Source organism: Catharus ustulatus, chromosome 1 (assembly GCF_009819885.2).
Source record: "Catharus ustulatus isolate bCatUst1 chromosome 1, bCatUst1.pri.v2, whole genome shotgun sequence".
NCBI lineage: Eukaryota > Metazoa > Chordata > Aves > Passeriformes > Turdidae > Catharus > Catharus ustulatus.
Window position 1 is genome coordinate 138551874 of NC_046221.1, and position 231825 is coordinate 138783698.

At 40.8% G+C, this 231825-nt stretch overlaps 6 protein-coding genes and 1 non-coding gene across 13 annotated transcripts; 4 read left to right on the forward strand and 3 right to left on the reverse strand.

The window, feature by feature from the left end:
- Positions 1-12010: 12010 nt before the first annotated feature.
- LAPTM4B (lysosomal protein transmembrane 4 beta) lies at positions 12011-75261 on the forward strand. Its single transcript, XM_033065462.2, has 7 exons — positions 12011-12189; positions 29452-29563; positions 36506-36579; positions 37160-37282; positions 45541-45639; positions 52246-52341; positions 73222-75261. The coding sequence occupies exons 1-7, from the start codon at positions 12094-12096 to the stop codon at positions 73294-73296; spliced, it is 675 nt and encodes a 224-aa protein (XP_032921353.1). The 5' UTR covers positions 12011-12093; the 3' UTR covers positions 73297-75261.
- A 12311-nt stretch (positions 75262-87572) lies between these two features.
- On the forward strand, positions 87573-153314 carry MATN2 (matrilin 2). Of its 6 annotated transcripts, none has more exons than XM_042779200.1 (27): positions 87573-87619; positions 97304-97465; positions 111654-112223; positions 116221-116343; positions 119627-119749; positions 122520-122642; positions 126651-126773; positions 130601-130723; positions 132919-133041; positions 133915-134037; positions 134189-134311; positions 134706-134828; positions 134916-135038; positions 135258-135380; positions 137925-138047; positions 138142-138264; positions 138358-138480; positions 138651-138773; positions 138978-139100; positions 139242-139364; positions 139525-139647; positions 141591-142004; positions 145365-145517; positions 149488-149559; positions 150078-150182; positions 150425-150520; positions 152960-153314. In XM_042779200.1, the coding sequence occupies exons 2-27, from the start codon at positions 97339-97341 to the stop codon at positions 153010-153012; spliced, it is 3804 nt and encodes a 1267-aa protein (XP_042635134.1). In that variant the 5' UTR covers positions 87573-87619; positions 97304-97338; the 3' UTR covers positions 153013-153314. The 6 variants fall into 6 exon arrangements, with proteins under 6 accessions (XP_042635134.1, XP_032915188.1, XP_032915179.1 ...); XM_033059297.1 differs by lacking the exon at positions 87573-87619 and adding an exon at positions 88323-88358; XM_033059288.1 differs by lacking the exon at positions 87573-87619 and adding an exon at positions 96928-97013.
- Positions 153315-154689: 1375 nt separating this feature from the next.
- On the reverse strand, positions 154690-158535 carry RPL30 (ribosomal protein L30). The gene is made up of 5 exons (XM_033059333.2): positions 158414-158535; positions 158275-158325; positions 157249-157394; positions 156022-156152; positions 154690-154797 (listed from the first exon to the last, which is right to left on the reverse strand). Exons 2-5 carry the CDS (start codon positions 158293-158295, stop codon positions 154748-154750), a joined length of 348 nt encoding a protein of 115 aa, XP_032915224.1. The 5' UTR covers positions 158296-158325; positions 158414-158535; the 3' UTR covers positions 154690-154747.
- LOC117009186 lies at positions 155020-155154 on the reverse strand. The gene has a single exon (XR_004420438.1). It is a non-coding gene; the product is annotated as a small nucleolar RNA SNORA72 (small nucleolar RNA).
- Positions 158536-165948: 7413 nt separating the features above from the next.
- Positions 165949-177874, forward strand: ERICH5 (glutamate rich 5). 2 transcript variants are annotated; one of them, XM_033070300.1, is made up of 4 exons: positions 165949-166006; positions 169767-170180; positions 172123-172236; positions 175500-177874. In XM_033070300.1, the coding sequence occupies exons 1-4, from the start codon at positions 165952-165954 to the stop codon at positions 175520-175522; spliced, it is 606 nt and encodes a 201-aa protein (XP_032926191.1). In that variant the 5' UTR covers positions 165949-165951; the 3' UTR covers positions 175523-177874. The 2 variants fall into 2 exon arrangements, with proteins under 2 accessions (XP_032926191.1, XP_032926105.1); XM_033070214.2 differs by lacking the exons at positions 172123-172236; positions 175500-177874 and having other exon boundaries at positions 169767-172090.
- Positions 177875-180185: 2311 nt separating this feature from the next.
- Positions 180186-189461, reverse strand: RIDA (reactive intermediate imine deaminase A homolog). Its single transcript, XM_033079103.1, has 6 exons — positions 189320-189461; positions 185200-185305; positions 184607-184661; positions 183688-183756; positions 182055-182110; positions 180186-181634 (listed from the first exon to the last, which is right to left on the reverse strand). The coding sequence occupies exons 1-6, from the start codon at positions 189379-189381 to the stop codon at positions 181572-181574; spliced, it is 411 nt and encodes a 136-aa protein (XP_032934994.1). The 5' UTR covers positions 189382-189461; the 3' UTR covers positions 180186-181571.
- A 149-nt stretch (positions 189462-189610) lies between these two features.
- POP1 (POP1 homolog, ribonuclease P/MRP subunit) lies at positions 189611-211443 on the forward strand. The gene is made up of 15 exons (XM_033071662.1): positions 189611-189784; positions 192375-192548; positions 193381-193556; positions 195853-196101; positions 196639-196726; positions 197017-197192; positions 197795-198045; positions 198175-198268; positions 199070-199181; positions 200110-200229; positions 205220-205335; positions 206602-206793; positions 207662-207816; positions 208565-208906; positions 209705-211443. The coding sequence occupies exons 1-15, from the start codon at positions 189664-189666 to the stop codon at positions 210363-210365; spliced, it is 3027 nt and encodes a 1008-aa protein (XP_032927553.1). The 5' UTR covers positions 189611-189663; the 3' UTR covers positions 210366-211443.
- Positions 211444-231825: the final 20382 nt, after the last annotated feature.

The following is a 231825-nucleotide window of genomic DNA, read 5'->3' on the forward strand; positions in this document are numbered from 1 at the left end:
TAACGGCGAGGTTCTGAGTCTACTCAAAAGCAAAGCATACCAGAGATGGAAATATGGATAAATACCCACTCTGAAAACATGTGGGCAGTGCCAGGGTCTGCAAAGATGCAGTTAGAAAAGAAAAAGCTCAAATCCAATTGAATTTGGCCAAGATGTCAAAAAATACAAGAAAATGTTCTTTCTGTATAGAAACAACAAGCAGAAATAGAAGGCAAATACTGCCCCATTGAAAAACAGGACAGGAGAATTAGTCACTGGTAACACTGAAAAGATAGAGGCTCTCACCAGTTCCTTCACCTCTGTCTACACCCCTGCTGCTGGGGCCCTGGCCTTGGGACCAAAAATCCAGGCTGCTGCAAACACAGATCCAGCAGTTTTCAAGGAAGGAAGAGCGGGGTGGTGAGCTATTGCAGGAGCTGACATTACAAGGCTGCTCTCCATAGTCTTTAGAGGAAGTTGTGTACTTCAGGGAACGAGCTGTGTTCTGGATGAGTGCTCCTTGTGGTGGTGGTGGGAACTGGCTGAGAGGCAGCACTCAGAGGGTGCTGGTAAATGTCTCCTTTTCAAGTGGGTGGTGTGGCACAAGTGGGGTCCCCCAGGGATTGATGTTTGGCCCAGTGCTGTTTAATATCCTCATAAAGTGATCAGGAAGACAGAATCAAGTGCACCACGAAGTGCTTTCCCAGTGATACCAAACTGAGTGGGAAAGTGAACACTTTGGAGGAGAGGACAACCCTGCAGGAAGGGTTGGCTGGAGAGTGGCTAACAAGAATCTGATGAAGTCCAGCAAGGGCAACCGTAAGGTCTTGCACCTGGGAAAACATAACACAGGTGTGCAGCACGGGCTGGGATCTACCCAGCTGGGGAGCACCTCTGTGGAAAGGGATCTGGGAATCAGGTGGGCAATCAGATCAGTGTGAGCAAACAATGCTGTGCTGGCTAAGAAAGCCAGCAGGATGCTGGGCTGCATCCACAAGGGCATCACCAGAGATCCAGAAATCACTATCCCACTCTGCTCAGTGCTCATCAGGCCACACTGGAGCACTGTGCTCAGCTTGGTCCCTGCTGTGCAGAGAAGATGTGGACAGGCTGGAGAAGGTCCAGAGAAGAGCTACAGACTGGGAAGCCTGTGACACAGAAAAAGGCTGAGAGAACTGGATTTGTTCAGCCTTGGGAAAAAAAGGCTTAGGGGGGACCTTATCAACATGTTCCACTATTTAAAGAGAAGATGAAGACTCCCTTTTTACAAGAAGTATGTGAAAAAGAAGAGAAATAATGGGTACAAGTTATTCTTGAGGAGGTTCCAACTGGACACATGGGGCAATTTTTTTCACAAAAAGAACAGTCAGCCACTGGAATGATCTCCCTAGGGAAGTTGTCAATTTTCCCAGCACTGGAAACTTTTGAGATCCAGCTGAATAGACTGCTGGGCCATCTTGTCTCAACTGCTTTTGCCAAGAAAGGTTGGATCAGATGATCCTTATACAGTACTTTGGAAAAAAAAACAACGGCACTACCAAATGCCATAAAGCTGGCCAGGTACATTATTGTTTGAGTGCAGTAAAATTATTAACAGAAAACACACCACAATAAAATTCTACATGATTGCTTGCTACCATAAGAGATTTCCATAAGGGATTTGGGTTTTTTCCTCTGGTATACATAAGATGCATCTCAAAAACTGTATTTCTATCAATCACATTTTGCAGTTATCAATGTGATTTTTCTCCAGAAGTTTGAGACTTTGACAGGTCCATGTGTTCTTCAAAGACTCTACTGCTTTAGTTTACTGCAGTGTTAAACAGTGTCCTTTTCATAACCACCATCATGTGGTTTCTGAATTATCGAAGAATGTAATCCAGCAGTGATAGTGGGAGGGGCAATAAAACCTATAAATTCAATGATAAAAAACGCTGTAGTCTTGGCCCAGCTGAGTTTTGTTAGGAGTGGTTTAGGACAGGGCAGCCGTCTCAGGTGCTGTTCCAAGTCATCTGTTACAAGTAACCCTGCTGTGCCAGCGTCATCTTTCATTTGACTTTTGAAGTATGTTGTTCCATGTTTGTGCCTTAGTTACACCACCGTTTAGCTTGGCTACAAAGCTAGTCTTTCAATTGCTTTGAAACCTTTTCAGGTTAAACTCCTCCTCCATGAACTGCATGGTCTGAGTAGCCATTTCACGAAAAACCAGATCTGAGACTGCATGGTGACCCTTGCAGAGCAGTGGCCAACGCCCCGCAGCAGCCACGCCAGCTCACCCTAATCCCTGCCTGCCCTGCCCCTCTGCCTCACCTCCAGCAGGGGCAAAGGAAGCTGTCAAATCAGCTCTGGCGATGCTTGAGAGTTATTCTTACCTCAACTGGCTCTCTGGTTTTCCTGCTGGAAGTCAAGTCTGTGTAGAGTAGGGTTAATATTGGTGTTGCATAAAGTATGAGACTCGCACAATTGAGGGTCCACCTTCATAGATACTGTCTGTCACCATCATGCCTGGCTGCTTATTTTTAAAATATTTTAAAATCTTAATCAGTGGGTATTTTCAATATTTTCTCCATTTTTGTTGGAATTCTTTTCTGCATTTTCTAAGGATGGAGGTTCAAACAGCAGTCTGCTCTGAACAAATGTACTTATTTAAATAATTAAAAAAAAAAAAAAAAGAGGAAAACCTGTCTTTTTAATAAACAAAAATAATGAATAATGCTACTTGGACTTGACCTGCATATTGAACACTTTTGAACAGTAGTATTAGTAGTAAAAAGTATTTAAGTGCTTTTCTGGAGTGGGCTCAGCACTTGATAGAATTGAGCTGGCAAATCAATACTGTGCTGTTTTATATTCATATACTACAGACATGCAGCTCAAAGTCATCCAACTCATGCAGCCTGCTATTAACTGTGGAATTTCTTTATGATGTTTTAGGAGCATGTCTTTTTCTTTGAGCCCTTAGCAGGAATGCAGAACAGAAAAATTAGTGACTTTTTGTAATGATTAAAAAACTAACTTGTACTGCCTTGAATATAAAAAATATTTTATAGAGATGCATAATTGAAGGGTTCCAAAGCCTGAGAGAGGTGACTGAGGCAGGTTTTTACATACTCAAAGATTGCCATGTGTTTTGGATTTCTGCAATCACATCAGAATGCTAGGCTATGATTAAACTTACTCAGAAATTGTATGTGTCACATTAGAAAATAACTTTTTGTCTGCTCACTTTGAGGCAGAACATCAGTTGTGCAGCACAAGATCATTATGCGAAAGCAGGATTGCAAGTACTTCACTTTACATTAAGAATTCCATCTCTTAAAATCTTGAATTTCCACTAGTATGCCGCTGGAATTAGTGCTGCCAGACAGTAATGTGCTGGAATACATTTTCTTATGTGAACATAGTGTAATGTTAACATCTCTTGAGAGCATCACAAGTTATCTTTCATACAGTGTTTCACTTCTGCTTTGTGTTGCTGCTGTATGGAGGACATACCGACATACCTCCATACAGCTTGTTTGAGGCTTTAAACTCTTTAGATTTAATAATTCCAAATATTTCTTGAGCAGTCCACCTCAAAGAAGGTATTTTTAATGAAGTTTAACTGAAGAAAGAATTCCTAATTGCGATTTTTTTCTTTTTTTTTCTTCTAGCAAATCAGCAGCTGAGCCCTGCTCCAAATGAAGTAAGCTATCAGCGGGGTGTTCTGTCAGGGCTTTAAGGATGTCTCCATCAGCATCAGCCTGGTAAAACTCACAGTGAGGAGTGCTGTCTTACAAATACTGTCCTATGTGGCAATTAAGTGGTTTAAAGGCTTATGTACATTAAACGTCAAAAGGGAAGGGGGGAATGTGCAGATTTTCAAACTGTGTTTGGTTTTGAGAATGTCATGTTGGTGATCAGTGATTTTTACATTAAAAATGAAAAGAAAGTTCTCTCCAAAGTGGCAGATGTGTGTCGTTCTGGTCTGCAGAGATGGGGGTTCTGAATGCTAAGACTAAATCTCTGGTATTCCAAAGTTTGTGCATAGATGTTTGACACTAAATGAGTTGCAGTGGAGATAGTGAGTTACAATTGTGTCTTACTGCAATTACACTTTGTCTGTGCCTTTACTAGTCCATTACTGAATACCAGTTGGGACAGCTCTGCAATGTTGGCTCAGTCAGGATTTCCCAAAGTTGCCTAAGGCTATAATCAAACATGCTCAGATGTGCATGCCTATAAAATGCTTTACAGTCACAGTATAGGAATATACATTGATAACCTATATTGGGATACAGCAAAAAGCTGTGTGATTTTGAGACATGTTTTTTAAACAATGTTTGGAGGTCAGCAGGCAAGTAATGCTATTTCAGTAGAATTATATCAGCATTTATTATTTGATTTGCTATATAAAAGATGAAAAAAATAGAGATATGATTTAAACTATTACTGTTACTTCTGGCATTAGGTGGTTTTGGAGACTGTGATGAAAAGAAGCCAAGAGTATCTTTGGTTTTTATTATTAGGAGAATTATAGCAGCCTTGATATTATTCTTCTTTAGAAGGAACAATGTAAAATATACAGTATTAACTTCAGTCTCATCACACACACACATACACATGGTGCTGGTGGCTCTATCTTATGTAGCTTCAAATCCAGATTTCCTAGCTGCATTTCCTAATACACATAGAAGATTTATAAATTGGAACAAACTTAATCCAATTAAACTTTTTGCACCATCAGCACTGTACAGAAGTGTTTTCTTTGCTCTTGAAGTAGTAATATCATCAGTGCTGTATCTCTGTACTTCATGAAGGACATACCATGGGTCTGTAATTACCTATAGTGTGTATAAAAGGTTACATTGCATGTACAGCATTTGCAGTTTGGCTCTGCAGAAAAAGACACATATTGGCTAACTGGGTTTGAATTGCTGTTGTGTGCTCAGCAAATCAATCATCAAGGGGATTCAGGACAGACAGCTGAAGGGGACAGACCCAGATAATATTTTCACAGGATAAAACCACCAGCTCCTATGGCATGCTCTGCAGGCTTGGCTGGACAGCAATTGATCTTCATTGGTGACTCCCTAACAAGCACTGGATGGGTAAACAAGCAGAGGATGTGGCTGTGAGAAAGTTAAGCAGGTTTTTTAGCATAGAAAACAATACATGTGAGACTGGAATGTTTGTGACAAACCTCTGCCTGCAGTGAACACTGCTGAGAAGAGCAGGATGGCATTCCCTGGAGTTTGCTCTAGAGTCCAGCAGACTTGGAAAGAATAACTTCATAGATATTCAAAGTAATGATGTTGATGCTTTTCAGTTGCTTTAAAGTTGGTGGTAGCTCAAAGCTCCAGGGTTTGGCATCTTTAGCTTAATATGCTAAGGAATAAAGTGCACCTGGGAGAAAGTCTAAGCAGGTCCCCAGGTAAAGTGGTGAGTTACTGCTTGAAACCTGACTGGCATCTAAAGATCCGAAACTGGGAAGTGTTTCCTGTGTCAGTTACAGGCAATAATAAATTACAGTTATGGAAGATGTTTTAATTCTTCTTGATTGTACTTAAAATCAGTGTTGGTTCTCAACACAATGGAAGGACATGATTTATCACTAGACTGAGATTGTTGAGAGAAGACAAAATGATCATGAGTTCTACTAGATGTAACCAAAATAAAATCCAAATAGGTATGAAAACAAAATACGTTTGATGATCAAATTGGGGAGGGGGGGTGGTGGAAAATATCTACACTTCTATATTAAAAGAAAAAAAAGTGGAGTTTTAAAAGGAGGGGGAAACCCATAATCGCATAATGAAGAAGGGAATTAAATCTGGCAACATTCCCAGTGTTGAGCCATACTCAAATGAACCTATAAATTAAACATTTACTAATCTAACTAATGGAACTAAAAGGAAGCAAATGCTATTTTATGGATATTAGCTTTTCTTAGAAGGTTTGCCTCTCCTATCAATCAAAGACCAGTGACCTCTCTGACTGCAAACTTAACACAGTATCAAAAACTGTCACTGAGATTTCCTCTGCTCAAGCAATCTGGCAAGTAGTGAGACTGCTGGCAACACAACAACCAATTTATCCAACAGCCCTGTCTCAGCCTTGTATGCTGTACTTTATGTTCTATAATTGGCTACAGATTATGGATAAAATGTCCCAGTCAGTTTAATACTGTGTCCAGCATAAGCATTCAGGCCAAAAGACCAAAAACCTTCAAGCATGACCTTCCACTGGGTCGCTGTAGTAAAAGGTCAAGGGGATGTTTTAATATGAGTAGTGAAAAGGAAAGGGGGTACAATCCCAATACTGTGTCCACTGATTAAATGAATACTCTTGTGTCTGATGCCTGCAGTTTTAGAAGCTTGTACAAAGCTGTTTAGATCCCCACACTAATGAGGGAAGCAATAAACATACTCAAAGGACTGAAAGCAGTGTCTGATGAGCAGAAAGTTAATTCATAAAAAGAACTTGGAGAAGAATTTGTGTAGAGTAGAATTTGTGTGTGAGGTGGTAAAGGACTTTTTACACTGGTGGAGGAAGAGGTGATGAGTTTTATCTGGATACAGGACACCTGCACCTACCAATTTTGTTGATAACAGTTGCAATTAGTGGTGATGTCTCCACTTCTCAGTATCTTCAGGAATGCTGAGCCAGCAGGGGCAAAGCCAGGAGAAGGAAAGCTGTTACAGAAATGTACAGACTTCCCAAGGCAAAAGGAGAGAGATCTTTATTGTTAGGATGCTGGCAGAGCCAGGTTATAATTCCAGTGTAAACATCTTCTGCAAGGTAAAACGTGAGCCTCTGGCAGCCCTGTGCAAAAGCGATTAAGAAAGAACAGCATGGGCAAGGGAGAGAACAGGAAAGGGCACAAAAGAACCACATACTTTCGCAGTCAGGCACTCCATGTGGAGCAGATCTCCTCTGAGGAGACTGCAGCCCGTGGAAAGCAAACTGTATCTGAGGAAAAGCTTCAAGAACGTGTTGCCAAATTGCAAACCTGATGCCAAGCAAATAATTAGATAATTGCCTGGCTTATTTTTGAGGTTTCTTGCAAATGTGGCACAGATTATTTTATCTCACCCAAAATGTTAAAATTAATCTGTGAGGCTCGCATGAATGAGAAGGCCAGAAGAAAAAATAGCTGAATCTCAGGGTACTCTAGAACTCACTGGCCTTCTTGTGAGTCCTATATCTTCAGAGCAAAATTGAGAGGCTTTCAAGTAAGAAAAGGGGGAAAAGAAGGATGCAGTAAAACAAGCTTTTCCTTGGAGAACATTTGAGCACCTGGTAGGGCAACATATCAAAATATTATAATTATATGCTTCTTAAAACCACCACCTTCAAGCAGAATTATGAAGCTGTGGCCCAAGGAACCTAGAGTTACCTAGAGCTACACTTTACCATCAGGAAGGAAAATGTGTAAGTATATAAATTTCCTAAGATATTAGAATCACTATCTTGTGTAAGACAAATCATGACAAAATATCCCAGTAGTGAGCTAAAAAGTTCCAGGCATTTCTCTCAACAAATTTTAAAGATTTAAACAGAACTTTTAAAAGAAAGAATAAATAAAAAAGCAAACACCAACCAACTAACCATTTGTTGTCCTTTGTTTGATGCTTAAACACAAGAATTTAGCTCTGCAAGCAGTTCCACATCAAGTTGTGTCATTGCAATGGCTTTCTTACAGGCTCTGTGTTCTGAGTTGTAACACGCTGGAGAAAAATACTCTTCTCACTCTGATCCTTTTTATGCAAACCAGCAGAATGAACCACCTCTTGAACCAAATTTGAATTGTAGCAGCAGTCCTGTTTGATTGCATGTTGGCCAGTCTTTGTAGCATAAGGGTAGTGTCAGACTATTATTGGAGGCTTACTTCTTTTATAAAGTACAGATATTTTTTCAACTTCACTGCATTAAATATTTCTACAGCTCTGAATACTTGATTCATTTGCAGCCATCCAGAAACACAGGTTATGAAGCAAGCTGAACAAAAGGACTCTTAAAATGGCTCTTTACTACAATAAGAGTCACTTTCCCAAAGCTGTCACTTCCCTGTGCCTGAGGACAATATGCAGACCTTGGTTTCTGGACAATGTTTAACCCTTCTCTTATCTTGTCTTAACTTGCCAAATGCAAAACAATTAGCAACGCCTTTGTTCACTCTGGAGCACGTGGCTAATCCTGCAAGCAGAAGATGTGATTCTCTTAAGCTGCCCTTTTGTTTATGTGCTGTGGGCAATGTTGGGCAACAGTGTAATTGAATTATTCAAAGCCAGTTGAATTATTCTGCATCACCTCTGTGATTTGTGAGTACAGACAGAAGGTGGGAATCACAGGCAGTTTCTAAGCCAACTGTCCTCTCCCAGCAATCATGTTGGGAAGGGTTGGGAAGTACCAGTGACCAATTTTAGTGAGCACTAGAAAGCACAAGAAAATGCTGAATGAACCAGAGTATCCTCTGATAGGAGGGAGTAGTTGTCCCTGCAGTGAGAAGATCACGAGTGAGACATGAGGAATACAGAGCAGAAGCAGGGCACAGAGTATATTGGGTTTTGCTAGACAAAACAGCTTGCAGCACAGTTGGCAATGCAGCAAAGTCGGGCTGTGTCCTTTCCCAGCTGGCTAGCAGAGCTCTCAGGGTGTGCTGTGGGGAATGAGCGGCTGTACGAACGGAGTTTAGTGATCTACAGCTCTGCTGTGGGAAGGGACAGGCAGGAGCCATGAGCCTGCATTTCTCTTTTTGGATACATCCCACAGCCTTCATACTGACCAGCAGCTGATACAGGGTGTGTCAGGCTTTGACTTTGTGCAATGTTAAATTTCAGCATTGAACGTTCCCTTGGAAAAATTTCTTACCATATGGATCCCACTGCAAAGATTATCTACTTTTTCAACACAGCTGAAACAAGTACTTGTAAGTAAGCTGTTAATTCTCTTGAGTTTGTCTCACTCGTGGAGAAAGACATGATACTGGTCCTGTTCAAGTTTGATGAATAAAGATGACGATCTTGAGTATCTGTTGTACCGCTGGGGAACCTTGACAAAACTTAGGTGTCATCCAGTTCAGAAGTTGCCCCTGTTGCATCTTAAATTATCTTCCACCATCAGGGTGAAAGATTAGATATTCTGGATTCACAGCCACCTCTGTAAAAAGTGCTTGTCATTTCTTGTTTTAAAAGGCAAAGTCAGAGACATGGATGATGTACGCACAGAGGCTATGTTGAGAAGGGTCTGTATCTGTGCCAATACTCAGGCTCTGAAGCCTCCCCACTACCAAAATCTTGCCAAGCAAACCAAATACAGCTAGTTATAAATCAGGAGCGTGACAAGAAGCCTGGTGTTTCCTGCTCTTTCCCATCAGGCTTTTTGAATGGAAATTAATAATTATACAGGAAACTGCTCTGAAGTGATTAGTGTTTGCTGCTTATTCTTTCTTCCTTTTTCTTTTGAGAATATGGGGGTTAAAACCACTGATGGGAAACCATAAGTGAAAGCACACATGCAGTAAATTCCTCCTTACAGAGACAAGAGCTGTGCTGGAGGATGTTATAAACAGCCAGCGCCTGCCTTTCGCAGCTCCAGGACCTGAATTCTTCCTGCCTGGCTGCTTAAATCCAGCTTGTTGTGCCCATCCCAGGCTGAGGGATGCAGCTGCTGCTCTCTCGTTTGCAGGAGCCCAGCAGGCACAGCTACACAGATGGCCACAGACAAGGTGCTGCCTTCATCTATGCCTCCTAGACGTAGCACTCACAGAAGACCCAGGTACAGACCAGCTGGTCCAGCTTGATGCTTGCAAGTAAATAACACCCATCCATCACTGATCCCCTCAGCAGCTGGCACTTGCTCCTTACAGCCCTCATACACAGTGTGGAGAGTGGAAACTACACACAGACACTTAAGAAAGGTTTTATGGGAAGTGAGGGTGAGCAGGTAGTGTTCAGCCAGACTCTGCACACGACTGACCTCTTTTATACCACTTTTTGTTTGATCCTCCCTCTGCTCCTTCCTGATTCCCCTACTCTAATTATTCCCTCCTCTTTGCTCCTTCACAATTCCCTTTCTCTAATAACTCCTTCCAAAGTTTTGTAGAGTCCCCCTCAAATATCCCAAACCCTCCTGTTCTTCTTGTTTGCCCTTTCTAATCAGTTACAAACTCCACGCGATCCTGTCCGAACCTCTTCAATGGCCCATCAGTCAGTAACCTGACATTTCTGGCTTTTGTCATTGTCTCTCATCCCTTTTCCACCAGGTTTGCATCTGTGTGTCCTTGTTTATGGAATCACCCTGAATTTATTGCCACCTCTGCTTCGAAAAGGTCAGGTCCCTGGTCACCAGCCTTCATGAAGCAGATGCTCTTACCTTCCTCAAGGCTTAATCTCAAACTTTCCTACCCTCTGGTACTAAAGGACAAAGTCTCTCAAGGTTGCCAGTGAGTTAGTCCAGACCCCATGGTTTGTGATTTTCCTTTGACCTCTTGAATATTTGTCAATACTGATGTTTCATTTTACAAGAACTTTAGTTTCATTTTTGAATATGAATCTTGAAAATATGTGGCTTATGCATATAATCTAGTAAAAATTATAAATGCAGTGCTAAGTGGCTTTTCTTTTCATACACAAAAATCCCTGCCAACCCCTTGCCAGTTTTAAAAGGACAAACTAAGAACAGAGGTTATGTAAAGTTCCTACTAAAAGTATTTGTAATTTAATTTACTATAGTGGCTTTGTAAGTAGGGAAAAAGCATAGTTAGAAATGTTCATCTGTGCCAAGTTAGCTTTTATCTTGAAGTTCCATTTCTGTGCAGATGTATGTGTGTATGAAATAATGAAGAGCCCCAAAGCAACCATATAGGGGAGCATTGGAGTACTTTTCAATGTTATATTTTGATGATAAATTGTGGAATTTGGTAGCATGCCAAGATAGATGGCAGTAAATAAATTATACTTAGGGTCAGAGTAGACATACAGACCTGACAGTATTTTCTTCATTATTTCATCTGGAGGTAAATGCAAGCCTCAGATAATAAAACATGAAAATTCAGCTGCTTGGTAGGAAGTTCAGCTCAAATCTGCATCAGTGCTTGAATATGTAGGACTGGGTCCTTCCTCCTAATGATGCGACCCCACCATCATCAGGGCATTAACTACAGGTAGCGGCAATGACCGTAGTGTTACCTTGTGTATCAGATACACGAGGAAATCCCAGCCACCCCTATAGCAGCAATTTTGGGAGTGGATTAGGAGGGCGCTGTGAAAGAAAACAAATGTTCATGGCTGCAGAATTTGGGGTAAATTCAAACTATTCCATGACCTCCTCCAACATTATATCTCCTTTTACAGAAATGGAGTTTATTTCTGCTGTTTTGCCACTCAAGAATTGCGAGACGAAGTACAAGCTTTGCCAAGGAGGAGCCGACCCGGTTCGCCCTCACCGAGCCCGTGGCAGGCGCAGCCGAGAGCATCCCCCGGAAAGCAGCGCTGGGGCCAGGCTGCCAGCTCGCTGACCGCCCTGGGCTCCGCATCCCGAAACCCTCCCGGCCTTCGGCGCGGCTGCTCTGGGCTGCTGCCGCTGGTACAGGTGTCCGCAGGGCCCGCAGAGCTTCCTCCGCCTGGGCTGGGCCGGGCCGCGCTCCGGTCCCGCCCGCCGGGAGGAGCGGCCCCAGCCCCAGCCCGGCCCCAGCCCGGCCCCGGCCCCAGCCCCAGCCCCAGCCCGTCTCCAGCCCTGCCCCAGCCCAGCCCCGCCTCTGCCCCAGCCCGGCCCCAGCCCGTCTCCAGCCCGGCCCCAGCCCGGCCCCAGCCCGGCCCCAGCCCGGCCCCGCCTCTGCCCCAGCCCGGCCCCAGCCCCAGCCCGGCCCCAGCCCGTCTCCAGCCCGGCCCCAGCCCGGCCCCGCCTCTGCCCCAGCCCGTCCCCAGCCCCAGCCCGGCCCCAGCCCGGCCCCAGCCCAGCCCCAGCCCGGCCCCAGCCCGGCCCCGCCTCTGCCCCAGCCCGTCTCCAGCCCAGCCCCGCCTCTGCCCCAGCCCAGCCCGGCCCCGCCTCCGCCCCGGCCCAGCCCCGCCCCGCCCCGCGGAACGGCGCGGACAGAGGCGCGGAGCGGCCGAGCCCTGAGGAGCCGCCGAGATGCTGAGCTCTCCCTGGGCGCGCTTCTACTCCAACAGCTGCTGCCTCTGCTGCCATGTCCGCACCGGCACCATCATCCTCGGCATCTGGTACCTGGTAAGTGCGTCCCTCGCTCCGGGCGCTCGGCGCCGTCAGCCGGCGCAGTCTGGGGCGCTGCTCCGGGAATGGGGGTGCCGATCGCAGCGGCTCAGGCTGCCCGGGCGGTTCCGGAGGGTTCGCGCTGATAGAGCAGCGCAGTGCGCACGCAGCCCCGCCGCTCATCCCGGCGGGCACCGGCACCGGCTCCGCCAAACTGGGGCACGAGGCGTGCTCGGGGGCCCGGGCAGCGAGGGACAGGGCACGGCTGCACTCGACAGGGTCTCAACCCAAAAGCGGCGTGGGGGTTGAAAATGTGATGAGTGAAGACCCCTGGAGTGAGGTTTTCCCCCAAACTACGGGGTGGTCTCAGGTCTGTGGCTGCAGCGCAGGGGCCCCGCCGGTGCATCAGCTCCAGCAAGGCTGCCCGGCCCCTGGACACACCGCACAGAAAATCATGTTTTATCATATCTGGTCGCTGCTCCATGAGGCAGTCGGGTGTTCTTGTTACTGCTGTCCCCTGTGTGGCAGCTAATCGTTTGGCAGTAGCGCTTTGCTTTGCCTGAAACCTTCCAGGCACCTTTCCGCAGGTGCTAGAAAGACATCTTTCCTCTGCCAGGATTACAGGACATGAATGAGGAATTTACCCTGGAGGCACCAGGGTAGCCATCAGTAACCAAAGGCTCTTTGCCACCCAGTTATTTGCCCCGGGGAAAGACTTGGTGAGGAGGAGCGACGTTAACCTCTCAGTTCCTCTCTGACAATTGTTTCTCCATCCTTTGCAATGTGGAAAAAGCAGTTTTCCCAGAACTGGTCCAGCCATAGTTGCAAGGTTTTCAGAATAAAAAGAGCTGGTTGTTTGCTGTGGGTAACGTAGATGCATCTTCTCAGCCTGCTCAGTGTCTTGGTGTGAGGAATCAGTCTCCGTCTGATGGCAAGGCTGTGCAGAGCTGTTTGCCAAGCATCATTTTTCAAATGATTGCAGACGGAAGCAGATTAGACCCGGGCTTATTTGCTAACCTACTGAAATTCCCTGCAGAAGCAAGTGAAAAATGCAGGGCTGGCCTCCCTGTAGGACAGCTCATCAAATAAATCCGACCAGTGCAATAAAAAACCTAGGTTAACATATATGTCCCAGAAATCATATAAAATATTCTATGTCCAGTAACATATGTATTTCAGCTCTGAGAAAACTGCGGTAGTTGAGGCATTTCTTGCTCCTGGTTAAATAAAACATGGTTAATGGCAATATCCACAGCCTGTAGTATCTACAATACTGACAGTATTGTAAAAGATGCCTCTCTGCAATTAAGTTGTGCTAAGTTGTAATATGACCTGAAAGCTTTCGAACATTTCTTCTAGGGTGCTTATTATTTCTTTCTGCCTTCAGCTGAATGAAGCCTTTTCAGGTTGGCTCCACAGAGACAGGGATACAGATATTTTAGCTGTTCAGTGGACCTGAAGTTATTTGAGGAAGAGGAAAGTGCATCACCTGGGCTTGGATACAAAGAAAAAGCCTGCTAGCTTTTGAGACTGTTACCTAATCTGTTATAAACATTTAAATACCAGCGGGCACATAGTATTTTACTGCAAAATCTGGTTTTAAATTTCCATTCCTATGAGCAGGTATTTCCTGATGTATACCTCTCGCTTCTTTTGCTTTCATAACTTTTTCAGGGTGGATTTCTAAATTACTTCAAATTGATACAGTGCGCATTTTTTTTCTGTGCTTTCTTTGCTATGGCAAATATTTGAATTTTAAATTTAATCGTTAAGAATAGATATTTAGATGCATGTAGGTGATAAATGCTAAACATTTTTGATTGCTTATTATATTAGGAAACAATAAGTAAGGAAGGAGTAGCTCCTTGAATGAATGGTCCTGGTTGAAAGGTCTGGTTGACAAAGTCATATACAAATGGATTTCTTTGGCTCAGAAGAACAATTATGGTTTGGTTACCATGTGCTGTTCAGGGGTAACATAAAAATAGTTGTTGTCCTGGTGGCATTTTTTTTTTTTCTCTGCATGCATTTTGGGTGATTGTCTTACTCCAAAACACAAATGACCTATGAACATTACTTCAAAGTTCGAAAATCCTCTCTGATTTTTTGCAACACCGACATATTTTCATATATTCTTTGCCATTATTCTTTACAGGAAATTACTTGAGAAAAAAAAAAAATCAACCTAGGCAATGAATGGCTTTCTTGTTGCTTTTTCATTTCTCAATGCCTGTGAAGTGTAAGTTTTATTAATTCTATGACCATGAACACAATGATTCAGTAGTACAGGCAGGCATCTGAAGGATGAGGAAAAAAGAGCAGTAGCTTAAAAGTTTTGACAGACTTTTAACATTTTCACATGCTGAACCACTTTTGAGTTAGCATAATTTCAGGAGGCAGAATTTAATGTCTGAGTAAATGCGGAAAAAACAGGGGCTGAGATGGAATTCATCTTCCCATAGCAGTGCCATGCTGTGCCCTGGGAGCTGGAAAGGTGCTGATAACACACCAGTGTTTTGGCTGCTGCTGAGCAGTGCTGGCACAGCAGCAGTGCTGTGTCTCAACATTCCAACCCCTGGGAAGGGGGTGTTCTTTAGTTTTAATGTTTTAACTGGGTGTTTGGAGTCCTATAAGTGGTGGGGAGAGTGGGAAACTGAGTGCATGTGGAGACATCAGTGCTGCTCTTGAGGGAGTTTTCCCACAACAGAGGCAGGAGCAGTGTGCATTTCCAACACAAGCACAGCAGCCACAGACACAATGGTCTCATAACGTATCAATAGCTGAGAAATAAATATTTAACTTTACTCTATTTTAGAGCATAATGGATCTCAGAATGCTGATGTTTCTATAGCTCTTGTGTTTCAGTAGTTTTTCCCTGGTAGAGCCACTGGTACTACATCTAGAGTAATATAACACACCACTGCATGATATTGCAATACAGCATAATAATGCAATATACATACTGTCACTGAGCACTGAGGTACTTCAGTGTAAAAAGTAACTTGTAGAAGTTGGAATAGCCAGGGGCAATTTCCTGAAAAGAATATCTAATGGGGTGGCAGAATAGCCCACAGGAACTAGCGAGCTCCTCTGGGGAGAAAAGCTTAACGAGGGGCACTGCAATGTTAAATAGAAACATTATGCTGAGGATTAAAATGTCAGTAATATCACTGGCTGGGGGTTAATGTTTATTTCAAACCTGAGGACCATTTTGGTTTGGTTGGTTATTAATTTTTGGGGTTTTATCTGAGATGGACTGTACATTTCTGAGGTCACTGACTGTACAATCAGACGTCACAATAGTACCCCAGAAACTTTTTGGGCACGAAAGTCTTAGAAGTGTTGTATTTTAAAAAAAACCAAACAAACCAAGTGAAATTAGAAAGCCATTTCCAACAACTTAATTTTGTCAGTGTGCTGTTCAGGGCAGCGACAATGCTGAAATGAGCCAACTTCAGTTCTGATCTCCAGCGGGTGCTGGAGTCTGGGGTAAAACTGGCATTTCTGTTTCCAAGTGACCCAGTCAGTGCTAGTGAGTCAGATTAACAACACCCCTGTCAGTGACAGTATTTATAAGCACAGCATGTCTTCTTCCTGAGAAAATGGACTCCACTTTCCTTGTCTAATACACAAAGGAGATACAACATCAGATATGCTGACAGTGTCATGGAAGGATTTTCCACTCTCCTGGCAGTGGCAGCGGGGTCAGTGCACACCCTGAGGATCCGCTGACACCATCTGGGATAACAGGAATTTTGATTATTTCTGATTGACTTTGGTGAGGAGAAGATGAAATTGTAAGGTATCAGTTAAAAAAAATAAACAATAAAAGTGGAGCCTTCATTTTTGAGCTCTGTGTACCCAGTGCCTCCTGCTACCTGCAGCAGTGCCCTGGGCTCAGGCTGCTCCTCCCCGTGGTCCCACGGTCCCCCCAGGAGCCATTGCCATGCCTGGGGAGCTGCTGCCCTCCCTCTGCACTCCCTGAGGTCCTGACAGCGAGGGGCTAAAAATAAAAACTAATGGAAGGCTGAGAACCTTTTATAACCACAAGTTATCGAGTTGTGTGGCTCTTGCTGAAGGATGTGCAGTAAGAACATAAATAGAGCAAGCTGAAGTTTTTAGCCAGGGTAAGTTAAATGTTTGAGCTGCTATTTGTGGAAAGCTCACATGAATTGCTAGTTGTGACATTTCAGTTCTGGATTTTTCTGAATATACTGTTGAAAGCATGTCTAATATCTATCTCTGTCCCAGTCATTTTTTAATAAAAGGATTGAATCCTAATGATGAAAAAAATGTACTGGTAGTAGACTTAAATTGTAAAGCAAAAGAAAAGCACAACATGCTGTGGTCTCACTGATTTAAGCTTGAACACCCTGACAAGACTGGTAGAGTGCACTTGATCTGATGTCAAAAGAAGAATGAAAATATATATTTTGTGAGTAGGCCACATTTATGTCCTGCTATTTTTCAAGCTTCATACAAAACAGCAGCATGTATGGCAATGTGCTTAAACACCAGTTAGAAGATTTCAGTAATCTTGGCTTACTTGGCAGGGGGTAGAGATCAGCAGTGACTGCTCATGTAAACAAAATATCCCTGCACTAGATCCTTCCAAGCTGCTCCTTCTGCACTCCTGCAGCCTTTACACATCTGAGAGTACTCACATCAGCAAAGAGCTGTAACTGAGAGTTGCTTGAACAGGGTGTAAAGGCCCTTTTAGGGAAAATAAAAAAATTCTAAGACGTTCTTGATTATTTGCAAACCGGTGAGAATCAGGAAATTTTGAAAACTGAAAAAAGAACTGAAGTTGTGAAAAGAGTAAAATTGCACAATTAAAAAGCCTGATATGTTATCTCAGTGTCAGACTGTGGGAATTTTTATGAATACAGATATGAGGCCTTGTGTTTTACTTAGAAAATTAGCTTGCTTTGTTTTCATATGGAATGAAGTGGGCTAAAACCAAAGGATTTTCAGCTTTATGCCTGCATGAAGGGTCATGGTGGCCAGCTCACTGAAGGCTCAGTTCCTTCATATCATCTAGGGATGTCACTTCCCGTGTTGGGCCAGTGGGATGTAGCTGGGGGTTGTGTCAGGTTATCCTGCAACACCTCCTTTACCACCTCCAGTGACAGTCCAGTACTGGTGGTCCTGGGGAAAGAATTCTTGCAGAATGGGGCCTGCTGTGGATTCACCAGATTTTTGCCTATCCATGGCCAAGACTTGGGCTGTATATTCAGGGGAAAGAGCTGGGTGGTGCCAATGGCATTCCTAATTCCCATCCCTTGGTAGGAAATTTAGTGTCAGCAGTATGTGAAAATTCTCCACTAGCAAGTGAAGGTGTCATAATGTGAAATTACTTGAGATTCCAAATTCTTCTAACAGAAACGGCTGAATTGATTATTTATGTCCCAAGTGCCATGTCTGTAAAATTATCATTAGTTTTTCTATTGTCTGTACTTCATAAGATGAAAGACAAGATAGTGGAAAAAAAGCAGTAATGCTCCCACGTAACTCATTAGACTCTTCCTATGCACATGCTTGCTATTGAGGAAAGGGGAGAGAAAACTTGGAATTCACTATGAATAAAGGAAAATATGAATCTTACTTTTAAAGGCTTCCCTGATGATTGATGTACATGTCGAATAACCAAGTGAGACTGGAGTCAGATGAGGTTCATGGTATATGCTCTTGGACTGCATCACATCCATTGCATTATCTTCAAGGCCAGGGGGGAAAAAATTACTGATTCTGCACACAAATACCTGCTTAGACCCTGTATGGTATTTTCTTAACAAGCTGAAAGCACATGTATGCATTTTAGATATGTCATAGCAAAGAATAAAGACCAATAATGATCATTAGCATGAACAAAATGGTCTTATCTGAAGGACCTTCTCAATAACTACATTCTGATTCTCTAGAGATACATTGTTAAATAATATAAGAGATATTAGCTTCAAGAAAGGCATCAGGAGAACTCCTTAAAGAACTCTTCCCTGCTCTGCACAAGCCCAAGTTGGTATCTGCAGTGCTGGACCTTATCCCATCTTTTTTGTTCGATTCATACTTCAGGCCCTCTTCAGTTGAATTACAAAATAAGGAATGTATGGGAGGAATTTAAATGGCACAATCAATAAGAAAGCTTGCAAAGAGCCTTATCACTCAGCTGTATGTGACAGAATCCATCCCTGAACAGGCCAAAAAGGTTATCTGAACAAAGGATGGGTTCATTGGTGCACCATATCTCAAGTCCGCTGTGCGTTCTGTTCTAGGTAAAAATAGCTGGATTTGTGTGTTTCCTGTGCTGCAGAGAGAAGTAGAAGCAGAATTTTATTAGTCTGTCCCAGATTCTGTCATGCATTAGTATGACATTAAAACATTTATTTAAAATGTTTTTTTCTTGCAAAAACTTTCTAAGTCATTGAAGAGATAAAATTTCTTGAAAATGTCTTTTGGGCAGCCCTTGCACTTATTGAACTGTTTATTAGTCTGTGACATAACACAAGGATTTATGAAAATGTCTTTGAGCTCTAATCCCCTAACATAGGCAGTTTTTCTTATATCCCCAAGTACCATGGTAGGATATTTCATAAAGTATGTAATCATTGCAACAACAGCTGATAATCTGCATCAGTTGTCTTGATAATGACACAGTTGTCTCCTGTAATCAATACAATTACCAGCTCAGAAACTGCAAACCTGTGTAAAATACCCTTTTTTTCTTATTAAGGCCTTCAATCAGATAAAAAATTCCCTCCAGTGAGAAAACAGATGTTTGTAAGAGGAGCAAAGTTTATATAAATGCTTGTTGAAGGACGGAATACCATTAAGAGTTCCGTATACTATAATTACATTTGGGTTTTTATACAAAAAATCATGAATATATTTATAGAATGGAGAGAAGGTATTACATTAATCAAGTAAAATATGTTTGGAAGTTCTGTTGAAGGTTAATATGTATCTCCTAGTGAGCCAGAGGAGAACACATTAAGCTTCCTAAACTGATCGTTGATTAGACTGACGTCAGTGAAAATGCAATTAGTCTTATATATTCTTGGACATATGAAACGGATGTTGCAAAATAGCCAGGAATTAATTTCCTTGATTGCTTTCTTTTTCTCTTGTTTTATTGTGAGGCTTGTGCTTTGACTGTAAAACTCTGGAAGTTTAAAGTGGCTGAGGCTTGAAAATGTGCAGGGCAATTTCTGCGTTGTTCTCCAGCAGGGCTAGAGGTTTAAATTCCCAAATCTCCAAACAGCAGAACAAGAAGCAAAAAGCCGTGCTTGTGTCTGAAGGTGTGAGAGAGTGCTCCTGGTCGACGTGAGGTGAATTGCTAGGGAGGCATCACTGAAGAATTAATATGGACTTGAGCCTGTTCCTGGACCTCCTGTGGGTCAGCTCTTTTTCAGGTGTCTGCAGTCAGCTCTAACTATTGTCATCCTGGTACTCAGCCTTGAAAGCGGTTTTGAGAGTGCTGTGGCTGTTTTTCATTTTATTGCTGGCATATGCTGAGCAAGGTCTTGTTCTATCCGGAGATATATTAAGCTGCTTAAAGCAGACAGGACAAATGCTTTTGGCAGAAATACAAGTTTGTGGGAGATTTTCACCTTGGAGAGATGCATTTCCCAACAGTGAAACAGCTGTGGCCAGACAGACAGGATACATGTGATGGTGTTCTTTACTCTTTCAGTAATTATCGGTACTGTACCATCCTTCCACTTCTTCCTTGCATAACTAAACCCATGCGTTGTGTTGCAGAGTGCTTCAAGGATGGAGTCACTGGTATGGCTTCTGTGGATATTGCCTGTGGTGGCTACATAAGAATAATAGATCAATGATTTGGTGCATTTTGGTGTTGGTTTTTGTTAGGTTGGTTTTTTAATGAAGTGGTGGTATGTGGCTTGCTCTCAAAACCAGAGCACAGTCCTGTCAGCAGTGCAGTGGCACTTGTCCAAAGAGGCAGGAGGGGGCTCTGAGCATGGACAGTGCTGTGGGCTGCTGTGGGTGTAGGACACACAATGTGCTGGCCAGGGCCAGTGGGTACCTGCACAGTCCAGCCCAGGTAAGCAGCTACAGCCTGGCCCATCGTCTCTCACTAGTTCACACCAAATCTAGATCTTTGGGAGCTGCCACAACTCACTTGAGCAGGTCTGCTCTCAAGCTTTCACAGTCACCTGCAAGCATCAAACATGCATTTTTGTAAGTCAAGGATAAATGCAGAAACCAAACAAATCCCAGTTGAACAACCCTTTTTCTAAGAAGGTTTGATTGTGTACCAGTTCTTTGCTAGTTCTCCACCGCATCCTGAACCAAGATGACCTTTAGAAGAAATTGTGAGATAATCTGGCAATGACATAATTGTATATGTGATTATATTTCCCCATAAATATTTTCCTAGAGGTCTTGCTGGGCAGAGGACCTCAGCAATCATTTCCAGGACTTCCCCTAGATACAAGTTAAACTTTCTTTAAATACAAAGGAAAAGTAATGAAGACTCCACTGATAGATTTGTATACAAATAGCTTTTTTTCTTAAACCAGGAAAGGAGTAAGATTAAATAATGTTATGATCCAGTTATTGTAATTATGAAAGAGATGCCTCTGCCCAAATTAAGGTGCAAGCAAGACCATATGCCAAAGTCAGTGGTATGGATTTTATTTAACAGCAAATGGGAGGTAGAAAGAGATAGAAAGAAAGAGAAAAAGGAGAGGGGAGAAGAAGAGAGTGACAGAGAGATAGATCGAGTTGAAAATATCACCACTCCATGGATCCTGATGGTGTCCTATTGATCCTGTTCTTGTGATCTTCTTGGTGGTTAATATACACTCAGGCCAGGTGGGAATGCCCAGGGACTCCCCTGCAGGGAACAAGTCTGGCCCAGTCTCTTGCAACAGACCCTGGAGCAGTGCTCTGGTGCAAGGGCTGAGGAATCAGTCTGGGGAGCACTTTGGGGGGGCTTTGATGGGTTTTGACACCCCCATGGGTTATGACACCCCCTCAGCTCAGCTGCCTCTCATGTGAGTGTCCCGTGGATGTGGCCTGTGGGGATGGGGGTTTCACCGCTGAGCCTGGTGGTGTAAGGGAGGATGGGTTCAAAACTCTCCTCCTCTCTCCTTGGTTGGGGTGGGGTCTGTGCAAACCTGGCCTCAGCAGATGAGTCTGTGAGCTATGGCCTCCCTCACCTCAAACCCAGCCAGAGCTGGTTTTCAGGACAGCTGCTGGGTTTGGCTTTCTGGGGGATACTTTATTCTCCCTCAGCCTTTTTTCCTTCTCTTTAGACCTGAGGTGATTGAGCAATAATGTCACCCTTATCTTATCTCAAGTTTCCTTAGGCATTTTAACTCATAGTCTCAAGTTCCCTTCAGGAGGCCTCTTCAGGGAGGGGAGGTCTTTGGTGGTTGCAACTTCTTTATACAATTTTGCCATGATGGGCAAAAGGTCCTTCATAACAATATTTAAGCCACAAACAATAACATTTCAGTCTCTCACAAGTATATTACAAATTAAACTCTAGGGAGGCAGAAACCTCTTGTGCATATTGCACAATCTCTCAATCTATTTTTTTTAAAATAAATTTCACCATTACCATATTTCAGTAATAACAGATCTCTTGTGGTTTGGGTTTTAAGCCTGTTAAAAGGCCAGCAGTAGTTGAGTCATTTGTATAGAAGAGTGCTGGTAAATTATTCTGGACTTCCTATATCAATTTAATCAGCATAGTCTTTAAAGTTCAGTGTTTAGTGTCATAGCAATCAAAGCTGAAATTGTGTATAAAGTCTGATTGAAATATTTTATGCAGCTTTCTATTATATGCTCTCTGTAATTTGGACTTTGTAATATGCTAGTCTGAGCCTGCCTGGATGATTCTTTGTGACAAGAATTGCAGACTCTACCCTATCTTCTCCAAATTAAAGAATATAAAAACCTAATTTCTACTTCTGACTTGACTAATGCTCTCCCTATTCTAGTGCAGTATTTCAGATAGCAGCCAGAACCATGCTTTGAGAAACCACACAGGGAGGAAGAACATCTTGTTCAGGGACAACGTTTTCTTTTATTTTCCTATTATGTTAAGGTTGGTCAGTCACCTGAAGCAGGAAGGCTTGCATTTTGTTTTTAAGATCTTTTGTGAAATGACTAAACACTTGCACTTCCTTAATAAATAGCTCATCCTTTTCTGAATTCCTTCAGCCTTTTGGCATCAGTAATAATGCCTGATAACGGGTTTCACTGGTCAAAGGAGTGAACTTTTAACCCAAGTTCAAGTGTCCCTCTTTCTGTTTCCCTTCAGACTGTTTTGTTCCATTGGATGAAAAGATAATTGAGTGTGTCTGGGTTTCTGACTCGAACCACTCATTAAATTGTGCATCACTAACTCATCTGCAGCTTGTCCCTGAGCACTGGAAAGTTGAAACATTTTCATTAACATGAGGCAGAAGGCTTACACAGCAGAAAAGAGAGAGGTGTCTACTCTGACAGCCAGGATTCTCCTGCTCCTCCATTCCTGGAGTTTAAGCCAGTGGCTGTGGTGGGCTCAGATGTCACTCCTGTGCCCTGAGAGGGAAAGAGATTTAATCACTGCTGTGACTTGTCAAGAAACTTGGGTACACAGAAGGAACATCTTGTTTCTTGTTTCTTCATGTGCTATTTACTTGCTCTTCACAGCACTTGGCTTAAACCTTTATTGATAAAATTGCCTCCTTGTTTCTTCTTCAGTCAGAGTTCAGAAAAAGCCCCCAATGAACATTAAAAAACACAAAACTGCCTAAAAGAGGAAGACAGAGAACAGATGGAAAAATCTTCCTATATGGGGCAATAAACCTGAATTCATTATCTACACTAACGGGGAAGTTTGGGAAAGGCACCCCAGCTAGAGCAAATCTACCCTGAGCTAGTTAAATCCTGAACCCAATTTTTTTTTTCCTTTGTAGAATTTTTTTTGTTCTTTTGATGAACAAAAGTGTTCTTGTTTTTATTATTATCTTCTATTCCTAAAGAAAAAAATGAAGAAAATATGCGAAGCATGTGCTTAGTGAGAAGCAAAAGGTAGATAGGGAGAATTAGACAATGAGATACTTAAATAGACATTTTCCATACATTCTGACTTTTTCTGATAGTGATGTTTTGGTTCTGTCATTTCTGTAGAGAACAGGTACTTAGACTTGTAAAATTGCCTTGAATTTTTTGGAGACAAACAGAGGAGAGGGTACAACAGTTCCACTTGAAATTTTCTTAAGTTTTACTAAAAATGTTTAGGACTTCTTACAACTAAAATTAATGTCCTTGGCAATTTGCCTTTTAGTATCTCTGTAGAGGACAACAAACTAAACCATGCCAGTTTTGTGGGATATTAAAAATATGCTAGAACTCCATGTGCCAGTTCCTACATATTACTGGGCTTCAAGTTTCATGAAACCAGCTCTGGAACTGTAAAAAGGGGCACAGGCAGGGAGTTAGTTCTCCACCAATGCTGAGATTTAAGGAGGGTGCTTAAGTGGATCTTTCTTGAGCTCAGTGAGGCTGAAAACAGTCACAGAATTAAAACTGTCTTTCACCACCCATAAGACTGCTACATGATAGATTCAGTTATAAATTGAACCCTCAATAGAAATAAAGCTGGGGGCGGCTCTTCTTTTTTTTAATGTAAATATAGGTATCTCTCTTCACTGCATTAGAAAGCCGTGGGAGAACTGTAGTAGAATATTTGTAGAGGGGACCCTATAGACTTTAATAGAAACATCGCTGTATTTTTAATGCAGTGTATTGATTTGAAGTGAGCATAATATTTCCTCTTCTAAACTCCTTTACCAAAGCTATTTTGACTCTCGACTGAAAGCCATTGTAACTCTCGGCAATTCTTTCAGTGTTTGCAGACATTAATGTAAGTTGCTGGCAAAAGCATTTCTTTGTCTGCTTGAGTTAGGGATCATCAGTAGATCCGTGTTAATGGCATCTTTTAGGAGCTACTGGAACTAATTTTATTTTAGATGGGCTGGGATAGACACCATGCAGCTGTACTTCTGCAAAAGGTCTGAAATTACAGACCTGATCACCTGTTGCTGCAGTGCTTTCTGACACCTCTCCCCTGCATTTTATTCCCATGAGTCACCACAGTTCACTGCTGACCTCTGTAACAAATGACATGGAAAAAAAGTGATTTATTGGCTGTAGAAGTCTGAAATTTTAGTGCATTATGTAGTTTCTAATTGCTGGATGCTGCCTGTGGAAGACATTAAGTTGTGTCCTTGCGTCCTAAACACTGGACATTCTTCCCAGCAGAACTGTCTCACAGCTTAAGCTGCTGGTTCGTTATCACAGTGCAGGTGACAACAGCATCAGTGAGCCAGTCCCAGTCTCACCTGCTGCCTGTCTTGCTCATGCCTGCATGCACCTTCCTTACACAGCTGTTTTGCTGTTTAAAGTGTCTTCTGATATCTGAAATTATGTTTTGTAAGCCCACAGCAGGAACTCCAGTTACTGCTCTAATATATGAATATCTCTTCCGTAATATTTCCTCTTTTCCCTTGGCTTCATACATTCTGTGGTCTCTATAAAGCAGTTATTTTCCTCCCCTTCATTGATTAAAAAGTGAATGTAATTCCATCTGGCTAACAGAGAAGTAAGATTTTGGGATTTTAAAAAAGTAACTATTTTATTTCCATGTCAGAATAAGGGTGTCCTCTTATTGGGCATTTTTAGGACTTTCTGTGGGATCTTTGTCCTATGTGTTGTTAGGGCATTCTGAACACCATCCTGCAGGGACTGAGCCCAGAAGCACAACTGGAGCTGATCATGAGGTTCACCAACAGCCCCAACAGGGCAGGTGATAAACCAGAGGGGGCAACCAAAAGCAAAGAGGGCTGGGACGCAACTGGAGACAAGCCTTTACAGGGTCCACCCAGGAAGCATGGCTGGAGACTGGCATGGTGTTGCACCACTGGGACAGAGACTGCTGACCCCAGGCTGACCTGGATGGGGGGGCCATGGGCAAGGGTGTGGAGAGGCCCAGGCTGGGGCTGTGCAGGTCAAATAAAGCCTTTTAGTGTCCCTGGAGCTCCTCTCCTGAGCCCCTGGGGTTGCGCTGGGGCTACAATCAGCTGTAGAACCCAGTGGTCACAGTTCTGACTTGACAGTGCAAAGTCTTGCATTTTATTCTTTTTTAACACGGCCATGGGCAGAGTGGGAGCTTCAGATAAAGTTTATTAAAGCAGCCCTCCTGTTGAGTCACATGGTGTAGAAAAGATCCTCTTGCTTTTTAAACTCCTCGTGGAGGAGTCTGGGTATGGCTGGATCCAGTCTTAACCCCAGAATTTGTCAACAGTTTATGTCTAAAGGATTATATGGGTATAATTGAACATTTATGTAACTTTGTCCTACAAGATAAAGGACAGCAAACCAGATATATTTAAATACATATATGTAATTTTTTTATTACTATAATGATTAGACAAAGCTATCTTAATCAGAATTATTTACTACACAGTATAGGAGCTATAACTATTATCACACACCATGAAGCAATATTGAAACAATTGTATTAAAGCTTAAAAAATTATTAATTGATATTTAATTATTATTAACAGATCGATGTTACTTACCCATATCAATAACCATGGGCCAGTTTCTTTCACTCAGCCTTAAAAGGTAACCTTGAAGGGCATCCGCACTCAAAGGAGAAGTCTCCACACGTGCACTCAAAGAAGGGGTATGGTAGAAGACCCTGCTGTTCAAGTATGGGACTGGGTGATTGACTGTCAACCATTATGTCTCCAGGCCAGCTGTGTCAGCTCAGCAGCTTTAGATAAATTATCAGCAGTGTCACTTGTTTGTTCCTTTCTCCATGTATTTTACCAGGTCTACCACATTTTCATCTCACTATCAGAATGTTTAACTTTGGGATTGAGTCAGATTTGGCTCCAGCATTGTTCAACACCAAAGGCAGCATGAATCTCCCTTCTTCATTTACCACTGACAGCTTCATTTAGCACTGACAGTCCAAGTTATTTTACCCCTTTGAGAGAGAGCATCCTGCTACAACCCACTGCTCCATGACCATGGACATGTTTCTGTTTCTCCATCCATAAAAGGAGGACAGTGTCTCTCACTGGGAAGATACAGGGTTTAGCAGCTTCCAGAAACTTTGTGTAATTAAAATGCTCTCTAAGCATTGCTAATTGGTTGTTACACTATTTGTTGCTGAAGAAATGCAGAGCAACTTGAAGGAAATTTTGGCCCTATCAAAAGAGCACAGGAATCTCTTTTGCTTTTCCTAGAATGGAGATTTTAACTCTCATACCAACTGCATATACCAACAGGGAATAATTTTTTATGCTCTTGTCCTTGATTGTGTGTCCTTGGAAAACATTACATCAGTAAGTTTTTAGACACACTGAATTTATGCATTAAAGCATTTTTCAAAATTCAACAGTCACAGCACTTTCAGAACAAAAGGAAAACCCTAACGAGCACAATACGCCCAACTGTGCACACATTTCTAAGAGAAAGAGGGAGTAAACAAACACATGGTGTGTTTCACTTGCACTGCTGACAGCACAGCTGGAAAGTGCTCAGATGATTACGAGAATCTCAAGAGAACAAACTGATAGAACAGAAAAGTAATGCACTAAAGAGCATTAGAGAGATTCCTACTGACTGCAGCAGCCTTCAGATCAGGCAAACACAATATATGTCTTACACAGAATTTAAAGCAATGCTGACAATCACATAATGTGAATCAGGACATATCCATAAGGAGAAAGTAGAGTGCCTAGGTCAGTATTTTATGAATTTCCTGGCTATAACTGTACCCTAAAAAATATGTCTTTACAATAGCAACACTTGATACATTTATGGTTTCTGATTGCTTGGATATTTTGAGTACTCTTCTTAGGTAACATATATATTACTGGCTTATGTCTTCTAGCTTTCCACAAAGGAGTATAAAACAAGAACTAGGTCACAATGTAACTTTGAATTTTGATAGTCATCTGATGTCTTCAAAACTAAGAGAAAGCCAAGCTCATGCTACAGCATTCCCAACAAAAAACTATTTAACTATTCTGTGTAAAAATGCAGTAATGATGATCTCTAACCCCCCTCCAGACAATCTCTGCTTCTTTTCTTATTGTTCACCACACTAAGTTAAATTTCAGATCTGTTTACCCAGTGGATCTGGAGGAAAGTCTGTTGCCTTGTTCTTTCCCCCCCACCTTTCTGCTCATAAGAAACGGAGAGCACCTCCTCCTACCTTTTCCTTGTTAAGCAACCCCAGTTTTTTCCCTATCTGTCCTGCATGCCAGATGTCTGACTACCCTCTGTTCTGATGCAGGGTCGTTCCTCCCCAGGGCTTTTCCTTGTACATTTTAGAAGGACTTTGAATCCTTTCTGCAGAGGGAGGGCAAGTGGGAGGATAGTTTAATACCCAGGTTTCTGCAGCACTGCCCACCACCATGTAGCCACAAAGATGAGCTTTGGGATTCCACTGAGTCATGTTCAGTTAATTCACTGTCATACCCAGACTCCTTCTGAGCAGTTGTCACTTACTCAGGTTTTTTTGCCTTGTGTTCTTCTGAAGTTCTTCACAAATATGTTTCTATATGCTTTTTGGTCATGAATTGTGCTCTGTTGTCTGAATTCTGCTCTAGTTGGTCAAAATAATTTAAATCTTATTTCCCAAAGTGCTTACAAACTTGGCATTGTCTGCAAATTAGAGAAAGGTGGAAGTTACAAGTGACTTGAAATAAGTCTCTCAACAATACTGGAAAACGCTAATCAATATGTCTTCTGTGCTGGCTGTGAATCCTTAAATCCATGACAGCTGTTCTTTCAGTTATCCAACTGGCAGTGCATTCACCTTTCTGCACATTCAACCAAACCAGGTTTTCCTTGCTCATTTATGAGAATCTCATAATGTCCAAAGGTGTGCTAAGATGCAGAGATGTTTTCTACTGCTTCTGCCCTGTCCATAAGGCCTCTTAGTCTGTCAGAGAAGGAAAATAAAATAAATTACAGTTTGTCCTTGACAAGCCCATGGTGATTGTTACTTGTGACCATACAAATTTGAAGTGTTAATGGGGAGACTGCTTGATTATCTATTCTTTTGTTCTTAAATCTCACAGTCTATCTAGAAATTGACCTTCCTGCTTTGAAAATGCATAAACTGTACTTGCTCTTTTCTCATCTTGTGAACTCAATCTATTTTCAGCAGTTTTCAAAGATTGCTCTGGTATCAGCTAGACTTGATGGAATTTACTTATCAAAAATGATTTATCTTACCTGAGAAATTCTCTAGGCTGCTATGTCTTGAAATAACCTGTGTTTTCACACCTTCTTGTTGCTGTTAGTAACCTGTGATCCGATTAGGATGACTTTGAAGTGAGAACCAAAGCAATAAAATCCATCTTTCCAAGCGTACTGCTTTCAGCTTTCTTTTTTTCCATTTTCTTCCTCACCAGTTATCTTCCTAGTACTGTGGAATAAGCTTTTAGCCTGGCTGCATTATTTCATGCTAAACAATCTTCTTTTCTGCAATTAGCTCTCTCCACTTCAAAGTGATATGAGCATTTTGTTCAGATTTGTTTTAAAATACAGCTCTTGGCTACCTCTCCAATCCGTTCATAGCTGATACTTGGCAATCCGCTTCTACTGAATCGCTTGATATTCTTGGCATTTCATTCACTTACTGCATTTCATAGCCAAGGCCTTGGTGGATGTGAATGTCCATATGACACAGGAATGTGGGCATCAGACATGGGGCTCACATTGCCACCTCTTCCCACCCCCTAGGCCTCCTAATTTAGCAGCTCACCTGAACCAGCACCTCACTCGTGGCCTCTTAAAACACAGCCCTGTCCAGTAACTGCGCTCCTCTTTGATCATCTAGCAACTGTACAGGATCTGTCCCCAGTTCTAGTTTTGCCATGCTGGTAGTCCTTGATTACAGCACCCATTTCTAATAATCTCAAAATGACTGGTGGATATGCTAGCATGTTTTATAGTCTGAAAGAGCAGTGGTAACTTTTCTGATATGGAAATAGAGTCAGAATGAAAAGAGGTAATCTATGTTTTGTTTAATTTTCATGCTGCCACTTAGGGAAGAAGTAAATCCTGTTTACACCAACTTAGAGAAATTAATTGCAGTGTTAGTTAAATAATACAGTTGTGCAGTTGGAAAACAGTCTCTATCATAGTTGGTGTGAAACATGGTGGGTATATGCTGCCCAGAGGTTTTTCATGCATTACTTTCACAGACTGATCCTTTTCCCTTTTTCTTCTCTGTAGATTATAAATTCGGTGGTCTTGCTGATCCTACTGAGTGCCCTGACTGATCCTGACCAGTACCACCTGACTAGTGCTGAGTTAGGGGGTGAATTTGAATTTATGGATGATGCCAGTAAGTACAAATTCTCTAATTACTAGCACTCATTGCTCCAGCATTTATGTAACTGTCCTGTTATTTTAATAATTACTGTCATTTCAATTATAGCTTCACCTTTGTATCTTACAGATGCCTTTTTATTGTAAAAGATGTCATGGCACAGTTCAAACTTGTTTCCTAGTAGTAGCCTTATCTGACACCTATTAGTAATCAATCCATCTGCTCTGCTGTGTCCTGGCTTGGCAGGGGCAGAGCCAGCCCTTGTCAGGGAGATTTATCCCTGAGCATGGTGCTGAAAGCTCCAGCGGAATTTTACAGGACAGAGGGAGATATGGAATCTCTACATCTCGCAGCACCACATCCCAAGTGCCTGCACATGCACAAGAACCCACACTGCTGTTCAGGCTGAGTGTCTTCATTCACGTTGGATGTTATTTTTGTACCCCTCTGTGTATGTGGCATAACTTACACAAACCTGCTGAAACAGATGCAAATACAAATATCAACTGTATAGTCACAGGCATATTAGCAATAACACAGAACAATTCTTTCTCTTAATGAAAGGCGTAATAAAAAATCTTCAATATAGTTTCAGAGAAGAGTAAGCTAGGCCATTTATGTCTCCTACAAAACCTTCTGTCCTTTGCAAATATTTCCTTGTTCCATAACTTTTTCAAATTATTTGGTGGTTTGTTGATTTAACTGTTTAATTAATATCTAGTAAAATTCTCCCTCAATGTGATTTTGATAAAATGTCTATTAATTTTTATTTCTACTCACAAGATTGTTACATTCAACATTTCTCATAGTAGTCTGAAACAACGTTTTTGCTAATCACACTGGTGTCTTTCTGCTCAGAATCCCCCCATTCACAGCTAAAGGTTTTAAATCCTTCCCTCATTCCTGCTGAAGTCAATAAAAGTGTCAGTTGGGGAAGCAATTGCCCCACACATGAGAAATTGCCCATTGCTGTGTCAGAGATGCTGGGTATCATTTAAGGGATGCTTATTTCCACAAGGTCTTTAATGCAAATATGCCTTGAGGGTCTACATTGAATTAATTATAAAGGGTGATTGCTACTCTATTGTGTCTTCATTGAAAAGCTACCTGCAACTTCCAACTAAAAATCTTTTTATATAACTGGATTTAAGAAAGTAAGGACCATATTAGATACAGATGGGCTCCTAGCTCATTCTGACATATTAAAACTGACTGCCTTGTCCTAATTCTTAGAGATTAACCTTGGTAATGACTGTCTGTCACTGTGGTTTTATATAGCCAACATCAGAGGCCTGCCAGTGCCCAAGGCTTTAAAATTGTAATTCTGTTTTGTAATGCAGTAGTTGTCACATAAAGTACATTGGGGATTTCCATCTACACTTGAAAATTGTATTTTCTGTATATTTTTATCAAGGCTTCTGAAGTGAACCCTGCAAGACTGTAAAAGGATGTCTTATGGGCCAAGCAACCTCATTTCCATTTGGTAAAGGGAACATTTCACAGGCAGTTAAATTACAAATGAACACTTGAATTGATGTCTCCTTTTATTCTTTGACTCCCTCTGGTTTGGTGCCTTACTGAGTAAAGGCAGTTGAATCAAGCTACTGATTTTTATGGTTACTGGAAATAGCTGGCTGGAGATAATTTCTTGCTTCTTTTCTTTAAGCATGGCTGTATTTGTTCAAATGCAATGAAATGTTTTATTATGAGATAAATCATGAGAAAAACTTCCACATACTCCTCTCTTTTCCTACTTTTATTTGTCATTCTTGAAGAAATGTTTTGCAGGATAGCTACATGCACTGAAATTGTGTGTATGAAATACAAGAAGATACGTAATTTTGTAGGCTAAAGAAGGTCCCAAAGTTGTTACTCAAATGTACTTCTGTTGACAAATAATAATAATAATAACACAAACAATAACAGCCATTTTTCTCATTACTATTGATGCTCCTAATCAACAGCAAACAACAAAAAAATGCAGACAAAGAGTTGACATGTAAAATTTGTCACTCCCTTTCTCTTCTGTAAGAGGATCCCTCATAAAAGATCTGAAAACATCATCTGGAAAAAAGCTGTGTCACAGTAGCCAAATGAAGTTAATGACAGGTTTCCCTTGACTTCCAAGAAACCAGAATTCCCCCAGTATTTGTATTTAGATTTATTTCTAGCTCTGCCTGGTTTATGAAGAATTTTAAATTTTCTGTTCCAGCAGTGGGAAAAAATCCTGCCATCTGCACAGCCACAGCCAGTCTAGCGCAAACTGCTTGGTAATACCAATGCAGCATCAGTTGTAATTCTACGATTAAGTGTGGTTCCAAGAGCATTGCCAGAGGCTCCAAAATACCTGTTTGATTAGTCAGAGAAGGGATTTACCTGAACACTTAGAAAAAAGCTCTAGGCTATTTATTTTCCCATCTATTCTAGAAGAGGAAGCAAGGGGTAAGAAAGTCTGCCAAGACTGAGCCATGTGGCGGAGGGAGGTACTGGAAGACACCAGTGTGTGGTTTGTGTACATCTTGGAGCTGGGTAAAATGCTGAGTTTCCTCCTGTGCTGGATATTCAGCTGAGCCCTTTTAGTCTCATCTTTCTTTTTATTATTTCCTGAGGGAGTTTAGAATGTGGACTAGGGAAAATTAGAAATGTGTGAGCTGCTCAATGTAATACTGCTGCTGTTAAAAACTTAATAATCTCAGAGCAGAAGATGTAAAAGCCCTATAATTCATTTTGACTTCCCAGAGGGTTTTTTTTGCCTGAGCCTTCTGTTCAGCTTCTTCAGACACACAGACCATCATCCTGACATGTCAACAGCCCAAACAAGCAGTGGGTGATGCTTGGTTTTGTTTATTGCTGTCCTACTGTCAGAGATGTGTGTGACACTTCACAGGCTATATCACAACAGTGATTGAAATCCTCTGCATACCCTACAGAAACTGAGGGGAACTTTGACACCAATGTCAGCAACTCTACTTCAAAATCTGCCTGTGTCCCTGCCCTGGGATGGGCAGATAGGACAAGCAAAATCTCAGGACAGAGGAGAATAATGTGATGATCTCTCTGCTGAATATGATGTGAACTCAGGACTTAAAAATACTAATTCAAATGGAAAAAATTTATAAAGAAATCTACAGACAGGAGGTTTGGACTTCTGCTGGGAAATGGAAATGGTAGACTAGGTGCATTCCTGTCCCAGTCCATCAACACCACCTATGTAGTATGAGTCCCAACTATCAGGAGGTAGAGAAAACTAGATCCCTTCCCAGCATAGGATATTCAGGGTGGCATATTCCCCTCTAATTTTATACTCCGGAGTAAATGTGCTGGGCTCAAAGGTGCAGAATGCATGTTCCTTCCTATTGCCCTTCTCTCTTTGCCAGGGAGAAAATGCTGCTGTTGTGTAGGTTGTGACCCTGGAGGCTGCACGGTGGCTGGCAGCAGTGGCATCAAGCTTGCACAAGCAGCCTGGAGGAGACAGCAAAGCAGTAATCCTTAGCTGGCAGTCAGGAGGCTCTTGGATAAATAAGGCTGGGAGAGTGGAGGAAACTGCCTGAGGATTGCAGGCTGCTGATCAGCAGCTTTCTGGCCCCTGCTGTCAAAGCTATGGGCCAGCAATTAACTCCAGGGTTGGGGCAGATGATGAGGATTTGAGGTCTTCATCACTCCACATAAGTCCTGGCTCAGGGACTGGCATTGCTCGCCCTGCTCCTCCCTGTCCCTGCAGCACCCACCATCAGCCTCCTCTGCAAGAAGAGAGGGGAAGGCAAGAAAATACTTCTGAGGTGGATTCTAGGGAGCTGAAGCTGCAGCTTGCTGTGCACGCAAGTACCCCATGACAAGAGCTCTGTCCTGCCCCAGCTGCATCTTCTCTCCAAAGAGGCAGCAAAGTAGGATGTCACAGCAATGTATAAGAATTAAAAAACTCAACTGGTTTCTTTAAACCCAAGGAGAAAACGCAAAAAGCCATGTAGGACAATACACTGGATAACCCCTTCAGCAGTCCAAGTACAGCCCTTCTAGCCATGAATGCCATAGAAAGCACAGCATGGGTGCAAAAAAAAATCACACACTCCTGTCAGTTTCTCACTTAATGTGTTGCATATCTAGTTTCATTCTGATTAATTGAAACTGACACAGCTCAAAAAACCCAATGAAGCCTTAAATGAGAAAGAGCTAGCTTGAGCCAACTAGGACTTGGCACGGTGAAGCGCAGTTAGGGAGACATGGGAGACAGGGAGCATGAGTGTGTCAGACCAGATCTTCAATGTCAAGTTCATCACAGCTTGCTGAGCTCTGGCTCTGAACCAGGACTGCCACAGTCACCAGCAAAGTTGAACCTGTGAGTCCTGCATCTGCTGCAAATATCAATGAGAGCAGCTTCCCCCTGGATGCAGGAAGAAAGTGATTGGGATCAAGAACAAATGCATAAGCAGTGGCTCCAAATGATGGTCAGAATCAAAATATTGATTCAAGAGCCCCTTTTACGAGAGGTTCAATTGAGGTTAGTGGCTACAGCAGCCATTTTCACTTCTTTTCTTTCATTACCTTAATTGTACCTGGTCTATTCAAAATAATTTTGATTTCACAGGATATATGTAGACAGCCAGAGTAAATGGCCACACAACCAGAAGTGTCTTAGGAGGCTGCAGTACCTTTTATTAGCAGAGGTATATTTTGTGGATACTTCTTCCTCCTGTGAGCAGAATTCAGATCACTTCTAACAGGCACAGCACAGCCTTTACAGCTCCTAGAAACTGGTTGAGATAATACAACTCAAACACTACACTGGTTGTCTGGATTCCCTATGCATTCTAAGAGGAGAAGGAGGTGCTTTTGAAGAGCAATTTGGGATGCACTGAGATATCATTCCCTCCTGAATGATGAGCAGGGAGCCCAGCTGCCTCCCACTGGCATTGCGCAGCATCCAGGAGCTGAGTTGCAGGAAGCCACTGTGAAAGAAACAGGGAGTGCCAGGGTGAGCTAAACTCTGGGTGCAGGCCCCTCTCCTGGGTGAGATCTGCTTGTTTTGACAGTAAGACAAAGATTCAAGCATTTGTACTCTGGGAAAAGACATCTGTGCTTCAGGGCCTCATCTGACTACAGTGGTTTGAATGTGCTCCTCCAAGTGCCAGGAAAGGGCACTTTATCCTTCAAATTTAATCCATTAAATTAGGAAGTAGCCTGCCATAGGACTTCTTCTGTGGCATTTGACTCCCTATGCAATTCCACAGACAAACTTTGGGGGCAAGAGAGAGAGAACAAGAATCCTGAAACCTAGGACACAGCCATTGTTCTGGAAAAGGAGAGACTTGGGTTCTGAAGTCCGTAATCCTGCTTTTGGTCGGTACGGTGCCTGAGGAGGCAGAGAATATAAGCAGCTCTGGAGATGTCCTCACCTGCCAGCAGCAGTCTCCTCTTACTCATTTTTCCTTCAGCTTCTCAAGCCTCAGGTTCCTCTGCATCAAGGGGCGGCAGAAATCTGGATTAGTGCCGTCTAGGGCAAAGTTTGTGTTCCCTCAGGTGCAGGAGGATAAAGGACTTGGTCTTTTGTACATGGATGATCATTCTGGTAGGTTGAAAATAATGACAGACAGGCCTTAGTGTCTGTCCTTCCTCCTCAGCCATGACCTGGGTGAGCCTGCACTGCTTCCTGGTGGTGACAAGTGAGACCTGTCCACAGCTGCCAGATCCTTTCAGAGACTTGGGTGAAGGCTCCAGGGCATGTACCCAGTGTTGATGCATCCAGGGAGTTGAGTTGAGGACTGTTTCATGCTGTGGGATGCTCCTCATCATGTGCTTGAGTTAGATGTCGTGGCAGCTCTGTGATAAAATGATGTCATCTTTACACTTTGAATGCTTCCAAAGTTAGGGTGAGGAACATCCTGAGCACTGTTATGTGTTTGTGCATCTCAGAGGTTCTCCATGTGCCTCATTAAGGCACGTAGTTTAAACACACGCGGTGACAGCAATTTGAGCAGCAGGTACCTCACAGATGCCAACAGAGGTGGGATCTCTAAAGCCATGTCCTATACACATCACTTCCTCTATCCTCTTTGTGCTCTGGCTTAACCTCAGAAAAATAGGCACAATGTTCCACTGCACTCCCAAACTCAGTGTAAGGTCAAGTTCAGAAATTCGTTTCTGATCTCCTGCTAGTGGTCTGTAAGGATATCTAGGGAGATATCTAGGGATATCTATGGAAAGACCAAACGTAATTTTTCCCCCAGGATCTCCTTCCAACTGTTCATAGCTTAGGAACTTCCTAAATCTAATGAAAAGTTAATTGAAAGCTGATCAGCAGTAGAAGAAAATGATAGGAGTCCTGTAATCCCTCCAATCAAAACCTTACAGAATATTTTCCTTCCTTTACTGCTTTAACTTTCCTGACCATTGTACACTTTCATTAATATATATATCTCTTTGAAATGAAATGAAAAATCTTTAGATGTTATTTCTGCTGTAAGATGCCTTTATCTGCCGGTTGTGCACCTTTTCCAGTATAGACATATATGAGCAATGGTATGCAGCAACTGTTGGTGAATAAACAATCTGTAGTGCAGAAAAGCAGACACATTCTGACTATAGATACCAGCACCACCAGTAAAATAGTCTTGTGAAAACTGCTCCTGATTTTTGAAAATCCTTAGAAAAATTAGACCATTCATCTCCATAGTCTTATAGAGGCTGTATTGGTTTGCACAGTGTTAGTATTAGTGTAAATGTCAGCACAGTGTAACGCTGTAGGCTTGCACAGACAGAAGCACTGCCTGTGCTTCTTGTATTTAGGGGGTTCCCCACAAAAGCCAGAGATTTCCTCCAGCAATGGCTGAGCCATGCACCTGATCCCATCTCCACCCATCTCCAACCCTGCCCTTTGAGATGCTCCTCACAAGGGAGGTGGCAAAATAACTGAAGCAAGCTCTGAATTTGTCTGCAATCATTGATGTGTCTCTTTTCCAGATATGTGCATTGCCACCGCAATTTCTCTCCTTATGATTCTGATCTGTGCAATGGCTACATATGGCGCATATAAGGTAATTCGTTATATTTGGTGAAGACATGAATGAGGTAATCTACACAATTCCATAGAAACAAAATTAGAAAAACTGTTTTCTAACAATTGCTTCTTTACTTGTTTAGCTGAAAATTGGGGGTAAGAGGTTGAAGAGGCAGCAGAACTGATTACATAGATCAGTGGTACCCCAGGCCCCCTGCTGCGGGCAGCAGTTGTGTTGATTGCAGTTTCAAATATGAGTAACCTCTGGGCAAATGGTGAATTCAGGGAACTGAATATTGTACCTATCAAAGTTAAGGGAATTTTTTCCCATTCACCTCCCAAGCCTGTGGTATGTCCCAACATTAATCCTATTAATTAGAAAGGAGAAGTATTGTGTGGTTTCTAAATCTCCTAATGTAATGAGTTGTGGGAGTTGCACTGCACATATTACTGCAGTATAGTAGCCAAACTGCCTTGGCCAAACCTTTTGGCTGAATGTCATATTTCTTTCAGCTGATTTAATACTCCATAATGCCAAATATTCCTTAGATTCCTGTAGAAAGACATATATTCCTCTATTTTAAGTTAAAGCTGATGAGTTTCTCTTTCCTTTTTAGCAACATGCAGCTTGGATCATCCCTTTCTTCTGTTACCAGATCTTTGATTTTGCTCTCAACACATTGGTTGCCATCAGTGTCCTCATCTATCCCAGCACAATTCAGGACTACCTCCGTCAACTGGTAAATAACTTGATGTTCACAGGCCTTTGGGGGAAAAACAACTCTTTGAGGTGCAGTATTTGCTCTGTATTTCTAGCCAGTGGTATCCTTCTCATACAGTCCTTGAGAAGTTCTTTCAGTCCTTGCCAGTCTGAATTCAATATCCTTGCAAGCCAGCATTACTAAGTTACTACAATAGTTACTACAATATTTGTGAAAAGCTTGGAAGTTTTGCAATGATGTGAAAGGTCTCAGCAATGCTGATTTAGAGTGACACTCATATTGCAAGACATAGATGATAAATAATTGCTTTTGCAATCAGAGTTATTGTGTTCATAACCAGTGGCTTATTTTTGGTACTATTTCAAAGGGTATGGTGTTGCTCCATTTAATTTATTCAGTAGCTATAACACATTTAATTAGGCAAGAGTTTGTTTGAGTGTAGATTTGGTTTTGCTAGAAAATATTTTGGGTTCCGTCATAGGGACATTTAGACATTAGACATCCCTTCTCATTTTGGCCAAACATCTATGGCCACTATTGCATAAGTATACAAGATATGATCGCAAACCCCTGGAGCAAAGACAAGAGCCCACCAGCCTCTGTCTTATCACAGGACCACGTCCCATGTCCAGCAGGGCTCATGTGGAGTCACAGAGCTCTGGAGAAGCCAGTGCTGCAAATGTCTCTGAAAATCTGCCTTGAGAACCTGAATACAGATTAGCTTGGCTGTGAACTTTGTTGTGTGGGTGGAAAGCTGGCCAGTATAAATAACAGGTAATGAAAAACAGCAGGCAGATAAGTAGCCGCAGAAATCTGCAGGGAGAGGCAATGTGTCATGCCAGTGAGAGCTGGGATATATCAGGAGCCTGTTATATTTCATCTTACTTAACACCCACCTGCATTCACAGCTGATGGTGCCCTAGAAGAGAAGCAGAGGAATAAATCAAAAGGTTCTCAGAGATACGAGTGGAAAAGAACAAATTGCAGCCATGGTTTGGGACTGCTAAAGCTGGCACTGCCACTGCTGGAGCCCTCCTGCCTGTCCTTTGCCTACAGATCCTTGCTGCTGCATCAGTGCCTGCACAAGCATCTCTGTGGCTGCAGAACTCCCCCCACCTCCCAGAGCATGAGTTATAACCAGATTTTATTCAGTTTTGGTCACTATGCAAGAACATGATGGGACAAAAACAGGCTGGGAAATGTGCACTTAAAAGCCTCTGCTCTTCTGCTGAAAATCTGGTGCTGCATATGGAGCTGACTCACTAGAAGAGCAAAGACCAGCTGTTCCTCTTGTGTTTAGGTGTGCTAAAACATTCCTTTATTTCCTTGCAGATAAAAAAATAACAGGTCCTTCTGTAGCAGAAATAGAAGGAGCAGGCCTTGGAAGGAATTGGGTATGATGCAGCAGAACACTCTGTGATCTGTACTGCTGCTCTGGAGTATTGAATCTTTGGTTGCAAGCATCTTTGTCTTGCTGTTGTAAATCATATTCTGGACTTGTAATTAAATGCTACAGGACTTCAGGAGTGTTAAACTGTCAGTGCTCAAAAGGGCAATGGTGATTTCCAGGATAATTATAGACTGATTAGCCTGACATTGCTACCAAGCAGAATAATAAAAGAAGGTCTGGGGCTGGGAGGACTGTCCATTGATAATGGATTAAACCAGAGAGAAATTATTAATCACTGTCAGCACAGTTTCATGAAAAATCAGTCCTGCAGGCAAACTAATTTTCCTTTACTGACAAGATTACTGACTTCATCAATAAAGATGAGCAGGAGCATAATGAACTTTCATGAGATGTTTGACTTCACAGCATGATGCTCAGAGCAACAATAAAGCACTAGATCAATACAGGATGTATCACATGGATTAGGAGAGGTTAGCTGGCAGACTGCTAAGGGCTGTGGCCGACCATCTGCCAGTGGGTTTCTATTTTGAGTAGAGGAAGGTCTTCAGGAATCAGCAGCAGATTTCATGACTTCCATTAATAATGTTGGACCCCAAGAGGCACTTCACAAAAGCTGATGTCAGCCATAGGAAAGCTTCTCCAGGCTCATTGTCTAGAGGGATTGAGTCCTTTGCTGGGAGGTTGTGAGCAGGAGTATAATCTGCCTGTTCTGTGTCATCCTCTGGAAGACCCTACCCTGCACTGCTCAGAGTGAGCACATCTCTGCATTTCCCGGTGGCAGAACTTGTTTCCCAGCAAATTCACTTCGAATAAAACCCATGGCTCACACTGAGCTAGACTGCTTGAGAGCTTGAATTCAGCCGCTAATGTGTACTACAGAGATAAATGCAAGGAATTTAAAAGCCTGAGCAATACAGATGAGCATACATTTTGACAGCTATCCCTGGGATGCAGTGACCCTGTAAGCAGCCTAGGGATTTAAGTGCCTGAACTAAAGTCCCTAGGTTGTTTTGCTGTTTGCAAAAATTGCTCTTGGGATTTGTGAACAGAAAAAAGAGCAATTAATTGTAAGGGAGAGGAGACTTCCCTTTTCTGTTGGTAGTGTGATTTTCTCCATCCGTTTATGGAGTCTGGTTGTAAAAAAAAATGCTTAAAAGTCAGAGAACATGCAGAAAAGTTCCTAAAAATAACAATATAAAAGCTGGATATATTGCAGTATGATGAGAGACAATCAGCTTTTCCTGCTTTGTTTACTGAGAAAAAATACCAAGAGGTAGTGCCATTAGTGGTTTCATATGCAAAATAATGAGGTATTAAAAAGCTATTTAAATTAGACGTAAGGTATAATGCTAATGAGCAGCTGGAAGTTAGTCCAGTTAAGTGCATTTAGGAACAAGGATTAGTTTGTATTTTATCATTTGTGTTGGAGATTAGTGATGGGGAAACCCACACAACTCAAGAGTTGTGATGAATTTTGAAGAGTTAATGTCACCTGTTCAAAAAAGTTTTGAAGCTGTTCTGCATCTGCTTTGAAGCTGATCATGCCTCCTGTGTCTTAGCTGTGGTCCCAAGCACGAATGGCTCAACTGGAACCCCTTGTCCCTTTACCTGGAAGGGTTACATCTGTTGGCATGAGGTTGTTACATTTGGTTTAGAGTAAATATGCTGTCTAAGTGGGCAGAAGCAAAGGGGAGATGTGAAGGGCACATCCACCATTATCAGATAGTCACACATGGGGCAAGATGAAAATCAGTGCAAGCAGTTAGACCATAAATGCAGTGCCATTCAGGTGTGATCCCTCCTGATGGTTTGCATATAAGCCCTAGGGCTGTCTTGCCCTCACCCCCTTTGCAGTGGTCTGCCAGGGTAGGCAGGAAACAGGGATTGTGTTTCTTCCTGGCATTCTTACAGTTTGTGTTCCTCTAAAACTGCTTTGCATTTGGGAAATTATATTTTAAGGGGCACAGCTACATAAGGTAAATGAAAAATCCCAACTGTTATTCAAATCCATTATTAAATATCTGGAAGAAACTGTGCCTTTGGTAAAGAATACATTTAGTAGTCTCAGAAGAACTTTTTGTTTGCTCTAAGGTGAGGAAAACCCTGTTTCTCTAACCATTTCTACTCCTCGATTATCTGGTATCATTATGTAGTTACTTTGGTGTGCATCTGCCAGATTTCAGTCTGTCGGTGATGAGTTATAGCTACTGTGAAACTCTCCATGTACTTTTAGCAAGATGATGAGCACATATCAATAAGCTGGTCAGGGCCATACCTGAACATGTTGCAACTGTGTTCAGAGGGTGTTTGGTAACATCACTCTATACCAGCTTCATCTTTCCTAGGAGCTGTGTCTTTGGGAACTTCTTGTTGTCTTTTATACCCAGCTGAGCTTAGGTGTGCTACTTAATTGCCATAGATTGCAAGAGCATCTTAGTGTGAAGGGTCATGTAAAACAAGTAAATGTTACAAGTTTTGCATTTAGTAAGTTTATGGTGATCATGTGATCAAAGTTTCTAAGAGTTACGCTGGATATCGTGGTCATTATCATTGTCATTTAAAAAGCAAAAACTTTTGCATACAGCAAATCCAACATGTGTAAAATAAAAATCATTTTAGTTCTTGGTCTAAGCAGAGGTCTAAAGCAGTTTGACCCAAAGTTCATTTCTTTTCTTTAACCCCACTAAATCATTGATATATAGGCATTTTAAAGCCTTCAAATTGAACACTTCATCTGTCATCTGGTAAGAGCATATGAAAGGGATTGAAGCAGAGGTGCAGAACAGGCTGGTCTGCAACTGAGTTATGCAAACTTTTTTCTAATCAAGGACTTTGACAGTTCATCTAAACAAAATTTCAAAGTATATTAAGTAGCTTTACTGTGGGACTGCCTGCAATGCTGCTGCTTAACAATTCAGGTGATATCAGCCATGCTTTTAAATCCATGGAGAAATACCTAGAAAACATAAAAGAGATTAATTAACCTAAAGAATTTTTTCCTATAAACTAAAGCTTAAAAGCATCCTTTCTGACATTTTTAATGCCATTTTATAATTTCAAAGAAGTACTACTAACTTCATAGCAGAGCTTTACAAATTTTACGGATACATAGCTGCTTTTTTTCCATTTTGTAAGATTTTGATACTTGGAGGATTGTAACTTGGAATGACAGTCCTGACTGTATTTTAAAGTGGGTTTTTGTGGTCCAAGGTGAAGGAAGACATGAAAGGTTATGCAAGCAGGCTGAGGGAATGAGAAATGTCTTTAGCCTTTGTCATTTTATTCTTCTTGTGTGTTTGTACAATATCTATGCAGTACAAATGTACTTTCCTTGGAAGTTTCAGAGTCCTTTTAAGTGTCTAATAGGGCTTTGATATGAGTAAGCAGTAATCTTTTTTAATTAGAAGTGTATTAGGTATATTATTATGCACTCAGCCCTCTCCATATCTGTGACAAGGTTATAAATGACACTTTAATTATGACTTCTACATGCCAGTGCAACACCATTACAACTACCTTTTGTTTGCATGGAAAATTTTGTCATGTTCTGCTGCAAAATCACTCCTGTATTTCCAGTGTTAGGCTTGATTTTTCCCACAGAGATGTATTTCAGTCTCATCTTCATCAAACCTAGCACAACATTTGACACTGATCTTTTTCCAGAATTTGCAGCACTGAGCCTGGTGCCTGGAACCTTCCCAGCAGTAGGATTTCACCTACTGGTCTTCCCACAGGAGAGCAAACCCCCAAGACAAAAGCAGAATTTCTTGTCCCGCCTCGTGTGTCCACATCAGTATTTAAGTTCATCATCACAGTCAGTGAAGACCAGTGCTTTGATTCATCTGAATCACTCTTGGTACCTGTTTCCTGTGGGAATTAATGAGATTCTGGAAACAGTTGCAGCCGTAGGATGAGACCCAAGGGCTGTCTAATGGCACCAGTTCCATGGTGGTCCCTGTATTGAGTGAAACTGGAACCAGTTTAGATGCTTCCTACCATCTTTCCTGCTTCTTTGCCAAAGGAGCAGGTTTGATAAATTGGTTTTCCTACAGCACTGAAGGGATTTGTAGTTGTGACTTAAGACTGTTCATAGGCTGGGCCCAGCCCAGTTTGCAAAAAGAGACAAAGGGGTTTCTTCCATGCTGACCCAATTCTCCTGGGCTGTCCATCAGAGAGCTGAGAGCTTTGTCTACCACAAAGGAAACCTGGAAACTCGAGAAGGGACTGACTTCAGTTCTCACACCCTGCACCAAGATCTCCCAGCACCTGTGTGGGGGGGTGACCATGGCATGGGTGCAGCACCACCCACTGCCTCGCTGGGGCTGCTTGCACCTCTCATCTCTTCAGGACAGAGACTCAGGAAGCTGAGCCTGAAGGGGAAAAACCATAGTATTTGTTCCTCGTGTGCTCTCCTGGCTTTGCTGAAATATTTGCTGAAACAATGGTGCTGATATAAGGGAAGGCCAGGCACTGCTGAGCAGCACATCCTGCGCCAGACTTGACCAGAGTTCATGGCTCCAGGAGATGTTCCTGCTTTTCAAGGAAGTGGAAACTTTCTTGGTCATTTGCCTACTCTCCTCTTGCACTCATGCAAATCCCTTTTGAGCTGATGTCTAGAAACAGCCCATTAGATTAGGGCCAAAAACACAGCATGCAGTCTTCCAGTCTTTGACCAGTGACTGGTTCCCAAAAACCAGGTTCTTCTTTGGAGAACCAAAGTCTTAACAGGATTTTTTTATTACATTCAAGAACTGTTTTGATGATTTTTTAAATGGTAGATCAGTACTGAAAAAAACATTTGAGTACATATTTACTGTAACTGACTGACTGGACTTTCTAACTTCCTAACTTATGGTGTCCTTCCTGCAAGCAGGAGGGTAGGTGGGGCATTAATATTTAAATTTATGCATACAAAGTTTTTGTTTAATTTTTCAATGCATCATTTCTTGGCATATACTCTTGCTTTCTTGGTCTCTGGGTGACTGCATCCATTATGTTTAGAATAACATGTGGGAAAACAAAAGCAGTAACTAATTGACTTATAGCAAGCTAGTTCCTTACAAAAGCTGTACCTTGACAAAGAAGATAACACAATAAAAACTTAAGCTGTGGAATTCAGTACAGGAACAGAAACATTGCTGTCAAGAAGTGGAAAATGTACTTATGTAACATTTATCTGCAAATGGTTACAGCTGCTGTTGATGTTAACCACTCTGAACAGTTCATGGAAGCGCTAAATAAAGAGCTATTCTCAGTAGCAGCTGTCCAAAAAAAAAAAGATAATTTCCTGATACACTGGGCTGAGTGCTGGAATAAGGGTTATTAAGGGGTTACTCTGGATTTACACCATCGTTGCCAAGAATACAGTTATAGCTTGGTCTAGTTAATTGTCCTGACAAGGATGCAGAGCTGGCCTGGTTAAGTAATTAGACCTGTAAGGGAAAAGGGAGTTGTGTGGAAGGAACTATTGCATTCAGATATAATGAGCTACTGTTGCAGTGGAGCTATCTTTTGTGGAGAAGAGCTCTGTCTATGAACAATGGCTTATTCTAACTAAAACAGGAACTTGTGTCTTGAAATATTTCAGAACTATTTAGAACATTCATTTTAAGGGGCGTGGAGTTTTTAAGCAATAAAAAATACAGTAAAACATTTTTAGGGTCTGTAAATCACTAGAGCCTGTGGTAAGCCGGAAGATTTATTTTGTCACCTCTATTTCATTTATATGGTAACAGAAGGGCCTGGGGCATATTTCCACATTTCAACTTGAAATCATGAGGTAGGACCTGTAGGACCCATGACTCCATGTGTCACAGACAGCAGCACTAACAAGTGCTCCTAGAGAAGTAATCCAAATTTAATGGAGTAAAATAGGCTCAATGGAGTAAATAGACTCAATGTACAGTAATTTCACGATTACAAGCCGCACTGATTATAAACCGCACTTCCAGGGTGTCAGCAACGTTTCGTTTTACCTCCATAAATAAGCCGCATCGGATTGTAAGCCGCACTTTCGTTCGCAGCGAGGATCCGTGTGCAACTTTCACAAAGTTGCCAAATAGTAACAGAATCACGGGATCACGGGGTTTACTGGCTCCGCCCTGCTTGGGGCGGCTGCCAGGGAGCGGCCCTGGCCCCACTTGCAACTGCTGCCGGGAGGAGGGAGAGGGGCATCCCTGGCTGCTGCTGCCGGGAAGAAGGAGAGGGGTGTGCCTGGCCGGAGCCGCAGCCACGCCCCCCAGGGCCAGGCAGCGCTGCTGCTGAGCCACCACCGCCCCACCGCCACCTGGGGCCAGGCAGGCTCCGGCTCGGCTGGGGGCTGCTGCTGGCTCGGACTTCCTGGTCGGGAAATTTCCAAAATTTGTTCATATATTGGCCGCTCCTGAATGTAAGCTGCACTTCCAGTTTGGGAGCAAAATTTTAGTCAAAATGGTGCGGCTTATAATCATGAAATTACTTTTTGAAATGTCAGGAAATATTAGGTGAAGGGATTATGCTGTCCAGTTTTTCCTGCTTTGACATTCTAGAAAGAGCTGCCACTGTTCTTTGGCAACCAGTGCCACTGTAATGATTACTCAGTAAGTGATTTGCTTGCCATTTCCCATGGTGGAAGATTTCCTGCTGCAAAGCTCTCTGAGTTCTGCTAGTTTGTCAGATACAAACCCAATGTGCACCGAGGAAGAGAGAGCCCATACTACATCCAAATCAAAAAGCAAAAGCCATACTTGCTGAAATTGGTAGTTGGTGGGGGGAGCTCCTGATTTACTAGATCATAGAAAGCTTTGTAATGTGTTAATTAGTTGAATGGCTCTTAAATTACTTGTGAGATTGACTCCCAGTGTTTTGCTTATTTTTGCTTATGCAGCCCAACAATTTTCCCTACAAGGAAGAGATTATGTCTGTGAACCCTACGTGTCTGGTTGTGATTATCCTGCTTTTCATAAGTATCATTTTGGCTTTTAAGGTAAGTGCACTATTGTGTATAAAGTCCACTTCTCGTCATGAGTGGAACGTCCCTTGCTTGGAGGTCTGTCTTTAGAAGAGTTCTGGGTAACTACGTCCCCAGCAGCCTGATAGCTATACAAAACAGGGTTAAAGACATCATGAAAAAATTGTGAAAAACCTCACAGACGAACATATAGTCCACAATGGGGAAGTGTGATGCTTGTAGGAGGAACTCATGACTTATGAATCCTTTGAAGCAGTGGATCATCTAATGGACAAGAGAGAGCCTGTTGATACAGATATCTTGTTTTTTCTGAATGTGTTTGGCAGTGTCTTGTGAAAAACTTTAAAAACCAGCCTTAAATGTGTAGGGAGAAGAGAAAAAGTAATCTCTCTGACTGTAGCCAGGGAATACAGAATAAGGATAAATTATCAGTCTTTCCAACACTGTGACCCATGCAGTTCGTTGCATTCATATGAGATCTGGGAAGGGGAAGGACATCCAACAACATTTTTTTGCAATGTCTTTCAAAATAGGGAAAATAATTAGCCAAGAAATCTTTGCAGGAGAATCTCATGGAATAGACTAACTGAACAAGGAAATGGTAGAGAAACTCAGTGGTGAAAAATTCCAAGTTGTGTGCACTGAGGAAGCACACTGTTGTTTCACAAACACTGCCGTGGACTCTGAAGTAAGCATGGCCACCTATAAAAGGGGTCTTGTAGCTCTTACAGATTGATCTGTGAAAATAGTAGCTTAGCTCATTTCTGGTCAACTGAGTAAATCAAATGCTCAGAATATTAAGAAAGGAGTAGAAAAACCAAAAATATAAATTGTATAATTTCTTAGCCAGTTTTGATGCCTACCACCTCTGGAACTACAGCTTCCCTTCTGGTGCCATGTCTCAAAAAGAATTTTGTAGAGCAGGTAAATAAATCCAAGCAATCTCTCCTGGGTGGAGCATCATAAAGAACTGTCAGAGCAGGCAACAGAAGGACACAGGGAATGGGAATTTGTTTGCTATTATGCAAACCTAGTGGGTGAGAGGGCTGGAGGTGGCAGGTACCAGGCAAAGGGGAGATGTAGCATCACCCAGAGCAGCCAGAAAGAGCTTAAGTGAAACCATCACATCCAGGTTGACTGTCGTGTGTTGCAGCCTCCTACTGCTGTGGGTCAGAAGTTCAAAAGGAGCTCAGAGTAAGATCAGACAAATTAGTGTTGGGAAAACAACCACGTGTGGCTCCAACTAGTACCCTGAGCATTGGACCTCTTGCAAAATATGCTTTTTGTGTTTGCCCTTTTCTTGCACCCTTCTGCAAGATTCTCACAGCAGAGCACTGCTGTTTTTTATTTCTTGTATGGGACTTTATTTCAGATTAGTCTTGCTCCCTGCAAAGCAATTTTGCATTAGATTAGAGAAGTCCCAGAAAGTCACAGTGTCAACAAAGATTTTGCTTCCTGAGAATACATTTGACAACATACACAGGGAATGTTACTGTGGCAAAAGAGGTAGATTAGGTTATTGAAGCTACTTCAAAACTAGGGAAAAAACCCAACAGGGTACATGAAAATGTTGTTGGAAGCTGTGCTCACTTCTGTGATTTTGCAATGGAGTTTAGCCTTCTGGTCTTACATGTTCACAACCATACAGCTGATTTTATTTGCACTTGTAAGAAATATGCGTAAATTTAATAAATCCATAGATTTTTCAGGTTCCACCAGGAATGTGTTCTAAAAATTTTCTCCAGTGCAACCAACAGCATGTTTTTACCCCACATGGGTCTGGTGTTTCATTGACTAAGTATGTCAAGAAAGCTTCAAGCTTATTAAAGTAAAAAAAGGCAACTAAAATTGGAATGGCAAAAATGCTTACTACAGAGACAAGAAACCTAAGAAATTAATAGTGCCAAAGACTTATTTTGTTTTTAAGTGGTAAAACATGTTTTTTCCTAGAGTAAATGTGGCTCATATATTGCTCATTCTAGCAAACATATTATTATATAAATGTGTCACAAAAAATGTGACTCATACAGAAACACAGGCTAAATTCCAGTTAGTATTTTCATTTGAATTTCTTATGTTTCCAGAAGAGCTGCAATGCAGATTTACAGAATCTTCTCCATCAAATTAAAGCTGAACACATGCAGATGCCTCACATTTTATCTCTGATAGACTTAACAGATGGTACCACATTTATATATTGAAACTGGAAAGGTACTATGTATAAAAAATATGCTTCCTCCTTCTGGAGTTCAAATAGAAATAGGAAGAGAAACCTAAACATTGTGATGTAGGAAAAGCTACAGTAGGAAAAGCTGCATTTAGCTGATGGGAAATACAAGGTAGAATCACCTAATTCCTCAGAAATATTTGATATTACGACACTTTTGTTTCGGATGAAGCTACATGAATAGGAGAACACTACTGAGCAGAAAGCAAGAATATGCAGTATTAGATGCTGGGTTTGTGTTTTGCAGTCATGAGTTTGTAAAAAAGGAAAGGAAATGAGAGGGTGGCAAGAAAGCAAGCCAGCTAACCACACACAAGCACTTGTCTTTTTAGTCCTTATAATTTACTTGCATCTGAAACACCTAATGGAAATTTCAAGTGGTTTCACACAGAAAACTTTTCAGAGTAGACCACAATACTTTATTCCATTCGCTGTCTTTTTCTGAAAACTGAACTGGAGTTGTATACCATGAAACATAGGTGTTTCTTGTCTGGCCGAGGAAGAACATCCATCAGCACAAATGTATTTATATTCATATACACAGGACTTCAGATTGCATATGGCCAATAGTGACTTTTGAATTGTGCCCTCTGCAGCTGATTTGGAGAAGGAGACACCTTGGTTTCCTCCAGCCAGCCCCAGCTTCTGAGACAGAACTGGGGCTTCAACTTCCCCATCATGGGGAAGCTCCTCAGGCCCAAATGAGCTTGGATGAGCAAAACACAAACATTTTGAACCTTTTCCCCAGGCTGCCCCAAGCACTCTGCAGCTTCAGAGTATGGCCTCTACCTTGGCCTTTCTCTTTCTGAAAAGTAGGTAGCAAAAGGTAGCTGCCAGAGGGGCAGCCAGAAGGTGTTCCAGTTCAGTGAGACAGGCTAGTTGTCAGCAAACTGAATATTAGCACTGCTCCTCCATAATGTGCCTATAAGCTGCATGTACAGGGTATTGAGCATAGAGATGAGACCACTCTGCACATCCTGGTGTCCTCAGCAGATGGGGAAGAATAAGAATGAAGTTCTGTGATCACCCTGAGAGATTTGGTAGCTCAGCCCAAGGGCATTCTTCCTGGCAGGGAGAGCCCCGACCTGCAACACATCACCTGGCATCTGCTACCTTCCTGCAGAGCTGATGGAGCAGCAGCTGGGACCATGAACACAGCCCCAACAGCCAAGCTCTGATCCCCACTCCCAGGAATGGCCAATACATTAGCCAGGAGGTTGCACCCATTCCACAAAAGTCTTGGACAAGTCCCAGTACTGACAATGACAGGATACTTATGGGAGAAGCATCTTCTAAAACAGAGGTCAATTGCTTTAAATTGCATACCCTGTGTGTGTGACTGTGAGCTAAAAGCTATGCCCTGGCCCCTGTAAGGTGTCATTTAAAAACCATGGTTTGGTTTAATATTATTAATTCTTTCCATTTACATAATTTCTTTCAGTTCTAAGCAATTGTTCTCATGCAGCCTTTTTATACTCACAAGATACACAATCTAGTGTGCTGAGATGGTGGATTTAATTGTGGATTTTATCAGCACAGCAACCCATTGTTTCTCTTTCAGTAGCAGCAACATGGGAAATACACGTGGTTAACTGCTCTGCCATTAGCATTGCTTTGAAATCTTCATTTAAATTTCAGTTTGTGCAGAAATCTTTATCTCATTTTCACCAGTTACTGAAGCCCATCCCAGCTCAGTAAGAGAAAATTCAAAGCAGCTGGGGAGTCAAATGGGATTCAGTGCAGGCAGCTACTAACCTGACGAGGCTCTGTTGGGTCTGTGGTGTTCACCCTGCACTTGCTGCTAGCAAGGGGTTACCCAGAGGGCGACTGTGACCCAGATCAGCACAGACTTTCTCTTGCTGTTACACGAAGCAGCACAATACAGCAACCTTTAATTTCTACAAAGGTGCTGGTGAGTCTTCTGGTCAGGCATTTGATGAGCACAGGTCTGCAGTTCATTGCTGTTGTTATACAACTTAACAGATGCATCTGCAACTGCAACAGCAAGAGGCAGGGTGACAAAGTTTTGTGGGTTTCAGATCCTTAGGGTCTCAAGTAATTTCCCACCATCAAAAGGGGAAGACTGAAAGTTGGTTAGTAGTAGGCACAATGCCTGTTTCTACATTCAGCCTTCTTACACACCTGTCCTTTCTCATGGTGGTTGCTTGGGGCTGCCTCCCCAAAAAGGTGTCTGTCACCAGTCTGTGCTGAGGGAGTTCAGACCTTTTGTCTAGGGCCAATTTCAAATGTGAACGTTAGTCTTCTGAGATAAAAATCAATATATTTATATACTGTGTGCTCAGCGACACATTTTAAAGCTGTATTTGAAACCTCAGCCAGGTCTTTCAGGAAAGAAAATTGGTAACTGAATCAGGAGCCCCATTTAACAGAAAATAGAAAACAGAAAATAATTATTAGGAATAAGCTTAAATAAAGTTACACGTTGAGGAAAACGAGTTTCTGTGACTCATGATTTGCAGGCCAGCAGCACGTGTCCAAAGCACTTGGAGCACACGCTCTGAGCTGCTCCACTCTCCTCCCTATGTTGGTCAGTGTCTCGGGGCCAATTCCTTGGTGTGTGCTGCCTGATGACCTCCTTAATTCAAGGAACAGACCTCACCCACTGAGAAAAAGCCCATGGATGCAGGAGCAGGGCTAATTAGAGCTGGGGTTCAGAGCTGGGAAAGCTGTAGAGGTTCATTGTGGAGTTGTGTGTTTTATTCACTACATGGAGTGGGAGCATTAAAAAAATCTCCCACTAGCTTCTCCCAGATAGGATTGTGTTATTTGAAACAGGACTTCCCTCACTTTGGATTTTGACAGAAGGAGTATAGAAATAGTTTTGCAAATAGGTAGGCTTAATGTAAAGGGTTTCTTATAAAGACAGGCTGTGTTCCCACAGAAGTGTACTATATTAAGTCTCTGTTCTGCATTGGTTCTTATGCACTTCCCAGGCTATAGTATCTGAGCACTGAAAGCTACTGAACTACTAATTACCACTTAAAATTAACAATGACATTTACTTCTGGAAATTATGCACTTCTCCATGTATGTGCCTTTATTTGTTTCGGTAGCCTGGGGTAGGTTTGTACAGCCCACAGCTTGGTCTGTAGAGCCTGTCTAATCTTCCCTTGGGACTTAGCTCACTCCAGAAGACTTTTGCTCTCTCATTTGATGGCCAAAAGCATTGCCAAAGTCTGCAACAGCTGCAAATCAATCCAGGGTCTGTAAGGTGCTGTGAGAAAAAGAAGCAGCAAATTTACCAGATTTTAGCCAGCTCAGCCCTGGTGGAAAAAAAAAAACTTCCTGATGTGCAAGCAAGCCATCAGTGAGTCACATGGCACCCTGAAAAACACAGATCATGTGTGTCAGCTCTGGAGGCAGAGGAAGCACAGGGCAGCTCAAAGGAATAAGAGGCTTTTGGAAGGCCATAAGTGCAAGTGAGTCACAAAACTATGACTCACTCTGTGAGACACGCATGCAAATTCAGTGCTGGCAGTTTAACCTGCATGTGTTAGGTTTGTGAAAGAATTGCTGTGCAGACCTACTAAGTAAAAATAGAAGTTGGGCATTATCAAAACACAAAGTTCTCCTCATCACCATCATGTGTGATTACATGGGTGTCAAAAGGGAAAACCCTGACGTCCAACAATGAAAGCTCCAGCAAGAACTGGTTTAGTCCTGCCAGCTGTGTTACTGACATCCTGCACATCTGACTTCTGCTCCTCCACATCTTCCTGCCTCTTATCTTCCTTCCAGTCACTTTGCTCATCTCTGCTGCCCAAACTGGAATCTCTCCTCCTCATAAAGCAGGTGGTGGCTGTGAGCATTTTAGCCAACCAGTTAAAAAAGTGGAGACAACTAGTAGTTTGATGGGAAGCAGCACTACCCAAGCTCCAAGAATGAAAGCAGTGAAGTTTATGATCTTGCAGTAGGTTTATTGCTGCTATTATAGGGGCTTTTGTTTGGAAAAACACCAGGAAAAAACTCCAGTTATTTTAACAATGTTTAAAATGTCAGAAATAATTTCAGATGTCAATTAAAGCTTTTAATTTGGCAATTTTCTCTAGTCAGGAGAGAGTAGGAAGATCCCAGACAATTTCAGTTACTTGGAATACATTGATTAATAAGCTCCCTTTATATATTGAAAGCCACAATAAAGTCTCCCCAGAACCTTCTCAGTTTTAAAGAACTCCAGTTCTATCAGTATGAGGAATGATGCAGGTTTGCTCTCAGAGCCCCCAGACATCCTCACACTCACTGCAACCAGGGAGGTGACTGTCCCATGCTTCTATCATGCAGATGTTCATATTTATAAAGAATGGAAATGCTCTGTCAGAAAAACATCCATGGTTTATTTTCTGTACAGAATAATAAATCCCTTTTCTTTGCAGGGTTACTTGATAAGCTGTGTGTGGAACTGTTACCGATACATCAATGGCAGAAACAATTCGGATGTGTTGGTGTACATTACCACCAACGACACTGCGGTAAGGATGCTAGATGGCAAACATTTGTGCAATGTTATGCATTTAAAGGCTTTATTTTATGTTTCTAACTCTTTAGTTAACTGCCTTAATTCCTTTGACAGTCATCATCTGTTGGTGATGTTTGGACTTGAAACTCAAGGGACTGGGGTGCAATGGTTGCAAATCACATCTGTTGCTGAAAGGCTGGGTTTATTTTATGCATATTATCTGTTAAAGAATCTGTGTTAATCATAAACTGCAGTTTATCTTGTGGCCCCAGAAATGACCCCCAGTTCTGAACTCTCCAGCTATGTGATGATCTGGACAGAGAAGGGACTGATTAGGACTCAAGGAAGAAGCCATGGTCTACACATGCTGTGAAATTTTGATTTATCTATAGAAATTGTGATTTAGGGCACTTAACATCTGGTGTAGTGCTTTACAAACTCACAGAGAGGAGCTAAAAGGCAACAAAAGTTCAGTGATTTGTTTCCCAGTCCATGATGGAATTTGTACAATAAGGAGACCAAACGAAACAAAGATCTACATGAAAGAAAGTAATAAACAGATTTTAACCTCAAAGAATGAAAGGCATAGGTTCACTTTATAGTAGTTCAGTGCTTACATGCACATGGGCAGGACATGATTGCTAAGCAATGTCTTGCTTTTTGCAGAAGGCACTGAAGGAATACGGGAAGAAAGGGTCTCTGGAAAAGAGCCAGTTGCATCTGCAGTGGTATTGCCATGGAGCTGCTCAGTTCCACCCAAGCTACACTGAGGGCTCAGTGCCAGATCAGCCCCTGGGGTGACCCACAGGCTAATGTAACAAGGGTCTTTACACCATTTACATAACAGAATGAGAGCAGCCTTGACTTGGGCCTTTGGGTCATCTGGGTAAAATCCCAGGATTGCCTTCCTCAGGTTTTCCTAACTGTGGGTGGTCTCCATGCTCTGAGGTATTAGACTGTCAACTGTAATCCTTTGGAATGAGTGATTCCTGTGCAACCACAAGGGCTTAGAAAACCATCACTTTACATGAAAGATGTAAATCTTGCATAGTTATTTGTCTCTATACCTGAAACTTTAAGAAAAATGTAAGAAATTTTACAGGCCATGATCACAGCTGGCAGCCAGGACATTTAAATATAAAACCATGGATTTATTGAGAGCTAGGAACTATTACCATTTTCTTTACTGGAATTTACTTTGAATAACAGGAATTTGATGTGAAATAATTTTGATAGTTCTTTTGTTCAGCCTGTGGGTAGTTGTAACTCAGCTTCAAACATTGTTGACTCTACAACCCACAGAGCAGGCAGGCTCAGCAGTGGGAGAGTGTCAGCTGTTTTATCTGGGAAACTAAATTTACTTTTTAAAAGTTAAGTTAAAACTACCTGTTTCACTGCTGCCTTTATAAAACAAAAGACTGGTTTTTAGAGATGCCTGGCCACCAGAGCTCTTCTCAGTACTTTTGTATTTGGTAATTACGAAATGTTTCTGTGAGAAAAGGAAGCCCTTTCATTCCATTCACAGATGACATTGTTGGACTGAGCCTTTAATTTAACTTCACTTAGCTTGCTCTTGTAAAACATCTAAAGCAAAAGCAAATTTTGAGAAAGGTTGTGCATTCCTAGCTAGGGCTCTGACCACTGGAGTCTTCTTCCCCACTATTTACAGTAATTTCACGATTACAAGCTGCACCGTTTTGACAAAAATTTTGTTCCCACACCGGAAATGCGGGTTACACTCAGGAGCGGCCAATATGTGAATAATTTTCTGACATTTCCAACCCCGGGAGTGCAAACCGAGTCAGTGCAAACTGCCAAGTCGAGCACCTGCCAGTAAAACCCAGCATTTATGCAGTTGTTACAAATTGGTTACTCTGTTGTGCGGCAGGTGGAGCTGGGCTCCGTGCAGGCAGCACGGGGCAGGGGGAGAGGCGGGGGAGCTCCCTCCTGCTGGCCCCACGGCCCGGGAGAGGCGGGGGGCTCCTTCCTGCTGACCCCGCAGCTCGGGGGAAGGTGGGGGGGCTCCCGTCCCCACCTGCCACCACCGTGGGTGCCAGTGGGCTCCATCCCCACCTCCCACCACCGCCGCAGGTGCCGGCAGGCTCCGTGCCCTCCTGCCACCGTGGGGCAGCGCCGGGCCAGGGTAAGCGAGCCTGGTGGCAGCGGCGACCGGCCCCAAGCGGCCCCGCTGAGCAGCAGCGCCGAGCTGGGCCACCTGGCCCTGTCGGCAGCCCCGAACCAAGCCAGTAAACCCCGCCATGCCGCGATTCTGTTACTATTTGGCAACTTTGTTGCACGCGGGTCCTCACTGCGAACAACAGAGCGGCTTGTAATTGGGTGCGGCTTGTGTATGGACAAAGAACGAAATGTTTGCCAACACCCGGCGATGCGGCTTATAGTCGGTGCGGCTTGTGCTCGTGAAATTACTGTACATTTCTTTAATTTTAATAAGGTGAGAATCTGTTCCTGTCAGGTAGGATGCGTCTTTCTAAGGAAGTTCAATAAGATGGCATTAAATGAGAAAGAGCTGTTTGGGAATTTATCAGCTAACCAAAAAAAAAAAGAGAGAATCACTCAAAAATTCCTGTTTGTGGGTATAGAAAGGCTCAAGAGCAATGCTGCCAGAAAAGATTTTCTCAGGGCCAGAAAGGAAGGCAAGAGGAGAGTCACTGACAGCCTGGGTTTTGAATTATTCATTTGAGGGGGAAGCAAGCTTCATTCAAACCCATGTCTGCTTCTTTCTAGTCAGGGTGAGCACCTTCACCCTTAGGTGACACAGTCCATATCCATCTCTTTCACATCCTTCCCTGCTCCATGGGCAGCACAGTGCACTCACTGTTGTGATGGAGGAGTTGATGTGCTCCTGAGCAGCTTTTTTCTTTCTTCTTCTCTTTGCTGAACTTCAGAAGGAATGACAGTATGTGGGGTTAAATCCCCATCATTCTCCACTGTGAGTCAGAAGATAGTTCTTTCTTCCCTTCACCCCCCGAAATCACAGACTTTAGAAGATTATCTTTTTTGTATGTCTACATTGTGAAACACACACAAAACCCCCTCTCCACATGACTGTAAAAAAATGTAGGTGCAACACTGTTGGTTTAAAATGGTTTCAAAATTAAGCATGGAAGAGTAGGGCTTTGAAAGTTAAATACTGAGGACCTCTGAGAGTTTAGAACTCTTGAGGAAACCTTACAAAATTTTGAAATTCTGTGATAGGTCACTGCAGTCTGTTGAATTGTATCATATTCTCCCAACATTCAAGTGTACTTTTGTATTAAAATGATGGTTTTGCATTTTTATGAATGCTGGGAAACTTCTTTCAGTAGGGCTTCTTCAAACCAATATGCCTTTAAATCATGAGTTACAAGTTTCTTAAAAAATATGAATCAATCTCTGCCCTCTTCTTTGAAATAAATGTGTCATTATTAGAATCAAACCTGCTACCTGAATTCCAACAGAGCTGCAAGTCATACCTGCAGGGTTCATTCTCATCTTCAGGGTTGTTTTTTGATATGTCCTTGTCATCAGCATTAGCTAAGAAAATCTGTACAAATGGAGGTAAAAATCAAAGTTTAAATAGGAGACTGGGTGTCATTGCTACAGTTTAGAGTAAAATTTTTAAGTGTTATGTAATCGCAGAATGACAGAATAGGTTGGATTGGAAGGGACCTTCAAGATCATTTAATTCCAACCCCCTGCCACAGGGAGGGACACCTTCCACAAGACCAGACTGCTCAAAGCATCATCTAACCTGGCCTGGAACACTTCTGGGAAGGGGCCATCCACAGCTTCTGTGGGCAAACTGTTCCAGTGTTTCACCACCTTCACAGTAAATAATTTCTATAATGTCTAATTTATGCCTACTCTCAGTTTAAAGCCATTCACTTTTGTGCTATCACTACATGCTCTTGTGAAAAGTCCCACTCCACTTTCTTGTAGACCCCCTTTAGATACTGGAAGGTGCTATAAGATTTCCCTGAGCCTCCTTTTCTCCATTTTTGTGGCCCTTCTCTGGGCTGGCTCCAACAGGTCCACGTCCTACTTATGATGAGGCCTCCAGAGCTGGATGCTTTCTTGTTTATAGAAGGATTTTGTCTTAAAAATCCATCCTGTAGTCTGAACTGCTTCATGCTACCCATTTGCCCTGCTGTTCTCAGCACAGAAATTTCCAGTTAGTTCCTCTGGTCAAACTGGTTCTTATAAATAATGCTCATGCATCTGATTGGTAACTAACCTTTTATCAGCTACGAGATAATCTGATTTTTGTCACTCAGTGTAAGTGGTTTAAGCCATCCTTTTTGCCAGTGTGCCATCTGGAACAAACATGCCTCCTCCCACTGCAGGCTATGAATGGGATATTTCTGCTGCCCGTTCGGTGAGAGATCCTCCTTCTGTGACCTTTGATGAAAATTTGACACCACATGAATATGCCTGGTTTGGCTCCATCAAAAGACTGTGTTATGACATGGGGGACCAGCTAATGCTAGGCAGGGGAATGGCCTGGACCCAGGTGGGGGGAAGATGTGGCACTTATGCTCCTGAAGACCTGAGAATCCAGCTGTGTACACTAGTCTCCCTCCTCATAATTGTCCCCTTCCCTTCCCTCAGTTTCTGGAGGTGTCTGTAGGAGGTTTTGGCATGGCAGTAAGGTGGCTCCCCTGCAGTAACCTTAGGATTGTTTGTCTAAGTCCATAGTAACCTGAGGATTGTTTTTTCCACTTTCCCAATCTGCTTCCCAATCTTTTTCCTGCCAGCTTCTCAAACACACCATGGATGAAGGTTAGTTTTCCACACAAATTTAAATTGTTGCAGTAGTACCATGGAAGTGTTCATCCAATTTGGAAAAATTGCCAGTGTACAGGTGCAAAACATAACCCAAAGTTAGACATTTGTTCTCTGGAGCAGTAGCAGCTCTATTGTGCTCTTGGACAGCCAGGGGATTTCAGTCTGTGTATTTTTAACTGTCACTGAAGCCAATCAATGGAAGTTTCATCTCCGGTCATGCTGCCAGTGAGGATAAAATGTAAAGCCGTAAATCTCTCTTCAAAGTGGGATTTAAATCTTTATGTGCTTTATAAAATCACTTCAATAGATTTTATCTTACATAAACTTATTCACAATGGTTAATAAGTTAGTTTTTGTTTTTAAATGTAGATGTACTCCCTCTGCAGACATTACCTCCACTAAGTAGCCTGTAATTAATTGGTCAACACTTTTGTTTGCTTTCCTTTTCTCAAAGCAATAGGAGACCTATTTGACAAGTGCAGATCTTTCCTTCCTGCTGGATGATTTCTCTAAGCAGAGGAGAAATATTCTTTGGTAAAGTTGGAAGAGCCATTCTTTGTATTATTAATTTGGTGATTAATTTGGCTATGGAGAGAGGGAAGGACCCTTAGACTCATGCCAGTTAAATAGACTGAAGAGTGAGATGGATCCCAGAGATCCACAGCAAGAGCTCTTATTTCTGATAGGTGCTTTGAACCTGTGGTTTCCAACTGTTGAGCCAGATTTGGGATGGTATGTGGCAGAGTAGAAGACAGCTCAGAGAAAAGTTTTGCTTTGAAGATGTTTTCAATAAAAATCCTATAAACTTGTCAGTGCTCACCAGGTAGCTGGTCTTTTGTGGCAGTTTGTGTGCATAACTGTTACTGGTCACCACTAGGTCACAAACATCTTTTTGCAGTAACTAGTAACCAGGGAAATAATTTTAAATGAGCTGACACAGCAAATTAATATCCCTGCCATGATTCACTCTCTGAGTCCTTTTAGGGCCTCAAGTGGGGTCCAGGCAGAGGGCCCCTGACCTTCCTTACTGGAAGCTGTCTGATAAAACCTGCAAGAGGAAAAGCAGGTACAGCAGGACAAAGAGAAGAGGAAGAAGAATCAGCAACAGGAAGTAAAGGATATAAGTAAAACTACTCAGTGCAATAAGTAAAGAGGATGGTTCATTAGTAATCAAATGCAATAGTCTACAAGAGACCTAGAAATGTGTTTTAAGTGCAGGAGCTGTTTTTCTTCAGAATTGCACTTTGTGAACATAACAAAACAAGCAATTTCTTTAAAGAGAGAATCTTCAAAGGGCTCAAGATCCACATGGATGCCATCATTCACATCTTGGCAGTATGTATGTACCACGTGTACAGTTCTTCCCTTTCTGCTTGCTTCTGAGTTGAAGAAAGGTATCATGATGATCTGCATCTGCCAACAAACAGCTATTCAGCTGCTCCAGCATTTCATATTCTACTTATAGTGAAGTCCCATGCCTTGTCAGATAGCCTTTAATCTTAGTGAAGAGATTGTTTGTTCTTATTTATTTTTTATAACTTTCCTTCTTATCATCTATACTCAGCTCTTACTTCCACTTTTTCCCCGTTTATGGAAGACTTTTAATATTAAAAGCAGCATTTTCTGTGGTTTGAATTACTTCATGCTCTCTGTTTGCCCTGCTGCTTAGTTTTACGGGCTAATTACACTTCTTGCAATGGGTCTCACCTATTATTAGGTAGCTGCTGTCAGAAGCCAGCTGTACTGTTTGGAATGGACTATTAACAGTGTCAATTTGGGGCAAATAACCTCTTAAGTTTAAAAATGAGATTTCCAAAGCATTTTCATTTGTCATGACAGTCATAAATTTATCTGTGAGCTAAATTACAAGGTCAAAATATACATATTTATCTATTTTCCTAAGTAGATTGTAAATCTGTATTTATTTGCAGTTGACATATTGGAATTTGGAACTAATACATGACAATTCGTAAGAGATTTACAATAAAATAGACAAATCTCTTCTCAGTGTTCACAATTAGATTAAAAAGAAGACATGAAATGGGGATGTGTAATTTAAATCTTCCAATTTTTTGGGGTTCACTAATTGGGTATGTTGCAATGTAGGAAAAAAACAGTGTTTATAAATTTGCAGTGTTTCTTTAGTGCTTTTTATCCTAATTGGATTGATTAACTACTGCCTGACAGCTGCTGCTTCTTGGCCTTCAAAAGAAGCTTCAAAGTCTTCAGTGTGATTCCAAGGATGCATATCAGTGCAGCAAAATTCAATGACAGCTTAAATCCCTGTTGCCATGGATGTGTGGGTGTTAATCTGAGCTGTGTGTGAATTTTCCAGGTCAGGCTCAAGTCATAGTTACACTGTGCAACAACAGGTAGGGGAGGTGTGAATTGGCTCAGGCAGGTGTTGCTCAAACAGGGAGCTGCAGCAGGGAGTGAGAGGCAGAGTCCCAGCAGTGATGAGCCATGCTGGGGCTTTTAGCTGCAGAGTTGGCCTGTGCAGGAGCCCTGCCCTGCTGCAGAGCTGCTCCCCAGGCGTGGTTCTGCTGCAGCTCCAGCACTACCTCATCTGGTGTCACCTCATCACATCCTCCTGCACAGCTTAGCACTGCCCTGGCCCTTGCCAAGCAGAGGAGGAACTCCTCACACATCCCAGTCTCTCCCTCCCCAAGCCTCTGACAAAGCTGACAACACCACAAACCATGCAGATGCAGAAGAGCCCTCAGCTGGGTGGGGGAGCAGTGACAGCTGGTGGCTCAGCAGGTGGCTGTGTTCTCTCAGAGATGGCCTGGAGCCACACTCAGCTTCTGCCAGGGAGGAGCACCGAGCTGCCAGTGTTTTCCAGTGGTCAGGAGGCCTGGCTTTCTGTGGTTGTTAATGGTTTCAGTTAATCTGTGGACCTCAAGTCTCATTTCATTTCACTTTAGAGGCTCCCTTAGAGCAATTGCACTCTTCCCAAGCATCCCTTGGGACTCTTCATGGACACAGACTGTCCACTGTGGTCTGTTCCAAACTGCACAGCACTTGTGGGTTTGATCCTCTGTACTATGGCAGTGAGGAAAGCAAGGTCTGCTTTCAGTTAACTCTAGGGCAGACACTCAGCTTCAGAAAGAGCTAGGTTGAATGGGTATTCATTTACCAAATTTAGAAAATCTGCAAAAGTTTGTGAGAATTTCTGGCTGACAGGTGCTTTACTGTTGTGATTTACTAACAGTAATAGATTTTTTTATACAGACAGAAGCCTTTCCAGCAGCATCTGTAATGTAAGCATGACTGTGATAACCACACTCTTGGGACATAATCAGTCCTGTTAAAAAACTTCTATGTCCCATGTGGGCTATACCCAGCTTTCTGTCTCGTTAACAGTTGAGTGGAATACAGGATGTAAATGTAAAAGGTAAGGTTAGAAAGAGATGTAGTTTAGTAATTAAAAAGTCCATTGAAAGAGTAGTGCCCTCTCACAGTATTCTGCACTCAAGACATCAACCATTTGTTACACAGATAAAAGTATGCCTCAGTGTCTTCAGTACTGATGAATATACCCTGAGAAAGCACCTGCGCATCCAGAAAATGCTCATTTTGAAAAAAATAAGGAAAATTTGAAAAAATAACGCTGTTCTGCCTATACAAAATCATGATGTACAGCTAGAAATGCAGCAGTATGAGGCTGACCAAGGTGTAGGAAAGACGTCTGTGACCTGAAGAGGGCTGTTGTTCCATGCCTCTGAATGGAGAGAGTCATTGCACCATTACTCTGGGTGACTTTTATGAGGCTGCACACGATGGAACAAGACAATAGCTCCCTCAATTCAATTTTCATCCCACGCAAGGGTAATCACAATCTGTCCCTAAGTATTGTTGTATCCTAGAAATATATACATTTACTCATCTGTCTGGGGTGCTGAAAACATTGTGCTGCTTCATTACAGAATTTCATGGACTCATGTAAAGTTTCCTAAATAGTGTCTTGGAGAGCTGGTGTCTTGGAATAAATAAGCAGTTTTGCCAAACAAAAACAAACCATAGCAGCTCTAACTTTGCACAGATGATTTTTGAGCACTAAACCCTCCTTCTTTGCTGAATGGGGTTATAAATTATCTCTGAGCTATTCTGCTTCCAGTTACTCCATCTGTAATCGTTCTAGTGTGGTTTCTAAAGGAAATGCATACATATAAACATGAAAATACTTCCTGTCCATGTTGAGAGGAAGATTTCTTGGGATTTAGTCAAAAGACGACATGTAATGAAGTCCTAAAATAGTAATTAACTAGCATACTTTGGACAGATTTTTCAAGCAAAAGCATCCAAATGAGACCGTAACAGCAACTGTGTGTGAAGCAAAATCAAACATTTCTCATTTAATATTAAATAAGATTTGGCTCAGATATGAAGCTTTGATTTTGGTCTTATGGCCAGGACTCTTTTTATCTTGGGACAGGGAGAAAGAAAAAGAAAAGATGGGAATATTTTTTTACACATTGCTCTGTTACTTCCTCAGGAACATTTCCTTAGACTGGACTCATTTGACTAAAGCATCCATTTACATTGTAAACAAGCACCTTTGAAGCAGATATTTATTAGCATTTGCTTGTAAGAATTGCTTCTGGCTGATCTCATCTGGAAGATCACCAGCTCAGGCGGCTAAAAGTGCCTGCCACTTTCCTGAGCATGAATGTAGGTCAGCTACACCCCAGCACCTTTCACATACCTGGTCTTGGATCTCTCTCTTCAGCCCAGACCCAAAACTGTCAAGTGGGCTTCTTCATATGAAGAAAGCAAGTGGGGCCTGCACTGCAGAGGAGTGAGAATCCTCAGTGAGAAGAAAGAGGGCAGAAAAAGACAGAACCTTATAGAAGTCTTTAAAGTAATGGGTGGCAGAGGAGGTGCTCACTGACTTAGAAAAGAGGTAGGGAACACTCAGTGAAATAGCTACTGACTGGTTTCATAGCAAACCAAAGGTATTTCTTCATGGAACACCTAGATGGGCTGTGGGACTGCTTGCTAGGGGACATTGTGATGCTAGACATCAGCATGGATTGAAATACAGGCTAGAAAAGTCAATGAAAGAAAAATTCCTTTAATGACCAGTAGCCCAGCAAGTCCTTGACAATCAAATTTCTGACATTTTAGAGAATATTCTGGGCAAGATGTAACTACATATTCTTGCACTGCTCTTTATAAATTTCTTTCATTGTTCTGTCTTGCACTTCTGTTTGTCATCCACCACTTACTACTTTGATCTGGATGGACCTTTTAACTTATCCAAGAGAGCCATTCCTACATGCAAGTGCTTAACTGCAGCATTATGAAAGCTAATCCCTACTTCTGTCTCCAGTGCTTGCCTTGTATGCAACATCTGACTGCATCTCACCACAGAATTATTATTATTCCTCTTTCTTCACTGCTGAAAAAACTACCTCTTCTCCTGAAGGCTGTCAGCCTTTTCATACAGTCAGCATAAAATGTAAATTCATGTTAAGGGATTAAATAGAAAACTGAATTCTTAAGTGGATTTACAGTAATTTCACGAATACAAGCCGCACCAATTTGACCAAAATTTTGGTGGAAACCCGGAAGTGCGGCTAATATTCCGGGGCGGCTAATCTATTAACAAAATTCTAAAAGCTGCCAACACGGAAGTGAGAGCCCGCGGCAGCCCCAAGCCAAGCTGGAGCCCGGCCGGCCCCGGCAGAGGTGGGAAAGCCTGGCAGAGGCGGGGCCAGCAGTGTCGGGGGCGGGCGGCAGAGCCTGAGCCAGCAGGGCGGGGGAGCCCGGGAGAACTGGGGCTAGCAGTGCAGGGGAGCATGGCAGAAGCAGGAAGGCCGGCGGGTGGGGCTGCCTGGCAGCGGGGGAAGCCCAGCATAATCGGGGCCAGCAGCGTGGGGGAGCCCGGCGGTGCGGGGGCCTGCAGTGCCGTCCAGGGCGAGGAAACGCGGCGGCGGTGCAGACGGGAGGGGGCGGCCGGCGAGCGTGGTGGCGGCGGCGGCAGCCCTGCCGGCGGGGCGAGCGAAAGCGGCGCTCGCGAAAGCGCCGCCCGGCGAGCGAAAGCGCCGCCGCTCGCGAAAGCGCCGCCGCGAGCCGCGAACCGCGAGCCGCGAAAGTGCCGCCGCGAGCCGCGAACCGCGAGCCGCGAAAGCGCCGCCGTGAGCCGCGAACCGCGAGCCGCGAAAGCGCCGCCGCGAGCCGCGAACCGCGAGCCGCGAACCGCGAGCCGCGAAAGCGCCGCGGGGCGGGCGCGGCGCTCGCGAGGCGCGGCGCGGGGCGAGCGAAAGCGGCAGCGGGGCGGACGGCGAGCCCGGTGGCGGCAGCCCTGCCAGCCGGGCGAGCGAACGCGGCAGCGGGGCGGTGCTGACGGGAGAGGGGGGCCAGCGAGCCCGGCGGCGGCGGCAGCACCACCCGGCCAGCCCCGCCGAGCCGTGGCGCTGAGCTGGGCCACCCGGCCCCGTCGGCAACCATGAGCGGGCCGAGCCTGCCTGGCCCCGCCCCGAGCCAGTAAAGCCCGCTATGCCGCGATCCTGTTACTAATTGGCCAATTTGTGAAAGCTGCGCACGGATTCTCGCGACGAACGAAAGTGCGGCTAATATTCGGGGTGCGGCTTATCTATTGACAAAGACAGCAACATTGTCGAGGCACCGGGGGTGCGGCTTATAATCCGTGCGGCTTGTATTCGTGAAACTACTGTACTTTTAATACTTCTCGTTTCTCCCACTGGTGAGTGCTGTGCGCAGTTTTGGGCACCACAATATAAGATACAAAGGTATTAGAAGAGTGTCCAAAGGAGGGTCACGAGCATGGGACTGGAGGGGGAGCCCTATAAGGGGTGGCTGAGGTCTCTTGGTTTGTTCAGCCTGGAGGAGACTGAGGGGAGACCTCATAGTGGTTTACAGCTTGCTCATGAGGGGAAGTGTAGTGACAGACATTGATCTCTTCTCTCTGGTGGCCAGTGGGAATGGCCTAAAGTTGTGTCAGGGGAAGTTTAGATTGGAAATCAGGAAAAAGTTTTTCACACAGAGGGTGGCTGGGCACTGGAACACTCCCCAGGGAAGTGACCAGAGCATTAACCTGACAGAGCTCAAGAAGTGTTTGGACAATGCTCTAAAGCACATGGGGTTACTCTTGGGGATGGTGCTGTGCAGGGCAAGGAGCTGTGCTTCAGTGATCCTTGTGTGTCCCTCCCAACTCAGGATATTCTATGACTCTGTGAACTCTTGGAGTTCATTATAGAAAAAACATATTTCTTCAGACACTCTTGATAAATGTTACTTCTTTTCCCTCTACAAAGAGAAACGTTAAAAACTTTTGAAGGTTGGCCTTAATAACATCATTATATTTAGTAGCTTCCAGTAAATTTTGTACAGGAAATAAAACAAGTGCTACATTAATAGGCTTATTTCCTTTAAATTAAAATACAAAACTGATTAAATAATCAGTGATATTTACATATAATCCAGAGCTCGCTGTCACACAAAGTACTGAAGGAAATAGCTACCACTGTGTGGCTCAAGTCTCCAAACCAGTGCTTAAATTGAGGAGATGTGGATTTCAGAATTTTTTAAGAAAACAAAAATACATTAATTTTATATTTTCCTTTGTAATCTCAGACTGCTCAGAAGAAAACCACATTGTCAAACTTGACATTGCAAAGACAGAATTATTCTAAGCCTTTCCTGCCTAGAGAGTGAAGCAATCAGCTGGCTGTAGCTGTGTATGCACACAGACATCTTCTATTTTCCCCAGGTGATTTTCATAACATCTGTGAAGTCGAGAACCCAACAGTACATTTGGAACTATCCTGAAAAGGACTTGTGGCCTCAAAGACAGCCTTCCCTCCAGAGCTGTTTGTAGGCTGGCTGCTGCTCCACTGCAGCTGAACATGCTTTAGGTTGCAGTTAATGGCTCCTCAAAGCACCACAGCTGTGGGAGGAAATTCCACTCCTCTTGGCTGGGTGAATGACAGGACAGCAGGGAAGTAAACATGAAATTAGTAAACGAGACAGCATACCATTAAACCCTCTCCAAACCACACAATGGTGTCAGACTGATGCAAGTCTGTTGTTGGTCATGGCTGGAATCACTGAGATGAAGTGAACCCAGAGCAGAGGACTGGTGCAATTAGGCATGTGCTGCTTAAAACCTCTTCTTTCAGTTCAGTTGTCTCTGAAGCTGATGTATCAGCCTTGTGCATATTGAGAATGTACTCTGCATTAGGGAAGATGTGCAGTGACTGTATTGCAGCACTGTATTCAGCATTGGCTCTGGCATACTCTTCCCTTCTGTCTAACACTGTTCACTCTGTGGTTACTCTCCCTCCTCTTTTTAATAAATAGAGAATACAGCCTGAGCCCACTGGCACTTTGTATTTGACCAGGGTGGAACAAAGGACTCCTTTTGCCCTCTCTTCCTCACCACGTATTCACATTGGCCTTGCCTAAAGATTTGGGTGTCTAAAATGTAAAGGTCACTTCTGCAGAAGAATTATGTACAGTGCATACAGAGCTGCCATGAAGAGCTTGGGATAAACATTTCCAGGCATAGACTAAAATTTCTCCAGATACATATTTATTTAGCACCTGTCTCATACAGTCGTATGCAAATGACATCCAAGAGAGTTTTGACTTTGTCTTGATGTTTCCAACATCTTTTAAGAAGTTTCAAATAATAGGCCTGTTTTACAAATGTGAGATCCTTCTAAAGCAAAGTCAAACCATTTGTCAGAGCTCCAAACAATAGCAACAGGACCAGGATTAAGTTGTAGTGGTAATGACCCTAATTCCACACAACTATTTATTGTCACCTGTCCCTGTCACCTGTGTGATGTAACCTGAACTCCTTCAGCATAAAGCAAAGGTGTTTTTCTGAAAAGCTAAAGTTTGAGAAAACATTAAAACCATCAGTAGTTATCATAGACCTTTTCAATCTACAGCTTTTTTTGGCATTTGAGTTCTAGAAGGTGTTGGATACAAGTATATTAGAGTTGTGTTTGTTTCTAACAAGACATCAACAAGGTTTTTTTGTCATGGGAGCTCTCAAATGTTTCACAGCAGCCAAACAGAATGCTGTTCAAACTCAAAGCTGTTGTTGTGCAACTGTACCATTCCATCCAGTGGAGAATACAAACGGCTGTTGGAAAAAGCAATCCAAAGCTCTTTGGAGACACATAAGGATTTCTGTTGAGTTCAGTGAGGTGTGGGTGAGAATGCAGAAATAATCAGGTGATCAAATATTTTATTTTACTCATATGAAAGCGAGCACATTTTCTACTTTAGAAAGAGGAGATCTAAGAGCTTGAGTTCAAACAGAAATCACTGCAGCAATGTGAGAAAACTTGTACATGTGCTGAAGAAAGAAAACTTTCTCCTGGAAATTCAAGTAAATGTGGAATCAGCTACAAAGATGTGGAGTGATTTTTGAAATAATGCAATGTGTCCCCCAAAGCAGGCAAACAAAGAAAGAGAACTCTGTTGGCACAAGATTAGCTAATAACTGTTTGAATTTACAAGTGTTTATCTGTGTTTCTTCTCAGATATATTTCTAAGCAATGTCTAAAAAAACTTGTTCTCCAAAACCAGATTAACCAGGATGTAAAAAATATGAAGTGACATCTGCTTATATTAACTGAGTATGTTATAGCCATTGGCAAACTCCTTTGGTAATTAGTTCTTTCAGAGAAGGTCATCCTGTATCATGTGTTTTATAATGGAGATGCTTATGTAATACAATTAACCAAACCACTCAGATGACACCAGCTAAGTCAGAAACAGGATTTCTTATGGGTCAGTTATGGATTACTTCTGCATATTATACAAGACTGCTTATCACAAAATGCTTAAATGCTATCGGGAACAAAGCCCAGTTCTCAGCACTCCCTGTCCCACTTGAGCATAGAGCTAAATTTCCTTCCTTCCTTCCTTCCTTCCTTCCTTCCTTCCTTCCTTCCTTCCTTCCTTCCTTCCTTCCTTCCTTCCTTCCTTCCTTCCTTCCTTCCTTCCTTCCTTCCTTCCTTCCTTCCTTCCTTCCTTCCTTCCTTCCTTCCTTCCTTCCTTCCTTCCTTCCTTCCTTCCTTCCTTCCTTCCTTCCTTCCTTCCTTCCTTCCTTCCTTCCTTCCTTCCTTCCTTCCTTCCTTCCTTCCTTCCTTCCTTCCTTCCTTCCTTCCTTCCTTCCTTCCTTCCTCCCTTCCTCCCTCCCTCCCTCCCTCCCTCCCTCCCTCCCTCCCTTCCTTCCTTCCCTCCCTCCCTCCCTCCTTCCTTCCTTCAAAAATGGTCTTTCCAACCTAACTGAAAACCTTATATCTTCAGCATTTATATGGCAGATTGGAGCTGTGAGTTTGAACCCTCTTGGTTTGAGACCCCTAGAGCTCTGATTTCAGAGTCTCTCTGTGATGCTTTTACACCAGGCTAATGTTACCTCTGGCTGCATCTTAAAGTACAGTGTTAAAGTGGTGCTTGCGTCCTATATACAATTTATGCAGTTGTAGGGCTTGGGAAAGAAGTTAGAAGCTTCTATCCTTTAGATTTCAAGCATCCTATAGGACTGAACTCGGCAGCTATCTAATCTTCCCAACTTGCTTGCTGGTCTACTGAAAAAGCCAGAATGTCCTCACATAGGGATTTGAGTGCCAAAAAATGGGTGTCCTTCATAATTTTGGTAGTAACTTGTGAGTAACAATCTCAAACACTGTGCAAACATTAATCCCACAGCATTCAGGCAACTAACATATATTTTTCTCAACTCACAACAAATAAACAAAGAAATGCAGAAATGTAATGCCTGGAAAGCAAAATGCATCAGTTGTCTGAGTGGCGATTCTGCCTTGGGGTACCACATATCTAAAATATGCACATATTTTTTGTACTTTGTCAATTAATTTAGAGTGTACCCATTCTAATTAGATCCATAGATAAGACTGAATTGTGAGTTTCTATTTTTCCACTTTCTGAATTTACCCTTTGGCTTGGTGACTGGCTTCCATTTTATGTCTCTGGAGAGCATAATGTACTGGCTGAGTATCTATGTTGGTTTATGTTCAAGGTAGTTATGCTTCCATTAGCCATGCTGAAATTTAAAATTAACACAAGAAACTACCCCAGGAAACTACGCTTATCCAGGTTTTCATCTCAGCTACTTTGGTATAAATTCAGTGATTAAAATTCTAATTAAATTATCTTTTCTTGTAAAATGTTGACCATTTTAACAATAAACAGTTAAAAGCTGAAATAGCTCAGGTTTTATCATAGTTCTCCCTTTTGCCAAAATAGATTTAATTGAGGAAAGATGGAAAAATATTAAGGGAAAGTAAGGGCCTGAAATTCTGTTTTTGTAAAATAAAATCTCTTACAGAGGTAGAGTTGCAGAATTTGTAATTAGAACAAACTGTCGTGGAAGCTGAAGGATGATTATTTAGTCTTACAACTGACAGATGAATAAGTAATAGTAACAAAACCACACTGACAAAAAGTGAATTAGTTTGAAGGGCTTTTATTGTATAAATCATGTGAGAGACACTTGGTGTCCCAGCTGGTGCCATGTATTCAACAAACTTGAGTGTTTTCTTCCATTTGTTGTCCATCACATTTATTCACTTTAACCTTTTTTAAATATTCTGTGCATATTTTCTTCATTTAACTCAAACTCTGCTGGGCAAAGGTAGTAATTTTTGAATTCTGCTCCTTCTGCACTGGTTATTTTTTATGACTGTTTTGTTCATTTTAGGGAATGAAAGATCAGGATATTTAAATATTGAAACAAAAAAAATGTGTAGGGAGTAAACCTGTAAAGTCATCACTGATAGAACTGTTCAAACAAAAAAACATTGTCAGTAGTAAGGTGACCCTAAACTTTTAAAACATTTAGCAAATGTGCTTTAGCCTTTTAGCGTAAATACTTTCTTGTGAAATTTCAGGCCCTTTTTAGCAACCTCCCCAGTTCATACCCCACATACTTTGAATATTCCTGTAGAAATCCATATGCCTTAGGATTTAGCCAGTGACCTCTCCAAAATGGCTCCTGGAGGCTTTGTTATGACCTACCATTGAGATGGGGTAACTGAAGCTCCTGTTAATAAATCCTTTGGGGTGAATTAAAGTGAAACACTATTGAATGTTCAGTTTAAATATAACACAAACTTTTAAAAACAAATTAATTGCAGCAGAAAGGATGCATGTAGCTATATTGGTTTTCTTTTCTATAAAAGTATAAAAATGTCACAAAGAAAACCTATAAGGAAAAAGGGAAGGAAGGAAGGAAGGAAGGAAGGAAGGAAGGAAGGAAGGAAGGAAGGAAGGAAGGAAGGAAGGAAGGAAGGAAGGAAGGAAGGAAGGAAGGAAGGAAGGAAGGAAGGAAGGAAGGAAGGAAGGAAGGAAGGAAGGAAGGAGGGAAGGAGGGAAGGAGGGAAGGAGGGAAGGAAGGAAGGAAGGAAGGAAGGAAGGAAGGAAGGAAGGAAGGAAGGAAGGAAGGACATAACCACCTGTGGATCCAGTGACAAGATTTGACTGTTGTAATTTCAATGTCTGTGGTCAAACTAATGGATACAGTTTTGTTCCATTGAGGGTGGGGGCCCACAAAACAGGTTATGTACCTTCAGGTTAGCAGAGGAGCATCCAAATCCCTTCCAGGGAGGGATGCTTCGTGTCTGATGCAACACTACGGACCATGCAGAGTTTTCCAGTGGAGAGTTCCCAAAAAGATTCAGAAGGTGTTTGGACTCCTTGGTGGTCCACTGTCCTCTCTAGGAATATAACCACTGTTTGACCCTGCTTCTGCATTTGTGCTGTATGTTGTGTGGTCACCATAGAATAGAAATATTTGCTCCAGAAAGGGACTGCCCTACCTTTGTACGGTCCCACCTTTCCAGGAATGTTCTGTTCCAACTTGCCCACTTAAGTGGTCATTATTGTTTGAGGCATAGTAATGCACTATCTCCTTGCTGTGCAGACTTCCACAGGCATTCCCATCTCCTCTCACTTCTTGTTGAACTGTTGGTAAATGAGAAATTGTCTCCTGAAGGCCCTTAGGCCCTGTATGAGGTTTGGATCTGCAGAACGAAGAGGAGTGCTTATCTCCCAAGATGTAAAAGCCTCACCAGGAGGTTTTTCTCCTAGCAGACAGATTTTGTTTCACACAAGAGTGAAGGGAATGGAGAAGTTCACTCATATCATTAATTCTCCAGGCCAGGAGACCAACTGGAAATGACAGCAGCCTCAATGCTGAAATAGTAATATTGATGTAAACACAGTACAGTAATTTCACGAATACAAGCCGCACTGAGTATAAGCTGCATCTCTGGGTGTTGGCAAATATTTTGTTCTTTGTCCATAAATAAGCCACACCTGAGTATAGGCCGCTCTGTCGTTCGCAGTGAGGACCCGCGTGCAACAAAGTTGCCAAATAGTAACAGAACGGCGGCAGGGCGGGGTTTACTGACTTGGCTCTGGCTGTGCAGGCTCGGCCTGCTCGGGGCTGCCGACGGGGCCAGGTGGCCCAGCTCGGCGCTGCTGCTTGGTGGGGCCACTGGGGGCCAGCCACCGCTGCCACTGGGCTCAGTCACCATGGCCCGGCGCTGCCCCGCGGTGACAGGCAGGGACGGAGCCCCCCCCCCCGCTCCCGCAGCGGCGGCGGCAGGCGGGGACGGAGCACCCCGCCTCCTCCCCAAGCTGCGGCAGTGGCAGCACGGGCCCCCCTGTCTCTCCCCCGGGCTGCGGCAGAGGAGGGAAGGAAAGAGCTCTCCCTCCTCTCTCCCCGCCCCTCGTGCTGCCTGCAGGCAGCCAGGCTCCACGCGCGGTGCAACGGAGTAACAATTTGTAACAATTGCGAAATGCCGTCTTTGCAGCTGCTCGGCTTGGCACTCTGGCTGGCACTTCTGAGGTTGTAAATGTCAGAAAATTATTCACATATTAGCCGCTCCTGAGTATAAGCTGCATTTCCAGTTTGGGAGCAAAATCTTAGTCAAAATGGTGCGGCTTGTATTCGTGAAATTACTGTAGTTTTAGGACACATGGATTTAAAAGAGGATCAGAGCACAGGAAGATGTATCATCCATTATTTATCAGCTCATCTTTATCACTGCATGATGGACAGCTCTTTGGATTGCGTCTGCTGTCACTTCATGTCACACCTGATGAACTGACTCTGAACCTGAAAGAAATGGATCACAGGCTGGGGCTCAGCAATACAGAAGTGCAGTAAGACAGCTAAATCTTCACAAAGGGAACCTGATTAATTTTCAGAATCATATGTAGATCAGATTAAATTACTAACTGTATTGTGTCATAATAAACTAATGAACATGTTTCAGTATATTTGAGAAATTAGTGGGTTTTTTAGTAACATGAGGATTTTACTAGAAATCCTGTTATAAAACTAATGATCAGTGCTAGGGAGAGGATTTCATCTGTAGTGCTTTTCATAGTTAACATGCTTTAGTACTGTGATTTACTGAGGTTACATTGCAAAATATATTTATTATTTTTATCATAATATTTATTTGAAATTCTAAATGTTGTCCTAATTTCACTAGATAAGTAAAAGGGTGACATAATTTATTAAATGCTTTTCAAATACAAGGGGTTTTAGATTGTGCAGTGCATAAAATACTGCATTTACAAGCTCAAACATATGGCATTAATGAAGAGTAACGGCTTTGACAATTTCCTTTCCTAAGTAATAAAACTTTCCTGATTACAAGCTGAAGATGCCAAGGTAGCCTTTCTGTAATCTTAACAACGTGCACAGATGTACTTGAACACATGGTCCTCAATGCATGTTTGTAAACTCACATAAGTATAATGTGAATCACACTTGGAACTATCCCACAAAAGTCTGTTCCAAAGTCTATTTAAATCTACAGAATGATTCCTACTGATTTTGTATGTTGTGGTTGAGGTCCAACAGGGATGATTATGGATGTTTCTTTGCAGATGGCAGGTTATCAACTTCTATAAGAACTGGTGAAATCTTCTCATGGCAAAACTACCAGTGGCTTTATTGAGATCAGGATATTTCCTATGTACATTTAGACAATCAGCTAGCTTTACATGCTCTTAAATGACCAAGAAGCAATGCTGATAAATCTGGAAATTCCATTATGAATAATTTATCATCAGCTGCATAAAGTATCTCAGACAGTGCACTTCAGTGATATTCTTGCATGTTACTGAGATATTTTAGGAAATGTACACTCATTCTTCATTCAGACATCTATTTTATTCTCAGTCCCTGCTGGGGTTCACAGACCAACTCTTCCTTTGCCTTCCCACATGCAAGCTAGCTAATGTCAGTGCAGGTGCCATTAAAAATTGCATGATGGCTGGCATGCTTGCCTAAACAAGTAGGAATCTTGGTTCAAATCTCTCCTCTGCCCTGTATGGCCTGAGCTTGCCTCTCCCATGTCCTAGAAAGCTGCCTGGACTCCAGTGAATGGGGATGATATATGACTAAACCTGTCCTAATTTCCTAATTGCTATCAGATGTTAAAGTATTCACTTCTGGGAGTATAGATCTTCCTTCTCATGGCTGAGTACTCCAGAAGTATAGAATTGGAGATTTATTTAGGCATTAGGTAATTTGTTCTCCATTTACTTTCTTTATCCCCACTCCAAAATAATTATTCGCTACTCCAGGGAGGGCTCAGAAGGAGAGGTTTTTGGGACTTTTCTCACTCTGGCAGTTTGAGCCCTCTTCCAGGAGACAAGGTTTAGAGCTCCTGACAGAGGAAAGCTGCAGAAGAAGCAGCCACTATCACTGACAGATTGAAAAAATCCAGGTACCAGTAGTGAACAGATGAAATCAAGCTGTCACTGAGGTTATTAAGAAATGAGAAGAAAACATGTTTTCTTTCATAATGAAAACAATATACGTATTGAAAAGGAGGAACTCAAGCTAATATTATTTCTTTTCCTGATTATTCTGCTCCTGCTTACTAATTTACCTTCTTTTGGTTTGTGGGTTTGTTTTGGGTTTGGTTTTTTTTTGTTGGTTTGTTTGGGGTTTTTTGTTGTTTTGGGGTTTGTTTGATTGATTGGTTGGTTGTGGACAAGGCCTTAGGAGTTTTCTTTTCTGTAAATTTTATCATCTGAGTTCTTTTTTAAAAATAAAAACTTTTTTCCTTTCCTGCAGGTCCTGTTACCACCATATGATGATCCTGCGAATGGAGCTGCTAAAGAACCACCACCACCTTACGTGTCAGCATAAGTGAGAGTGCTGTGTGCCTAGGGAGGATAGCTTTACTTTCCACACATTGAAGCAATAGTTTGATAATTTCACTTCCAGAATATAACCTCCATGGGTTACACCTTGCTGTTTTGCTGACATATTGAAACCTAAATTGTATGACTCATATTCTGTAGATAGTTTTAATAATTTGCTGCAACTACAGTAGTGTTTCAGAAACTAATGAACTAGTTTCAAAATAATTCTGGGTAGCACTAGGGTTACAGTAGTCACTGAATAGCTTTTCCCACCATGTCTGACATACAGTGCTAGAGAACATAGAACTTTGCATTCTCAATCAGGTTCAGTGTAACTTAATTTTTTTATTTGTAAAATTTCCAAAGCATTACAGATACGTTTCTCAGATGCCCACATTCAACTTCAGAATACAGACCAAGTAAAAAATGTGACATTCCAGTTCATTCCTCTTCTGCAAGTGTTTTTGACGTTACTATGCTATACATGATGATGATGATTGCAAGAAGAAGAATTAGTCTTATGCACTGTTCTCATCAACCTGGCTAATGCAAAACATGTTTAATTGGGAAGGATAAGTACGGGAAATGAGAATAGACAAAGCACTCTGTGTGTAACAAGCCAGAACCTGTGATCCACACAGACTCACTTCGTTCCAGCCTGAAACCATTCTAATGCTCAAAAAAGTGTTAGGAAATTCTGATAACTTTCTTTTCCCACCTACACACCTTTCTCCTCCCCACTAACTTCACAAATAGTATTTTGAGGTCAGAAGATCCCTGCTTTAAAGTCCCATGATTAGGTGACAGAGCTGTGTCTTTCACTCTCAACATGCAAATGTTTTCCCATCGAAATGTGCCTGTAAATAACGCAATGTTCTGCTGAGTGTAAACTAAATTATACAGATTCTAAGATACATGTTCCTAACCTGTGGGGAACTTAAGCATGTAATTTCCTTGAGCATCAGCAGATATGTTTTGTCTGTTTCTCATATACATCAATGTCAGGGCATTAGATTCCTTTTATGACTGAGCTGGTTGTGCTGAGAATCTTTCTCATGCGACTCATCCATTAATGAATGCTTGTATGAGGTATTTATTTCTTCTCTAGAGAAGTGCCTCCTGCACATGTAACTTTTTTTTTTTAATGAAGTTTCTACTTTTAATTGAAAAGGAACATGAAAAGGGAATATAATGTGTGTCTCTACCTCACCTTGTTTCCCTCTGCATTGTCTCCTCTGCATTTGGGGTGACTGAACAGGCTGAAGCTAAACTGGTGTCATTGCACAGCACCCCAGGTAAAGGGCAGTGCAAAGCTGAGTCACAGTTTGCAGGGGCACCAGAAGACACCAAGGTGCCATCTCTCCTGTGGCTGGGCTGGCACATGAGTCCACACCCTTCCTGAGGAGGACACCTGTTTTCACCCGTAGTGCATTGACTCCATTCTGCCGACTGAAGAAATGTGAAACTTTTCCTGACTTTTTCTGGAAAAGAGCTTTCCAGGGGAACACAGGACCAACAAATTCTTTTCACAGAGATTGCAACTGTGAGCTTTCTTGCAGAGGCCAGGGAAGGAAAGGACAGACTCCTTCTGCCTGTCTCTTCCACACTCCTGGCAAAAGGCAGGTCCCCATCTGCTTGTTGGAATTTTACTTCATGGTTTATCTATTCTGAGATCAAACTAAGCAATGCATTTGAATGAACCCATCCTGAAATCCATCCACTGATCTTTGTCACAGTCCTATTTTCTTCCTTCTGAAGAATGCCATCTACTCTCGTTACAGATATCTTTGGGAATTAATCTGAATTTTGGGGTTGTGTTGACTGGCTGGGCTTCTGGGCTTCATTTTCTTTCATTCTGGACAGATTTGTGAAGGATGTTAAGCAGTCATCTGTTTGAGAATAGCTGGTTGTAAATACGTCACATCTGTGTATACAAACTTCTCTACAATAAAAAGGATTGTTTCCTCAAGACTATGGAAATAATTTTTATGGTCTACCAAGCACAAACATACACAAATTCCTGTCCAGTCAGTCTGTCATAGTAGAATTTTTTCTGTAGAGGACAAGAAGATAGTTTTTTAGTCCACTCACCAGTCCATTCATCAGCTTTCCCACCATACTGTACAAATGGAGGAGAGGACAGTAAATTCTGTAATTTATTGCAAAATAAGACCAAAAGATAATTCAAGGGTTTAGCTCATTGTCCAAAACTGCAGGCATTTTTTCAAGTCTGATGAAGTGTGTAATACAGAACAGGGTTAAACTGAGCTACACGGAAAGCTGGGCTGCTTTTTTTCCACACCATAATAGGAATAATGTGCTAATTCACGTGAAATTTCTTAAGACTTTAGCTTGTCTCACTAAAGAATCAAAACTTTTTCACACACCCCATGCGTGCATAAATGTGAGTACAGTGTGTTCTGCCAGAACTCCTCTTGGATTTGGTCCAATTTGAGTTAAAGAGGGCAGGAAGGTTATGGTATCAAAACCCTGACATTCTTGCACACAGAGAAATTAGCTGATTAGGAGGTAACAGATAATGTAATATAAGTTTAGTTCTGGTGATGTATCAGGATCCCCAGGAGAGATGAGGTCCACTGCTCCCAAATAAAAATGAGATTTTGTGGGTTACATGAAGAGACATGAACTCCAGCTGAAAGGTTTTTATCCTCAGATGTTGAATTCTTTCTCCATTTCCATGTATAATTCTGGAGAACTTAACACCACAGCTTTTCTGTAATTCATTTTTTAATAGCCATCTGTGAACAGAAATCCCATTAAAAAGCTGGCTTCTTAAGTTTCTGTGTTTTGGGAACTGCTTACTCCTAACAGTTTTTTCCAATATTCCTTGCATTTTTTCCTTTCTCATGGATATTAGGAGCATCTGCTTACTCAAATGCTCTTCTGGTTTTGTATCTGAAAACTCTAATATAGCAGCCTTTTATTAATAATTTTTAGTAACTAAAGGAGTGGAAAGAAAGTACTTTGAGGAAATGTTGACATGAAACATCATCAATATAAGGCCAAAACCAGCAAACAGGAATTAAGTGTTGATAGTACCAGAAATGTAGGTAGATCTTTTGCTGAAATCTCTTCAGGTTTGTTTGTTTGTTTCTAATGTGTGTTGCAAGGCACTGCAGGCTTTCACAAATCTTATACATGCTAAGGCACAAATCCAGCTTTTCTCATATGAGTCTGATGCTTTTATTCTTGACTGAACAATGCAGCTTTCCTTCATTCTACACTCATCCATGCATCATATTGGAGAAAGCAACAAGGAATTTGTAGTGGTGACCCAACAGTGTGGCACTCGTGCTTGTAAGTACATGAAGTTTTCTAAAATAACCACTCATGGTCATCATTTTAGGTGTTAGGCTGTCTGCACTTCTTTTGGAAAACCTCAGGTTGGTAAAAACAATACAGTCTTGATATGTTAGCAAAGGCCGCATCAAATCGATAAATAGCCAGATAAAATCTTGGCAAGGAAGCAGAGCAAATGATAACTAGTCAACAAGTTCCAAACAAATTCCAAATTCTTTCAAATTAGGGCATTCCTCACCACTACTCTATTGGCTAGGGACACCATGGACAGTTTTTAAAATTGTTAATAACAAGTCTGTGCACACTGGTGCTTGGAATGTGCAAAATGGAAGACTTGGCTACTGCTAAGGAAAGAAAGGAAAGAGGAACAGGAGCAGGAACAAAACATGGGAGGGCAACATTCATGTACATCTTTTAAACATCACAGAAACAAGGTTCACTGCTGCAATATTAGTTGACTTATGTGCCCCTTCTCCTCCTGTATGGTCAGGAGGAAATATAATTATGTGAGCAATTGCTCATGTAACCTCTTATGTTAGCTGTTAGACAAGCTCTGTTCCAGAATTATATCACTGAAGTGGATGATACCTTTGTCTTACTTGTTTTAATGCAAGGACCTCTCAGATTAATATTTCTAAACCAAAAGGAGTATTGGTTAAATGTGTGCCAGACTGTCTAGTCAGACAGAGGACTCCAAACTGCTCCTCTGGAGCTAAGTTTTATCCTTAGAGACTCCTTAGATATTTTCTCCCTACAGGCTGCTCTCCTTAGATGCTGCTTCTCTGGAGCCAGGGTTATATCTTTCCCATTTACCCATCTCTTAGCTGTAGAAACTGCAGTCAGATACCACAAAAAAGCATTTCTTGCCAATTGACTGTGGAGATGTTTCAACACTATCTCAGTTCCCAGCTCTGAGAAATCCAAAACAGCAGCTATAGCAATCTAAAGGGAGGCTCGGCTCTGATAAATCAGGATTAGTGTTCTTTTAGAGAAAGACTTTGGTATTTGTAAATGATGTCTCCACACCCATGGGTTTGACCTGGAATCGTTCTGCAATGTGGCCAGTTTTTCAGCTGAATAGCTCAGCTGGGTGTGGAATACAGATCTGTGACCTTCTGCCTGCAGCCTGTGTCTACCTCCAGCAGAAGAGGATTCTTTAGCATTGGGAGTGAAAGCCTCATTGTCGCCCAGCCAGCTATTTCAAAGCAAAAAGGCAGTTCTACAGCTCTACCCTGGACAATGAGCTACAACAGTAGTTTATTTTAGTGAAAAGAACCTTTGTGAAATTTAATGCAGTAAATAATTTTCTTTTTCTTCAGAGAAATTACCTCTGTCCTAGCTGAAGACAGGATCAGATTATTCAAATGTTTCAGACAGGAGAGTTTTTGGGAAATAATGAAATGTTTTCATTTGTAGCAGAGCTGGACTTAACTAATTAGTCTGAGTGGAGGACACAGGGTCACTTGGAAAGCTGAATAAACAGCAAGAAGATGAATAAGGCCTGCAGCAGGGCTGGCTATTTGGCTTACATGAGAAGCTTTGCTAGCCAGCAGAGACTAAAGAGCTGTGAAGGTACTCTGAGGGAAGGAGCTGCAGCACTGCAGAGTCTCTGCAGGCATTTCAGAAGACTTCTGTTTGCTCTTTGAGGTCAACATGACCAGAAATAGCAGGGATGAGCCACATACAGCTTTTTAGCCCAAAATCTGGGCTGCATCACAATACCTATGTGCATCCTGGTAATAACTCTAACAGGCTTCTGTTTCATATAAACATTCTCTAAGTATGTAAATACTTCTGGTTTTTGAAGGGGTTTGGGGGTTTTTTAGATTCTTTTTTTTTTGTGTGTGTGTAATATTGAATCTGTTTCCTTCTCAGAAAAACTCCTCTGTCAGCTGTTGCACTCCTATTAGTACCAAGTAGCAGAACATGCTTGGTTCCATAATTGCCAGTGTGCAGGTATAGAGCAGCAACATTTAGATGTGAGCTGTCTCATCTGTGGCTCTTGTACAAGAGGCTGCACCAGCAGCACAGTCCCAGCTGAGCTCAGACCTGTTCATTTTACATGACCAGCCTGAGGATGAGCTATAAAAAGGAATGTTTAAGAAAGGAGGGCGATGGATGTTTGAGGAAACAAACAAACATCTATTAAACAGCTTTGTCTCAGGGGTTCTGAGACCAGATAAAGTCACAGGCTGTGAAAGTTTTAAGATGTGATCTCTGATTATGTTTGTGATGTCTACATGCACCCAATATACAAGGTCTTTCACGGCCATGAGCTAGGTCCATACTTAGCTCCATTCCTTCTTTTTCAGTTATAAATCACCTCTGTGGCAATTATTTTCTGAAATGCAGACAGATTAGATCTACTACATTTCATTTGCCTCAAAAAAAAACCCTCAACAAGTTGGATGAGCACAACCTAATGTCGAGAAACTAATTCTGTATTTATCAATCACCCGTTCATGTTTTGAAACATCTGTAATTTTTTTTTGTTTCAATTTTTTTTTCTGAAGTGTTTTGTATTACTTGGATCAGAATAGAAGCTGAGATGGCATTTGTACACATCAGGATGGTCTGAGGTATTTATTGCTTTTTAATTTGGTATACCTGTGCTGGGATGGAAACTGTCTCCTCCCCTTGATGTGAATGTGTTTTAAGGTTCATGTCTCCCTTGTTTGTAGTTTCTGCAGCTGTCGCTTATTATCCTGCCTTTGTCTGGGTTGACTGGAATAAAATATTTTTAGATAGCAAAGTGTTTAGCATTGCATAGACAGACAGAAGCAAGACAGATTTCTCAAGGACCTAGATAATTTTTTGTTAGTTTCTATTGCAAACAAGAAAAATTGAGATCTTAGTAAAAAGTAGGTTGAAATAAATAAATAAATAAATCTAAATGGTTGTTAGTGCAATAAAAAGTCTATGACTTTTGCCATTGGAGGAATTCAGCTTCTTATTTATTGACATGCAGGGTTTGAAATGCTTATAAAAAAGATAATAATGTTGTTGTACTATTAAGTAGTATTTATTAGTCTACAGAGAAATCAATAGTTTTTAAATCACTTAAAACATTTGTACCTGACAGCCTCAGGATTGAAAATGTAGAATGTACGTGTAATACTAGGTCATAGGTTTTAGAAACCACACTGTACTGCAATTAATCAAGCAGAATTTGTAATGCATATGCAAATTTGAGTCTATCAGTGGAAGTATCAGTCTTAATTGTATAATTACAAGAGGGTCCAGTGTTTACTGAAATCAAACTGTCTCAGTTGACTCCTGAAGTGCCAGATCAGCAGGTGTTTGGGATCTTATAAAAAAAGGATACCAGTTCCTGCTAGTTACAGTGAATTTATTTTAACTCCTACACTATCTTAAAAGTAAAGCTTTATCAATCTTTTCTTTCTCTACTGTTCTTCCTAAATAAAGACAACAAGACGAGACTTTTTTTTTTTTGCTTAAATGTCTACTGTGGTTCAAAACTACTGTCATATAAAGCAGGTATGCTACAGTTGGCCAGTAACACTCTGACCAATAATTACTTGTATATGATTCTCCATTTTTATCACTTAAAAAGTATTTCAAAGATAAGGATATATGGTTTGAGGCTAAATCTAATCTGCTTTCCTGAAGAAGTATGTAGATAATTTGCTCTATCTCATCATTGCTCTAAAAACATCTTCCTTTTGCTGCATCCACAAGTTCTGCTTTGGATGTGCACTTCACTTTTTCTTTGCTGTTTTGAGCATCTCTTCCTATAGCTAGCCATCTGCTTGACACTTACATGACTCTATTTGTACATGGTACATGATATCACCTCTAAAAGGAAATTGAAACAGATATTTTGCAAATCCATACCGTTTTCTTACTTGAATCCTTTGCATTCAGCTGACATTTTCTATAATTCCAGGAACATGCTGATGGTTAAAAACAAATTCAGTAAAGACTCAAACACAGATGTAATGAAAAGTGTTTATTTCTCACTGTGGTAAAAAGGACTATCCTGAGTGTTAGTGATAGATCAATGATACATGAATTGCACAGTTCTGTTCACAATTCATGGTTTGTAAACTTCATTATATACATATAAAAACAGGGGAATTGAAACAGACCAAAGGCTTTGAACCACTTCTGTGGTCATCTTGCTGTTTCATTTCCAGATGTTTGAGGATTAGATCTTGATGGGCCTGAATCTAAGAATCATTTCACATTCTTATAGTAAATGAAAAAGGCAAGGAACTCCTGGTGTGCATGGCTGGACACACGGGCTCAGGCCCCTTTTGCCTTGCTGTCTCTGTACACTGTAGATTTCCATCTTTCTGGGTGCCATGGTTAGCAGCTGAGGTCAGCCACAGAGACTCAGAAAAATGGACAGAAGGCAAAATTTTGATGCTGAGGCCCACATATTGCAACTAACTAAGTTCTTACTACTGAAATTCTCTTGGAAACTCCATTTGATTCTTCTAAATATTTTGGAACAAGAAAATCAGAATTCTTGTAGACGGTAACTGAAAAGCAAGCATTTGCCTTATACATAGGTTACATCTTTTCTTAATTTTCTTCAGAACTGTGAAGCAGCTTATGATTACCATCCAGACTGGATAATGTTTACTGTGAAAAAAATTTGATATATGATATCATCAGAGGCAGGACTCAGTGAAGTTATATACTGTTGATAAAATACATACTGAATTCATCCGCAGACAGCACTCACCTACTTTAGCTAGCTTAAAAATTGTTCTGGGATTGCTACTCTGCCAAGTATATTCACAGGCTTTACTTCTGTTGTAACTTCGAACATGTGATCAGTAAAACTGCATTTTCAGCATTTCCCTTGGTAATTTAAGCCATGCCATGCTTAAATTCAACTCTCCTTCGGAATCCAAGGCAATGTTTTCTTACGCATTTCTGGGACAAAACTGACATCACACACACAAGAAGCTCAACTTAGATCTTACAACATGATCGAGAAAGCACGCAAATTGCTAGCTCTAAATCAGTCCTTGCACAATGAAGAATATTCTAAATGTAGTAATGTCTGAATTTTCACATGTATCTGGATCTTAAATGAAATAACAAGGTTCTTCATGAATCTTATGTAATGTCTGTGTTGTGCTCAAAATAAGCACCCAAATATCGTCCAAACTATAACTTGGCAGAATTTAGACAGTATGGCTCTTGACCTAATGGTATTCATAGAGAATTATATAGATCAAGGAATAAAAAAAAGAAAATTATATAAAAATTTAAAATGTCACGTTTCAGATGCCCAGCAGCCAAAGGGTAGCCAGTCCCATCAGTTCCCTAGGGGCTTTTGTAGCGACATTTGCAGCAGAAATACCTGCCTGATCTCTCATTGCTGTGGCTCCTGGCTTGAGATGTCCTCTGATTTCCTCTTTAGTGAAGGTATTACTACTTGAAAAATGAAAGAGGCTGTCTTGTAGCACATATCAACACGAGTGTGGTACTTAAACTCATAAGTACATATTTAAAATCAAAAGTTAAATAAAAAGTATACTTAATGAATCCTGCCTGGGTCTGCATGTCTCAGATTAAATACGTTCTGTTAAAAGGCAATTATGATAATTTATTAATATATATTATATATATGTGATAATTTATATAATATATATTATATAATATATTATATATATTATATATATTATTATATAATTTATTATATAATTTATTATATAATTATATATTATATAATTATATATATAATTATATATATTCTGTATTAATATGCAGAATATATGTGTACATATATATGCATATATACAAAAGCTTTGGTGTTGATTAAATGTTGTATACTGGAAGCACCTTTTCTTCTTGCTATGGTAGAGCTGTGACACTGAGCCACAGTTAAGTCTGACTCATGAACCATCTTGAGGAGATAACAGGAGCCACCAAACCCTACAGTGAATTTAGATTTAAAAGAGATTACTCACGATCTTCAGATTAAGTGTATGTTTAGAACTTTTGCTGGTTTCTCATTAAAAAATTGTAACCTTAAAAAATACTTGACTTCTGAAAGTTTGGTCCTACAACACCTAGATTTGTGGAAATTTCCCTAGTAACTTGATCCTTCATGAAGTTCATAATGAAATGTAAATGTTAATGCCTTTGTTGCAAATTCTATTGTAACATCCAGAGGACAAGGAGTCTGGTTTTTGCTGCCAGGGCTGTGCAGAGGACCTTGGGAGCCAAAGAGGGTTGGCAGCTTGTCCAGTTCTCTGTGAGACCTTGTGCTGGTCACCCTGTGCTCGCTCTCAGACACGCTTCCAGGACAGATGCTCCAAGCCTCTGTGCAAACAGCAGCACCCAAGCCACACCTGCACCTCAGACTGTTCTGCAAAAGCCAATAGGAGCCACCTCTGTGTTTTGTGAGGAGTAGATTTCTGTGGGTTTGTGCTGGTTGTGATGTAAGAGCACACAGGGGAACTCAGACGGCCAAACAGCTGCAGGGAGCTTGTGCATGAGCTAGGCACCAGCCTGCTCAACCTTGTCCAAAGTGGTGTCTTTCTCCATACCAGATCCCCCTGGGGCCAAGGCAGGAGCTGAATGCCAAGCTCAACAGGTTGGAGAAAACGTGGTCTGGAAAGCAGAACTGCAGGCACCAAGGTAGCAGTGAAACTGAGCAAGTTGAAGGTTGGGCAGCCATTGAATATGCTGTCTAGACATCACTTTGGAATTAATATACAAGATCTTTTCTGAGCCTTCACTATGCAAAAGGATAAAGAATTACCCCAAAATAGTTGTTTTCTGTGTTAATTTATGGATTACCTTACAATAGCAGTTCTTTATTAGTCAAAAAATTGCAAAGGAAAAAAAAAATCCTTACAAAATGTTATCAAATATGAAGGATGGAGATGTAGATAAAACTAGCCTGTTTCTAGTCTGATTTTTCTATCTGCAGGTTTCTGTCATTAAGTGCTATTACATTTCTGTTGGCTGCATTGAAGACACCTTTTATTGAAGTTTTGTCCTTTGTATACTTACTTATATGGTGTCCTTAAGTCACCTCCTAAATCCAAGTTATTAAAGACATTGCATTTCCTGAGTTTTTCCCTGGATGGCATATTTTCCAGTTCTCTAATGGTTCTTTCAGTTCTTTGCTGTCCCACTCCAAGGTTTTTCAAACATTCTGCTTGAATTATTCAGAGCTTTAAGGTGTAGCCAAAATAGAATATGTTTCCCTTAATGTTGTGGATAAAGCACTACGGAGTCAAAAATTTATCCTTGCAGAGTTTCTGTTAAAATACACTCACTTAATAAGTATTCTTTGCTCACATACAACTGAGATTTATCATCTGTTTTGCAATCTATTTCATATGTGCAAAGCTGCTGCTGCTGCTGCCGCATTATAGCTCCCTAATCAAAGTATTGTGTTATGTGAGTGCCTAAGAAATGTCCAAGTGTATAATGTCTACACTTAACCCCATATGATCCATTTCATAGCCCGTTAAAAAGAAAGAAAAAAAGGATATTTTTACAAAATCTGTTTCCCTAAGCAGTCCTGGGTTCTGTTATCAGTTTTGTGAGTAATGCACTGAATGATAGTATTATGGAAAAAGTTAGGTAGGAAGTGACCAAAAAAATTCCCCAAGGATGGTGTCCAGTATCTCTAAGATATAGCCTCATACGATTAATATTCTGTTTTACCTAAGCCAAGAAACTTCACCTTAGGAACTCTCCAAAACATTATTTTTTTTAGTACAACCACTGGTGGTGGTGGTGGCATTTGCCTGTATTTTGGTTCTGCACCAATCACTGTGTTTTAAAAGACTGAAGAGGAAGAAAACTTTGAAAAAGAATTTGTAGTGAAAGGATGAAGGATGAAAGTACTACTAAATAGTAGTAGATATGATATTGTAGGTAGAGAATAGCTTAATTTAATGTGCACCTGGTAATGTTGGGGGGGAAAAAATCAATTTTCCCTGCCCCTAAATATCTGGAAAATCCATTCAAATGTAAGATGACATTTCACAGAAAAATGCATAAAAGCAAAACTGCTGTAAAAAAAAGGGTATGAGATGCTACAGAAGATCTGTACTAATCTTGGTATCTTGGTTTGTAACTAAGTTAAACCTGGTGAGGTGGTGAAAGGATATTTCTAATACTACCACTGAATCCAACTCAAAAGAAAAGTTTCACTCACTGTAAGATAAATAAACTCTTTTTGCTTCCAAAGATAGAAAAATGAGTCACCTACTTCATTATCTACAATAAGTACTATTAGGAATGCTACTTAGAAATTAAAAAAAAAAAAAACCAAACCAACAAAAAAAAAATAAAAAACCAAAAACAAACAAACAAAAAACCCTGAAAAAACTAGAAGGGAGATGAAATACCATAGTATAAAATCACAGAATTACTGAATCATCAAGGTTGGAAGAGACCCTCAAGATCATGTATTAGAGATGATAAATCCAGTGGCAAACAGGCGCAGCTGCATGTACAAACTCAACACAAAGGTGACCATCAGCTATCAGTGCTGCTATGGCCACTGAAAATGATAATGAAATCCTTGACCACATCAGGAGAAGTATTTTCAATAAACAGAAATCATGTGAGAGGCTTGCATGGTGTATATCATGTTTAGTTTTGCCACACACCCTCTCAGAAGCCACATACACAGCAAGAACTTGCTGAGTGAAACAAGAGTGAAAGCTGAAAATGATTGCTGTCATTCAATGCCCTAGTTAGGCAAGCCTCGGAGAACAAAATGAATTATTTGGGTTAAAAGACAATGTTGATACTAGGAAACAAATGCAAAATGGACATAAAGACATTTATTTATGGAATAATCTGGAAATTAGTAGGAAGTGTCTAACTGCCATGAAGGTCTGAAATAGTCCTCTGACAGCAGAAGGAAATCAATCCAATGCTGTTTTACTTAAAGTACCTGCTTATAATGTGAAACCTACTTTCTGAAATGTGGTTTTTATATTAAGTGGTTGCCTGTGATAACTGAAAAGCAGCCTACATTACTGGGAGCTTCTTCCAGACTGAGAGTAATCCTTCCAGGCACTAAGAGAAGACAGGAAAGGAAGAAAAGGACTCAAAGTCTCAGGAATCTAGTTAGCAATCTTCAAGAAGCTTAATAATTACCTGATACTTTTTTCTAGATTTTTGATTCTTTGCATATCAAAGCATGGCTTGATAGAAACCTCCAGTTTTTCTTACTTTTTATCTCCCAACCTTCCTCTACCCATTGTCTCAAATGTTGACAGGCTGAGCAAAGGCTCTTGCAAATCAAAAAGTAGTCACACAATGGGAGTGGAGGATATAAGCTCAAAATTTGAGAAAGGACAAGCAGCAAAGAGACTGAGACTTTGAAATGTGGTGATTACACAGTGCTTCTGGTGTGGTATTAAATAAATATCAAAGTCAAAGTAAAGTAAAACTCCCCCATCTTCTATGCTGTCTCATATGAAACAAAGAGATGCTTTGTGCCGACTTCCTGCCATCATCCTTTCCTCCACTCTCATGCTGGGATACCTTCCATATGTTCAACCTGCCAACAGCAGCAGGCTGCACGGCTTCTGGGAAGAGCACTAGTGATGGGCTCTCATGCGTAAACTGGAGCTAAAGCCACCAGTTACTCTGGGCACTCACATGATCTTGTCACTGCAACATTTTCTCCTCCTGACTTTGGCAGCTCTGGCAACTCAGCTGATGCCTCAAGCCACAGCATAGTGAAATGGAAGTATGGTTTCTGTATTTTGACTGCAGAGCATGAACTAGAACAGTGACTTGGGCCTCATCCTACGCTACAGTATAAGGAGGAAACAGAATTGTTGAATTGTTCTGCACTTGGCTCTGCTGGGTTTGCTATAATGTCTATCAGTGCTCAGTCGCATTTTTATTTTTTCGTTTTTCTCTGGCTACAGGAAAAGTGCAGGAGCCAGTGCTCAGAATTAAAGATATGGTGAATCCAACTTTCAGTTTGAGATTTGCTTGTTATCTATATGCTTCCTTTTAGAGATTAGATTTCCTACACCCACATCACAGACAGTTAATGTTCCTTACAAAACTTACACAAAGTAGCTCTGCTGATTGCCAGCGTTACTCACTATACAAGCCTCCTCTGTGGGACTCCTGATGCACTGCATCTGATGTACTGCAATTGGCATGGCTCAGCGATTCATGTCTTTCCTGGTGGACACTGACAGTGAGTCCGGCTCACCTCTGCCGCTTAAATGGCTTTCACAGTTGTTGTTGGGTTTTGTGGGGTTTTTTTGTTTGTTTGTTTGTTTGTTTGTTTTGGTTTTTGTTTGTTTGTTTTGGTTGGTTGGTTTTGGTTTTTTGATTTTTTTGGAGGGTTTTTTTGTGTTTGTCTTTTGGGGTTTTTTTGTTTGTTTTGGTTTTGGTTTTGGCTTTTTGTTGTTTTTGGTTTTATTTTGTTGTTGTTGTTGTTTTGGGCTTGTTTTGTTGTTGTTGTTTGTTTGTTTGTTTGCTTGTTTTGGTTTGTTGTTTTTATTTTTGCCAGGAAACAGAAATCACAGTTGTTTGGGAACAAATCAGGAATTTTATTTTTTCTCCTTCATACATACTACCGTAAGCGTTGATATAAACCCCACACTTAGTTTTTCCACCTGGCCTACTTGACCGCGCCGCTGCTGTGTCAGCTAAGAAACGACGGTCCCTGCTACTTGGCCAACTTATTTCACGCTTCCCTCAGCGCTTTCCCCGACGGAGACTCCCAGCGGCTCGCCGCGGTGGCAGACACCGCATGAGTCACCAGGGACTGTTTGCCTTGGCCCGCGGGTCCTGCGCTCGGGGAATGGGATTTCCATTCCCCGACGTTTCCCTTGGTCGGCTTCCCTGGAAGGCTGCGGCCCGGGAAGGATGCGCTGAGCCGCCAGACAGAAACCACACGGCTTTTCCTAGCAGGGACTCACGGCCCCTCCGGGAGAGCCCGCTCGGCCGGAGCTGGCGCTGCTCCTGGGGCTGCGGGAGCGCAGGGACAGCTCTGGGAGGCAGGAACCAGCAGCGGGGCCGAGGTGCGCGGGGCGGCGGGGCCGGGCCGGCAGCCCAGAGGGGCCGGCAGCCCCAGTCCCTAGCCGGGCTGGCGGGAGGGAGCGAGTCCCGCGTCCCTCGGGACCAGCCGAGAACGCGTGAGGCCGTCAGCCCGTGTCACGAGAGAGCCGTCGATTCTCTCTCTTTCCTCCCGGCAGGCAGGAGGGAGCGGGAGAACAGCCCGGGTCCCTCACACGGGACGGGCGGGAAGAAGCGAGAGAACAGCCCGGGTCCCTCACACGGGGCAGGCGGGAGGGAGCGGGAGAACAGCCCGGGTCCTTCACATGGGACGGGCGGGAGGGAGCGGGAGAACAGCCCGGGTCCCTCACACGGGGCAGGCGGGAGGGAGCGGGACGGCTGTTCGTACCCTTGAGGGGGGCAGGAGTGAAGAGTCAGGACCGCGTCCCTGACGGCAGAGGCGGCTGAGGAGAGAGGAACGCGGCTCTCCGCAGTTCCTCCCGCGGCCTCCCGGCACCGCGCCGACTCTGGAGGTCTGGGCAGGGCAGCCGGTGTCTCCATAGCGGGACTCCCCCGCTTTCCCTCCCCTCTGTAGGGCCGAGCTGCGCTCCTGCCGCCGGGGACGGGGCTGGCGGGAGGCGGCTGCTCCCGGGGGGCGGGCGGGGGAGCGCCGTCCGGGGCCGCGCCGAGGGGAGGAGGCTCCGCGCTCGCTCCCGGCCGCCGCCGCTGCCCGCGCCGAGCGGAGCGGCCCCGCCAGCCCCTCAGGTAAGCCCGGCTCTGCCGCCTGCCCTGCCCCGCCTCGTCTCGCCTCTCCCGCCTGCCAGGCGGGTCCGCCCGGGGACACCGCACCCCGCCGCGTCCCCGCTGCCCGGCGGGGCTCGGCATTGCTGCCACCCCGGGGCTCTGCACTGCCGGCGGCCACCCCCGCCCCAGGGCCTCGGCTCGGCGGAGGGACTGCCCCGCCCCGGGGGCCCCTCCGGGTGGGGGGCGGCCGGGAGGGCCCCGCGGGCGGCGGGGCCCGGCGGGGAGCGGGAGGCCGAGGCGAGGGGCCGCGGCGGCATCTGGGGCTGGGTTGGATGTTCGCTTGCTGGGTCCCGCTGGGGCTGTTTGCTGCTCGTGGTGCAGCTCGCAGAGGGGTTTCCCTTTCCTTTGGACTGCGTGGGTTTGAGCCAACTCTTCATTTATCCCCCTCCCCGTTCATGCTGCAGTAACGCATTTGACAGTGCATCTGCTGCAAGGAAACCCCCACACACACTGTACTGTGAGATCAGTGTAACATCGGAACCAAACTTTGCTTAGAAACGTGTTGGAGAGCAGCCTGCAGGTGTCTTTACAGTGCCAGGGTACAGCCCGCAGGCAGCTCTGCGCTGCAGTCGTCGCTTGGGACGTGCAGGGTCGGGGCTGCCCGGGCTTCCTGCCTTGGCTGGAGGTGGAAGCAGTGAGGGATGTTATACTTACCCTGGAAACCCTCCTGAGATGGCGCTCATTAATCTGGCGAAAATTTCCATGGCATCTTTAGTGACCACCTATTCCTGTTTCAGAAGAGAGTTCTTTCTGCATCAAACTGGCCTCTATCACTACTGAACTGTAGAGTATTGACAGAGAGAAGAATGCAACCTGCCGATTTATGTAATACTTCCTAAATGCTTGGTCTTGCTTGTGAGACCGTCATTCAAAGTGTGAATGATCATGACTGAGGTCTGAAAAGGTGGTATGTGTTACATGTTATAGCTGTGCTTCTGTCAGACAGCTGACTGCTTCAGAAGAAATTACAATCCCATAGAAAATTCTCCTTAAATGAAGAGCTAAATAAAATACACATATGGCTTTCCCATTAAATCCTACAAAATTACAAAATAACTTTTGAGTATTATGCTTTTCATGTAGATGTCTCAGCTTTAAGCATGAGATTTTCTAAACTTTTCCTCATCTACTGTGTATCACTGTGATATTCATCAAATTGAATTTATTTTATATCTTCAGAAAGTGCAGCACTCAGTTACACAAAGCTGCAGTTAAGATCCTTAATCCTGCACTCAGTATTCACACCTAATTATGTGAGTCTCTCCATTGACTTCACTGGGATTTCTCATGAACAAGGGAATGCACATCCTACTGCTTATGAGCTGGGACTCAGGGACCCAGCTGTGATGGTAAAAGATGTTTTAGTCCAGGCAAACTAGGGAAAGGCTAATCAGATCTAAATACTCTCTCATGACTTATAAACCATCTCCATAGGAGGGTAAAATGGTAAGCACTATTTAATTATATTGTGGGTATCATCAACAAGCTCTTTTAGTACAATGTACTCGTTGTTAACATTTCCATTATGAGCAAAGAATATTTAGAATGGAGTGAGTTTAATCCCCAAATTATTGGTTTACAGTGGTGCTGGTCAGTGTACTAAGGTCAGTGTGACTTTGCAAATAAGTTTCAGGACTGTTGTATCCTTTTTTTTCCCCCCAAACCTTTCTGTTTGCAGTTAACAGTCTATTATGGTCTGTAACTAGTTTAGAGACAAAACTAAGCAGCTTACATGTGTATCATGTGTTGTACAATATATGCTTTCATTTAAATTCCTACTCTGCATGGTAAAAGTGAATTTTCTCAGTTTTACCATGCTGTTCTTCTGGGCATGTTGTGGAAACTCTGATGTCTAGATGAGATTCAGTACCAGAAATTGCAAATGAGTCTTTCTCCAAAGAACAAGATAATGAAAAGGTCCATTGTCCAAGTGGCAACTGAAGAAAATAATGGCATGGAGACTGATGCAGTCATAAAATAAGAATTCCCACTGCTAGAGCTTGCTGTCTGACCACTGGAAACTATGCAGAGTAAGCTGTAGTATGGGTGTAGTGTTCTAGAGCACCACCATTAACTTTTATGTGGTGAGTTTCTGAAGTTACTGAAATGGTCCTCAGCTTCACCTCTGAGCAAGGGTTGGACCTGATGGCTTACAGAGGTCCTTTCTGACCTAAATCATCATATGATTTAGTAGTTATTTACTTTACAACAGCGACATTAGAATGACTGTATGTCTTCAGATGGATGACTTTAAATTAAGCAACATATCCTTTAGTCTTCTTCATTTCATTAGAAGTGTAGAAAATTAAATTACATATGTAGTACATATTCTCTAAGCCCATTAATAACAGAGTCTGTTGTGTAGAAGTCCTACTATGGTATTTACACCTGACAATAAAATTGAATGCTGATCTCTGCTTTTTCTGATATTCTGTATGTTTCGCTGTCTGAACTCATCAACTCATGGGCTACTCTGGCCTCTGTACTTGGATAGGCAAGTTGTCCTTTCTCCATGCCTAGCACTCTTTGGACAGATTCCAGAATGTGGTTGCCCTCCTGATTCCTGTAGCACCTTCAGTTATGCTCTGCACTTGAGTATCATGTACAGGGGACTTGGATTTGTGGGCATATTTGGCTGATGACCAAATGTCATTCACCTCCTCTTCTAGGAACTGCTCTGTAGTGCATTTTGTGTCTTTCCTGCACTGTTTCAAAATCCAAGTTAATTTACTCCACTGTCACACTTGATTTTATTAGTCCAAGTTACAATAGTGCTGTGGGATTTCGGAGCAGCAGCTGGAATACATAGGTACTGGTGGAGGTTCAGCTACAGCCCAATTCCTATGCAAGGCAGGAGCATCCCTCAGTACAGAAAGCACTGGAATATCCTTTTAATTTCCAAGGTAACTGTATGTGCTGGATGAGGAAGCTGTATGGAAGCATAGGAGACAAAGGTGGAAGACTTTGTGACTCCGTGGTTGTCACCCTGTCCCCATCACTATGCAGACACGTCTGAAACAGACATTGTATCACATGCTAGGAGTGTGCCCTGCTGCAGACACAAAACAGCAGCCTGTGATCATGGAGCGTCATGGACCCATGCAAAGAATTTGTCTCAGTCTTCTCACACTGGAGTACGCAACTTCTGGTCCTAAATCCACTGCAGATTCAGGTTACTCATAATGTTGGACACTCATTATTTCAGATTGATACAAAACCGATGTTGCCAAGTCAACAGTTCCTTTTGGTTTTGTGGTGGTTTGCTGTGCTACAGTAAAAGCTGTTTGTAACTGAGTTGGCTGTCTCAGAATACACCAGAATTATTAATTGACTTTTAGATAATGAATTTCCCAGGTTTGTCTCATACTACTGGCAGCATGAATGGTAGCCTCTTAAAAGGACCTAAAAATGTTTTAACAAGTGAATATTGCTCTGCTGCTTTTCAGGACATGGTGCAGTTCTGGGTAGGTTCATGGGCACCTAGGGCCTGCCATCAGGCTTGAGCAGCATGTGAGGAATTTACAAACTTACAGCACCTGCAACCTCATTTTTTCTTGGTGATTTAACTCTATTGGTGAAATGCAGTTGATAGTCACTATTTGAGTAGGTGTCTACTTGTCCTGAGCTTCTAAGCCTAGTGCAGCCTTCCTTATGCAGCAAGGAGTCACAGAAAATCCAGTCCATCACTTGGTGGAACAGGATGAAAGTAGAGTGCTCCTTTGTAACGATGAAGGCAAGATGGTGCTTCTTGCTGATGTGCTAAATATCACTCTCCCAATTGTGGCCACTGTCCCCACACAACACCTGCATGGCTTGGACAGATGTTTTGTTATGTTGGACTCTGTGGGCCTCTATAGCTCTTTTTTACAACTGGAAAATGCCTGTGTCAGCAACTGGTCCCGAAAGATGGAGGAAATTACTAATACTCTGTGTCCTGATGCCCATGCTACTAATTACTGGTGAACTAGTAATGCATGTGCTGGCTTGTGGATAGTGAAGTACTTTGGAATATATTGTAACTGATAGTTAAAAGGGCTTTGAAGTCCTTTATTTTTATTTTTTTTTTTAATTTCTGAGATGGTGGGATTGAGAAAGGGGTATTTTGTGGCTTTCATGTAATAAGACCTCATTTATTTATTTTTCCAAGTAAATAAGTGTGTTTGCTAAATTGGGGAAACAGACTCTGATTTTATTGACTCACATAGATTGCTTGTAGGTCATTTACCTTTAGTGAAAGTTTTTGATTTGATCAGTCTCCTGTTTTCTTAAAAATGTGGAGATAATAAGGAATGCTGAAAGAACTCCAGAATAGTTCTCTTTTATGCACTTATGTTCTTTATAATTTAAAAACACTGAAGTTAGGTTGGAAGCTCAATGAGAGTAAACAGCTGTCTCTTTTAACTATGAAATGAGAAGAGCCAAAGGCAACCTCTGTAGTGCTGATAACTGTTGCCTCTGGTGCTTTTTTGTCTTCTCTTTCCCTCCCATGTATGATGAGAAATGATACAGGGTTCAAGAGAGAGGATACTATTTGCAGGTGTTGATGTTCCACGTAACTACTGAGAATTTCCCCTTCTGTGCCATGTTCCAGTTTTGGTGGTAGCTGGAGAAGGTAGAGAGGTAGGGATTTGTGGAGTTTGTGTTTCTGATTTAGCCTTGGAAAGAACCTTGTACTACAAGACAAGGAGGGAGACCACACAGAGGAGCAGAAGGTGTTACTACCTTGTTTTCCAATTGGTTTTTCAGCATGATCTGCTCAGCAAAACCAGGTACATTTTAAGGTACTTGAGTGAAAAAAAGGTGATCTTCCAGGCCAATGGAGGGGTTTTTTGCTTCTCTGTAAAAGAAATTTTCCTGAAGTGTGGTAAGAGATGGAAGGACACTGATTTGGGCATGAGCCACAGAGCATCTCTTTCTCTTGATATTATTTAAGAGTTATCACAGTGAAGAGGACAAATATTAATAACCTGCATCAGGCAGTGGAGAAGGTCACTGATTTATCACCACTGACTCTGAATATTCAGTAGTGTCTCTGCCCAAAACAGCCATCTATCCCTTACAAGGAGACTTCCATGGAAATATATTTGAAAGCTAAGAAACAGGCTTGTATTGTTTCACTGCTGTCCAGTAATGGAAATAGGTAGTTTTGATATATTTTAAACATGAAATCTCAATTTTATTTTTAGTGTTCCTACACTGTGGTTTATTAAAATCCATAACAGTGCATCAGAAAAATTACTCTGATGCATGGGTATTTGGCTAAGCTAATTCAGATAAAATTGATCAGAACACACTATGGCAATATTCTGCTCTTGACTAGGAGCCAGGTAGGGAATGAGGGAAGCCTTAAAAGAACAGAGAGCCTGTCTGTTTACTTGCCATCTTCTAGAATAATCTCCTTTTTTATACCAGACTTCTAGACAGCTGCAGATACTGCCAGCATCACTCACCAGATTGTACCTCGTAAGCAGCAGTTGTCTCTTCTCTGTTAGCAGCTTCTTCACATGTCCAGCACAGCACTGTGCTGCACTGAGTGCTGCAGGGCTGCTGTGAAAGCCCTGCTCTTCTTCCTCTCACTGTGGGTAGAGGAGTGGAGCAGTGGAAGCTGGTGAATCTGGTGATCAACCTGGTAGAGCCTCAAGGACTGTCAAACCTCCTCTTGTTTGTTTTGTTTGTTTGTTTTGGGTTTGGGGTTTTTTTGTTGTTTGTTTTTTTGGGGTTTTTTTTAGCTGTTCAGTTTGTCTTGCAGTGACTTGGTCTTGGATCTGCCCAGGGGAGTTAGTTCCCAGTGGTATAGTGCTGACAGCTGGACTCAAAGTGCCCAAAATATATTCTCCAGGCAGCCACAAAAATATGATTTCGTAAGTTTGGTAAGCAAGGGTTAATCAAGGGAAGATACAGAGGGCTGTGACAGAAGGGCTCAGCCTGCTGGGAAAATGGAGTGTTAAATACCAAATGTGGTGCAGTAAACACCATCCAGCTTCTAGAGTGAAGATAGGAGACCTTGCGGGATATGAGAAGATACACAGACAGCCATGGGAGGGAGGACTGTATGTGGAGCAGTCATGCAACCACAGTACAGACTGGTCCTGTAAAAATGCAAGCAGCAGTGGGCACAAATATGTACCTGGAACTAGAGCAAAGCACACAAGTCCAGGCTGTCATGACCTCAGGAGAGCAGCACAGAAGCTTTCAGTGTGGATGAAGGGGTGACAGCAAGCTTGGATCACTGTATGTTATCACATATACAGTCTTTGGCTTTGGGAATTTGGGTTTGGGGTTTTTTTTGTGTTTTCCTTCTCACTGAAAATGGATACAATTTTGCTTATATGTTGTTTTTTGTTGGTTTTTTTTAAGATGAAGCAACTAAAGCTCTTCACTGTTAAGTATAGCTTTTGTTTGAAACAGTATTTTAAACCACTGTTTCTGAGGGTAGGAGTGTGTTCATAGTAGATTTTATTTTAGCAAGAGTTGGATCCTTTTTGGTGGCTCTCTAAGTAGATTTATTTTCTGATTATCAGACTAGTAGAGATATTAAGATCAGAGGATCTAAAGTTTTTGAATCTAAAGTAAGTACTATTGAACAATGTGTTATTCAGTGGCTCTGTTTCTTTAGTACTCCAATCTTACTTTTCAAAGGGACTGGTAAAAATTGCACTAAATTGAAAATATAGTGCTCTAAAGTATTTCAGAATTCAATGACAGCTAATGAATGATTATGGAGACAACTCAGTTTGTACAGTCAGCTAATCACATATTTAATCATAATTCCTCACAGAATTCAAAGACTTCAACACATTTTTTTCTTATTTCTGGACTTGCTTATGGACAAGTGAATTTGAAATGGACCAAATAATTGCTATAAAGGTATAAAATATGTTAAGTGTCAGATTGTAGGAGGGTTTATTTTGGGGTGAAACTGTCCTGAGACACTGCTTTATTGCCATTTCCTTTGGCATCATACTGTTACTGGGTCATTTAACAATGTGTTGTGAAGGCTCTGCCACATTGTCCTTGGTTCTTTAACGTGCCATCAGACACAGCTGAAACGACTGAAAGAGCCAGAAAACCCTCTTGAGCATTCTATTCATGCCTAGTTCCTTTAACAGCCTTGCAAGGAGGGTATTTCTCTGTTCTCTTTAGTCCTGAGAGCATGGCTTCTGATTTTCTAAAACATCAGTGCTAGAACTGGCACACATCCTTGAGGTCCATTTGCCTCGTGTGCTGGATGAGCAGGCCTGAGCAAGAGGAGACCCTGGCATAGCCCTGTCTGTGTTGATGTTCTGAGGAGTGAAGAGACCTGGGATGGGTGATCTGCAGATGTAACAATTATTGCCTCCAGCAAAACAGTCCCATTTCCAGTGGTGTGTGCTGTTTCCAGTGTTCATCTGTTTCTGACTTGAACACTGGAAAAACTCTAGCAATAATACCATCCAGATGCCCAGAAATTTAATTTTTTTTGTGGCCATTTTTATAAACACCAGCTATTTCCATCTCTTTCCTAGTTCAAATGTCATTAAATCATGTATTGCCCATTACTGGATAATATTGAACACTGAAGTAAGGCTGAGCATTTTGAGTGCAAAGACTCATTTTGGCATATGCACCAGAACATTGTGTCTGCATTTAGGGCTACTGAGTAGAATATACAAAAGGAAAAATAAATTGATAGAAAAATACATTATGTATAATGGTTGCGTGGGAAAGACTGAAAAATAATGAACAAAATACCTTTGTTATAGAGAAAATATTTATTCAGAATTTTCCTCTTTGCCAGTGGGAAATGGTTGGGAAAGAAGTAATCTTTCAGAACGGAAGCATTATCTGCCTTCTCTTACATATCTGCTTATCAGGTTTAGGGCCCTATTAAAACTGTTTTCAAGTCTTAGTTGCATCACCAAGAATTGCTGTTAAAATTTGCTTCAGAAGTTCCACTCAGATTCAGTTAAAACAGCTCTTTGCTATGAAAGTGGGTAGTTCTATCCATGTCTTGCACACCTAGGGGAGCTCTTTACTAAGTTTAATCATATCACCCACGCCAAAACTGAATCTAGCTCCTGTGGGATGCTCTCAACCACAACAATAAAGGTTTGGGGGAGGGTAGAAGGAATCTCAGTCTCAGGAAACCACCAATGGGGAACACAGCCAGAAAATTAGTCTCTAGCATGTCAGTCCTTGTTTTCTGTTTGTAGCAGTCAGCCATGGCTTTTCATGGCGCATTATCAAGCTCCTGGTCAGGAGTCGTCTCTTAAAGTAGAAATTTTGTCTGTCCATTTGTTCTTCTGTGTGATAAAATTTATCCAGAATGTATGGCAAGCTCCTTGCCAGTCCTCAAGACTTTCTTCCTGTAAACAAGATTCATCTGCACTGTTATCTTCATGTTAGCAATCATGGACTGTCTTCTGAAAAGTAAGCAGGAGTTGTCACCAGTTCACATTTAGAGTCGCTGTTTCTGAAACATATTTTTTTTCTCTCTATTTTAAATCTTCAAGATTTTCTGAAGCAAGAATCCCTCAGACTACAGGAACCATTAAATTTCTGACAATAATTGCAGAGGTGCACTGAGTGGAGTAACAAAAATCTATTTGTCCTCCTTAAAGCTGTTTATGCTGACAGGTTGAGTGAAACTTCCTTTTCTTGCTTTAAAAATACTTGATTATTATGAATTGTTGTCAATGTTAACTATGGACTTCAACTAACAACATTTAGAAATGCTATACAGGGACTGCCAGCTGCTATGTTATTATGTAAACCTTGTTTTTGAAGTTGTAGGTATTATTCAGTGCCAGTGTGTCTGCATGTTTGTATGTGATGGAGGGGAAGCAAAGCTGCTGGGTGACTGATGTGGTTGGAATGCATCTTTTTATGTAATCAAAGAACTTATCTCCTCCTCTCCTCTATTGCAGTTTTACATCCTTGTGTGTCCCTCTGTTTTGTGAAGATGAAGAAAATGATTGTGTGTTTCCTTCTGCTATTTGCACACACTCTGTTTTCCACTGTCATGGCAAAAGATCTCCCTGGAAGACATTTCACTCGAAGAAGAGATGTTAACACACAGTCTCTGCTGGGTAAGTTACACACAAAATACCCCAAACACTACTACCAAAAGCTGTCTCAAGCACAAATGATAAAAGGCGTAAGCAGCTGGCCAAACCTTAGCTGAATTAGTTTATAATGAAAAAGATATTTTCATATTTTCAGTTGGTTTGTTGACCAGGTAGCAGCTGTTGAAAGAAGGTATTTACTTTTGGGGTACCAGATTTACTTTATGTAAGTGGTATGAAATAAATATTTGCTACTGGATTGTTGGCTTGGAAAAAAAAAAAAGGAACAACTTTATTTTCAGCATTTAGAGAAAATACCTGCTGGTCCATGGAAGTTCTGTCAAATGAGCCTTTTACTGCGCTGGAAAGTTTTAGCTGTCTACATGTGTGTAATGTGCATAAAAGTGATTGAATGGAAGTCTGTGGCTATTTAAATGAGGCTTGTCATTACTTGATGCTAATCCCTTTATTTTGTCAGATTTGTTTATAATGAGTAGCTTATTTTATAATGAGCACTTTTTTATAATGGGCTAGTTTTTCCCTCTTCTGCCAAAAATCTTAGGACACGGTGTATCAGTTTCAGCTTTTGGGCTGTCATATTTTAAAACATAAGGTTCATCTCTCTATTGGTGATCATCACCTGTGCATCACCAAGCAGTAAACTTTTTAATTTCCTAACAGTTTGTGACTTAAAATAACTGTCTTTTGCTAATAGTTTAAAGTAATTGTCAGGTTATGAAAACACAGCATGGGGTTTGGACATAGCCTATCATTAGGGATTAATGATTCACAGCAGTAGTAGATCTCATCAGATACCTCTCTCCAGCCTCTGGAAGATGGTAAATGGACTCCATTAATGTTACCTAACCTAAGTGAATATGAGGAATGTGAAATGTCCTGCAGAAGATACATTGGGATGAAAGAAGAAGAAATAAAGGATATGGGAAAATGGGTGACAGAGAGGAGAGCACCAAGTTTACAGTGCATCAGTGAAACTCTTGTCTAAATAAAATGTAATCCTTTAAATGATATAAAACTCCATAAAGAGCCACTCACAATCTGTTAACTTAAAAACATCAATTTTCAATTCCAATAGCACAAATTTGAAACAAAAAGAACAGATTTCCATTTCTTATTCATCTTCCTCAAAACTAATATATGCTGTCCTGAAACACTTGGGGTTCTGCCACTGAAGGCTGAAAACCACAGCTCTGGAGATGTAATTAAAAAAACCCCATGGATATAGAACAACAGAGAGAAATACTCACATTCACACCCTACTTAACAAGAATCTCAAACTTTCTAAAATCCTACATTCTAAAATGTGATTATATAGGAGCTCTTCCTTAATATTTTAGGGTTCCTAGCAAATACCCTAAGTGAGCTTATTACTTTAAGAAATAAACTGCCCATCTCTCTAGAAAATGAGTACAGAGGCAAGGTGTTATGTGGAGAAACTGAAAGTGTCCCATTTCTCATTTGCCATTTTCCCTTTGATTTTTAAAATTCTTTCTATAGCCTGTCTCTCAAATTTAAATAGTGGAAAATATATGAAAGGCTTTAGCACTCAGTATAAATCAATATGCGTAGATTAAATTATTTATTTCTTCTTTCAAAAGCCCGAAGATTTCTGGTCCCTGCATTTGGAGACCACTGGATCCCTATTCAGTTTGGCATGTGCAGGATACAAATAGCTGGCTAAAGAAACCTTTTCAAGACATTAAATGATGCAAAAAACTTGGAACATTCTCTGATCCAGCCCATAGAAGTACGTGGCAGTTTGGAGTCAGACTCTTGGGCCTGGCATTCTGTTTCAAGAAATTAGGTCACCTAATGTGCAGCAATGTATAGAAACAGTGGCATAGTAACATGCCTCTATAAAGAACAGAATGTGTGAAGTGCCACTGTGCTGAAAAGTTGAGTGTTCCTCAAATGGCATGAGAAAGAACAGGGCCAAAACATGATCTCAGTGACATCAGGTAATAGACTTATTAAAATCACTCCAGAATTCCAGCAACTTTACAGGTATTAGTTGTCACATTCTATATAGTATGCATATTGTAAGTAGTGGTGGTGATGACAATTGCTGCTGTTGTGCAAAGACTTGCTTGGCAGGCAAAAAGGAGGAAAATAGTTGCAAAGAACCAACAGGTACCTGGAAATGTAATAAAAATTAAGGTTGGGGATTGGATTTTTTTTTTTTTTTTTTTGTGATGGAAGTCTCTTTTTCAGGACTAAAATGAAAGTTTATGCTATGTAAGTACAGCGATATTGAAATAATCTTTTTTTCTTCTTGTCACCATATTTGAAACAAAAGTGTACTGCTGTGATAACTATTTACTGTAAAATACCAGTAGTGTCCAAGTATAGAAGAAATGTCCAAGAAGTAAAAGTTGTTGTTCTAGGAGACTGACAAGTTAAATAAGTAAAATGGAATGGATGAAAAATTCTGTGGGATTGTCTATATAGAGAGAAAAGCATTTTGAGATCCAGGTTTAGGAGGATTTAATTTTTCATCTGCCATGCACTAATGCTTCATAGATTTCTTAAGTCTTGTCAGGTCTAATTGCCTGTACATTTTAACAAAGTCTTCTGAAGGAATAAGCTGTGTCCAAAAAGATATATATTTTTCCTATTTCTCAATTTTTCAACTAAATCTCAATGCAAGTTGTTTTAATTTGGCAAGTCTTTTCATTGCTTATTGCTGTTTAAATGATTATTGCTATAGCTAGTAATTTCCATGAAAGAGCTAAAATATTTTGTTCAAGGATCTATCAAAAATAGAGTTTTTGGAACTCTCACTATGTGGTCCTTCAAAGCCAAATTGCTTTGCAGGTTTTTCTTTAATTAAACACCAAGCCAGACTTCCAAGTATTAAAAACTTGACAATTGTGCCAAATTAATTAACTTTTAACTTTTTCTTAATCTTTCTTGGAGCATATTAGATACGGATGTGTTTCAAGTAATAAAAGAATTTTTATTATATTGCTGGAAGATGCTGTTTTCATGGAGATATATTTGTGTTTTAAAGAATTGTTTCTGTAGTTATGCAAGGTCTTGTGAAACAGCAGAAAGATACAGGGTGTTCAGTTTCTCTTTTCTGTAGCAGGTAACAGTCACCTTTTCCCTTGTCTAACATGTGAAATAGATTTTGTCTTCTTCTTCCCCTCATCAGTACTTTGATCCAGAGTTTGGGTGAGATTTGGCTTATCCTGATTTGTGAAAGGAAAATAATGTCTTGTTTTTTCCTAAAGAAAAGCAGTGATACACTTGCTACATAGCTATAAAGATAAAAGAATATCTGATAAATTAGATGGTTCCCTTCAGATACAATGAAATGGACTCCTGCACCTAAACAGACTGATGAAGAGCAGGGTCAGTTTTCTAGAGTGGGGATTTCCATATTGTGTTTGCAAGGCCAGTGAGAGGTCCACAGCACCCTGCAGCAGGTTTTGTGTATAGAAGCAACACACGCCCAGTCCTTGCAAAATGTAGTGCCTTTTTGGTGTTTGGAGTTGTGGGGGTTTTTGCTGAAGCAGATTTGGGTCTTAGGCCCTACTGCATTCTTAATAATTTATTATAAAGCAAAACAAATCAAAATTCCCACCTTGTATAAAAAAAAACCACAAGTATTTGTGTTTGCTCTTTTTCTTAATGAACTCTGTTCTTGTAAGTTGGGCACGTACTTCATTTCATATGGACATACTTCTTTGGAAAGATCTGAAGTGAATGCATGAAAGCTGTAGTGAATACAGTGAAAGCTAGAATGTAGAATATTATTCTAAACAATAATATTCTTTCTGTTCCTTAGGAATACGAAACATGCAGCAACATGATTTTGAAATTAACTGTGTAAGGAGAAAAGCTAATTTAGGGGGCATTCCTTTAGATATTACATAATACAGAAGAAACAAAAAAAAATTTAACAGATACTGTACAAAATTAAAACAGAGGGGAAAGGAGGCCAAGAAGGAAATGTACTTGGCTCCTGTTCAGTGGAAGCTGCTGCAAAACACAAATGCCCCATTTTGCAACAAAATACACAATTAATTGTCTCTTGCTTGTGTATATATGATTCCACTAGTAATATGAAGTAGTAGAAACTACATGGAGCACTCACTAAGTTCATAAATCACTTGCTACAGCCAGTTAAAAACAATCCAAATATTTTTATAACCAGCCCAGTTCTTAACCTGAGTTTACATACTTCAGGGCTTAAGGCATTATCTGGTTAAACATTGAGTTACTTTAGCAGCAAAGCAGAGGGGAAAGTATGGGATAAAAATAAGCCCAACCTATGATGCTTCCATGGAGTGCAGGTAAGATTGCTGTTCAGTTTTGGTTTAATTCATTGTATATTTATACAGTAGACCTGACCAGAGATCCCTAAATTCTGCTAATGTGGACTGTTGAGCCAATGTGGGATGCTTTCTGCTGTAAGAAACTAATTCACAGCCTCCAAGTATGTGCGTGTTATTTCTTCACATAAATTCAACCCTGCCAAGTTTTATGTCCTCAGATATAATCCTGTTAGAAAGAAGAATTATTGTAACTGAAGTCTGTACTGCAATTAAAATGAGAATTATGTCACAGTAACTACATCATGTATAAGACATACTGTACTGGTATGGTACTGGGGGAGATGAAAGCTCTTCCTTGCAGCAGATGGAAAAAGTGGTTGCAAATTACATCTTTTGAATCACCACATAATTAGTTAAAATGTAAGTACAATCCTAGCCAAGCTTTTGTAAGGATGCAGGGTATTAAAATACCTATCCATTTTATTTACTTTATCAGCTTTCTATGTAAAACATGAAGTTGCCTTATAAATAGAAATATGTTTGGAAGGCGAGCAAGCAAAGCACTTTACAGCCTGCAAAATCACCTGTTTCATCTGAGGTTTGTAGATACATACTGCAATCTTTGTACCTCAAGGCAATATTATCAATGGTGTGTTTTGCTTCCCAGTAGTGCTTGTTTCAATAGCTGAGAGGTTACCCATGATCTTTATGCTGACTCTCAAAACTTCAACTTTCATCTTAATCTCTCAGCTGTTGGCCTCTCCCCAACAGTAGCTGTTTTTTCCGATTCTGGGGTTTTTGCGCAATAGAACACTCTTTGTGGCTTTGAGGCTTGGTAGCCTGGTTTGTGCTGAGGTTGTGCCTCCCCAGCCCCAACAGAGGCCCTGGAGTCTGAGAAAGAGAGATCTGATCAGCAACCACATCCCTGCCCAGCCAGTTGCTCCCTGCAGCAGCTGTTATCCCTTAAACAGCCCCAGCTAATGAGCCATGAGGACTAGCTGGTCTGTGACAGACCTCAGGGATTTATGTCCTAATCTGAGTATGCTCATCTGCAGCCAATTATCACGGAGATCAGAAAGTTTGGATTTTGGTCTGTGCTAGCAGTTTTTAACCACAGAACAACATTCTGCTTGCCAACTCTTGTATTTAGTACTCATTATTAATTTTTATGTATCAAAATCACATTCACTTTCAAGCCACCTATGGGGTATTTCTTTAAGTTATATGGAATATAATTTGATCTCTAGCATCACAAGAAATCTCACTGTATTTCTTTAATGTGCATTTCCTCTAACAAAGCCTTTTCCCCTCTTTCCTTCCTTCTTTGTTTTATTTTCTCATTCTTTTGATTTGCCCTGCCTTTTTTCTTCTTTTTGAAGGTAACTTGTAATTTTTCCACAGGATGAAAGAATATCTGCTGTTACAGAAAAAAACTGAGTCATGAACTAAACATCAAATGATCTTTGTATTGCTGAATTTGTTTGTTACCACCCCCACAAATTGCTGTGAAATACCATTTTTGTTTGAAAAAGTTTGCCTTGGCAATAATTACTGCGAGTAAAAAAAACTGTTGTTACGAGTATATTCTCAAGGAGCTCAAAGCCTCCTCTATGTATTATGTCTTGAAGAATAATCAGACCAAGAAAGGAACACTGATATTCAGAAGCGTGCTGGTTTTGACTTAATTTTGAGCACTTTGCCTTCTTAATTAAAAAAGTATATATGTGCAAATTTAATTTGAAAATAATGGAAACAGTATTTACATGACTTAAGGAACATCTCATTTTATAGGCATGAATAAGTAATCAGACACTATTGTGGATGAGGACAATGTACCTTAAGTTGCTTTGGAGCCGTGGAGACACCATCTCATTTAAGTGCTGCTGAAGTGGAAGAACTGCTGGTTTGCCAGGACATGATGTCCTGTTGCAGCAGACCTCTCATTAGTGGTAGAAATGAGCCAAGACACAGACTCTCATTCAACAACGTGCAAAGGGTCCCAGTTTATTCTTCTTTTGAGATTAGCCCTCCTAACTCTGACTACAGCAACCTCCTACTATAGAGTCCAGATACAGACTGATTGCTGACTATCTCTTGCTGGACTACGACTGCAAGCATTGGTTTGTGGATTTCAACTTCAAGCTTTCACCCAGCCCAACTATGACTGCAGACTCCAACTCCATCAAACCAGACTACTGATCCTTTACAGCAGCAATACTCTTCCTTGTTCCAGTCTTCTTCTTCCTCAGGGCTCCCCAATTTCTCCAAACCTTCAGCCTCCAAGATACCCCTGAGTACCCAGCCCACCACTTTTATCACACTTACCTTTATTAGTCACAGCTGCAACCCATTAAGGGCAAAGCTATTCCTCTTCTTTGGTGATTAGTACAACTGTGATTTATCAGGGGTGACATACCTGTAATCTTTTCTTCTACACCTACAATGTCCCACATGTTTTGGTAGACAGGAGGCAGTGGTGTACGGCAGTATTTCCTCATGCTGTTTCTGAATTTGTTCTGGAAAAGAATCTAATACTTAGACCGTTACCAATAGATAGAAATATGTGACTTCAGGTCAGCTGATCAATGAGTAATGTTGAGGTTGCTAACAGCTTTCCCCGTAAACAAAGACATGGGCAACTTCAAAAAAAAGTATCGATAGGAGTTTTAAAAATGTTAAGCTAATGTCCTGAAAGCAGGACTCCACAAACTCAGTATGGTCAGATTTTTTCTCTAGATTTTCTATGCTGCTACTAACAGTTGTTTACTTTCTGTATCTATTCTTTAATAATTTCTGTGTCCTTCCAACAGCACCGTAAGTAGCTCAGGCAAGCTAGGAGTCTCAGATCTTCAAGGAGAAAGGTACAAAGATCACCTTCTCCCATACAGTCACCCTTTTCACGTTGGTTGTGATTTGATGTTTTACAAGTGAGTGCAGGAAAAGACAGTCAGAGTAAATGCTTCCAGGGCTGTCTCTGGGAACAGGACGCAAAGTAGCGTTACTGTGTGTACCACAAGTTTCTCCATTGTGGCTCAGAAAATGAATTCCTCATCTCTCATGGGTCTAAGCTATCCTTAGCTGAGAGCATGTAACATTTGTTTCTGTCAGGAGTGGTGGGTAGATTTTCTTGTGGCCGTGTGCATGGGGATAGTGGGATACTTTATCCCTCTGTCCAGGTGTTCCACTGCCTGCAAGGAAAACAACCTGCTCCCTGGTCCTCCTGACCATGAAAGCAGGTTTGACTCCTGTCAGGAAACCCAGCAGTTTCTGTCTCAGAACAGCTGAAATATGTAGAAATAACTAAGAAAGTTGAGACTGTCCCTACACCATACTTTGGCTTCATACCAGAGAAGCACCAGTATTGGTAAAGAAATTAAGAAATACAAGGAGTCAGTTCTGGCGCTCTGGATTTAGAGAGACTTAGAATTAATAATGACCTTGTTATTTTGAAAAGCATGACAGGGAAGGAATAATAATAGTGAGGTGAAATAAGAACATAGTAATATACCCCCCTGCCGTGACCAATAATGAAGCATTTGCATGTAGGAGGAAATGGAAATCTCTGGACAGGAGCCTCCTCTTGTACAGTTCTCTCAGAAATTTTGGAAGTTTAGAAAAGATTTTGTCAGAGGCAATAAAGAAATGTCTGGGGGCTGTGTTCCATTTAGAGATTGTTCCCAGATGAAGACATTTGTAAGGAAAAATGGGTGAGCTGCCAAACTCATAATGAATGTTTGGGTTAGGGCCATAGGCCTGTGTGTTTGGGGAAGGGCTCAGAGCAAGGATGGGGCCAGAGAGTACAGGAGCAGGTCTGGATCCACAGCCTGTCCTAGAGCTAGGAAGAGGTGGTGTCACCTGCAGAACCAAGTGCAGCATGTATGTGTGCTAGGAAAGGAGTATTGAACAGCCGCTAATGTTTACTTCAGGAGCTAGGTATGATTATATCTGAAATATACCATATCCATCTTTGAATTAAAAGCAAAAACACCCAAAAGGAGTGGAAGGTAACTTGCTCAAAACGTCCCATTAGAGACTTATTCCAAGCACCAAGAACTGCTTGGCATAACTGCTGTTCTTCATTTATTCTTTGCAACAATCACAATCATGAAATGTGTGCATTTTGCACTTGATATGTTTATGAATGAATTGGAAATTTGGCTGTTCTTTACTTGTGTAATTTTATGGCAAGAAGATTAAACCTTCTTGATGACCTAGGAAATAAGAAAAATCTAGGAAAAGTCTTTTGGAATTATCTGAGAACATACACTATCTTTCTGCCCAGATATTTAGCTAGGGAAAACCAGAATTCTGAACTTTAATAAAAAATTGTTTGACACCAGCAAGTTGATACATCTTTTAACAAACTTCGTAGGAGTTATGCAGAGACTTATAAGGAAAGAAATTGTAAAAAGAAGGCAGACAAATAATACTGAGGACTCAAAGAAAATTAAATAATAAAATGGTAAAGAAAGAAGAGACATTTAGAAAGAAGTTGTAAAATATGCTAACGGAGGAATAGTTTTCTCTCTCTTTTATTTAACTATTAGTGAAGACTTGTTCTGTTATTCAAAGATAAAATCTAAAAATAAACCTGGTGTTACTGCTGGCAGTGTCACAGGACATGTAATTTTTGTATATGCATTACTGTGGAGTGAGCTAAGAAACACAAAATACTAAAATTACCATTAAAGCCTGCTCAGACAATAATTATTCTATGATCTCATTTTGTCTTAACTGATTTAATCCTTCCTTTTTGCTTGAATTGTCATAATCTATAACAACATCTTCATGGAGCTATTATTTACTTGTTATAAATTATATTTTCAATGTCTAAACTGGGCTGTAGTGTTTACCAAATTGAGCTAACTTCCTTTTGCTTTGCATACAGCAATAGCCTTCTTTAATATTTATCCTTTCTCCTCTATTAGGATAAAGACCTACATAACCAAATAAGTAATATCTAGATTAAGAAAAAGAAAGAAGTATTAAGGGTCATAAAGGACCATCCACAAAGGATGGATCCCTGGCTCATGCTGCTTGCCATATCATGCCGGAGGACTGCTTGAGAAAATGTGAGCTGTCCTCAGGCAACAGTATCAGGAGCTATTCTAATGATTTAACAGCCTAGAAGAGTCAATTTGAATGCCCAAGAATGCTCCCTAGTGCTAATTTAATTGTATTAAGGGAATGAAACATTAGTGAAATATGAGAGGATAGAAACACACTCTCAGAACTGACCCTGGGTGGGTGAGCAAAATCAAAGCACTGTGAGCTTTGTCAAAACCAAAACAGGCTGAGCATAATTCACTTTGAGAAAGGAATAGAAGGAAACCTGCAGTCATCAGGTAAAATGATTTAACTAAATTTTCAGCTTTAGAGGAAATTAAGATGCTCAATATTATTTTAAGCTTTGTTTTATGTATCTCTCAGTAATTGGATCCCAGCTGGATTCTTCCCAGTAGAACTGAAATTTCCTTGCATTATTTTTCCACAGGTGGCATCACTGTAACTGTCATTTACAAAGTGGGTATTGAGTAGAGAAGGAGAACATATTTACTACTGACTTGATCTTTCCTTCTGTCTTTGGCTTCCCTCTCCTGGCTTCCCATTTGGATAATACAACCCACACTGAGGGGTTTTTTAACTTTTGTGTTGGAAATACAAGACCTCTGCTGTCTTAGAAGTAGGTTTATGGATGAGTAGCTCTTTTCAAGGAGTATGTCAATTTTCATAAGAGTGAAGGCGAATTACTTTTGATTATGAAGATGTTTGCCAAAGTTGTGAGAAAGTTCACTGTTCAAAATGAGAACTGGTCAGAGGAAGAGATTATAGTTTGCAGGACAAATGGAGAAGCATGTAACTGCTAAAAATCTATCACTGAAAATTTATCTGAGAGGATGAGTGTTTAGATCTGTTAGTCATTACTACTGATTGCCACTCCTCAAAATACCACCAAGCTGGATTTGTTATCTGTAGAAGAGTTAAATTTTATTTTTCACTGAGCTCAAGTTAAATCAACTTTAATAAGTACGAATTAGTCTCTTCAGACTGGGATCTAAATCCTTATATTCCTATTAAAGAATTCAACATTATGGCTGTAGTTTTGACTTGTTTTTACAGAATTACAGAATGGGCAAAGTTGGAACGAAGCACTGGTCATCTGGTCCAACCTCCCTGTTCAAGCAGAGCCATCCCAGACAGGGATGTGTCCAGATGGCTCTTGAGTATCTCGTGTGAGGGAGACTCCACAGCATCTCTGGGCAGCCTGTTCAAGTGCACCCACACAAATAAAGAAGTTTTTCCTCATGTTCAGGTGGAACTTCCTGTGCATCAGTTTCTGCCCATTGCCTCTTGTCCTATTGCCTGACACCACTGAGAAGAGCCTGGTCCATCCTCTTGACTCCCTCCCTTCAGAGTCTGATGGACACTGGTGAGGGCCCCTCTCAGTTGTCTCTTCTCAAGGCTGAACAGGGCCAGCTCCCTCAGCCTTTCCTCATAAGAGAGATGCTCCAGTCACATTAGGATCTTTGTAGCCCTTCTCTGGACCCACTCCAGCAGCTCCTGTCTCTCCTGTCCTGTGGAGCCCAGAACTGGGCACAGAAATCCAGATGTGACCTCTCTAGGGCTGAGCAGAGGGGCAGGATCACCTCCCTGGACCTGCTGCCAGTGCTCATCCTAGTGCCCCCCAGGGTACCTTTGGCCTTATTGGCTACAAGAACACAGTGCGAGCTCATGGACATTTCATTGTCCTCCAGGACTCCCAGGTCCTCTGCAGAGCTGCTTCCAGCAGGGCACCCCATCCTGGACTGGTGCAGGTTGTTCCTCCCCAGGGGCAGGACCCTGCACTCACCTGTGCTGAATTTCAGATGGTTCTTCTCTGCCCATCTCTGTCAGGGTCCTTGTGAAGGGCTGCACAGCACTCTGAGGTATCAGCCACTCCTCCCAGCTTTGTGTTGTCAGGGAAATTGCTGAGGCCTCTGCCCCTTCATCCAAGGAATTGGTGAAAAGTTAAACAATACTGGGCCCAGTACTGAGCCCTGGGGAATACCACCAGTGACAGGGCTCCAACCAGACCCTGTGCCACTGATTACAACCCTCTGGGAGCTGCTGTTCAGCCAGTTCTCAAACCACCTCTCTGTCCACTCACACAGTCCACACTTCCTGAGTTTGCCTGTGAGGATGTTGTGAGAGACAGCCTTGAAAGCCTTGCTGAACTCAAGGCAGACACTATCCCTTGCTCTCCTCTCATCCATCTGGCCAGTTGTTTCGTCATAGAAGGCAATCAGGCTGGTCAAGCATGATCTACCTTTAGTGAATCAATGCTGAAATGTTTTAAGGGGAATAAAATAGCAGTCATTTTATCCTTCTCCCTTATCTGTCCTTGCCTTCATATGCACGCACATATTCTTAGCCTTTTTTTTTTCCTGTAATCATCCTTCTTTCCTCTTGGTCTGTTCCCACAAATTATAACCTGGCATTATCTTTGTACTGTGGGAATCATTCATGTTATATTAGTAAAGAAAATTTTTTATTTTTTATATATAATGAAGATAATAAGGTGGAAAATAGTTACATCAGGATAGCTGTATCCCATTAGAACTGGAATTTTGTTTCTGCTCAGCTTGGCTTATATTCATCCTGCTCTGATTTTGAAAGAATAAGCAACCCGAGCATATTCCTATGCTTATGAATAAAACCATACTGTAGACTGCACATGAATAAATCCAGGCAGTCATTTTTATTGTCAGTAAAGAGCATTTTTATTCTATGCCAAAAAATGTTCTTGGTAATCTATGAAAGAGGCTTCTGAGTTAACGAGTGAAAACTGGCATCTTTCTCAGCCCCTGCCTTGGCAGAAGTGCATGATGAGTGTTCGTCAGCAGTCACAAGCGAACTTGTTTAAAGGACAGTCTACAGACAGACCTTTTCCAATTGAGTCCTTGATTGGCCCACTTGTACTAGTGCAGTATGACATGACCTTTGATTATACAGTCAAACACTACTTTTCCACCAAACATCTGCCTCATTCACTTCACAAGATGGATGGCAGTGCATTGGGAATTGAATTGGGTTTGGCAATAAGGGAAACTACTGATTAAGGGTGTCTCATCTTAGTAAAATGAGGATGCCACTGCAGTCAGATGAGCATTCTTGCTATCTTTAATCTTTCAAGCCAGGCATACAGACACAACTAACAACCTCACAGGTTTATTCATAGCCACAGGAATTTAAGAAGATGAGCAGACACAATGATTGAAGCCATAGGTCTATCTAACCCTGTGTTCTGTCTCTGACAGAGGACAAAAGTAGATGCATGTGGAATAGAACAAGAAAATGCCACCTGCAGTTATTCCCTGAACTGCAGTGCTTTTGTGACTCAGGGATTTCCTAATTTGGAGGAGTCTTTAGTATACACATTAAATCTCTGTTGATTTCTTTTCATCAGCATCCCATCAAAGTCTTTTTAATCTTTTTCCATATGTTGTCTTCTTCTGTGGCAAGTCTGATATCTCACCTCACAAACTTGCCTCAAACCTGTCATGTGCTGGCTTCCTATGAGTGGTCAGTCCCTATCCATTCTCATCATGCAACTCATGCATGTGTCTCACATTTCTCATATTCTTTCAGGAAAGGATGCTGAGCAGAAGCCAGAGGATGTATCCAGGGTCTCAGAAAGCTTGTAGGATGCCTAGAAGAGAGCCAGCCTTCACTTCTGCTGCTATCCATAATAGGTTGGCCTGCCCATCTGTGCCATTGTCAGATACAGACATACTCTGTCCATAATATTTCTGCTTCAGTGACTCTTGGAAAAAAATATTTCTGATGGCTGGCATAGATTTCAGGGAGTGTTCAGTATGCGGGGCTTTTTTTGGCAAGTGGAGTGCCGCTGTAGACAACAGGATTTTCTGTCTGATGCAACCATAGAATTTCTTTGTGATGCTGAGCTAGTCCAATACATGAAACTTTCCCCAGATGGGTATTAATTACATATTTGAAATAATGACATTTGATTTGTAGAACTGCTGAGCACTCACAACTGCAGTTGACATAATTGAAAACAGTACTTTGTACATGCACGTGCAAAGTGCTGCTTTACTGCCAACTTCCTTGAAAAATCAGTCCCTTCACATCTCTTATCAGTCAGTGCAGTTAACAGATTTGTGTTCTGTTTTCCCTGTTTGTTTCTAATGAAACAGCCCCCCGACTTGTCACAGTATTGGATTTCTAAATTCTCAGGCCCTGCCACACAAATCATCACAGTGCAGCCCACTTAAATAGATAACTGTCATTCAGAGAGGATTTCCACCCTACATGGGGAATGAGGTAAAAATCTCAACAATGACACAACAGGGTAACTAATAAGTACCTCGAAGAGTGAAATTTGACACAGGTGTCTAGTGGTAGGACAAGAACTAATGAACTATTAATAAACTAAAAGAGGCCAGGCTTAGATTAGATAAAGGGAAGCAATCCTTAACTCAAACAGGTTGCCCAGAGAAGTTATGGATGTCCCATCTCTGGAAATATTTAAGGCCAGATTGGATGGAGCTTTGAGCAACCTGGTCTAGGGAAGGTGTCCCTGCTCATGGCAGGGGGGTTGAACTACGTGATCTTTAATGTCCTTTCCAACCCAAGTCACTCTCTGGTGGTGTGATTCCATCTCCATTCCACTGCCATTAACCATTCTGAGCACTTACACACACAAAAAATGCATATAATGATCAAGGCATTTTTTGTATCAGGCAGTTTTTGTTATTTTCTGGAGAACAAATTGATATTGCCCAAATAGTCTCCTATTTGGTATCTCCTATTTTTCCTGAATTTTCACAGCACTTATCAGTGTGTTTGTTTCGACAAACCTATTTGCCTTTTGAAATTGTAAAATATTTTTGTTTACATTTTCCTTTTAGAAAACACTTGCAACAACAAACGTCTGGACCTTGTTTTCATCATTGACAGCTCTCGCAGTGTGCGCCATTACGACTTTGAGAAAGTGAAGGAGTTCATTTTGACCATCTTGCAGTTTCTGGACATCAGCCCTGATGCCACGCGCGTGGGGCTGATTCAGTACGGCAGCACCGTCAAACAGGAGTTTTCACTGAAGACCTTCAGGCGGAAGCAGGATATCGAAAGAGCAGTGAAGAGGATGATGCACCTGGCCACCGGCACCATGACTGGGCTGGCTCTGCAGTATGCAGTGAACATCGCATTTTCAGAGACAGAGGGGGCTCGGCCTCTGAGGGAGAATGTGCCTCGAATTATCATGATAGTGACAGATGGGAGACCTCAGGATCCTGTGGCAGAGATTGCTGCTAAAGCACGTAACTCAGGAATCCTAATTTTTGCTATTGGAGTGGGAAGAGTGGATATGAACACTCTGAAGTCCATTGGGAGTGAACCACATGAAGAACATGTGTTTCTGGTAGCTAATTTCAGTCAGATTGAAACACTGACCTCTACCTTCCAGACTAAACTTTGTGGTAAGATTTTTATCTATAGATTTGAATACATAGATGAAAGTGAAAGAGAAAAAATATCCATTATAATTAACAGGATTTTTTAACATGAAACCTTATCTGTTAGAACATATATATCGAAGGGAGATTAGCCAAACAACATCCAGAACAGCAGTTGTACATGTGGGGAAAACTCATGCTACTCTTAAGTACCATAAAATGTGATTTAATTGCTCGTGGTCATAAGCAGGTAGGCAAACACACATTTAATGATTTGCCTAATTATTTATCTATTCCTATTTATTATTCCAATTTATAATAGCAATAAATTTATGATCTTTGCTATTTGAATATTAGATAAGTTTTTTCATCTCTTCATTTTAAGTGTGATCTCCCTTAGTAGTGAAACTTTAAATTGCTCAACAGTCATTCAGTTCTTTAAATAGTCTTGAGAGTCCATGGATTCCTCTTCCAAAGCTTCCGCACTAATTCTATGCAAAGAATAATTTCTGTATATGCCTTGTGACTGGAAGTTTTTATATTCCATCTATTTTAAATACAGAAAGTTAGGAAAAACCATTACAGTGGTACTATTAATTCATACAATGAAGTAATAGATATTAATAGATATCAGAGATATCTATTCTGTAATATTCTGTCTGTAATTCCCCGATAAGGAATTAACTTTTGCAAATATCATGGCATCTGTAATTAATTTTATTTTAATCTGTGTACTTAGTAGACTTTTCTTTTTTATTTATTCTTGAGATAAACATGAAAGTGTTTTATACAAATTTGGCATTAAGCTGATGTATTTTCATTAGAATCCAGAAAAAGAATGCATGGTGAGATTAAATGGTCACTCATGTCTAGGGATGCTTTTGCCAGAAAAGAACTGCAGCTTATTGTAAGTACAGTCTGGAGAATTTTCCTTACTTGATCTTTTCCAAAATTGTTTCAAAGAGCAGCTGAACTGCCTTAGCACGAAACACCAACACAGACATTCATCAAATAATTGATTTTTTCCCATTTTTTCCTTGCTGTATTTTTTGCTGGCGTAGTGGGATATATTTAAAACACAAGGAAGAGTAAACTAATCACGGGTTCAGAGTTTAAATGGAATGCACAGTAAATACTGATTTTTTAGACTGTGTTTTAGAAAAAAATCCAGTACAAAGGCCATTTACTTGGGTTTTTTTTCTGACTTGGTGGTGTCCAATAAATTTGAGTTTTTTAGCTTACTTTTAATCAAGCACATGTGTTCCTCAGTAAAGCCACCCATCCACTGCTGATGGAGAACTATGGAGGTGACAAGGATAGCAGTTGCCTCCTGCTCCCATGGAATGCCTCCACAGGATTTACTGTGCTGAGAATTCAAAGTGAGATCCTAAAACATTTAAAAACTCAGTTTAACAGAGAGTTCAACAGAGACTTTAAGCTGTTAGATTCCTATGGATTTCAACATAAGATACTAAATTGCAGATAGGATCCATAACATTTTATTTTATCTTGATTGTGAGACAGTGTTCAGCTTGCTGAATTTCTAGAGAGTAATCATAGCCTCTGGTTCCTAGAGTACCTACATTCCTCCAGGGAATGTGGTTAGTTGAAGTCCTCTGAGGTGTGGGCCCAAAGACAGTATTATTGTAGCTGAGTGAAACATCTGGACACCTGGTTTCTTTGCTAAAGCAATTGAAGGCACCTCTCTGGTCAAGTCTTCTGGTATGCTGTCAGCTGGACTTCCTACTGTAGGGAAAGACCTCGGCCCCTGAGCTGTCCCTGTGTCTGAATCACCCTTATGTCTGTGGGAGTGTGTCTTCGTGGTTCCTGTGATGACATGAGAAAACCATGGTCAAATGGTGAAGCTCTGTGGGGAAAACAAAAATTAAGCAAAATTAACCACTGATTACTACTGAATGGGGGAGACTACTAAGTACCCAAAAGCTATATTCTCAGAAGAATCCCTGTAAACTGGATATGCTCCATTCTGTTATGTCAGGGGTTCCCTACAGTTGCTGCCCCTGACTGATAAAGGTTTAGGGATGTCAGAAATACCAGTTGAAGCCAGGGCCCCTTTTTATTCCTAGAAAGCAAGGTAAAATAGAAGCAAAGAGTATCCTGAGGGATCAGAGGCATGAAGAATAAGACAAGAGTTGAAAACTGAGAAAAGTGTCAATGGAAATGGGTACAGAATCCAGGAAAGGAGATGGAGATTAGATGAAGTGTGAGAAAGATAGAACTTGGAATGGAGCAGTCGGGGGCAAGTAAAGTCTTTATTGTATTCCTGTAAAGTAGACAATGGTGTCATCTACATTTTACATTGGAGGAATGGAGGCACAGAAACAGGGTTAAGTTTGTCAAAACCACCCGATCACTAACTTTAAATATTTAGACTCAGGGCAATCCCTGGTGTGATTTTCAGTCATTTAACATTTTTGGACTAATACAACATGTATTCACAGCTCTACAGCCATCACTTGCATTCTTGCAAATCCAAATTCAGATGTCTCTATCTGAACAGTTACAGTGTGAAGGCTGATGTTTCCTTGAAGATACGGGTATTATTGTCTTGCCCAATATCAAATAAGGACCCTGTGATATAGAAATAAAACCCAATTCACAACAAGGCTCATGTTCAGATTCCTTAACTATGAGATCACCCTTTTTGTTACTTCCGTCCCTTCCTGTGGTTACCAAACACCTCCTGCAACAGATGAGGTTTCAGAAATCATTCAGAGAGCAGACTCCACCACAGAAATTGGACTAAAGGCCAGTCTATCACTGCTTTGAAATGGGTGCAAGAGAAACACTTCACAATATGTACCTTACACTTGTGTGGTAGATGGGAAGGTTGGTCTCAGAAGAAACTTGATTTATTTGGACATCTGTCACTGAATGCTGTCATTTTCAGCATGATAGAAAGATGATAAGACAAGAAGTCAAAGTAGGTCTGTGTTCACATAAATAAAAGTACTTGAGAAGTTTCATTGTGGGAAATCTTTGTGAGATCCAAGAAGCCGATTGAGAGATTAGGGAATTGTGGTGGTTTGTATGTTAGCAATAAATACCTAACTCTTGTAACCATTCCAAAGAGCAGATACATAATATTTATCTTAAAATCCCATGTGGGTTTTTTTCCACACTTACCACACCTACCACATTAAGTTACTTGGTGGGCTTCTGTTGTGGCTTCTAGAAGATTACTGTAAATATCTGTTCCATAAATTTTGAGCTTTGTCAACCTAGCACATTAAGGGACACATCAGTCCCTAATTGCTGTTGAGCAAAATAGTTAATATGCCACACAATGTTCTCTGAGAAGTAATTCACCTGTATATTATAGAGATTACATACAAACAATGTTGCACTGGAAAGAAAACACCAAGATATCTTAATCCCCAAACACTGCTCTGGAGAAAAATACTTCAACAATGAATTTGACTGAATGGGCCTCTGTTCTTTTTCTCTTTTATTGTCTGTCTGTTGCATTTTAATACTTGCTATTAGAGACATAAAATATAAACAGAACAAAAATAGAATCAGAAAGACTTGCAGTCTGGAGGGTAGCTCAGCTCAGCTCCTGCTTAATGGATCTTGGAGATACATATCCTCAGTGTATTATTTGCAGGTTCCTCAACATTAAAAACTAAGCAAGCAAAGTAGTGTCTTCATTATGTTTTTTTGGGTTTTTTTTTTTGTCATTCTTCTTTATTATTGGGTGCTGTGTGGTGATTTTCTTCATGCAAGAATGTCCTCTAAATCAGCTTACACTTAAATTTCACTTATTTTCTAAAGTTGATTATAATAGGTTTGTTTCACTTTCTTTGTAGGGCCACCAAGTAATTAGTTTTTTCAGATACTCCCTTATGTATTTTTATTTTCTTCAACTCTAATTTTTGTTACTAGCAACACTTAATTTGAAATTTCTCAGTTGCTTCACTAAAATTTTCTACATCAGATTTTTTTCAGTTGTGACCACAATTAAGACCAGCAGCTAATAATGGTTTCCTTTTTCTTTCAGTGCCTCATATGTGCAGTGTAGTTGAGCATCACTGTGATCACTATTGCATAAACACCCCTGGCTCCTACCTGTGCAGATGCAAACAAGGGTATATTCTGAATGCTGACCAGAAGACTTGCAGCAGTATGTTATCTTTCTTTTCTCTTTCACACTCCCAAAAAGTGCTTAACATCATTTACCCTTTCTGTTGGGCTCATAAAGAACTGAGGTCAGTGCATAATTAATGATAATCATCAGAATGTGTTTAGAAAGGTGAATTGTAATTATTTTTCTTGCTTAGTGTAAGTGAAGTTCTTACAAATCTTTCTGAAATACATCAAGCTAAATTTTATACACAGCTCTGCAGAGGTTCACTGTAACTGTATGAAATTGCATTTAAATGTTACTGGTATATTAAGTTCACCATTGAAACAACAACCAAATAAATAACTTTATCATCTCAAATGAAGTGAATTTAGATACTTTACTAACTTGTCCAGCTAGCAACAGTAGAGAATAGTACAGAAAGGTGCAATAAACCCCATACTAGAAAACTGTGAAATAACCTGACATTCTGAAAAGCTCTTTCTCACTGCTGGTGGAAATATAAGGGTTTGCAACCTTTCAAAGAATGGTTTCAGAAGTCTTGCTTATGATCTCATTCCTCTCTTTAAGAGTATTGACTTTTTTCGGTTTGGAGTGATTGGCCGTATAATTTATAATACCATACTTTATTTGTGATGAGTATTTTGTTAGTCCATTTTAACTTGTTTCCTAGTAATTAACAGCAATTTACATTACAAATTTGTTTCTGTATCCACCTTATTTTAAAGAAATTATGTAATACCATCTTTAATTACTTGCGGAAAATGTACTTGCTAAAAATTCAAGTTTTTATCACACAGCAGTCAACAAATTCAAATGAAAATGCATGGATTCAAATTAAAGCTGCTAAACCGATTTTAGCCAGAAGAAAAATTTTGGAAAATGTCTTTTCAAGAAACTGTGGGAGACAGTCATCATAAGAACATAGGATGTACCTCTTACAATCGATAATTTAGAACTAAGGTGAAAACTACAGGCTCAAATCCTATCATTGTATTTGATGTTCTGTATCTCAGGAGAGTGTCATAAAACTACCAGTATTTTGAGATTAGTGGATTCTTAGTATCTCTTTCTTAGAACTGTGTTTTATATCAAATACTAAGCACAAATGGAAAAGTGAAGGTATGTGAATCAGTTAAAAAAAATTTAATTACAAGTATGAATTACCTGTTACATTTCCATAGTTTTTCTCAGCCAGTAGTTCAGCATTTGGGTACTGCACTGCTTCAAATACAGTATAATTTCCAAGAGTTTTTGAATTGTGTGTAATTTCCCTGCTGGTGACCCCTGCACAGTAGCCCTCAATGTGCTCCCTCTCTTCCATTTTTCAAAGCCCTTTGCTGCACTGGCTTACCTTCTTTTAGCTGTGATTTCTATTAGTTTTCCCCACTTGCCTCTCCCATGATTTCTTTGATTGAGTACCTGCTTTGATCATCAATCAGATGATACCAGATTGCAGTTTTATCAATATGAAAGGGAAATTTGTCCTTCAATGTGTTCGTAGCCTTTGCTTTTTTTTACATCACCAAATTATAACCTTATTTTAGCAATTAACACTGGAAATCTGAGAGTCATCAAACTGGCCTTGAATGTGCTAGGATGATGCAAATCATTGGTGAAGGAGAAAGATGATGCACTATCAGTCTAGAGAAGGTCAAACCATTACATCTAAAACCCCCAGAGATGTAATAGATTCCATGAGGATGGGGAGCCAAGCCTGGGCAAAGGGGACAGCTTAGTTCTGGAGGTAGGGGACCACAGAGAAAGAAAAATGCACAGTCTGTGAGTATTTTAGTTACCTTCACTAGCTGTTAATTAACCACAAGTGCACAGAGACAATGGGTTCCTCACTTGACATCTAAGTAAAATAAATCTTCATCATGTTTATGTTAAGTACAATACATGATCAGCATAAACCAGATGTATTTGTCTAAGGTTTGGATGTATTCAGCAGCTCTTCCATGAACAAATAATTTCTTTATATACATAATTTATCACTTTCTGAATTAAACAGTTCAGAAAAGATTAATGGTGTATACCTAATGTTATACTCTCTTTTCATTCTTTTGTACCTAAACTTAGACTCTGTTTTATTCTACTTTTTTTTCTAATGTTGTGAGTGTATATGCTATCAGTACTCAGTTCTTTAAAGCCCTTAACCAAATGGATTCAATCAGCAATGAACTGACAGCTTTGCTTCAGGCTGGGAAATGGTTTGTTTGTTCAGCTTAAAATATTCTTACATTTGATTAATTATGATGGTTCTGCATCCATGAAAGGATGCTCCTCTGTATTCTGTGGTCTAGCTTCTAGAGAAGAGTGTTTGTGTCAGATAATGGGTGTTCTTTACTTGTTACACTGTATTTGTTTGTTTAACTAATCTCTCCCATTCTTCTCTAGAGATGCTCAAATCTTACATTAGTAAACAAAATAACACAAAAGAGGAATGTAGCTGAAACAAGCTGGAAAATTATCTGTTTGTGGGTGTTTACACTGGAACAAAAGAGTTAAGCGACTGTTTATGCCGTTCATCATGCAGCTTGATATGAAGCAGACAGCTATAAAAGAAAATTTGTTTTTGCTTGGCTGATTTCCTCAAACATGTTCCAAAAACCTATTTTGTAGCTGTAAATGACCATTATGCGTTGAGCAGTTCTTTGAGCAACACAAAGTACTCTGCTTTCCAGAGCTTTTGCTGGGGAAACTTGGGTACTCATAAAGCTTTAGTCTGTTGAAAAGAAAGCCCAGTGTGCTTTATTTGGCTAGGTGCTGAACTGACCTCATTTGTCATAGTAATTTTTTTGAGATCTTTCACATGGGAGGGGTAACTTGCTATGGTATTTTGCATAAAGCTCAGAAATTAAATATCACGAAGTTTTTTGCTGTTGTTTATTCCTTTTCTTTCGCTTTCCAACCTCATCATCATTTATTTGGTTATGCAAAAAAATCCAACAACAACAACCAAAAAAAAACCAGCCAAAAACCCAAAAATACACAAATAAACACAATTACTTTGATTTAAAAAAAAAAATCCATTAAGAATACCCTTTGAACTTTCTAGGGAAATGTACATCAAGCAACTCTACTAGGTACCATTGGTCCATTAACAGTCTGCCTTCAGCTGAAGGAATGAGTGCCTCAGCTTTGAGTGACTGATCCTATTGGCTTTCACTGTTTGACAGAACATTGACAAGACCTGTGTTAAAATGAGCTCGTCTCTAAAGAGCTCTCCATAGCTTCCTGTAATTAATTTTGATCTATAGTCTACCTGTGCATTGTAGAAGGTCAAAGAATTACATACTCACGCAATTATGTGTTGTAGCTCAGGACCTTTGTGCCGTGGAGAAACATGCCTGTGAGCAGATTTGTGTGAACACACCTGGGTCCTACGTCTGTCAGTGTTATGAAGGGTATGAGCTTGATGCAAATGGAAAGAGCTGTGTTGGTGAGTATAAATTCAGCAATTCACATTTATCTCTTGACACAAACCAAAGCAAAATTCAATATAAATGAGTATTCATTTTAGCCATAGACAATTATGTTCTCCTGTATGAGTGGTAGATGAGAAAAAACACATAATTAACATGTTTGTTGGCATTTACTGATAATGATTGGTGTCTTTTTTCACATGGACAAAGTCGTGTCTGTTGAAGTTTGGTGGTAATGAGGTACCCTTTCTCCATCATGCTGCTGGACACTCAGTCTCTCCACTTTGGTGTTGCTGGACATGCTGTCCTCTCTTTCCTGGCACTAGTGCTAGACTGTCTCCATCTTGCTGCAGCTGCTAGGCTTGGATCCTCTTTTCTTGGCAGTGGTTTGGCTGCTGGCTCCTCTCTGCAGTCCTGGCACTGCTGGATTTTTTTGGCAGATTCTTAGGTTCTTATGAGCCTTCCATGAGTCTGCTCTGTTCTTTCCTCACATTCTTTATCATCCTCCTTATGCCTTTACTTTGCACCTTTTTCTCCTACCCTTCTCTTTAACTTCCTTCATCCTCCCTAGCCTAAACAACCCCTATTAAACATCATAGGGCTAAAACAACCCCTTAGGAGAAAGGTGACCCATGCAGTCCATGGTTCAGAGAGGGCAGTGTGAGCACCTGGAATGCAGAACTGTTAACTGGAAGTAAAAGATGGTTCTCATCATTTACTAACTAATACCAAGTGAAAAAAGCAAGGTGGAACAAATACGAAGAGATGACGACTGAATTAATAGTGTGCTCCCTAAAAAGATCACTAATAAATAATTTAGAAAAATTTCTTATTGAAATAGACATGAGATAAAACTCAAAACAGTGAAATCTCAAGTTTCTACATTCTCATGTGTATCTCATGACTCAGTATAGAAATATGCTCTTCTCCCAGGGATAAGACATGTAGGAATGGTTCAAAGCTGTGCCAGGGGAGGTTTAGATTGGACATTAGGAAGCATTTCTTTACTGAGGGTGGTCAAACACTGGAACAGGCTTCCTACAGGAGGTGAACGTTCCAAGCCTGTCAGTGTGTGAGAGGCATTTGGACAAAGCCAACTCTGAATGGGTCAAGCAGTTGGAACTAAATGGTCATTGTGTGTCTCTTCCCAACTGAATATTCTATTCTATTCTATTCTATTCTATTCTATTCTATTCTATTCTATTCTATTCTATTCTATTCTATTCTATTCTATTCTATTCTATTCTATTCTCTGTTAAAATCATTGGTTGGACAGTTGTAGGTATTGCAGTAGAAATTAATTTTGTTAAGGTTTTTAAAATGCAGAGGAGGAGGTGACTTTATAGAGACATCCATATGGGCTATTTCTCAGATACGATGCTTAATAGCACATATTCTTTGACCTACCTATTTCTTAATGTGTCTTTTAAACACTTGAAAATGTGCAAGTGGTTAGAATTAATTGAAAAGGAAAGCTAATTTTATGACACATTATGTCCTTGAAATATGTATTCAGTAAATAGGTTTTAATACGAATCGATTCAGTCTGGAAATAGGAAGGTCCTTGCCAGGAAAATGGTATCATATGGTAGCCAGTAAGTAGTTTAATTTAACTTGATTCAACACAAATATTCTGAAGGGTTAAAAGAAACTCTTTCAAAGTAACTGAAATAGATTATCTGCTTTCCTGACTAGATGATCTTGACTAAATATAGTAGCACACCTGAATGTGCATGATTTATGTGGGGCAATTGCAGAAGGAATTGATTTCATTAAAATAGATTACTCCTCTTAAAGAAATTGGTGAAGCTTAGCAGTATAAAGTAGTGAAAACATTTACTCAGTTGACAAAGAGGAATCTGTCTTGGTATGAAGCACATTACTGTCTTCTGCAGAAAGAATCAGGTGTATTTTCCTAATGTAGGCCTGGCAACACTTTGTGGGCAGAGCACCAGCTTTGCGACTTATCTTTAATTTTTTTTAAGACTTTTGTTCTGGAGATGAAGCTTAACCTGCAAAGAAATTTTTAAAATCCTTTAATTTCTTTAGCAACTTTGACTGGAGTAAACTGTGAAGTATTACTTTATTATCATTTGGCACTCTAACTTTTAAATATGGATTTGTGTAATGACCAGACTTATGAAATAAATGACTGAACTGCCTGTGATTTTTTTTCCTTGTAAGAGGCATTATATAAGCAAATATCTGTGGTGAATATCAGCCTGAAGCTCTCAGGCTTTGCAGTCATAGGTGCCTTGTACAGAACAAATCTGGAGCACATTAGAGGGAATGAATGTGACAGTCCTCAGTGTAGAAGATAATGCCAAGATTCGCCTATATACTCAGGCTACAGGAACAGCTCTTGAGAATTAATACAGCTGGGAGGATACTAAGGAAAAGTAGAGCAATTCCAGGTCTGGGACTTGAGAGACAGAAGACAGAACTAAATCAACTTTGCTGTGCCCTGGCCTGCAGTGTGAACATCTGGACAGAGTTACTCACTGAGGCATGGTTTCCAGATCTGAGAAAACATGTTGAGAAGGCTCCTGACAGTCTGAGAGCTGATAAATGTTCAAAGTTGAGAAATGATTCAGGACTCGTTTAAAATCTGATTTACCAACTGGTGTTGTAAGTGCACTACTTATTGCAGACAGGCTTTTCAGGACAGAAATTACATCAGCTTTTCATTTTTTTTATAGCTACCGTGTGTTGCCAGAACCATAATATCCATGCATAATAGTTCTGATTTTTTTTCCTAATTACAGATGTTGGTCTTGTTTTTTTCAGTTGTAGACTACTGTGCTTTGGATAACCATGGCTGTCAACATGAATGTGTTAGTACTGAGGACTCCTATTACTGTAGATGCCACCCAGGGTTCATTTTAAATCCAGACGAAAGAACTTGTGGAAGTAAGTTGTGATAAAGTTTAATTATGAACAGTTTGTACTTCTGTCCTCCAGCTGTCAGCAGTAATTCTCCCACTGGTCCTGGCAATGCTGACTAATGCATCAGGTGTAGAAAATATTGTAGTGCCCTGGAAGCCAAAGGTCTTGAAAGCAAAGCAAATTGTTTTGAGGGGAAGACCTAAGAGTAAAGGTCCCTCCTGTGAACAGGAAGGTTTTAGTATGAAACCCAGCTTCTTTTCAACAGCAAGAAGCTAAAGCTTTGCCTTGGATTTCTCTTTGATCATCCTTTTTTTTTTTTCTTTTTCAGTTAGAATATAATCTCCCTAGCTGCGTAAACAATTAAGTCTGTGCAATGCAATTTATAATCATTTTGCTTTGTAAGATGATCCAAAATGATGAGTAGTTTCCCAATCAGAAGAAACATTGCAGTGTGTTTTTCTGTGGATTTTTCTCCAGAGGGAGTTCTCTGATAATGTGACAAAGCTCTGGCAGTATCAGTATCTTCTACCAGGTTTCCATGTTTCCACCAGCTTACAACTTCATGGCTTTGCTTGTTTGTTGTTTGTCAAATTTGATCCCAGGCCAAAAAAAAATCAAAAATTACTGGTGTTAGAAATGAACATGAAGTGGAGGGGATCTGACAGACCAGAAAATATTTATCCCAAGGCTTCCCATATTTGGGAAAACAAGCTGAAATCTCCACAGTGTTTAATGTCATAGCTCCCTTTCAGGAAATATCAAGAGAAAAACTTTAATGCACCTTCCTAGTTACCTTTCTTCATAAATGTGGGCTTTGATAAAGACATATTACTATTGTGCCTGTAAGCAGGCAAGCTCCATTATTTTTAGATGATTGCTGCTGCCCGTGGTGAATTTAGCCCATGTAATTGAATAATATGTTCAAACATTATTTCTGAAGAAATGCATCAATATAGCACTGCATTTCTGTGTTTTCCCAGCCTGAGGGGCATTTCAGTCCTTCTGGTGAGAGACTTGGTTAGCCTATGGACTGTATCTATTTTGTGTACTATGCTTGATATCACTTCCACTTAAATTTAACATTTAGGAAGAAAACATGTAATCTAGGCTGTACATGTGTTCTTACCATCAGGAGAAGGAGACATACACTTCTCAAAGTGATTGCTTCCAGTTCTGGCACAGAACTGGAATATATTTATGGAATATATATTTATTTATGGAATATATGCCTGTATTTTCCTTGAATATACAGGGGGTCTGGATGACTTGCCAGACTGGACACATAATTTTTAGATGGTCAGAGTCAGGGGAGATGAAATTTCTGCGTCCTAAGAGCCAGAGTATTTGCAGTGATTAACATAATTTGTAGATTGTATTAACATTCCCATTTGTCAAGTATCTGTTGGCTAAGGGCTGGCTAATTATACTTCCACATACACTTCCACATCCATACATATTTGAAATCTTATTTTAGTGTGCTTTCCACTGCCCAGGCACAAATTTTTGTGAATTTCTTTGATTTATGAATGTGGATTTTAAGCAGTGTTTTTTCCTCCAGTTTGAACTGAAGAAAGTCCTTAAAACTGCATAAACATTTCATAGGCCTTCACTGATTTTTAGTTCATGGCCTAACTATATGCATTTCTTTAGCATGTTTAAACTGATAATTCACAGAATGCTGACATCTGAGGGAATATTTTGGGAAAATATTATTTCAGGCTTGACCTATCTCTATCCTCTATCTGTTGATTGAGACAGTATATTGGACATAAATAAACACAAATAAGACTTACTAAACCACTATTCCTTGCACTCAATATCCTCTGAGCCTTACTGATAAATTAAAGCATGAATAAAAGAACTGTGTAGCTCTTAATGCTGCAAAAGTCAAGACAGCATGAGAGCTCTTCAGAGCAAAAGTGTCCCCTAGTTCCATATGTTATGAATCACATTGTGTTTGAGTCTGCATAAACACTGGGAACAAACAAACTACACATCACTGGATTTAAAATGTTTGTGACTTTAAAACTTTTAACATAAGTTTATACATATTTGGCTTATGTGCTGAGTCTCAGGGATGATGGCCAACTAGCCAAGACTCACACCCCTGCCAGACTAGTTCTCTGCATCAGCAAGCAGGCCTGAGGCACCCACTCCTGAGATCTCATGATTGTCTCAGAATCCTGACTCCACTTTCAAAAATAGAAAGTAAGCCTTTGTGCTCATGGCTACAAAGAAATGCTTGGAAATATAAGTGTTGTCAGTATGGTCATGCATATCTAACAAATGTTTTCTCTGGGAACTATTCCAAAGTCCTTAGAACGAAACACAGGGAGCAGTGCTCATAAAGGCAGTCGTCAGAGTGCTCTATGGCTGAAAGAGCACAGCAAATTTGGTTTATCAGTTAGGCAGGTGGAGGACATTCAAGGGCATTCAAGGAGACTCCTGCCACTCTTGCTGCTCCCCTCAAGAGGACAGCTTCTGCTTGTACTGAGCACTGCTGAGCCTCAACTGTTGTTCTTTATGAAAGACCTCTTTGAGTTCTGGGTTCACATAATTTGTAGCTGCGCAAGGCTCTGTTAACATCCTTAATCTGAGCTGTGTTAATGAAGCCCTGTGAAGTGTTTTAGTGCCCCAAACAGAATAGCGTCAAGGTTTCAGCAAAAATAATACATATTTTTCAACCCTTGTGATCATCTTCATAATCAGTTATCCAGGAAAAGTCTCTCCTGCCCACTTGAGTGAGCAAGGATTTGAGTAGGCAAATTCACCACAGCACTGAGTAGGTCCAGAAGGCATACAGCTCTATTCCTGTGGTGCACACTCATGGTTTTATGGGTTCTGTCTCTTCAGTGACCTCTCAAATAAAATATATTTTCTAATTTTCGTTTTAGTAAACAGATATCTTCATGTTATGTATGCACGTATGTGCATATGCTATCAAGAAAAACTTTTGTAAAGGAAATGTTAATTAATATACAGAGTGGTGTTCATAAATTATAACATAGTCATTCTGAGTTTTCTTAGAAAGTCACATTCCACTTCATTTATTCTGAAAATATAAGTGGTTTATTATCACAAAGAGCTTTCATCATATATAAAGACTCAATTCCATTAGCCTGCCAGAAATCCAAAAAAAGAACTGTCCATGCCTCTGAAAGCAAATCACCTCTGGGAATAATAATTAATTAACTTCTGGGGATAATAAAAACTCCTGAGTTTTCAGGTTGTATGATGAGGTGTTCAAAAGTGCCTGGATATTTTTTGAAGTGTGATTTGTGTAATTTGTGACTTGTTTATCTACTTTTAGCAGTGGTGAGGGGTTAGGAGCATTTTTCACTAATATAAATTAACTACACTGACACAAAACTAAGTGATGGGCAGACACTGCATCTAAGTGAATGTCAGGTTTGTTGACTTCATTAATAATTATAAACTCTATATGGGAAATAACTCAGTGCTCAGTGCACAATTGTTTTCCTGTCTAAGGTACTTTTTCCACAAGTGGTAGCTGTTTCTAGACTGCTCATCTTCTCTTCCATGGGCACTTCAAATGGAAGAATTGTGAAGCAAGCACTCAGAGCTGTTAAAAACATTCACACTCCTGATGACCTGTTTGTCCTTCTGTGATCTAATGAACAGTATTCAAAAGCATGTTTGTGTGTTTATTACACATCATGTCTAGCATGATCTGAATGAATAGAGGCAACTTTGATGAGGCCATGTAAAAGGCTTAGCTGAAAAATGTTAAGAAATATTTAAGATTCTAACTTCTCTACTGCATGAACTATTTCTGTTCTCTAATAATTCTTTGTAGTATATGTCAGGTGTACATCAGTGTAGCACATATTTGAAAAAAAAGAAATATTTTATTTTCATGGTTTGAAATGATATGGTAAAATACCAAAATGGTGCCTAAGGAAAAAAAAAGGCAAAAGAAGAAAAAAAAAAGGAAGCAAAATAACTAATTTTTACCTTGTTTATTTCTGAGAAATTACATAACTCACTGGCACAAATGTTTTTGTTATTTAGAACCAGACTACTGTTCTCTTCGGGACCATGGCTGTGAACAGGAATGTGTTAATACAGATGATTCCTATTTTTGTCAATGCCAAGAGGGGTTTACACTTAATCCAGATAAGAAAACATGCAAAAGTGAGTAATCCCTTGGACGTAATAAGGTTCACCTGCTTTTATTTCTTCAACCTGCTTCCCTTCTGAAAGGTTAGAAGTTTTCTCTGTAATTAAGGTTGATACAAATGTTTCTTTATAAACTTCAATTTTAACTGAATGACTCATGCTGGGAGAATATGCATTTCTCTGTTTTGTAGATTACTTTGTATATTAGACATTTTTGAAGACTTTTGTGAAAACCTGAGGATTAATGTAGGACTCAAAATTACTTAAAATAAGTGCATTACTTAACTTGAAACTTTCTTGCCTTGGCTTGTAAACAGCTTTGAAATTTTAAAAAAAAGTCACCTTGTTTTACCCAGTTGGTTTTGCCAAGAACAGATGCATTTCATCAGCTTGGAAATGTATTGAACAGACAACACAGCTATCAAAATCAACTTAGAGTCACACGCGAAATCTCACAGTTTCCTAAAAAATTGTAAAAACAGCATGAGCAATGTCAGTGTTATAAACCAGTCACACATGCTATTCACTTTAGAAAGACTTAGTGTTACAGCTCTTCTTGAGTGGAGGCCTGGAATCACAGCAGATTTTTACTGTAATATATTAAAGTTTAGATAGAGTATATTCAGCAAAATGAAATAGCTGATCTCATAACTCAGTTGTTGGGGGGAGAAGATTGTACTACTGATATTTTATGAATAATAAACTTGTTTGGAGCAATCTAATTCTATTTCTAGACACTCACAAAATGTATCTGGTTTTGAAACTGTATTTTTGTTCCGTCTTAAAGATATGTTCTCACAAAGCATTTTTGTCTGCACAGTGCTGCTTTTGCAGTACTCCATGCTATTCTGCTTTTTATTATCTATATGGTATTTGGATACATTCAGGGTTTTATAGATTCAATAGCCTTGGAAGAGCAAATAGAGCCAATAGAGAAAAAGAACGGCATTGTATAAAATATTTATTGCCAAGGATGTAATTGCAAATTAAAGGCAAATTGTAATTCCCATTTGGGCTATTTTTCCATATGGAGCTTTGGATTTGGCAGCAAATCTAGTGATTTTTCCAGGATTGGGCTCCTATTCCAAATCTTGTTGTAACAAGTGTCATGTTGGCTAAGCTTGTAAAATATAGCAGCATGTCTGAATACATGCAAACATTCAGAAATCAGGGACAATAGGTGACTGGTGACAAGCACCAGGCATTCCTCCTTCACCACCACGTGTGATTTCTGATGACTACAGGAGGAGATGTGTGGGGGTCAAAGTGAAGCTCTACAGTCTGCTCTCAGATCCTTGTCAGCTTTAGTAGGTGTCCAAAGCACAGAATCTAGTATTGTTTAAGAAAAATGAGTTTTTCTTAGCTGTTTTACTTCAGAAATCCTTATGGCTGGTTTCAGTTTTTCTCTCCACAGAATTAAACTTCTGTGCTTTAGGTCAGCATGACTGTACACGTGAATGTGTTAACATGGAAGAGTCATTTGTGTGCAAATGTCATCGCAGATACACCCAACAACACCATGGTGATAGTGCTGCAATGAGTGTGTCTCATGAACTGCTAGTTTGCTGCAAGGGAGAGGTGTGAACAGAGTGAGAAAACACTCCTGGGTCCTTCTGAGATATTTCTGAGTCATGCAAAGCCCACCAGAAGCCAGGCCAAGTGAAGTAATGCTATAGTGAGATTCCCTGATCCAATAGAGAACTAAAGCAACATTTTCTCCAATCCAAATAACTGGAGAAATGTGTTCAGCCATTTCACACAAAGGCACTGTCTAACACGAAGGCAGTGCTTGCTGCTGAACATCCATATCATTGCTATGGGCTGTGTTACCTGCACACCTCATCCTGCTGGATGCTGGTATGTGGGGGTATGAAGAGATCCATCTCTTCTGTATGTTTACACCTTAGGTGATCATTCAATGAAGTGTCCTTTTTCAGAAGAACGTTGCTAAACAAAGGATCAGTGTTGCCCCAGAGAAACCCAGCAGCACTGCCCCACTTGGCATCACACAGTTTTAGAAGATAGTTTTATTACAGGGAACCATTTTGCATATGACTTAAAGTATTGTCAGCATTTTCCCCTGATGTACTTATGACATACTTTTCCAAAAGAGTACTGAAATTTTTAAAAAACTTGGTAGGACAGGGAATAATGATTTTTAAATAAACTGTGATAAAGCCATATTTAAGGTAACCTGGATAAGTTACAGCTTTTTGACAATTATAGTTTTAGACTATCTCAAGTTGAATTTCTAAAAATAAATATATCTGAAGACATTCCTTGTTTGTCAAAACAGTGAGCCTTCCCCAGTCCTTTCCCCTGCTTACTTTTTTTTTACACGTGGAATAAAGCACATATGATTACAAAAATACAGTTATAATGATTTCCAAATCCTGGTAATTAGCACCATTGTGATTACTGCATTCTTTGAAAGAGTGTGTTACAAAATTCTGCGTGAGAGCTCCAAGTATATAAACGTTAAAAATTCATGTTGGTGTGGATGTTTGTATTGAAAAGATGGAGCCAAACAGATGTAATTTTTCACAGAGATTATGGGTATTTTCTTTTTTTTTGTTTCCACATTTTTTCGTGTGCTCTGAGAAGTTACACAAGCCTCTTCATGATGATGTGAACTCTTGGAAAAAGGAGGAGGTTCCAGCTGGAACTTGCTTTAGCTAGTAAAAACTGACACCTCAGCTTCATTTGTTCAAGCCTACATTGTCTCTCTGTATAATGGCAAATCTGGACCAATTGCTGCAAACTCGTTGCTTAGTTAAAGAAACCAATAAACAGAAATATTTAGAATAAGTGATTATTTAACATTAAGTACAGATTTTTTTTAAATGTAAACAAATTGCTGCAGACATGTCTCTTCACATCTGTAAATGATTTGCAAAGGAGACATGCAAGACTGTGTTTGTGTCTGAGAGAACTCCACTACTTTTGATCAAGTTAAGATAAAGTGACTTGGGCCTATTTAATACAAGTCATTAACAAACCAGCAGTAAAACACTATGAGGAAGTTCAAAGCTTTTTTTCCTAAAATGTCCTTTTTCTATACTCACAGAGTCAGCAAATTGCATAGTACATGTACAAGTGCATGTATCGCACTCGACAGCTTTGCTGTGAGGAAATACATTTTTTAAACCCAGTCCACATCTCTCTCTCCCTTCCCCCACCTTTTGTCTTTCACACAACTAGTAGCATACAAGACATAAAAGACATATTCCATTTTATCTTACTTGGAATAGAAATAGGAAAATCAAAGAAATGGAACATATTAAGACATTCTCTCACTCATAATTTCTGTCTGTTCCTCACGAGGCTTTAACTACTTGAACCTGTTGGCAGGTTGAAGTTTTAAGTTGGTGATCTTTCATCCAGTTGAAAAAAGAACTTAATCCTTATGAAATTATTTGAAAGCCATAATTTCTATTTCAAAAATTACTAAGATTCATATTTGTTGTGAAAATTTAATGCTGAACAAAAGAGAGAGTCTTGCTTTTTAAAGAAGGAAAGTGTGATTTCTGTGGGTGAGACAGACTGGGCTTCAGGATTCTCCCTTCTCTCCATTTTGTGTAAATTCAATTGTGATTATTGGCAAAGGAAATCTGTATTTCACCAAGTTCGCTATGTGCCAAGTGGGGTTGTTGTATTAATTTCATTTGGGTGTTGTTAATTAACTCAGGTTATTCAAGTAGGTGGGGATACTTGCATAAGTAAAAAGCTGTACTGATCTTTTTCCTTTGCTCTGCAAAGACATCCTGTACTAACTACAGTGTCATAGTTTATGTATGTAAGACACCAATGTGATTTCTTCAATCATTAACACAAATCAATAGGAGTGGACCACTGTGTTGAAAGCAATCATGGCTGCGAGCAACTGTGCCTAAATACAGGTGATTCCTATGTCTGTCAGTGCTCTGAAGGATTTGTCATCAATGAGGACCTAAAAACCTGCACACGTGAGTCTTGTGAGAACATCCTTTATTTCAGCTCCCTTGGGAAGGGTTTCTGTTTTCATGCAGAGAAAAGGACTCACCTTCAATTTGTTCTTACAGTCTGCATTTCAGTAATACTTTAATAATTATTTGAAACAGAAACAGAAAAAGTATTTAGAAAAGAATACTTGTAAAGATAACTATTAGTCCTCTCATATTCAGAAAAGTTTTAGGAGACCTATTCATCCCCAAGTGTTGTGGACAGTTTTTCAGTCAATTGTATCTGATAGGTCATCTGGACAGCAGTGTCCCCAGGGCAAACTGCCCCACCTTTCCTGGGGCAGGAGGAGAACTGAGAGCCCCACACTGAGCTTTACCTTTACCATGGGAACCCTTAATAAGTGAGCAGAAGTTGTCCTGACAGCTCTCTGCTCTTTATAAATCTAATGACCATTGAGAATTGATACAATAGCACAAACAGTTGAATTGCCTCCTTCCCTGGAAAAATAACGTATAGAAAGGGCCAGAAAAAGAAGGATATGAGTGCATTTTACCTGTTGACTTTTTATGGACCTCTTTGGTGAAAGTGTCCACTTTTTCCAGATTTTGGAGGTACATTATTTTTCAAGCTTGTAGAGTGTTGGAGCAACTCCAGAGTTCACCCTTTTTCTTGTGCTCTCAGGCACAAAGTTTTAAGAGAAGTCAAACTGCAAGGCCTCAGTCACAAAAATTATCTAGAGAGAAGTGAGGTAAATCAGCAAAGGCCATTTGTCTTTGTATTTGTCCTTGTGTTTGCCTCCATACTAACCCTTTTAGCCCCATCCAGTACCTTGATAGACTTTGCTTCTGTCTACCACTGCAGCTGTCTAGAAAAGGACAGACAGTAACATAAAAGTATAATTAGTGTACATGTAAGAACAATAGGGTCTACTAAAAACATTTTTTAGATATTTATCTATCGTACCACTGAAAATTTAGAAACAGCCAAATAATGGAGTTCTATTAACTTGCAAATGGAAAATCCCTTTTCCTTTGTAGTAACAAGAGGTGGTTTTTCATTCCTGAGTTATTTTCCTCCAGGCTGTACTTGGAAACTTATCAGCAACAGAGTTCAAGAATCATTTGGACAACAGTCTCAGGCAGATGGTGTGAATTTTGGGGTTGTCCTGTGCAAGGCCAGTAGTTGGGCTTTGATTGGTCCTAGTGAGTCCCTTCCAAATCAGGATATGCTGTGATTCTATGAAAATGGTGCTGAGTGTAAGGAAACAGAACTTTTTTGAATCACTCCTCATAACCCTGTGCTCATACATATTTAGGAAAGATTTTTCCTATTCCTGAGCTCTAGATGAGATGTTGAAAGCTCGTGAACATTTTTAAGCTGCCATGAGGAGAGTTTTGACACTTTGCAATTTCCTGAATGATAAATTGAATGGAAGGGATTAGCATTTAACGTATACCAGTCCTAGTGAGAAAACATCTGGGACATTCTAGTATTGTATACACTGGCTCAAGGATCTTAAGAAAACTAGGGAATACCTGAATGGTAACCAAATCTGTACCCTGAGAACTCATTACAAAAAAATTGTGTGTAGCCAATAGACAGTAGCAAGTCCTGCTAGCAAAGTCTCAGAAGCCGTATGTCTTTATATGACAGAAAAGAAACACTTGGGAAATTTGAGATGAAAAGTGGAGCATATTTGACAGACTTGTCATTTGCAATTCTTTGTAAAAGCTTGAATAGTCCAAGCCAGATCCAACTGGCATCTGAGAGGTTTTCTTCTTGCTGCCACAGGAACTGGGTCAGGTCCACAAGTGAGTTCTGGGGACTGCCACCTTCCCTTCAGGCCATTTACAGACTATTTAAAGAATGTTCACAAGGTAGCTTTTATGTCTTTGCCAGTGTCTTATATAAAATAATTGCCAAAGTATTTTGGTTTTTTTAAATCTACTTTAATCCAGTCCAGACATGGACTCTGTTTAGCTATGTTAAGCACAGAAAAGTATGATTTCTCAACTCTGCTTAAAGCAAAAAATGAAAAGTAGGACCTATAGGACCTCACTAGGACCTCTTACATTTTATTGAAACTATATAATCAGATGAGAAACTGAATTATTGTTTAAGCAGTTCGACGTATTTATATTTGTTTATACGGAATGCAAATAATAGAGATGAAAAATAATTGAGTTAATTTTTTAAATAATTTTGATTGTTCCTACAGGAGTTGACTATTGTGCTCTAAGTGATCATGGCTGTGAACATTTGTGTGTAAATGGTGACAGATCTTATACTTGTCAGTGTTTTGAAGGATTCAGGCTTCGTAATGATGGGAAAACATGTAAACGTAAGTTATTATTCACCAACTCAGAGTCTAATATTACACACATAGAAGAAGTCTGTAAGGTAGGATTGGATTGCCTAAATGTTGTAGTCCAATGCAATTTTAAATGTTCAAGGATTTCAAGAGGTCATATTTCCCCTTAGGTGTCATTTTTGCCAGCAGTATACTGATATCTTGGATATGCTAAGGAATCTGAAATGGTACTGAATGCATACTTTTAGGTACCTGAATCACACCCTAAACATCTGTGCCATTTAAAAAGTAGCCTTGAAATTGGACATTTGGGGATCCAAAACTATGCAGAGCTGGGACAGCTGTGATTTTCTTCTAAAATTTCAATGCAAAAATAAGTAATGTTTATAAAATCTTACCCAGCAGGAAGCTTGCAACATTATTAATGGAAAGTTCATTTTGTCCAACATAGGATGATTGCAACAGAAATATCATAATTGTGTTAAAATTGGACTACATTACACTGTTTTGATGAGTGGCAGATATCAAGAAAAAAAAATAATAGCAAATTTTTCTCAACTTTTGTAGCGTAAGTCAGCAAGTAATCATAGAATCATAGATAAGTCTTGGAAAAACTCACAGGCATTCAGTATTTTGTTACTGCAATCCCCATAATATCTAATATCAACATCTGCTGTTAAAAAAATGTTTACAGAAAAAAAAATTAAGGGCATCCAGATATTACCATGATGAATGAAAAGCTCCTTATTCTTAGCTGATTTTTTACAACATCACCTTCTTTTGTTATTCTGTGCAAACAGAGACAATTCTGCTTGTCCGAAAGTTAGGACACATAAAAGCAAGTTAACTTTGAACATACTGACCTTAACTAACAGAATTTTTAATATAATAAATTATTCCCAGGTAAAAATGTCTGCAAATCAGTCAACCATGGCTGTGAGCATGTTTGTGTTAATGCTGACAATTCCTACATCTGCAAGTGTCGTGAGGGATTTGTACTGAGAGAAGATGGCAAGACCTGCAGAAGTGAGTGACTGGTATCTATTGAACACTTTTGCATGTACATCAGGCAAGGAAGGGAAGGGGTATTTTTTACTTCTTACAAACTTCCTTTTGATAGCTACATTTCTCTAACACGTTTTCATTCAAAACCTACATTTATATCGATCATTTCCAGGACAGGACATCTGCAAATCAGTCAGCCATGGCTGTGAGCATATTTGTGTTAGTGAAGATGACTCCTATGTTTGCAAGTGTCATGAGGGTTTTCTGCTGAGAGAAGATGGGAAAACATGCAGAAGTAAGTACCCTGAGACTTATTCATGGAAATTTATTTATAGTACATAGATCTGAGAAGCATTCAAACAAATACAACAATTTACTGTCATAATAGAGGAGTAGTCTTCGTATGTATAATATAGGAGTAGTATTTATATATTTATACATTTAGACCTTCCAAATGCTTGTAAGAGACTCTGTGGACAAAAATAGTGTCTTTTAATAGATCAGCTGACAGACTGGAAACAGAAAATACTCAAAAATACTCAGGTACCAAGAGTTAAAAGTGTTTGCTGCCAAAAATTTCACCTGTTTATGCCAGTGGTATAAGTAGACCTAATGAAAGCTGTTACTTCTCCCTGCATGATACATTTGCTGTAGATGGGCTTTAACCAAATATCATCAACTGTTCTCAGATAAAGACATTTGCAGTTCAGTTCACCATGGCTGTGAACATGTTTGTGTTAATACTGATGAGTCCTACATCTGCCAGTGTTATGAGGGATTTGCACTAAGGGAAGATGGAAGAACATGTAGAAGTAAGTATCCTTCTCTTAGTAGATTTTCTTTATAATTTTCATATTTGTAGATGTATTTTAAATATTGCGCTCTTATTTTTTAAACAGATAAAGATGTTTGCAATTCTGTTGACCATGGCTGTGAGCACATTTGTGTGAATACTGATAGTTCATACCTTTGCCAGTGCTATGAGGGTTTTGTCTTGAGGGATGATAAGAAAACATGTAAAAGTAAGTTATTTTAGTGTTACTATATTTTTCATATTCAGACACCTACAGAAGGAGCATATTATTTAGAGGCAGTTCTTATAGGAAATTTTTCCTCGCAAAAAGGAGCATAAATTCTTTATTTGCTAGGAGATTACTACTGTCAGTCTTTATAGTTTTGGAAGTGTTCTTATTCATCAACCTGTAGTAAATAAAATCTAAATTTTATTTTATTTATTTTAGATAAGGACATCTGCAAATCAGTCAGTCATGGCTGTGAACATCTTTGCGTTAATAATGATGATTCATACACTTGTGAATGCCATGATGGATTTGTACTAAGGCAAGATGGAAAAACGTGCCGAAGTAAGTAGTTTATTAATGAGATGTGATTTTTGTCTTGTTAGAATATTATTTACCGGTTCATAGTAGCCAGAATTGAATATTTTTCTCTATAGATCATAAGACTTGCAGGAATTAAGTACTGTTTGAACTAAAGCTACATTTCAGAAAAATCAGCCAATTTTAAGGTCTGAGTGTAGGTTTTAAAATGTGAACTTCATTTCCAAATTAAGCATATTGAGTTTTAATCTTGAGCATAGGATGTTGCTGCATTTTACTGTACGGGGTTGAAGTTCTAATTACCATTTTGTTCTTCTGTGTATATTTATGCAGATCATGACTTAACTTGTTCTGCAACCTCTTAGCATGTTCTTTCGTAAATTATGAGCAAATGAAACTCCTTCAGGCTTTTTATGTTTTCTAATCTTTCTATAACTCTTTTCTTGCTCCTCTAAAACCTCTGTTGTTTATCAGCATCCTTGTGGAAGAAAGTCTTCTAATAGGAGATGCAGCAGTGTCCAGGGCAGTGGAACAATAACCCATCTAATTCTTATTTGAATCTACCTATCATTTTAAAAAATCATTTACCTTTTGTTGTTTTGTTTAGTTTTTTGGGTTTTTTTACAAAAGACAGTGTTAGTCTCTGACCAAAATATTCTGCTAGTACTCGTGTTCAATTAATTATCTACCCTGATCAAAAGTTACGTAAGATTCTCAGTATTACAAGTGTTCCATGTCCCACAAGTATAGCCTTTATTCTTTGTTTCTAAATATATATCCTTAATTCTGGCTGTTTTAAAATACATATGATTTGCTGCTATCCAAAAAGATTCAAGTTGCCTTATATCAGCAGCTGCTTTATATTTATTTGGTATTCTCTCAGAAGTGGAATAATCTACCAACTTTGTTAGTGATTATTTTGTATTTTATTCTGGGCTGTCCATAAAAGTATTAAGTAGTAGAGAAGCAAATCAAATTCTTAGAAAGAAAGCTACAGCTAGTCACACATCTACAATTGGTTCTGAAGCCCTTTCTAGCCACTGTTAATCCATATAATGTTAATTCTGTAGTCTCTTTCCTTAATCAAAATAATACCAAGACTGTTGCCTTTTTGAATGCTCCATTGTACGAACAGCATAAGCTTTAAGAACCAGCTTCATCATCAATTAAGAAAGACATTTTTTTCGTTTTTCCAGGGTTTATTTTTCCATAACACCAAGTTGACTAATATTAGTCCTCTTTCTTTGATTTTACTCTGACTCAAGTTCCACATTGCCTGTTGCATTATTTTAATTCAGATCAATGTCAAACTGACAGGTTTACAGTGAATTACTCATCTTTTTAAACACTGGAACCACCGTACTTTTTACAGTGTGTGTGCATACACTGGGAATGGAGACAACTCAGTGTCTAGTAAAATGACCTTAAACAGTGCCATCACTGATGGTTATTATTATTATTATTATTATTAGTAGTAGTAGTAGTAGTAGTAGTAGTAGTAGTAGTAGTAGTAGTAGTAATAGTAGTATTTCCCCCCTACATCCCAAAATAGTCTGGCTCATACTTGCTTTCAGCTATGTAAAATTCCTTGTTCTGAAGTAATAGCCATGTCTGCTGCTGGTTTGTAATTTATTCTGTTTATAAGCAAATGTTTCTGAGTTGTGCAGAGCTGTGTATAAGCAGATGCTAACTTTAACTTACATTATAATTTCTCCCTTATTCACTATGATGGCATCTAGTTTAGATTGCCATGTCTTAAATATAATTATTTTTCAGTTAGAATGTTGTCTCATGTAGTAGTTTTTGGAATTTTTGTTTTGGTATCAGGAGACCCCCATGAAATTTGTCTCAGGTTGAAATTCTTCTAAAAATATAAACCTCAAAGAGTCAAGTTGAACCTGACTCTCAGGAAGTCACTTTTTGTGCAAAGGTAGTTCACCATTAAAAACTGATATTTTCTTTTGTGTTGTATGAAGAAGAAAAAGGGTATGCTGATAGATAGCTCCACTTCTCCCCATCTATCCTTTTTGAAGAGGTTTTAACCAACTGCTTTAACATACAAGTCCTCGCATCAATTTTCAGCAATCCAGTTAGATTTTGTTTATTGTCTTAAATAAGTAGTTCTTATTCTTTCAGGTTTTTTTTATGTAGACTCTTGGCACTGATATAAGGATGTTAAGAACTATGGTTAAATCATGTCCTGTGGTGTTTTTCTTAGTTTTGTTTTTTACCAGCATGAATTTGTGCTAAATGAATGTACTAAATTATTCCCTCCTTTCACTCTTAGTGCTCTTAATGTAAAATCATCCTCCTCCTTATCCTAGTCAGAATAATCCTAAAATGGTTTGTTTTCAGTTGGAAGTCATCCAAACCATGAGGTTCTGGTCAGATGGTAAAGAATAGATACTCAATGTAAACTAATATGTCTACCATTTAACTAACCAGAGATTTGCTTTCCGTTTGCAAGCTTCCATCTTTTTTTGCTCATGGGATTAACGCCCCAGTCTTTGTATTTATAAAAAAAAGTTTAACTAACAAGCCACATAAATATTGTCTAACTATTCCCAGGCAAAGATATTTGCAAATCAGTCAACCATGGCTGTGAACATGTGTGTGCTAGTGCTGGTGATTCATTTGTTTGTAAGTGCCAGGAGGGATTCCTGCTAAGAGAAGATGGAAAAACTTGCAGAAGTAAGTAGTCTGATATTTATCAACATACTTTTTATCTGCAGCTCATGCTTGTTTAGAAGTGTGCGAACTAGCAAAAGCTGTCATCTGTTTTCAGATAAGGATCTTTGCAAATCAGTCAACCATGGCTGTGAACATGTTTGTGTTAATTCTGGTGATTCATATACCTGCAAATGCCATGATGGGTTCCTACTGAGAGAAGATGGGAAAACCTGCAGAAGTAAGCAGCACAAGAACTTAATTGGATGAATTACACATACAATAACGGAAGCCTCTGCTGATGTGTGCTGACTACCAACTCTCCTGTTTGCAGACAAGGACATTTGCAACTCAGTTGACCATGGCTGTGAACAAGTTTGTGTGAATACTGAAGAGTCCTACATCTGCCAGTGTCACGAAAAATTCGTACTGAAGGAGGATGGAAAGTCATGTAGATGTGAGTAGCCTGAGCTATAGAAGTATGTTTTTATTTGAGGCTTTCAAGTGTTGTGGGTGTGAGTGCACATGTGTATGTTTGTGATTTACAACAATCTGGGCTGGTTAAAAAAAAAGACACCACCTCTCCCTAACAAGCCTCACCTCACAAACCCCCTCCACTTTTCTCAGATAAAGATGTTTGCAACTCAGTTGACCATGGCTGTGAACATATTTGTGTTAATACTGATGATTCCTATGTCTGCAAGTGTCATGAAGATTTCATACTGAGGGAAGATGGAAAATCTTGCAGGAGTAAGTTATTTAATCTTTGTTTTGTACTTCCTGATCTGTTAATGAAACACACTATGCAACAGTAGTGTGTTATTTGTGTCTTTATGATAGAGTCAGCTTCATGTAAGTGAGCTCCTTCATGGAAAATTATAGCCAAATTTTTTATATTTTGTGAAATTTATTTACCTAGCTAACTGTGCTAAACACAATTTTCATTATTCCAAGGTAAAAATGTCTGCAAAACAATCTCCCATGGTTGTGAACATGTCTGTGTTCCAACTGGCGATTCATACATGTGTCAATGTCACAAGGGATTTATATTGAGGCAAGACAGGAAAACGTGCAGGAGTGAGTAGCTGAAACTTTTATGGGGAATACGTTTTTCAGTCTTAAAAGAAATAACAGACTTAATTTCACTCAAAGCTTATTCATGACAATTTTGTATTTGAAAAATGGTCAAATAATGGGAATTCTCTTAACAATTCTCAGATAAAGACCTGTGTCAATCCATTGACCATGGCTGTGAACATGTGTGCATTAATAACAACACTTCATACAGCTGTCAGTGCCATGAGGGCTTTGTCCTGCGACGAGATGGGAAAACATGTCGAAGTAAGTAACTCATTATGTGTGTCAGCCTCTCTTCTCTAGCGTTGCTACATAAATGAGATGTTGTACTCCTTTGTCATATGTTCTTCAGATATCATGTTTGGAGTCTTTGGATTTATAAAATGTTAAATAGAGCACAGACAAATACTTCAATTTTTCCTAGGTAAAGATGTCTGTAAATCAGTTGACCATGGTTGTGAATATGCTTGTGTTAATAATGACGATTCCTACATCTGCAAATGCCAGGAGGGATACGTTCTAAAAGAGGATCAGAAAACATGCAGAAGTAAGTATATTTTATTTAGAAAACATTTGTTTCTTTTATTTCTAAAATTAACTGAACTAAAATTAACTAAGTTAATTATAATTAATTATAAAAAAATTATAGAGTCATAGAATGGTCTGGGTTGGAAGGAATCATTTTAAAGATCACTTAGTTCCATTTCCCTGCTGATGGCAAGGACACTTTCTACTAGATCAGGTGTCTCCAAGCCAAATCCATCTTGGCTTTGAACTCTGCCACAACCTCTCATTTCAAACATGACACAATATTTAAAAGCCCAGGGCATATGTGTGTGGCAGAAAATGTCTCAAACAATTAACTTGATGCTCTCCTAAGCAAAAATCTATCAAATTGGAAGAGTTGTTTTAGTATATCATCAAATACAATAATAATATTTGAAACATCAGGAAAAAGCCAAAGGGGGATCTTATTATCAAGGAATGTGCATTTTAATCAGGTTCATATACTATGGGTCTTTTATCTTTATATACTATATTTTAAAATACCATTAATTCTATTTGCTTATCTTTCAACATGACATGCATTTATCTCATCTTAAAAATTGGAGGAGAAATTCTACTGGAATGCCATAAAAACATTTATTCTGCCAAAAATGGATGCCTTAGGTGAGGAAGCTGTGATTACCAAAAGAACTGTAACAAGTTCTGACTGTTCTCAATCCTGACACCATGCACCATGAACTGCTGCCTTTTCTTGACTTATGCAGTAGTATTGAGGTGGTTCTGAGATGTATGTTCATTACATTTTCATCACCTTAGTACATGCGATGTGTCTTTTTCTCAAATGACTGCAGAAAGGAATTCTTGAGCAGTTTTAAAATAGGTACCTTTAAGAAGAAAAGTCCAGGCTTTAAAGCTGAAAATCCCTGGTTTGTACATTGACTTAGTAACAAACATCTCCAGTAATTTCTGCAGAGTAATTTCTGCTGCACAGTTCCCTTTTGTGTAGTGCTTACAGCATTCTCCCTGTACAAAGCTCAGACATGAGTGGAAGTCAAAGTTTATTTGGTCCAGACTAAGAGGCAAATCTTACATTCCTTAGTATAGCAATTTTCCCTGGAAACTACATTGATCCAATAGGAGCTGAGCATCTCTGCAGCTAGCTTTTGCACAAAGCACACCAATTTCTGCCTGCTGAAGGCAATTCCTTTCCGGAATAAAAAAAAGTACCAAAACAACCCACCTGGCAGAAGCAGTCTGTAGCTAGGAAGATGTTCTCCAATCTCTAAATTCGCTAACCTCATTATTGATGCCCAGTGACTACAAACTACTTTGATTTTGCATGTGCATTTACCAAAAAGTATGGGAAATACAAATTTTACAAAAATTTTACAAATTTTCCTAGCTCTGAGTGAACCAGAAAAGATTATTTGCAGCAATACATAATTCTTCTAAATACAAAATTGGTAGACACTTACAAGCGAAAAACCTCTTATCTAGCCAATTCTGATTCTCTCAATAATTAAATAGTTTAAAAACTGTTTTATAACTCCTGCAACACAAATGCAGCTTCAGTGATTCTCTTCCTTGTCTCTCAGTGCTGACAAATTTGACAAAGGCAAAGTTAGCATACAGACTTATGTCTGACAGACAATGATGGGAACGCTGTGCTAGCTATGTTTTTCAGTTCTCTTCACTTAAGAGTAATTCTTAACATTTTTAAGAGCTGTAGTATTCTGCAAAGCAGACTATGTCTCAGTAAATATTCTCTGTGGTTATAATTTTGTTAAATTCTCAGTCATAGGCCCACTCTTAGCTTTTAAGACAGTCTGGACACAATATCTTCAGACACGTTGGCGCAGTAGGACGAGCCAGGAACAAGATACTTTAGATGATCCCTGAGTCTTTGCCAGGGTGTCTGGATCCCTTTTCCCAGCCTCATGTAGTTTTTTCCTTGATCTATACGCTCTGCTGCTCATTTCACAGGATGCACTGAAGGCCCAATTGACCTGGTGTTCGTGATTGATGGATCAAAAAGTCTTGGAGAGGATAATTTTGAAATTGTAAAACAGTTTGTCTCAGGAATCTTGGATACACTTGAGATTTCACCCAAAGCAGCTCGAGTTGGTTTGCTTCAGTATTCCACTGAGGTTCGTACAGAGTTTACATTAAGGCAGTTCAGCTCAGCCAAAGACATGAAGAAAGCTGTGTCACAAATGAAATACATGGGCCGAGGTTCCATGACAGGACTGGCACTGAGGCAAATGTCTGAGAGAAGCTTCACAGAGACAGAAGGAGCAAGACCATTTTCAGCAAATGTCCCTCGAATCTCCATTGTGTTTACGGATGGACGAGCCCAGGATGAAGTCTCTGAGTGGGCTACCAGAGCAAAGCAACGTGGTAAGTGGAGATGTTTTCAGTGTCTCATTCTAAAAAGGAAATATTGTTAGAAATGAGATGTAGTAACAGTTTGGATGTGCTAATTGAGAGAGCGTCTGACAAAGCAGACTGGCCAGTACAGTGACCACTGTCCTGCACATCAGATCTGTGTGTTCTCAACATCAGAGCTTTGTGTTTGCAAGGAAGGGCCTTTGCTGCCAGGCATGTGCATCACCCCCCAGAGCAGGACCCATGGGGGGGTCTCACCACAGCTGGTGGTGTCCTGGCATGTCCTGAGTGCCTTCAATGTATCCACTAAGGGTAGATATTGGATACAGACATCTGAGAACACTGGAAACTTCATCAAAAATTCTAGGAAAACAATGAAAGAAACCCCAAGGTGTCTCTTCAAAATACAGCAATCTATTCTTGTGAGAAATACTATGGTAATAATTTGCTGTATTTTTGTTTACAGGGTATATTCTTTATTTTTGACAAGTTTTATAGTGCTAATGGTATTCTAGAAGGACGATGATTCTTTTTGAAAGAATATAGGTGTGGTGCTGTCTATCTTACTGTTTCTACATGCCTATATGCTGAAATGTGACTGAAAACTGGTGATTTTTAATTTCTAATATGTTGGGCAGACATCCATCCTTTAGGACACCTGTACCACAAATCAGAAGCTTTTCATCTGTTTAGCGGAGTCAACTGAAAATTTTTAAAACTTGCCAAGAAAATAAACAATCCATTTTTGCTTGGCAAAACTTTTTTTTTTTCCCTCCTTACAAGAAACCCCTTTAAAAACCATGGGTGATGGTCCCCAACACAGAGAAAATAGCCAGACTTTAAAAGATTTTGCACATCTTTTTTTCTGTGCTTGTTTTATTGATTTGACATATTAATCAGAATTTGATACATGATTAGTAGAGCCTTGATCAGGATTGATACCTCTCTGTAAGGAGAAAAGGGAAAAACAACCAAGGATATGAGAAGGGCACGTGCTAACAAGAGTGCCATTACAATGAAGGATAAAGTAGTTTTAAAGTATTTTTTAAAACCCCAAACATTTACAGGCTTACTAGTGAGATGAAACTACATGGAGAATTTTCAGAAGAAGGAAAGAAGTACAAACCAACTTTCTTGCTGAATGAAACCTCAGCTCTGGACTGCTTACACTGACTCTGCAATGCTACAGGCCAAACCCACCCCCTGTAATTGCAGCATAACCAATAGAGTAATGCTCAATATGAGCATTAAATTCAATATGAACGTATTTATTCAATATGAAATAGATCTTGAAAACTGTATCACTGATATCCCCAAGTCTTTAAATAGCACTCACTTCAGCATGACTGGTGCATGCATTAAATGGAATCAGCTTCTGTTGAACACTTTTCTTTCCTGGCTAAAGTGCAATGATAGGCAGATTCATGAAGAAAACTAAGGAGATACTCACATTAAAAGTGAAAAATTTGGAAAATGCATATTTTGTAGTATTATCAGGCCCATGATTCTTCAGCAAAAATATTAAAATATGCAATTCAGTGAGTGTGCAGCAGTTATTACCTCATGTTAAATAAAGATATCAAACCTCCTCATCCCAGGTTCATCTGAAACCAACCAGAGAAGGTAGCTGCTTCTCTTGAATCATGTAAGAGCTGTGAAGCTCATAGCTCTACAATGAATCACAAAATCAGTACTCGTTGTGGACACCTTCTAAGCCAGAACTGATATAAAGAGAAATGTTGCATCATATGCTCATGAGCATAAAAACATAACTGCTGAAAAAGGGATTATTGAAGATCTGTATGTTTTGTAGCTATTGCTTGTTTTAAAACTGTCTGGTGAGAGGGCTCTGAAGCACTTCCTCTTTCCCTGCTTCCAGAGTTAAGAAAACTACACATTCTCACTTACCTTCTCCTTAGCACCTCTGCTGTGGAAATACTTGTCCTGAGCATCCCTCTTGTAAGGCTTTTTCTTTCCTAGCCTCATAAATTTCTTGTTTTCCCATTCTTACCCTCCTAAGCGTGCCTTCCAGCCTGTTGGTGGCCCTGAGAGAGCAAGAATCAAGTCCCAGTGTGCTCTGAGGATTTCAATGAAGCACTTAAGCATTTTTCTGAAAAATTACTGCCAACTTTCAGGATTCTGCCCCATTTGCTAATATGCAACAGGTTTTCCCATCAACTGAGTACAGTAAATTCACGAATACAAGCCGCACTGAGTATAAGCCGCATCTCTGGGTGTTGGCAAATATTTCGGTTTTTGTCCATAGATAAGCCGCACACGAATATAAGCCGCTCTGTCGTTTGCAGCGAGGACCCGTGTGCAATTAGTAACAGAACCGCGGGAGGGCGGGGTTTACTGGCTGAGCTAAGGCTGTGCAGGCTCGGCCCGCTAGGGGCCGCTGATGGGGCCAGGTGGCCCAGCCCGGTGCTGCCGCTCGGGGCCGGCCGCCGCTGCCCCTGGGCTCGGTCACCCCGGGTCGGCGCTGCCCCGTGGTGGCAGGCAGGGACGGAGCTTCCCCCGCTCCTACGGCAGCGGCGGCGGGCGGGGACGGAGCTTTCCCGCGCCCGTGGCGCCGGCGGCGGGCGCGGACAAAGCACCCCGCCTCCTCCCCGGGCCGCGGCAATGGCTGCGCAGGGCTCCCGTCGGCTCCCGGAGCCGCGGCAATGGCGGCACCCCCCCCCCCCGCGTCCTCCCCGAGCCGCGGCAATGGCGGCACGCCCCCCCCCCCCTCCCCTGGGCTGCAGCAGAGGAGGAAAGAGAGCTCTCCCGCCTCTCTCCCCGCCCCCCGTGCTGCCTGCAGGGAGCCAGGGCGACACGGTAACACTGTAACAATTGCGAAATGCCGGCTTTTACTGGCCGGTGCTTGGCTCGGCACTCTGGCTGGCACGTCTGGGGTTGTAAATGTCAGAAAATTATTAATATATTAGCCGCACCCAACTATTAGCCGCACTTCCGGGTTTCCACCAAAATTTTTGTCAAATTGCTGCAGCCTGTATTCGTGAAATTACTGTAATCAGCTGCATTGCATGTACCCCACACACAATGTGTGTAGGGCTTGCAGTGCAGTTCTGAGGCTGAACTGTGCAATTCTCTTGGATTGTTTGTACTACTCTGTCTGTGACCATTTACTATCAGTAGTGGCCAGGCAAGTGTCATCTCTTTAACAGAAAAACTGTATGTCCCATTACAGCAAACAAGATAGTTTCTGCAAATCTCCCAGTAATTAACATGAAGCCTCTTCACTGATTTTGAAGTTACATAGAATATACATTAGGCTCTCTCTTCCTCTCATATTTTCCTTCCATGGATGAAAAAGTGCTTAGAATTAGAACTGCTGAAATAATAAGTATGTGCAATTTCTTTTGAATTCAGGTATCATCATCTATGCCATTGGAATAGGAAAAGCAATTGAGGAAGAACTGCTGGAAATTGCTTCTGAGCCATCATATAAACATCTCTTCTATGCTGAGGATTTCACAGCTCTGGAGGACATAAGTGAAGAGCTAAGGGCCCAAATCTGTGAAGGTAACAAAATTCCATTTTCCTTGAGATAGAAGAGGAGTGAATGTTTACAGGTGTTTTGGTTTTTGGATTTTTTCTGCCCTTTAATACTTGAAGAATATATACTGTTAATGCATCACTGTGTAAATATATTGGTAGTTATCTTCCCTTTATTTTCATGAAGGTTTCATAATATGTACAATTCTATGCCTAGAAGAATCAATTGCTTCTTCTCTTTTCTATTTCCACAGTTAAGTCAGCCATGCAATGAACCCCCCTCCACCAAATAAACATGATCTGTTTCATTAGGAATATGGGCAAATAATCAGGGATTTGTAATATCTTAAAAAAAGAAATCTGAAGACCAGCAGCAAAAACCTAAACCATAGCAAAATAAATCATCAGGAGCTGTTGTGTATATTTATAGAAGACTAAAAATAGTTCATTGAACATACATTCACAGCTACAAAGAGTGGGTTTCAGTTATGCTTAAGCCCCGAGTTTTGCTACACAAATGTGGAAGATTTGTTTCAGAAAGCACCCTTCTGCACTCTGGAACAAACAGCTTGTATATAAACATTCCCAGATGAAGTTTTGCAGGGGAAGGCAGAATGTGAGTTGAGATGAAAGCTATGGAGCCAGAGAGAGGACAGCATGTCTCTCCCACTCACACATTCCCAAGACTCAGTATTTTTTTGTAAATTCAAATTGGTACCTGAAGCAAAATTCAGAAACAACACATAAAATTATGTTAGTCATATTAGAATTGTGCAAGACTATTTAATTTTCACTAGCTTTTATCTGGTTGTTTTTCTTGGAATTAAATGCAAACAGGTTTTGGCCTTTTTTTTGTTTTCTTTAACATTATTGTATAAAATTAGCTGCAGGAGATTTCTTTATACAGACCTCAAGGAAGAGCCTGTAAAAAAGACTTTGAGGATGTCTCTTAGCTTGCATGGTCTTTGTCCTTCAGTCCTAAAAAGACCTAATTTCATCTTTCTGAAATATTAAATAATATGATAATATAAAACCAAGTCAATTCAATTAACCTTATTAGGCAGATAATCTTCCAATGACAGCATGTCATCTTAAAAGCTTTTGGAGATGCCAAAGCCAGAACTATCTAGCTGGCAGAACAATAATTCTCACTCATTAGCAAACCCCAGTATAATAATTCTCACTGACCAGCAAACCCCAGAGCTCAGTGATGGAAATGCATCCTTCAGGTACACACAACAGTGGTTAGCGATCACCATTTTTTTCCTTTTAACTACATTATTTACAATATGAAAAAATAAGTAAATCCTGCCCCTTTGTGGCAGTTTGATGTCTACACCTCTGGTAACCAGGCAGCATTGATGCTTCAGCTTCTGTCCTCCCCCGCTCCCAGCAACAGGCAATGAATGCCTCACACCTGTGAACTGAGGACTCATCCAGCCTTGTTTTTCTGGACACGCCAGTACTACCTATTATTCATCAACTCACTCCACCAGAAATTCTGCCTCCAAACCTTTTACACAATCTGAAAGGTCTTTTAAAAATTCCTTCTATTGTATACAGTGCAATTTTTCTCCTCCTTTGCAACAGCAATGACTTTTATCTTTATTCCAGCTTTGGTCCTTAGCAGGGGTTTTCTGTGGCTCCAACTTGTGAGGACAGTAGGAGATCCTGTCCTCACGGACTCCACTAACAGAGTTTCCCATCCCTAGTTCCAGCTGTGGGTGCGCTACATGTTTCCAGCTAAAGTAGAAGCCCTTCAAACGTTTTTTGGGGGTTAGGCTTTTTTCTTTTATTCTTCTATTATTACAAGAAAGCATCTGCCTTGTAAAATAGCTGCTGATTACTATTAATTATTTTTGATGACTAGTAGTAAAGGCAAAAAAAAAGGAGGGTTTTTTTTCTCTTGCCTCTTATTAAGAGGAATTCAGTTGGAAGGTTCCCATTGGCTAATGTTAATTTCTCATCTGACTGGAAGCACTAACGAGGCTCCGGCAATGTCATACATAATACGCACTCAATATGATTGCAGCTTCAGCCCTGTTCTGAGCATGTGCAATATGGGAGCTTTTAATTATATAGTCATACACCCCAGCCCTGATGAGATGACAGTACTCAGCAGCAGCTGGTTAACATTGTGTGCTCCTTCCAAACTGTGTATCATTATCAGTTCAGCAAATATTCAGACACTGCTTTTGATGACACTTCCTCACAGGCTCCTCCTAACAAATTACTTGGTTTTGTTACAAAACAGAACACTAAAAACGAACATCCAACTTCAGCATTGTTTCCCAACAAATTTATTCATTGCACTGACTTCACCAAGGGATTCAGGGTGATCAGCCTCTGTCACTGCTTGTGTGTCTATTCAGCATCTCAGAGGCAATGAGATCAGAAATCTTTGAGCGCCAACTAGTTTCTGAAGCCTGAAGAGGAATTTCTGAAATGCACAATATCTATTCCAAACTGCAGACCTCCAGACCTCCTGCCACACCTCTACCAGGGCCTCTGTCTTTTTTCTGTCCCTAATTACATGTCCATACCAGCCCTGTGTCCAAAGCTCAAACCCTTCAGGTCAGTTCCTCTGGCCCCCCTACAACCCCCACAACAACCTCCTTATTAGCTTGCAGCTTCTGAACACCTTCTAGAACCCAGGTTCAAACACTCAAGATTCATTTTACCTGCTCCATCTCTCCTATAACAGTAATCTTCACCATTCTTGTTGCCACTTGATCATTCTTCAGCTAGACTCTGCTTCTCATTCGTTTCATTCCCTTGTGATCTTATCCCACACCTCTCTGCCCTGAACTCTTCTCCAAAATCTGACTTCCTTCCAGCAGCTGAGTCCCATGCAGACTGAGATCTATATCTATATCATCTATATCTCTCTATATAAATATTGTAGTTCTGCTGCCTGATCTCTGGTCTTCTTATTCAACCACTCATCTGTTCTTCCAATATTCATGCTCAGTAATTCCAACCTCCACTCAAGAGGGCCTCATCTCCTTCCCAGTGCAACTTAGCACAGCTGTGTATTATTGTGCATCTGTCAAACTGTCTAAACCAGCAGGGACCCCAATAGTTATAGCAAACCTGGCTGTCACAGAAGCATCTTCCACCTTCCTACTGCATCTTCAGGGCATATCAGGTGAGTTAGTCAGCTTTTACCCTCATGCATTTACTTTCAGGGAAGGAGCTCTGGGTTCCAGAGGAGGGAGTGTGTCCCAGAAGCTCCATGCACCCTGGCATCATCGATCACGTTGTGCAGTTGTTAAATACCTGCTCTTTAGCTCATCTGGGCCATTTCCTTTGAAGGACCCATTCCCCAGGAACCGCGGCTGCCTCCACGCTGCCCTCTGCGGGCAAGAACGGGGCAGGGCACACAATGGCTGAGGCTCTACCTCAAAGCAGGTTTCTGTTTCCCCTCTTGACTAAAAAGATCGGAGTGTGGACTCTGAAATAAATCCTTACATTTTAAAGGCTGTGCTTCATTAATTAGAAACGTGTATTTTGGCTTATAACTGTAGGGCATCAAATAGAATCTGCTGCACCCTTCTCGCCTAAAAACTCCCAACTCCCTGATCGATGTTTCCCATTATAAAGAAGAAAACTGAAGGACAGGAGGAAACTTTTTCTTTCTCCAAGCAATATTCTTATTCAGTTCACCCCAAAGGATGATGGATTATAATGAAACATGAAAGAATTTTCACTGTAGGACACAAAGTAGATTGCTGTCATTTCAGATTGCTTCACTATTATTAAATAATCACTTCTGGTTTTGGAGGAGTTAGTCTGATAGTCTGAGTTGAAGGGCAAGTCCTGGAGTTTCCATCAACACTGGACCTCTTCTAAATTGCACAGGTATGAGGCATTCTCCATGTATTATGAGAGACAAGCACCAAGTTACTGGCAAGAAACATCTCCAATTCTAGGGAATGTGAACATTTTTATTGCTCCTTTTGTGATATCGTTTCCTTTGGCAATTTCTGTCTACCAGCCTTGAAAGAGTCACCTCACCAGCAGGATGCATCATCTGGGAGGCTTCATAAGAATGGTCCACAGCCTTCAGGTTGGCTGTTTTAACTCAAGTGTCCTCTCCTGCTGCCTTTTCATGCTGCCTTCTGTAGAGAACTCTCAGAATTCAGCTAAAAGGGTTCATCTCATGTCCCTGCCTCCCTGCCCCTCCAAGTCACCATTCATTCTGGAATGCAAAAAATGGAGATTCACTGTAACAAAAGCATGGCTGCATGCTTCTTGCATCATCTGAATGAAATACTTCATGGGGAAGCTTGTATTTCAACACTATGCTTGACACTTTAGGCATGTTCAGCTTTCAATCACTTCTGTTTCTTACAGGCACCTCCACAATTCTGCAACCCACAACTTAAAAGAACTTATACAGTAAATACAGCCTAACAGCTTAGTTCCTTCACATCTTTGTATCCCTAGTTCTTTCCTTGAATGATCCTCACTGCAATTAGTGAAATTGCTTACTAATTAAGGAGAACTCAGTGCATGCGAGTAGAAAAAAAATTAAATTATAATTTAGTGGGTCTGATTTTTAAGACTTTTGGGGGTTTCCTGCAGGACCTGAATCAACCACAATAGCCATCACAGATGTCATTGACTGTCCACATCTTGCAGTACACCACAACTATCTTTTTGAAGACAGTCACATTCACTCAACAACAGGTAATCAGGTTACCTTTGTTTAAAATAACCGAGACTGCTCTTTGAACATAGAGGACTACACAGTGTGTACTGTTTTCCAGTACTGACAGAATCTGCCTCAGGGTGTTCCTTTGGATGTTGACCTGTTTTGAGAACAGGAAGCTGTATTAAACCTGCTCTGCATTTATAATTCCTTGTCATTTCCTCCCCATCCTATTCAATTTATTCTGCATTTAGCCTATGCTTAAGTGTTTGTTTTTCAGCAAAAGCCTCAAAAGATAATGACCAGTGCAAATGTGAAAACCTTGTGACATTCCAGAACTATGCAACCAGTGAAGTAAAAAAACTCACCCAGCGATATATCCTTTTTGAATAACTGTTTCTTACAGGTAAGATAACAAAGGCAGGTTAAACAAAATGTTTTAGCATCAAGTCTGTCTCCATAGCTAAAATCAGTTTATTGTAATGAATATCGAAACTACGTAATAGTTTCCAAGAAGCAAAGCCCTTGACTTTCTCTTTCATAGAAGGTACCAAAACATTAATAAGGATCTTGAATTTTAATAAATAAATAAATAAATAAAATAAAATAAAAAATAAATAAGCCCTTACAGCAAAGATCTTCAGGAACAGCAAAGAAACAACTGGTCAAATTCAAGACTAACACACTTTGCTTTGGGTTACTTCTTCAGGTACTACTGAATTAGCATTTACTGGCTATAGGTGTCAAAGTAAAGGAGATGTTTCCCTGCTGAACTGCTTGGTGAGGCACCATAGGCAGTCATTTTGAGATCCTTCTTCTAGATGAAGAGAAAATCAGAGGACTCAGGTTTGGTTAATATTGCATTAGAAGAAATGCAGATGAAACTGAGCAAAGTGCAGATCTGTAGCTTCTGCCACCGTTAGTCTGTTTATTTCAAGGGAGCTGCTAGTGCAGCAGCCTTTATGCTGCCTGTAACATTCATATCTCAGGAAACAGCAGCAAACTGGCAATACAACTCATCATACACTACTCATACAGCAAATTCCTGTATAATCAAATAAACACTAAGACATCACATCTTCTACTTGAGTTGTGTAACTGTGTGCAAGAGCAGTAAGCACTTACTTTCTGCACAGAAAAATGCAGTGATACCAACAGCTCATCACTGTGTGCTGCCCAGACAGGAACACCTTCAGACTGTGAACAGTCAGTCCAGAGGGAGGCAAGCAGAGCCCTCAGTGGCTGGTAACCTGATGCAGAATGTTGCCTACCAGTTCAGACCTTCCCTGCAGCTCAGAAGCTTAGCGACATGTGCTTTTTTTGCTTTACCATTTGAGCAGGCAATCCTGTGATTTTTACCCCAATGGCTCAAGGTGATGGAGATCCTGTCAACACTGTGCGAGAGACTAGGAATTTTGATAGGAACAGTGCCAAGCACTTCCTCAGAGTGCTGCTTTGAAGAGTACAAACCATCCAGTTTCCTCTATTAGAAACCTCACTTCTCTGCCTTATCTCAAGAGCAGCTGAGGTACGAGGTGATGCACTTGTTTTTGGTAACTGCAGACTGCTGGCTAGTTCTCAGCCAGAGATCTGGGGGGTGAGGGCAGGAGAAGTGGCTACAAAATTCCAGTTACACAATAGAGGGACCAGTCCACTCTGTTTCGTGTTCTGCTACATTAACTTCTAGCAATAGTTGAGTGTAGTTTCACTGCTCCAACTTTGCCTCTGTGAACACTTGAGAAATATATCTGATGAAGAAAATGCAGTTCACGTGGCTTGTACGCAGAGTAACCTTGCTGCAACAGACAGATGAGAAATTACCAAACCCAGTGTCCAGGCAGACTGGACACCCACAGAAGCAGAATACCCACTCTTGCTCCTTACCAGCAAGAGGAGATTCTTCTGCTGCCAATGTGGCCCACTCAACATGTGGCTGTTCTGGCCAAACTCAAGAGGCCAAATTGAATTTGCCTGTCTGCCCTAAAAAATTCCTAACAGTAACATGTCAAAGATCCCAATTCATATGCCCAGTTCTCCATCTTCCCTTGTGTAACACCTTAAAATGTTGAAATCAAGACCCTCGTCAAACAAGCAATGAGTGGGGTGAAGGAAATTCATCCTTCTGAGGTAGATCTCAGTGCCTTCAGATCTCGCTTGATGCTAGGCCTCCTCTTAGCTTCTCCTGGATGAAACCTTTCCATGGAACTTGGAGAGAGGTGAAGCCAATAGTACTGGTCCAACCTCTTCCTGCAGGAGACAACTGGAAGTACTTATCAGGAAACGGATGCTGTACACTACTTTGCATTGCTAAAGCTTCTTAGTGTAAATGCAACAGCCTAGATCCCATGGAGTTTGTTGTGCTCTATTCCACATCTGTCTGGAAACCACTGTCACAACTGCAGACAGGAACAGACCATAAGGAGCAGACATTCTTACTGGGGTCTCAGAATCCCAGTTTTATTATCTACTGTTAGTTATGTGCAATTAAGTAAAACATTTTTTAAACTGCATTAACTACATAAATATTTACCCTCCCTTTAAAATAGAGAAAAGCAATCCATTTGTAGAACCAGCCTTTTTAATAATCTGCAGTCTGAACTCCATGTCAAGGTATGCCTGTCAAGGAATGGGGCTGCACACAGCTTTCTCAGCTGATCAAATCAGAACAAGAAAATACAGGGGAATATTGTTTGAGAAACTACTGTGAGTCAAAGAGGAGAAAGAAGAGAATGTTTATGGACCATAGCAATCAGGTAGCTGACTTTTTCTATTAATGCATCCTATCAGTAGCTCTCTTTCCTTAACTTTTATCTACTGGAAGAAATGACAAAGAGAATGGAAGACTTGGAAAACAGACTAAAATACTGATCAGACTCAAGTGTATGTTACACTGTATATTTATACATACAAAGTTGTCAGAGCTATTTTCTTAAAACTGGTTCAAAGTAAAATAACATCTTTGTGTCTGAAGTTGAAAAGACTATTTTGGATCCTTGCATTTATATGCCATGTGTTGTCTTGCAATGATTGCAGAGAAGAAATGTTGAAAATTTTATAAAAACAATTTAGTAACTAGCAAAAGTTCTAATTAAGCAGAACAACTGAAATAAGCTATGCAAAATAATAAAATGCTGTTATTTTTTGAAATTAAACCTCCATGTTTTGAAGTATTTTTAGAGTATGAATTTGGCTTGCTTTTCTGTATTTTCCTCCTCCACTCTTAGTATTTTAAGCGCAGTCTGTGTATATATATAAAATTCTATGTATTCAGACATACACAGAACAAGTGGGACAGCATTCATAGCCATTAGGCTTGACTTGAATTCTTCAAACAAGAGTAACTACCGGATCAGTAGAAAGTAAAAACAAATTCATACACTTGTATTCAAACTGTGATGGAATTAAATGCTCCAAGTGGGAACTCAACTCTATCAGGGCATCACAACCTGAAGTTTCAAGAACTTTTTCTTATTATGGCCAGACTATCCAACTTCTCCCTGCTGTCCTTTGGTCAGTATTCACTGATTCTCTAACTTTCCTGAATGCAAGCAGTATATGAATTCTGAAAGTATTACTTGGTCAATTCAGCTAGCTGCACACATTGAACAGTAAAACACAAACAAAATCAGCAAAATTGCTTTTATTCTGTCCACCTAAAAGTATCTTTAGGTCTCACTCCCTTCCTTTGACTGCAACTCATCCAGATTTGTGGTTTAATGGATAAATATATCAGCACTTCCTCCTTTGCTATCACGCACCTCAGAGTTTGCCTCTTGACTATCTCCAAATGGAAACACAAAACTTCATTCATTTTGTAACAGAAGTAGTTGCAGCAGAACTTAAGTGATCTCAGACAAGCTGATGAGTGAGCATGGATACACAACAGCAAGCTTTGAAAAGTACCTTGTGCTTTGGCATACTTTTGAATTCTGCAATGTTACAGGTATGCAGTCATGGTCTCAGAACAGGCACAAATCTCTAAGACACTGACATTCTCAGCGACTGTGACTTGAGAATACCAGCTCATCTGTCTCCAGTATCTTCAGAAAACTAAGAAAAAGGCTACTGCTTTAAAAACAGCTTTCTGAATTTAACTGGTATCCTACTGAAAGCGTGTATTACACATCTAGAAGCTATATCCTGTTTGCTCTTTTACAGATATGTACTCTTGGAAGGAAAAGACAAACGGAAAATGGGACATTAGAACTTGATTCACTTGGTAAAAACAGCATGAATTATTTTAATCTAAGTAAACCTTTAGGGTTCCCCACCAACTTCCCAAATTTGTTACTCTCCCTCACATTATGCCTTGTGTTTGCATTAGCACTACAAAAGCAAACACTAAGGAAGCCCTCTGGGATTTGACATCACACTTGCCATGATCAAGCCTTCCTTCACTTACCTCACAAGATCTACAATGCCTACAGAAAGAAAGGCAAATTTTGCCATGTGAAGGCTATTTCTAACAGAACAGAAGCACAGCAGTGGTAATGAATTTTCATTTATATAGTTTGTTCCCTAAAACCAACAAAATTATAATACAAATTTTTCTTTAAAGAGATCTGTAACCAGTTTTATTGTAGAAAAAACACCTTTACAGCATTTACTTCTCACTGGTTTGTTCTGGCATGCTTCTAATGATGTCAGAGTCACCTGTAAAACAAAAATGCATTATTACAAGAGGACTCACAGAAAGATATTTTTAGGAATAAAAATAAGACAAAACAACTTCACTCAAAATCACCACAGTGATTCTAGAAAAAGAAAACAACCTAAAAGCAACAGATAGTCTGCTTAGGAAAAAAGCAAATAATTGATAAAATCCACAAAAATACTTGTAACTGTGTTTTTCTAATCCAAATACAGTAATTATGTACCTGTCACCAGCATTTACAAAGCCAGGACTAAAACAACAATCTAGTCCTGGAGGACACAATGCATGGTTTTACTATAGCGAATGTCTAGCCTCCCCTGATCACAGAAATATCAGGACAGCGAGAATATTCGCAGTGTCGGCTACAGAGCATTAGGATTTACTTGCAGCTCCCACCCCACCCAAAACCAAACCTGAAAGTGGTATTTTGAAAATAACCTTTACAGCTACTATTTGAATACAAGCAAGCTAAATAAAATTTTATGAAGAAGTTGGAAATTCAAATCATTGTGACTTGAGAAACAGTTGGTTAAAGTTATTACAGAAACCATTAAACCTGTGCATATGCATTCTGGTCAACAGAACAAGGGATTGATTCTTCTCTTAAAACATTATGGAAAGAGGATAGGAATTCAACTACATATAAAGAATTTGAGCAACTCTCTGGGACAAAGACTGTTACCAAAGCATAGCAATTACATACAAACTTAGTTTTAAAATTAAGTTTTGAACATAATCGTCATTCCCTTGATGAATATCCACCTGCTTATTGGTTATTTTTCTATGTATTATTCTGGGGAGCAGGACAAGTCACAGTCCTTTGTCTCAAGATTAAGGACAGTCAAACAGGGCTGTTGTAAACAGTATGTTGTGCAAGCTCATGTCCTAACTGATGGTTCCAGAAACAGGTCACATACAGTTGCTTCCCAGACACTGAAACCTCCCTACAGACTGACAAGTAGCCAAAATGCTCACAGGGCTCAGCAGTAAAAGAGCTATGTGCAAGAGAAGCAGCAGCAGTCCTTCCAGGTTCTAAGAACCCTGGACTTACAAAAGAGCAGGACCTTGGTCAGAGGAAATTTCAAGTGTTAAACCTGATGGAAAAAGGCAGTGAAGTCTGTCATCACTCCTGTTCATCCCTTGCTCAGTGCTGCTACTCACAGGAGAAGGGAGGATCCACAGACTCCTCCTCATTTGGTCCCTACACTGCAGGAGGCAATTACCTGGGTCAATGATGGCCAGTGTGCACACTCTGTAGTATTTTCCACACGCTGTGCCCAACTCAATGTTGTTCCCACTATAATGATGGACACCGGTCTTGGCCAGCATAGCGTAGTACTCAATCTCCGATTTTCTGAAATCCAAAAACTGGGTGTTAACAGGACCCACAAACAATTCTGACCAACTGCAATACAGAGAGCAGCTTTAACTTCTACCACACTCAAACCTTGAGAGACTTTTCATTCCCACCCAGAGAAACACAGCTGTTTCCTGTGAGGCAGAATCACTTCAGGGTTGTGGCACAGGAACCTTTACTTAGGTGTCTGCTGAAGGTTTGTAACAACAAACCCTTCAGGCTGCTCCTACACAGGCTCATTTCTACATGGTAGAAGGATTCAGCACTTGCAGACTTGTGAAAGGTCACAGGAGCTACGCCAAAGTGCATGAACTAAGAGAGTTAATGTTGATGTGGCCAGATGCTGAACAGAGAGACAGTTATTGCAGCTGAGAAAGGAACCATGTATTTTAAAACAAAAAGTCCAATCTATACTGCCCTCTTTTCTCACTTCCACCAGGAGAGTCTAGTGGTCAATACCGCTCTCCAAGCATTTTGGGATCCTCATTAATATTAGGGATCGCTGCCTACTGCAACAGTCCTGCTAGTCTTCAAGTATCTAATTTCTGGGTTTTGCATTTACATTTTCTTGAGCCTGTCAATAGACCTCAACAACAAAAACGGTCCAGATATTCAGTGAGGAAAATGTCATATTAGTACAGATTACATTCTCAAAAAAGCAGTTTCACAGGCCAGGACCCCAAATTTATAACTAATTTTGACAAGTTTTGTGTGCTTCAAATATTTTAAATCAGTTATCAGTTGTCCTAGCTGTAAAATTATTTCCCAATACACCACTTTGGAAAAACATGGGAATTCGGCCCCCATCATACTTTTAGAAAACTTAATAGTAAGTGTAAAAACCTTCCAGTACTTGCTCTAATGCCAACTCCTAGAATTAGAAAGCCAGAAAAACACCAGGAAGCATTTTAACACTTCTAGACTTGAAATCATTACACAGCAAACTACCTGTTGCTTTTGTTTCAGAGCACTCTAGAACATGCCTGCAAAGCCCTCTGTATTAAGTCTCTGCAGCAATTAGCATGAAGCACACACTGCATTTGTGTGTGAAGAAGAAACCATCTCAGAATTGTTTTCTCACACATCTGCTTACCTCAAAGCAGGACAGTTGTTGGCAAGGATGACCAACTTGGCTTTGCCCTGACGAATCATTTTCAGAGTCTGTTTGTACCCAAGCACATATTTGCCACTTTTCATAACCAGCTGAAGCCTGGAGTTGATGGACTCCAGGGACTTTTTCTGAGGATGTAGAAAAACACTGTGTTACTTCACACTTTTGAAAACAATAGAGAAAATAACAGACATTTCAAACACATGCATTTTTCATAATCCCCCTATAATCTGAAACATTGAATAAGAAAGGCCAATCAGTTACTTGAGTACAAGAAAGCTTATGGATGGGGCATTGCTGAAACTGTGTTTTCACAAGTTCAGAAAGCTCTTTCTTACCCACGTATTTCTCAATAAGAAAATATACCTCAAAGCACTGTTGCTGCCATCTACATAAATCTGCACGTATCTGACAAGCTCTTGTCAAACTCAGCTAGTCAAGGCCAAGCAAGTACCACTTCGGCCTTGCAAATCTAAGCCAGTTCTACAGTCTGTCACTCCCCAGGAGGCACACTGAAAACGTTGCATGGGGCAGCAGAAAAAAGTAATTCTGTGCAATATCGAACTGATATTAGAACGGGGAGCGTGATGCTCATGACAAGTTACGCGCATCTGACGGATGAAGTCACCGCCTTTGACCAAGAAAACCGGATCTGTCAGAGCCAGTCTAAGAGAAAGGCCAGAACATGGCAGGAAAAGCAAAACTTGACCTCCACCCGCACTAGGACCTCGGCACCCCCTATCCATCCCTACAGCCATCTCAAGAGCTCTGCAAACACCCCGGGGCATCGCACGGGAGGGACCCGAGGACACCGCGCCCAGCGGGAAGCGGCCGAGGGGCGCGGCCAGTGTCAGCAGAGCACGGTTCGAGCTCTGAGGGCCGCGCCCAGGGGCTCCCCAGCACCCCGGGCCGCCAACCCGGGCCATGCCGGGGTCTCCCCGCCGCACCACGGCGCTGCCCGGACGCCCCGCCACCACGTGCGCCCGGCGCGGCCCCGCTCTCACTCACCGTCTTCTTCGCGGCCACCATTTTGCTGCCTCGCGCGGGGTCGGGCGGTACCTGGAACACAGGGGGACGGAGGGGAGCGGTCAGAACCCGGCAGCAGCGCCCGCAGCGGCCCCCGCACCCCCGGCCCGGCCCCGCTCACCGCAGACGCGCCGCCAAGATGGCCGGAAAAGGAACGAGCACCCAGCAAGCACCGCGCCAAGCCCGCGGCAACTCTCGCGAGAGCCGCGCGCACGCCCCGCCCCGCCCCACGGCTGCCATTGCGCCCGAACCGCGGCGGCGGCCCCGGGCGGGGCGGGGCCTCACTGAGTGGAGACGGCTCGTGGGCTAATGTGGGCGGGGCCTGACGTGATGTGGGCGGGGCTTGACTCGGCTGCGGGCTCGGCTGCGGCGCGAATTCGGCTCGGCTGAGGGGCGGGCTCTCGGTCTTTCCCATCCCCGCTTTTTCCCTCCTTCCGCTGAGGGCCTTTGAGGACTTGTGGCGCATCACAGCCTCTCAGACGGCTTCGGAAGCTGATGTGGGATGAGCTGTAGTGGCCTGAGCATCCCATCATGGAGTCACAGAATGGCCTGCATTGCTGAGGAACTTGAAGCTCATCTAGTTCCAGCCCTGCTGCCATGCCATCTTCTGCTAGGCCAGGTTGCTCAGAGCCCCATCCCACCTGGCGTGAATCCCTCAGGGGTTGGGGGACATCCATAGCACCTGTACCAGTCTTGACTATCCTCACAGTAAAGAGCTTGTTCATCTTTCCTGTAGGCTCCCCGATCAGGTCATCCCAAAGCCTTCTCCAGGCTAACCAATACCCAACTATCTCAGCCTTTCCTCACAGGAGAGGTGCTCCACCCCTCTAATCGCCTTGCTGGCTTCCTCTGGGCTCGGTCCAACAGGTCGATGTCCTTCCCGTGGTGGGGACTGCAGAGCTGGATACAGCACTTCAGGTGTGGTATCACCAGAACAGTGTCCCTGGGGACTGTCACGTCTAACACAGCCCCAGTTCTGCATGAACTGCTGGTCCCGATGGGACACAGCCCCGGCCGAGTCCAAGCCCAGGCACACACACAAGTTTTTTGCATGCACCAGCCCCTGAGCTTGGGAACAGCCTCGGGCTCTGTGTTAGCTAGTTCAGTTTTGGGCGCGCTCAGTGCAGCTCCCGCGCTGCCGGAGCGGTGGCTCTGCACTCCCACCAGCTCTGCAGTGTCCTTAGCCCATCCCCGAGCAGCTCAGTCCATGGCTGTGCCGGAGTCACAGTGCAGGGAAACCCTCCTGCCTGCCGTGCACTCTGCAAACCACCAGCCAGAAAACTGCTTCACTGAGCACACAAACACTGCACTGTTTGGGACCAGGGCCAGGACATGAGGCTCCCATTGTCAGGCTGAGGACATTTGGTCTTGATCCCACAGTGCTGCCCATCCTAGAACAAGCACCCCAGGCTGGGAGCAGAAGCTCAGCTGGTGCCTGCAGGGATGGGCACTGTGGATGGTCTGAGGTTGTGGAGGTTGCCTGTGACATCTCCAAGAGGAGCATCCACTCAGGGATCCAGCCACAGCCCAACAGGTCTGTGCTGGAGTGACTTTATGCTCTTAAAACGCTGCACCAGAAAGGCATTCCAGCGTGTGCATTTCTTATGAAATTACAGAACTAGCACAAGACCTTTGCTAGACTTGCCTAGGTTAGCACAAGCATGGGAAAGTGTTGTGCTTGTTGGCCTTGGGGAAGTGTGATGCCTTTATCAATATGGAATATGGAGCAACAAACTAAAAAGCCAAGACAAAATGTGTTGCATTCAGTTATTCTAGTATGGTTATGTTAATAGATATTATTTCAAATAAGGGAAATAATCTATAGCAATATACTGCTATGCCCTTCTCCTGGTATGGCTACCACCATGCTGACTTTTTCTGAGGTATGACCACAGACCTAACCAAAATATTTCCAACAGAATAATCTTCTCAGTGACAGGCAGCCTTTGGCCAAAATGCAAACCATTGTCCCAATCTTTATTTTTCTGGGTAACAACCTCTGACAGATCAGTTTAAGCATCTAAATTAACATCTAAACTGACACTGAGACAAAGGTATGTTGGAAAAAATGTTACCAAACTTAAGTGGAGCTGAAATATCACAAGTGAAACTCTGACATTGGTCTGTCTCTAAAGATAAAGTTCTCTGGGAATAGTGTCTGTATACATGTAAACATGTAGTATATAAATAAGAATATAAAAATGTTACATTTTGATGTGTCTGTATAGTACAATTTCATTTCTTGAAAAAAAAATAATTTCTATCCCTTTACAGAGTATGATTAAATCAATTTTGAAGTATATTTCAAACTTTCATTTGGCAACTGAAAAATAAACTCCATTCTCTGTCTCTTTCTTTTCCTGTTCCTCTTTTTCCCCTCGTCCCAGCCCTCAGGTGCATTGCTGTTATTCCCCATCAGATGTGACTTTTCTTTTATCTCTCTCATGAAGTCCTTGATGCCATTCCTTTTGGCTGTGGCAGGTTTTATGTCACCTTGCAAGATGTGGGAGCCCTGCATGGCTCCGGGAGAGGGAGCTGTTTCCACGGGTACCCTTGCAGCCTCCACTCACATTAGGAGAAAGCAACTTTGCTTAGCCTTTGTAAAACTAGTTCTTTCCACTAATGTGCTTTAAAAAAACCTCCGCATTTCTGAAAGAGCTTTCTGACAGACATTTTTGGCATTGGACCCAAATTCTGTCTCTAAATCTAGGTGGAATAAGGATTGTGTTGGGAGTGGTGGGAATATGTGCAGAAAAGGGCACTACTGTCTCTCACCCCCAAATCTCCCTTCTGTGAAGGCCTCTCCTGGGGGTCTGTGGACCATAAAATGTCCTTTATAAAGACAAAGGGCCAGTCCAAACCACATGAAAATTACACTAGAAGAAAGAAAGAAAAGGCTTTGGTCCCACTAAAATTTCTTAAACATTATACAGCTACTGTTTTGTTAAAACAGCAGCTGGAAGTGGATGGGCCTTGACAGCAGCTGTTAGAGAATTAAGGAATGAGGGAAGGCACATCAGAAAGTTTGGCACCCCGGCACCCTCAGCACTCTCAGGGATCTTGAGCTCCCCTCCACAACAAAGCTGTGATACAGCAGAAATGCCTGTAGAGAAACCCCAAAGCAACTTCTCTGTGTTACAGAACCCCAAGCACAGCCCCCACAAATGCAGTGGTAATAATATCATCAGCTTTTCATTACTTATCATAAAATCCAATTAACAGTAAAATGAGGTACTAAGAAAACAGGTATGTCTACTAATTATCTGTGCTGTTGTAGACAGTGTACAGTTAACTGAGAGAAAAGGTTGGAAATAAGAGAGAGAGAAGAAGAAGAAAAAGTCATTCTGAAGTCTGAAAAATGAGCAGTACATGGGCACCCTATGGTATAGTCTGGATCATTCTGTTAAATTCTCTGAACTTCTGAGGTCTTCATAAAGCTGAAGTGGCACTGCTGCTGATCCTGAGAGAAAGTGGGGATCACTCTGTCAGCCAGGGATGCAGAGGAACATCTGAAGCTGTACCCCTGCTCAGCCCCTTTCCCTGAGTGTCAGCAATGTGTAGAACTCAGGACTTGCTCCTTGTCAAAGCTGCCAGGTGCCTGAGATGGTAACAGGTACTGACCCATTACCAGGAAAGCTCCAGTAAATGTGTGGTGTGATTGGGAGGGATTTCAAATTGTAATCTCTGCTAAAGCCACTGCAAGAGGGACAGCATGTCTATAGCCACCCTCCAGGAGCCACAGCTCACATGCCACCCTGAATGATGAGATTCAATTCAAAAAAGAAGACTAGTCTTCTGACAAGCTAGGCCTATATCTTTGTTTCCCCAATATGTACAGAACATACTTTTTTAATAGGATGAAAATGTGCAAAAATACAGTCCTGCTTTGATTTATAGTCTGGTCGAGTCTCTGCACAATTACACAACAATGTTGTGTGAACACCTGCAGCCATTATTCTCTAGTTTTGCACATCAGGGCTATTAAAAGTGACAGATTGTGTTCCCTGATAATAATTGCATTTACAGCAAATGCAAACATGTTCATCTGATTTTCACAGGGTCGTGCACTGAACTATCCCCTGTATTGTCAGATAGACAAATGCAGCTCTTTGTTTCAGATCACTGGGAATTTAGAATGCCAGTAAGGCACAGGTCCACTAGATCTGAATTAAAACCGTTCCTCAGCCACCCTTGAAGCAGCCTTACTATGAGAAAGGAAGGAAAAAAAGAAAGGAGTTGTGGAGAAAAATGGGCCAAGTGCAGAAAGGTTATCTCACTAGGGAACAGGGAAAACCTTGAGGTTAAATACCATCTATTGTGAATATTGTGATATCTGCAGACCTGGATGGATTTTCAGCCAATAAAAGCATGCTAAGAAATATGTGTGTATGCATACATATTATACATATATATACATAAATATATACATTTGTATATCTGTATGTGTAACCAGCTTAAATCCAGTGCCAGTACAATGAGAAACAGCATTTCTAAGGGCAAAATTGTGCAGAAATCCACAGGTGCAGATTTCTAAAGATAGTAATTAGTTTAATGAGAAAATCTTCAGATTGCCTCCTTCCCAGGAAATTACAAGGCATGTACTAGGAGCTAAGTTTCAAGGTCATTGCTATCCCAGGCTAAACAAATTGCTGCTTCAAAGGCAGCTCTCTGTGGTTCATAAATCAGCATCACAGAACAGCCTTCAATGGACCTACAGATATTTGGATCAGTGAAACATTTGGCCTGAATTATTTGACACAGTAAACAATTTAGAATATTTTATTACTTGTTTAGGTACTGGTCATTCTGTAGAGAACAGCCAAAGAGCTGAGTAAAGAAGTCACAAAAAAGAAAACTCTTGATTAACATAATGTTTTGAAAAGTCACTGTGATTTGGAAAGTCACAGAATTGGGAACTATCAGAAAATAGATATAAATTTAATAGCTGCAGTAGGAGTAATATCTAAAATACTAAAAAATCTTAACAGCTAGTGAGCTTTGGAATGAGTGCAACAAGTCTGCTCATTTAGTACTGGCATGGAGAACTTAAAAATTATCAGAGCCTTAGAGAAATCTTTGTGCAGTTTACTTTTGGAAGTATTTAAGAGGTCATAGGTATTTGTTACTTTACCTCTGAATACACAGCTATCCCTGAATACTCATAGTTTACATTTAATTTTAATTTCCCAATTTGTATTCCTGAATAACATAACTAGTTCAATATAATTGTTTAGTTTATTTGGGGTTTGGGGGTTTTTTTAGCTACTTTGGTACTGCCTTCATTTGGGGCAGTACCAGGGTGGTTTGGATTAGAGAAGGCAGTAGGTCTGTGGAGAGGTGCCCTGTCAAGGGGAAGGGATGGGATGGAAAACCTACCAAGGATTTTCATCAGCCAGCATCATGCTGCAGACACTGTATCACTTGCAGGAATTTCTTTGGGACTCTGTACAAGCTCTGTACAATCCTGTGCTCCCAGACGTAGGACAGTGGCAGAGAGGCAGCTTGTGGTGATCCCAGGGAAATGTGGTAGTGCCGAATGCTCTGCGGAGGGCACACGTAGTCCCAGCCTGGTCTGGTCCCTGGCAATCCAGCTGAGGTGCAGCCTTGTCCCAGCGTGGCCCTGCCTGTGTCCAGCTCCAGCACTGGCTCTCTTATGTCCAGTCTTCCTGCTGAAAAGATGGAACTTCTCCTTCATGCAGGAGAAGGGAAGACCATGACATTCTTAATTAGTATTTGCGGGAGTCACCTTCCATATGGCCCTTGGTTTCTCATTTCTATTTCTGTATCCTATCCAAGGCTGTTTAAAGAACATGAAGTACAGAGCACCCCTGGTGGGCCTTGCTGCCAGTACACACTGACTCGTGTTCCCTCTCTCTGGCCTTGTAAACCTTCAGTTCCTTTCTCTGCTGTTTAAATAAGCCGGATGGTAGGTGTACTCTGCAGAACTCACCCTTTAGGACTGGGAGGGGAGCAGGTACAAAGCTCTACAGGCAAGAGAATGAACTGAATGTAACTTTCCCTTTTTTATTTTCCTCAGGGCCCAGTGTTTGATGAGTCTGTCCTGGTGGCCCATCCTGCTTCCTTTGTTCTCTGAGAGATCACAGAAGAAAGGTGAGATATCAGGTGTTTCCTGGAGTCTCAGGCTTTCTCCTTCACAGTCACAGTCACTTCTATTTCCTACCTGTGGTAGCAGAGCAGTGGGATGCCTGTGTGTCTTCATCTGTGCTGTACAGGGAATCCCCACGTACTGTGTAGGGAATTGACCTCACTCCCACCACAGCAGTCAGGATTTCACTCCAGCAGCATGAATGTTAAATATTTCTGAAATTAATTTTTAGGTTACTAAGCCCTTTGTTGGACTTCTGCTTTTGTGGTCACACAGCAGCATGTTTTGGTACTCCTGAAGTTACCAGCATTTCAGTGTCTAGTGTCTCATATAAGTCTTATATATAGCCACAGAGAAACCTAAAAAAACTACAGTGGATTTTTTTTTCTGTTATTTTTTAAAAACATCCTGAAAATTAACTCAAACTGAAGAAGCAGAAGCTATTTTAAGAATTATTAGAGTTATTGCTACTGCTCTACCTTGGCTGTGGAACATTACAAACCCTGGACAAATATCCAAATACAATAGGATTTGTAGGATTTGTCTGAATAAATTTCTGGGTGGATAAAAAATGTTCATTTAGAAGAACACATGATTAGTCTAAATTGAAATAATCAAATATGTCTTGGGTGCAATAATTACATTATCTGCTTTTGCAAGTAAATATGTGGCAAAGATTCTTCATTCTTACTCCCTGGGAAGTTTTTAGGCCACCTCAACTTTCCTGGACATCTGTTGATTTGCCAATATACAAATACAAAAACATTATCTTTATTTTACCTTTCAGGCTGATGGTAAGAATGTTACAGGTGGCCACTGAACCCAGAGGACTCTGCAAACCAGGGATTCCTTTTTGCCTCCGAATTGTGGAGAACCCAGGGGTCCGTTCGTCCCAGTGCCACGGATGCATCCCGCAGCTGTTCCTGAGCAGGGAGGGCTGGCAGCGAGGCTGCGGCTCCTGGCTGTGAACGAGCACAACACCCCCGGGATGCCCACACCACATCCAGTCAGTGCAGACAACCCAGCCCTGCTGCTCCTCTCGCGGCTCCGGGCTGGGGCTCCCTACAGAAACCCCACAGCCTCAGTCGCAGGGTCACAAACTCAGCCACATTCACGGACCGGCAAACATCGGCGCGGCTCCAAGTCCTCTGATACCCCTGCCCAGACCCGGACCCTCGTACCCGGGCTATGGGTCTCCTCTGCTCGATGCTGTCGTGGCTCAAAGCTTGCTAGCGAGGTTTACGTGCACATCCCCAGGGTTAAACTCCGGGGCACACCGACCTGCAGTCCCCTCCCGCCTGCTGCCACTCACACTTGTGGCATCCTGACACAGCGCAGAAATCCGCCCCGGGGCAGGCACGGCCGGGCTGAGCGGCGGGGGCGGATTTAAGGCTCCATCGCCGGGGCCGCCCCCGGCTCCGTAGGTCGGTTCTGCCCGGCGGCCGCGCCAGCCGCGCTCCGACCCGACGGGACCTGACCCGACCCGACCCGACTCGGCCCGACCCGACCCGACCCGGCCGTCGGGAGCGGCTGCAGAGCCCGCCCGCCCCGCCATGGGCTGCTCCAGCAGCGCCCGCAGCCGCCCCCAAGAGCCGCCGCCGCTGCCGGGTGAGCGGGGCCGGGGGAGCGGGGCGGGGGCTGCCCGCGGAGACACCTGGGGATGGGGGCCGCGCTGTTATCGGGGTGGTCCCGTCCCTCCCGTCCCTCCCGTCCCTCCCGTCCCGTCCCGTCCCGTCCCGTCCCGTCCCGTCCCGTCCCGTCCCGTTCCGTCGCGGGGAAGGCGCCGCAGGTGCGCGTCCCGCAGAAATCCCGCGGGGCCGGAGCCCGTCGGGTTTGCCTCGGCTTTTCATTCTGCTCGCGCAGGAGGGAGCTGCGCCCCGTGAGTGATGGCTCCGAAACTGGTGTTTCTTGTGAATGAATGCCTAAGTCCCTTCCGCTCCACTCCACTCCCCAGGCTTTTTTTGTTGGTTTAATTTCCAGACAGGTCCTGCTGTTGGTCCTTTTGTATAGTACCTTGTCAGTCTAGTGCCCTTTATTTCCCTCTTTAAAAGAATAGTGGATATTTGACCCCAGAATCCTTCCTTTTTCTTACAAAGTCCACCCCGACATAGTGTGCAGCATCGGCAATGTTCCTGCGGCTTTAATTGGCTCAAGTCACAGCAGACTAATTTTATGAACAAGGTATATTTGTAGGATGTTCCATAAGAATATTCTTGCTATTCAGTGGAAGTAAAACAAAACTTTTTTTCCATATTCATCATATTTAGCTCTTTGCTCCAAGGAAGGTTTGGAAACGCTTCTGTAAGAACCTGAATGCTGCATTTACAGGAATTGTCTTCTCAGAAAGATGTATCTTGAAGGCAGATACAAAAAAGTTATTTGCATTTCATTTTGCTGCATTTTTTCCAATAGTCTTATGATCTGTTGTTGCTGCTCTGCCTGCAGCATCCATAGTTTTGTGTGTTGTAGGTTTATATCCTGTGTGTTGTCTCGTGGTGCTGTGGCTTGTGACTGCAGAGAGGAGAGCAGGTTGTGTGGGTGAGTGTTGCCTGTGTCACTACAGAGCCAGCACACACCTGCAAACCGAGGAGCCCTGCTGGAAGTATCAGGGAAGCCTCTTTATGCTGTACCTGCTGTCTCCTTCACCTGGTCAACGTACCAATTCCTCTGCCTTTCCATCCTCCACTAAAAGATACCAGCACAGGAACACTAAAGGGCTCAAGGAAACAGCAGAAGTATTTTCTTCTGAGTATTTTCTGTATAGAAGCATGTTCCTGGCTGGATAGGTCATGAAATGTAGTAAATATATACACTAATGTCATGGTAAGGATGAAGTGCAGTTTGTAATTACAGCTGAAAGATCTGCATTAATTTGGCAATAACTAACCAGGTATGTTTTACAATTTTCTGATTTACTTTAATAAGAAAAGACCATTTAAAAAGCCCCAAGACTTCTCTAAATAAGTTAATAGAGAAATATGTATTTCATTTTCTTCTGTTGACATGTAACTCACAAAACTTTGAGGCCTTTCCAAAAGGAAAGGAAAAGAGAAATTACTGTAGCCATGGCCCATTCACATTCTCTGCATTTTTCTTTGTTTCTCCAGCTGAAATAGTCTACAGCATGGAAAATATAAATTTTAAATTAAAAAAAAAAAAAAAAAACTAGAATAGAAGGAATCCTAGGAATGCTGACTGCCACATGATGTTCATTTTTCTTGGGGATAAAGGTATTGAACACATTACTGAGAGGATTTATTTTTTCCATATAAGGGAATTCTTTGCATATCAGATGAAAATAGAGAAATGCTTCCAGGGTCTCCAGCAGTGCAGATCTTGTTTTGCATGGCAGTATTTTATAATCCAATTTATATAAAACATTTTGATGTAGAGAGGGCTAGCTGGAAGTTACATGGCTGATGTTCGTAGGAGCTGACAGAGATTCTTAGAATTCAATATTATATTTGAATTGCTTCTTCTACTGCTAACATGAATTATTAAAACTTTATATAACATGCTAATTTTCATGGCTCATTTGTTTCTGTCTGTCGGTTTTAAATGCTCTCTGTCCCTCTGGCACTGAGCAAAGTGTCTAAAGGGATGAAAAATAAAAATGTGAGAAGATCAAATGTCTGGTCTCTGAGCATACATTGCTTTTTAAATCACTGCTTAGAATAGCTAAAGTCTAAGATTTACTCCCTATTATTTTGATTGGGTATCTGTTTCACCTTGAGCTTCATTTTAAGAAAAGGAGTGCTTGAAAGACAAGGTGTGATAGAGATCTAGAGAAAGTAATAAGGGAGATATATTTGCTGTTTTTCATAATGCAAGAACAGGGGATGTAAGTGGGCTGCAGCCCCCATTACCATTGGATATGTGGGGACTGAGTGTAAACCGATTGAAAAGGGTTGACTGAACAGGTTGACAGAGAAATTCCACTGACAGATTGACACTCAGCCCCCTGGGCTGGGGCCCTCTGCCCTTTCCTGCCCCTCAGCAGCTGTCAGAAGCAGGGTCTTGCCCTGGGTGGGGGGGGTCTGCTGTCCAAGATGTGAAGCTGAGTTTACCTCCTGTTGTTTGAGTTGCCATACCCCTGTAGATTTGGAAGGGTAAGTTGAAACTTGCATGGTTTGACAGTTCCTGGAACAAATGAGATTTTATCTGTCTCACAGTTGAAATTGCCTTTTGTCTGTCTCAACAGTCCAGATTCTCAGTTCTTGCTCTTCTTCTGGCTTAGCCATCCTTCCTGGGTCTGTAGGCACATGCTGACTAGGGGACACTGGCTGGGAAGGTGTTTTGTTTGAATGTCTCAAAAGAACTGTAAACTTACTTTAAGGGCAGCAGTGTTCAAGCAGATGTTTTAAGAGCAGGGTGTACTATTTTTTCCTGTTCATCTATGTCCATATGAACATACACAGATGTGTTCATCTGTGAACAGTATCACATGGTTCTGCTTACTGCCTTTGATAATGCAATCATCATTTTCTCAGAATACACAGTTTTTCCAGTTTTGTAATTATTATATAAACAGATTTCATGCTTGAATTACCAGGAATTTCATCCTGACATTCTTCAGGAAAAGGTTAAGTACAAGATCCTGTCAGACTGAATTACATTAGAATGTCAGTAAATCAGTCTGATAGGTAGGTATAGCTCATTTGAGTCTTCACCTTTTATGCTTAAATACCTGTCAAAGCAATTTGGTCAGTTCTTTATGCATAATTTTTTTTCTGCCAAAACCCGTGGTTTAGTAGCCAAGAAGTTGATGAAAGAAGCAGAAGTTTTAATTTGTTTAGGCTTCCTGTTGTTGATTTTTTTATTAGACAAATCATAATATGAATGGTAGTTTATTACTGAAAAAGACAGACAAAGTGGGTTTTGTGCCCAAAGTGGACACTGCTCATCCCCTGGGTTCTCAGGGTTTATATTCAGTCCATCTGAAGGTACCACCAGAACTTCTCACATGCAGGATAGCAGCTCCCTCACACTCCTCACATTGATCCTGTGCCTGCTTTGGGGCAGGAAAAGGTGCTTCCTTGCAGTGTCCCATCACCAGCAAACCACCTGCACACTGCAGATTCATAAGGGAAAATGTAATAGAACATAGACTTGGTCTCTTCATATACAAATGTATTGCATGCATCAAATGAAAACTTATTAATCTAAGAGCAGCATCATCCTCTACTGGATATGTGTGGATATGTGCAGCAGACCTGTGAGGGAGTATTATCTGTAGCCAGGAGGGAGCTCTTTGACAGGCAGTGCTTGTGTGGTTCACTGTGGGTTTAGTTGTCATCCAGTTTATGTGCCCATTCAATAATTAACTGTAATTCTCTTTTTCCTTTCCTTGCCATACTGTAACTAAAAGCATCATCAGGTGCAAACACCCTGACTGCAGATGACCATGGAACTACAGCTGACCAAACACAGCTGGACCCAGCAGAGTATGTGAGCCTTGCCTCTGAGACCAGCCCAGGCGAGCAGCTGCCAGGAGAGGAGGCTTCAGCCACGATCCTGGATGTGGAGGGGAACACAGAGTCGGTCAGTAAACGGGAGGAGCCAGAGGGCACTGAGCCCCTGCCCGCAGGAGAGGAGGAGAGCTCTGAGCTGCCCTCTGCGTGGCGAGAGGAGAGCAGGGGGCCTTCACCACCAGCACCAGAAGATGCTGGGGCACCATCTCCAGGAGCAGCAGAGGACAGTGGGCTGGTAGAGGACAGTGACAGCTCTGGAGGGGAAGTCATCGAGAAAGTACATATTACTGAAGAGGACCACCTCACTGAGGGTAATATTTGTGCTTTCATAAATTCAGGAGACCAAAATTTACCTCCAGGGACTTCTGCATGGGTCCTTTTGGCTTTACTAAGAGCCTCAAACGAGCTTCTGGAGTCAGAATTTGGTCCAGGGAGTCCGTATGATGTGAGGCATAGAAGAATGTGGCTGGGGAAGCCTCGGATTTACAAGTCCAAGCTGTAATAAATTTAATCAGCATTTCCACCTCTTCTACTTCATTTCATGTTCTTTTTGCTCTTAGCAGGTAAAATGTCCCACCATACCCCTCATTTAAAACATTGTGTCTCTGGGTAGCTCAGACATTCCTTAATAGAGCCCAAAGGCTCTATCACTTAGTCACATGTACTAATTACAAACCAACTGTCCTTGCACACATAAAGCTGGAGGGTGCATGCTTGGATGTAGAAGAAAAAGCATCTCTTTGATGCAAACTTGGCATGTCCAGTCTGTCCTAGAAGCTTGGCTACAAGACAAGCAGAACAGAAGTAGTAGAGGGACACAGGGCTGCCTTTGCACAAATGCTTGGAGATGACTGGGTGGGGAGAGAGAGGCTGTGTGAGGAAGCAGTGGTGCCTGAGGTGATGGGTATTTCCCTGTGCTCCGGAAGGACCTTTAGCTCCTTCCTGGAAATTGCAGGCTATGCTCGTCCTTGGGTTAGTGCCCAGAGGACATGGACTGCACATCCAGAAGATCAACATACTTCACTGGAGGAACCAAATTTCTCCTAAATGGTACAAAGTAGATCAGTAAGGAATCAGATACATTCCTGGGGTCGCTCTTCTTCAGGGAATTAGTAGGTGAAGCACACGAGGAGTATTTCTCTGCAGGGAGGCATCCTCACTCCACTTTTGCCTTAAAGAAGTGGGAGGTGCAGAAGGACTCATCTGTGTGAAGTCCAGAGCCAGTTATACACACTGCCACTGATCCTGTGACCTTGTGCTGCATGTCTCTGGGCTGGCTATATGAATCTTATTCTTTGCATCCCAGTAGCTGAGCATGGTCGTTGGATTGCTTTGTCCTCTCCTGTGTCTCTTCACAAAATAATTTTGTCCTCTACATAAAATAGGCATCTGTCCTTTGAAATAAAGCCTTGTTTTATGTAAGCAGCAAATGACAGGTTGCTCACCTGTTAAACACACATCCTGCCCAGCTGCACACTCCAATTTCATTATTCACCATTTCTAAGCCTCAGGGCAGTTGCCAGAGGCAGAGCAGCACACCCTGGACCTTGCACTGTCACCTCTTATCAATAGAAACATGTTTACAGTTGTCTGGCTGGCTGGAGATGAGTTGTGGGGCTTTTAGCACCAAGTGATGTGTGCAGGGCAGGTGAATGAAGCTTTTGGGGAAAAGAGTTTTGCTCCTATTACTTCCAAGGTAGAAGCAATACCTTAACTTGTGTGCATTCTCTTTCCAGAGGCATCTGATGAAGAAGGGATTTTCTATTTTTATGCTATGGTACATATGATACTTAGCATTTGTTTTGCTTTCCCTTTATGCTTCCAGAACTATGGAAGGAAATGAGTTAGGCAGCAGCTTGCCTGGGAAAGCAGGGTTTCAGCCAGACTTGCATGTTACCATGTTTTCTATTTCTGTTTTGTCCAATTGCAAATAAAACTGCACATCTATGAAATAAAATCCAGGAAAAATAATTTGAACAGAAATAGTACTCATTATGTCCTTTGGATACAGCATCAAGGGGATTTTGTGAAAGCATTAGGAGAACTTCATGGGCATGAGACAACCATAGAGCTGGATGATGAAAAGTGTTTGGGATCATCCTGTTTGTTCTCTGTGGGTTCATTCGGGGGGGTACCTTGGTAAGGGGCATTGAAGAGCTGACAAAGCAAAATCAGGTTTAGAGAAAGGAGCTGGGGCACTTGGTACTTTTACTTAGTGGATCCTAATTTGATCTCCATGGTTACCATTCCCAGGTGAGACGGGAGAACAGGTGGAAACTGAGCTGCTCAGTGAGACAGTAAGTAAAGGGCCTGAAACAAAAGAAGAAACAGGAGAAGCTGTGGATAGTGCAGCAGCGACAGAGATAGGTATGTTGACAGAGGAGGGAAGGACCATATGGGTTATTGTTTAAGAGACAGCAAAGACTGTGCTGTCTTAATGAGGATATCTTGTTATTCCCCCATTGACATACAGCTGCTTTCTGCATTTTTACACAAGAGAGTCAAAAATACTTTACATTAAAATACATTTTTGGAAGCAATCATTTGGAAGTCATGCTTTTTACATGGGTCAGCTTTATACAGTACACCTTACCAGTGATAACTTTTCCCTCTTTGGGAAGAATGATAGACTGTAACACGCAGTCTTGGAAAATAAAAACCTTTGTTAAAATCATGACTCTGCTCATTATTATTTGCAGGCTTGTTTTTGTAAGCTAAGCTTTAATGCTGCTTTGTGATTTCCATTCTATGCCAGTCATTTTAGATCCCCTTGTTCTCCCTATCAGCTAAAAGCAGTGTGATGCTGTGGTGAAAGCACATTACACAGCATATTCAATCACATGGTAGGAAGGAAAAGTCACAGGACAAATGAAGTTCCTCTGGAAAACTGTCACACCAGTGAAGAGAAAAATTCAAGGGGATAAGATTGTACCTCTGGTAAACTCTGAGATTATGGTCAAAATTCTGTCACCACAGTCTTGCTACAGAAGTTATTTCTTCTTCTTTCTCCACATTCACTAAGAACCTCACACTTGAGTCTATCATGTAAGGTGTACATGTGCCCCAGAAGGCAGAATTAGAATCACAGAATTATTTAGGTTGGAAAAGATCTCTTAGATCATTGAGTCCAACTGTTAACTCAGTGCTGCCATCACTAAACCCTGTCCCTAAGTGCTGCATCCACACGTTTTTTGAACGCCTCCAGGGAGGGTGATTCCACCACCACAGGTTACCCTATGGTATTGCTGGAATGTGGAAAAGGATGAGCAGGCAATGCAGACAACTCCTTTCCCTCAGAAAATGTTATTGCAATAGCTGGAATCACCTTCTCCCTCTCCTTCCTAACCACTAGCATACTTAGTCATGCTCAAAATCTCCCTGGGCTAGTGATACTTCTGTAACTCAGGAGAGAACAGCTTCAGCAGAAAGGGTGGCAGATACCTTACACCAGTGTCTTCCATGACTTCAGAGGAACCTCTTGCACATGGGCTGAGCAGTCTTTGGTTCCTTCCCAATGCCAGTATGTGTCACAGCCTTAGGGCAGGCAAGACAGCTTGTTGCACTGCTGCTTATGCTTCTGCTAGAGGGCTAAGGGAAATGGTTTTCAGCATAAGCACTGCAGTCTGTAAGACAAGTGGTGGTCAGGCAGTTTGGTCAAGACTTATGTGTCTGTATGACCTTGTGATTACCCAAGTAAAATTAGATCAGCAGTGATTAAAAAAAAAAGCTCACCTCCCTTTAATTTTCATGTTTGACTCTTGCTCATCTTTACAGATTGTTACTTTTTAAGCTAGTCCATGAAGACAAGCAGTTGGTGGCCATTGACAACTCTTCTTTTGCAGAATCTTTAAATTTATGTCAGATAGCTTTGCCTATTAAGTCAAAACAAGTTTAATCAACCAACTTGTTTTTAATGTCTTAAAATTATGTCTTTTTTAAAAAGCTCCTATGCTTTTGCAAAGAATCATATCTCTGTGCTTTGAATTCAGCAAAGCACTTAACTTGATTCTAGGAAACCTCAAAGAACATCTTCCTGTTGCTGAAGAGTAAGAAAACCATAGAAAGGCTTGGGTTGGAATGGACCTTAAAGATCACCTAGTTTCAACCCTCTTCCCATGGGCAGGGATGCCACCCATTGGATAAGGTTAGTCAGGGCTCCATCCAACTTGGCCTTGAACATTTCCAGAAATTACACCCAGTGATGACTACAGCTTTATTGAAATTCTTCCTGCATTTGCCTGCTTTGACAGTATTCTCCCCAACAGTTTTGTAAGGGAGCAGAAAGAGCAGTCCTGCTTCTATGTCTGTAATGCATTTCAGAGGATGGGAGTGCACTGACACAGCTCAGAGAACAGCTGCAGGCAAGAGGAGCAAACAATGCTAAGAACGGAATGATGACCATGTAAACCTGGGATTCTGTTGTGTAAGGGAGCAATTCTTCCATTGTGAAAAGATATTGAAGAAATAAAGCAAGATTCTGGACAGGAAAGCAAGACTGCTTAAGGGAATGGAAAAATTCTTACTTTGATAGACATCAAAAACATTCACAGCTTTGTCTCTAGGAGGGTATGACTAAGAGGATACAAGCTGATTCCAGTTTAAAAAAAATAGGGCTCTAAAGGTAGCTGATGTCCACCTAAGAACAAGAGAATGCTCAGTGACATGCTAAGTGTGTTGAATTTGAAACTGTTAGAGTGAGCTGCCTTTTTTCATGTTACATTAATAGTCTTCTTAGTCACAGAGAACCACTGCAGTTGGATGTCTTTCATCGGTCACCTTCATTCCCATGCAAATTTCCCACCTTTCCCATGTTCCCTACCCACCCTCACAGAACACCACAATTCGGTGTGAGGAAGTCCCTCATTCTCATGTTCCCTACCCTTGCAGAGTCTTCTAGCTGGGATGGCCAGACACTGTGATTTCAGCCAATGACCCCTTTGGGCACTATCTTTCAGCTGTCAAGTGAGCCTCAGAGCTGCTCAGCTGCTGATGGCCAACAGTAGCTTCAGAAGCTGGACACAGTCCCCAGCCATACTTTGTATTGGAATAGCTGAGGTAGGAAATACCTCTGGAACTTGTTCCTGCTCAAAGCAGGAACAGGTTGTCCTCTTGGGTTTTGCATCCCCAGGGGTGAAGACTCCATCAGTTGTGGGCAACCTATTCCCATAACTTAACTGACCTTACAGAAAAAATAAATCTTGTATTTAAGGGTAATACCCTGTACTTCAATTTATGCTCTTTGTCTCTTGTCCTTATTTAGGATTTACTGTCCATGAAATGCCTGTCTCTATGCCAAATCTGACTGGAATGATGTAGTGATTTCAAAAGTTTTTAAGATAAAAAGCAGCAGGGTGAGGAGGAGCTTGAGACTATAGCAGTGACACACAGAGGTGATGTTAATGTCTGTAAGAGGAAGACTGTGTATGAACAGAATGGGGAAGAGGAAGCAGAACCAGTGGTTGCTTTTAGGTCCACACAGAACATTCTTACAGATGTGGGAGAAGAGCAGATATCCCCTTCCTCCTGTGATACTTCCAGGGAAATTTCATTTTGAGTTCCTGTCAGATTTAGTGAATATCAAGTTATGCCTTCAATTAATTGCTACATTAATTTTTTTCCATGTGTTTCAGAGACAGCTAATAACAAGGAATAGAAGTTATGTCTCAATGAACATCCTCTTCTTGTACCTGCTCTTCTGTTCACATGAATATTTTAAAATTTTATTGAGTTGGGAAAATAGAAAGGCTTTTATGGATTGAACCACAAGCTGCAGACACATGAAAAGAAGGCATCGGAAAAAGTTTTATATAATACAGACTTTTTGAAGTCAAGCTGCCAAGACTTCAAGTGTTTGAAATACCCAAACTTTTGTCTCCCTTGCCACAGAGTGCCTTCTATACACACCAGAATAATTTTTCAACAGCAGTATGATGATTCCTTTTTCAATTAGGAGTTTTTCCCAGGTTCTGATAACTGACTTCAAATCGTTGAAACCTTCAACCAACATTATATAGGATAAAGAATAGAGTGTAGCTTTTCTGTCTTTAAATGGTTGTAGGCAGTTTCTCTGAATGCCTGGATTATCAATGTAGGCAGCTGCTGAAGTGTACTGCATGCAGGGGACTGGCAGAGGAAAGTGCCCATTTACCAAGCTCTAACTAAATGCAGAAGTGAGTTTTCCAGAAAACAGAAGATAACAGAGTGCAGTGTCCAGGACCCTGAATGCTGCTCACTCCCCATTTTTAAATTCAAATTTATTGACGGGATTGTAGTACAATATATGTGATGACTTCTGCAGGAGCAGGGAGAAGAGGCATTTTTAACTGAGTAGGATGTTTTAGTTGTATAAATTCTAGAAGATAACTTCACAGCTGTTAATATTCATGGTCAATAATACCTGTCTTTAGCTGTGTAGCTCTCCTCATATGCATTTATGGATTCTAAAATGGATTTCCAAGAGAGAAGTTATAAATCTGTCTATGAGACCAATATAAGCCTGTTCCCAAAGAAAAGGTTACCTACTATATATTTAACTGTAATGCTGTCCTCCTGGGGAAATATGCTATCAGGGACTGTATGGGTAATTTTCCAAAATGCTAAATAATAATTTTGAAGATGAAGCTGAATGGCAGTATTTTCAAACAAATTTCCTGTGAAAACAGGCCCTGGATATGATTTGTGCTTTGGGTGAGATAAAGAGTAGAAATTTGTTCTGATGGCGAATGTTATAGCATCACAAAATCAATTAGGTTGGAAAACACCTCTAAGTTACTTCAGTCCAAATGTTGCTTGAAGACCACCTTGTCAACTAGACATGGCAGTAAGTGCCACAGCCAGTCATTTCTCATCCAGGGATGGTCATGCCACCACCTCCCTGGGCAGTCCATTCTAATGTTTAACAACCCTTTCTGTGAAGAAATTCCTCCTGATGTTCAACCTGAACCTCTGCTGGCACAGCTTGAGGCTATGTCCTGTGCAAAGGGACTCTATGTAATACATTTCTGGGGACTATGTTTACAAGATTCTCTGGCATAAGGATGTAGGACATGGGGAAAAGGTCAGTTACCTAAAAATGGCAAGCACGATATTGTTCTTTTATTGTACTAAAGGACTTAACAAAAATCCTGTCAAATTATACAAGTCCCCTCTACGAGATAATTTCATATTGCATGTACATGTCTGATTCCAGCTGACTCTGGTTTGCATTAAATAATCTAATTTATATCCTTGGCCTATTAACCTTTTGTGTAAGCTGATAGTTCTTGGCTGTATCACTGAACCTAAGGTTTTCTGCTTAGCAGCATTCTTATGAACTTGTCAGCTTCATTTAATGTCAGCTTCCTGTAGGCAACACCCTAACCCAAACGCTTTTTCTTTTTGGAAATTTTTGCTAGGTGGATGTCACTTTTAATTTTAATTTTAATTTTTAGTTTTTCTAGCCTTCTGTAACAGAGAAGCTAAAATGAGCTGCTAGTTCTATTAAAAAAATCTACTGACATTAAAGCGAGCATCAAAAATTCAAACAGAAGTACTCGAAGTTTTTATCCACATACCCAACCCATTCCAGAAAAGAATCCATGAAAAACAACACCATGAACTTTTGAGAGCTGAGGATTTGAGGAATAGGTACTGAGCAGAATGAGAACCTCAAAGTGACATAAAACTGGGCTGGGTCTACAGCCATGTCCCAGGATGCCCAAAGCACTTCCATCTTCAGCTGCATCTCATGGCTGATTTCCTCCTGTGAGCAGGGAATTCAGTTCAGCCACCAGCACATGTGCCAGCACAGCCCCACTCTGAAACACAGGAGATTAAATCGGCAGAGACAGGCTGACTACTGGCAAGATCATGAACTGCAGTCTGGCAAGCATTAAGCTATTTTTAAGTATAAACCAACAAGAGCTCTGTGAGAGAGATCAGTAGTATTCATAGCAACAGAGGAGACTGCACTTGGAAATAAAATGTGAAGATACAAGGGAGTCAAAATGACCTGCTCACCTCAGAGTCATTCTACCACTGTGGCAACAAGGAAGACAGGTGACTATGTATGTTCTTCCTCACTGTTCAGCTTCTTCAAGCCACTAAGCAATGCAGATGAAAACAAGAGGAATATAAACCAGTCAGTGACTCAACAGTAGCAGTCTTTATCAATCATCTTCATCCTTATTCTATAATCACAACAGGAGATTTCTATTTTTCCTTTCCTAAAGAGGAAATATACTTGATACTATGTTAAACATGAAAAGTTAAATCACCTAAATTATCAAAATGTGCCTGCTAGAATTATGCTGAACACTCCTGCCCTGAGAAATTAGATGTCCCTACCACGGAAATTTAATTGAGATCTCATGGTCTGGGAGCTACCAAAGCAAGTACTATGGAGAAAGAGCCAGTTTGTTTGCCTCTGCAAACCTGGGACTACACAGAGGTTGCAAGGACCAGAAATTGGTCTCACATTAAAGGCTGGGAAAAGGATATGCTCCAACATTTGTATTTACAGGATACACCTCCAGCTCTTAAGCAACATAATCCTTTTTTTTTTTTTTTAATACAGTCAAGGATTTTTGATGATTGTTTTGTATTTCATCAAAAGCTAAACAATCTTCAGCCCTTAACTTCATCCAAGGTAGAAGTAACCACTCCTCACTGCAGAAAGTGCTGGGCAGTACACTTGAAAGAACAAACTTAATTTCCAAGCTAACAAGCAAGTTCTGGTAGAATTTTTTTTTCGAATTACTAAAAAACACAGCCCTAGAAGAGGTTAAATTTTGCATCCTGCCAGCTCTGTGCAGACACACACACATACACGCTGTAGGACCTCAGAAGATCCCTGCCCATCTGGCTGGCTGGGGTTGGCTCTTTCACTCAGTGAGGAGCTGTTTTTAGGTAAACACTGCAGCAAGAGGAAGTACTGGTAAAAGATTGGGGGAAGTTCATGTGGTTTAAGACAACACAGTTTTATTAAAACGAGGTACTGAAATTTATTTTTTGCATTGTTTAATCTGCAGAGAATATAATAATTTAAAGAGTCTTACTAAAGAAACACCTGGTAGAACGTACTCATCTCAGTACTTTATACATTGCTTTACTTTGACAGAAAGACAGCCTGTTTTGCTGTGGTTTTTTAGTTACATGTGACAGAAACAAATTTTAAATGCTGAAATCAGGATGCCACAAGCTGAATTGCAACTTTGTATTTTGTATGCAACTCAGTCTAGCAAAGGAAAAAAAAAGAGCAGTTTTTAACATACCTCTATTTAAAACTGGATTTATTAAATGTCTATGTAGTTTGCAAATTAAGACCTAAGAGATTGGCTTCTCATATTGGAGAATCATGAGTGTTGGCCTTTTTGTTTTAAATAATAAAATTAAATAATATAACTCTGCTTAAATAAAATAAATGTTTTACACTTCTCTGTGGAAGGCATTTTTTTTATTTTGAAAACTGTGTTAGAGCTGTAAATAAGAGAGTTCATTTCAGTTATTCTAGACTTCCTGTACCAAAAGAATACATATCAAGAAAATGTCTTGAATGGCTTTGATTTAAATATATAGTCTAAAAACTACAACTGCCTTCACCTGAAGAATCATAAAGCTAAAAGGGAATTTCAGTTCCTGAGTTTTTGCAGAATGGCACTTACTGAAAAAGCACTTAATGGAAGCAATGTGTTCTGCACTGCATCCAGCATGGAACTTTTTCCAGGTGTTTAATTTACATTTCGGTCTCAGACTATCCCTTACTGTGGAAGCAAATTCACTCTCCTATCACCGAAGTTTCCCAAGGAACGCTATAATGGACTTAAATGCCAAAAAAATATCACAACTGCCATCTAGTGTTGGGTTCGAGGTGGGCACAAAAGCTGCAGGACACAGGTTAGCAAGGCAGTGGGGAAGAACATGAGCAGTAAGAAATAAGATAACCATCGTGGTTATAAAAGGTTAGCTCATGTTCCAGACTCTTGAATGATTTTCAATGAACTTGAACTAAATCTCCTACAAATCAGTGAAATAAATTTTAATTACACCTAAACAAAGCTGTAACAGGGAAATCTAAATATAAATTAGGAATTAAAATCCATTTAAAAGTTTAAATGTGACTCCATTCAATTACATTATTTTAAATTATTATTAATTGATAAAATGAAGGGACATCTGCTTTGTGTTTCCTAGAAAGTCACAGCCATACTAGTTAGTACTAACTCTTTCCTAACAAGTCTGACCATGTTTTTTCTTAGGTGGGATTGCTTATGGAGTCAGAGCTATAGAGCATAAAATGCATTATTAGTACAGCCAAGAAGACAGAACAAGAACAGAAGCCAAAACTAATCGAAGTTTATTTATAGGAAGTTTATTTAGAAAAAAGTCAGGCATTTTTCAAAGGCTGTTGGAAGTTTGCTGTTTGAAATAACAAAGGCATTATCTTGCTTCTAACAAAAATAATTATCTCCGAAAGAAAGCAAGATAATACTATAAAAAAATCCATATATCTGCACATATTTGCTGTGACAGCTTCATTATGAATCTTTTTTTATAATGTTACAATTTATAAGCTCAGTGAAAAGAAGGAATGACTGTTTCACATCAAATCTAGGACTGGTAAATAGGGCTGACTGTTCTCACAGTATCCATTTCTACTTGACAGATGATCAATACAGAAGGATGGGATAAGTTACTGGCATCACCAGTTGGACTTCGCAATATTGCTTAATCACCCCATCAAACCAATGCTTCTGACCTTAATGGCAGAGGAAAAAATTACAAGAACTGTAATGACATAGTAGCTGAAAGCTTCCTGTCCTGGAGAATTTAATCCTTAGATATTAGGGTGTAAATAATAAGCCTGTTATTTTGGTTCAAATTATTTATTATTGAATAAGCAAGCTGGAGACTTTTTTTGTAACAGAGTATTAAACCACAACCAGGAAAAGAAAAGTTTGTTCCCATCATAGACAAGCACATTTTTGCAGTTGCAATTATATTTTATTCTCATTAAACATTTTTTAATTTTATTTTTTTAAAATCAAAACATACTCAAAGTTGAATTGCTATGAAAAAGATTATGAAAAAGGTTACAGGCAGATATTAATTTTCATCTAATTTATAAAGGTATCACTTTACTTCAGAAAATCATAATTTTCTTCCTTCTGAAATTAATATTAACTTTCTCAAGCAATTGCTTACATATGAAAATATCTGAGTCCCAACAGTAATCTATTATGTAAAGAAAGAGGTTAAGAAAATTCAGAAACAAATACAGTAAAATTCCTCGGAAGTGAAGATGTATGCTAAGCAATTCAAGTGTTCTGTTCTCTCATTTCTGTCATTTTTTCTGATTTAAAATTGTTGCTAAAAACCCACTATTACAAATCAGTATAGTTTTCCATGTCCAGATCACCCATAGTGTAACTGTAATACATTCATCCAGGTATCTACCTTAATATCTGAATAACCAGTCACCTCCACAAAGGGCAGGTCCTGTCCTGCAATCTGGCTCAGCTGATTTTAGCAGGACTCAGGCACTTTTCAGGATTTGCCAGCAGATAACTCATTGTAAGTCCTGAAGAAAGCACCTTTCCTCAGTAAATTTACTGATTTCAGCTGTGTGTAACTGCTGTTAGTCAGCTGTAGGAATCAGATATAAGGGAGAAGTATTAACTAAATCAAAAATTGCCATTGTAACATATCCAAGTCTCTACTTATAGTCATGCTGAAGCATCTTGGAGAGGTCCCTTAATGGCAATAGCTTCAATCTCAACTCTGGCCCCCTGGAAAAAAACAATGAAGAAACATATTAGGAGTTTAATGTATTTATTTTATGAAGCAATTGGATGAACTTCATAAGAACAGAGTGACATTTGAGAGATTATATTTCTGACAGTTATATTACTGATTTAGCAATGTTAGTAATATTGTAAATTCAATTTATGCTCGCTCAGATATCATAACCCCTTGTTTCTAATGTTATATCTATCTTCCACCATAAAGAAATGTGTATGTCACATTCAGATCTCTGATAATGTATGACAATAACAATAGCATAATTAGAAAATAAACTAATTAAGAGTCTTCATTAAAATAAATGCAATCAAAGCTATTTCAGAATAAGAAAAGCTGTCAGAATGCTTCAGTAGTAAGGTATTTCAGAAAATTTAGGGTTTTTTTGTAGACAGAAAAGTGACACTTACTTTGGGCAAGGCAGCAACTTGATAGGCTGCTCTGGCTGGGAAGTTTGCCTTGAAAACTGTAATTTAAACAGAAACATCTAGCTATCACTAAACTTGGCTCGATAAAACACAGTTCAAAGTAATCTGTATAAAATGCAATCATTGGAACAGTTTCACTTCCAAGGCTACAACACTTCTATGCCAGCTATCACTTCCCCCTTGTTTTGTTTTGGTAACTGACTGCTCTTAATCTCAGCAAGCCACCACTCATCCCCAAGCAGTCAGCTGCAGTTGTGACCTAGTGGCCAGTGGTAACTTGCATTCTGCTGACACTGCAGGGCCCTAACACCAACTTGGCTGAAAAAGGAAGATTAAATCAGTATGGTGATCATGCAATTTCAAACACCAGGGAGTGGGAGATGGCCCTTTCACAAAAAGAGCAGGAGAGAGAAACAGGCCCCTGCCAAAAGAGTCATAAGCAATGATCCCAGATTCACATAAAGTCACCAGGAATCCAACTTTACTCATATCAAAGGAAAACAGAGGAAATATAGGCCCTTGATTTATTCCTCAATGCCCATTTAGACCTGACAATGACAGATGTTAGAACTGGAGCAAGGCATGGGGAAGGGTACTAATAAAGATATAAGAGCTGAATTTATAGAATATTAGAATAGTTCAGGTTGAAAGGCACATTTAAAGATCATATAGTCCAATTTACCACCATGCCATGGCCAAGAACATCTTTCATTATATCAGGTTGCTCAAAGTCCTGTCCAACATGACTGAATATTTTCAAGAAATTTGCATAATGAAGTCAAAGTTTTACTAGTGACAGTTATCACAAAACTGTTAATAATGGCAATTTTGGGGTCATGCATTGAGATAATAACTCACAAGCAAAGAATCCCAGCAACTGTTTTCTCAAACTCCAGGTTGGAGGCAACAAGTAACTAAGCATGCAGCTGGGCTGGTTTTACCCTGCATAAGCACACACACCCCCCAGTACACTTTGACAAGCAGGAGACTGTTATTTGCTCATCAATGAGACTTCATTCAAGACCAGATGTTGCTATCTAATTAAAAGCCAAGGCTATATATATAAGGAGGTCATGCAAATTGTCTCAAATTATTCTGCACAACACAGCTTGTTGGAATCCCCTATTTCATTCTACATTCAGTTTTGCTGACCAAGCATTGCTCTCTTTTTAATTCAAGGGGAGCAGCATGGCTCATCCTTGTATAAAAAACAAGCCCTGTCCCATAACAATGACCCTCAAGTTGTTCTAAGATACAGACTTAAAAAAAATGGAGATATAAAACCTGAAATTCAGCATTTGAAGGCTGCCTAAAGTAGAATTATAGCCAGGACAGCAGACCATCAAGCAAGATAAAGAGGCAAAGAACATCAACCTGCAGGGATAGTAGGAGCTGATCTTCACAGCGAGCTAGTTAGTGGGAAGGTAGAACACAAATCCACATGAAATTAGGTCTGCTTGATCTGACACTTGAAAATAAAAAATTTTAATATTTCTACAGGAATTTCAAAGAACGTGGAACTACATCATCTGAGTCATTAAAACACTTTGACTACTACGAACATCATTTGTTCCACAAGCCACAAAGGTAAAGCGCAAGCAAAATATCTACTTACATTGTTTGTAAACATCATTAATATCATTGTAGTCCTTCATGTCTGCCATCAAAACTGTAGTCTTCACAACTAGAAATCATGTAAGTGCAGTTATTATACACCTCTGAGTTGCATACAAAAATTGAAAAACTTTAATGCATTTCTTGCTTTTATTTCATATATTTCTCTCAAGTATTCTAAACATTCTGAAAAGTTTTACAGATATTGACCATTAGAGCTACAACCTAGGGAATCACCTAAAAAATCTGAGCACTTAGTATGTAAAAGACTTTAAGGAATTAAGCCATTCCTGACTAGCTCTGAAAAAGCCACACTCTTCCAAGAGACACTGAACTGTTAAGCAGATCAATGAAAATTGCTGTTATAAGCCAGCTGCTGGCAGTAACTTGTATCATATATAATATATGCTGCTAGAAAAAAAAGTTCATAGAAGGTCTGAAACTACAGTCTGTGCTAGAATTTTTTCCCAGGACTGCCTAACCCAGCATTAATCCCAGCATGGCTCCACCAGTAGAGTCCTCCACTCAAAAAGTACTGAAAGTATTGAGAATGTTAACACCATAGATACAAACCTGCTTGCACCTGGAGCAAAGCCTGGGATGCTTAAAATGTCTGTAGTCACTGCAACATTGTCTGTACCTGAGCTTCCCCAGTTGGAATTAAAATATTAGTACCATTGCCAGAAATTTTTGGTGAAAGGCAGTGCTCCACTGATAACTGTTGCAAAGACTTGCATGCAGATTTATTTCTTTCATTTTTTAACCCAAATTCACAATTTCTTTTGTTGCTTCCAGCTTTTAGTAACAATTGAATGTTCAGCAAGTAGCTTTTTTTTTTTTTAAAGGTCACTTGATTTTTTTACTATTTTAATTCAGGTAAAAAGAACCACCTGTTTTGCCACAGTCACAGCAGCACTTACCATTGCCATAGTCACAGCCTGCAGCTTTCAGGATTTCTCCCATGTTTTTTAGAGCCTAAAGAAAAATGAAACGAAAATATCTTCGCTATCAGGTGGGTTATATTTATCTAACTATGTAAATACGACTTGTGACTTGGCTGAATCCATGTTTTACTGTAAGCTGAACCAGCAAAACCTCAACTGTAAAAAAAAGACTGACCTGAATAAAAACTAATAAAAGGGAGCATCTAATAAATATCAAACCATGCATTTGTTAGATGTAAATGCACGATGCAGCTCCATCTCATCCTATTACCTCACTCCACCTCTTTGCTGCTGGGGGAGTAAAACTTTCCCTGACTCAAGCCAGGGTTTTTATTGCTGTACTTCAAACTGGTTCTGTCTTACCTTCCTACATGAAACAGGTTTCTACTCCAAGTTTTCCAAGTTGTTGGAAAAATGACAGCTTTAGTTAAGATGGAATGACTTCCTCCTGCTTTTCCCTCATCTGGAGGATGTGACGTGCTTTCTAGTCTCCTCAATTTCTCACAATTCCACGTTTAATTAGATACTTGTCAACTCCATTATAAGTTAATTGCTGGAAGACTTCTTACCTGCTTGGCTTCCTCCTTTGCCCCTCCAGAAACAAGCTGCCCAGTGGAAGGTTCCAGCCCTATCTGCCCTGCAATGTACATCGTCCGGTCCACCAGCACGGCTTGGCTGAAAACACAACCGACATTTTAGGTCCACTGTTTCCCCACAAAAACATGTCAAATTTCAAATCTGAAAGCACATTTCAAATTTTCTACAGTACTTTATAACATATCAGAAAGAAGACTGAGGTTATGCACATGCAAGTCTGTGCATGCAGTCACACATCAGTCTGCTTACGCTTTTGAAGAGCTGGGATTACACCATCTATGGAAGGGCATAGCTCTGCCCTTGAGGAGATAAACTCTGTTTCTTGCAAAGGCACAAGGTATGGATGCAGCAACACAAAACTAAACTGAGCTACAGGTTCTACACAGCAGATAGCACAGAGGGAAAGCAGAGTAAATAAAAACATTTTTTGCACCCAGATAAATATTCCCTCCCAGTCTGAGAAGCAGACAATACCTTTCAACTACATTTTTCTTCTTAAACAGGCACTATGAAAATGAGTGACACCTGTGAAGTGACACCCTGCACCCTGGTTCTCTGGCAGTATTCCTCCAGAGCAATGAATTTGGCCAGTCAACAGAACACCTTGATTGCCCCATCCCCAGAACAATCACTCTCCTCTCACCAAATAACCTGAGTGACTTCTTGGCTGGGTTAATTCAGAAGAATGCTAAATTCAAGCTATTTGCAAAACATTTATATAAAAATGTCAAGTGTGCTTCTGCTGAAGTTGAGTTGGCAATTATTGATGTCTCTACTAGAAAGGAGTTAAAAGTTGAAAACAAAGATTTAAACTACCTAGCAAATATGCAAGAGACACAACTTAATTCTCTTCAACCAATAATTAAAAACATTTTGTGAAAAAATTATAGAAAGATTCTTTTGAAAGTGTTTATGGCATGTCAGCACCATTTTTCACATCTCTTTTCATTCCACAAGAAAATGCATTCTTTGACCATTCAACAACTCTCTCAAGCTACATAAACTTGAGTTAGGCACCTCCCCAAAGTATCTGAAATAGGAGGTTTGCTTCCCTTTCATGTTGATGAGAAAAAAGGGACACATTCAGAGAATATTTTTAGTGCATGTCTCAACTGAGATTCACTCGGTTGGATTGTCTTAATTCATTCACCTCACAGGGGATCAACCTAATCTAGGGACTCAGTCGAATGACCAGGGTCAGGCAGTTTGAAGTTTTCTGTCCTTTTACTGTCCTACATTCTATAATTTCATAAGGGGAAAAATAGCCAGTAACTTGTCAGATACGATAAATTATCTTACATGGGGATTATTTTTATGTCATCAACTAACAAAACTGGAGTAGATCATACAACTACACCATTCAAAGAAGAGAAACCAGTGAATAAGGTAGCTTTCTAGCTGACACAGTCCTGTTGATAGAAATGTGTCCATGTACACACAGGCTTCTTTAATTTTCTTTCCTACCATTCCTGCTGTGGAGGGAGGCCCTCGGAGCACAAACTCTTGTTTCTGTTTGAAGCACAGAGAACTGTGCAACAAGAAGGTATGGGCTCTCCAGAGAGATTGTCTTGTACTGCTTATCACAAAGCAAATGACAGTGACACGTTTATCTCAACAGAGACCTTCGGAGAGTCCTAAATCGTGAACAACTTGGAAAAGAACAAGCTGAAGCCTTCTGATACCACTGCCACATCAGCATCTGCACCAGCCTTTACTGGGTCCCCTTCTCTGCTCCTCAACTCCTTCTTGGTGTGCTCACCAGTGGAATACTGTATTCACCGAGATTAGGAACAATTTACCAGCCAAGGAGTACACTTTACTGCACTCAAATGCACAAGTGAAGCTATGGAAAACTTCAACTCCACAGACCCAAATCATTCTTTAACTGCAGATGCACCTCAATAACTAGGGCCAGTCGTAGCTACTCATTAATCAGTAAGGATGTGAATGTATACCTGAAGTCTTTCAGGTTATAGCGTTAAATGCTTAACTGGGCAGACACTGTGACCTTAGAACAACACTGTCTGTCAGAGAGAAGGTGTTAGGAACCATGCTCTTCGTTAATCAGATCTTTACACAAATGATTGTGGATTAATACAAGAGCAGTATGTCTGCAGTGTCTTTTAAAAGATTAATAACATTAATGAGAAATATAGACCCATATAGAAATATAGACACAGATATGTTCCTTTTTATGTATCTATTTACCTACCTATCTCAAGGTACTGTGGCAAATGGATGCAGCTAAGGAAATAGAAAAACACAGTAAAAACAGGTCACCAAAAAGCATACTGAAGGGCTGTAGCAGAACCAGGAATGAAGCCCATACTTCCCAATTCTTCATTCCACATTAAGCCCTCATTCCTATGTAACCAAGCTCAGATTTCACAGCAGAGATTTGGCAGTTATTTCTTGTGCAACTTCTGCTCTCTGGACTTTGACAAGTTTACTTAAATCTGATAAACTAAGTTAGGGATAAACTTTTTGACGTTAGACCTGTCATACATTTAACAGGTTCCATAATAAGCAGTATTTAATCAAAAACTACCAATAAGCATGACATTTTGGAGTGGAAAGCTATGTTGAAGGCTGGGACAGTGGTGTGCAGTGCAGAAAAGAATTGTTGTCTTCCCGTGTCTTAGACGTTCCCCTGATGCCAAGCAATGCCAGGCCCCTGGCTGCAATCCACCAACAGTTTATTGTTTACAGAAGTTAACCTTCATGTCATGTCTCTCTGCTTCTACACTTTGTATTTTTCCATCTTCATAATGCCTATAAGAAACTCAAGAGTTTGGAACTTAGAAAGCTCAGGATACAAAGTAACGGAGACAAAAATGCACCTGGAAGGCACAAAGATGCTATTGCGAACACAAAGCCTGAATACAGAATTAAAAATTCTTAGAAAATGTCCCGGTAAAAAACCCTCAGTACTTTAGCTATAAGAATCTATTATACTGACTGCACATTTTTTCATATCCAAATTGCAAAGAGAAACCTTTCTGCAATTAAGACTGGGATTTTTCTTTATTTTAATTATATGCAGAACTGCTACAACAACATACTTATGAAGTGTTGGACATTTCACATATTTTTACAGCAATTAAGTTTTTAGACTGAAAAACATTTAGAACTATTCAAAATAAGAAAGAATTTTCAATTCCCAGGCATTGAATTCTCCATCTAACCAAGCTTGCCCTGGACTGGGCTCAGCCTTCACCCTCCATAACCTGCACAGTCAGCATCTCTAGCTTCCCTATATGACATGCTTTTTCTTACTAGGCTGCACTTTGCAGTGGCACCATAGCCCCACTCGTGCTTTGAGACTCCAGGTGTCCCTGGGGGTTACTGGAGGAGGGGGTGCCAGGACTGGCCCCTGCTCAGGGTTCCTGCTCAGCCCCAGGCCTGCCTGACAGACCCCCAGGGACCTGCCAAACCCCCAGCAAAACCTGCTCCTGCATCTCCCGAGAGACCTCCTGCTCCCAAAGTCAGAGCTGTTAGTGTTGGAAGGGTCCTCTGGGTCACCTGGAGCAGGTGACACAGGAATGCATCCAGCTGGGTTCGGAATGTCTCCAGAGAGGGACGCTCTACAACCTCCCTGGGTAGCCTGTTCCAATGCTCTGCCACTCTCAATATAAAGAAGTTCTTCTTCATGTTGAGCTGAAATTTCTTGTGTTCTGGTTTATGGCCTCTGCTTGTCCTGTCACTAGGGACCACTGAAGAGAGTCTGGCACCATCCTCTTGGCACCTGCCTTTGAGGTATTTAGAGCTGTTGATGAGTTTCTCTCTCAGTCTTCTCTGAACAGCTCCCCCAGTCTCTCCTCATAAAAGATGCTCCAGACCCCTCGTTATCTTTGTGCCCCTCTGCTGACCCTCTCCAGTACCTCCTTGTCTTTCTTGTACTGAGGAGCCCAGAACTGGACACAGCTCTCCAGATGTGGCCTCACTAGGGCTGAGCAGAGGGACAGGATCACATCCCTCGACCTCCTGGCCACTTTCCCGATGCAGGAAAGCACTGGCCACAAAGGCACTGCCGGCTCATGGTCACCTTATTACCCACCAAGACTCTCAGATCTTTCCTAGCTAAGGCATTACCTGTAGGGACCCAGTGCAGGGGCCTTAGTAGTGCTGATTATCTTCTTCACGAGCGAAGCCATGGCTGGAGCCGGTGAAGAAACTGCAGCAAGTTCTGAGGCCTCCTCTCCTGCACTCCCTCCCCTCAGCGCCCACCCACCGCCCGCGGGGGCCTCTGGGAAATGTAGTCCTTCAGGGCTGTGCCGGAGCAGCGCGCATGCGCCGTGCCGGGGCGTGGATGTGCACGTGTGCTGGTGGAGGCCGCGCCGCGAGTGAGCTCCGGGCTGTGGCTGGTGCTGGGGGCTGCGGCTGCGCCTGCACCGCCATCGCCATCGCCTGCCGAGCTCTCCGCAACCCCGCCGGAGATGTCTGGGGCGCGGGAGAAGAAGCGAGCCAAGAAGATGAGGAACCAGCCGGTCAGCGTCACGCTGCCCGCAGAGCCGGGGCCCTTCGCCGGCGGCGGGAGCAGAGCGTGCCCACCCCCAGGTACGGCTGTGGGAGCCCCTCCCGGGGCTGGCAGGGTGACCCCCTCAGGGCCAGTGTCCTCCTCTCCCCAGCCCGCAGTATGCTCGCCCTGGGAGTATCCAGGCTTCCTGCCCTGCCCTGGACTCCGTTAGTGCTGGTGCTGCCGTAAATCCCGTTAATATGGGATTCTCTTTAGCATGAGAGGCTAGTGCAGTCTCTCTGTCTGTAGTCATTCCAAAGGCACCCGGACGCGTTCCTGTGTAACCTGCTCTGTGGCCCTGCCGTGGGGGGGGTTGGACTGGATGGGCTCCAGAGGTCCTTTCCAACCCAGCTGTTCTGCACCCTGTGAATATGCGCTTCTCTCTATCATCCCTTCGTTTACATAACGAATCCCTATGGTTCGTAGTCGTAAAATGAATTTGGATGTTATACCAAGTCCAGTTTCTCCCTTGCCAGACCTAGGAGCTGCAGGAAGGCTGCTTCAGCCTCATGGTGCTCTAATAAATGCTCTGGTTTTCCCCCAGATCTGCATGCCCTCCCAGTTTGCCTCCTGGGGCCTGTGTCTGTGAAGGGTTTTGGCAGGAGGCAGCAGGGCATGTCCCTAAAATGGCAGTGACTTGGGACACTGCTGGAGTATTTTGTACAAAGGTAATCTCTGGAGCTGAAGACTGAAGAGTCCTGTCAGCTTGGATGCTAGATGCTTTTTTCATCTTTGTGGTTTGACCTGCATCCTCTATACTTGAATTGGACCTCAATTTCCCCATTTAGATATTTTATTGCCTACATTATTTCTGGGAAAAACCTCACACATAAAAGGACTTTTTACTGTGAGGCCTCTGGAAGTTGACAAATTGCACCTTTGTGATTGAATGAAAAAAGCCTTAAGTGTCACTGTGTGTTTAGGTGACTGAAGGGTTCCTAAGCAGACAGAATGACATAGCAAATTATGCTCAGCCGTGTCTGAAGATTTTGGAATGTCATTGCAGGAGCACTGCCAGGTTAAATGCATTTTTCTAACTTTCTTTGTAGCAGGGAACTTCTAAGATTATATGATTATGTATTTCTATTCTGTTAAAAGGTGTGGATTTTCATCCATGTAACATTCCTCTGTGGTGTCAGCATCGCAGTTTTACAGAGCTGTTTTGTAGAAACAGAAAAGAAAAATTCTAAATAGGAATTTAAAAACTATGGATCTATATCATAGCTAAAATAATTTAAGGGGTTTTTAGTTATTAAGTCAGTGACTGTTTTGCCAAACAGTCTTCTGATTACAATTTTTATTTCCTTCATTAAGAGGGTGTGTTTGTGATAAAAGTTAATTTTGGGCTGTAGGCCTACACAGATTTGCTGACTGAGACAGCTTCCATCCCTCTTTCCCAACTATTTCCTTCTTACCTTCACCTCTGTATCTGGGCAATGCTGCTGTCAGGCATGTGCAAGCTCAGGTCAGGGAATTGTTCCACATAAAAGCTAATTTCTGTTTCTACACCAAATTATTTTTTTCTGCAGTATTAGTGCAGTTCTGCATGATGTGTGGTTGCAGCAGGCTACAACAGTACTGAGGCTGAACATAAAGCTTCAGTTTCTTGCTTATTTGAAATGGAAGAAGGAGGTTCTTTGCCTTTGTAAGTTTTCATAATTTAACATGCTGCTGAATGTGAATCTGCTCCTGGTTGGTCTTCATGTCAATGGTAGCATTTTTGGGGCAAAGGAACAGGCGTGTTTAAAAAGCTGATCAACCTGAAAACTGTTTTTTTTTTAATCTCACTCCATTTCTGTGGCCACACAGGTTGATTTTAGCTAGAAAAGCTCCCTGAATGCTATGGCCCCTTGTTCTTTCAAGCACTTGTCTTACTGTAGTGGATGGGTTGATAGAAATGGTTGTCTGGATCTTTTTTAGTTAGACATGAACTGCCTGAGAACCACATCTCAAGTTGTAGTAGAAATCCTAACTAAGGCTTAACTGAACATAAAATGATCTAAAGTAATATATTATATTAGTTAGGCTGAATATACACTGGTCTTGGAATAAGGACTTCAAGGCCCTCTGAAACTTTAGGTACTTGTTAGGTGCTTAGCACTCCTGAATGGTATGTCTGTAGCTTAGGAAGCTTTAATGTAGGCTTTAGTTATTTAATATCAGTATTAGATTAAGTGCTTGTACCAGACAAGTAACTTACTGCACCAGCATACATGTATCATGCTTACCTTAATTATTGCTGTAAAAGAAGTATGTGTCAGGTAAGAATAGATTTGCTTATAGAACAAAACCCAAGGGGCAAACAGAAAAAATAATTTTGCTCTGACAAGACAATGATAATCACTACAATGTTGCAGGGACTGATTTCGCTCTGGCTCTTGGAATCAAAGTCTGGACTGCATACCATTTTCTGTGCATGCAAAAGTTACTTAATCTACCATAAGTTTGCTGCAGGGCAGTGTAAAATTCTTATTTATTCCTGTAAGAAATAACTTAATTCTTTTAATTTCTGGTATTAAATATAATTGGAGGAGTGTGCAATGCAGTTTTATGAAGAAAGACTAGTAGAGTTATCAGTTACTCAGACTATTTTGTGTTTCTCTAACCTCTTTTCATCTCTAAACCTTCCAGGAGATGCTCATTCTGAGCAGCAGCAGAAGTTTTCAAATCAGTCATCTGGGCCTTCTTACAGGAAAGACCAGTATTTTTCAAAAGGGCAAAGTAAAGGAGAGAGAGGCAGAGGAAGAGGAGGATGGCAAGGAGGACACCAGAGTGTATCTGAAGAAATGCCAAAATACATAACAGGTTTGTATATGTGAAGAGGTAATAATTTATCTGTCCAGGGCAATTTGCTGGTGATTAAGTTTGCTGTCTTTGTTTTTGTGCAAGAGCAAAAATTAGAATTGATGCAGTGTTCTTCTGTTTTTCCTGACTTTCTCCAAAACACAGAAGTAGCTGTGAACTGAAATGAAGCTTTTGTTCAATGGGTCCTTTTAGACTTCTGAGTGGAAAAGTTACATCTGCTTGTAGTGAGGCATATGCATTTTGGTTTCTGTTTGCCAGCAAAATGAGTACTGACAGTCATTTGCTTTTAATGTAGCCAATGAAACTGATTTTACTCTTTTGTAAAGTGATGTAAGTTGAAGACAGCTTTTGTCTAACAGAACATTTATTTAGGAGAGTAAGTCAGCTTTGCAAAATATGTCAGTGCTCTAATAGTAGATACACTTCCATAAACATGAAATGAAACCAAGCTCTGGATTTTTATTTGGTTGTTTTAAAACGGTCTGTAATATGTTACTGCTTCTGGTTTTTTTCCATGCGAAAGATTTTTTCATTTCCCTGAATATCACCTGAAAAGATTGCTATTCTAATTTAACAAGAAGTATTTAATGCAAATAGGAATTGTTGGTTAAACAGCTTTCAGATTCATTCATGTATAAATATTTTCTTGACCATATCTGTGAACTTCAGGATATGTAAAGAACTGAAATTTCTTCAGTGACAGGCACAGTACTTACTTTTATGTCAAGCAGTAGTACTGCTGTACTAGGAGTAATTCCGTAATTTACGTGCAGTATGCTCCTCTGTTTTTTTTGCTGTTTGTCATGCTCTGATGCCGTTCTTTTCATTCCAGTGTCTACCTTTGCTCAAGCTCGTGCTGCTGAGATCAAAGCCATGTTGAAAGCAGTTTCACAGAAGTCTTCCAACTCTCTGGTTTTCCAGACTCTCCCTAGGCACATGCGAAGGCGAGCAATGAGTCACAATGTTAAACGCCTGCCCAGGCGGCTCCAAGAGATGGCCAGAAAAGAGGTATATGTGTGACTTACAGCATTTCATGTAGTGGGCACAGCCAAAGCACTGTGTTCAGCTCTGTAGTTATTAATGTTCAGACCTGAACTTCTGCCAGACTTCTTGAGTACCCTAAACTTTGACATTTGGATGAAATGCAGGAACACCTCAGTTTCAGGTGGTAGCTCAAGTAGGTCTCACTAACCACCCGGCTTTATCAGAATAGTGATTAAAGGAGTCCACTAGGTTGTTCAGGTGGTGCATTGGTCCCAGGTGGTCCAAGAGGCCTCAGTAAGACCTGGCTGCCTTGCATCTCATCCCAGCTTTAGGATGTGACCATGCCAACCTCAAGCCAGCACAGCTGATGTGATGGTTCAAGTGTTACAGCTCAAATGTGGGAGGTACACTGGGGTTATTGGCAGACTGCAACTTAAGACTTACTAATTGACTATTCCTAACAGCTCATGAAACTCAACTTCTGGCAGTATCTCAGCATTTAGTCAGATTATGGGTATGGGGGTTAGTTGCTTCTTACTCATTGAGGCCTTCCTGTATGTTTAAAAAGGAAAATTAAAAGTTTACTCAGCAGGATGTTATTGGGAAATGATCTTGCCGATGTTTGGCATTGATTATTTTATCATCTCTGAGAATTCTTAAAGTGGTCAATTGAGTTTGCTTGGTAAGTTTTCTATATATCAAGGTTGACTGATAAATTTATTTATTGCATTATTTTCTTCCTTTGCATTGTCTTGAAGCTGAGATCTTGCCCCTCCACCCTGAGTTCCTGAAGCTGATTGTTCATGGTTCAGAAATTGTTTTGGATACTTCCCTGTCACACACCAATTACATGTTTCTTAGGGTGTTTTATTGGATCTTCACATCCTGTATCTCATTTTACTGTTTTGGTTCATGTTCTTTTTGCTTTGTCAGACATGACAAGAGATGCAGTTTGGGCCTGTTTTCTGGGAGCTGAGGGAAGAATGCGTGGGCTGTTTTCCATAGTTAGTTTTGTGTTATCCCTGTTAAATCTAGATTTCTCTAATGTTTATGTTTGGTTCTTTTGTGTCCTGCTTTTTTAACTCCTTTAATATGACAGCCTTTCTGACTTCTGCATGCATGCTCACACATACTCTCCCATCCCTGTTTCCACTCCATGTACAACTCTTGGATTTTTTGAGATTATTTAATTGGACCTGGTGCAGCTGTATTTCTTCTGCTACATTTTCTGTCTTCAGGTCTTAGGCTCGCATTTTCTTGCAGCTTGTCCTATCTCTGTTACTTGTTTTTTGTTTTGCCTATTACTTTTCAGTGTTTGATCTACATCTTCAAAGTTACCCGTTTCAATTCTACTGCATTTTCTTCATTTGTCTTAGATCCTTTATGATTACCATATTCATTGAAGCATTTACCTGGACCATCTCTTATCTTCAATAAGATTAAAGATGTATATTTTTCACCTACAATGCCACATCCCTTTTTGTCTAATTCTGAACTAGTCACCTACCATTGATCCAGTGGCTTGTATTTCCTTCTCTGTGATGAATGATGGGTCTGATGGGAAGATACTTCCTTGTTTTTTTCAGTTCTTGTTTGATTTCATGGGTTGCTTCAGTATTTTAAGTGTTCTTGGCACTGATTTTCTGTCATTTTCTTTCCTTTGCTATTCTTATAACCAGTGGTCTGTTGTCAAGTGTTTCTTGGTGAGCTTACGAAGACTATTCTAAGAATCTTTTTGAATGTCTTATAGTCCTATTTCTTTGTACCACTTTTCTTCACAAAAAGAAAAATCAAACGTTGATTGACTCACACCTTCCTCTCTCGTCATGAATCTACATGTAATAGTTCAGACCTTGAGCTGTTCAGTTCAGACTAGGTTAACAAGAATTTGGTCAAGATACTGCCATAGTCCTCTCTCATCCACTTCTACGTGTTGTAGAACTGCTAGGGTCCTTTCTGTCAGTCTGTCTGTACTGCTTCTGTATGAGCCCAAATCTTCTGGCATTTTCCATGTCACATTGATTTGTTCCTGTGAATGTATTGGTGTGTGGCACAAGCTTCACAGAGGAAGTAGCATCACTTACAGTTCATTGTTAAGTTTCTGAATGTGTGGGGATTTTGTTTTATGTATGGGTTTCAGTCAAACCTTGATGCACTTCTGGGGATGTGATTTGTGTAGAAGATTTCAAAGTTCGTTACCCTCAAGAATGATCCAACATGGTATAACTTACGCTTCCTGTATTATTATATTTCAATACTTTTCTTCACAGATTCTTTTTCTCTTGAGATTTACTTCAGTATCCTCTCTTCTAAAAAACAGGCAGAGAAAGCTGTACATCAGAAAAAAGAACAGTCAAAGACTAAATGCCGCAAAGCTAGAAGACGCCACATAAATTTGGTAGCAGAGTTTAATCACAGGCAAAGAAAGAATATTTGGCTGGAAACCCATATTTGGCATGCAAAGAGATTTCATATGGTAAAGAAATGGGGATACTGTTTAGGAAACAGCCCTACAGAGAAGAGCTACAGGGCTTGTTACCGAGCCATGACAAAGCACTGCCTTCTTCAGGTACCACATCTGCATGTTTTGTTTGATATTTTGCCAAGGTGAAGTGATGAACTGCTTAGTTATAATGAATATTTCTGTCTCTGTGAAGTAGTGTAGTGTCAGCTTTTAATAAAACTGCTAAGTAGGAAATGAATAATTTTATAAGTGTAATTCTGGGTGGCAAGTTTCAGAGAGAAAAAGATCAACCTTTAAAGGAGTCTTATGGTAACTATGACTGAAATACTACATTTTCAGTTTTCTCAAGAGCTAAGAGATTAACTGAATCCTTGTATAATCCCCCTGAGCAGCTATTGAGAAGAGATAATTTGTGTCCTCTTTGATCTGTTGGTTTGAGAGGCTGGTTGACACTTAAATGAGAAATGCCTCACCATTCTACAGCCATTAATTTTAAGTTTAAAAGGAAACTCATTTCACTTTGGCAAATTTTAGAGAACGAAAAATTTCTACTGAAGTGTAAATTGTGAAGCCCTGTCTGGTGCTTTCTTAACAGGCTCACTTTAAAGTTATTCTCACTTTGACACTGTCATATTGTTTCAGGACTTATCATATTATTGTTGCCTGGAGTTGAAGGGTAAAGAGAATGAGCTTCTGAAGCAACTTGCTCGAATATGTAGCATTGACACAGGTAAAATTTTCATAGTTCAAAAGAAAGATTCTGAATAGCCTGAAGGATGACTCATCCTTTTCCTTTTTTAGTAATGTATCACTCTCAATAGTAGTAACAGAGTTGATAATGAGTTGTGATTTTGAGTGAAAAATGTATTAAGATGTCATAGTTGGACTGGACATTTTTATTTCAGTGGCTTATTAATATGGTGCAACATTAGCCACTCAGCAGCCAGACTGAATTTCAGTTTTATTTTCCTTATTAAACAGCATATTATTTTGTTCTTCAATAAGCATCTTCTTTTCTAGGATTGACATTTCAGGAGGCTTCTTGTCTGTCTGGAAGATTTGAGGGTTCTCTGAATCTTTACCAAGCAGATCGCTATCCTGAGGATATGCTTGGTCCTGTTACATTTATTTGGAAACCCAGGGATGGATCTGAAAACAGACAGTTGTGGATCTGGGTGCATCCAGCTCTCAAGCAGGTATTTTTCCCTGTGTAGTTGAACTCTTTATTTCTTTATGTATTGTGCATTATTAATACTGCACATTAAGTCTTAATAAGAAGAGGTCATCTGAAAAGTATGGAAGCACTGGATATAATACACGGCTTCAGGAACTAAAAGTTGGAAAACTATTTCCACTCTAAGAATATTCATGTCCTTTTTATAAAGCTTGTACAGAGGATGCTTGCTGCTGAGGTGTTCAGTATCTGACTTCTGAAAAGTTTTGTGGTGTCACTTGCTTCAGGACTGGCACCCCCATCTGGCTAAGTTCAGCATCATCACAGATAATAATAATCTGATACTTAGCTATCATCTTAAAAAAAAAGAAAAACAAAAATGAAGAAAGTAAAATGTTGTGCACAGGCAGTTTTTCTTATGTTAATTTTCAAGAGAACAAATTCCTAGCAACTTTCTATATTACTTTCAGCTATTCTTAGCAAGCCTTTCACTTCAGCAGAATTAAATTTTTTTCCTTGAAATCCATATAGGAAAATTAAATAATGGAGTATAATTTTTAAAAGTATACATAAGGTTTGCAGTGCACTGCATGTCATCCTAATCCAAACCTCATTTTCCTTAAGGACATACTGAGGGAGTTAAAAGCAATTTTTCAGTGTTCAGAGCCTGAAGAAATATGTATTACTGAGCCTGTTACAACATCGATTCAAGAGGAAAAACAAGTGGAAGTCGTTATGAAGCTTGGCAATAAAAGAAAGAAGGAGGATAAAGAAGGAGAAAAAGCTGTGCCAGTAAAAAAAATAATTGGTGATGGCACTAGAGATCCATTCCAGTCCTACTCTTGGATCGCACGGACTACTGGCATTGCAATCAGGTTTGTTCACAGTAGAGTCAGAAACTGGCCCATAACCACACAACATAGCTGCATGTCTGGCGTAACAGTACTGGGGAAAGTGATGTGTGTTGTACAATTGTACATTCACCTGAAACTTTCCTGTTTCAGTGACAGAAGCATGGAGATTCTCAGATACCGGCTGATCGGCCCACTATCGAACTCCGTCCTTACAGAGACCCTGAAAGCAGCTTCTGTCCAAACAGTAAGGAAATTGCCTTTGGATGACTTTGGATGTTAGTGTAATTGTGCTAATGTTCTTAGAATGTGCAGGTGTGGTGGTTTGTATTAATTTCTTTGTTTTTTGTTAGAAACACCCATAAATTATCCAGCCTTACTTTTCAAAAGGCTAACCTGTCTATTACCCTGGTGGCTTCTCTGTATTGAGCCTCTTGACTAATACTGATCTCAGGAAGAACTCCCACCTGGATTTTAAGTGGGAGTAGGAAGAAAATAAAAAATAAAAAGTGGTGCTGTTGAGTAGGCTGTGTAGTTTCTGCTGAGACGTCCAGAATAATTCATACTCTCTTTGACAAACCATACATCCTGTTTCTCAAGCAATGAGCTAGAGCACCTAGAACTAGGGTGCAAGACATGTAAGGTACAGAAAACTTACATGTTTTCGATAAAATATGGAATTTCTCCTGGATTTAGGTTTTTCATCACTTCTTGGCATCACTGTGGTTTTAATGGGGCTTTTTTTGTCTTTTGAAGCAGACATGATGAGGCCATGAAATCTGTGGTTTTCTGTGAGAAATAATTAATGACAGAATTGTGAAGTATTGTGGATTGCTTTATTTATTTTTGGAACACAGGTTAAATTGTACATCTTATTAGAGATTATTGTGACGTATAGGACTATACTTCGTCAGGAAAAAAATACTTTGGATTAAAACCTGAAGAGGAAGGAAGTGACTATAGTGGTTAAGGCAAACTGAGAGTGAATTCATACTGATAGAAAATAATGAATAACCATTTGAGTTTAATTAGATATGTTGTTTTCCAGGAGATGGCAGATTCAGAAACAGAACTGAATAACTGGTGGGTAGAAAACTGCAAGGACTCTGAAAAAGTATCTCTTCATCAGTGTCAAAGTGCTATCTTTGAGCTATTGGAAGGTATTTGGGCATGTGGGTGCAATGGGTGGAAGTGGGGGAAAGCTTAAAACCTAGTGGTCAAAACTGGCATGCTAATTTAGTTGACATCCATTTGGACATGCTTACTTTTGCATGATCAAGAGAGTCATGCCTTTGAGAATGTGCTTAGGTACTTTCCAGGGCATGGCAGAGAACTGAAGAATGTTACATTGAGGGTATTTAAGGGAATTTAAATCCTCTGTGTACTTCAAACTCTTTAATAGAGAAACTGAATGTTGTTTGTTATCTTCGTTGGGATTGCTGATGGGATATGCAGTCTGATGTACGCTCTCACTCTCTTACCATACTCCTCAAGTTAAGACAGTAAGTTGTACAATATGCCCACAGATAAAATGATAACCTCCAAAGTATTATGCTTTGTTTATATATGTTAATTTCTAAATTAACAGTAGTGTATTTGGTTGTTTGAATTGTAAATTGTCATAAAGCTAACAGTATCTCCTCAATTTCTAGCACTGAAGAAGGTAAGGAACTGGTTTTGGTAGATCTCGCATTGTACTCAAGCTGTCTATTCAATTAAGGCAGTTAAGCAGAGGTGAGGTAAAACTTTCACAAAACACTACTAAATTTCCTTTGTCTCTCTACACATGCAAAACAAAGGTTCGTTGTTCTTTGAATGCATTGAATTTGTGACAGTGACCTTACCTCTATGCTAAATGTAAATATAATTGCAAACCAAGTCTTGCACTGCTCTTGTTGACTTTTTTGTTATTGAACATTTAACAAGCATTGGAAAGTTTTCAAGACATGTTAAACAGAGTATTCTGGATTGCTTCATTGGCTTACAGTGGTGTCACATCCCTGCAGGCAAAAATGCACAAAATACTAGTGCAGAAAAAGACCACAGCATAATTGGTGGTTTCATGGCAATGTTTGTGTGTTTTTAAAGGGATGAGTTCACCATCAGATATGCCACCAGGTACAATACTTGGCCTCACTGTTGGAGATCCTCGAGTCAATTTGCCAAAAAAGAAGACAAAAGCTGTGCCAGACTTTCAAAAATATCAAGGTAAAATCCCTTGTCTATATTATATGAAGAGATTTAGTTTCTCTCTATGCTGTTGTTTTCATTTACTGTTATCCTCTATGGATTGTCTCTTGCTGTTTTCCTCTAGGTTTTGGTTCAAAATATTTCCCATTTCCAGAGCCCCTGACAGAAGAGAAACAGCTTGAAAGTTGCATAGGTTTTAGAACAGCGGTTGTGAGGGAGGGACATGCACCAAAGCTGGTCTTGTGCTCAGTGGAAGCCTCTGTCTGACCATACAGATGATCCAGGTTCGAATCCTGGCAAGGCCAACCAGGTGCTAAAAACTCCATAGTAAGTTTCTGCTTGGTGTTTAGTCTTCCTGATGCTGTTTCTCTCTCCAAGAAGATACCTGCTATTTCTGGTTTATAGGCCTGCAGTGTTGAAAGTTGCAATTCCACTGTGAAAAAGTTATTACCTTTGCAGGATTAATATTTCAGATGGCCAAGATGCTGGTTATGATAGAAAATGAAAGATGCAAGCGTAACTTCTGAAATTCTCATTTCAGAACGACATTTCATTGCAAAATTCAAATTCAGATGGATGTGAATGTCCTCTAAAAATGTGCAAAAGAATGTACAGGATACAGTGGGGTTTGTGTACAGTGTAGGTATTCTCAACTAGGTTGACTGGACACAAGCTGCCTCACCTAATAGGAGAAATGTGTTAGCCAGCTAGCAAGCAGTAGCAAATAGGACAAGTTGAAAGTTCCAGAGACTTTCAAATACTGAATTTCCTTCGTGGTCTGTTTGCAAGACACTAGAATAATCTAGTCTTATGTATCACTTAAGTCAGGTTGAACACCTACTTCAGTTACTGCCTTTAAGCTCTTTGCACAATTTTCATTTTCTTACATCCTCCTATCCTACTCTCTGTACCTAGAGCAGCCTTTCTGTTAATTAGTTCTCAGCTAATTTTCTCATCATTAGTGTTCCTGTTGGAAATGCTGCAGCATACATGACCTCTACTTTGGTTCCTTCCTGCTGAGAAGTAAGGTGAGATATGTAGCACTTGTTTACAGATGCTGGTTTAAGCTGCTAGAAGAGTTAGCAACTGCAGAAAGTAATTTAGTGTCTTTCAATCTGCTTGTCATGCCTGTGAGGATGTGTTCAAGAAGGCAAGATCAACAGAAGGCATTTAGGTATTTAAAATGTCTCATAGTAGTTTCTCTCCTGCTGCTGGAGCTGATTTTCCCTCAGGAAGGATGGCTGTGGTAAAGAGGTAATGGTGTAAGATAGGTGGTCAAGAGCACCTCTGTGTTTTTTTCTTTAGCTGGGTAGAAATGTCCATCTTCATCATCTTTCTACCTGGGATTATCCTTCACTTGCAAAGTATTTTCCATACCACAAATACTCAGAAAAGCTGGTGTTGCTTTTTTATTTCTTTGAGTATTTTTTTTCATCATGAATTAAAACTGCTTTTGTCCACTCTGACTTTTATTTAGGATAAGGAGGAGGTCCTTGTTCAGCTAGCAAGGAAAGGTAAATGATGTAATACCTTCTAATTTAGGTTCTGCTAAATAACTTAGTGTTACACACAACTGAAAAAGTTGAATAGGCAGAAGGATGAAAGAAGACGGACAATACTACTGTAGAACTTGCCCCCCAAAAAAAGACTTCTCTAAGATCTATAATTCCATTTCAGTTATATTCATTTCCACCTTCTGAAAAAAAAAATCATTTTATGAGACTTGGAATTACATAAACTTTCTGAGCCTTGATTGTGTTGTGACCTTACTCCGATGTAGTAATATTGTGAGCTGACTTCTATTAAAAATGTTAATAGCAATTAATTTTCTTAATCACATCCTGTTCACTGAGCAATAAAAGGGAACCACTGGTGTATTCCACACTTTCCCTCCCTTTTTTTGCTTCTTGGACATTCAAGTACTATTAGGATTAATATTAGTAAGATTGAAATAGCACTGTATATGTTAGCATACAGATTTCCATGTGTTTTAACCTCTCTTGTTCTTCAGTATTTTATAAAAGCCAACTGATTTTCTTACACTTTACTAATTTAAAGATACATTGTTTGTCAAATGAGTGGATAGTTTAGGTAAGTTACGGCCATCACCTTTGCTGGGGATTGTCATACATGCACTCTGTAGAGTGATACATATCTGTTCATACTGCTTTTATTTTTTTCCAAAATGCTGTTCTGAGATAAGCCTGTGTAGTTCTTCCCTGTAACACACTAACAAATGAAATGTAATTTCAGTCTTTCCCAGTTACTTTATCTCTTCAATGCATATACATGTGTGCAAGCTGTGTGTTATGAACATGGGCTGATTTGATTTCGTCAAAACAATTGTCATTATTTCTTCAGGCTGGAGTCAGGACTCCCAGTAAGCAGTCAGTTCCCACATGACTGCACATTAGTACTGTCCTCTTCTCCAGTTTAAAGTACACTTTACATTTTGATATGTTGTTGCTGTCTGGAGAAAACAAATTCCACTGCTTTAAAAAACAGTCAACATGGAATATGGTTAAACTTCTACAGGATCAGTGAATGAAATGCATAGAAGGAGAATACACCATGAAAGATATGTGAAATAAGGTTTCTTCTGCAGACACAGAGCTGAGTCCATGCCTGGACTTGCACTTCTTGCAGAGGTGCAGGTGTCTGTTCCCAGCTGTCCTGCACCCACCCTCCCTGCATACATAGGGCTCCCAGACTGCTCCAGGGCAGTGTTTCTGTTTTTTGCTTTTTTTTTTCTTTTTTGTGAAAGAGGAGAACGAAAATTTTCAAATAGAACACTTAGGCCTGTCTTCTGAGACAGATAACCATCTGCAAATCAGATCAATAGCTTGAAATGGAGCAAAACCTTCTTCTATCTGTCTGTATTGTCTAGACACCAGCCATTGGCACCAGCAGAAGTAGCTTGTTGATGAGCTTCATGCGCTTAGTAGTGCATCTTCCTATTTCCTATACTAGCCCTAATATCTTACTTTCACTATTACCAGCAACTTATTCATCAGTAAGGTTATTTCCCCAGAAATCTTAAAATACGGACCGAAGAAAACGGGAGAGAGGTAAGAAGAACTGGCTGTGAGGATTTGGGATTATGATTTGAATTATAATATGCTTAGTAGAAAGAGTAAATTCTCCAGGTTCAGTGAGGATCAAAGAGAAGGAATGTACCAAGTTAGAGAAGAATATTTTAGGCTAATAAGGAGGATATTGGATGTGTGGTGGGGATGAAAAGAGGCTGACTTAAAAGGTCTTTCTATAGTGGGGAAACAAATATTCATGCCATTATAGAATACAGGAATTGCAAAGAACTCTGAGAATATGACAAGGATAGGCTGCCTGAACTGTAGTAGTAGAAATGTTTAAAAAATCAGAGAAATTTGCAGTGAATAATTTGCAGTTGAAGGAACTAGAACATGTTTAAATAATTTAACATAAAGAGAATATGTTTTCTGTGCAAAAGATGAAAAAGGTACTTTCCTTACCTTGTGTTTGTAATTGTGCCCTTCCCCCTTGGTTATCTGTAAGTCAGGAAGGCATTCCCTACCACTACCACACACAGTTTTGTTCCTCTTTTTCTCCTTCTTTTTAGGCATTAATACTTGCTTTATCTCCAGACACAGTGTACTCTGCCTGCAGGAGTGTTGAGCTCTCTTAGGTTCCTGCTCAGTTTCCTGTTCTTAATTTTTTGTCAGAGAAGGAGTAATTTGCAAGGATTCCCTTTTTAGTTTTGTTGGTTTTAATTTGAAGGAATGCTGCTGTAATCTGATAATTTCTGTTGCTTTTCTTCTCCTCACATAAATCTAATTCATTAGCAAGAATGCATGGCAAGTATCAGTAACATCATCAAACTGTCACAAGTGCTGCAGTAGTTAATATTTCTTGCAAAGGATTTTGCAACTTTTAGTAATGGGTGCATCCTAAAAACTGTGGATTTTAAAGAAATAATTATGACAGTTATGTTTGGCAGTACTTATTGCTAGGCACTGTTAGTACCACTGAATAATCCAAATCTTCTGTCTTTGAGTCTTTGTCTATATTACCTGGAAAAGTTAGCAGAACAATTTTTAAAAAGATTTAAATAATTTTAAAAAAACAAAACAAACCCTAACATGTTATGTTCCTGTAATATGTAAGACCTTGTGGATGATGAAATAAGGAACAGTCCCTCTAAGTTTTTAATCACAGAACTATTAATAGGTTCATTGTATTGTTTTTTGATAAGAATTGCTTTACTTAAATGGATCAGCATTCACTACATATGGTACTGTACATTGAAGGCTGTTAATCTTTAAATCACTAAAGGTAGGTACACATTTTCTTTGCTTTCTTTGGAGTCTAAAACTGAAGAAGAGCTGGGTTATTTAATACTTTAGCAATCCGTTTTAAAGCTACAATTGTTGTTTGTCTTCAGGAATGTACAACTGTTGATTTGTGCAGACATAGGCAAGAATAGTCCCTTCCTTGAAGCACACAGCCTGAAAAGATTCAGAACAGGAAGCTAGTACTAAATAAGTATTGCATGCTAGTCATAGCCATACAAATGTTTCCTGTATGTACATTTCTCAAAGGTAACTCTTCCTTCTCTTACCAGTTTGCTTAGGCATGCTTATTTCAGGCTTTGCAGTGTTGCTCTTTCTGATTATCACCAAATATATTGAGCTTCACACTCTGCCAGAAAGGCCAGATTCCAGAATATTAAAGGTGGTACGTAAAGATCTAATTTACATTGCCAACAGTCATGTCTTTTGTTAAGAAGAAATGCTGGTGAGAAAATACCAGGTTAGTCTTTCTAACATTAACAGTTGATTTCGTGTTTTGTATTTGGAAAAATGTGTGATAGTAGGATATGCCAGAAGCAGTGATGCTTGTCGAGCTTTTAATTAGGTTTTTCTTGGTTGTCTGCGCATTATACTTATGATACAGAAGTGGCTTTGATAATTTGGTACTTACACCACCCAAATGGTTCGAATTTTTTTTAAAGGTTCTTTTCTTTTTGTAGATAATGATAAAGTTAGGCAACTGTACCTGAAGGGTGTACCTGCAGAGTGTGCTCACAGCTTTATCTGGGACCATGACATCTGTAAGAACGTCACTGAAAATAAAATCTCAGAGCAGGTAACTAAGTAGGTGGATTGCCATGGAAGAAATGGCTCATGGTTCATAGAGTCCATAGAAACAGACTCTTGAAAATTTGTATAAATCTAATGTTAATCTAGAGCTTCCTTAATACCACAGTATCCAGCTGCTGACATGAAGTGTTTTTTTGTAGCCTTTGCGTGATGTTCTTGCACAGCCATTGACCATGGATTCAGTTAAAATAAAGCTTTATTGGATTGCCTACAGTACTATAGTTGTAGGTTGATATAACAGAAAGGTTTGGAATTGGATTTTCGTACATCACCTTGACTCGTGCAGCAGAAAAGAGTGACACAGGAAGGCTCTGGAAGTTGAAAGGAAAGAAATTCTGTGTTTCTGAGCAACAGCACACTATGCTGTGGGTGTTCTGGGCAATAACTTGTGATTTGTAGAGAACTTCAAGTTTGCAGTTGTGTGTTTGAAATCTCTTACCTTGACATTTTCATTGACAATGGAGGGCAGCCCATAAAGTGCATAAAGGTGATTTAGTCCCAAGAGGTGGTGAGCTTTTTGCACCATTGTAATCAGAAAACATTTGTGTGACAAAAACATGTTTCTAAATATTCTTTCTGAAAATTAATTTTGTGCTCTTTCAAACTGTCTGATACAGTGTAAAAAAAGCAGAGTACTTAGAAAATAGTACACTAGCACATTAAGTTATCACCAAAATCTTTTTATATATGACAGTATTCTTTATGCTGTCATGAAGTTTAGTGTTTACCTGATAAAATAGAGTCTGATGGTCTTTCTACATTTTTTCATAAATGTATTCTTAATGTGGTACCATGGAATATAAAACATTATTGATTGATGAAACCTCTGTGCTAGCATGCTTTATGTGAAATTATTTGATGACCAAATCTTCCTATCTCTTGGATATAGTTCAATTTGCTCTATGTATTGACAGACTGAAAGCGCCTGTTCAATCTAGTCTTGTGCACAAGTCTATAAATGCAAAGTTGCAAAACTTGTTTTTCTTCCCTCATCTATGTTGTACCTGTTACCTGCTCTCTATCAAGGACTATGGAAGTAAGGAGGGGAGAAAAAGGGTGCTTAAAAAAGGGTGCTTAATTCTCTTTTCTAAAACAATTTTTCATGCCTTGATGAAATTATCTTCAAATGTAGTGTATTACTACTATATTTTCCCTAGCTGTAAACTCACCTTTTCTCTGTATCTTGGAAGGGTATCTGGAAGAGGGAAGAAGAATGGTTATTAACTTATGGGCAATGTCTCCTCCTTCTCAGGATTTAAACCATATGAGAGCTCAGTTACTGGTACCTGGATCACACCTTGATTTGGGTCCTGGTGAATCTAAGATTCCCATTCTGTTGGTGCAGCAGCCAGGGAAAATGGCTGGAGAAGATCGACCAGGATGGGGGAGTGGCTGGGATATCTATCTCCCAAAGGGCTGGGGCATGGCTTTCTGGATCCCTTTTGTAAGTGACTTTAATGGCAAATTGCAAGTAAATTTGATAATTTATATAATTTTGTTTAAATTAACTGATTTTAGAGAGTGTACTTCACATTGTATAACCAATTCCCAATGACAGGATCAAAATCTCACTTTAAGAAATGGCATATGAACTGGTTCATGACGGAAGCTTGGTCTTGAAACTTAAACAATAGCTTTCCATGTCTTCTGTTGGGTACAACTATGCCCACATGGCAATCTAGAAGCAGCAAATCAGTGGGGGGTCACGAGAGAAAGCTCAAACTATGCCTCTAAAGATAAATAATTAGGTGCCTGCTGCTAATCAATTTTCAGCTTGGCAATCTACACCTCTATCACTAAGGTATCTCTGATTTGGGAGACAGCTTAAAACAAAGTTTGAGTTAAGCTTGAATACTCCTTTGGTGCTGTGTGAAGCATCCTGCTTTGAGTGTTTAGGTGGCAGTTTTAATACAGTTTTAATACTTTAATACAATTCTACTTTTGCAGTTAAAATGATGCTTTTTGAATGTGCAGGGGATTTAGTTGCAGTGATACCTGTTGTATGGTTAAAATATATCAGTGGCGGTCAAAGTAATACAACATTCCTGGCAATGTACAAGATCAGAGCCTGTGAAATTCTCTTCAGTTTTGTTGATAGTTATTCAGAATTAAATTTGAAGAGCATGGCTAACTTTTTTGTTGAAATTAGCATCTATAACTGTAGAAAAAATGCTTAAGTTTATTTTTTAAAGCTTAAGTGTTAGACTCACAATTTTCTAAGGAAATACCCTCTGGGCATTAATGTTTTGTTTCAGCTAGGAACGTGGAATCAGTTCAAACATTGCTTTTTGGGTGTTTGATTTTTATAACAGATATATCGAGGTGTACGAGTCGGTGGCTTGCAAGAGGCAATAAAGCATTCTGAATACCAAAGAATACCTCACACTCCAAATGATTTCCCAGACTGCCAGGCAGGAATGCAGTTTGCCAAAGAACTGGAAACCAGTCTTCTTGAAAAATTCAAACGGTAACTTTAATTTAAAAATTGATGGTAAGAATGACAAAAATGAATACTGCTTAAAATATTCCCTTAATTATTTTTTTTGTGTTCATTTAGACTTGGGCTTTATTGAGATCTTTCACTAATGTTTTAAATCTCAGTATTATAAAACAGAAAGGACTTCTAGATATATTTAACTCTGCTAAACAGGGCATATAAATTAAACTCTTCTATTCCCAGAGACATGCTCAGTTATAGAGCTGTAACAAGGCTGCATAGCAATAAAATAAACAAAACTATTTTGAGATTCCTGAGCAGCGAATGGGGGAGGAGGTAAGAGAATGCAAAGGACTATGTCAAAGTATGTACCAAGTGTTAAAGAATAAAGTAAATTAAGGGGTAAATTTTGGTGCCTAATTTTAAATATCAGGTATTCTGAAGTTTGCCTTCATTTTTCTGCAACAAAGAGAATGCTTAACCATGAGTTTGGAGTAGCTGGAAGTGTCCTCTGCACCAACTGGTGTTGGTTCCCCTTTCAGGTAGGAGGGGAAAGTAAGAGAAGTTTGCAAGAAAAGATGGTGGTGTCAGTCACAGCAGGTAGATGTTTCCAGCATGGCTGAAAGGATATTGTTGACAGAAATACAGCACCATTTTTTAGATTGTAATTTTTAATTTCTTGTTCAATGAGGGTAGAAGGTTAATTGTGCATTCCCTTTCTGTTTTATATACTTGATTTTGAAAATATTCCTACCTACTTACTTGATTTATCATTTAGACGTCCACCTGCAAAAAGGGCAAATTACGTCAAGCTGGGCACTCTGTCTCCTTTCATCTGTCCTTGGGGACAGCTGACCAAGAACTGGGAAGGAAGAATGAAAGCTTCAGGAGGATTTTTATGTCCTTCTTCCCCACACCCTGACTGCTGCACTACTGAAGGACAGACCCATTGTGACCCCAAAGCAGAAGTGGTCAGAGAAGCTTCCCCTGAGACTGGTGAGGCGGAGGAGGCCATGGAAATAACAAGTTCTGAAGGTGCCGTAAAGACAGAGGCTGTTACAAGCATCCAAGATTTTGGTGAGAGAGGTGAAACGAAGACAAGTGACTTTATTGTTCTCAGGTATGTCAAAATGATACACTTTTTTTTTTTTTTTTGTATCAGTTGGGGAAAGGAAGAGCTCAGCCTTGATTATTAAGATGAGAGAATTATTTCTTCCAAATACAGTGAGATTAAATAGTTTTGTCATTAATCAGAATCTGCTGTTGAGTGGAAATCCTGCTTTTCTCCAGCAAAATTGATGACTACATAAAGAAAACTCCTTAAATTATCTTAAATTTAACACTCTGGAGTTTACTGGGCTCTTAGATTTGGCGTATTCTGTTTCTTCCAGGTTGATGGAGCTTTTAGATGCTCATATTTGTGGATTTAGGGCTATTGCTGTGAAAATCATCTTGCATTCTCTTCCCTAATACATCACCACAGGTGGTTCTTGCACTCCTTAACAAGGTCTCTAGAAAATAGAGAATCCCCTACGCTGCAGTGCAACGCATGAGGGCAGCAACAGTATTGCAAAGTGCCAGAACACAGGTCTTTCATTTTTGTGTGGTTACCAGGGGAAAAAAACATTGAAAGTTCTGGACTGCATTAGTGTCACTGGAGATTTTAGAGTGTTTGTGGTTTTAACAAGCTTTGGGGATTTTAACAAGTAATGTCCCCTTTCTTCTGAAGAAGACTCACGAATTCCATTCACCAGTGTTCTTTTTAGGCTAAGAGTGATACAAGTACCAGCTTGGAAGGTTACAGAAAGCCCCAGGGCTTTTTTAAAGTGTGCTCTTGCAAATATGTGGGGTGCTGGATTTCTGTTGACCTGCTTGCTAATAACTATCTGTGATGTTTATTTTTGAAAATTTTTAATAGGAGTGAGAAACTACTAATGCAGGTATCAGCCTGGTGTTACCCCACTGCTGGGAAAGATCGGCGAATCCGCCTTGTTTCTCGACTGGGACAGAAGGAAATGACTGAAGATGTTTTTTTGCCAATCTTGATGAGCTACCCAAGGGCTCTCGTCTGGGTCAACTTGTCACTCTTGAGAAAGGGGAACCCTGAATTACATGCCATGATTTGCATCCCAACAGAAGATGACTTGCTGCGTCTAAGCAAAGACAAACTCTTCTGTGGTCCACAAGAACCCAAACATCGTGACATATTCAAGGACAAGGTACGGAAGCAAAAAGAGGAGAAGAAGAAGAAGAAAAAGGATAATGTGAAATCTCTAGAGAGTGACTCTGCAGGCATTCTGGATGAAGAAGCAACTGAGGACCATGGAGACCTCATTCTTGGTCTTTGGTCAGATGCTCTTCCAGATGTTACTTCCCACTGCTCCAGGACTGTCTTGGGGTATGTCACTCGAGGGGATTTTTCATTGGCTGCAGGTTGTGGAGAAGCACTGGGTTTTGTTAGCTTGACTGGGTTAATTTATATGTTACACAACCAGCCAGCAGATAAAAAAGGGCTTGTTTTGTTAAGGACTCCAGCATCTTTACAGTACAGATTTGCAAGACTTACTATTGAGGTTTAAGCATCATTGCAATGCAGTAGAATGCCAAAAATACCAAAGAATTCTGTTTTGTATTCTGTGGCCTTTCAGATTTGTCTCTAATTTGAGGTTATTCTGAACCCAAACAGCTCTAAGATTATGAAATAATTAAAAAGCTTTTTAGCATTATTCAAGAAAATAACTAATGCATAAAGAGACTAGAATTACTTTTGATGTCTGCATTGCTAAGGATTTCTAACAGATCAATATCATGATCTAAAGAAGCATGTTCTTAATTTTTTCTCCTCAAAGCAGTGGATGCTGTAACAATGTACAGGATATAATTGTCTTAATTTTAGAAGTCTTTGCTCAGATGGACTGTAAATTTACAGTGCACTTTCACATGTAACTGCATGCAGTCTGATCCAGTGTATATAGCAAGTGGCTTTCCTGATTCCTCCTACCTGAATACATGTAGCTGCACTGCAACAGAGCTATGTAGAGAAAGCTGAATGCTTAAATGAAATGCAAATAAAATATAGACAAGCTATATAATTTTGAATTATAGCAACTGGAGCTCTTAAACTGGAAACTTAGCAGTCTTGTCTCTCTAGTCTGGAAGGTAATGAGCCTTTCAGAGGCAAATTGCTAGTGGTGGGTCAGTGCACATTTTCTGTTAATAACGGAGGATATTTTTGTTCCTCAAAACACAAATTTAGTTTTGTATGGAATGTACTAAAATTGAAGGTCTTTTCATGTTACAGTACGGTTCATGAATATTGTTCAAACAATCACAAAACTTGTAAAATATGCTGGGGGTAAAGGGAGAAAGGTGTTTGATTTGCCTGAGGCGGTGTGGGTAGGTTGTTTGTGTTTGGTATTTTGTTGGGATGTTTTTTTAATGATAACCTTAAGCATCTAGCCATTCTGAGTTAAGGAACTTGAAAAGGCATTTACAGTAATACGCTGTAGTTTAGTAGCAGCATGATACAAATATATGCTGGTTGGTAAAATTATCCTGAAATGATCATGTACAAATAAAAATGTAATGTATTCTTGAGTTGGTAGTCTATTGACTAAGTTTGATTCTTAGAGAAATTAAACAAGGATCAGTTAATGATTTTTTCTTTCTAAATGTCAAATGTTCAACCTAATTTCCTCTTTCACAGTTTTGTTTGAAAGTCTTAGGCAAATTTATTAATGTGTTCTGGAATTGTTGGAGGAAAGATTTAGTGTGCCTTACTCCCAAAATTATTAAAATACAGGACCATTTAAATATGGCAAACACATGGGGAAGGAGGAAGAAAGAACATCTTATTGTAAGGGAAGATTGGAAGTGGGGCTGGATTTTTTAAGTCTTCTTAAAGATAGATTGTAGAATGTGCAATGGGAACCAGCAATGGGAGTTGTGGGGGCATGTGGGAAAGAAAAATGCAGTTTCCAGCACAGCTTGGATTGCAGCTCCCTGAGAAATCATGCTGAATGGCTCCTCACTGCTCACCTTTGATGCACCTGATAAAGCAATCATGGTCCCAGAAAGGTCCTGGGAAGCATCTGCAGGAAAGCCAGCAGATGGCCCCAGAGGAAAGAGCTTGGTGCTGGCAGGGCTGGGATTCACACGCTCCTGGCGTGTGACTGTGAGTGCTGCAGCCTGTAGGTATGTGTGAATAAAGAGCCCCTTAAACTTTACAGCCTGGCTGCTCTGATCAAATTCTCTCATGGTAATAATCCTGGATTTAATGAACCTTTTGAATTGTAAGCCCGATTGAAATATTTCTAGGATCACAGTTTCCAGAGTTGTGCTTCATGGGAAGAAAGGAGAGGAGGTGATGTTTATATGGTTTTATCCTGGATCACCTCCCTCATCTTCTTAATAGATACATATTTTCTTGCCTCGATAGACCTGGCTTGTATGCGAGAAAGAAATGGAAGCCCCCACCCAAGATATAATCTTTTTTTTTTTCTGCTTGTAGATCTTTTGTTCACTGAGTCTTTCCCAGGTTTTTATTTTTTAAAAAACCATCTGGAGTATCTCTTTTGGTTTTTTTCTTCCTATTGGTAATTTCTGCCAGGTTTTCATTTTGACACTTCCTGTTACTTTTCTTTGATTTCCATTCTCTATTTTTGATTTATGATCCTTGTCTCTGTGAGCCAGTGAACAGAAACTGGAACCCAAGTGCATCCTGTTCTGTATATCTTGTAATATTGTTACACAGTTGTTTTCCTGTAAGTCAATGATTTATGCCTTAAGACTTCACTCCTTGTAAAATACACTGCAAACCAGATAAGTTAAAAATGCTCAAAACTCTCAGCCAAAATTTGTCAGAGAAGTACTGTGACTTTATGTAGCTGCAAGGAAATTTTTATCTTGGTTGTGATTTCCAGATTCCGGGTGTCTCAAGGGTGATTTAGTCATAAAAACCATGTCAACACCGGATAATCAAACTGTGGATAATTAAACCTGTGCTATCTGTGCATCAGCTGTACTGTATGTCTGTGCTCATCATGTTGAATCAGGTGTAGTTTACAGCACACATCTGCTCTTACTGCAATTGCTGCACGTTGGTTAACTACCCCAGAGCATCTGGATCAGCTCCTGTGAGCTGTAATACATGAACATTTTTGGGAGCCTAGGAAGCTCTGGTCTAGTGAGAGCAGCTCTCACAAGCTCTCCGGCTCCCATGCTATCCTCCAGATAACTTTCTCAAAATGGATGCCAGCACAAACCCTTAGCTCTCGTTCTGTGCTTGGCAAGAGCTTTTGGAAGCTCAAATGAAGCCCAGAAGGCAATTTTGGCGTTCCCTGTAGCACGGTGAGAAGGCTGAATGGTAATACGCTGCTCCTGTAGCTCTTTCTGTGGCTCCCTCAGAGCAGCTGTGTAAATGCTGCCTTTGACTCACCTGGTGAAGGGTCTTTTCCCAGGCTGAGCCATGACTTCCATGGCAGTTGCCTGCTCTGCTGACAGGAGCAGTGACTGATGGACCTACCAAGCTGAGAGGCTCCAAGATACACATTCTTTACCATCACAAATCCAGAAAATGAGGTTGCAGAGGAGGGTGGTGATTACTCTGTGGGATGAAGTGAGGTGGGACTGGGGCCAGGCTGTTGTGTGTTTGTTAAAGATGTTTAGGGTAATCTGTTTAGCAGCCTGTAGGTAATGGAAGAAGTTACCTGACAGAAAGGCAGCTGGGGTTGTTGAAAACAAATCTGGGAAAATAATTGACAGGGTGTCAGACTGCTCAGTGCCTTGGGGGATCACAGCATATGCAGACAAAGAGTTGTCAAATTCAGCATGACAGTTTTCTTTCAGTGCTCTAAATCTGGAAGAGCCAGATATGTCAAACCTGATCCATTCTCGTGTCCATATGAAGTAGGTGGTAGGAACAGAGCTCGGGGGAGCAAACCACTAAAGGCATATTTCTGAAGCACTAAGACTGAGAAAAACAGAAAAGCAATTGCCTTGTTCTGTTTTCCAAGAATACAACATACAGAAAACCCCAGCCCAAAATCCCATGCTTCTAAATGATATTCACATAGGTTAGTAATGTAAACAGCACCCCCAATTTACCTCTTGCAGATTCAACTTGGCTGTACTACAGTTCTTTGCAAACACTGGTCTCCTCAACTCCCTGCAAGAGCCAGTAAAATTGTATGGAATAATGAGAACAGAGAAAGGCTAGGGGATAGGGGCTGAAACCATTTTGTGGCACCTTTGAAAGTCAGAGCCAGCTTGACATTGGTCAAAATAATGAGTTCAAATTTTGCAAAGTAGGTGGCGTGACAATAGACAAAATACAGCTTTTATTTATTGCATTGGGTCTCTTCTACAGTAGCAATATGCCTGCACAGAATGACTTTTTTTTTCTTTAACATTTTTTAGAGACTCCAAGATGTGTGTAGCATCTACTAGCATCAGCTTGCTTGATACATTCCAGTTGTCTTTTCGTTATGGGCTTACAGCAGTGCTGCTATTGTGACAGCTAAGTCCAATTCACAAGAAATAAAATCAAAAATGCATTCGGGACACAGCAAGAGTAAAGCAGAGAATGAAAAAGCAGTCTGAAGGAAGAGAGTGACTCAAATTTCATGACCCAAATATATGAGGATTTTTCTGCAACTTTCCAGAAAGGATGGTGCAATTCAGTATTTAATTTCATCTGAAGATCAAATACACAGCCAGGATGAAAAAGCTGTTTCAGCTCAGTCCCTCTCTCAGCATTCTGTTCTTAGCCCAGAAACTGTGGTTTTTTTTAAAAAAGACCAAAATGGTTGTGATGGATGGGAGAGCTCAAGCACCTGCAAACCCATGTGTCCATCAAAGCCTTCTCACACATCTCTTCTCTTCTGGGTTTGCTCTCATTTTTCATATTAGGTAATATTAAAGGCTTTTTATTTTTCTGTCTTTAACAACAGTATCAAATAAAACCAAACTTGGACAGGCAAAACCTGAGTTTAGCTAGAGCTTTATTACTCAGAAGTGACTTTGAATGCCACCTCAGGAGTAACCTCCTTCCTCCCCACTAGAGACACCCTAGTTAACTGTGGCTCTGGTGATGAATGCTGTATGTCTACAGTTGTAATTATTTATAAATACCATACAAATACTTGTAAAAATCTTGCCTGGGTGGTATCAGGTGTCATCCAAAAAAGCTTCAACCTAGAGGCAGAGCCAATTGCTCAGGATGAGTTGAGTTGGGTGGGAACTGTTCCTCAGCACTGAAAAACATCCAGAGTGCGTGGACAGAAAAACAAACTATAAATCTGCAATTAAAAATACACTTCTCAGATGGGCAGCTGCTTAATGCAGTGATTTTTCATTGTTTTAAAGATACACGTGGAAATAGTTTTGGTACCAACCAGTAGAGATTAAAGGGTTAAAAATAGATAATTTATTTTCCTGTAGAACAGTGTCTTACTCTAGCAATTGTATCCAGGTTTTCTGAATATTTTTGCAATGCAATAATTCTTTTAAATTAGTTGGCAAATACATGAAGGGAGTTCCAAATGAAGGCACAAAAATTTATGAAATTGGTTGAGAACTGTAACCAGTCGTTTTTGTTTTTTCAAAGAGAAGCAGATGAAAATGAGCATTAGCACATAGTAGGCTGAGGAATGTCTTAAAAATGGATTAATTGTAGTTTCCTTTACTCTTTTTAGGACTTTTACTGAACTACTGTATTTTGAGGCATTAATTATTTGTATTCATTAAATATTAAAAAAAAATAGGTGTAGTTTCTGTTGGTGTCTTAAAGAACTTTTATGCCAATAGGCAGCACACAATGGCCCAACTTTTAAAATGGCAACCCCAAAACTACAGATTTCTGTGTCCCCTGAAGTCTCCCCACACCTGATCCTGGCACAGAGGAGGTTTATGGGGTGTTGCAGGTGTCCAACTGGAGCCTGAGAAAACAACCTCAGCAGAAGCTGCTTTTGGAGCAGTGTGACAGCACCCTCTCTCAAAAGACAGTTCCTCCTATGCAAAGATGTTGGATCTTGGAGAAGGAAAAGGTAAGTCTAATAAATAGCTCAGAGACCCTGATCCTGCCATTCTGTGTTAATTTGAGAGAAAAAGATAACTGTAAAAAAGGTTTCCTTTTTTAGATTAGTAGACTTGTAGAAGATTGTTTTTTCTCCTTTTTGGATTATCCAGCGAAAGCAGAAATTCCCAGAAAACAGCAATTCCTTCTTTGCCTAAAGTCCTGTTTGTGGCATAGGCAACCAACCCCTTTTTGTGGCACAACATGCTGGTGTGGAGCCAGAGCTCACTGATGTTACAGGATGTTGTAGCGTAAGTGTTTGCACATGGGCAAATACACAACACACAAGATAAGAGGCTTCCTAATGGACAGACTTTTAAATCCCTGCTTCCCTGGGAGCAAATAATTTTTTTTGATTGCCTGAGGAGCAGAAGAGGCTTCACACATCTTTAAAATCACAGAAACATAGAGTGATTTGGGTTGGAAGAGACCTTGAAGAATGTCTAGTTCCAGCCCCCCCTGCCATGGCAAGGACACCTCCCACTAGACCAGGTTGCTCAAAGCCCCATCCAACCTGGCTCCCCCATGAGTTTGTACTGTGTGTCCTCACCATTTGGCTGGAATGGTTCACTGTTTGACAGCTGTCCTGTGGAAGTGTAAAGACCACAGAAGAGGGAATGGCTATGTCTATGCTGTGTCTGTCTCTTAAATTCTGCTTTGATCCTATTCTGAGTAAAAATCTTGACCTTTATTTTGAAACACTTATTTTTTGTTCAGATTTCCTTCTGTAAAAGATCATCAAAAGCTGAAAGATTACTGTCCCACAGTACGAGGGGGGGATGCTGTTAGTTTGGCCAAACAGCTATCAAAAATATGCAGGAAATACAATGTAAATTCATTTTTCTTCAAATGTTTTCTGCAGTCAAGATCCCAGGCTATTAGATTAACTCCAGGGACCATAAAGACAATAACTTGAACTACAAGTCCCAGGACAGTAGCCAGGTTTCATGTGGTCTTCAGGGATGGGAACAAAAAACCCAACAAAAATAATAACTTCCTTTCACCATTGAAAATAGCGAACTCCACATGTCAGCTGGATTTCAGAGTCTATTAAGCAGTAAGAGAGGTCACCTCTTCTATCTGCAAGGTCATGAAATTGATGACCATTAAAACTTGATTCTTACCCAAATCCATTTGTAAAATTAATTTGCATATTTTCAGGACATAAATTACTCTACAGGGACCTAGGCTTGGAGAAAAACGTACATTTCCTCCTTTTCAGTCCTCAGAATGCTAAGACCACTGAGTATTGAAAAATATGAAAAGCTTCAGCCAATGTCCTGACTGAAGCTTGAGACTCCTTCTCAAACAGGAGCTGAACAGGGTTTCTGACCTCACAGACAGGATATACCTTTATTCCATAACATCAAATGTAAAAAACCCTTAAAAGATTGTTCTTTGAACTCTGATTTCTGTCATTAACATTTTCTTTGGTGTAACACCTGTCTTCTTTCACAGACTGCTGTAGGCATCCTTCTATGAACTGAGTCTTCTGCTGTATGTACCTTCATTTTCTGTCATGATAAAAATTTTTAAAGTGGAAAATACTATGGAAAAGAATGAAAAGCTGATACTTTTTCTAAGCTTTTAGACATCCAGATATTTATTCCCAAATATGAAGCAATATATCTTACAGGGGACCCCATAGGGTATGGGTTTTCCAATAAATTAAAATAGTTATTAAAATAAAAAATACAAACATTTTAATAAATTTTCCTTTTCCACTTTCAATCCCTGAAAAACACTTGGATAAACTGGCAGAGCATTTCTCTTCCCCAAGTCTCTTTTGCGCTCCAGCATGCTCTCGCAATTGATTCCTTTCCTCTAAAGAATAAAACCATCAATCTTTATATCCTGCCACTTCAAATTCAAGCTGAATGCTGAAGAGAAAAAAATAGTGATTGGCAGAGCTTGGAGAGGGAGCCAGGAATGCCAGCTCATCCAGCAGAAAATTTCATGTGAAACAATTCCTAGTCCAAGGAAACCAGACCAAAACTCTCACTTAAACATCCATCATTGATGGAAACAAAAGCTGTCGTCTTTCTGAGTATGTTCCAACTTAATGAAGGGACAAGGAAAAAAAGAGGAACCCCCAGCTGTGACAGCACATATGAACAACATCTCTTCACGAGGGAAATAAAGCACCGAATTAAAATTTATGGCTTCCCAGTAGCATTACATACCCTGGGAACAGTGAATGTTTTGTTCCTTCCCAAAATGACAAGTGTTAAGATCATAAAATCAAACTCAACTGGAGTAGCAAATTGATTCTAGACTATCTAGTTCTTGCAGGCTATGTCATGCCGAGTGGAGCTGATGGTTGGTTGCCTAGGGCAGCAAAATATTAGGAATAACAGTATTTAGTGGCTGTTCTTATGAGCGTGCCTCCAAGAGGGGAGGAGGTGTGTTCATGTGTTACTGTGCTTAGCGCAGCAGAAACCCTAGAACTGAGTCAGTCCTGAATGTTGCCTTTCTAGCCAACTTTCCAACAGCAATGAACTAATAGCATTTCCAAAGGTTAACATTTCTGTAACTTTGCCAAATGGTAGGGTCATGCCCTGTTTTTCTGCTTAATACAACTTGCTTCCTTCATTTTTATTCTCATGACCTTTTCCCCACTATTTGCCACCATCCATTTTGGCCCTTTCCCGTATTGCTACAGACCTCTAACATACTTACTTCAATATTTGTGTTTTGCTGTCTGCAAGGAAGGGCTGCAGAGCTGCTGTAGCAGTAATGACTCTGCCTAAGCTGCAGCTGTTAACCATGCAACAAACAAGGCAGGTCTGAAACTTCTTCTTAACAATGTTTTTTCACAAGTATGGTGTTTTAATGTGCTATTCCTGATACAGCTGATGTGATGTTTCAGAGGCCCTAAAGAGATTTTGGCTTTTGTGCCTCTGTGCCATCTCCTGTCACAATAAAGCTGTTCAATAGCACAAAATGCATTGAGGACAGATCAGGTATTTATTAAGTAGAGATACCACTCTTAAACAAAAAAAAAAAAGAGACAGAAGTAAGAGATGATCCCTGTGCAAAGATGTCACTCTTCTATGAAGGACTGAAGATATGGCCAATATTTACTGTACTCTTGTGTGGTTTATTTGGCTCTGTTACTCCCTAGTTCTCAAAGAATTAGATCTTCAGAACTAAATCCACTGTGACCATGTTCTCTGATTGAGATTACCAAATTGTTTGTATTTTTGGAGTAAGGTGCATATTTTGTAGCCCAACAGCCTCTGCAGGTGGCCCAGCAGAAGAACTCACATTGAGCAGACAACAGCCCACAAGCTTTGTCCAAACTCATTTGCAGCCAGCAAACAGCTAAACATGCAGGGCTGAGGCTTACAGAGGAGACCTCTGCTAACAATTCTGTCATTGCAACAGCTCACCCTGAGCATGGGGGCTTGTCCTCTCCAGACCCTTGGCTTCCTCAGGCTGTTTATATGGTCCTGCATGTGAAACGTACCATGTGCAGGTTTAATGAGTGACTGAGACAGGAACATCCAATCTCACATGCACCATAGGTGATATTCAAATTCCTGTAACTATCCAATTAACAACAAAAGTTTCCTCCAGGACGTGGCCCTGTGTTGCATTCCATGGACTTCCATAGCAAATGTCACTGCCTGAAACTGCCTTCTGCTTGAAGTCCTGCTTGGACTGTAGGGGAAGGCAGGGAAAAATCTGAGTATTTTTTTTAAGTAGGAGAGGGTTTTTTTCTACACTTCTTGCTCATGGAGTAATGGCTGATCTTTGCTTCCTTTCTTCTTGTGAATGAAACATTTCAAAATACACAAAGCCACTGAGTTGCAGGCAACTGAAATGCTGGGAAATCTGGAATCAGGAGGCAGCAGTTTCTTCAGGTTAGGGACTGAAAGTGAGGTTTCAACCAAAGACTTTTCACCATGTTGGCTTCTGCTCTCACTGCTAGGTTTTAATGTAAATCAGTGCCTAAATAAGTTGCATGAAGCTTACATGAAGTGAAACAACAGGAGAATTATATGTTGGAAAAGAAAGGGGGTATTTTGGATATCCCAGCAGTAGGGTGGTCCACAGAAAACGCAGGAGAGGCAAAGGAGTTGTACAGCGTGATCATCCATAGGTGCTAATGGATGGAGGGATCAAAACGGAGAAACAGAGTGAGAGGCTAAAGGTGCTGGGTGTGGGTGTGAGGAGGGACTGTGACACAGCTGGCAGAGGATGTGCCTCTGAGACCAGGGGGATGTGTCAGAGGAAGGAGGTCCCTGCCCAGCTCCTCCCAGGGCCATCCCAGCTGACCTGCTGGCCCCAATCCCACCTGGTGATGCTCACAGCCTGCCCCTCCACTCCCCCCACTGTGCATCAGCTCCTCACCAAGGACAACAATTTTTCAGTTGCTTTTCAAACTCTGACTTGGGACTTGCATTTTAGCTTGGAGATAAACATTTTGAAAGCTGTCTTCTTTCTCACAGCGCCGGCACAAGTTGTTTTTAATTATCTTAGGAAAGCTTTCCTTGCCCAGGCCAATTTGTTCACTGTTTGTCTTGTGGAGCTGGCCTACAAACCAGCTTTTAGGGATTTATTGTATAACATTATCAAGAAAGCAATCTTTGAAAAAACTGAAGTCACTCACACCACCGCTTTTTTCTTCTTTGCAAATGGCTTCATAGAAGCCAAATTATCAAAGCTGACCACCCAAACCTGCTGGACAAAGCTTACTCCAGATGAAAATATTTAAGTTTAGTCATGTTTTAATCCTAAAATGTTTTAAGTGGTGATTTAGGCAAGAAAAAGAAAGTTCTTCTTGTAGGGGAGAAACAAGGCTTTGTTTTTCAGAACTACATATTTTGAAGTCAGCAAAGCATGGTAAATGCAGATACATATAAGTCCTGCTGTTTGATAGATTTGTGTTGTTTTACACACACACACTCTTATTTAAAGAAAGAAAGCAATGGGCAGAGAGAAGAGCAGTGATTATTCAACCTCCAAGTTTTATTACTGTTTTTTTCTGTACAGAAACTGAACCATATGAGTGTGGATTGTTGACTTTTTAAGAGATTACCTTTGAAAATTTTGACATTCACAATAAATGTGCTACCCATTTAGAGGAATTCAGTTACTTTAAACCGTAAGAAATATTTAATTTTCTTTTTTTTTCTCCGATATATTTCTGTCTAATCCTTTTTTGACTTAATGCCAGTGTTTTTCAGATGACTGTAATTTTATTGCTTTCCTACAGACGAAGGAAAAAGACATGTCTTTCTTAAGTGTTCCTCAAAAAGAACAGAAAAGCAGGACTGTTGTAAGTAGAGGAGACTTCAATATTTACATTTTATTGCTATTTGAAAGGAAATTTGATGGAGGAGAGAGTTCTGCTTTTAGTCAGAACATCCTTATATGTCTCATTTCTGAAGCACCTCTACTGCACTAAGAAAATGCTGCCAGACATTTAAAATACTACTCCTCAATCTAGAAAATTAAAGAAACCCATCAGAAATCTGGCTCTTTTCAGGGATCCATACATTTACTGTCCTTAACATCTCGAGCCCCCCACCTTTTTTCCTTGGGACAGTCTTACATTTGTCACTGCTGATGCAACTGCCCTTTTAAAATCTACACTTCCTCTCAGTTCTTGAATGTTTTGATCATCACTGACACCAGTAAGAAAGTATAAGGTATTGACTGTATCAGCTCTGATTTTATACTCTGCTCCATGGGAACACCCAGGAGATCCTTGACCTTTGACTTTCCAGGAATGCTTAGAGCAGACCAGCATGGGTTGTATTTGCACTGAGTTCAAACATTTCCTTCCCTATGACAACAATTAGAGTGTTATTTTCTATTCTGCTGTAAGTTAAAGCTGTGAATAGTAATGGAGAGGTCTAACTACCCCTCTGCTGTCCAAGCAACCCTTGACCAATCCTGGCAGCTTTAGGGAAAAATGCAGTTCTGCTCTCAGATGTTATTGTGTCCCTGCTCTGGGACAGAATTTCTCCACCTGTGCTCTGGGCACCACTCCTTTCTGCAGGACTTCAGAGAATGGTTTCTGAGATAACTCTAAGACAAAGCAACTCTCCCCACTATCTCCCCCATCCCAAAACTGCCCAAACTCTCACACATCATTTCAGAGGGCAGCCTAATCTTTCAGCTGGTTATTCATGAAAACTGCTGCATTAAGACTGCTCAAGCAATCTGCAGCTTAATCCTCAAAAAAAGTTAGTGGAACTTTGGATTAAGGAACATGGAGAAATCCTACTTTGGAGAAGTCTGTCCACTCTTTCAAAATGCCTGCCATTGACTCTTCGGAGTTAATGATGGATTGTTGTACCAGGCTTCCATCTTCCACCAGGTGCTTAGTACACACGAATGAAGCATACTAGATGCAACACTACTACTAATATAACCAGCAGGTTGATATTAATTTCTTGCACTCGTTTTTTTGGACACCATCTCAGATGTTGCTGAAGCCCTTACTAATGCTGTTCCAGTAGGCCAGGTTGGCCTTTCCAATATAAACATCACTGGAATATCTCAGCTACCACACTGTCTCTGTTGAAATGCAAGTCTTTTTCTTTCCTCACAGCTCCACTATAATGAGAAAAGGTGGTTGCTGCTATGGACAGAAATTCTCATTACAGCCAGCAGAAGGCCAAGACTGAATGTAACAGCTCCATCAGCCTGCAGAGCAAAGGGCAGGGAGGGACCTCCTCATCAGGGGCTCCTATGCTGTTGCATGTAAGCACATCATCCATTTTGAAGGCTCCATCCTAAGACTAGTTAGGGTCTTGCTCCTGCTGTTTCTACTATAAAGCTTGTTGGAGCCTTGTTCCATTGCTTTCCTTCTGCCAGAATTTGCTAGAAACTTTCTAATTCCAGACACATTTTTATGGCACATGTAATCCGATTTATTCTTCTGTTCATGCTGCTGTGGTGCTCCCAGTTAGTCTAGTATGAGCACACTGTGGTGAATTTTGAATAAGGGGTAGGGTGAAAGAGAAGAGGGAAGAGAAAGAGATTAAAGTAAGGGAAGAGGAAAGAAGAAAGAGGGAGGGAGGGAAGGAAGAAAGAAAGGAAAGAAAGAAAGAAAAAGAAAAAGAAAGCAAGAGAAAGAAAGAAAGAAAGAAAGAAAGAAAGAAAGAAAGAAAGAAAGAAAGAAAGAAAGAAAGAAAGAAAAGAAAGAAAGAGAAAGAAAGAAAGAAAGAAAGAAAGAAAGAAAGAAAGAAAGAAAGAAAGAAAGAAAGAAAGAAAGAAAGAAAGAAAGAAAGAAAGAAAGAAAGAAAGAAAGAAAGAAAAAGAAAAAGAAAAAGAAAGAAAGAATCACCAGTAGTCCTGGCACCAGAGTTGGTCCAGCTGATTAGTTGTCCAGGGTCCTGGGGGTGCCTTTTTATGGAAAACTTTTTCCTGCTCTGAGCCTAAATTTATTGTATTTTATGCAAATTAGTTATTGTGAGCAGTCTGGTTTTTTCTGACATTTCTGGAAATGAGCCAGAGTGCTTTGGACGGCTTACGTGGGGTTGATCCATTTCTACTGGATCGAGCTCTGGTTGACAGTCCATGCCTGCTTCTCAGCCTCATTCCCATGCTTGCACTCTATTGTGCTGTGCTTATTTCCAAGCGCCAGAACAAGAACATTTGTCCCAGAAGAGTGCTGCCCTTCCTCTGTATGCCACCCTTGTCCAAACACATCCTGTTCTTTCTCACAGGCTTGATTATTACCAACAATCCTTGGTTGGCTTCATAACTATCTGGCTATCAGTGTTTGAGACACACAGATTAGCCCCTTATCTTCTGGCTTCTACAGCTGCCTTTTATCTAAGTGAATTATTTGCACTGCAGCCAAACCCATGGGCCCTACCCAGATACCTCTGAGCACTCAGAAACGCTGCATATGAGGCTAACCCAGAAGGATTCAGGACAACACTGTAAGTAGAAGAAGTCAAGCACAAATGTGTGCAGAGGACTCAAACGAGTGCCCTGACTGCTGTCAGCTCTGGTGCCTCTTTCATCACCAGGGACACACCAATACCCCAAAGTCCTGCTGTGAAAGAAATGGAGGGCATGGGAAAGAAGTCAACAGGAGTAATGGCCCCAGAAAGGAGGAGGCCAGGTTTTAGAGCTATACTTACTTAATCTGATTTCACTGTGCTGCAGGGGTGCAGCGTGCACCCATCCCATGTAGCTGGTGGACGGGTAATGCATCCCTCGTCTGCTTTGAGCAGTGATGGAGATGATCAGAGGTTTCCCTTCATGGACAGGGATGGCCAGCAGGATGCTCAGCATGTGCATGTGCCTGGTGCTGGCAGAGCTCTGCAGCATGATGGCAAGCAGCTTCTGGGAAATGCCATTTTTTACTCAGGACATTCTTTGCAAAATTACAGTCTGTGCTAGTAAGTGTTTAGGAAATATGTCTGGGAAGTACATGTCAGGGATGCTTCTGGAATTAAAGTGAGTACTTGTTTGACCTAAGTGGGAAACATAAAAGGCTTGGCTCAGTTAAACACGTGCAGCATCAGACCCTGATTTAGGTAGGAAGTGCTGATGTTCAGATTGCTCCTTGGTAAAATTACCCCAAGGCTTCTCTCCTTCCCCTGCTCTTTCATGGGTGCCCTTTTGGGTTCCCAGATGAAGACTTTGCTGACTGCACAGCTGGAGATTAAAGGAGCACAATAGACAGGAAAGTAAGAGTCTATTTATCCCTGGCAAAGCCTGACATTTTCTAGTTTGGATGGAAAAGAAGACGAAAAGTCCACGGAGCACTTGAGTGAACAACAAATGGCATAGGAACAAATGCAGTGAAAGGGAATGCCAAGGTTGTCATCCCCCATCAGCAGTTTGGATGGGTTTGCTCCTCGGAGCAGCACGGGGGAGGCTGTGGGACCTCGTGCAGGAAGCAGGTGGTTTGCTTTACCCAGAGCCATGCGTAATGGCCAGGGAGCTGCGCCGCACGCCAGCCAAGCTACAGCAGATGGGCTGCAGTTTGCTCTGCTCAAGGATATTTTTCATGTTATGTGTGGAAAAGAGCAGTAACCCTTGTTTGTTATATGAGGCCTTGTAGGATTTTATTTGGAAAAAGGCCATTTCTGAGATTAAAAAAAAAGCCATTAAAAATGTGAGTCACTGTAATCACTTTTAAAGTGCTCTGACAGAGCCTTTTACTTGCAAAGACTTCACTACTAAAATAAACTTTTTTTTAAAATGAAAAACTCTACCACAAATTATCTCAGGCTAATTGAGGTGACATTAGGGATCTGTTCATTTGAAATTACGAAGAAAAATCACCCCAAACACCTCAGAGCACTGGATCCAAACTATTCACTGTATAAAGCTGCCAGCAAAATAGCTGTGTCTGTTCTGTGGCTTAACATAGCACCTTGGGCTGTAAAAGCACCACAATATTCCCTCCACTGCAAACGTATTTCAAATCCTATATCCCCAAAAGGGCTGGGGGACACTCCTTCCTTGTTCAGAGAGAGGCAGGACCAGGAGCTGGACCCTGTGGGGTGCCTTGGGAACCCCAGGCTGGGGAGATCCACAGCCTGAGTAAATAAATGGCTGATCACATGAATAATGATCCAAGGATGCCAGGGGTGCTATGCACATCCTGCTACTCTTTGGGGTTTGGATATCCCAGTGAGCATTGGCAGCTAGTTGTGTCTTCTTGGAGGGAAGATGCCCAAAGTGCTAATTCCAGAACACAGGCTCACTATGAGGCTGTGAGCAGTGAGGGACAGAGAGAGCAGAAACCTTTCTGTCATATATTAGCATCTGTCAAGTATCAGCATCTTTTCTCTCTGGTGCACCATCACCATCCTTGAGAAGAGACCAACTGACCTGGGCAGGGTCTCCCCACACCCAGGCACTCCTCCCAGAGCCTATTTACTTACCACACCTCAAACAGTCACTGAATTAGTCACTCTCCTCCCAAATCAGGGCTGAGCTCTCAAATCTCTCAGGTGCTGAAGGAAGGGCAGCCCTGTGATGTTGCTTGTTGCCACTGCCAGGTACCACCATACCTGGGTCAGACCCTGGACCAGAGGCTTTCAAAGTCTCCTGCCTGTGCTGGACTTCCTGGAGACCTCTGGGCAGGGGCACCTACACTTTGGACCACCACCAAACTCAGCAGTGAGTAAGAAATCAAATCACTGAAAATAACTGAGGCTGCTGCATCTCTGGGCGTGCAAAACAGCCGACAATAAATTACAATGTCAAAACAAAGCATAGGAACCTCCCTGGAGAGGTGGCAGGGCTGCAGCTGTGGGAAGTGGGGAAGCCAGGCATCCAACCACGCCACGCTGGGCCTCGTCCTGTTCTCTGCTACTTCTTCAGTGCTGCTACAATCTGACTTGTACTTTGTGTTTGGCCAAATGCAGACACTGAAAAAAATGGAGCGAAAGCAGAAAACAACCGCAGAAAACAATTTGAGGGCTGACAGAATTATCTGATGGTGAGAGAAGGTTTACCTTAGAAGGTAAGCTCTAATTTAATGAAAAATCCATTGTACAGTATTTTGCTGGAGGGACTTACCAAGTGCTTTAAACCACTGGCAAAAAGCAGATAGCTGCAAGCTAAACAAGTTAAAATAGACATAAGGCAGAGTTTAAAAGCAAACAATGACTCATTGCTAGTAAAAATTACTAATGGCATTGGTGGTTCCTTTACTTTGACTGGTGGGAGAGGATGGGCTGTCTTCTGTAGATGGGTCAAAGGGTTCACACGAGTGCTTGGAGGAGGTTGCCTGACTTGAACTGTAAAGGAGGCCAGGCCAGATGACATAAAGCTGCCTTCTTATATCAACAACCTTCGTTATTCACAGCACTGAATCAAGTCCTGCAACACATCCACGCACCCAGAATCCCAGTCAGTATTGTCGGGACACGTTGTTAGCTAAATGTTAAATATTGTCAGGAAAAAAGTAAACACATGGGTAACTGTGATGCTTAGTCATAGTAAATTATATTCCTCAGCTCTTTTGCATTGTAAAGCACAGAACAGCAGTTCTTAAAAAGTCAATAGAAGGTCCAGCAGTTTATTATTTGTATTCTATTGCTGTACAATGTGTTACCAGCCATGACCTTCAGTGACAGGTAAGAGCTGCTTAATTGGCAGCCTCTGTGCCATGCAAGCATTCTCTCTTACTCTTGGCTGAGGGCATTGGAGAGCATTAGACAGCATAAAGCTTTGCACCTGGTACACTGTTGAAACTTAAGAAAAACTTTAATTTTTTTTTCAAATGGAGAAAAAACTTCTGATCTTGTGCTCATGCTACTCTGGATTTATGCCTACAAGCTATCAAATGGATGACAAATGACAGTGCTGTTATTTCAAGCAGTTTAATGATTCTGGCAAAAGACCTGGCAGCAGACTCCAAAGATTTCATCTAGGCAAGGCAATGCCTATTCCAAGAGTGGAAATCTTCAACTGGAGAGCTGGCAAGTGCATGTTTGTGCTGGAGGCTTAAATCAATCATTTCTATTTTTCCCAAAGTGATTTAGCAAAGTAGAGAAACTGGCTCCTTCATCAATGGCCACAGGCCACTTTTCATGTTTAAGGTATTAGTGCCATGGACTAGAGTGATATATTGACTTCATGTAAAGCAGTCAGTGTTAGCACCACCTGTTTAATCATTCCTTTACAGTAGCTGTAGTTTGAAAACTGTCAACAAGTGCCTTGTTGACACTGTCAAAAAGGAGCCCAGGAGACCACTGTACATTACTGGTCCCTTGGAGTCCTTTCTCTGCATTCATGCAAAACTTTCCTGCCACCACGACACATATCTGAGTCTGCTGCCCAGTAGTGTCCCTCTCATTGCTACCTTGTGAGCTGACACAGAGTCCCCTGGGACTGATGCCTGAGTCCTATTAGCAACCAAAATACTGATGGAGATTTGTACTATGCAATGCTCTTTGAAAGTCTTGCACAAGCTTTAGGGGCCTAACTGCAAAACTGGAATTTAGATTAAATAAAAATCCTACTCAGCAGCCACCTAATCCTTTACTTAGGCCTGGAGATTCTTGAGGTGCTAATAATTCTGCTTCTGTGGATACCAAAACTGTCCATGCTTACTCTAGTGTTAATCAGAAAGTAAAGGGAATGTAATCCAAGACTGCAGGTTTAGACAACTTCCTCGTTGGGCACTCTCTATAAACACTTCAATGAGAGTATTGTACCTTCTTATCAGAGCAATCTGTGTTGTATAGATATCACACTGTGTAACTTCCCTATAGAGAAGACCCAGAAAGAGCTCTGCATGAAAGACAGTACATGCCTGAGAGGCATTGACAGGATGCTCAAGGCATCCCATTTAGCATGTCTCAAAAATATGTTTATGGGCAGCCTCAGGGGCCAGATTGGCTGTGAACATATTTAACACATGGCAAGAGGACAAGGATCCTTCCTACATGGTCAGGAGTGCTTAATATGTAGTGATGTATTTGCCAGTGCTGCCTCCTTTTGTGTTATAACTGAAGGGTTATATCAAGCCAGGTGCTTGGGAGATACCTCTACAAATTTCCCAGCTTCAAATGGTTGAAACATATCCCATCTGCCAAGGGAATGTCGTATTTCCTCTCTAGGCAGAGAATACTCATCCCAAATTGGTGGGAAATAAATTAAAAAAAAAACCCAAAACCCAAACTAAAACTGCAATAATATAATATGGAATCACTATTTATTTATCAATGTCCCTGATTCTATCCCAGAACCCCAAAACATTGCAAACTCAGAATTTCTCAAACTCCTGAGAATTGAGAGCACTAAACATTTCTCTGTCTTTTGCTCCTGAAGTGGCCTTGGTTTGTGAATCTTCCAGCCTGGCTCTCCAATAACAATTATCATACTTAGCCTCTATCTCCTTTCAGCTATTTGCTAACACAGTCCAGCTGATTTCTGAAGAAGGAATGAACAAACAAATTTGAACAAGAAAAATGTCAAGCCTCAGAGGACAGTAACAAAAGGGCATACTGACAGACAGCTCAGTCTAATCATCTGCATCCCAGTGTTATAAAAGGGAGCATTCTTCTCTGCAAGCAACCATCGATCCTGCATAAAGAGGGCTGGAAGGAGACCTTGCATGGGTGAGAACAGTTTGAGTATAGAAGACTTTTCAGTCCAATTCTTCCAGCACTGTTTATACACCTTATTGCAAACAGTCACTGAAAATAAAAAAAATTAGAATCATTTATAGTCAGAGCTGTGCCCAGACTTTTAGCTGACCTTGGTTGCCACAGTCTGCCTATCCCAGTCCACTTGGGGCCACTCATCACTCTGTATACACAAACCAGTGAGTCTGGCACTTAAAAGAGCTTCAGGAAGCTCTCAGCTGTATTTGGGGTATGGTGATACAAGAAGAGTGATCTTAGCAGAATGCTTGCTTATATAGAGAATCTCCTCAGAAGGAAAGAAATAACATTACAGTTCCCTCGAAGTAAGAGAGGTCTCATCCCTCTCCCCCTTTTCACATCGGTCCCATCAGTACATTCCAGTCAGCCAGGCTGGGTCACTTCAGAGAGCTGCCCCAGCAAGGAGAAGGATGCAGATGCTTTCTGCAGGATGGGTGAGCTGAACTGGCCACAGGAAGCCACAGGACCTCACAGCCAGGCAAGAAGAGGATGAGCCTTTTGGCAGTGCTGATCCATTCAAGCAGCTTGCCAGGTGCATGAAACCACAGCTTCAAAGCACAGAAACTCAAACCCTAATAAAGTTCGGCCTCTTTCTTTTGGTGTTAGGTGACCAGTGCCCCTACATGCAAAATGTGAGCCTGCCAAAAGCTGGGCTGGAGTGAATAGCAGGCAATCAGCCTGCCAGGTGAACACCAGGACCCTCCCAGGGGCAAACAGAAAAATCCAGTCCTAACTTTTTTTTTTGCCAGCTGAAACTGTTGGTAAATGCACCCTGATATTTCATGGCAAAAATGAAACAAGTCTCTCTCTACTGCAGAGCTCCCATTTCCAGGCCCATGGCCAGTTAATACTTCATCTCTTGCTGCAGCGTGACCAGCAGCGGAACAAGCCCTAAATGAGTCCTGCTGGTCCTGGTCTGTCAGAAATCCCAAGCTGGAGCCTAAGGGACCATGTCAGACACTACCTGCCCACCACACCTTCTCCTGATTTGATTTCTGCAGATCCCATGGAGGAACTGCTCAGGAAAATTCAGTCTGCAGGCACAAGTTTGCAGATTATTATCTGGCCCACATTTTTGATGTCAGGAAAACTGCTACAAGAAAATAACTTGTTATTAAGGAGAAGGGCTCCAGAGATGATTTTTTATTCCAGTGCAAAGGCTTTTCCTTTAGCAGGCGTTTGTCTGTGGTGTCTGCAATCTAAATATGGCAAGCAGAATCTGAAAATAACATTGATTAGAAACTGATTCTTGAAACAAGTCATGTCCGTTTCTTGGCAGAGTAGTAATGAATTCTCACAACTGAGTTTTTCCAATCCTGTAATACACTAATTAGTTGGAATATATTAACATCTCAAAGATCATGTCAAATCACAACTTTTAATTGCACATAATTTCTACCAGTGTTTTGGTCCACAAATTATTTTGAAATACACTAGAGTTAAAATAAAACATTTTAACCCTTATAATTTTTAAATAAACCCATAGGAAGGAAAAAAAAAAACATTGCTCAAGAAGAAATAAAGTAATTTAAAATAAATAACTTTGCCACAGATTTTTACATTTGATTTCTTGCTTTAAAGAGAAAATCCTACACCTGGTAACCTTTATTACCTCCTGCAGCTCTCCTGAGCCATGGAAACAGATTTTGGAGAGATGCCCAAGGCCAATCATTTAAAAAAGTAGCAACACCAAATCCTTTCACTCATTTGTTTCCTAGGTCACAGAATGAAAACCTGTAGACCTCTTATTTCCATCTTCAGCAAATACTCTCACTTGAGACTTAGAAAGCAGCTTAAATTTGACTTGCAAAAGAAACACAGGCATGTCCTTACTCCCCAGAGAAAGCCTGTAAAAGTCATGTGCTTTTTAAAAAATTTTAATCTCTAGAAACTTGAACTCAAGATGTTAGGTGGGAAAGGAAGGCCAAGCCAAGGAGTTGGTACAAGTAAGGTGCAGACACAGAGTCTTGTCCAGTATCAGCTGAAAAGACCCTTATTGGAAAAAAAAACCAGCTTCACAAGTCCCCAAATGCCATAGTTCCTGGGACATTGCCGCACATGAAATACTGCAGCTCTATGTGTGCTTTGCAGCATTTGAAATGAAACTGTCTTATGGATTTTCAGCTGTACCTATCTTAAAATTAAATAAACAATTATTTGAGAAAAAAAATACAACTGAAACAAAATGCACACAGCCCTACTCACTACCATCCCTACCCATTAGTGCAGATTAATTCAATCCTAAAACAAGACATGAACATTTTTCAAGAGCACTTCCATTTGTTTATGCAGAGGATGTGACCAGCCCCACTGTGCTGCCTGAGGTGGATCAATTCTACCATGCAGGGATAAGTGCATCCATGATGAATGCCTAGGAGCTTTTTTGTTGGGGCACTGGGACGGAGAGACACCAAGACTGAACACAAAGCCTGTACTCTCATCGTTCCCATCACTACCAGCTCTTCAAATCAGTGTGGAGACACAGCCATTTAATGAAGGGGAAACTGCACAGTTACTGTGACTCCTTGTGGTCCTGTTTTTCACAGCCTTTCCTCACGCAGAATTACCAGTGGTAACAGGAGTTGCCCTACTTTTTTAGAGGTATTTTTCCAAGACATATGAAGAGAGGGACTTTTGCTACCCCACTTCCTCTGAAGAACTATGCATTTTCTTCACTAAAACCTTCTTTCACTGAAAACAGAAGCTAAAACTCAGAGCAGATTATGCTAAGAGATTGTAGAGCCCAGCCCAGTCCAGCCCAGTGCACAGGACTCCTCTGGAAGGATGTAAAATATCAAGTATAGTGCCCTAGTCCTGCCTTGGTTGGGCACTTCAAATATGTGCATGTGCCCATGTGCCTGTGTT

Coding starts and splice junctions, on each gene's coding strand:
- LAPTM4B (XM_033065462.2), top strand. CDS start 12,094: ATGCTGAGCTCTCCCTGGGCGCGCTTCTACTCCAACAGCTGCTGCCTC. Junction 37,283..45,540: donor AGGACTACCTCCGTCAACTG/GTAAATAACTTG, acceptor TTGCTTATGCAG/CCCAACAATTTTCCCTACAA. Junction 52,342..73,221: donor TTACCACCAACGACACTGCG/GTAAGGATGCTA, acceptor CCTTTCCTGCAG/GTCCTGTTACCACCATATGA.
- MATN2 (XM_033059288.1), top strand. Junction 126,774..130,600: donor AGATAAGAAAACATGCAAAA/GTGAGTAATCCC, acceptor ACAAATCAATAG/GAGTGGACCACTGTGTTGAA. Junction 138,774..138,977: donor AGATGGAAAATCTTGCAGGA/GTAAGTTATTTA, acceptor CATTATTCCAAG/GTAAAAATGTCTGCAAAACA.
- RPL30 (XM_033059333.2), bottom strand. CDS start 158,295: ATGGTGGCCGCGAAGAAGACG. Junction 157,395..158,274: donor TGGTGGCCGCGAAGAAGACG/GTGAGTGAGAGC, acceptor CTACATCCTCAG/AAAAAGTCCCTGGAGTCCAT. Junction 154,798..156,021: donor ACTGGCCATCATTGACCCAG/GTAATTGCCTCC, acceptor TTTGTTTTACAG/GTGACTCTGACATCATTAGA.
- ERICH5 (XM_033070214.2), top strand. CDS start 165,952: ATGGGCTGCTCCAGCAGCGCCCGCAGCCGCCCCCAAGAGCCGCCGCCG. Junction 166,007..169,766: donor AGAGCCGCCGCCGCTGCCGG/GTGAGCGGGGCC, acceptor TGTAACTAAAAG/CATCATCAGGTGCAAACACC.
- RIDA (XM_033079103.1), bottom strand. CDS start 189,381: ATGGCTTCGCTCGTGAAGAAGATAATCAGCACTACTAAGGCCCCTGCA. Junction 184,662..185,199: donor CAAAGGAGGAAGCCAAGCAG/GTAAGAAGTCTT, acceptor ATTTTTCTTTAG/GCTCTAAAAAACATGGGAGA. Junction 183,757..184,606: donor AGGCTGTGACTATGGCAATG/GTAAGTGCTGCT, acceptor CATGATTTCTAG/TTGTGAAGACTACAGTTTTG.
- POP1 (XM_033071662.1), top strand. CDS start 189,664: ATGTCTGGGGCGCGGGAGAAGAAGCGAGCCAAGAAGATGAGGAACCAG. Junction 197,193..197,794: donor TGCATCCAGCTCTCAAGCAG/GTATTTTTCCCT, acceptor ATTTTCCTTAAG/GACATACTGAGGGAGTTAAA. Junction 200,230..205,219: donor AGACTTTCAAAAATATCAAG/GTAAAATCCCTT, acceptor TTCTTTTTGTAG/ATAATGATAAAGTTAGGCAA.